At 40.1% G+C, this 288,358-nt stretch overlaps 1 protein-coding gene across 1 annotated transcript; it reads right to left on the bottom strand.

Annotated features, from left to right (window-relative positions):
• Nucleotides 1–268,501: 268,501 nt before the first annotated feature.
• LOC145065594 (pectinesterase-like) lies at nt 268,502–272,519 on the bottom strand. Its single transcript, XM_079012627.1, has 2 exons — nt 271,439–272,519; nt 268,502–269,470 (listed from the first exon to the last, which is right to left on the bottom strand). The coding sequence occupies exons 1-2, from the start codon at nt 272,517–272,519 to the stop codon at nt 268,755–268,757; spliced, it is 1,797 nt and encodes a 598-aa protein (XP_078868753.1). The 3' UTR covers nt 268,502–268,754.
• Between the last annotated feature and the right edge of the window lie 15,839 nt (nt 272,520–288,358).

Below are 288,358 nucleotides of genomic sequence, written 5' to 3'. Positions count from 1 at the left end.
TCATACAAATCCAAACTCTTTGACTTTCTCATCGAAGCAAAGATTCCATCTGCGAGACGCTTGCTTAAGTCCATAAATGGACTTCTCAAGCTTACACACTCTATTCGGATGCTTCGGATCCACAAACCCCTCTGGCTGAGCCATGTAAACATCCTCAGCCAATTTTCCGTTAAGGAAGGCGGTCTTGACATCCATTTGGCAAATCTCATAATCATGAAATGCGGCAATAGCTAGCATCACCCTAATAGATTTTATCTTCGCAACTGGTGAAAAGGTCTCATCATAGTCAACTCCGGGAGTTTGAGTAAAGCCCTTCGCAACCAATCGCGCTTTATATGTGTGTACGTTTCCATCTACGTCGGTCTTCTTCTTGAAGATCCATTTGCACCCAACGGTCTTACATCCGGGCACATAATCAACCAAATTCCAAACTTGGTTATCATACATGCATTGGATCTCGCTATCCATTGCCTCTTCCCATTTCGCAGACTCCGGGCCTACCATGGCTTCCTTATAGCTATTAGGTTCATCAAGATTTATTAGTGTACCATCACTAATATACGTGTCCCCTTCGTTAGTAATATGAAAACCATAAAACTGGGGTAGAACTCTAACTCGATCGGAACGTCTAAGAGGTAAGGATTCGTCAATCGGTTCAACCAGAGTTTCCTCCTCAGGTTGAGTGCCAGCGGTAGAGGTTCCTTCATCTATCGACTCTTGAATCTCTTCAAGTTCGATTTGCCTCCCACTGTCTCCTTGGCCTATGAGTTCTCGCTCTTGGAAAACTCCTCTCCTCGCAACAAAGACAACATTGTCCTTCGGTATATAGAAGAGATATCCAAAGGATGTCTGCGGGTAGCCGATGAAAATACATCGCTCACTTCGGGGTTCGAGTTTGTCGTGAGTATCTCGTCTTATGAAAGCCTCGCAACCCCAAACCTTGATATGTGCCAACGAGGGAGCTTTCCCTGTCCACATCTCGTGAGGTGTTTTGGCAACCTTCTTAGTAGGGACTCGGTTAAGGATATGGGCGGCAGTCTCTAAGGCATACCCCCAAAAAGAGATAGGTAGTGAAGCATGACTCATCATAGAGCGAACCATATCCAATAAGGTTCGATTACGCCTTTCTGCCACACCATTCAACTGCGGTGTCCTAGGAGGCATCGATTGCGAAACTATTCCACACTCCTTGAGATAATCGTGGAATTCAAGACTTAGGTACTCTCCTCCTCGATCGGATTGAAGCATCTTGATTTTCCTGCCCAGTTGATTCTCCACTTCATTCTTGAACTCTTTGAACTTTTCAAAAGTTTCTGACTTTTGCTTGATTAAATAGATATACCCATATCTACTATAATCATCGGTAAAAGTTACGTAGAAGCGGTTCCCATCCTTCGTGGTTGATCTAAACGGTCCACATACATCGGTATGTATTAAGTCCAATAGACCCTCACCCCTTTCACACGTACTCGTGAAGGGTGATTTAGTCATCTTTCCAAGTAAACAAGACTCGCATGTGTCATCTTCCCTAAGGTCGAATGACTCCAACACTCCATCCTTTTGGAGTTGGGCTATGCATTTCTTGTTGACATGTCCAAGACGACAATGCCACAAGGATGCTTTATCCATACTAGTGGAAGAATCTATGTTCAAAACATCATTTCCTAAGTTATCAACAATCATAACAGTTTCATAAATTCCATTACATGGTATAGCTTCGAAGTAAAAGACACCATTTAGATAAGCCAAAATAGAACCATTCTCACGATTAAAATAAAATCTAAAACCTTGTCTATATAAACCATGAAATGAAATGATGTTTCTAGCCATTTCTGGCGAATAGCAACAATTGTTCAAATCTAAACATAAATTATTCCTAAGCACTAAAGAATACACTCCAATCTTGGTTACAGGCGACGATCTTCTGTTCCCCATGATCAGATTGATTCTTCCTTGCTCCACATCCCTACTTCATCTTAGTCCCTGCATATTACAACAAATGTGGTAACCACAACCGGTATCAAGAACCCAAGAAATAGAATGATTAGAATCGTTAGATTTAATTGTATATATACCTGCGAAAGATGGCTTGATATTTCCTTCCTTGATGGCTTGCAGGTACTATGGGCAGCTTCTCTTCCAATGTCCTATCTTGTGGCAGTGGTGGCACTCTGCCTCCTTCAGGTTAGGGCAGGGCTTAGCGGGATCAACTTTGGTCCCACTAGAAGAGGCACCATCTCGGGCTTTAACCTTGTGTTAGTTCTTAGACGAAGCCTTCCTCTTCTTTCCCTTTCCTTGACCAATAGCCAAGACAGGAGCAGCGGGTGGATTGGGAGTTGGTGCAACAAACTTGTCTTTGAAGTTGCTCTCAGCGACCCTCAAGAGACCTTGGAGTTTGCTTAGGGTGACCTCCTCTTTGTTCATGTGGTAGGTCATCCTAAATTGATTGTACATCGGAGGCAAAGAGTGAAGCACCATGTCGATCGCCAAGTCTTCCCCAAAGTCAACATTTAACTTGCGAAGGCGGTCGACATACCTTTGCATCTTTTGCAGGTGCACGGTAAGAGACTCTCCATGACCCATCTTAGCGGAAATCATGTTAGTGAAAATCTCATAACGCTCTTGTCTCGCGTTTTGGTGATATCTCTCCAATAGGTCTTGATGCATCTCGTACGGGTACATGTCCTCGTAGGACTTTTGGAATTCGGAGTTCATGGTGGCTATCATGATGCAATGTACCTTCGTTGCATCTCGCTCATGAGTTTCGAAAGCGGTAATTTCAGCCGGAGTAGCAATTTCGGGGTTGATTTTCTCGAGCTTCTCATCGAGGACATACTCCTTATCCTCATAGCGAGCAATGGTGCGAATGTATCTTATCCATTCGCTAAAGTTCGTTCCATCGAAGGTGACCTTTTGGCAAAGGCTCATCAACGTGAAAGAACTAGCAGCAGCGTTGTTTGCGTTCGACATCTACAAATAGAAAGGACAAAAATAGATTAGAATATGAATCCCTAATTATCACCCAATAAGAAAAATTAGGGCTAGGATCCAACAATAACATTTACATATTAGAAAAGGGATGCCGTAATCTAACATGCAAATAAATTGAAGGTAAGTGAATGACGATTCACTAATTCTCCATTTCAAAAAACTTAACTATTAGTCCTAAATGTATTGAGACTTCCTAGGATCGGATGAGATTCATTGAAACTATTCAACGGCACGTTTAAATCTCGATATGCCCCTCTAGTTTGTGACTGGGATACCGAGGATCACAAAGCGGGTGTGAATTACCATGCAAATTCACATGGAGCCTTCATTGTAACAATCACTTATTCGATGTGCCGGTAAACCACACACGCTCCATCGAACTATGATAAACAATGAATCACCCTTTGCAACCTTTGCTTAGAACCAATTAGTGTGCCGGTAAACCACACACGCTCCACTAACTTCTTAGCAAGGGTACAAAGTGTAATTTCATGGGATTGCATCAGTTCACTTTTCCTAAAGTAACTAAGATTGAGAAATTTTAAAAAATGTGTAGTTACTTTATATTACTTATTATACTTTTAATGAGAGGATGAGGTTGCCCTATCCTACCCGTTCGGCTAACGACTCTCCACCGATCAAGCAAGCGGTGGGTGTGAGTGTACACCCATTAGGCGCCATTTTATAGGCCGCAACCTTATACCCACCTTATAGATCAACTTCGTGAATGAGGCCTACTAACGGTAAGACTAGCATTTTAGTTATACATACATACATACATATATATATATATATATATATATATATATATATATATATATATATATATTAATCTTGTAATATTATATTAGTATAGGGTTGTATTTTAAACATTTTAAAAAATCTAGGGTTTGAAATTTAAATTGTCTAAATTAAAACTTTTAATTACAAAATATAAATTTCAAAACTTGAGGACAAGTTTTAAACATGGAGGATCAAATAACAAATAATTTTAATTAACAATTAATTTCCTAATTATCTATATTTGATTTATTCAAGATTTCTTTCAAGATAATTACCAAAATAATCAAAATAATTAATTAATTATCATATAAGGAAATTAAATATTTTATTAGTTGATAAATATCTTCAATTAGATCAAGATAATAGTCATATATGTCAAAAAATCGGATTAGGGTTGATCTAATATCATTAAGGTAAGTTTCCATAAGATAATCATGAAGAAATCCCGAATCTGGCAATTCCTGACGCTTGGACTCGCCGAGTCAGGCCAACTCGCCGAGTCCACTAAGGAACTCGCTGAGTCCATGACTCAGAAACACAAAAATCGAATTTTGCAGTTTAGTTTCAAACAATTAAGCAACAATTTAATGAAAACCAAGCTAGGCTCTGATACCACTGATGGGTTTTAGCCATAAGAACTTTCCTATGTGTGCATGCTAAACCCTAATGCTTGGATCTAGGCTTTCTAATTAAACATGCTTTGAATCCAAGACTTCTAATGACTATTTAGGAATAAGAACAATGTTAAAATAGATCTAGAATCATACCTTTGGATTCCTTGTTGATCTTGTTGTCTTGGAGCTTCTAGAGTCACAATTGTCACTCCTCTAATGGCTTACAAACACCGACTAGCAAGGAGGATGATTTAGGAGAGAGGAGAGGGGAGGAATTCGGCCAGGGTTCTCTTACTTTTGGTGAAGTTTCGATTTCCTTATGCCATAGGGTCTATTTATACTAGTAGACTCCTTAAGGGTTACACCCTAAACCCTAATTGGATAATCTTCTCTTAAGGCTATCCAAATCCATTGCTTAGATAAGCAATGGACGATTTAAGCTATCCTTTAGCTTCTAGAATCCGTCCAATACATATCTATATGGATTTACAGTCTAAAGTTTAACTATCAAACAATTGAGAGTTTATACCCTCTTATTTAATTAATCTCTTTAAGTCACCAAATTAATTCCAATTATTTCTACGACTTATATTAATCAAATAACAATATATTATTCCTTATATTATTCTCATAATATACAAATAATATTTACTCTCTCTTAATAAATCATCCTATCAAGTTGCTATGGTGAAGGCAACCCAAAAGGACCATGCACAACCGGGTCAAATACATGCCTAATATAGTTGCAGCCTTAGACACTATTCCAATAGTTTCTTCAGGTGTTCATGCCCTGCTGATCAGAGGGTGAGGTGTGCTCTGAACCTGTTGAGGCTTAGGGCGAAGGATTGGTGGAGATTGACCGCGGGGTCATATTCAGATGCGCAGAGGGCTGCGGTTTCATGGGACCAGTTCAGAGAAATGTTCAGCACTCGTTATGTTCCGCAAGTTGAGAGGGAGAGATTGGCTTAGGAGTTCCTTGAGCTGAAGCAGGATTCGGAGTCGGTGACTCAGATCACCAGGATGTTCACTGAGAGGGCGATGTTCTGCCCAAAGTTCGCTTCGGAGCAGGCTCAGATGTCTCGATATCTGAGCATCCTCAAGAGGGACATCAGCCAGTTTGTGTCTATGCAGAGGTGCGAGACCTTGTCTGAGTTGCAGGAGGCCGCTCGACGGCGTGAGTTAGAGATTGAGTTGCAGTTGCGTGAGCTGAGGCAGGCTCCGGTGCAGTCGTAGCCGGTGCCGAAACGGTCCAAGACCGTTGATGTTAGAGTGGGGGATCTGAGCAGCCACACTTGTGGGAAGTGTGGGAGGGGTCACACCGGAGTTTGTAGGTCCGGTCGTGCATGCCGCAAGTGCGGAAAGGAGGGGCACTATGCGAGGGATTGTCGGCAGTCAGCGCCGGTTCGGGATTTGAGGATTTGTTATCATTGTCATCAGGTTGGACATTTGAGGGTCAACTGTCCACAGCTTGCTGCAGGACTGGTGCAGGCTCCAGCACCGGCCACTTTGAGGATTACAGGTGGAGGTCAGGATGGAGCGGAGCCCCCAAGGGATCAGGGTCGTGCTTATCAACTTGTGGCAGAGGAGGTCAGAGCAGTGCCGGATGCAGCTGTGGGTATGTTTCTTTCTTGATATCTTGTTATCTTGTGATTATTGTGGTGTATTGTTTATGTGCTGGTATCTTTATGTGGTTTTCGATGCGGTATTCGTCGTTTTGAGGGTTGTGGTTTGGTTATGGGTTATTGTATTGGCAATTCCATTGGTTACCATCCATGAGGGTTATTAGTGGGGACCTGGCATTGGTTTGAAGGCCGGGTAGCATCTGTTTTCCGAGGAGTGGTTAGATGCAGATCGAGTTTCTTTTGAGCGGGTTAATCTGTGTTGGTGTGGGATCTTGTTAAGGTTGTTTATGCTTGTGGGAATCAGTCCGCGTGTAAGTGTTGGTTTTGTGCAGAGTTGATCTGGGTGGTCGGTGTTGGCGACCGTGGATTGTTAAGCAGTGCTACAAATGGGGGAGAATTGGAAAATTCTCCGGGAGAGCGATGAGTATTTGAGGGTGCTTAGCTGTTGGGATTCAGCAGTGTTCCGTCAGTCTAGAGTGTAGGCTGATAGGAACAAGTGTCGGGCATGCAGGGCGGGATACAGACCTAGGGCATTCGATTGTGGAGGGCCTGGGAGCAGGCCGGGATCGAGCATGTGCGATTGAGACAGATTTAGGAACCCTTAAAGGGCTAGAACAGTATGCATGGGAGGATTTCCGGGAGAGATAGCTCGGAATGATGAATGTTAGTTGAGCGGTTCGGATAGACTGAAGGCCGGTGGGCGTACCAGTCAAGCCGAAGGCTCGAGTCGGAGAACGGTCCAGCCAAACTGAAGGCACTGAGAGCGGTCCAGATTGGCTGAAGGTTCTGAGAGTGGTCCAGATTGGCTGAAGGCCTGGTGAGGCGGTCCAGTCATGCTGAAGACTCTGCTGGTATTGTTGGATCGGTTCGAGGATATGGATTGTGTATGTTGCAGTGTGATTGCATTAGAAGGTCTAGCCCCGGGTAGTGATCTTGATTAGTTGAGATAGTGCATGGGCTTGAGAGTCCCTGCGATGAGAGTCAGAGTATGTGTGCTGGATGGATAGCGGATACGCTATAAAAAGGGTGGTGTAGCGTGGGGCGAGCACCGTGGAACTTGTCGGAGTGACAATGTGGCCAAGTGGATTCCTTGGTAAAGGAAAAATAGAGAGGTGTGTAACTCTGAGAGGGAGTGCAAGTTCACGAAAGTGAAAGTGGCAGAGCAGATTTATGATTAGAGTAATCCGAGTATGGTTATTGAGCAGCGTGTTTGCGGCAGTGGAATGGAAGCACATTTGGTTTGGGATGTCTGCTGTGGTCGCGGAAGGAATTCCGCAGGTGTAGAGTCAAGAGGCTCGGAAGGTATGCAGGGAGGGAGTCTTGGGCTCTTAGTATGATTCTGATCAGGGAATTGGGTATGTATTAGTGGTTCATCCTGGGGGATGTTTGAGGATATCATCAGTGTATCGGGTTTTCCTAACCTGAGGGTGCTAGAGCTAGTTCAGCATGTGTATGTGATTGTAAGAAGAGAACTCGTGGGAGTTGCTCTGAGATTGAAGAATGGGTCTTTCCGTCATCATGGAATGGATATAATGGGATTCGGATCGGGGATCCGATGGTTCATGGTTTTCTAGCTCATATGGGGCCGAGTGATTGTTGGGATTTGGAGCAGTGATGCATCATTGGTAATTCTCGGTTGTTGAGTGTGATTATCAGAGGGTAAAGTCGGTGGTCGGCTTGAGTCAGTGGTTAGGACACCGTAAGAAAGGAGAAAGTGAGCTTCTGGTTTCTATGGTTGTGCTTGAGGAACCTGGTCGGGTTAATGCCAGGTGGTGCGTGGCGGGGGTATTTCTGGAATTGAGTTGCCGCAGGCTTCGAGGACGAAGCCTAATGTAAGTGGGGGAGAATTGTAACATCCCAAAATATCAAGAGTAGAGTTGAAGGGATAAAAGAGTAAATTGGGAAAGAGCGACTCGGCGAGTCCATGGGTGGACTCGGCGAGTAGAGTCGCGACTTGGTCGCATGTCAAGTGGCCGACTCGGCGAGTCAGTAAGATGGACTCGGCGCGTAGGCGCTGAGTGGAGAAAACCCTAATTCTCAGGGTTGAGCCCTATATAAAGAACATAACATCCATTCCCCCAGCCTCTTTACTCATCCTCAAGTCCAGAAACCCTAAGAGGGTTGGAGCAAGGGGCTTTGCTTGGATTCGAGTTCCATTGCAGTTGGGGCGTTCTTTTGAGTTAATATCTCGTCCTTGGGCTGTTACTCTTATGGATTCATCATTTTGGGGTTGTGGGGAGCTTATCTTGGTATGTTTTGGAGTTTGGAAGTTAGATCTGAGGTTGCTACCTCAGATCTGGAGTGGTGATGGTCCAAATGTGCATAAAGTCCCTGTGTTGAGTGTTGGGTGAAGCTATCATGTCCCAAACCCTAGCCCTAATGTGCAAAATGCATAGATCTCTTTGGATTCACGTAAAGTTTGCCACTTTACGTGATGGATGGGTTGTAGGAGGCTAGATCTATGTTTTGGATCGATTGCATGGCCTGGAGTGCTTCTGTATGGATACAGACCGATGGTACTCGGCGAGTCACATGGTTGGACTCGACGAGTTGCTTGAAGATAGGCTGGAACTCGACAAGTTGGAAGAACAACTCGGCGAGTTGGATGAAGATGGCCTGGAACTCGGCGAGTTGTATGAAAAACTCGGCGAGTAGGTTCAAGATAGCCTTAGACTCAGCAAGTCTATTCTTGGACTCAGCGAGTCTTGTCGAAGAGTCCCAATATTTTCTGGTTGAGTCGAGAATCGATGAGTCAAGGGATGACTCGGTGAGTTGTGTGCGAGTGGACTCAGAGTTGTTGGACTCGGCGAGTCTCCGGGTGACTCGGCGAGTTAGGTCACGGATTGAGGGAAGTTATGAGCATGGGGCTCGGCGAGTCATCGGGTTGACTCGGCGAGTAGAGTCAGTTAGGGGTTGACTTTTACCGAGGGTTTACTAGTTGTCTTCCAGGGGTATTTTGGTAATTGTGGGTATTAATGAGTTCAGTGCTTTGTTGTTGTTCAGTGGAGGAGTTCGTGTCGGAGTTTGGAGTAGCGGGATCTTATCCTTTCAGCCGGAAGTTTCGAGGTGAGTTATTCTCACTATATCAACAGGGTCTAAGGCACCAAGACCGGCCCTTATCGGATTGAGATCCAGGTAGTTGTTGTTATGTTATTGCTTTGGTATGATTCCATCCTGAGAGCTAGGATGGTATATGTTAGAGACCTGATTGAGATCGGTATCCTGAGAGATAGGGAGATGCTATGCTAGTGACCTGTTAGGTCGGTATCCTGGTTAGGATGATGATATGTTATGTGATCTGTTTGATCTGCTTGTTGACTGTGAATTGCTATATGATTGTATGTATATGTGCACATGGTTGTTTGGAATGGAGTTGGGTTGAGGCGGGTCCTGCTTTGTGCTGTAGTCCAAGATACCCAAGGCGGACCGGTTGTCCCGTCGGCCCAGCGAGCGGTGCGGATATGCTGTAGGCCCCAAGACGGTGGAACAGACGTGCCGAGGCTCGGAGAGTGGACCAGGCCGACTGAAGGCCCGGTGCGGGCGGACCAGTCATACTGTAGACTCAGAGAGTGGACCAAGTGGATTGAAGGCCCAGTGCGGGCGGACCAATCACACTGCAGGCTCGTTGTATGTGGATAGATTCGGAGAGTGGACCAGGTGGATTGAAGGCCCGGTGAGGGCGGACCAATCACACTGTAGACTCGAGGTTTATGGCTAGACTCAGAGGGTGGACCAGGTGGACTGTAGGCCGGTGCGGCGGACCAGTCACACAGTAGACCCAAAGTGCATGGCTGTTCTGTGATCAGATATGTTGTGGCATGTTATGCGTGTATGGTATATGTGGTTGGTATTTTGGGGATATCTCACTAAGCTTTCGAGCTTACGGTTGTGGTTTTATGTTTTTCAGGTTCTTCAGGAGACCGTGGCAAGGCGAAGGCGTGATCATACCGCTCCTCGTGTTTATATTGAGATGAGATTCTGGGAATACTTAAAATGAAATGTATTGAAAACCTTTTTGTAATGATCCTGGTTATTGTATTTGTTTATGCGGTTGTGATGATCGTTGAGACAAATACGGGTAGGTGTGGAAGGTATTCTGGGCCCATACTATTGAAAGCACATGATCCATATGTGTCCCAAGGAATTCATTGTTGGATTAAGTGTCTAAGCCCATAACTATAATTGGTATGTAGTTGATCTGATAGTAGCATGATCCTTTTGGGTTGCCTTCACCTTAGCAATTTGTTAGGATGAATTATGGAGAAAGAGGTTGATAACGATGGGTTTTAACCATAAGAACATCCTATGTGCTCATGCAACCCTAATACTTGGATCTAGGTTTCTCTATTGTACATGCAATTCATCCAAGACTTTAAACCCTAGATCTAGCATACAATTAATCATTTTAACATGTGAAAGGGTTTTTAGATCTTACCTTGATTTTTATGTAGCAATAACAATCTCGAATCCTCCTTGTAATGACTTTAGAAAGCTTAGAGTCACAATTGTCATTCCTCTAATGGTTCACAAACACCAAGAGCAAGAGGATGAAGAATAAGGAGAGAGGAGGCTGCCCAAAACGTGTAAAAACCCTAGTGGTACTATCTGCCACGTTTTTGGGGCTTAAGGGTACTATATATACATGTAGGCTATTAGGGTTTTCAACTAGGAACCCCTAATCTGACTGCTTAAGCCCTAAGCAGCCCATGGACCCTTTTAGAATCACCCTTGGACGATTTCTAATGGGTTTCCCCATAGAATTCGTCCAACCTATTATTCCAAGGTAATCCATAGCCCAAATGCAATTATCTTATAATTACAGTTCCAGTCCCTTAAGTTTAATTAATCTCTTTTAGCCACAAAATTAATTATCAATTAATTCTTGACTAATATTAATTAAACAATATGATTTATCCTTTAATATATTATTCTCATAATATATTAATAAATCATAATTAATCTTCTCTCTCCATAATTCATCCTATCAAGTTGCTTTGGTGAAGGCAACCCAAAAGGACCATGCACCATCGGGTCAAGTACATACCAAAATATTTATGGACTTAGACACTAATCCGACAGTCTCCCACTTGGATAAGTCTAATAACTATTTTGCATATGACTTCATATCCTGATCTGCAATCGTAGCTTTCAAAAGCCGCTGTCAACTCTGATCTTATCAGATACGCGTCCTTTAGATAAGGGATCATATATTCCTCCATTCTAGATATCGTATAGACTGAGACATGGATTTAAATCATTCTCTCTATCTATGTGTTGTTTCTCGATTTCCGATTTATGACGACTGACAACAGACTACATTTGAACACATCAAATTAGTCTCGGCTTGGCCAAGCGCTTAGGTGCCATCACTAAATCATCGAGGGGCCCAAAGATATCACTTTCATCCTACTTTGGATAATGGAACGAATAAACTTTGATTCAATGCTTGCTTGCACTCACTCTTCGAATCACACACAACAATATGTTCTTATAACACCATGTTACTAGTGCATTTACATAATATCAATGCGTAACCGACTCGCAAGATACAACTCACACATCTTGGTTTCAAGAATATAAGATATTATCGTCTCACCAATCACTCGTGATAAAATCCATGAAGTGATCTAAGTGAGTGTGGGTTTAATCCAATGCTCAAACTTATATTCATAAACACTCATGAACGTTGCAGAAAACATTTGCTTATGTCTAATACACTTTAGACAATCCACACACCAATTCATGATAGTCTTCATTCATACCTACTTCCAACATATGAACGACTGTGGTCCGTTCGAATAATTTGATTGTTCTGAACCAATTTAATTATTCAGGAAGTCAAAACATGTAAAGGGAAACACAAGAATAATACTAATCCAATATGGCCCCAAACTCTGGGTATAAATAAAACATTTTATCTAATCACCATATTGATTACTCATTATTTGTTGTTTCGGGTAATCAACTTCTTACTTGAATTGTAACAACAATTGTCCCATGCTCTTAGCATGCACACAATGTTTATCTACGGTCCTTACTTTGTGAAATAGATCAAATGAACACATTTCCAATCATACTCATTTCACAACTCCCAATCCTTATCATAAGTATAAGAATATCAAATTCTTTCCACTTATAGAATATGCTAGATTCTAACATTTTATGCAATGATCCTTTCATAAATTCATAGCTCAAAATCATCAAGACATGGCTAATCTTTATTAGAAACAATTCTATAGATATGATGTCTCTCACTCAAAGTACATTCCTTTAAACATCCTTCTTGCATAATAGTTTCTAATCTAGATATAGATTCTCAATATCACCCTCCCAATATGGAAACATTTCCACATTTGCCATATGTTAACTCATTCTTAATAGAATCTTATCTATTCATAATAATGTCGATATGTTCCATCCAATAAAATACTTTCAACTACTCACAAGCGACCAATCCTTAGCGAACTTTGGATCGTCCTTTGATAGTTGTTTAACTATTTTAGTCAAAACCGATTCTTGTCCTTTTTCCTTCAAAATGCGCTAGACATTTGTAAAATTTTTAGAATGGTCAAATCTTATAGCATTTGCAACCGATCCTATACCCGAAGCGTATGGGACACGATGCATAATGTCTTACATAAAGATCTGATACTTTATCAATCTTCAGCCATAATATTTTATGTGCCACGTTCTCACAATTCGAACTATGCCATAATCATAATCGAAATTTGAGAACACACTATGTATCCTTGACTAAATTTATTAACATTCCACAACCTAAGCCTTTAGATTTGAAATGAAGCATAATATTCTCTCCCTTAATTATAGCAAAACAACTATTCAACCCTTATGACTTTGCAAAGTATAACTCTTGTTTTCTATAATTAATATTGCTAACTTGCAATACTTGCCTTAATAATCATACAAGCACAACATTTATGCTCCCATTATCATGATGATTATTATCATATAAGCATAACACCTATGCTCCCACTAGCTTTGACATGTAATCCTTTATCTAAGCTTCTTAAACTTATACACCTTTTCCTTAGATAGCTCATATGTGTGTCCAAACAATTCAGACTAATTTCCAAATCTCACAATTCGAATTATGGAAAGGGATACCGTAACCATAATCGAATTCGAGAATACAATTTTCACAATTACTATCTTCTTAAAATCTCTCTTAGCGAAAGCATTTCCTCACAGTCATTCTTATGAAGGAGGGAATCTTATGACACTTAGATTTTAATGGTGTATGTGTTTCTATCCATGCGAATTTGTCCAAAACTAAAGTTTGCGACAAATCTAAACTCTTATGGACCGAAGTTTCTTAATCTTGATTTCTTGCCTTATGGTAACACGAGTGCCCACCATGACTTCCAAGTAGTTAAGCAACTCATCCTTTCTTATCAATGTACTTTTCATTGATCAAGGTCCTTGCCTTTTATGCATTCAAATGAGAACTCATAGAACTCACATGCATAATTAACTTAATTGGAACGACACAGAAACAAGATAGTGTCAACACGATAGGTTGTAAACCTCAAGTCGTGTGCTAGTGATGATCGATAAGGTTTATTCTTTATTTGTTCTTGAAACCTTTCAAGACCTTTGAGACTCCCACTGACTCCTTGACATATAGGATTCTCTTGTCAATAAACATTTCTTAATAAACAAATATTCAAGAGTTAGTGTAGCTTTTATCAAGACAAAACACTTCACAAAATTGGTCCTAGTTGGTCTTTGTCTTATCCAAGACATCACAACTTTCCAATTTCAAATGTGCAAGAATAAGAAAACCTTTTCCACATTTGATGAATGTTATAAACCTTCTTAAGACTTGTCACTCAATTCACAATCTTAACTCTAAGACTTGATATTGGAACAAAGTATGATTGACTTCTTGATTTAACCATTTCTTCAATCCTTGATTCCTCTTCTTAGACATACAATTGTACTAAGACTCACTTAGAGGATCAATTGAGATATGGTTCTTAATCATTAATACCTATCATAAAACATAATAAAAGGTGCTCTCCCTTCTTCTTAGAATAGAGAAACTTTTATCTTTCTGCCTACTTGATTCTTCTTTATTCGTTCTGCTGTTTATTGAAACTCTTTCAATCAACTGAGAATTACACTTAATCTTCATAAGTATAATAATATTTACTTAACCTTAGTAAATCATGATGAATATCTTTGTTACTCTTGTGGTTGACTTGATCAACACACAACCTTGTGTACTCGATCTCCTAGTCCTTCACTTGATACTTTGTCAACGAATTAGTGTAATTTCCAAATATGAAATTTCTCATTCATTATGCAACCAAGTTGTATGATTCCAAGTTTCTGTTTAAATGAAACTTGGGCGATGAGAAACTTTCCCTATTTGATAAATTCTTGACCTTTCAACAAATAACATAATTAAGAATCAAATCCATTATTGCTAATAATAGAAACATTCAAACAACAATTTTTCATACACGCCATTGCAAGGATAAATAAATAATATAAATCAAATTTATTTTATTGCAGAAAAATTTGTCCTTATAATGCAATTCAATTGAAAAAATATGTTAATACATATTTCTTAACAATCTTATTCTAACTCCAAGTAGTAGCTTAAGAATCTAATCTTCAAGTAATGCGATCGAAATCCATTTCTTCACGATTAGATTTTGCTCACTTCTTTCCTTAAGTTTCCTTTCCTTTCTTCGATCCTTCAAAACATCAAAATGCAATCTTATCACATCATGTATTAAGAATCTAGAATAGGAACTTAAAGGAGTTAGTTAATGGATTTTACCTAAAGTAGAGCCATACGTTTTGACTCTCCCATCTCTTAGATCTCTTAGGTAAATAGGGCAGCTTCGTCTCCAATGCCCCTTCTCTTGGCAATAGAACCAAATGGACTCTCTTGGAATGGCACAAGGAACTATCTCAAAATCTACCTTTTCTGGATCTCCAATGTCACCATTTTCAATATCCATTGACGTTTGGGAGTTTGATTTACCAGACAAATTTGCTCAACCTGCTCACCAAATCATTATTGATTCAGCAGCTATAAGCAAACAGGTCAAATCAATGAGGGTCATGTTATGATCCATCATATAGTACTTTCTAACGAACTCACTATATGATTAAGGAAGCGACTGAAGAACCCAATCAACAGCCAACTTACCTGAAGTCTCGACACCCAGCATCCTTAACCTATCAATGTGTGACTTCATCTCGAAGATGTGTACACACACTGACTTTCCTTCTTCATGTTTACTTGCCAAAAGGGCTTGAGTGAGTTTGAACATTTCAATCTTTTGAACTTGTGGGTTAGGGAGAACAATAGGAGGAGGTGGAGGAAGTGAAGCATGATCTCGTGTTCCTCGATCGAATCGTGGAATATCATCTTCATGTGAAAAGCTTGTTCCACGGGATTTGGGAAGACCATAGTTGTCATACTTTGACATTTATAAAAAAGGGAGAAAAATTAAATTCAGGTTAGTTGATTGATTGAGTCCTTAACAAATCACCCAAATGAGATATTAAGGCTAGGACTCGACACAATACTCTACATCCTAGAAAAGGGATGTCGTAATCTAGTTGCAGAATATTTGAAGGTAAGTGAATGACGATTCACTAATTTCCACCATGAAAAACGAAAAAGAAATTAAGTTTTAAATCTTTTGAAAATTCCTAGATCTTTTGAGATTCATTGAACTTTTCAATGGCATGTTTAAATCTCAATATGCCCCTCTAGTTTGTGACTGGGATACCGAGGATCACAAAGCGGGTGTGAATAACCATGCAAACTTACATGGTGCCCCCACATGTTACAGTCATCTATTCGATGTCCCGGTTAACCACACACGCTCCACCGAACTATGACAAACATTGAGTCACCCTTTGCTACCTTTTCTTAGAACCATTTAGTGTGCCGGTTAACCACACACGCTCCACTAACGTCTTCGCAAGGACACAAAGTGTAATTTCACGAAATTGCATCAATTGATGTTTGCCTAAAGTAACTAAGATTGGGAATTGTAAAAGCATTTAGTTACATTTGTACTTCATTATACTTATAATGGAAGGTTTCTGTCCTATCCTACCTGTTCGGCTAACGACCCTATACTAGTCAAGAGTGTGGTGGCTAAGAGTGGATACCCATTCAATCACCATTTTATAGGCAATTTCCTTAAACACCCCTTATAGAACTACTTCGTGAATGAGGCCTACTAACGGTAAGACTGTCTGTTTACTCATACATATATAATACGAGACTTTTAATGTTATATATAGTATAGGGTGTATTTTACACTTTTAAAATACTAGGTGTTCTAATTTAATAAATTATACTTTTAATTTAATTAAATGTAAACCAAAAATTTTATGGGTTTATTAAATCTCTTTTAATTATACACCTTAATTAATTAATAAAACCATAAGGGTGTGATTTGAACCTTTTCAAAACAATACTAGGGTTTAGAATTTAACATTTCTAAATTAAACTTTTAATCAACTTTTAAATTCAAAAACTTGAGGGCAAGTTTTGAAACATTTCAAAACATTAGGGTTTAACATATTTAAATTTCAAAACCAAAACTTTTAAGTTCTAATTTAAACTATAAAACCTAAAACGATTAATTTGAAACTTTTTCAAACTTTGTCAAGAAAATTCTAGATCACATAATTCAAATAAGGCAATTAACTATTAATTTGTGGTTATCTAATTAGATCTAGTTCAAATTCTTGTAAGATAATGATCAAATAATTCATATAATTTAACATTTATCAAATAAGGTAACAATTATCTAATTAGATGACCAAAATCTTTTATTTTGACAAAGATAATCATAAGAGATCAACAAAATTCGAATTTTATTAATTTTAAACAATTATGGAAATTATCCTAAGTCAAAATAGGTAAAAATACCGAAAATCCGCCTGTCTGACAGCTAAACTCGCCGAGTCCCCTTATGGACTCGACGAGTTTGTCAGGCAGATAGCCAAAAACTCGATCTTGCAACATGAATGAATGTACTAGGCATCAATACAATAGAAACCAATTAAGGCTCTGATACCACTGATGGGTTTTAGCCATAAGAACATCCTATGTGCTCATGCAACCCTAATGCTTGGGTCTAGGTTTCTCTATTGTACATGCAATTCATCCAAGACTTTAAACCCTAGATCTAACATACAATTAATCATATTAACATCTGAAAGGGTTTTTAGATCTTACCTTGATTGTTATGTAGCAATAACAATCTCGAATCCTCCTTGTAATGACTTTAGAAAGCTTAGAGTCACAATTGTCACTCCTCTAATGGTTCACAAACACCAAGAGCAAGAGGATGAAGAATAAGGAGAGAAGAGGCTGCCCAAACCATGTAGAAACCCTAGTGGAACTATCTGCCACGTTTTTTGGGCTTAAGGGTACTATATATACAGCTGGGCTATTAGGGTTTTCAACTAGGAAACCCTAATCTGACTGCTTAAGCCCTAAGCAGCCCATGGACCCTTTTAGAATCACCCTTGGATGATTTCTAATGGGTTTCCCCATAGAATTCGTCCAACCTATTATTCCAAGGTAATCCATAGCCCAAATGCAATTATCTTATAATTACAGTTCCAGTCCCTTAAGTTTAATTAATCTCTTTTAGCCACAAAATTAATTATCAATTAATTCTTGACTAATATTAATTAAACAATATGATTATTAATAAATCATAATTAATCTTCTCTCTCCATAATTCATCCTATCAAGTTGCTTTGGTGAAGGCAACCCAAAAGGACCATGCACCATCGGGTCAAGTACATACCAAAATAGTTATGGACTTAGACACTAATCCAACAGATAAATGATTTATTAATATATTATACGAATAATATATTAATTGAGAAATCATATTATTTAATTAGATTTGATTAGAAATTAATTTGGAATTAACTTAGTGATCAAAAGAGACTGATTAAAAGAACGGGGACTGATTATGTAAATCAATGATAGTTGTAGTTTGGGCTAATGGACCCTATTGATAAGGGGTGGAAGAAAATCTATGGGAAGCCCATAGGGTTTTTGTCCAAGGCGTATCATATGGGGGTCTGTGGACTGCTTAGGGCCTAAGCAAGGGAATTAGGGTTTCCAGTTGAAAATACTAGTAGCAGCTCAACTATAAAAGGAACCCTAGGCTTAGGGTTTTCGGCCCTATGCATTCTTAGAGAACCCTAGCCGAATCCAAGAAGCCTCCATCATCTCTCCCTTGTTCATCCTTTGCTAAGTGGTGTTTGTGACTCCATTAGAGGTGTAACACTTGAGACACTAAGGTCTTGAAGGTTAAGGTCAAGCTACTAACAAGAAATGTATTCTTCTAAACCCTAATATGATTAGATTTTATTTTCTTATATGTCAGATTAGGGTTTTGCTTTGGAAAATTAATTTGCATGTATAACTTAAGAAAAACCTAGATCCAAAAGAAATAGGGTTGCATGTGCACCATAGGAATGTTGTAGTGCTCAAAACCCATCAGTGGTATTAGAGCTTAGGGTGTTTTTCTGTTGTATATAATGCAATTGTAATATGTTCAAAGCTAAATAAAATTCGTTTTTGGTCTTAGCATGATGAACTCGACGAATTCTAAGATGAAATCGACGATTTGGACCAACTCGACGAGTCCAAGCCCTGACTCGACGAGTTGGTTCGTCTGTTGGCATATTTTTCAGATTTCTGCCCTAAATTAGATAAGGATCGTTACATTAAATTGTTTTAACTATTTAAATTTGAATTTTCTGATATGGTAATGAAAAACCAGTGGCGAACGCATACTGTTTTAGTAGGGGTGTCCCTTATACTTCAAGCCGGTGCACCTAATAGAAAAAAAATACACTACGTACCGGAAATTAAGCAGTGGCCCGGGACCCCCAATGCTCCACTAAGGTCCGCCATTGGAATATCCTCATCTAATTGAAAGATAATGCTCAAATTTTAAGATAATGTTCGAAATTATGTGATTAGTTTAATTATTTAAAATTTGATATGGAAGTTGAAACGACCCAAAAATATGACCCAAAATTTTCGTTTTTCAACATAACCAAAAACCATAATCTGAGTGTCATATCATAAAACCATACATGATGTATCTCAAAATAATAATAAAACACTGTGCGGAAAACTGTATCATATCCATGTAATATAGAAATCAAGAACTAAATCAACTCCCAGGATAAAAGCTGAAGCTGTGGTGTGTGCGATGCCATCAACCCGAGCTCTTCCCTCTGCTAGCGGAAGTACCTGAAACCAAAACTGAAACTGTAAGCACGAAGCTTAGTGAACTCCCCCCAAATTACCACATACCATACAATAATATATCAAGCACATACTGGGGCCTTGCCCCCTCCATCGGACCGAAGTCCGAAGCTGACTGACTGGGACCTTGTCCCCTACATCGGACCGAAGTCCGAAGCTCACATCAGACCGAAGTCCGAAGCTGACTGGGACCTTATCCCCTACATCGAACCGGAGTCTGAAGCTGACATCGGACCGAAGTTCGAAGCTGACTGGGACCTTGTCCCCTACATTGAACCGAAGTCCGAAGTTGACATCGGACCGAAGTCCGAAGCTGACTGGGACCTTGTCCCCTACATCGAACCGAAGCCCGAAGGTGACATCGGACCGAAGTCCGAAGCTGACTGATCATAACATAAACGTATCACTTAACATGAACACACATCATCCTGTCTGAGCCACGAAGGCATCAAACATGCTAACTACTGCATCGGATAAAAATCCGGATACTACTGCTAGCTAAACGAGCCGGCATTGTGGCCTTAGACTCGTTCCTACTGAAAGGGAACTCACCTCGTGAACTGGTTGCTGAGTGAATAGCTCTGAGAGCTAATTGCTGCTGCTCCGATATCTCCTCGGCTCTAAGAGCTCTTGCTTTCCCTTGAATCTCTGCTCTACAATCCTTCTCCTTGTTCCTTTCTTCTTCTCCTTCTTCAAGCCTTCACAATAGCACACAAAATCACTTAGAATCACTCAAGAACGAAATAGGGTTTTCTCACAGCTTTTGAGGGTGAAGGAGGCGAGATTGGGGGCTATAAGGTGGCTTAAATAGTGGGCAACCCAGGGATTTAGGGTTTCTCCCAGACGGACAGACTCGCCGAGTCCAGAATATGGACTCGCCGAGTCGCCAGCTAACACGTGCTCGAAAACCCGACCCTACTCGGCGAGTCAGGCTATGAACTCGCCGAGTCCCTCTTATAAAACTTCAAAATAAATACCAAGGAATTATCATACCGGAGACGGGTCGTTACAATTCTCCCCCACTTATCTCAGACTTCGTCCTCGAAGTCTGCTACGGCTAAATCTGCAAATATCTCTGGGTAGTGCTCCCTTATCTCCTCCTCAGCCTCCCACGTCCATTCCGATCCCTTCCGGTGCTGCCACTGCACCTTCACTAACTGAATTACCTTGTTCCTCAAGGTCTTGGTCTTCCGGTCCAGAATCGCGACCGGCCTCTCAATATAATTCAGGCTACTATCAACCTGAATATCCTCTAGGGGAACGACTGCTGATTCATCCAGCAAACACTTCCTCAACTGAGACACATGGAAAGTGTTGTGGATCTGACTAAGCTCCTTAGGAAGATCTAACCGATAAGCAACCCGACCCACCCGGGCCAAAACCCTGAAAGGACCAATAAATCTGGGGCCCAACTTGCCCCTCTTCCGGAACCTGATGACACCCTTCCAAGGTGAGACCTTCAGAAGGACCATATCTCCCACCTGGAACTCCAAGTCCGAATGCCTCCTATCGGCGTAGCTCTTCTGCCCACTCTGAGCAGTCTGCAGTCTACTATGGACCTGCTGGATCAACTCAGTCGTCTTGAGCACCACCTTCGTGCTCCCGATGACCCGATGACCGACCTCGCCCCAACAAATCGGGGTCCTACACTTCCTCCCATACAGCATCTCAAAGGGAGGTCGATCAATGCTAGCATGATAACTGTTGTTATACGAGAATTCCGCTAACGGAAGATACGTATCCCAACTGCCACCGAAATCTAGGACACATGCCCTAAGCATGTCCTCGAGAGTCTGAATCGTCCTCTCGCTCTGCCCGTCTGTCTGAGGGTGGAAAGCGGTGCTAAAATGGAGACGAGTACCCATCTCGTCGTGGAACCGCTTCCAGAATCTGGATGTGAAACGGACATCTCGGTCTGACACGACCGATACCGGCACTCCATGACGTGCCACAATCTCTCGCACATAGATATTGGCTAACTTTTCCGCTGATATACTCTCCTGGATCGGAATAAAATGGGCACTCTTCGTCAACCGATCCACTACTACCCATATCGAATCCACTCCTCGTGCGGTCCTGGGGAGCTTGGTGACAAAATCCATGGTGATGTCCTCCCATTTCCACACGGGAATGTCTAACGGCTGCATCCTGCCGTGAGGTCTCTGGTGCTCCGCCTTGACCTTCCGGCAGGTCAGGCATCTCTCGACGTACCAGGCGACGTCCCACTTCATGCAGGGCCACCAATAATCAGGTCGAAGATCTCGATACATCTTCGTCGCCCCTGGGTGGATAGAAAACCGAGACTTATGAGCCTCATCCATCAACACTTGCCGTACTCCACCCCAGTACGGTACCCACACTCTCCCGTGAAGCGTCAGCAAACCACGACTATCATAATCAAACGAGGCTACTCGGCCCACGATCCTCTCACACTTCTGTCTCTTCTCCTTGAGACCCTCCACCTGAGCCTCCTTGATCCGCTCCAACAACGGAGTGATCACTGTCATCCTCAAACATAGATCTCTGATAGGGGCCGCCGACACTTTGCGGCTTAGGGCGTCGGCCACCACGTTGGCCTTCCCTGGGTGGTAAAGGATCTCACAATCATAATCCTTTAGCACATCCAACCACCTCCTCTGCCTCATGTTCATACTCGGCTGATCCATAAGGTACCTCAAACTCTTGTGATCCGTGTAAATAGTACAACGGACCCCATAAAGGTAATGCCTCCAAATCTTGAGGGCAAACACAACTGCCCCCAGCTCCAAATCATGGGTAGGATAATTAGCCTCGTGAGGCTTCAACTGTCTCGAGGCATAAGCTATCACATGGCCTCGCTACATCAATACTGCTCCCATACCTGTGATCGAGGCATCACAGTAGACTACGAAGTCCTCTACTCCCTCTGGCAAGGTAAGGATCGGAGCCTCGCACAATCTCTGTCTGAGGGTCTCAAACGCTGCCTGCTGCTCAGGCCCCCAACGAAATACTACCGACTTCTTGGTCAGTCGGGTGAGCGGCACTGCTATCTTGGAGAAATCCTGAATAAATCTCTGATAATATCCTGCCAACCCTAGGAAGCTCCGGATCTCAGAGGGAGACTTCGGAACCTCCCACTGCATCACGACCTGTATCTTGGCCGGATCTACCAAAATACCCTTCTGGTTGACGAGGTGACCAAGGAACTGCACCTCGCGCAACCAAAACTCACATTTGGAGAACTTTGCGAAAAGTCTCTCCCTCCTCAAAGCCTCCAGCACCTCCCGCAGGTGCTCCTCATGCTGCTCCTGCATCTTGGAATATACCAAGATATCATCTATGAATACTATCACTGACCGATCCAGCATCGGCCTGCACACGTTGTTCATGAGATCCATGAACGCGGCTGGAGCATTGGTGAGCCCGAATGGCATCACCACAAACTCATAATGACCATACCTGGTCCTGAAAGCAGTCTTCTGTACATCCTCATCTCTAACCCGCATCTGATGATAACCGGAGCGTAGATCGATCTTGGAGAACCAAGACGCTCCCTGAAGCTGATCAAACAAATCATCTATCCTCGGAAGTGGGTAACGGTTCTTCACCGTTACCTTATTCAACTCCCGATAATCTATACACATACGATGCGACCCATCCTTTTTCCTCACAAATAGGATTGGCGCTCCCCAAGGCGAACTGCTCGGCCGAATGAAACCCTTGTCTAACAGCTCCTGCAGCTGTGTAGACAACTCCTGCATCTCAGGGGGAGCTAGTCGATACGGTGCCTTGGCTATCGGAGCCGCACCAGGAATTAGGTCAATCCTGAACTCAACCTGTCTCTCAGGAGGTATCCCCGGCAAATCCTCGGGAAACACATCCGGGTAGTCTCGCACTATAGGAACATCATCAACTGTCGTCTTTCCCTTCTCCCGGGCATCCAAGACGTAAGCTACAAAACCGGCGCAGCCCTGCTGAACATAGCGCCTCACCCTTGCGGCGGAACAAAAGGTCGGTCCGCGCTGTGGCCTCTCGCCCTGAATCACTAACTCTCCCCCACTGGGAGTGTGAAGCCTCACTAGCTGAAGCTCACAATCAATCACCGCCCCATTGGGGCTTATCCAATCCATGCCCACAATAACCTTATTCCCTCGCAGGGGAATAGGTACCAGATCCACTGAAAATTGCTCATCAAATAATTGAAGAGAACACCCTCTATGCACTCTGCCGACCCTCACGGTCCTATCATCTGCTATCTCAACCTCTAATGGACAATCCAGCTCCCCAGGAGCCCTACTAAATCTCTTGCTAAGCGCAAGCGATACGAATGATCGGGTAGCCCCCGAATCGAACAATACCAAAGCAGAAATGCCGTTCACAGAGAACGACCCCGTCACCACATCAGGAGTCGACCACGCCTCCTCTGCTATCATCTGAAATGCTCTACTCTTCGCTACTGGCGCATCAGCTCGGCCCTGCCGGCCATCTGTAATCCTCAAAGTAGCAGGGGCAGATGCAGCCACCTTCCCTGCTGCAGCTAAACTCGGACACTGGGACTTTTTATGTCCCCTCTGATTGCACTGAAAGCAAATCAGATCTGATGCTGCAACGGCAGTAGCAGGAGCCGTACAATCCCTACTCAAATGTTCAATCCGACCGCACTTGTAGCAGTCGGAACTCCCTGCCTTGCACGCTCCTTCGTGCATCTTCCCACACCTACCACATCGACCGTGGCTCGGCTGTCCCCTGGACCTGTGATCTGAAACCCTGGGCTTTTTGCCCGAACCGCCTGAACCCGCAACCGCCTCCGGTTTCCTCTTCTTCTCCATCTCGAGATCAATCTCCCTCTCCCGAGCCCTAGCAATCATATCTTCCAGCGTTTTACAGCTGGACCGGCTCACAAACTGGCGAATATCGCTCCGCAACATCTCATGATATCGGGCCTTCTTCATTTCCTCATCAGCTACGTACTGAGGAACGAGAAGAGCCCTCTCCCTGAACTTGGCGGTGATCTCCGCCACTGTCTCTGTAGTCTGGGTGAGGTCCTGAAACTCCCTAGCTAGCTGTTGCACCTCAATGACCGGTGCAAACTCCGCCCTGAACCTGGTAGAGAAATCAGCCCAGGTCATGGCGTCCAATGCTGCATCATCCCCAATGGCATGCCCGACCTCCTCCCACCAATCCCATGCCCTGTCCTTCAGAAGACAGGACGCCAATCTGACCTTGTCCCCCTCGGGACATCTGCTAGTACGGAAAGCGTTGGCCACATCCGCCAACCATCTGGTGCTCGCTATGGGTCTCGCGCCCCATGATAGTCCGGAGCTCCACATGCCCTGAACTCCCTGAAAGTAAGGGTGCGCGACCCCATCATGGCCGCCACCTCGGCACGGAAGGTGCCCAATCTCTCATCCATCAGCTCTAGAATCCCCTCCTTGATCGAACCAAAGAGCACAGGAGTCTGCTCTATAATGACGCGCGTAATCTCCGAAGAAAGAAACTCTCGGGTCTGCTCATCGTTGCGCTCATCCCCCGAGCCTGAACCTGATCCCTCCCCGACACCTCCACTGTCGGCTGCTGGTCTCGAACGCAAAACCACCGTTCTGAAACATATCACAACTACATCAGAAAACCGAAATATCTCAAGGGATCATTGATACTACAACTAGCTTCCTGGTCTTGTCTCAGCCTTTCTTGATTCGAGTACGGATCCTTTGCTTTCAGTAGTACGGGCCCATACTACCTTCCACATCTAGCCGTACTTTCTTCAAGAACTGCCTTGACTCCACCAAGTCACTTCTACTACTACTGATATCTGCTACTCTCATCCTAGGCTTGCCCTAGGGAAACCTCAGACTCAACTCAACTAGTCCTCAGCTGCTGAAGGTCTCCTTATAATGCTAATTAGCCACCACCTGAACACCATCACATGTGACGAAGATCAGATAATCCTTCAAGTAAAAGACCCGTCCCTATAACGGTTGGACTCAAACAAGAGCTGCGCAATAGGGCCAGTTCCAGCACTCTGGGATTATTCAACCCTGATCACATGTGGTGTGACGTGTTCACCTAATGGCTAACTTCCATCACTCAGAACTCCCACAAAGCACGAAGCAAGCAGCATTCGGATAAAGGAAACATACTCAGGCAAAACTATTCTCATAACGAGAAACTGTACTAGCATACAATGCTAAGCTCATACTATCAGGCATAACCTAAACAGGCTATCCTACTGCTGTTTACTCAATACTAGCATGCAATACTCATAAAGCTGTAACACATAAAGCAGGCACATAAGGCATCCTCCTAGATCCTTAGTCCTATACCAGCATGCTGTTCTACTGAAACTGAAACTGAACAATTAACTTGTATGGGTAATTTGGGAGTACTTACTTGAGCTCGGCTGATCGCATGCACCACACCCTTATCTTGTTTAAAAATTTCTTTCCTTCTAAGTGCTTTCAAAACTCTTTTAGAAAACATTTTCCTTTTTAGAAAAATCTTTTTATTTCCCCTTAGTTTGAGTTCAGATACACCCGGAAGTGCATCCGAATCCCTCAAACCAGGGCTCTGATACCAACTTGAAACGACCCAAAAATATGACCCAAAAATTTCGTTTTTCAACATAACCAAAAACCATAATCTGAGTGTCATATCATAAAACCATACATGATGTATCTCAAAATAATAATAAAACACTGTGCGGAAAACTGTATCATATCCATGTCATATAGAAATCAAGAACTAAATCAACTCCCAGGATAAAAGCTGAAGCTGTGGTGTGTGCGATGCCATCAACCCGAGCTCTTCCCTCTGCTAGCGGAAGTACCTGAAACCAAAACTGAAACTGTAAGCACGAAGCTTAGTGAGCTCCCCCCAAATTACCACATACCATACAATAATATATCAAGCACATACTGGGGCCTTGCCCCCTCCATCGGACCGAAGTCCGAAGCTGACTGACTGGGACCTTGTCCCCTACATCGGACCGAAGTCTGAAGCTCACATCAGACCGAAGTCCGAAGCTGACTGGGACCTTGTCCCCTACATCGAACCGGAGTCCGAAGCTGACATCGGACCGAAGTCCGAAGCTGACTGGGACCTTGTCCCCTACATCGAACCGAAGTCCGAAGCTGACATCAGACCGAAGTCCGAAGCTGACTGGGACCTTGTCCCCTACATCGAACCGAAGCCCGAAGCTGGCATCAGACCGAAGTCCGAAGCTGACTGATCATAACATAAACGTATCACTTAACATGAACACACATAATCCTGTCTGAGCCACGAAGGCATCAAACATGCTAACTACTGCATCGGATAAAAATCCGGATACTACTGCTAGCTAAACGGGCCGGCATTGTGGCCTTAGACTCGTTCCTACTGAAAGGGAACTCACCTCGTGAACTGGCTGCTGAGTGAATAGCTCTGAGGGCTAACTGCTGCTGCTCCGGTATCTCCCTGGCTCTAAGAGCTCTTGCTTTCCCTTGAATCTATGCTCTACAATCCTTCTCCTTGTTCCTTTCTTCTTCTCCTTCTCCAAGCCTTCACAATAGCACACAAAATCACTTAGAATCACTCAAGAACGAAATAGGGTTTTCTCATAGCTTTTGAGGGTGAAGGAGGCGAGATTGGGGGCTATAAGGTGGCTTAAATAGTGGGCAACCCGGGGATTTAGGGTTTCTCCCAGACGGACAGACTCGCCGAGTCCAGAATATGGACTCGCCGAGTCGCCAGCTAACACGTGCTCGAAAACCCGACCCTACTCGGCGAGTCAGGCTATGAACTCGCCGAGTCCCTCTTATAAAACTTCAAAATAAATACCAAGGAGTTATCATACCGGAGACGGGTCGTTACAGAAGTTTTGAAAAGTTAAAAAATTTGCCCTCAAGTTATGGAATTAAAAATTTGATTAAAAATTTTAATTTTCAGATATTAAACTCTAAAAGCCTAGTGTTTTAAAAGCTTAAAATACAACCCTTAAACTATTATAATATTAAAAGATTAATATGTATATATATATATATATATATATATATATATATATATATATATATATATATATATATATATATATATGTATAAGATAAGTCAGTCTTACCATTAGTAGGCGTTATTCATGAAGCCGATCTATAAGGGGGGGGGGGTATAAGGAAACCGCCTATAAAATGGCGGTTGAATGAGTGTCCACTTTCACCCACCGCTTCCTTGATTGGTGGAGGGTCGTTAGCCGAACGGGTAAGATATGACATTAATTCCTCATTAATAAGTATAATGAATATTATAAAGTAACTAAATGTTTTTACAAAATTATCAATCTTAGTTACTTTAGGAAAATGTGAAAATGATGCTAGTCCACGAAATTGCACTTTGGACTTGTCAAGTCGTTAGTGGAGCGTGTATGATTAACTGACACACTAACTTGGACTAAGAATGGTGGAAAAGGGTAGCTTGAGAATTACCATAGTTCAATGGAGAGTGTGTGATTAACCGGCACATTGATTAGGTGGTAAACGACATTGAGAGTGCCAAGCTAATTTGCATCGTTATGCACACCTTGTTTGTGATCCTCGGTATCCCATTTACAAACTTGAAGGGTATAATCGAGATTAAACATGCCATTGAAAAGTTCAATGAAACTCAAAACAATCTAGGAATTTCATTCCATTTAAAACCTAATTCTTCATTTCGTTTTTCGTGGTGGAATTGGTAAATCGTCATTTTCCTACCTTCAAATAATTTGCAATTGGATTATGACATCCCTCTTCCAAATTGTAAATTATTGTGTTGGGTCCTAGCATTAATATTTCATTTGGGTGTTATATTAATGATTCTTTATCTAATCAAAACGTTTTTTCTTTTCTTTTTCAGATGTCTGGCTCAAACAACGCTTTTGGCTCAAACTCCAACTCCTCAAGCTGCTTTTCTCTTTTGAATATTTGTGGGAGGGTCACCTTCGATGGATCAAATTTCAATGATTGGATTCACAACATTCGAATGGCCCTGCAGTATGAGTAGAAAGAATACATCCTCGATGAAGAACTCAAAGAGATAGATGAAACCAAGGATTCTGATGAACAAAGAGTTTAGTATAGGGCTCACGAAAAGGATGCGACAAAGGTGTCGTGTAACATCCTATTTCAGATCATTCGTGATTAGGATTCGTGGGCTGCAACCCGAACATGAGGAAGCCTCGGGGCTGTGACGAGTTGCTAGAAGCGTAGGGATTCTTGTCACCTTTCTGTGGATACGAGGTTCATTGGAAACAGAGTTATATCGAGGAATCTATGGAAGTTTGAATTTTGTAAAGATAGGTCCCTTATTTGAGAAAGTTGGCAGCTGAGTACGTTGGGTATATGTGTGAGTACGCTTAGTGTACTCATGTGCGTGACTTTTAAGCGTAGCCACCTAGTATGCTGTGCGTACCAGAGGGTACACTGGGCATACTAGGTTCATTGTGAAAACCCTAAATGAGGGGATGTCCCTATATAAAGAATAAGATAAACTCATTCCTAGCCACCATCCTCAGACAATCAACCTTATCAAACCCTAATCCTCGTTCTTGAGCTTTTGTTTGTCCATTTGAGAGCATTTAAGTGATTTTGTGTGTTCTTGGAGTGAAGAAGGAGCTTTGAAGAAGAAGGCGTGGGAGTCTAGACTATAGATCTGAGCATATCTGTGTTGAGAGCTTCATTTGGAGGTATAAAGCTTAAAGCTTTCTCACTCTTTTGTTTTGTGCATCATGTTAGGCCATTTTAGGGTTTTGGTCCCAAAGTTGCATGCTTTATGAGAAAATGAGCTCCAGAGATTATGAGCAGCGCCTTTGAGTGTCTTTTGGAGTATAGTGTCATAAAAATCGAGACTTGGATGTTTGAATCAACCCATGAATGAGATATGAGCATTTTGAGATAAGAGAATGAGAGTTTTGGGTGTTTGTGAATTTATCAGCCATGCAAAGGCTTAAAGTCACAGACTTTATGGAGTAACAGCCTTTAGGGAGTCTAGATTTGTGATATGAGCTAAGTCTTAACGGGTTAAGACCAATAAAGTGAAAAAAGCCATACTAGACGTACGTCGAGCGTAATCCTAGTACGCTCGCGTATTGGGTTGGTGTCCCCTATCATATTTCATGCATGCTTGTGTACGCTGAGCGTACCCAGGGAGGTACGCCCGGTGTAACCTCGTTGTGGGCTTTTTAGGCTAAATCTTATTTTGGGCCTTAAGGGTTGGGCCTGGATTTTTGCGTTGGACTTGAGAGTTGGGCCTCTAGAGAGCGCATTCATTATTGGGCCTTGGTGGGCCCAATGACTTTTAGGTTATTAATGGGCTAGTCAGTGGAATACCTTTAGACCTAAAAATTGAGGATTTGGACTTAGATCTTAATTGGGTAATTTTGGATTTTGGTCCAGTGTTAGAGGTCGGTGCAGTATCAGCATCTATAGGAGTTGTTTATCATCTGAAGTGAGTATTCTAACTATACTATACCTAGAGTGGTAACCTTTGTGTGACCGGAGGGTCTTATGTGCTTATATTGAGTATTGTGATATCCTGCATTATGTCTTTGTGATTTATGTTGTGTATTATTCTGAGCTTATTGAGTTAGGACCGGAGGGTCCCACTAAGACACATTTACCGGAGGGTCATATCTGAGTATAGCCATGAAAGGATAATGAGATAGGTGTGGTATTCTGGGGAAATCACTAAGCTTCTTGCTTACCGTGTTATGTGATATGTGTTTCAGGTTCTTCTCAGGATTGCGGGAAGGCGCCAGTTTGATTGCACACACCAAAGAAAGATTTATATTTTGAGAATCCTGGATTATTAATCAAACAATTATGGAGTTGCGTTTTGTAAATTAAATAAATGACATTTTTGTGAAATGTGTTATGAGAATTATGTGATTTTAAAATTAAAAATTTGTTTGAAAATTTACGATGTTACAAGTTGGTATCAGAGCCTTGGTTTGAGGGATTCGGATGCACCTTCGGGTATATCTGGACTCAAACTGAGGATTTGAGAAAAAAATTCAAAAGAAAAGATTTTTCTAAATCGAGCAAGAGTTTCTAAGATAAAAACGAGAAGGAGCAGTGTGTACAATCAGCCAGAGCCCAAACAGTGATTTCCCAAAATACCCTTACTTATTTGTGTTATGAGTTATTATTGAGATATTAGTGATGCATGCTAGAAGATAGGGTAGGTATTTAATATTTTAGGGCTAGAGCTGCCTGATTTGTGATGCCTTAGCCTAGGAATTTTGCTATCTGTGATGTGCTTTGAGTATGTGCGGAGTAAGAGTCTCCAACATGAATCTTGTAGAGAGAACTTTGAGTAGAGGAGTAATCTAGGAGAGATACCTAGATGAGCATTGGACAAGCCTACTGAGGGAGTAGTTAGACACCCGCGAGAGGTAGGGTTGCTTGGGTGCGGTGATACCTTTTGAGTGTGAGTAGAGCAAGTGGATTTGTAACCTAGAGTGGTTTTACGTGTTGGTGGAGATTATTCGATGCCCAAATGTTTCATGCTTCATGCTTTGTGGAACTTTTGATGATGGGAGTCAGCTACTAAGTGAATATGACGATATTCAGGAGGTAGATAGTTGACATCATAAGGAGTTTATCATCAGCTGATGGCAAATAAGTGTGAGAACCTAGGAAGAGCCTAGGGAGTGACCTTAGTCAGATGAGTACATTGATAGAGGAGAGTATTCGCTGGCGAGTCCGAGCGTCAGACAGAGGATAATTCGGGATTTTGTTGTTGTTTTGTCTTGGATTGATACCTAAATCGTTTTATTATGTAAAAATCGGAATTTTAACCTAATTTAATGATTATCCTTGACATAACAATAGATAATTTCAAATCTTTTGAATATTGATTATTTATATGATAAATATTGGACTATTTAAGATTATTTGGTAATTATCAAATGACTAAAATTTAATTAGATCAAATATAGATAATTATGAAATTAATTGTTTAATTGAAATTATTTGTTATTTGATCCCTTATTGTTTTGAAAAGTTCAATTTTATCCCGAAGTTTTGAAATTTGAATTTTGTGATTAATAGTTTAATTTAGAAGAATTTAAATTTCAACTCCTAGAGTTTTACAAGTTTAAAATTCAACCCTATACTATTATATTATTAAAAGCTTAATAAATATATAAGTAAAATTAAAATGCTAGTCTTACCGTTAGTAGGCCTCATTCACGAAGCCGGTCTATAACGTGGGTATAAGGATGCTGCCTATAAAATGGCGTTTAGTGGGTGTACACTCTCACCCACCGCTTGCTTGACTGGTGGAGGGTCGTTAGCCGAACGGGTAGGATAGGGCAACTCTCTCTCCTCATTAATAAGTATAATGAATCTATAAAGTAATAAACTATTTTATAAAATTCCCAATCTTAGTAACTTTAGGAAAACTGAATTGATGGAATCCCATGAAATTGCACTTTGCACCCTTGATAAGAAGTTTGTGGAGCGTGTGTGGTTTACTGGCACACTAATTAGTTTTAAGCAAAGGTTGCGAAGGGTGATTCATTGTTTATCATAGTTCGATGGAGCGTGTATGGTTTACCGGCACATCGAATGGGTGATTGTAACAATGGAGGCACTGTGTAGATTTGCACGGTTATTCACACCCACTTTGTGATCCTCGGTATCCCAGTCACAAACTAGAGGGGCATATCGAGATTTAAACATGCCATTGAAGAGTTTAATGAATCTCTAAAATCTAGGAATTCTCAATAAAACATAAGTTTATGTTTTCGTGGTGAAGAATTAGTGAATTGTCATTCACTTACCTCCAAATTATTTGCATGATTGGATTACAGCATCCCTTTTCTAATATGTAAATAATGTTGTTGGGTCCTAGCCCTAATTTTTCATTTTGGGTGTTTAATTAGGGATCCAATGCTAATCAAACTTTGTCCTTTCTATTTGTAGATGTCAAACGCAAACAACGCTGCTGCTAACTCATTCACCTTAATGAGTCTTTGCCAAAAGGTGACCTTCGATGGTACGAACTTTAGCGAATGGATAAGATACATTCGCACCATTGCACGCTACGAGGACAAAGTGTATGTCCTCGACGAAAAGCTCGAGAAGGTCAACCCGGAAATCGCTACTGCCGAAGAGATGTCTATCTTTGAGACACACGAACGTGATGCAACGAAAGTCCATTTCATCATGATAGCAACTATGAACCAAGAATTCCAAAAGTCCTATGAGGACATGTATCCGTATGAAATGCATCAAGACTGATGGAGAGGTACCACCAAAGCGCGAGGCAAGAGCGCTATGAGATCATCACCAACATGATCACTGCTAAGATGGGAAATGGAGAATCGTTGACTGTGCACTTGCAAAAGATGCAACGATATGTTGATCGTCTTCACAAGTTAAATGTTAACTTTGGGGAGGATTTGGACCTCGACATTGTTCTTCATTCCTTGCCTTCATGCTACAACCAATTTAGGATGACCTACCACATGAACAAGGAAGAGGTCACCCTAGGCAAAATCCAAGGACTCCTAAGGACTGCTGAGAGCAACCTAAAGGACAAGTCTGTTGCACCAACTCCCACACCAACCGTTGCTCCTATTTTGGCTATAGGGCAGGGAAGGGGCAAGAAGAGGAAGGCTCCGTCAAAGAGCCACCGCAAAGGAAATTCCCAAGATGGTCCCTCTTCTAGTGGGACCAAGGTTGATCCCGCTAAGCCCAACCCTAACCCGAAGGAGGCAGAGTGCCATCATTGCCAAAAAATAGGGCATTGGAAGAGAAGCTGCCCGGAATATCTGCAAGCCATCAAGGATGGAAAGATCAAGCCATCTTTTGTAGGTATATACACAATTAAATCTAGTAATTCATCTCATACTATTTCTTGGGTTCTTGATACAGGATGTGGTTACCACATTTGTTCTGATTTGCAGGGACTAAGAAGAGATAGAGATGTGGAGCAAGGAAGAATAAATCTAATCATGGGAAACAGAAGATCGTCGCCTGTCACCAAGATTGGAGTGTATTCTTTAGTGCTTAGTAATGGATTAGGTCTAGATTTAAATAATTATTGCTACTCGCCAGATATGACAAGAAACATCATTTCATTTCATGGTTTGTTTAGACAAGGATTTAGATATTTGTTTAATAATATGAATGGTTCTATTTATGCTTATCTAAATGGTGTTTTATACTTTGAAGCAATGCCTTGTAATGGAATTTATGAAACTGTTATGGTTGTAGATAACCTAGGAAATGATGTGTTGTGTATGGATTCTTCCAAAAGTATGGATAAATCATCTTTGTGGCATTGTCGTCTTGGACATGTCAACAAGAAACGCATAGCCCAACTCCAAAAGGATGGAGTGTTGGAGTCATTTGGCCTTAGGGAAGATGACACGTACGAATCTTGTTTACTTGGAAAGATGACCAAGTCACCCTTCATTGGAACTTGTGAGAGGGGTGAGGGTTTATCGGATCTCATACATACCGATGTATGTGGGCCATTTAGATCCCACACAAAGGATGGAAACCGCTTCTACGTTACTTTCATCGATGATTATAGTAGATATGGGTATATTTACTTAATCAAGCACAAGTCTGAAGCGTTTGAAAAAGTTCAAAGAGTTCAAGAATGAAGTGGAGAATTAATTGGGCAGGAAAATCAAGATGCTTCGATCCGATCGAGGAGGAGAGTACCTAAGTATTGAATTCCATGACTATCTCAAGGACTGCGGAATAGTTTCGCAATTGACGCCACCTAATACACCACAGTTAAATGGTGTGGCAGAAAGGCGCAATCGAACCTTGTTGGACATGGTTCGTTCTATGATGAGTCGTGCTTCACTACCTATCTCATTTTGGGGGTATGCCTTAGAGACTGCCGCCCATATCCTTAACCGATTCCCTACAAAGAAGGTTGCCAAAACAACTCACGATATGTGGACAGGGAAAGCTCCATCGTTAGCACATATCAAGGTTTGGGGTTGTGAAGTTTTCGTAAGACAAGAAACTCATGACAAGCTCGAACCTCGTAGTGAGCGATGTATTTTCATCGGCTACCCGCAGAAATCCTTTGGATATCTCTTCTATAGACCGAGTGACAATGTCGACTTCATTGCGAGGAGAGGGGTTTTCTGAGAAAGAGAACTCATAGGCCAAGGAGACAGTAGGAGGCAGATCGATCTTGAAGAGATTCAAGAGTCGAGTGATGAAGGAACCTCTACCGCTGGCACTCAACCCGAGGAGGAAACTCCGGTTGAACCAATTGACGAGTCCTTACCTCTTAGACGTTCCGAAAGAGTTATAGTTCCACCCCAGTTATATGGTTTTCATATTAATACCGAAGGGGACACGTATATTAATGATAGTACACTAATAAATCTAGATGAACCTAATTGCTATAAGGAAGCCATGGCAGGCCCGGAGTCTGCAAAATTTAAAGAGGCGATGGACAGCGAGATTCAGTCCATGTATGACAACCAAGTTTGGAATTTGGTTGACAATGTGCCCAGACGTAAGACGGTTGGGTACAAATGGATCTTCAAGAAGAAGACCAACATGGATGGGAATGTGCACACGTACAAGGCGCGATTGGTGGCAAAGGGCTTTACTCAAAATCCCAGAGTTGACTATGATGAGACCTTCTCACCGGTTGCGAAAATAAAATCTATTAGGTTTATGCTAGCCATTGTTGGGTACAAATAAAATCGCTTTCCTTAATGGGAAGTTGGCTGAGGATGTTTACATGGCTCAGCCAGAGGGTTTTGTCGATCTGAAGCATCCAAATAGAGTGTGCAAGCTTGAGAAGTCCATTTATGGACTTAAGCAAGCATCTCGCAGATGGAATCTTTGCTTTGATGAGAAAGTCAAAGAGTTTGGATTTATACGAAGCGAAGATGAATCATGTGTATATGTCAAAGCTAGTGGGAGCATAGTTAGCTTTCTCGTTTTGTATGTCGATGACATAATGCTCATAGGAAACGACATCCCGAATCTGCAGGAGGTCAAGTCCTGGCTCGGGAAGTGCTTCGCTATGAAGGACCTCGGAGAGGCTTCCTATATTTTGGGAATAAGGATAGTGAGAGAAAGAAGTAAGAGTCTAATAGGACTTAGTCAGAACACTTACTTAGATAAAGTATTAAAACGTTTTAGTATGGAGAACTCGAAGAAAGGAGAACTACCAATACAAAGTAATACCAAGTTGAGTAAGACTCAAAGTATGAGTACCGAAGCTGAGATAGTTGAGATGAGCCGAGTACCTTATGCTTCCGCAGTTGGCTCAATCATGTATGCTATGACTTGTACTCGTCCTGATGTGGCCTTTGCTTTGAACATGGTCAGTAGATATCAAGGGAATCCTGGTAGAGCATAATGGATTACGGTCAAGAACATCCTTAAGTACCTTCGGAGGACCAAGGAATGGTTTCTAGTCCTCGGAGGGAGTGATGAGTTAAATGTGCGAGGGTATAGTGACGCCAGTTTCCAGACCGACAGGGACAACTACCGTTCGCAGTCGGGATAGGTCTTTACCCTTAATGGAGGAGCGATAACATGGAAAAGTCCCAAACAGGAAACTATAGCTGATTCAATGTGCGAATCAGAGTACATTGCAGCGAGCGAAGCATCAAAGGAGGCAATATGGTTGAAGAACTTCATTGGCGATCTTGGAGTTGTGCCTGCTATAAAGGAGCCCATGGAAATTTTCTATGATAATGAAGGAGCGGTTGCCTTGACCAAGGAACCGAGGGATCATGGTAGATCTTGGCATATCGACAGAAAATATCACTTTATTAGACATCGAGTAGAAGAAGGACACCTCGTGGTTAAGAGGATATCATCAGAAGATAACCCAGCAGATCCACTTACAAAGGGACTGAGCAGGGTTAAGCACTTGCAGCATGCTATGAGTATTGGGCTGAAGGATGATATTAGTTTAGATTAGATAGTTTTTGAAACATGTAATAGATAAATGTAATTGACATTTGATGATTAAATGAAGGAGTATTATTTATAAGTAAAGTTACTGTCTTATGTTAATTGTTTAGCCATTGTTTCACTTTGCATGTTTTGACTTCCAGAATAATTGAATTTATTAAGAATAATCAAATTATTCAAACTGTCCACAATCGTTCATATGTTGGAAGTAGGTATGAATGAAGATTGTCATGAATTGGTGTGTAGATTGTCTAAATGGTATTAGACATAGAAAAGGTTTGCTGCAACGTTCATGAGTGCTTATGAACAAGTTTTGAGCATTGGAATAATCCTGCGCTTGCTGGAATCACTTTGGAGTGATCGCAAGACGATAATATCATATGGTCTTAAAACCTAGATATATGGTTTATTATTTACTAATTGGTTGTACATTGATAATGCGAAACCGCATCAGTAAATTAATGTCATAAAATGCATTGTTGTGTATGGTTGATTAGTCGATAAGTAAATGCATATAAGTCGAAGTTTATCTGTTACTTTTATCCTAAGAGGGTAAAAGCGATATCACGGCCGCTCGATGCTTTGATTTGACTAATGTGCCGGGACCGGTCAGGACTAAATTGATGTGTTCAACTAAGTTCTATGTCAAATAAATCTGAGATCGAGAAAATAGTTGCTGGACAATAAGTATGACAATGTTTCATCAAATTGTCTGCACGATATCAAAACAGAGGACTGTACGATCCCTTATCTAAAGGACAGGTTACTGATAAGATCAGAGTTGACAGCGTCTTTGAGAGCTACGATTGCTAATCAGATTGTGTTTGCGTTTATAGTTACTAGACTTATCCAAGTGGGAGACTGTTGGATTAGTGTCTAAGGCTGTAACTATATTTGGTAAGTACTTGACCCGGTTGTGCATGGTCCTTTTGGGTTGCCTTCACCATAGCAACTTGACATGGTGATTTATAGAGAGAAGAGATATTATTATTAATGTATTACAAGAATAATATGTTAAAATAATAATAATATTATTTAATTAATATAAGTCATAAATTAATTAGAAATTAATTTGGTGACTTAAAGAGATTAATTGAATAAAGGGGCATAAACTATCAAATGTGTGATAGTTGTATTTTGGGCTAAGGATCTTTATGGATTAAGGGGTGGATGATTTTAGGGATATGGATCTCCTAGAAATCGTCCAAGGCTTATCTAGAATGATCTTTGGATTGCTTTGAGGCTAAGTTATCCAATTAGGGTTTGAGATGAAACCCTAGGAGCTCACAGTATAAATAGACCCTTAGGGTTCAAGAAATCGGCCACTCCATGTTTGAGGAAACCCTAGAGCCAATTTCTCACCTCTCTCATTCTCTCAAATCATCTTCTAGCTAGTTGATGTTTGAAAGCCATTAGAGGAGTGACATTTGTGACTCTAAGCTCCAAGAAGAAGAAGGTTTTCAAGCAAGTAACTCAAGGTATTTTTCTTGATCTGTTTTCATATGTTTTGATTGTTAGTTTACATTAGATCTAGCCATGAAAGTCTTGGATATATTGCATGTTCAATTAGAGAAACCTAGATACAAGCAATAGGGTTGTATGTGCACATAGGAAAGTTCTTATGTCCAAAACCTATCAAGAGTGTGGGGCCAGAGGTCCATGTCGAATGAGTTTCAATGGAGCATACCTTGAGAGGGAAATCGAGTTAGTTTCTGAGAGATTATATTGGTGAGATGCCAATTGGTGTCGCAAGACTCAGGGATGATTAGAGATGATGCTTATTGGAGGATCACAGTCTGAGTTGAGCAATGGACTGATAGATGAGACTTCACCTTCTGTGATAAGAGTTACGCTATCCCCGTTTCATGGGAGAAGCAAAATTGATAACGAGCTTCCGGTTTCAGAGTTTGGAGGTAAACTGTGACATCCCCATTTTCACGGCCAGAAAAGACAAATTTTGTTTATGCTTTGTTTGAAAATCAGAGTAACATTTTAAATAAAAGTGTTGCGGAATTTGTCCCAAAACAAAATATGATAAAGATTTATCAAAAGTATTTCCAAGGAAATGTATTTCATTAAAAGACTTGGGATGCCATGTTTGATACAGATTAAAAGCATAAACAGTACAATATAAGCCTTACTACATTATTTCGTATCTACAGGCCTATATCCGTAATCCCTCATCCCAAAACATCACATCTATGCTCATGCACCACTACCTGTAATACAAGAAACTGAGTGGGTCAGGCTGGGGAGCCTGGTGAGCATATAGGGTTTTCAAACCACAACAAATAAGTTTATTAATTTCATCAATCAACAATAACCCGATTACCCGTTCCCGTTATCTTCACTTTACATCCCTAAACACCTATCATAAGGGACCTATCCTAAGGATCATCATCGGGATGGACACTACTGCTAAGGGGATTCCTTAGCAATAAATGTCCTAAAGGAAACCATGTGGAGGATGGAGTACACCGGTGAACACATCGTTCAGAACACCTACAGGTTACGAGCCTGCTAGTGTTCCACTGAATTGTCTAGAAGAGTCTGTGGTCGTCATCCATACTCCGCTAGATGACAGAATCAACAACATCAACATCGAGGCCTCTCATCATTTTATCACACATCACCTATTACATCTACCCATGTTTTACCCCAACATTTTCGTAGATATAAAATACATATACAGTTTAAATCATTGAAAACATGTATAAAAACGTTCATCCAGCATAGATAGCAAGTATTCAGATTATATGCACACATAGCATGTAATTTATATAAAATATTTCATATCTATGTGTAAGCTGAAAGTAACTATGCACTCACCTGAAAAAGGTGGTGATTCTGCCTTCGAGCAGCGCTTCGTTATCTCAAAACAATTATCCCTCAATAAAACCTAGTATCAATACCACTAGGGTTTAGTCTAACGTTAACCGTGACTAATTAATAGTCTAGCCATTATTATTATTATATAAGCGTTAAACAACACTCTATATAACTCATAATACTAGCCCAAATAATTATTTTAAGGTCCCAATAATGTTACTATATTAAAACATAAGCTATACTAAAGATAGGTTAGGTACAGCTCACTTACAGCGGGTTTCCTTGGAAACCGAGCTCAGCCGGAGCAGCGTTCCCGAGCCGAAAGGCTCTTTTCTCGGGACTCCGGGAGCCTCGGGGCTTCCTTCGGGTGCTAGGGGGTTTACCTAGGCTTTTAGGAGGGTTTAGGGCACTTAGAGAGAGAATGATTTTTGGAGTGAAAAAATGAAGCTGCCTCGGCCCCCCTTTTATAGCCTGCGAGGCCTCGGTACGTTGGGCGTACCTCGGACCTACGCGGGGCGTAGTCATCGGATAAGGTTGCCAGCGAGCCTCTAGCTGTCTTACACTCAGAGCAGATCAGAGTGAGGGTACGCGGGGCGTACAGACTTCGGACGCTGGGCGTAATGCGAGGCGACGTGTCCTTCATCCAAAGCGAGCCGTGATCAGTAAGCGACGGTCAGGATTGAGCCACGTCATCGATCGAGCAACAGATTTCGCAAATTTCATTCTCGACTTCTAAAAATCATAACTTTCTCATACGAGCTCCGTTTTCGACGTTCTTTATATCCACACGAAGGTGGGAATGTACTCTACATCTTTCGTTTAGAATTCGTCGGCTAATTTTGACTCAATTTTAAATTTTATATTATTAACAGGTCGGGACAGGATTGGTCCGTTAAATCCTGATAACATCTTCATCCGACGTCCGTTTTCGCCCATGTTTTTCTCGTTACGCTACTTTTAACGCGATCTTCGATTCTCGTTCAGGTTGTGTTGGCTAAAAACCGCTCGATCTAATATTCGAATTTCGGGCTGTACATTCCTAACTTGAAACTTCAAAAAATCATAACTTCTTCATACGAAGTCAGATTTGGGCGTTCTTTTTATCGATGTTCTTAGTTTAACATATTCTACGACTTTCGTTTAGAGCGCTAAGGCTAAATCTCGCTCTATCGTAAATTCACTATTTACGCTTCCCGGTATCGTGCCGGTTCCGTCGCGAAACTTCGACGAGTCATAAATTCTTCGTTATAACTCGGATTTCGACGTTCCTTATATCCCCGAAATCCTTGTTTCAACCAATAAAACTTTATGTAAAGAAATCGAACTTATCTCAAACTTTAATTTTGACGCTTATTTTTATTCTTTATTAATTATAAATTTATAATTAAATACTAAGCACATAAATACACATAATTCACATAATACTCAAATATTTCATCTTTATTACTTCAAAAAAGTTACAATAGTTGAGCTAGACTGTTAAAATGCTTAGCCCCGAAACCCGGACGTTACAATTCTCTCCCCCTTAGGATGATTCCGTCCCGGAATCATGCATCAGCAAATAGATGTGGATAGCGACTCATCATGTCATCCTCTGTTTCCCAAGTGAGATTCGGACCATTCGAATGTTTCCATCGGACTAGCACTAAGTCGACCATCTTGCGTCGTAACTTCTTAGTCTTACGGTCAACAATTGCCTCAGGCTCTTCGATCAGCCTTTTGTTCTCATCCATCCTTAACTTTGAGATTGGAATTATGTCGGGAACATTTCCCGTGAATTTCCTCAAATAACACACATGGAAGGTGTTATGAATACCATTGAGTTCTTCGGGCAATTCCAGCTTGTAGGCTTGGTTCCCAATCTTCTGAAGAACTTTGAACGGTCCAATAAACCTTGGACTTAGCTTTCCTCGTTTCCCGAATCGTATAAGTCCCTTCCATGGTGAGACTTTTAGCAAAACCAAATCCCCAACTTCGAAGGTCATCGGTCGTCTTTTCTTGTCAGCATAGCTCTTCTGACGATCCTGAGCTGCTAACATCCTTTCCCTAATGACTTTCAACTTCTCAGCAGTCTCATGGACTATCTCGGGGCCCATAAACTACTTCTCTCCGGCTTCAAGCAAACAAGATAGCGTACGACACTTCTACCCATACAAGGCTTGATAAGGTGCCATCTTGATGCTCGAGTGAAAATTGTTGTTGTAGGAAAATTCTACCAGAGGTAAGTGCTCGTCCCAATTCCCTTGGAACTCGACGGTACATGCTCTCAGCATATCTTCCAGTGTCTGAATCATTCTTCGCTCTGACCATCAGTCTGCGGATGGTAAGCCGTACTCAAACATAATTTCGTACCCAATTCCTCTTTTAAACTCCTCCAAAACCTCGACGTGAAACGACTATCACAATCTGATACAATCGTAATAGGAACACCGTGAAGTCTTACAATTTCCTTCACGTAAGAATTTGCGAGCTTATCCATAGACCACTTCTCGTTGACTGCTATGAAGTGTGCACTCTTGGTGAAACGATCCACGACTACCCAAATCATGTCGTGTCTGTTCTTCGTCCTAGGCAGTTTAGTCACAAAATCCATGGTGATGTCTTCCCATTTACCCATGGGTACATGTAAAGGTTCTAAAATCCCATACGGTTTTTGATGTTGTGCCTTAACTCTCGCACATGTCACACACTCGGCCACGTACTTCGCAACATCGAGCTTCATCGTCGGCCACCAGTAGTAGGGTTTTAGGTCCCTATACATTTTAGTGCTACCGGTATGAATCGAGTACATGGTCTTGTGTGTTTCTTCCATCAAAATGTCTCTTATTCCTCCCATCTTAGGTACCCAAATCCGATCTTGGAATACCTTCGGTCCTCGACTGTTTGTACCGAACATTAACATTTTGCCCAAACGTTCTTCCTTTCAGTCATTCTTCTCTAAAGCTTCTTCCTGAGCTTTCCTGATACTTTCCACAATCGTCGAGACGACTTCAATTCTCAACACTCTTGGCATTTTCCTTTCAAGATTGACTTTCCGACTGAGAGCATCAGCAACAACATTTGCTTTACCTGGGTGGTAAAGTATCTCACAGTCGTAGTCCTTGAGTAGTTCTAGCCAGCGTTGTTGCCTCATGTTCAACTCCTTCTGATTAAAGAGATACTGGAGACTCTTATGATCAGTGAACCACTTGCACTTCGTGCCGTAAAGATAATGCCTCCATATCTTTAGAGCGAAAACTACCGCTGCCAACTCCAAATCGTGAGTGGGGTAGTTCTTTTCATGCTCTTTCAATTGTCGAGATGCATATGCTATCACCTTTTCTCTTTGGGTCAGAACACAAACCAACTCGACTCCAAATGCATCACTGTAAACCGCGAAATCTTCAACTCCATCGGGCAGAAAGTATCGGTGCTTCACATAACTTCTTCTTTAGCTTATCGAATGCCTCATCGTGTTTCTCACTCCACGTATACGTAGATCCAAAGCTGTTAATGGAGCGGCTATCGAAGAAAAGCCTTGGATAAATCGTCGGTAATATCCAACTAATCTTAGAATGCTCCGAATCTCTGTGGGACTTTTCGGACGTTCCCACTTCATCATAGCCTCGATCTTTGCGGGGTCAACCATTATCCCTTCTTGGTTAACCATGTGACCCAAAAACTGGACTTCTCGTATCTAAAAGTCGCATTTGGAGAACTTAGCGTAAAGCTTCTCCTTCTTCAGTACTTCCAACACTTCTCGTAGATGCTTGCCATGCTCCTCTTAGCTTTTCGAGTAGATGAGAATGTCGTCGATGAACACTATCACAGATTTATCGAGGAATGGTTTACAAACCCTGTTCATCAAATCTATGAATGCTGCAGGAGCATTGGTTAGTCCAAATGACATAACCAAGAACTTGTAGTGTCCATATCGAGTTCTGAATGCAGTCTTCTCAATATCCTACTCTCTCACCTTCAGCTGATGATATCTTGACCTAAGTTCGATCTTTGAGAAGTAGCTCGAACCTTGCAACTGATCGAATAGGTCATCGATCCTCAGCAATTGATACTTGTTCTTCACAGTTGCCTGATTCAGCTCTCGGTAGTCTATACACATTCTCATGCTTCCTTCCTTCTTCTTTACGAATAACCCCGGAGCTCCCCAAGGTGATGAACTAGGTCGAATGAAACTGTTGTCCAATGGCTCCTGAAGTTGCGTCATAAGCTCCTTCATCTCCATTGGTGCTAATCAGTATGGTGCTTTCGCTATTGGTGTGGTTCCTGGTAACAAGTCTATACGAAACTCCACTTGTCTATCAGGTGGTAATCCGGGAACATCTTTGGGAAAGACTTCCGGATAATCACACACAACCGGTATATTCTGCACCTCTTTCTTCTCTTTCTTAGCATCGATTACGAATGCCAAGTATGATGCACATCCTTTGGACAAACATTTCCTGGCTTTCATCAGGGAGATGATTCCAGAATTCACTCTGCGTTTGTCCCCGTACACCATAAATGGTTCTTTTCCGGGTGGGTTTACCCTTACTATCTTCTTTCGGCATTGGATCTCAACATCGTTGGCGCTAAGCCAATCCATACCCAAAACGATGTCGAAACCGTTTAGCTCTATGGGTAATAGCTCCTCGTGGAATTCGTTTCCATTTAGATCGATGACGATGTTCCTAATACGATTACGAACAAGTACGAATTTGCCACTAGAAACTTCTACAATCAGGGCATTATCAAGTTTTTCTACAGGCAATGCTAATTTCCCTCCAAATTTATGCGACACAAAGGAGTAGTTGGCTCCGGAATCAAATAGTATATTTGCAGGCAAACCATTTACAAGAAAGGTACCTGAAGCGACGTCTGCTGCCTCTTTTGCAGCCTCGAGCGTCATCTGGAAGGCTCTTGCCTTCGGCTTCGGTGGTATGTTGGGTCTTCCTGCCTCCTTTTTCTTCGGGTAATCCTTTGAAATGTGCCCCTCCTCATTGCACTCATAACAGACCTTCTTGGTGAATGTGCATTCGTTGGCATAGTGCCCAGGCTTTCCGCATTTGAAACAAGTGACTCCTCCATCACATTGCCCCTGTACTTCTTCTTGCATTTTTCGCACCATTTTGCTTCGGTTCCTCCTCCTTTCGAACCAGATTTCGAGACTTTACCCTTCTTACCTGACCTCGAGGATCCGTCAAATTTCCTTTTCTCTCCCACCTCCGCTCTCTCCAGATCCTTCTCTCGTATCTGGGTCTCCACATTCTTAGCAGCCCAAATGGCGGCTTTCAGAGTGGTAGTTTGCTTGACCATTGGACCGAAGTCCGCTAGTAATCCAAGTGCAAACTTGTTAACCTTGGAGAGTTCAGTTGGGACGAGGTGAGGAACAAGCTTCATTTTCTCAGTAAAGGTTGCAGCGTATTCAGTAACGCTCATTCTTCCCTTCTTCAGATTCTGGAATTTGTTGTTGATCTCCAGAAGATCCTGCTCAAAGCAGTATTGCATCTTCAACTGTACCAGAAAAAAAATCCTCCCATGACATCTTGCTTGCTTCACCTTTGGGCATTGAATCAGCTAGTAGCTTCCACCAGCTTAGTACCCCAAATTTCAATAGAGTAACCGCGAGAGCGGTCTTCTGCCTGTTGCTACACTCGCAACTCTCAAACATCGTCTCCATTTCAGAGATCCAGTTCATGACTTCGACCGGTGTCGGGCTTCCAGATAGACTCGGTGGCTTGGATGCCATGAAATCCTTGTATTTGCATCCACGTCCGTCATTTCCTCCATCCTGGTGGTTTTTCCTAACTATCGGTGGGTTGGCTTGACCAACAGTCCCACTATAGTTTCCTTCCTCAGTCTACCCTTCGTTCAACTCGGGCTGTTCGATTTGAATAGTCGCTTCCTCTCGATTTTACTAGAGCAAACGTCTGGTTTCCTCCATTTGACGATCCAACATCGCCTGGATCATAGCTTGTACTCCGGCCATCGTTATTTGCTCAACAACGGCTTCCACAACCGGTATTTGCTCAATCACTAGGGGTTGGTTTCTGTTCCCATTTGCATTCACGTTTCCGGTACGGGTCCTTGCCATCTTGATCTATACACCGAATAAGGTGAATTAGGTCTTTATTTAGGATAGACGTTTAAATCGTCCTTATCACTCCGAAACGTTTACATGCTAGTTCTAATATCGTCGTCGTACGTTTATAATCCTAAACACATAAGGTTTCCAGATCCGGTCAGCAACAGACCACAGATCTGAACAAATAATAGCAAGTCAGGCACAAGGCATTTAGCACATAAAAGCATTTTAGGCATAATTCCTAAAATAAGCTAGTGCTCACACCTCACAATCATCGCTTAGCATTCTAAGTTTAAGTCTAGAAATCCTACAAATTCCTAGTTCGATTGAACTAATGCTCTGATACCAACTGTGACATCCCCATTTTCAAGGCCAGAAAAGACCGATTTTGTTTATGCTTTGTTTGAAAATCAGAGTAACATTTTAAATAAAAGTGTTGCGGAATTTGTCCCAAAACAAAATATGATAAAGATTTATCAAAAGCATTTCCAAGGAAATGTATTTCATTAAAAGACTTGGGATGTCATGTTTGATACAGATCAAAAGCAGAAACAGTATAATATAAGCCTTACTACATTATTTCGTATCTACAGGCCTATATCCGTAATCCCTCATCTCAAAACATCACATCTATGCTCATGCGCCACTACCTATAATACAAGAAACTGAGTGGGTCAGGCTGGGGAGCCTGGTGAGCACATAGGGTTTTCAACCCACAATAAATAAGTTTATTAATTTCATCAATCAACAATAACCCGATTACCCGTTCCCCGTTATCCTCACTTTACGTCCCTAAACACCTATCATAAGGGACCTAGCCTAAGGATCATCATCGGGATTGACACTACTGCTAAGGGGATTCCTTATAAATAAATGTCCTAAAGGCAACCATGTGGGGGATGGAGTACACCGGTGAACACATCATTCACAACACCTACATGTTACGAGCCTGCTAGTGTTCCACTGAATTGTCTAGAAGAGTCTGTGGTCGTCATCCATACTCCGCTAGATGACAGAATCAACAACATCAACATCGAGGCCTCTAATCATTTTATCACACATCACCTATTACATCTACCCATGTTTTACCCCAACATTTTCGTAGATATAAAATACATATACAGTTTAAATCATTGAAAACATGTACAAAAACGTTCATCCAGCATAGATAGCAAGTATTCAGATTATATGCACACATAACATGTAATTTATATAAAATACTTCATATCTATGTGTAAGCTGAAAGTAACTATGCACTCACCTGAAAAAGGTGGTGATTCTGCCTTCGAGCAGCACTTCGTTATCTCAAAACAATTATCCCTCGATAAAACCTAGTATCAATATCACTAGGGTTTAGTCTAACGTTAACCGTGACTAATTAATAGTCTAGCTATTATTATTATTATATAAGCGTTAAACAACACTCTATATAACTCATAATACTAGCCCAAATAATTATTTTAAGGTCCCAATAATGTTACTATATTAAAACAAAAGCTATACTAAAGATAGGTTAGGTACAGCTCACTTACAGCGGGTTTCCATGGAAACCGAGCTCAGCTGGAGCAGCGTTCCTGAGCCGAAAGGCTCTTTTCTCGGGACTCCGGGAGCCTCGGGGCTTCCTTCGGGTGCTAGGGGGTTTACCTAGGCTTTTAGGAGGGTTTAGGGCACTTAGAGAGAGAATGATTTTTGGAGTGAAAAATGAAGTTGCCTCGGCCCCTCTTTTATAGCATGCGAGGCCTCGGTACGCTGGGCGTACCTCGGACCTACGCGGGGCGTAGTCATCAGATAAGGTTGCCAGCGAGCCTCCGACTGTCTTACACTCGGAGCAGATCAGAGCGAGGGTACACGGGGCGTACAGACTTCGGACGCTAGGTGTAATGCAAGGCGACGTGTCCTTCATCCGAAGCGAGCCATGATCAGCAAGCGACGGTCAGGATTGAGCCACGTTATCGATCGAGCAACAGATTTCGCAAATTGCATTCTCGACTTCTAAAAATCATAACTTTCGCATACGAGCTCCGTTTTCGACATTCTTTATATCCACGAGAAGGTGGGAATGTACTCTACAACTTTCGTTTAGAATCCGTCAGCTAATTTTGACTCGATTTTAAATTTTATATTATTAACAGGCCGGGACAGGATTGGTCCGTTAAATCCTCATAACTTCTTCATCCGACGTCCGTTTTCTCCCAACTTTTTCTTGTTACGCTACTTTTAACGAGATCTTCGATTCTCGTTCAGGTCGTGTCGACTAAAAACCGCTCGATCTAATATTCGAATTTCGGGTTGTACACTACTAACTCGAAACTTCAAAAAATCATAACTTCTTCATACGAAGTCAGATTTGGGCGTTCTTTTTATCGATATTCTTAGTTTAACATATTCTACGACTTTCGTTTAGAGCGCTAAGGCTAAATCTCTCTCTATCGTAAATTCACTATTTACGCTTCCCGGTATCGTGTCGGTTCCGTCGCGAAACTTCGACGGGTCATAACTTCTTCGTTATAACTCGGATTTCGGCGTTCCTTATATCCCCGAAATCCTTGTTTCAACCACTAAAACTTTATATAAATATATAGAACTTATCTCATACTTTAATTTTGACGCTTATTTTTATTCTTTATTAATTATACATTTATAATTAAATAATAAGCACATAAATACACATAATTCACATAATACTCAAATATTTCATCTTTATTACTTCAAAAAAGTTACAATAGTTGACCTAGACTATTACAATGCTTAGCCCCGAAACCCGGGCGTTACATAAACCCTGTAGCATAGGGTTGCGACCTTTTCACTAGAGTATTTGGGCAGTATTTTTGCTGCGATGTATTTCTTATACCATGAGAGAGTCATTAGTGGGACTAAGATGGAAGAGAAGAACGAGGTGTCTTATTGATGGAGACATACTTTTAGCAGCAGTTCTAGGTGATTAAGAGGAGTATATCGGGGCGGTGGCCCTCGTTGTCTACATTGTGTATCGACTATTTTCTTTTATGATGATTCCTACGATGGGAGGCAGGTCAAGGAATCAGAGATGAGGTGCATGATAGTGCATTAATTCCGGACTGAGAGTCAGGACTAATTTGGAATAGTTGGGGTATCCGGCGGTGTGTCGGTCTGAGGTTTCGAGATGACTAGAGGCAGTCATGTTGGGAGGATTCTGAGATTTTTGTCTGAGTTACAGGATATTTGGATTTGCTTGGTTTCCATTGAGAAGATCATTGAAGTGATCACGTGGTAGGTTCCAAGAGTCAAGTGTGATATACCTGGTGAAAAAGTCTATGGTGTAGATTGTTGGTATGACAATTGGTGATGGTTCGAACCCTGAGTAGGGCAGAAATTGGTATTATATTGAGAGGATCAGCGATCCGTTCAAGTGTGGTTAGAGATTGGTTATGGAGATCTACCGTGCAGACACATGAGGCCTGGGTTATTGGTGGATAAGGTAAGGTGCAAGGCGAGATGATGTATGTGTGTGTGCTTAAGAAAGGATGAGTGAATCGACGACAGGTGGCTGTTGGTCAGAGAATTTACTGTGGCCAGGGATTTTTCAGGTTTGCAAATGTTGAGTTCGAGGTGGTTGGGTTGCTGAGTTCAGGGTGCAATAGTTGAGATTTGCGAGTATAGGTATAGATTGTGATCTATACTCCAGGAGGGGCAGCAATTGATTTGTCATCCAATTTTAGAGTCGGTATGAGTAATTTCGTATGGGTGGTGATCAATAGAGGATGGAGCTTTGAATTTTCGTCAACGTGTTTTCAGTCGTTGACGATTCCTCTATGTTTCAATTTTTGAGATGGGAGTATTTCGAGGCTTCGAGTTGCGTGAGTGGAAGATCAGTGGTTGAGGAAAGACATCGTGAGATGCTGTGATGGTGTACCGAGGTACCCGAGTATGATGTCGTAATTTTTGGTCATGTTGAGACTCGGGTTATGAGATGGTGAGTGGAGTACCGAGTGACTTTTGTTCCAGTGGAAACCCATCAGCTAATTATTGCTAGAGTTGGACTGTATAAGGGTGTATATGTGCTGAGAAAAGTGCCTCGGCTACAAGAACTTACATTAGGAGTGGTGGTGCATAAGCTGGGTGGGTGTAAGCACCTATCTATGTTGAGCTGCGGTGCATGAGTTGGTGAACTCAGTGTACAGATTACTTGATGATGAGATTATGGGGTGATAAGAGAGCAAGTGGATCCGAGTGGGAGTAATTGCTTGGGATTATTAGGAAAAACCATGGAGTGAGCCCATGGTGAGTTAGTGAGCGAGAGAGTGTCGTGATACTACGAAAAGTCGTAGTATTCACTGGATAGATAGAGAGTGGTGTGATACTACAGGGAGCCTTAGTACTCACTAGTCGGCGAGAGAGTGTTGTGGTACTGTAGGGGTATTCACTAGTTAGCGAAAGAGTTTTGTGATATTGTGGGGAGCTGTAGCATTCACTAGTCAGTGAGAGGATGTTGTAAGTCTGCGGGGAGCCATAGAATTCATGAATCAATAAAGGAGCGTCTTAAGACTACAAGGGGAACCATAGCACTCAGTAGTCAATAAGAGTGAATAATGTTCTGCGGGGAGCTGTAGTATTCACTAGTTAAAGTATAATGCCGAGGAGTTCTTAGGCTTGGGTAGCCTTACCACTTGAGTGTTCGGGAACCTGGTTTCCGGACCCGGGGCAAGACTGAGGTCTCCGTGACGGTTGGGAATTGTTATATCCCGGGTTGAGGAGGGATTATCGTAATCGGAAGGAATTGGAGAGATGGTGTGTGCATAAATTCGCGAATCGCGGGTATGGGTTGAGTATCAGATTGGAAATGAGTGGTTCCAATTCTGCTGTTGAATCAGACTCCCAAGTTGAGTTTGGGACAATTCGTGTATTGAGTAGGCGAGATGAGGTTCTGGATTCGTAGATGGGTTTCATTTTGACGGGGATTGATCTCCATATGATGTCTTAGACCGGGGTGGGTCAGTTCGTTGGTATGGGAAGAACCGTAAGACGCATGGAACTAGTGAGTAGTAGACGACAGAGGTTGGAGGTAAGACGACTTCAGTTGAGATTGTAGTATTCTCTTGGGATAAAGCAAACTTCGTGAATTGTGTATCACAATGGGCCGAGATAGTTATTGTGAGAAGGAAGCCAGTGAGGCGTTTTTTGGTATGCAATGGGTAACCTTTGGAGGTTCAACTATTAGGTCGGGAGTTGACATGGTGCTAAATGTTGAAGGGGATATTTTAAAGGAAGTTGGGGCTTATGTCTATATATGTCAGAAGATACTTCCAAGCGAGCATGATCATTTTCTTGTGTCTGAGGACATATTTTTTAGGTTCATTCTTTCAGATGAGTTCTGATAGTTGTTCGGGCGGTGGATCCCTGGTGGGATGTGACCTTTCTGTTCCCTTTGAGTTACGACTGGGATCGATTAGAGAATCAGAATTCGTAGAGTGTTCTTAGAGTTTGTTATTCGATTGGCGATTAACATGATGATATTTTGTGAGGGTGGTCTGGTAGGATATAGACCAATAGAGTATTCAAGCTCTGGAGAGACAGATCGAGTACCACAACGGCAGAAGGGTTTATCCTTCTTCGGGGTCGGGAGTTCCTATTGGATTCAGGTGTCTTTGGAAGAGATTGTTGTATGATATGAGGTTCTTTTGGTGGTTCTTCTCGAGTTATTGGGTTCGATCTATGTGTTGATAAGGAGCGATTTCGAGGGCGAAATCTAATTCCAGTGGGGGAGAATTGTAACATCCTGTTTCGGATCGTCCGTGATTAGGGTTCGTGGGCTGCAACCCAGGCATGAGGAAGCCTCAGGGCTGCGACATGTTGGTAGAAGCAAAGGGCTTCTTCTCCCCTTTCTGTGGATATGAAGTTCATTGGAAATAGAGTTATATCGAGGAATCTATGGAAGTTTGAAGATTTGTCAAGATAGGTACCTTATTTGAGAAAGGTGGCAGCTGAGTACGATGGGCATACATGTGAGTATGCCTTGCGCACTCATGTGTGTAACTTTTAAGCGGAGCCACCTATTACGTTGGGCATACCAGAGGGTACTCTGGGCGTACTATGCATAGAGTGAAAACCTAAATGAGGGGGTGTCCCTATATAAAGAATAAGATGGCCTCATTCCTAGCTACCATCCTCAGACAATCAACCCTCTCAAACCCTAATCCTCATTCTTGAGCTTGTGTGTGTCCATTTGAGAGCATTTAAGTGATTTTGTGTGTTATTGGAGTGAAGAAGGAGCTTTGAAGAAGAAGGTGATGGGTTTTGAGCAAAACATCAATCCTATGGTGTACATGCAAACCCTAAAGCTTTGGATCTAGTTTGTCTAACGAATATGCAATAATCATCCAAAGCTCATAAACCCTAGATCTAGCATACAATAATCGAATTAAAATATGAATTAGGGTTTAGATCTTACCTTGATTGTTATGTAGCAATAACAATCACAAATCTCCTTGATCTTGACTCTTGAAAGCTTAGTGCCTCAAATATTACACCTCTAATTAAATCAGAAACACCATGTGCAAAAAAATGACTTAGCAGAGGGAGGGAGGAGGCACCAAAATGTCCCATATACTCGAAGGAATGCTTAACCACGTTTTTGGGAGCCTTAGGGGTCCTTTTATACTTGTGTGGGCTTCTAGGGTTTTAGGTGAAACCCTAATTCTCTGCTTAGCCCTTAAGCAACCCATGGAACCTTTCTAGAAGGCCCTTGGACGAAAAACATATGGGCTTCCCATGGATTTCGTCCAATGCCCTTTCCATTAGGAATCCATAACCCACAATGCAATTCTCTTATAATTACAATATTAGCCCCCCCCCCCCGACCCCCCAAAGTTTAATTAATCTCCTTTAGCCACACAATTAATTCTTATTAATTCTTGACCAATATTAATTAAATAATATGATTTCTCTTTTAATATATTATTCATATGATATATTAATAAATCATAATTAATCCTCTTTGTCCTTAATGCATCCTATCAGTTGCTATGGTGAAGGCAACCCAAAAGGACCATGCTCACACTCGGGTCAAGTACATACCAAAATAGTTATGGGCTTAGACAGCTAATCCAATAGTCACCCACTTGGATGAGTCTAATAACTATATCGCGTATGACTTTGGAACTTGATCAACAATCATAGCTTTCAAAAGCCGTTGTCGAACTCTAATCATATCAGAAACGTGTCCTTTAGACAAGGGATCATATATTCCTCCATTCTAGATATCGTATGAACTGAGACATGGATTTTAATCATACTATCTGTTCATCTGTTGTTTCCTGATTTTCGATTTATGACAACTGATATTAAACTACAAATGAACACATCAACTCAGTCCCGACTTGACCAAGAGCTTAGGGTGTCATTACTAAATCGTCAAGGGGCCCACATATATCGCTTTTAAACCACTTTAGGTAAAAGGGACAAATAAAATTTGACTCAATGCTTGCTTGTGCCTACTCATCAAATCATACACAGCAATATGCTTTATAACACCAAGTTACTGGTGCATTTACATATTATCAATGTGCAACCGACTTGTTGTAACATCCCAAGTCAAAATCAAGAGTTCAGGGGGTAAAGTGTAAGTTTGGAAAAGAGGAACTCGACGAGTAGGAGCTGGAACTCATCGAGTTTAAGCGTGTGTCGGGCACATGTTAAGTGACCGGACTCGCTGAGTCGGTGGCTGGACTCGATGAGTCCATGTTGGAATGAGAAACCCTAATCCCAGGGTTTGCACCCTATTTAAAGAGCCTTATGTTTTCCCTTCAGCCTCTTTGCTGCCCATTTGAGATTCAGAAAACCCTAATTCGTGAGGAACCCCTTTGTGAGTGAATTAGAGCTTGGAGGAGGATCTTTGGTATTGAAGCTTGAAGGTTTGGAGGCTTGTATCAGGAAGCTTGGAGAGATCAGAAACCTACAGTTGGTTGGGCTCATTTCAAGGGTAAGGAACCATTTCCTTAAGCTACTTCTTCATGGATTCATGTATGGTGATTGATATGAGAACTAATTCGAGTTAGAAGCTTGGATCTGAGGATGCTACTTCAGATCTAAACTTGTGATGGTCCTATATGTCATAAAGTTCCTGTTTAAGAGTTATTGGTGAAGCCCTTTTGTCTTTAGCCTTAGCCCTAGAGTGTTTTGAGCTTATATCTCCTTGGTTTCACGTAAAGATTGCAACTTTACGTGAGGGATAGGCTGTAGAAGAGTGGATCTATAGATTTGAGTCCTTGCATGGCTTGAAAAGCCTCTCTATGGAATGAGAACTGGAGAGACTCAGCGAGTCACATGGGTGAACTCGACGAGTAGTATGAATTTGTGCATGAACTCGACGAGTTGGAAGAAATACTCGGCGAGTCTGTTGAATATTGCCTTAGACTCGGCGAGTCTGTTCTTGGACTTGGCGAGTCTGGTCGTGGAGTCCTAACCTTTTCTGGTTGAACGGTGAATCGGTGAGTTGAGGGATGACTCGGTGAGTTGAGCATGAAGGGATTCAGAGTTGTTGGACTCGGCGAGTCTTGGGGTGACTCGGCGAGTTGAGATGCGTCATGAGAGTTTTCAGAGCATAGGGACTCGACGAGTCAGTGGGTTGACTCGGTGAGTAGAGTCAGTCAGGAAGGTTGACTTTGATTGAGGACTTTGACTTTGACCAAGAGTTGACCAGTTTACTTCCAAGGGTATTTTGGTAATTATTGGTATTTATGGAGTTCAGTCATTTGGTATTGATCAGCGGTGGAGTTCATGTCGGAGGTTGGAGCAGCGTGATCTTATCTCTCCAGTCAGCAGTTGTGAGGTGAGTTATCCTCACTATATCGACAGGGTCTAAGGCACCAAGGCCGACCCTTTATCGGATGGGTATCTGGGTAGTTGTTGGTTATGTTATTGCTTTTCTATGTCTGCATCCTGGTAGTTAGGATGGTATATGTTAGAGACCTGGTTAAGGTCGGAATCCTGGTATATAAGATGATACTATGTTAGTGACCAGTTAGGTTAGTATCCTGGTTAGAGTGTGCTATGTATGTGATCTGATAGATCAGTTGATTAGTGATGAATTTCTATATGATTATATGTTTATGTGCATGGTTGGGTTGAGGCGGGTCCTGCTTTGTGCTGTAGGCCAACATACCTAGAGCGGACCGGATATTCCAAAGGACCAGCAAGTGGTCCTGATAGGCTGTAGGCCCCACGAGGGCGGACCAGACGTGCCGAGGCTCAAAGAGTGGACCAGGCCGACTGAAGGCCCGGTGCGGGTGGACCAGTCATACTGCAGACTCAGAGAGTGGACCAGGTGGGTTGAAGGCCCGGTGCGGGCGGACCAACCACACTACAAACTCGATGTATTTGGCTAGACTTGGAGGGTGGACCAGGTGGACTGAAGGCATGGTGCGGCGGACCAGTCACACAGTAGACCCGAAGTGCATGGCTATTCTGTTTATGATATGATATGTTATGTGTATGGAATATGTGGTTGGTATTTTGGGGGTAACTCACTAAGCTTTCGGGCTTACAATTTTCAGTGTATTGTTTCAGGTATTTGAGGAGATCGTGGAAAGGCGAAGGTGTGATCGTACCGCTCCTCATGTTTTATGTATTTATGATGTGGTTCTGGGAAATACTCTGATAATAAATGAATTGAAAACCTTTTTGTAATGAATTAATGAATATGGGTTGTTTTTGAAAACTTTAAATTGGTTGGAAAATTTTGGATGTTACACTTATAGAATACAACTCACACGTCTTGCTTTCAAGAATATAAGATATTATCGTCTCACCAATCACTTGTGATAATATCCATGAAGCGATCTAAGTGAGCGTTGGTTTAATCCAATACTCTAATCTTATAGGAGCACTCATGAACCCTGCAACAAACTTTTGCTATGTCTAAAACACTTTAGACAATCAATAGTCAGATTCATGATAATCTTCTTTCATACCTACTTCCAAAGCATGATCGACTGTGGATGGTTTGAATAATGTTATTATTCGGGAAATCAAAACATGCAAAGTGAAACACAAGAATAATACTAATCCCATATGGCCCCAAACTTTTGAGTACAAATAAGACGCCTTTATTTAATCACCATATTAATTACTCATTATTCATTTTCTCGGGTAATCAACTTATTAGTTTAATTATAACAACAGTTGTCCCATGCACCAAGCATGCACACTCTGTTTGTCTATGGTCCATACTTTGTGAAATAGATCAATTGAAATAATTTCCAATGATGCTCATTTCACAATCCCTAATCCTTATCATTAGTGTAAGAACACAAAATTCTCGCCACTACTAGAACATGTTAGATTGTAACATTTTATGCAATGAACCGTTTCTAATCTTATTGCACAAAAGTCACCAAGACTTTGCCAATGAAATTACAAAGTTCTCTATTGGCGATTGTTACAAGACAATTCCATAGATGTTAGGTCTCACATTCAAAGTACATTCCTTTGAACATCCCTCTTGCATAAAAGTTTCTAATCTAGACATAGATTCTCGATATCCAACTCCCAATATGGAAACATTTCCATATTTTCCATACGACAACTCATTATTAATAGAATCATGTCTAATAATAATGCCATTATGGTCCATTCGTTACTATACTTCCAACTGCCCACAAGTGACCAATCTTTGGCGAACCTTAGATTGTACTTGACAGTGGTTTAATTATTTTAGTCAAATCCGGTTCTACTCCCTTTTCCCTCTTAATGCCCTAGGCATTTGGAAAATTTTAGAACGGTCGAATATTATAGCATATGCAATCGATCATATACCCGAAGTGTACGGGACACGATTCATAATGAAAAACATGATACTTTACCAGTTCCTTGCTATGATATTGCCATATATAGAATCCTTTTAAGTTGAATCTTTTCAGCATAACGTCCATATATGTCTTTTGACTAAATTTGATTAAAATTTCTCGATCCAAGCTTTTAGATTTCGAAACAAAGTATAATATTCTCTCTCCCTTAATTATAACAAAACAACTATTCAAGCTTTGCAAATTGAAACTTTGTTTTCTATAATTTATATTTCTAACTTGCAATACTTAAAATAATAATCATGCTCCCACTAACATGATAATTATCTCCATACCAGCATAACATTTATGCTCCCACTAGCTTTGACACGTATTCAGAAAACATTTGGACTTCTAGAAACCAATACTTATTGACTTCCAAAGTTCATATTTCTAATACGATATGCTTCGACAAGCCTTTATCTAAGCTTCTCAACCTCATACACCTTTCCTTAGATAGTTTAGATGTGTGTCTAAACAATTTCAAGACTTATAGCAATAAGTCTTTAATGTTTAAACTAATTGCCAAATCTCACAATTCGAACTATGAAGAGGGATGTCGTAATCATAATCGAAATTTGAGAGCACAAATATCACAATTGCTATCTCCTTAAAATCTCTCCTAGTGAAAGCGTTTCCTCACAATCATTTTCATGATGGAGAGAAACCTTATGAAACTTAGATTTATGGCGTATGTGCTCCTATCCATGAGTGTGTTAGAACTTCTTAAGATGTATCACTCAAGACAGAATCTTGGAGTATGACTCTAAGACTTGATTTTGGAACGAAGTATGACTCATCCTTTTTTTTTATTTAACCATTTCAACAATTTTCGATTCCTCTTCTTAGCCATACTACTGCACTAAGGCGTCCTTAGAGGATTAATTGTGATATGGTTTCATAATCAACAAGACGATCATAAAATATGATACTAAAGTACTCTCCCATCTTTTCAGATTAGAGAAACTTTTATCTTTCTGCCTATTTGATTCTTCTTATTCGTTCTGCCATTCAATGAAACTTTTCAATGATTCAGAATTACACTTAATCTTGTAAGCATAACCACATTTACTAGACTTTTAGTAAATCATGACGAATAATCTTGTTGTAATTTGTGGTGGACCTGACCAGTGCAAAGTGAAACACAATAAATTCATTTGATTCTTTGTCAAGGAATTCGTCTTAATTTTCAAATATAAAGGTTCTCATTCATCATACAATACAAGTTGTATGATTCCAAGTTTTTGTCAAATTGAAACTTGGGCGACAAGAATCTTTCTTTAATTGGTAAATTCTCAACATTACCACAAATAACATGACAAGAATCACATCCATTTCAATATTGCTAAAAATAGAAATACATAAACATCAATTTTCACATATGCCATTGCATGGAAATATATAAATAAGATAAAAACAAATTTATTTTATTTATAAAAGGTGCTGAAAATTTTATCCTTACAATGCAATTCAAATGAAAACTATGCTATTACATATTCCTAAGCAATCTATCATAACTCTCTAAGTAGTAGCTCTAGAATCCGATCTTTGAATCCATGCGATCGTAATCCATTTCTTCACGATCAGACTCAACTCGATCTTCCATTAATCATCCTTTCTTTTCTTTGATCCTACAAAACACCAAATGTAATCTTAGCACATCATGTATTTAGAATTTAAAATAGAAAACTTAATAGAGTTAGATAGTGGATTTTACCTGAAGAAGAGTCATACATATTGACTCTCCCATCTCTTAGATCTATCAGGTAGTCACGGCAGCTTCGTACCCAATGCCCCATCTTTTGGCAGTAGAAGCATATGGATTCTTCTGGAATGGTACACGGGACTATCTCACACTCGGCCTTTCTCTTGCGTAGAGAAAACTTTTCTGGACTTCCAATGTTGTCATTGCCCATAGAAGATTGGGACATTGATTTACCAGACAAATTTTCTTGACCAGTGCGCCAAATCTTCTCTGTTTCAGCAACAATAAGCAAATAAGTCAAATCAATGAGGGTCATGTTGTGTTACATCATATAGTAGTCTCTAATGAACTCACTATATGATTCAGGAAGTAACTGAAGAACTGTCACACCCCCGAACCAGACGGCGGAAACATCCGGGGGCTTGAGCGTGACTTCATTGTTGTAGTATCATTACAAAGTATATAATTGAAACATAACATCATCATCATCACACATGTAATATAACAACATTCATAGTTTACATTGAGTATTGTAATTGAATATTACATGACAAATAGTTAAAGTATTATGAGACAAAATATAACTTAAACATCCACTAGTTTGTTCAGCTCAACATGCTTCAACAGTTTCCTGAGAATACAAGTTAATTTAAAAAGTTCAACATAAAAATGTTGGTGAGTTCATAAGCATGTTTGTGAAAATGATTTGTATAACTTTGAAACCACCAGAAAATCCTATATTTTCCGAAAACGGTTTGGTATGCTTGTGTCAGATCTTAGGTTAATGCATGTATATTATTGTTTATTACAATAAAAGGGTAAAGAGAATGTAGAGAGAATGTAAAGAGAATGTCTCCAGACAACCCGCTGTTGTCTGTAAAAGAGAATACTGCCATACCAACCCCTGAGGTTGAGTACCAGTGAGAATGTAAAGAGAATGCCTTCGGACAAGCCGATGTTATCCGTAAAAAAATGTTGCCATACCAACCCCCGAGGTTGAGTACCAGTGAGAGTATTTTCCCGTAAATTTATATCGTTAATTCCTCTAAGTAAGCCGTCATAACCATACTAAATAATGACAATTTTGCCTGTCTTGGCATTGTTGGACGCCAACGGAAAAATAGAATAAGGTTTTTGTCACCCTAGACTACTTTAGTCTAACTGTAGCGAACAGCTTAGGTGTGGGGCGTCATCCCCGTATAGATCTATACACAAATCCTCGCTCTCCCTCCAAGAGACTCTGGTTATTAATACAGGCTACGATCGTACACTTAATAGGTGTCAACCGATAAAACTCACTAGATCCTTAATCGAATTACGCGAAAAAAAAGTATAAACTCATTCCAGGCCCAATGAACCATGTAAGTGAACCTCTAAGGCATCACTAAACATGTTAGTCATTTCAAGGCCCAATTGGAATGAGATTATATAACATGGGCCTGAAATATATATGAAAGGACAACTAAGGCCCATTTCATATGTAAGGTATTTACAGGCCCAAATAGCACACAATAGTATCCAAGGTCCGTCACACATGTTAATGGGTCAATAAGGCCTAATAAACATATAAATAGTATACAAGACCTATCAAACATATAAATGGGCCACTAAGGCCCAATAACCTAGAAAATGATCAAATAAATCCATTTGTTTGTTTATCGTTGGTTTTGGTTCAAGTATTCACTAAATTAGCATAAAAGCCCACTTTTTGTAAAAATGATGTTTTTGGCCTAATAAACCAAAAATTTACAAATAAGGCCCAAATTTTGTAAGAATAACACTTTAGTCTCCATTTTGTTCAAAACTTGTGTTGATGACTAGTTTGTGGTAAAAATAACATTTTAAACCCATTTTTGTCAAAAATATCATTTTTGACTTGATTTTTGTGAAAACACACATTTTTCTGGTTTTGGGCTTTTCTGACCTAGTTGTTGGATCCGTAAATTCTGGAAGTTTGTTAAATTTGTTTACTTTGTACAAAAATTTTCACATAATTTTTAATGTCTTCTAACAAGTGTGAAATTTCTCTCCTTCACAGGCTGGTCCAAAATTACTTCAAATCTGATAGGCAGTTTTGTAAAATTCACCAAAAATTGTAGAAATATCGTATGAAAACGTGAGAGTAGTCATTTTAAAGATATAAACCTGAAGTGTTTTTTCATGTAAAATAGTTTTGAAAAATATGATCATTTATGTGGTCAAAATAGTTCGAGATTAGACCAAAATGTTTATGTGAAGAGCTGATTTTTGAGTTTAGTTTATAGATCTTGGAACACAACACTCATTTTTACTATTTTAAGTGTATAAATCCCACATCTACTAGTTTACATGTATTATATGTGATAACACATACTTTTCTCAAGGTTTTCATGTAGATCCAAGTGATAAACTTAATATGCTTAACATATTTTTAGATTTCTGAAGCAAATAACACATAACCACCAAATAAATCATGAAAAACACACATATTCATGCATACACACATAGAAATACACAAAACAACTTGCATTCTCCCCCAAAACAAAGTAAAAATAAAAAATAAGGGGTATGAACTCACATTGCTTTGATGTTTTTGGTTCTCGGTGATAAATTGAGTAGATCTCGGCCCTAGGAAGCTTCTTGAGGAGGATTTCGAACTTAGATGGTTCTAGGGAGTTAGAACATGGAATGATGCTATGTGAGGAAGAATTTTTAGCATTAAAATGGAAGGTAACAACTAGTAGGAGATGGAAACTCACGAAAATTTTAAGGAGAAAGGGAGAGTTCTTGAGATGATTTTGAGAGTGTTTGAAGGAAAAATTGAAGATGTATGTGTTTGGGATTGATCTTGGCCGATAATAAGAGAAGAGAGAGAGAGAGGGTTTTTGAAGTGATGGTTTCATGGAGAACCACCATGCAAAAATGATGTGTCAAGTGCAAGTTATTTCCTCTTTTTTTTCTTTTTATCTAATTAGTATAATGGGCCAAGAATTTGGGCTTAAGAGAAAGGAATTGAGGGAATTTGGGCCTTCTCTTAACTTGATTGAATTTATGAAGCCCAATAATAGATTTTCGGCCTATTGGGCCCTTAAGAAGGTTCACGGCCCAAAATGGTAAAAGGAAACGGAGTTTATGGCCCAACTTGGCCCAATAGGGATAACATGAATTATTTTAGGTCCACATGGCCCAATATGTTAAGTTTTATGAATGTGGGTCCATTTAGACCCCAATTAGGATTTTTATGCCTACAGTAGTCAAGTTGAAGATTTATTGGTCCATCAGGCCCAATAAAAGAATCCTAGTCCATAATGAACTTGATCCGGGATTTCTAGGGTTTTTAATCCATTTGACAAGAACCTAGTCAACAGCCAACTTCCTTGAGACATCGACACCCAACGTTCCCAATCTATAAATATGCAACTTCATATCCAAGACATGTGTGACATCCCCTAATTTCTCGGCCAGAAAAGACCGATTTAATTTATGCTTTTTAAAATCAAATCAGAGAAATCTTTATAAAAGATGTCGCGGAACTGGTCCCCAAAACAAAATATGATAAAAGTTTGTCAAAACCTTTCTTTAAGAAATATATCATTTTCTTTTATATCAAAACCTCGGGATGTCATGTTCCGATACAGATCAAAAGCATAAACAAGACATTATAAGCCTTACGACAGTTATTTGTAATTACTGGCCTATAATCCAAAATTCACTCATCATCATCATCCGACTATGCTTGGGGTCCTCTAACTGTAACATAAACAGCTGAGTGGGTCAGGCTTAGAAGCCTGGTGAGCATATAGGGTTTTCATCCCACAGCACATAAATTTATTATGTTTAAACATCAATCAATCAACCGAATTACCCCAAACCCCATTATTTTATTTATTTCTTCAGGGTTTACCCTAAGAATCAACTATCACTCCTTCCTAAGGATTCATCCTAAGGAATAGACACAAAGTCACCTCGTGACCGAGGTTTATACAACGAGCACTAATTCCATAGCTGCCAAGGTTTATTCAACATGTGCTAAGTCCATAGCTCTCATTTATCGACAATATTATTTACAGGTATTCTCTCCTGCAATACATGTCAATGGGTTTTTTACAGTACAACAAATGAACATATAGTTCATTACACCTACAGGTTGCGGGCCTGCTAGTGTTCCATAGACTGTTTAGAATAAATCTTCAACTTGACTACTGTAGGCGTAAAAATCCTAATTGGGGTCCATTACTCTACTGAATGATGGGGGCCAACATTTTGGGTAAGTGATTCTCTCAAATTTCACCACTCACCATCAACTCATGATCAATATTATTGATCATCTCCTTTATCCAACTCACATTTCATCATACCCACTATTTCATCTACCCATGTTTTACACAACATTTCTCATAGATAAAAATACATATATAGTTTAAATTATTAAAAAACATGTATAAATCATTCCTTCAACACCCATCTCAAATAAACATAGAATATATATATATATATATATATATATATATATATATATATATATATATATATATATATATATATATATTCACGTAACACGTATTTTATGTAAAATACTTCATATCTATGTGTAAGGTGAAAGTAACTACACACTCACATGATTTAACGATAACCGGAGAGCACTTCGTTGCTTAAAACGATCGTTTATAATAAAACCGGGAGTTTTATTGAGAAACCGGGCTCTGTGAGGGTCGGGCTTCGAAACCAAAAAGGTAAATTTTTTGGGCTTCTCGGGCACTTCGTGGAGTATTCCGAGGCTTACAATCGATACCGGGGCTTTAGGGAATGTTAAGATGAAGAAAATATGGAAAAAGGGGTTAAAAGTGGCAAAACTCCAAAACTAACCGAGAAGGCTCGCATACCCCTTCTATTTATAGGGTCCGAAGTCGGCTTGGGAGGTGGGGTCCGCAGGTTCTCGCACATGGGCTGCGCGTGCGAGGGCCTCACTGGAGGCTTCTGATTGGACCGCGGTCTACTGGTCCACATGCGAGGTTCGAAGGCTAGGTGGTACGAGGCTCGGTCCACCTGCAAGCTTCAGATTGGGCCTCCCTTCGGTCGAATGAGAAGAGGACACGGGGCAGTCTCGCATGCGAGGTGACTCATCAGAATTTCGGACACGTGGCACATGCGAGGCGAGGACACGTGGCAAAAGCGTGACTATGTGAATTTTCTCGATTTTTGTGCAAAAACTTCTAAAATAAATAACTTTCGCATACGAGCTCCGATTTTGACGTTCTTTATATGCACACGTATCTAAAATTATGCTCTACAACTTCCGTTTAGACTTCGTCGACTAATTTTGAACTTAATTTTTTTATTATTATTTTTAACAGACCGGGACAGGAAATCCGTTAAAAATCCGACGTCCGTTTTCATCAGACTTTTTACCGTTGTGCTACTAATGACGAGACCTTCAGTTCTCGTTTAGGTTGTGTCGGCTAAAAATCGCTCGATCTAAAATTCGAGTTTTTAGCTGTCTACTGCTAAGCTGAAACTTCGAACAATCATAACTTCCTCATACGAAGTCAGATTTGGGCGTTCTTTTTATCGAACTTCTCGGTTTAACGAATACTACGAATTTTGTTTAGATTACTAAGGCTAAAAAGTAGTTTATCAAAAACTCACTTTTTACGACATTCAGCGTTGTGCCGGTTTTGTCGCGAAACTTCGACAGGTCATAACTTCTTCATTATAACTCGGATTTTGGTATTCTTTATATCCCCGAAATCCTTGTTTCGACGACTACAATTTTATGTAAAGATATCGGCTTTATCTAATATTTATTTTTGATGCTCATTTTTATTCTTAATTAATTAAATCCTAATAATTAAGCATAAAACACATAATTCACATAAAATTCACATATTTCATTTTCATTTCTTCTAAATGAGTTACAAAGGTTAACCTAGACCATTATGTCGATATTAATGCCTAGCCTAGAAACACGGGCGTTACAACTCTCTCCCCCTTAGGATGACTCCGTCCCCTGAATCACACAATGACAAACAACTACGCGTAGCGACTCACTATGTCACTCTCCGTTTCCCAGGTAGGATTTGGCCCATTTATATGTTTCCAACATACAGGCACTAAATTGACTATCTTACGTTACAATTCTTAGTCTTATGGTTAACGATTGCGTCAGGTTCTCCAATTAACCTCTTGTTCTCGTCCAACCTTAATTTAGAAATGGGAATTATGTCGGGCACACCTCCCGTGAACTTTCTCAAATAACACACATGAAAGGTGTTATGAATACTCTCTAGTTCTTCCGGTAATTCTAGCTTGTAAGCTTGATTCCCGATCCTCTGAAGAACTTTAAATGGTCCAATAAACCTTGGACTCAACTTTCCCTTTTTTACCAAATCTTATAAGTCCCTTCCACAACGAGACTTTAAGTAAAACCAAATCTCCAACTTCGAATGATATCGGTTGTCTTTTCTTGTCAGCATAGCTCTTTTGAGCAGCTAACATCTTTTTCCCTAATCACTTACAACTTTTTAGCAATCTAATGGTCTATTTCAAGTCCCATAAACTGCTTTTCCTCAGCTTCCAACCAACATGATGGCATCCGACACTTTTCCCCATACAAAGCGTGATAAGGTGCCATCTTAACGCTTGAGTGGAAACTATTATTATAGGTGAATTCTACTAGAGGTAAGTGTTCATCCCAATTACCTTGAAATTCTAGGGTACATGCTCTCAGCATATCCTCCAACGTTTGAATCATTCATTAGCTCTGTCCATCGGTTTGCGGATGGTAAGCTGTATTCAAACACAACTTGGTACCCAATTCCTCTTATAGACTCCTCCAAAACCTTGAGGTAAAATGGCTGTCACGATCGGATACAATTGTTAACGAAACACCGTGAAGCCTCACACTTTCCTTCACATAAGCATTCGCAAGTTTATCCATAGACCATTTCTCATTGGCTGCTATGAAATGCGCACTCTTAGTGAAGCGATCAACAACCACCCAAATCATGTCGTGACCGTTCCTTGTTCTGGGCCGTTTAGTCACAGAATCCATAGTGATACCTTCTCATTTGCCCATGGGTATAGGCAAAGGTTCTAAAATCCCATATGGTTTCTGATGTTGTGCCTTAACCCTAGCATAAGTTATACACTCATCCACATACTTTAGCAACTTCGAGCGTCATTGTCGGCTACCAGTAATAGGGTTTTAGATCCCTATACATTTTCTTATTGCCGGGATGAATCGAGTACATGGTCTTGTGAGCTTCTTCCATCAGAAGACCTCTTACTCCTCCCATCCTAGGTACCCAAATCCTATCTTTGAATACCTCCAGTCCTTGACCGTTTGTATCAAACACCAACATTTTATCTCAAACGTTCCTTCTTTCGGTCATTTTTCTCTAAAGCTTACTCTTAAGCTTTCTTTATACTTTTCACAATTGTCAAGACAACTTTAATTCTCAACGCTCTTGGCCCTTTTCTTTTCAATACTTACCTTATGACTGGGAGCATCAACAACAACATTTGCTTTACCAGGGTGGTAAAGTGTCTCACAGTCGTAGTCCTTGAGTAATTCTAGCCAGCGTCGTTGCCTCATGTTCAATTTCGTCTGATTAAAGATATATTGAATACTTTTATAATCAGTGAAAAGTTTGCATTTAGTACCATAAAGATAGTGCCTCCCTATCTTTAGGGCGAATACTACCGCTGCCAACTCCGGATCATGAGTGGGGTAGTTCTTTTCATGCTCTTTCAATTGCCTCAATGCACACACTATCACTTTATCTCTTTGGGTCAGAACACAACCTAACCCAACTCCAGAGGCATCACTTTAAACTGTGAAGTCATCAACTCCATCAGGTGACGAAAGAGTCGGTGCTTCACACAACGTCTTCTTTAACTTCTCAAAGCTTCCTATGCTTCTCATTTCAAGTATATACATCTCCTTTGTGGGTCAAAGCTGTCAATGGAGTTGCGATTGAATAAAAACCTTGGATAAATCAACGATAATATCCAACTAATTCTAGAAAGCTTCAGATCTTCATAGGACCTTCAATCGTAACCTTCGAGTTACAAAATAAATCCTTATTGAGGACTCCTTCTTCCTATTGGAATAAGTACTTTCCTTCATTTATTGTAACAGACCGATGGGTCATGCTCTAATGATCTCTCATTGTATACCGCACCACTTAGACTCAGATCTCCTAGGGACAATTTTAGAACAAATGATACCTTCCTTCATGTTCTAATGTGATACAATCACAGTTCAACATGTATCATTTCTAACTACCAACTTCTTTAACAATGAGTACGATACTTCTATTGATCGCTTTGATCATCTTTCATTTCAATCTTCTGGCTTAAGTCAAATGTTACATCGAACTTGGTTCTCTGAACCACATAATAAACTCATCATAGTCGGACTCAATTTGGTATGACCTCTAAGGTCGGAATAACAATCATCTTCTTAGTCATTATCGAAACGATGGTAACGACAGACTAGAATAAGACAAAATCAAATAATAGCTTCTTGGTAACCTTGTGACTTTCCCTGATCCAAGTGCGAGTCCTGTGCTTCCAGTAGTATAGATCTCTACTACTATTCACACCTACTCATACTCGTCCCAAGTACTGTCTCCCAGTCCCCAAGTCCTAAAATCAGAAAACAATTTAACACATACAAATGTGTCCAATTAATCATAAAATTTTCCTAGAATCTACTAGGACTTCTTTCACTCGTATCTTCAATGATCAACTCTACTTCAACTTGGTTGGTGATGGAAATTCCAGATGATTGGGACAACTTCAAAAATTACACCAACCATTCTATTCATCAGACGACAAAACCAGGGTTTATTTTATTTCCTTGAAACGATTACATAAAGGTTCAAGTTTATCCTATACTATGCCTCTCATAGGCTAAACCATCTTTGGGTATCAAGTCTTTACTTCTACTTCCTAGTGTTATTAATCACTTCGTCAAGGATATCCTAAAATTCCTTTAGCATTGATAGTGCACTTGGCCTTGTTACTTCATTGTTCTTCGGGCAATTCTTAGTAATATGGCCTTCTTCTTTACATCCGTTGCACACTTCCTTGGGAATCGTACACTTATTGGCGTAATTCCCTATTTCTCCACACTTAAAGCACTTCACCTTCCCGTCACAATTCCCAGAGTGTTTATTTTTTCACTTCCCGCACCATTTTCCTTTATCTCTTCTTTTGCCAGACTTTGAGGATATGTTTATCTTGTTGGGCCTTGAAGACCCCTCAAATTTCCTCTTCTTGCCAACTTCAACTTTGTTGGCAGTTCTGTCATTGATCATTTCTTCAATAGACTTAGCAACCCTAATATTTGCTTCAAGAACAGATGCCTGACGTACTGGCACAATAAGTCCATCCTTACTTTTTTGAAGTAAACGTTTTGTTTCTTCCATCTGTTCACCTAACATCATACATACCATTGAGTACTCGCCATTTTGATTGGCTCAGGTTGTGGATTATCACTTCCGAACCCACTTTGAGTACTCGCCATTTTGATATATACACCAATCGTAGGTGAATTTAGATCTTCATTTTCGTTAGATGTTAAGTCTTTGAAACGTTTATATGTTAGTTCCAATATCGTAGTCATATGTTTACAATCCTACACACATAAGGTTTCTAGATCCGGTCGGCAACAGACCATAGATCTGTTGGATTAGTGTCTAAGTCCATAACTATTTTGGTATGTACTTGACCCGATGGTGCATGGTCCTTTTGGGTTGCCTTCACCAAAGCAACTTGATAGGATGAATTATGGAGAGAAAGGATTAAATATGATTTATTAACATATTATGAGAATAATATATTAAAGGAGAAATCATATTGTTTAATTAATATTAGTCAAGAATTAATTGGTAATTAATTTTGTGGCTAAAAGAGATTAATTAAACTTAAGGGACTGGAATTGTAATTATAAGATAATTTCAATTTGGGCCATGGATTGCCTTTTATTATAAGGTGGACGAATTCTATGGGGGAAGCCCATATGAAATCGTCCAAGGCTTTAAGAAAGGGCTCCATGGGTTGCTTAGGGCTTAAGCATCCAAATAAGGGTTTCCATGTTAGATAACCCTAATTGCCTCACTATCTATAGATCCCTTAAGGACCAAAAACGTGGAAAAGCATCTTGCTAGGGTTTTCACATGGTTTTGGTAGCCTCTATCCTCTCTCCTCTTCATCCTCTTGCTTATGGTGTTTGTGAGCCATTAGAGGAGTGACACTTGTGACTCTAAGCCTTCCAAAGTCAATTCAAGGAGGAATTGGGATTGTTATTACTACATAACAATCAAGGTAACATCTTAAACCTATTCTCATGCTAATATCATTACTTGTATGCTAGAATTAGGGTTTATAGTCTTGGATAACTTGCATGTACAATAGAGAAACCTAGATCCAAGCATTAGGGTTTGTATGAGCACATAGGATGTTCTTAGGACCAAAACCCAACAGTGGTATCAGAGCCTAGACTGGTTTCTATTGTATTGATGCTTGACATGTTCAAAAAATTCGATTTTTGATGTTCTGGAGGCTGGACTCGCCGAGTCCATGCAGACTCGACGAGTCCAAGCTTGACTCGACGAGTCAACTCGTCAGATGGAGTATATCTCGGGATTTCTTGCTGTTTTTGCTTTGGGATAGTTACTTTATCATATTAGATCAATATAAATCCGATTTTATGATATATTTGACTATATTCTTGATCTAATTGAAGATATTTATCAATTAATAAGATAATTGTTTCCTTATGTGATAATTGATTAATTATTTTGACTAAATTGATAAATTGTTTTGCAAAAAATCATTAAATAAATCAAATATGAATAATTATGTGTTTAATTGTTAATTTAGATTATTTGTTATTTGATCCTTGTTGTTATGAAAAGTTTCATATTTTCCCCTTAGGTTTTATAGTTTAAATTTGAACCCAAAAGTTTTGTTGTTTTGAAATTTAAATAGTTAAAACCCTAATGTTTTGAAAAAAGGTTTCAAAACTTGCCCTCAAGTTTTGGAATTTAAATTTTGATTAATTGTTTAATTTTGATGTATATTTAAATTCTAAACCCTAATGTTTTGAAATGTTTCAAAACTTGTCCTCAAGTTTTGGAATTTAAAAGTTGATTAAAAGGTTTAATTAGGAATGTCAAATTCTAAAACCCTAGTATTGTTTTGAAAAAGTTCAAATTACACCCTTATGGTTTTATTAATTAATTAAGGTGTATAATTAAAAGCGGTTTAATAAATCCATAAAAATTTAGGTTTACAATTTAATTGAATTAAAAGTATAATTGTTAAATTAGACCACCTAGTATTTTGAAAGTATAAAATACACCCTATAGTATATATAACATTAAAAGTCTAACATTATATATATGTATGAGTAAAAGTCAGTCTTACCGTTAGTAGGCCTCATTCACGAAGCTAGTCTATAAGGGGTGTTTAAGGAAATTGCTTATAAAATGGTGATTGAATGGGTATCCACTCTTACCCACCGCACTCTTGACTAGTGGAGGGTCGTTAGCCGAACGGGTAGGATAGGACGAAACCTTCCATTATAAGTATAATAAAGTATAAAAGTAACTAAATGTTTTCATAAAATTCCCAATCTTAGTTACTTAGGCAAAAGTGAATTGATGCAATTCCATGAAATTACACTTTGTGCCCTTGCAAAGACATTAGTGGAGCGTGTGTGGTTTACCGGCACACTAAATGGTTCTAAGCAAAGGTAGCAAAGGGTGACTCAATGTTTGTCATAGTTCGGTGGAGCGTGTGTCGATTACTGGCACATCGAATAGGTGACAGTAACATGTGAGGGCACCATGTAAGTGTGCATAGTTATTCACACCCGCTTTGTGATCCTCGGCATCCCAGTCACAAACAAGAGGGGCGTATCGAGATTTAAACATGCCATTGAAAGTTCAATGAATCACAAAGGATCTAGGAGTTTTCATAGATTTAAAACTTAAATTCTTTTTCGTTTTTCGTGGTGGAAATTAGTGAATCGTCATTCACTTACCTTCAAATATTCTACAATTAGGGTTACGACATCCCTCTCCCGAGTTGTAGAATATTGTGTTGGGTCCTAGCCTTAGTATCTTATTTGGGCGATTTACTAAGGACTCAATCAATCAACTAACTTGAATTCGTTTTCTCCCGTTTTGTAGATGTCAAAGTTTGACAACTATGGTCTTCTCAAATCCCGTGGAACAAGCATTCCACATGAAGATGATATTCCACGATTCAATCGAGGAACAAGAGATCATACTTCACTTCCTCCTCCTCCTCCGATTATTCTCCCTAACCCACAAGTTCGAAGGCTTGAAAAGTTCAAGATCACTCAAGCCATTTTGGCAAGTAAACATAAAGAAGGAAAGTCAGTGTGTGCACACGTCCTAGGGATGAAGTCACACATTGATAGGTTAAGAATGTTGGGATCTGTTGTCTGTGAGGAGATGGCTGTTGATTGGGTTCTTCAGTCACTTCCTAACTCATATGGTGAGTTCGTAAGAGAGTAATATATGATAAACTACGACGTGACCCTTATAGATCTCACCGATATGCTTATTACTGCTGAATCAGCAATGGTCTGGCGCAATAGAAAAGCAAAGTTGATTGGTGAATCTGCCTTCAAGACCTCTATGGATATGGACAATGGCAACGAAAAACATGCTATGATCAAAAGGTTTGATCATAAGAGAAAGGCAATGTCTAAAGTAGTTCCATGTCATGTTCCAAAAGAGTCAATTTGCTTTTATTGCCAAGAAAAAGGGCATTGGAGACGAAGCTGCCCCATTTACCTAAGAGATCTAAGAGATGGGAGAGTCGAAACGTATGGCTCTAATATAGGTAAAATCCATTAACTAACTCTTTTAATATTCTATTCTAGATTCTTAATACATAATGTGATAAGATTACAATTGATGTTTTGTAGGATCGAAGAAAAGGAAGGAAGCTTAAGGGAAGAAGTGAGCAAAATCTAACCGTGAAGGAATGGATTTCGATCGCATTTCTCGAAGATTAGATTCTTCAGATACTACTTAGAGTTAGAATTAGATTGCTAAGAAAGATGTATTAGCATAGTTTTTCAATGAATTGCATTGTAAGGACAAAATTTTTCCGCAATAAAATAAATTTTGATTTTATATTATTTATTTATCCTTGCAATGGTGTATATGAAAAATTGATGTTTGAATGTTTCTATTATTAGCAATAATGGATTTGGTTCTTATTTATGTTATTTATGGAAAGTCGAGAATTTACCAAATAGGGAGAGTTTCTCATTGCCCAAGCTTCAATAGGACAGAAACTTGGAATCATGCAACTTGGTTGCACGATGAATGAGAAATTTCATATTTGGAAATTAGACTAATTCATTGACAAAGTGTCAAGTGAAGGACTAGGAGATCGAGTACACAAAGTTGCGTGTTGATCAAGTCCACCATAAGAATAACAAAATATTCGTCATGATTTACTAAAGGTTTAGTAAATATGATTACACTTATAAGATAATGTGTAATTCGGAATTGATTAAAAAGGTTTAAATCAATAGCAAAACGAATAAGAAGAATCAAGTAGGCAGAAAGATAAGAGTTTCTCGATTCTAAGAAGAAGGGAGAGTAGCTTTTATGCTTTATGATAGGTCTTCATGATTAAGAACCATATCTCAATTGATCCTCTAAGTGAGTCTTAGTACAATTGTATGTTTAAGAAGAGCAATCGAGGATTGAAGAAGTGGTTAAAACAAGAAGTCAATCATACTTCGTTCCAATAACAAGTCTTAAAGTTAAGATTGTGACATTGAGTGAAAAGTATTAAAAAGGTTTGTAACATTCATCAAATGTGGAAAGTTGTGATGTCTTGGATAAGACAAAGACCAACTAGGACCAATTTATGAAGAGTTTTGATAAAAGCTACACTAACTCTTGAATATTTGTTTGTCAAGAAATGTTTATTGACAAGAGAGTCTTATATGTCAAGGAATCAGTGGGAGTCTTAATGGTCTTGAAAGGTTTCAAGAAAAAATCAAATAAACCTTATCGATCATCACTAGCACACGAGTTGATGTTTACAACCTATCGTGTTGACGTTATTTTGTTTATGTGCTATTCCAATTAAGTTAATTATGCATGTGAGTTCTATGAGTTCTCATGTTGAACGCATAAAAGGCAAGGCACCTTAATCAATGAAAGGTACATTGATTGGAAAGGGTGAGTTGCTTAACTACTTGGAAGACATGGTGGGCAGCTGTGCTACCATAAAGGCAAGAAATCGAGATCAAGAAAGTTCGATCCATATGAGTTTGAATTTGTCGTGAACTTTGGTTTTGACATATTCACATGGATAGGAACACATACACCGTTTAAATCTAAGTGTCATAAGATTTCCTCCTTCATGAAAATGATTGTGAAGAAATGCTTTCACTAAGAAAGATTTTAGGAAGATAGTGATTGTAAAATTGCATTCTCAAATTCGATTATGGTTACGGTATCCCTTTCCATAATTTGAATTGAGAGGTTTGGCAATTTTTTACACACACATATGAACTATCTAAGGCAAAGGTGTATAAGATCAAGAAGCCTTGATAAAAGATTATCAAAGCACTAAGTATTAGAAACATGAACTTAAGAAATTCAATAAGCATTGTTTTTCTGAAAGTTAAGCTATTTCTAAAGACATGTCGAAGCTAGTGGGAGCATAAGTGTTATGTTTTCTAATAATCATCATGATAGTGGGAGCATAAAATTTATGATTGTATGATTATTGAGGCACGTATTGCAAGTTGGCAATATTAATTATAGAAAACAAGAGTTATACCTTGCAAAGTCGTAAGGGTTGTAAAGTTGTTTTGCTATAATTATGGGAGAGAATATTATGCTTCATTTCAAATCTAAAGGATTAGGTTGAGAAAGGTTAATAAATTTAGTCAAGGGTACATAGTGTGTTCTTAAAATTTCGATTATGGTTACGGCATTCCTCTTCACAATTAGAATTTTGAGAACATAGCAAATAAAACATTATGCGTCGCGTCCCATATGCTTCGGGTATAGGATCGATTGCAAATGCTTTAATGTTTGACCATTCTAAAATTTTCCAAATGTCGAGCGCATTTAGAGGGAAAAGGGACTAGAATTGGTTTTGACTAAAATAATTAAACAACTATCAAAGGACAATCCAAAGTTTGACGAGGATTGGTCGCTTGTGAGTAGTTGGAAGCATGGTATTGGATGGACCATATCGACATTATGAATAGAAAAGATTCTATTAAGAATGAGTTGTCATATGGAAATTATGGAAATGTTTTCATATTGGATGGACCATATCGACATCATTATGAATAGATAAGATTCTATTAAGAATAAGTTGTCATATGGAAAATATGGAAGCGTGTCCATATTGGAAATTGAATATTGAAAATCTATGTCTAGATTAGAAACTTTTATGCAAAAGGATGTTCGAAGGAATGTACTTTGAGTGAGATACATCATATCTAAGGAATGGTCTTGTAACAATGTCCGTTAGAGGACTTTGTAATATCACTGGCAATAGTCTTTGTGACTTTGGTGCAGTGACATTACGAAAGGATCATTGCATAGAATGTTAGAATCTAGCATATTTTATAAGTAACAAGAATTTGATATTCTCACACTTATGAAAAAGGATTTGGAGTTATGAAATGAGAATGATTGGAAATGTGCTCAATTTGGTCTATTTCACAAAGCAAGAACCATAGGTAAACATTGTGTGCATGCTAGGAGCATGGGACAAGTGTAATAATTCAAGTAAGAAGTTGATTACCCGAAACGACAAATAATAAGTAATCGATATGGTGATAAATAAAAGGAGTTTTATTTATACTCAAAGGTTTGAGGCCATATGGGATTAGTATTATTCTTGGGTTTCACATTTGCATGTTTTGACTTCCAGAATAATTGAATTTATTAAGAATAATCAAATTATTCGAACGGGCCACAGTCGTTCATATGTTGGAAGTAGATATGAATGAAGATTTTCGTGAATTGGTGTGTGGATTGTCTAAAAGATTATTAGACATAAGCAAATGTTTGCTGCAACGTTCATGAGTGCTTATGAATATGATTTGAGCATTGGATTAAACCCACGCTCACTTGGATCACTCCATGGATTGTATCACGAGTGATTGGAGAGATGATAACATCTTATATTCTTGAAACCGAGATGTGTGAGTTGTATCTTGCAAATCGGTTGCACATTGATAATATGTTAACGCACTAGTAACTTGGTGTTATTAAACATATTGTTGTGTGTGATTCGGTGAGTAAGTGCAAGCAAGCATTGTATCAAAGTTTATCCGTTCCTTTTATCCAAGGTAGGATAAAAGCGATATCTTTGGGCCCCTCGATGATTTAGTGATGACAAACGTAAATGCTCGGCCGGGCTAGGGCTAATTTGATTTGTTCAATTAGTCAGTCGTCATAAATCGGGAATCGAGATATAGTACAAAGAGAATGATTTGAAATCATATCTCATATGATATCTAGAATGGAGGAATATATGATCCCTTATCTAAGGACACGCGTATCTGATATGATTAGAGTTGACAGCGGCTTCGGAAAGCTACGATTGCAGATCAGGATCTAAAGTCATACGCAGAATAGTTATTAGACTTATCCAAGTGGGAGACTGTTGGATTAGTGTCTAAGTCCATAACTATTTTGGTATGTACTTGACCCGATGGTGCATGGTCCTTTTGGGTTGCCTTCACCAAAGCAACTTGATAGGATGAATTATGGAGAGAAAGGATTAAATATGATTTATTAACATATTATGAGAATAATATATTAAAGGAGAAATCATATTGTTTAATTAATATTAGTCAAGAATTAATTCGTAATTAATTTTGTGGCTAAAAGAGATTAATTAAACTTAAGGGACTGGAATTGTAATTATAAGATAATTGCAATTTGGGCCATGGATTGCCTTTTATTATAAGGTGGACGAATTCTATGTGGGAAGCCCATATGAAATCGTCCAAGGCTTTAAGAAAGGGCTCCATGGGCTGCTTAGGGCTTAAGCATCCAAATTAGGGTTTCCATGTTAGATAACCCTAATTGCCTCACTATATATAGATCCCTTAAGGACAAAAAACGTGGAAAAGCATCTTGCTAGGGTTTTCACACGGTTTTGGCAGCCTCTATCCTCTCTCCTCTTCATCCTCTTTCTTATGGTGTTTGTGAGCCATTAGAGGAGTGACACTTGTGACTCTAAGCCTTCCAAAGTCAATTCAAGGAGGAATTGGGATTGTTATTACTACATAGCAATCAAGGTAATATCTTAAACCTATTCTCATGTTAATATGATTACTTGTATGCTAAAATTAGGGTTTATAGTCTTGGATAACTTGCATGTACAATAGAGAAACCTAGATCCAAGAATTAGGGTTTGTATGAGCACATAGGATGTTCTTAGGACCAAAACCCAACAAGATCCAAACAATTAATAGCATCATTATAGCTATAAAACAAAACATTTAGCACATAAAAGCATTTCAGGCATCCTTCCTAAAATAAACTAGTGCTCGTGTCTAGATTATGGTAGACACTCATCTCACAATCATCACTTAGCATTCTAAGTTTAAGTCTAAAAATCGTAGGATATTTCTTAGTTCACTTAAACTAATGCTCTGATAACAACTGTGACATCCCCTAATTTCTCGGCCAGAAAAGACCGATTTAATTTATGCTTTTTAAAATCAAATCAGAGAAATCTTTATAAAAGATGTCGCGGAATTGGTCCCCAAAACAAAATATGATAAAAGTTTGTCAAAAACTTTCTTTAAGAAATATATCATTTCCTTTTATATCAAAACCTCGGGATGTCATGTTCCAATACAGATCAAAAGCATAAACAATATATTATAAGCCTTACGACGGTTATTTGTAACTACTGGCCGATAATCCAAAATTCACTCATCATCATCATCCGACTATGCTTGGGGTCCTCTACCTGTAATATAAACAGCTGAGTGGGTCAGGCTTGGAAGCCTGGTGAGCATATAGGGTTTTCAACCCACAATACATAAATTTATTATGTTTAAACATCAATCAATCAACCGAATTACCCCAAACCCCCATTATTTTATTTATTTCTTAAGGGTTTACCCTAAGAATCAACTATCACTCCTTCCTAAGGATTCATCCTAAGGAATAGACACAAAGTCACCTCGTGACCGGGGTTTATACAACGGGCACTAATTCCATAGCTGCCAAGGTTTATTCAACATGTGCTAAGTCCATAGCTCTCATTTATCGACAACATATACTTCATTACACCTACAGGTTATGGGCCTGTTAGTGTTCCATAAACTGTCTAGAATAATCCATGGTTGTCATCCATACTCTGCTGAATGACGGTGGCCAACATTTTGGGTAAGTGATTCTCTCAAATTTCACCAGTCACCCTCAACTCATGATCAATATCATTCCTTCAGCACCCATCTCAAATAAACAAACAATATATATATATATATATATATATATATATATATATATATATATATATATATATATATTCACGCAACACGTATTTTTATGTAAAATACTTCATATCAATGTGTAAGGTGAAAGTAACTACACACTCACATGATTTAACGATAACTGGACAACACTTCGTTGCTTAAAACGATCGTTTCTAATAAAAACGGGAGTTTTATTGAGAAACCGGGCTCTGTGAGGGTCGGGCTTCGAAACCGAAAAGATAAATTTTTCGGGCTTCTCGGGCACTTCGTGGAGTATTCCGAGGCTTATAATCGATACCGGGGCTTTAGGGAATGTTAAGATGAAGAAAATATGGAAAAAGGGGTTAAAAGTGGCAGAACTCCAAAACTACTCGAGAAGACTCGCATACCCCTTCTATTTATAGGGTCCGAAGCCGGCTTGGGAGGTGGGGTCCGTAGGTGCTTGCACATGGGCTGCGCGTGCGAGGGCCTCGCTGGAGGCTTCTGATTGGACCGTGGTCTACTGGTCCACATGCGAGATTCGGAGGCTAGGTGGTGTGAGGCTCGGTCCAGCTGCGAGGTTCGGATTGGGCCTCCCTTCGGTCGAATCAGAAGAGGACACGGGGCGACACGGGGCAGTCTCACATGCGAGGTGACTCATCAGAATTTCGGACAAGTGGCACATGCGAGGCGAGGAATGGCAAAAGCGTGACTATGCGAATTTTCTCGGTTTTTGTGCAAAAACTTCTAAAATCTATAACTTTCGCATACGAGCTCCATTTTTGACGTTCTTTATATGCACGCGTAGCTAAAATTGCGCTCTACAACTTCCGTTTAGACTTCATCGGCTATGTTTGACTTTAATTTTATTATTATTATTTTTAACAGAACGGGACAGGAAATCCGTTAAAAATTCATAACTTCTTCATCCGACGTCCGTTTTCGTCAGACTTTTTACCGTTGTGCTACTAATGACGAGACCTTCAATTCTGATTTAGGTTATGTCGGCTAAAAATCGCTCAATCTAAAATTCGAGTTTTTAGTTGTCTACTACTAAGCTGAAACTTCGAAAAAACATAACTTCCTCATACGAAGTCAGATTTGGGCATTCTTTTTATCGAACTTCTCGGTTTAACGAATACTATGACTTTCGTTTAGATTACTAAGGCTAAAAAGTGGTTTATCAAAAACTCACTTTTTACGACATTCAGCGTCGTGCCGGTTTTGTCGCGAAACTTCGACAGGTCATAACTTCTTCGTTATAACTCGGATTTTGGTATTCTTTATATCCCCGAAATCCTTGTTTTGACCACTACAACATTATGTAAAGATATCGGATTTATCTGATATTTATTTTTGACGCTCATTTTTATTCTTAATTAATTAAATCCTAATAATTAAGCATAAAAAACATGATTCACATAAAATTCACATAATTCCTTTTCATTTATTCTAAATGATTTACAAAGTTTAACCTATACCATTATGTCAATATTAATGCCTAGCCTAGAAACACGGCCGTTACAACATGAGCACATACAGACTTTCCATCTTCATGTTTCATTGCCAATAGGGCATGAGTGACCTTGAACTTTTCAGGTCTTCGAACATGTGGGACAGGGAGAACAATAGAAGGAGGTGGGGGAATGAAGAATGATCTCGGGTTCCTTGATCGAATCATGGAATATCATCTTCATGAGGAAAACATGTTCCAACGGATTCAGGAAGACCATAGTTGTCAGACTTTGACATTTACAAAACAGGAGAAATTCAAGTTAGTTGATTGGAATCCTTCATATAACACCCAAATGAAATATCAAGGCTAGGATCCAACACAATATCGTACAATATGGAAGAGGGATGCCGTAATCCAAATTGCAGAACATTTAAAGGTAGGTAAATGATGATTTTCCAATTTCCACCATGAAAAATGAAAATTGAAAATTAAGTTTTAAATGAATTGAAACTCCTAGATCTTTTGAGATTCATTGAACTTTTCAATGGCATGTTTAAATCTCGAGTGTTCCCTTCGTTTGTGACTGGGATGCCGAGGATCACAAATAAGTTGTGGATAACCATGTAAATATACATGGTGCCCCCAATGTTACAGTCACCTAATCAACATGACGGTTAACCACACACGCTCCATCGATCTATGACAAACATCGAGTCACCCTTTCCACCTTTTCTTACAGCCCAATTAGTGTGCCGGTTAACCACACACACTCCACTAACGTCTTAGCAAGGGTACAAAGTGAAATTTCATGGAATTGCACCAACTCCACATTTTCCTAAAGTAACTAAGATTTAGGAATTTATAAAACATTTACTTACTTCGTATTTCATTATACTTATAATGGAAGGTTGTGTCCTCTCTTACCCGTTCGGTTAACGACCCTCCACTAATCAAGAGTGTGGTGTGTAAGAGTGGATAACCAATGACAGTTATTTTACAGGCTGCTTCCTTAAACACCCCTTATAAACCAGCTTCGTGAATGAGGCCTACTAATGATAAGACTGACTCTTTACTTATAAATATACAATATTAGACTTTTAATTTTATATATAGTATACGGGTGTATTTTACACTTTTAAAATACTAGGTGGTTTAATTTAATAAATTATACCTTTTAATTTAATTAAATATAAATCATATCATTATGGATTTATTAACTCTCTTTTAGTTATACACTTAATTAATTTAATAAAACCATGAGAGTGTAATTTGAACTTTTCAAAAAACTAGGGTTTTAGAATTTAACATTTAAAAATTAGAACATTTAATCGAAAAATTTAAATTCCAAAACTTAATGGCAAGTTTTGAAACTTTTCAAAACAATGTAGATCAAATTACAAATACTTTCAATTAATCAAATAATTAGTGATTATCTAAATTTGACCTAATTCAATTAGTTGCAAAATAATTCATCAAATAAATCAAGTTTATCAAATAAGGCGATGATTATCTAATTAATTTGACAATTATCTTCTATTTTGGTAAGGATAATCACTCCAAATCAATAAAAACCATAAACAGGTTTAAGGTCGTAAACCTGTTTACGACCAACTATCCCTATATATAGGGTGTGTCAGATTTGTGTCAGGGTTGTTGAAGAATCATAGAGTCTCTTACTGTTTATGGCCCTAAGGTGTTTTAGACATTTATTTTATATAAAATGTGTGCATGCTTGGATTAATCTGTTTTCTACTACATTCTTTGTTTGATCGATTGATATTTGTTTGATTACTGTTTGGATTCTCAGTTATAGGGACCTTACAATTGGTATCAGATCAAATCGGTGTCAAAACAAATTTCAATCGTGTTCATGGTTAAAAGACTTTCAGGTTCTTCATCGTTCAAGGCATGACTCTATGTATTCGTCGCTCAATTTACTGAAAAACTTGTGTTTTTCCTTTTTCTGGAAGTTTTTGGTTTTCACTGTTGCAGAGAGTACGACCGTAAACTCTCTCTACGGCCGTAAACAGCTAATCTGCATAAGCTGTAAACTAATCTGACCGCAAACTCATTTACGGCTATAAACAAGCTTCCGACCGTAAACACCCCCAGTCGTATTCAAGCTTCCAACCGTAAACTCTTTGCCGTAAACAGTTTTCTTGTTTTAATTTTCATTTAATTCTTGGTTCTTCAAGTTAATAATAAAAATTAATTTAAAAAATCATCAGAAAATTAAAATGGACTCTCAAAACTCAACAATTCATCATGAACTGGATTCCATATTGGGAACAACCAATCGTATTTCTCGTCTGTTATCTGTTGAAGGTTTCCCGGAATGGAAATATCGATGGAGAAATATATGAAAATAAAGGACTTCAAGGTTTAGCGAAGCATTCTGAAAGGACCTGTTAGGATCACCTCAACTCTAGAAAATGGAACAGTTGTTGATAAAGATATTGAAGAATACACTGATCAAGATTTTGCGAAGGTTGAAGAGAAAGAAAGAGCTCTTGCTACAATCACTATGGCTCTTTCACCAGATATTGCTCAGGGTTTTCAGGAATATACATCTGCCAAAGCTCTATCAGAGGCATTAATTGAAGTCTATGAAGGAAATGAAGACATGAAAGAAAGTCGCTAGGATATGTTGAGACAGAAGTTCAATATGTTTAATTATAGCTTGGGAGAATCTCTTGAAGCTCAACTGTAGAGGTTAATTACTCTCACAACTGAGATGAATTCTGTAGGAATATTGGTTACCAAATCCGAAATGAACAAGAAGCTTCTGAATTCTCTGCCTAAGAAATGGGATATGAATGTGATGGGTTTTAGCCATAAGAACTTTCCTATGTGCGCATGGAAAACCCTAATGCTTGGATCTAGGCTTTCTAATTAAACATGCTTTGAATCCAAGACTTCTAATGACTATTTAGGAATAAGAACAATGTTAAAACAGATCTAGAATCATACCTTTGGATTCCTTGTTGATCTTGCTGTCTTGGAGCTTCTAGATTCACAACTGTCACTCCTCTAATGGCTTACAAACACCAACTATCAAGGAGGATGATTTGGGAGAGAGGAGAGGGGAGGAAATCAGCCAGGGTTCTCTTACTTTAGATGAAGTTCCGATTTCCCTTTCCCATGGGTTCTATTTATACTTGTAGACTCCTTAAGGGTTACAACCTAAACCCTAATTGGATAATCTTCTCTAAAGGCTATCCAAATCCTTAGCTAACTCCTTGGACGATTTGAGCTATCCTTTAGCTTCTAGAATCCGTCCAATGCATATCTATATGGATTTACAGTCTAAAGTTTAACTATCAAACAATTGACAGTTTATACCCTATTATTTAATTAATCTCTTTAAGTCACCAAATTAATTCCAATTAATTCTATGACTTATATTAATCAAATAACAATATATTATTCTTTATATTATTCTCATAATATAATAATAATATTTACTCTCTCTTAATAAATCATCCTATCAAGTTGCTATGGTGAAGGCAACCCAAAAGGACCATGCACAACCGGGTCAAATACTTGCCTAATATAGTTGCAGCCTTAGACACTATTCCAACAGTCTCCCACTTGGATAAGTCTAGTAACTATATGCACAAGTACAATTTGGTTTGCAATCGTAGCTCTCAAAGACACTGTCAAACTCTGATCTAATCAATCTTGTCCTTTAGATAAGGGATCGTACAGTCCTCTGTTAGATATCATGTTGACAATCCTATGGAATGGTTAGTCAAGCATTTAGGTTTCTCGATCTCTGATTTATTCGACATGGAACTTAATCGAACACATCAATTCAGTTCTGACCGGGCCCGACACATAAGTCAAATCAAATCATCGAGCGGCCGAGATATCGCTTTTACCTTCTTAGATAAAAGTTATAGATAAACTTCGACTTATATGCATTTACTTATTCAATAATCAACTATACACAACAATGCGTTTTATAACATTGAGTTACCAATGCATTTTCGCATTATCAATGTACAATCAATTAGCAAATAACAAACCATATATCTAGGTTTGAAGACTATATGATATTAGGGTCTCGCGATCACCCTTTTATATCATATTCCATAAGGTGATTCCAGCAAGCGCGGGTTTGTTCCAATGCTCAAAACCAGTTCATAAGCACTCATGAATGTCATAGCAACCCTTTGCTATGTCTAATACCATTTAGACAATCTACGCACCGATTCATGACAATCTTCATTCATATCTACTTCCAACATATGAACGATTGCGGACAATTTGAACAATTCGATTATTCCTAATAAACTCAATTATTCTGGAAGTCAAAACATGCAAAGTGAAACAATAGCTAAACAATTAACATAAGATAGTAACATTACTCATAAATAAAACTCCTTTATTTAATCATCAAATGTTAATTACATTTATCTATTACACGTTTCTAATACTATCTAATCTATGCTAATATCATCCTTCAGCCCAATACTCCTAGCATGTTGCAAGTGCTTAACCCTACTCAGTCCCTTCGTAAGCGGATCTGTTGGGTTATCTTCTGATGGTATCCTCTTAACTACGAGTTGTCCTTCTTCTACACGATGTCTAATGAAGTGATATTTTCTGTCGATATGTCGTGATCTACCATGATCCCTCAGTTCCTTGGTCAAGGCAACCGCTCCTTCGTTATCACAAAAAATCTCCATGGGCTCCTTTATGGCAGGTACAACTCCAAGATCACCGATGAAGTTCTTTAGCCATATTGCCTCCTTCGACGCTTCGCTCGCTGCAATGTACTCTGATTCGCATGTTGAATCAGCTACGGTTTCCTGCTTGGAACTTTTCCATGTCACTGCTCCTCCATTTAGGGTAAAGACCCAGCCTGACTGCGAACGGTGGTTGTCCCTGTCGGTTTGAAAACTGGCGTCACTATACCCTCGCACCTTCAAGTCATCTCTCCCTCCGAGGACTAAGAACCATTCCTTTGTCCTCCGAAGGTACTTAAGGATATTCTTCACCGCAATCCAATGTGCTCTGGCAGGATTCCCTAGATATCTGCTAACCATGCTCAAAGCGAAGGCTACATCAGGGCGAGTACAAGTCATAGCGTACATGATTGAGCCAACTGCGGAAGCGTATGGTACTCGGCTCATTTCTGCTATTTCAGCTTCAGTACTCAGACTTTAAGTCTTACTCAACTTGGCATTACTTTGTATCGGTAATTCTCCCATCTTCGAGTTTTCCATACTAAAATGTTTTAGTACCTTCTCTAAGTAAGTGTTCTGACTAAGTCCAATTAGTCTCTTACTTCTTTCTCTTACTATCCTTATTCCCAAAATGTAAGAAGCCTCTCCGAGGTCCTTCATAGCGAAGCACTTCCCGAGCTAGGACTTAACCTCCTGCAGAGTCGGGATGTCGTTTCCTATGAGTAATATGTCATCGACATATAGAACGAGGAAGCTTACTATACTCCCACTGGCTTTGACATATACACATGATTCATCTTCGCTTCGTACAAATCCAAACTCTTTGACTTTCTCATCGAAGCAAAGATTCCATCTGCGAGACGCTTGCTTAAGTCCATAAATGGACTTCTCAAACTTACACACTCTATTCGGATGCTTCGGATCCACAAACCCCTCTGGCTGAGCCATGTAAACATCCTCAACCAATTTTCCGTTAAGGAAGGCGGTCTTGACATCCATTTGCCAAATCTCATAATCATGAAATGCGGCAATAGCTAGCATCACTCTAATAGATTTTATCTTCGCAACTGGTGAGAAGGTCTCATCATAGTCAACTCCGGGAGTTTGAGTAAAGCCCTTCGCAACCAATCGCGCTTTATATGTGTGTATGTTTCCATCCACGTCGGTCTTCTTCTTGAAGATCCATTTGCACCCAACGGTCTTACGTCCGGGCACATAATCAACCAAATTCCAAACTTGGTTATCATACATGGATTAGATCTCGCTATCCATTGCCTCTTTCCATTTTGCAGACTCCGGGCCTGCCATGGCTTCCTTATAGCTATTAGGTTCATCAAGATTTATTAGTGTACCATCACTAATATACGTGTCCCCTTCGGTAGTAATATGAAAACCATAAAACTGGGGTAGAACTCTAACTCTATCGGAACGTCTAAGAGGTAAGGACTCGTCAATCGGTTCAACCAGAGTTTCCTCCTCGGGTTGAGTGCTAGCGGTAGAGGTTCCTTCATCTATCGACTCTTGAATCTCTTCAAGCTCGATTTGCCTCCCACTGTCTCCTTGGCTTATGAGTTCTCGCTCTCGGAAAACTCCTCTCCTCGCAACAAAGGCAACATTGTCCTTCGGTCTATAGAAGAGATATCCAAAGGATGTCTGCGGGTAGCCGATGAAAATACATCTCTCACTTCGGGGTTCGATCTTGTCGTGAGTATCTCGTCTTACGAAAGCCTCGCAACCCCAAACCTTGATATGTGCCAACGAGGGAGCTTTCCCTATCCACATCTCATGAGGTGTTTTGGCAACCCTTTTAGTAGGGACTCGGTTAAGGATGTGGGCGGCAGTCTCTAAGTCATACCCCCAAAAAGAGATAGGTAGTGAAGCACGACTCATCATAGAGCGAACCATATCCAATAAGGTTCGATTACGCCTTTCTGCCACACCATTCAACTGCGATGTCCTAGGAGGCGTCAATTGCGAAACTATTCCACACTCCTTGAGATAATCGTGGAATTGAAGACTTAGGTACTCTCCTCCTCGATCGGATCGAAGCATCTTGATTTTCCTGCCCAATTGATTCTCCACTTCATTCTTGAACTCTTTGAACTTTTCAAAAGTTTCTAACTTTTGCTTGATTAAATAGATATACCCATATCTACTATAATCATCGGTAAAAGTCACGTAGAAGCGGTTCCCATCCTTCGTGGTTGATCTAAATGGTCCACATACATCGGTATGTATTAAGTCCAATAGACCCTCACCCCTTTCACACGTACTCGTGAAGGGTGATTTAGTCATCTTTCCAAGTAAACAAGACTTGCATGTGTCATCTTCCCTAAGGTTGAATGACTCCAACACTCCATCCTTTTGGAGTTGGGCTATGCGTTTCTTGTTGACATGTCCAAGACGACAATGCCACAAGGATGCTTTTGTTGGGTTTTGAGCAATCTAACACTTCCTAAGTGTGCATGCAACCCTAATAAACCTTGGATCTATGTTTATCTAATACATGCAAAATAATAATTTTCCAAGGTTCATAACTTATCTAACATGGCATGGGGAACTTTTAAACATAAAAGAGTTAGATGAGATTACATACCTTTTGATGAGATTGATTCCTTGGAGTTTGAGAGCCAAGCACTAATAGTGTGAATGCCTCAAATGGAAATCACAAATCACCACAAACACTTGGAAACCTTTAGAGAGTGTACACACACTTGTAATTTTCGGCCACACACAAGCACACACACTCGTGACACTAGTTACCATTTCATGCTCGATAAGCATGCTTATATAGTGTGCATGGTTAGGGTGAAACCCTAATAACCCATGTCTTTTCCTTTCCAAGGATCCATGGGTTAAAAGCTCCATGGATCATCCATGGACTTCCATATAAGCCTAGCCCACTAACAAATGAGTGTTAGCCCACACCATATAAAACCAATAGCCCATAATCTAATTAGTCTTCCTTTTAATCTCTAAATTAATTCATAATTAATTTAAGACTAAGACTAATTAAATAACATGACTTCATATTAATATATTATAACTTATAATATATTAATAAACATATGTGTATAACTCTCATAAAATTATCCATAAATAGTTTGGATGAAATGCAACCCAAATGGACCATGCCAGGTCGGGTCAAGTATATACCAAATAAGTTATGGACTTAGACACCTTATCCAACAGACTCCCACTTGGATAAGTCTAATAACTATATTTGCGTATGTTACTTCAGGAACCAACCAGCAATCGTAGCTCTCGAAAACTCTGTTGAACTATGAAGCGCCATTTTAGATAAGTGATCATATAATCCTCTATTCTCATGATATCAGCCGGACAAATACATGGAACAACGTCGTACTTATTGTCCAGCAGTTTGTTTCCTGATTTTCGATTTTTTTGACAAAGAACTTAATCGAACACATCAATTTAGTTCTGACCGGCCGGTACATAGGTCACAACAAAATCATCGAGGGGCCCAGATATCGCTTCTATTTCTAGAAGGAACAGATAAACTTCGACTCATATGCTTGTTCTACTACTTGTTGAATTATACACAAAGGCACGTTTTATAACATCAAGTTACTGATACGTTTACGTGCAATCAATGCACAACCAACTCATAGGTAACAAATCATATCTCTAGGTTTGAAGATTTATATGATATTACCGTCTCACGATCACTCGAGATAAATTCCATGAAGTGATACAAGTGAGTGTGGGTTTAATCCAATACTCATAACTTATGAGCACTCATGAATGTTGTAGAAACCATTGCTATGACTAAACCCATTTAGCCATCTACAAACTTGATTCATGACAGTCTTGATTCATACCTACTTCCAACATATGAACGACTGTGGAGTGTTTAAATAACTTAGTCATTCGGAAAGAATAACCTAGCTATTTTGGAAGTCAAAACATGCAAGGTGAAACACAATAATAATCGAATCCAATATGGTCTCAGAACCCTTTTGAATATAAATAGAACCACCTTTTATTTATCACCATATTGATTACACATTATTCATTGTATAGTGTTTCAAACAATCAACTTAAGACTTGAATGAAAAACAACAGTCGTCCCATGCTCCTAGCATGTACACTTTGTTTTTCTAAACAATAGTTATGCCATACTCCAAGTATGCACACTATGTTTGTCTATAATCTTTACATTGTGATGTAGATCAATTGAACATGATTCCAATGATACTCATTTCACAATCCCAAATCCTTATTGTAAATGTGAGAATCCACAATTCCTATCATTTACCAAAAAATCTGTTAGATTTTAAACTTTTATGCAATGTTCCTCTTGTAATGATTATTCACAAGGTCACCAAAACCTTGTCACCAGTCATTACAGAGTATTCCAAAGAAGGTCAACTTTTATGGAACGGAAGTCTCATATTCAAAGTACATTGCTTTGAACATCCTTCTTGCATTAAGGTTTTCTAATCTTACATAGATTGAATAACTTCCACCTATGGAGACATTTCCATAGTCCCATTTTGACTATCACTTCCAAACAAGAGTTACTTCTTTTCAGAATATGTCAATATGGTCCTTTCCGACAACTTACATCATACTTCCAACTTTCCCTGAGCAACCAATCTTTGGCGAACCTCAAATTTGTCCTCGACAATTGCTTAATCACTTTAGTCATATCCAGTTCTAGACTTTTCCCTTCTCAATGCCTTAAGCATTTGGAAAATTTAGAAAAGATGAATATTATAGCACATGCAATCGATCCTATATTCGAAGCATATGGGACACGATTCATGATGTTTGACATAAAGACATGATACTAGACCAGTCTTTTGCTACAATATTTTTTATTTGCCATGTTTTCAAAATTTAACTATGAAGAGGGATGTCGTAATCATAATCGAATTTTGAAAACGCAATATATATAGAATTTCTTCAAGCTGAACCATTCCAACATAAAATTCATACATATATATTCTTGACTAAAGATGATTAAAATCTCAATCTAAGCTTTAGAATTGAAACGAAGTATAATTTCCTCTCCCTTAATTATAGAAAAACAACTTTTCAACCCCTGCAACTTCACGAATTGAAACTTTGTTTTCTATAATTAACATTGCTAACTTGCAACACTAAACATAATAATCATGCTCCCACTAACATGGTGATTATTAGCAAAACACTTATTCTCCCACTAGCTCTGACATATTTCCAGAAATCTACTGGACTTCTGAAATTTAGATTCATACACCCTTTCTTAGATAGCTCACATGTGTGTCTAAGCAATTTCAAGAACTATGAAAAGGGATGTCGTAATCATAGTCTCAATTTCTTAGACCTTTGCCATTTCTCACAAGTCCATGTTAGTGTGCCGGTTAACCACACACGCTCCACTAACGACTTTTTAAAATGCAAATAACACAATTGATATCTACGTAAAATCTACTTAGTGAAAGCGTTTCCTCACCATCATTTTCATGAATCGGAGAGAAACCTTATGACACTTAGATTTTATAGTGTATGAGTTCCTATCCATGTGAATTTGTCAAAACCATAATCACAAGATAAGGTTAGTGACAAATTCAGCCTTACATGGATTAAACTTGTTCAATCTTAGTTTCTTGTCACCTTGGTAGCACAAGGCCCACCAATGCTTCCAAGTTGAACTCTAATAACTCACATGCAAATTCAACTTATTTGAAGTAGGTACAAAAATAAGAATTATATCAACACGATAGGTTGCAAACCTTAAGTCGTGTGCTAGTGATAAATTACAGGTTTTACTCTTGATTAAATCTTGAAAACTCTTTCTAGATCTTTAAGTCTCCCATTGTCCCCTTGATATATAAGTTTCCCCAGTCAAGAACCATTCCTTGACAAAACAAATATTCAAGGGATAGTGCGGATTCTTATCAAGACTAACACTTCACACAATTGGTCTTAGTTGGTCTTTGTCTCATCCAAGACATCACAACTTACCAATCTCAAATGTACAAGAGTAGAATACATTTTACTCTTACATTTGACTAGTGTTAATAAATCTTCCTTTATGTCACTCCAGGTTACAATCTTGGAGTATGACTCTAAGAATTGTTTTGGAACGAAATATGACTCATCTTGATTTTAACCAATCCAACAATTCATGACCTCACTTCTTAGCCATAACAATGCACTAAGACGTCCTTAGAGTATGAATTTGTGATATGGTTTCATAATCATTAAGATGATCATGAAATACGATACTAAAGTACTCTCCCATCCTTTCAGATTTGAGAAACTTTTATCTTTCTGCCTAATTTGATTCTTCTCATTTGTTTTGTCATACATTGTAACCTTTCCAATGTTATAGAATTATACTTAACCTTATAAGTATAATCATATTTACTAATCTTTAGTAAATCATGACAAATCAATCTTTGTGGTGGACCTTGACCAGCGCACACCCAGTGTACCTAATTCCTTAGTCCTTCAATTGACTCACATATACATGTGATCAAAGAATTAGTCTTAATTTTCAAAGATGAAAATTCTCATTCATCATACAATACAACTTGTATGATTCCAAGTTTCTGTCCAATTGAAACTTGGGTGATGAAAAACTTTCTTCATTTGGTATATTCAGACACTACCACAAATGAAAGAATCAAATCCACTTTCCAATATTGCTATTACTGGAAACATATAAGCAACAATTTTCCACAGATGCCATTGTAAGGATATTTTTAAAATAAATAAACTTAAACCCTTTTTTTCTTTTATTTTAAAACTTTGCGGAAAAACTTATCCTTACAATCCACATGAAAACCTTGTTGTTATCTATTCATAAGCAATATATTATAACTCTTAAGCAACAACTCAAAATTCTGATTGCCGAACCATGCGATCGAAACCCACCTTTGCAATCAGAATCAACATATACTTACTTTAAGCTTCCTATCTTTTCTTTGATTCTTAAAAACATCAGCATGTGACCCATTCACATTATGTAATAAGAATCTCCAAATAGGAACTTAATAGAGTTAGACAGTGGACTTTACCCGAAGTAGAGTCAAACCTCTTGACTTGATCAACCTTATGACCTTCCAGGTGAATAGGGCAACTTCGCAACCAATGCCCCTTCCTTTGGCAACAAAACACATGGACCCTTTGGTAATGGCACATGAGACTATCTCAGAATTTGCCTTTCTCTTTACTATTTGGTCAACCGAGTTGACTATAGCCGATCCCTTTCCATTGGGAAGAGAAATCTTTTTCTATATATCCAATGCTACCATTGTCAATGTCCATTTAAGACTTGGGAAGTTGTTCTTTTAATCAAATTTGCTTTACTGGTGTTCCAAATCATTGTTGATTCCACAACACCAAGCAAATAGATAACATCATTAAGGGTCATGTCATAGTCCGTCTCATAGTAGTCCCAAAGAGACTCACTATGTTACTAAGAAAGTGATTGAACATCCAACTTTCACGGGACTTTGACACCCAACTCTCCCGGCTTGTCAATATGTGACTTTATCTCCAAGATGTGAGCACACATAGACTATGCTTGCCAATAGGGATTGAGTGACTTTAAACTTTTCAAGAACTTGTGGGTGAGGGAGAATAATTGGAGGAGGTGGAGGAAGTGAAGCATGATGTTGAGGGACACCATCTTCAAGAGATTTGGGAAGATCATAGTTGTCTGAACCAGACATCTATAATGGGAGAAAATCAAGTTAGTTGATTCAAAGTCCTTAATATAACACCCAATATGAAATATTAAGGCTAGGACCCAACACAATATTTTATAATTTGGAAGAGGGATGCCGTAATCCAAGCTATAAAATATTTGAAGGTAGGCGAATGACGATTCACCAATTTCCACCATGAAAAACGAAATAATTTATTAGGTTTTAATTGGATTTGAAATTCCTAGATCTTTTGAGATTCATTGAACTTTTCAATGGCATGTTTCAATCTCGAGTGTGCCCTCTCAAATTTTGTGACTGGGATGCCGAGGATCACAAAACAAGGTGTGAATAACCATACCAATTCACTTGGTACCCTTAATATTATCACCTAATCAATGTGACGGTTAACCACACACGCTCCATTGATCTATGAAAAACATTAAGTCACCCTTCGTGATCCTTACTAGTCCAAGTTAGTGTGTCGGTTAACCACACACGCTCCACCAACGACTTGGTAAGGTACAAAGTGTGAATTCCATGGGCTAGCACCAAATTCACATTTTTCCTAAAGTAACTAAGATTGGGAATTAAATAAAAAATATTTAGTTACTTTATAATAATCATTATACTTTTAATGAGAATTTAAAGTCATTGTCCTACCCGTTTGGCTAACGACCCTCCACCGATCAAGCAAGCGGTGGGTGAGAGTGGACACCCATTAAGTCGCCATTTTATAGGCAACAACCTTATACCCACCTTATAGACCGGCTCCGTGAATGAGGCCTACTAACGGTAAAACGACTTGTTCTTATACATATATAATAATTAACCATTAATGTTATAAATAGTATAAGTGTTGAATTTTAACTTTTAAAATTCTAAGTGTTGGAATTAAAGTTTATTAAAGTGTGTGAAACTTTTCCAAATTCCAAAACTTGAGGGCAAGTTTTGAAACTATTCAAAACTAATTAATTCCATGATTTATGTGTTTAAAGTAGTTTTAATCCAAAAGCTCTTCAAGTTCCATAACTTGAGGACAAGTTATGGAAGACTTTAAACTAATAAAAGAATTATTTTTCTTTATTTTATACCTTATGGAATTAATTAAGGTTACACTTTATTTATATATTTATTAATGAAGTGGCTCTTGAACCTCCATAACTTAAGGACAAGACTCTTCATCTTTTGTAACCATCCAAAACTTTTCATTTCATAACTTATGAATTAAAGGTTCATAAAAAATGAAGACTCTTCATTTTCATGTAACTTATGTGTTTAAATGTGTGTTAAAGAAAAGTGACCTTTGGATATCCATAACTTGAGGACAAATTATGGACTCCATTAAAACACATAAATGATCAAGAATTAATTCTAAACAATTCAGCAAATAATTCCTATCATCTTCTAAATTCATAAGAACATGAACATGATCATCAAAATTTCAAGAATTATATGAACACATAAAAAACATGGAATTTTGACATATGCTATTGTAAATGGATTAGAACAACCATTACACCAACTAAAACAAGTTTTAAAACACCAAAACAGTTTAGGGTAATGTTTCTAGTCCATTTCCAGCAGCAAAAGTCGAAATTCTGCATTCTGATCATTCTACTCGCCGAGTGCACGAACCTACTCGCCGAGTAGGATGAATTTTGCCTTGAACTCGGCGAGTCCCCCCATGGACTCGGCGAGTCCATCAGCCAGACAGCAACAATTTCAACTTTTTTCACTATTTTGCATCAAGTATCAAACAAGCAAGCCTAGGCTCTGATACCACTGTTGGGTTTTGAGCAATCTAACACTTCCTAAGTGTGCATGCAACCCTAATAAACCTTGGATCTATGTTTATCTAATACATGAAAAATAATAATTTTCCAAGGTTCATAACTTATCTAACATGGCATGGGGAACTTTTAAACATAAAAGAGTTAGATGAGATTACATACCTTTTGATGAGATTGATTCCTTGGAGTTTGAGAGCCAAGCACTAATAGTGTGAATGCCTCAAATGGAAATCACAAATCACCACAAACACTTGGAAACCTTTAGAGAGTGTACACACACTTGTAATTTTCGGCCACACACAAGCACACACACTCGTGACACTAGTTGCCATTTCATGCTCGATAAGCATGCTTATATAGTATGCATGGTTAGGGTGAAACCCTAATAACCCATGTCTTTTCCTTTCCAAGGATCCATGGGTTAAAAGCTCCATGGATCATCCATGTACTTCCATAGAAGCCTAGCCCATTAACAAATGAATGTTAGCCCACACCATATAAAACCAATAGCCCATAATCTAATTAGTCTTCCTTTTAATCTCTAAATTAATTCATAATTAATTTAAGACTAAGACTAATTAAATAACATGACTTCATATTAATATATTATAACTTATAATATATTAATAAACATATGTGTATAACTCTCATAAAATTATCCATAAATAGTTTGGATGAAATGCAACCCAAATGGACCATGCTGGGTCGGGTCAAGTATATACCAAATAAGTTATGGAATTAGACACCTTATCCAACAGCTTTATCCATACTAGTGGAAGAATCTATGTTCAAAACATCATTTCCTAAGTTATCAACAATCATAACAGTTTCATAAATTCCATTACATGGTATAGCTTCAAAGTAAAAGACACTATTTAGATAAGCCAAAATAGAACCATTCTCATTATTAAAAGAAAATCTAAAACCTTGTCTATATAAACCATGAAATGAAATGATGTTTCTAACCATTTCTGGCGAATAGCAAAAATTGTTCAAATCTAAACATAAATTATTCCTAAGCACTAAAGAATACACTCCAATCTTGGCTACAGGCGACGATCTTATGTTCCCCATGATTAGATTGATTCTTCCTTGCTCCACATCCCTACTTCTTCTTAGTCCCTGCACATTAGAACAAATATGGTAACCACAACCGGTATCAAGAACCCAAGAAATAGCATGATTAGAATCGTTAGATTTGATTGTATATATACCTGCGAAAGATGGCTTGATCTTTCCTTCCTTGATGGCTTGCAGGTACTCTGGGCAGCTACGTTTCCAATGTCCTATCTTGTGGCAGTGGTGGCACTCTGCCTCCTTCGGGTTAGGGCAGGGCTTAGCGGGATCAACTTTGGTCCCACTAGAAGAGGCACCATCTCGGGCTTTAACCTTGCGATAGTTCTTAGACGAAGCCTTCCTCTTCTTTCCCTTTCCTTGACCAATAGCCAAGACAGGAGCAGCGGGTGGATTGGGAGTTGGTGCAACAGACTTGTCTTTGAAGTTGCTCTCAGCGACCCTCAAGAGACCTTGGAGTTTGCTTAGGGTGACCTCCTCTTTGTTCATGTGGTAGGTCATCCTAAATTGATTGTACATCGGAGGCAAAGAGTGAAGCACCATGTCGATCGCCAAGTCTTCCCCAAGGTCAACATTTAACTTGCGAAGGCGGTCGACATACCTTTGCATCTTTTGCAGGTGCACGGTAAGAGATTCTCCATGACCCATCTTAGCGGAAATCATGTTAGTGAAAATCTCATAACGCTCTTGTCTCGCATTCTGGTGGTATCTCTCCAATAAGTCTTGATGCATCTCGTACGGGTACATGTCCTCGTAGGACTTTTGGAATTCGGAGTTCATGGTGGCTATCATGATGCAATGTACCTTCGTTGCATCTCGCTCATGAGTTTCAAAAGCGGTAATTTCCATAAGATAATCATGAAGAAATCCCGAATCTGGCCATTCCTGACGCTTGGACTCGCCGAGTCCATGACTCAGAAACACAAAAATCGAATTTTGCAGTTTAGTTTCAGACAATTAAGCAACAATTTAATGAAAACCAAGCTAGGCTCTGATACCACTGATGGGTTTTAGTCATAAGAACTTTCCTATGTGCGCATGCAAAACCCTAATGCTTGGATCTAGGCTTTCTAATTAAACATGCTTTGAATCCAAGACTTCTAATGACTATTTAGGAATAAGAACAATGTTAAAACAGATCTAGAATCATACCTTTGGATTCCTTGTTGATCTTGTTGTCTTGGAGCTTCTAGAGTCACAATTGTCACTCCTCTAATGGCTTACAAACACCAACTAGCAAGGAGGATGATTTGGGAGAGTGGAGAGGGAAGGAAATCGGCCAGGGTTCTCTTACTTTAGATGAAGTTCCGATTTCCCTTTCCCATAGGGTCTATTTATACTTGTAGACTCCTTAAGGGTTACAACCTAAACCCTAATTGGATAATCTTCTCTTAAGGCTATCCAAATCCATTCCTTAGATAACTCCTTAGACGATTTTATCTATCCTTTAGCTTCTAGAATCCGTCCAATGCATATCTATATGGATTTACAGTCTAAAGTTTAACTATCAAACAATTGACAGTTTATACCCTATTATTTAATTAATCTCTTTAAGTCACCAAATTAATTCCAATTAATTCTATGACTTATGTTAATCAAATAACAATATATTATTCTTTATATTATTCTCATAATATAATAATAATATTTACTCTCTCTTAATAAATCATCCTATCAAGTTGCTATGGTGAAGGCAACCCAAAAGGACCATGCACAACCGGGTCAAATACTTGCCTAATATAATTGCAGCCTTAGACACTATTCCAACATAATGTTGTTGTTATCAAGAAAACAAAGGATCTCAATCGTCTTAGTCTAGCCGAAATCATGGTAATAATTAAAGCTTGTGATTTGGATGACAAGCAAAGAGGAATCAATCATGTCAATTCGTACTCCACTGCTAATCTTGGAATTCAATCCAATAATGCTTTCTCATCATTCACATCTCCTCAAGCCCAACCAGTTGTTGCTGCCCAATCATCATCATATGTTATGCAAGGTGCTCAACGTCCATTATCCTATCCACAAGTTGCTTCTTCATCAAAGACATATGCTTCTTGTTCTGCTCCAATCTCTACTTTAAATCTTCCGCCCAAGGAGAGTGACGAAAATTTGACTCTTGTGACCGGTCTTGTCAATTGCTATAAGGCTTTTCTAGCAGGCGAGCTACTTCCCTCAATTGTCTTTTGCTGATTTAGATCAAATTCATCCAGAAGATATTGAGGAAATGGATATAACTTGGAAAATCTCTATGACAGTATTCCGGGCAAAACAATTCTCTAAAAAGACTGGAAAAAATAACTGGGGTATGAATGCAGAAAAGAAGGTGGGGTTCAACAAAGGCAAACTCCGATGCTTTAACTGCCATGAACTTGGTCATTTTTCCAGAGATTGCCTAAAACCCGACAGAAGAGAGAGCAACGAAAGAACAATGGTTCTAGTAAGTAACAACAGGGGAGCTACAACTAGTAATCAAACTGCAAATCTAGCTATGGTAGCATAGTCATTTGACTGGGATGACCAAATTTAGGCTCTAAACATCTCAGAACCTGAAAATGCGCATCTTGCCTAGATCAATGACAATGAAGAACCAGAAGCTGAGATGGATGGCACTCCATTTTGAATTCATGGTTCAAAGTATCCTAGAGCCTGCAAAGCCAGAGGTCAGTGAAAATGTTTTCTCTCAATCTTGTATTAATACCATCAAATTTTTGCGTGATCAAATCGAAATAATAAAGAGAGAGAACGAGGACTTGAAATATGAGGGGTACCAACTTAGAAAATGCCAGAAACCATTAAAGGAAGAACTAGAGGCCAAGACTAGTGATTTTGATAAATTGCAAGAAGAGTACAGAAACAAATGTGTCAACTTCAAATATCTTAAGAAAGAACTTGAAGTTGTGACTGAAGAGCTTGACACATTGAAGACTCGTTTTGTAAATGTTGGATTTCACTTTAAAAAATTCGATGTGTCAAATGAAAAGGTTGCAACAATAATTGAACACCAAATGAAATGGAAGGACCAGAAGCAAGTAGGAATAGGTTATGAGAGTGTCCCTCCCCCATTCAATCACAATTATCTTGCTTCTCCATTAACTCAAGCTGAGATTGACCGTGAACCATTTATTGTTTATGGTAAATCAGCTACTAAAAAGGAAACAGATTGTAGTGCTAGGATTTAGATACTAACGTTTCTACTTCCGATGCAGATTCATCAGTAAGCCAAGAAAAGAAGGAGAATGGAAGAATTGAATCTGATAATAATTGTGTGTCGAAATTTGGTGTTACTTTTTCAAAAAATGATGAAATTGTTTTAGATGTTAAGACTGATATTTTGCTTGGTGATAATGTGGTGTCAAACATTAAAACTTCTGATGATTGTGGTGTTATTTTTGTGAATTCTATTAAATATGAATCGGTCACTAGCACTTCCATCTCATCCTCGACTGTCACACAACCTGAATTATGCACCTACACTTGTGGAAATAATCGGAAGGTTAATAAGAGCATGAAAACTGTTAAAAGCAGTACCAAATCTTCTGAAAATAAACAAATTTGTTTTAACTGTTGTACTGTTGGACATATCGCTCGAAATTGATCCAACTGAATGTTTGTGCATTTTTCAACACTGAGGAACGAAAATGAGTCTCGAGGAAGGTCTTTTACTAGAAAGTCCTTGAGATCTCGTCTTTGTGAAGATGATTGGAAAATTCATATTAATGGAAAAAGGGAAAATGCTAAACAGAATAAACAGGTTTTATATAAATTTGCTATAGGTGCTTTGCCGAAATCGACCATGGGTAATCCAAGGTCAATTTCATCAAGGGGTGCGTCCAAATCTTCGACTACTTGTTGCCGAAAATCTAAGCACTCAAAGAAGAAGAAAATTGTTCTTAATTCACCTGTAAATATTTCAAAACCTAACTACAAATGGGTGCTCAAATATATAATTGTCTAATCATCGTCTTTCTCTGAAAATGTATCTGATGTAAAGTTACAAAAACAAAATGACAGGAGACATCTCCCAAATATACAACATTCAGAATTTTAATGGGGATATGTTTCCTTTATGGGAGAAGATGGCGGAAAAACCACTCAGAAAGGAACTGCTTCAAATGGAGTGCCGAGTTTCGAGAATGTCAATTATGCGCCAGAATTAAAGCACAGCTTGTTAAGTGTCTCTCAGATTTGTTACAAGGGCTATTCAACACATTTCACAGATAAAAAATGTGTAATTCTGAAGCCAGGCATTGTTATCCTAGATGAGTGGATTGTTGTTAAATCCAAACAGGACGACAATGTATACATCATTGACATGAATAGTAATCTTCCTAAACAAGTCACTTACCTCTTCTCAAAGGTTGTAAAGCACAACGCTATGTTGTGGCATCGAAGACTCGGACATGCCAACGCAAAGAACTTGAATTGACTTGCTAAAAATGAAATAGTGCATGGGCTTCCTGTCAAAGATTTTATCACATTTGAAAAGTGTGTGACATGCGCTCATGGAAAACATCACAAAAAGCCACATCTACCCAAACAGATCAATTCAATTAGCCAGGTGCTCAAATTATTACATATAGACTTATTTGGTCCGGTCAACATTCTCAGCATCAACAGAAATTCATATTGTCTGGTTGTGGTCGACGACTTCTCACAATTCACGTGGGTTTTCTTTCTATCCAACAAAGCTGAGTTTTCTGACTTGATTAAGAAGTTTATAGTGATGATAGAGAACCAAACCAACCAACAGGTGAAGATGCTCAGAACTGAAAATGGGACAGAATTCAACAATGTTGTCCTTGATCATTTTTGTGTCGAAAAAGGGATTATGTGTCAATTTAGTGCTGCTCACACACCGCAACAAAATGGTGTTTCTGAGCGACGAAATCGAACGTTAAAAGACGTTGTAAGGACAATGTTATATGACTCCAAACTTCCGATTTTCTTTTGGGCTGAGGCGATTAATACGACCTGTTATGTCCAAAATCGTGTAGTAATCAACAAAGCTTAGATGAAGACCTCGTAAGAAATTCTTTATTGTCACACACCATCTGTTAGTCATTTTCGGATATTTGGCTGTCCTTCATCTGGATTCCAACCCAAAATTCAATGTCAAAGACGATGACTATTATTTTGTAGGGTATGCTGCTTGCACGGCGTATAGGGCCTACAATAAGAAGAAAAAGCAAATTGTGGAATCCTTCGACGTGCACTGGTTGGAAGAGAACGAGACGGATGCTAGAGTAGGTCCAGACTGGCTATTTGACTATACATCTCTGTTCAAATCGATCAATGTGTTTTTAGATGATCTATCTGGTTCCTGTTCTGGCTCAAAGACTGTGATTGAAGATGAGGATGAAGAAGTTATTTACAGACCACCAGTGGTGTCTTCTAAGACTCCTTCAGTGGATTCTTTTATTCCAAGAAATTTGTCCGGTTATCAGAATAAAGAAAACAATCCAAATGCTAATGCTACTCCACTTACTCCTGATGAAAGAGAGGTTGTGTCCAGAGATGCTTCCGTTGATACTCAAACGTTTATGAAAATTCTCTTTCCCGATCCGATTGCTAACGAGTTTATGGCGAGTTCCTCTCATGATCCTAGACCCTATAAGGTGGAACAATCAGCAGATGATGGATTTGTCAATATTCACAATCTTCCCGTATCACTCAATGACATCATCTGAGAGCTACCTTCCAGCATTCAACGAGATCACCCAATTGAAAACATCATTAGCTGACCGGGTGATGGTGTTCAAACGCGAAGCCGGAGTGGAGATGTAAATACATTTCTTTATTCTTGCTTTATATCTCAAATAAAGCCAAAGAATATTCAAATGGCTTTAAATGAACCCACCTGGGTGGATGCTATGCATGAAGAATTAAATCAATTTGAAAAGCTTGGGGTTTGGAAGCTGGTTGAATTACCTGAGGGCAAGACGTCACTCGACACGTGCTGGGTATAACGAAACAAGCAAGATGATTCAGGAGTTATTGTATGGAATAAGGCCCGATTGGTTGTTCGTGGATTTCTTCAGATTGAGGGCCTTGATTACACCGAAGTTTTTGTTCCGGTAGCTCGCTTAGAGGCTATTCGTATCTTCCTTGCGTATGCTTCTTACATGAACTTCACGGTTTACCAAATGGACGTCAAGGCTGCTTTCTTGTACGGTGATGTGAAGGAAGATATTTGTGTTGATCAACCTCCTGGTTTGTCAATTCAAAATTTCCGAATCACATCTACAAGCTGGATAAAGCTTTATATGGGTTACACCAAGCTCCGAGGGCATGGTATGCTACTCTTACAAAGCATTTGCTCGAGCATGGCTATTCATGGGGGACAATTGATAAAATCTTATTCATTAAGCATGTTGGTTCCGATCAAACTCTTGTTCAAATCTATGTCGATGATATCATTTTCGCGTCGACGAGTTCGAAACTATGCAAAGAGTTCGAAAACGTTATGAAGAAGAGGTTCGAGATGAGTTCCTTGGGGAAGATGAACATGTTTTTGGGGCTTCAGGTCAAACAAGAATCAACCGGGATCCTGCTACATCAAGCCAAGTATGTTGAAGATATGCTAGAGAAGTTCGGGTTTCGAGATGCAAAACCTGCACTGACGCCAATGGCTGAGAGACCACTGCTGACTCCAGATACTGACGGTGAATCCGTAGATCAGACTGACTACATATCAATGATCGGATCATTGATGTACTTAACCGCAAGCAGGCCAGACATCATGTTTGCAGTTTTTCAATGCACACGATATCATGCTAATACAAAACTTTCCCATCTTATTGTTGTCAAAAGAATCTTTCAGTACCTCAAAGGCAGCCCAAAATTGGATCTTTGGTATCCAAAAAATTATGAATTTGATTTATATGCTTTTGCTGATAGTAATTGTGGAGGCTGTGATGTTGACAGGAAATCAACGTCTGGAGGATGTCAATTTCTCGGTGATTGACTGGTGTCATGGAAGTGCAAGAAACAGCATACCGTCTCCACCTCAGCATCAAAGGCGGAATACATAGCCGCTTCAGCTTGTTGTTCTCAAGTTATCTGGATACAACATCAGCTCCTGGATTACGTTTGAAATTTCGAGAAACCCCCATCTTTTGTGATAATGAGGCTGCAATTCAAATTGCTATAAATCCTGTCCAACACTAAAAAACCAAGCACATCGATATCAAAGTGCATTTTATCAGATATTGTTACGAGCACTCGCTCATTAGGTTGGAACAAGTTCCCACTGCTGATAATGTGGCGGATTTTTTCACAAAAACTATTAACAAAGCTCGATTTGATGTGTTTGTTGGATTTTTGAAAATGATATGCTTTGAAGACTAATTTTTGTTTTTAGGTTATTTTAAATTTGCGCATTTAGTTTTCATTCTCCTCCATGCACAATCTTAGGAGGAGAAATAAACAAAAACCAAAACAAAAAATTTTAAAAAAAAAAATCAAAAATCCAAAAATATTTTTTTATGTTTTATTTTTTTTCAGAAAATCTTAAAAAAAAAAACAAAAATATTGTGTGTCTTCCTTGCTTGTTGATGTTGTGTTGGGAAGTGATATAAACTTGGTGATAACAGGTAATTTGCATTTGTGTGAGGTATCAAAATTAAATTGTCTAGGCTTTGTGTTCGATGCGCTGGTAGGCACGAAAGTTTTAATTTGGACTTGTCTAGGCATAGATGAGCTTAAGGAATTAAATGACTCTATAAATCTTAACTTAGACAAATCCATTTAGCCTGACAATATGACGCTCGAATAGGTTGAGCAGGGAGATATACATGGGAATCTACGGATTAAATTAAACAATCAGTATCTAGAACCGTGTCTTTACTCTTCCTCGATGTATGGACTCCGTCCTTAATTCCAATATTGACGGGACAAAAAACCAAAACAAAAAATTTTTTAAAAAAAAATCAAAAATCCAAAAATATTTTTTTATGTTTTATTTTTTTCAGAAAATCTTAAAAAAAACAAAAATATTGTGTGTCTTCCTTGCTTGTTGATGTTGTGTTGGGAAGTGATATAAACTTGGTGATAACAGGTAATTTGCATTTGTGTAAGGTATCAAAATTAAATTGTCTAGGCTTTGTGTTCGATGCGCTGGTAGGCACGAAAGTTTTAATTTGGACTTGTCTAGGCATAGATGAGCTTAAGGAATTAAATGACTCTATAAATCTTAACTTAGACAGATCCATTTAGCCTGACAATATGACGCTCGAATAGGTTGAGCAGGGAGATATACATGGGAATCTACGGATTAAATTAAACAATCAATATCTAGAACCGTGTCTTTACTCTTCCTCGATGTATGGACTCCGTCCTTAATTCCAATATTGACGGGACAAAAAACCAAAACAAAAAATTTTTAAAAAAAAATCAAAAATCCAAAAATATTTTTTTATGTTTTATTTTTTTCAGAAAATCTTAAAAAAAAAACAAAAATATTGTGTGTCTTCCTTGCTTGTTGATGTTGTGTTGGGAAGTGATATAAACTTGGTGATAACAGGTAATTTGCATTTGTGTAAGGTATCAAAATTAAATTGTCTAGGCTTTGTGTTCGATGCGCTGGTAGGCACGAAAGTTTTAATTTGGACTTGTCTAGGCATAGATGAGCTTAAGGAATTAAATGACTCTATAAATCTTAACTTAGACATATCCATTTAGCCTGACAATATGACGCTCGAATAGGTTGAGCAGGGAGATATACATGGGAATCTACGGATTAAATTAAACAATCAGTATCTAGAACCGTGTCTTTACTCTTCCTCGATGTATGGACTCCGTCCTTAATTCCAATATTGACAGGACGGCCGAGGAAATTCCAATAAAATAGGTCTGCAGAAGATTATTTTCTTGCTTTCTTCCAGTTAGTCATATGTTGTCTCCTCTGGGTGATCGGAAGATCCGACCTGGACTGCAACATATGCAACTCTGTCTCTCTGCATATCCCTTTATGCCATTCTTTCTGCCTGTTAGCCATATGTTGTCTCTTCTGTGTGACTGATAATCCGACCTGGTACACAGTATATGCACCATTTTACTTCTCAATCCCTCTGACTCTGGTTAGACATATGTTTCATCCTCTGTGCGATTGGAAGATCAGACCTGTATGTACAGCATATGCACTCTAAATTTGTCTTCTCCCATAATAATTTTCTGCTGACCTAAAGTAAGGAGTGCCTCGGAAGTTCTTGATTGTTGGGGTATATCAGGAAGCGGGAAACATGTTTTAATACATATAAAATCAATCAATAAATAGGTTGTCTGTAGATCTCGCTGCATATTTTAAGTGGACAACAATATCCTTGGTTGTGTCAGATGAATGGTCATTAGGAATTTGGTTAGAATTGCAAAGTCATAATGTCCTGTCACTTGCAGTATATCCTAATCTTGTCACAAATTTTCGTATTTAAGTGGACCACAATACCGACAATCGACCAGATCTATTCATGAGATAGAAGGTACTGATAAACGAATTCAGGTTGTCTAAGAACTTTGATCCCAAACTCAACTTCGTTAAAAGAAAATTAGTGTTGATTATTTTATTTTTTATTTTTATTTTTCTAAAAATTAAAAAAATTAAATTAAAATTAAGATTAAAATTTTTAATTAATTTTATTTTAGTTTAAAATTTTTAGATTTTATTTTGTTTTATTTTATTTTTAAAATCATCATAGTGTATTATTTTTTTTTAAATTTTGTGGTATTGGACTTGGAATTGAAGTGGGCAGCCCATGAGCCTTGGACCAGGTATAAATACTCGTTTAAACGGCTGTAAACACTTTCTGCTAACTTTTCTTCTTTACGGCCATAAACATCCATTTGCTCTCTAAATCACTGTTCATCGACTGTTAAAGAGTGTGATTAATCTCGAAATTAATAGTTCGAACGTGTTGGTATGTGCATTCTGACCTTCACAAAGGTGTTCTAACAAGAAACCGGCTTTGAATCGAAGCTGGAATCGAAAAAAATGGTTTTCGCGACATTTACGGCCGTAAGCGTCATTATGGCAGTAAACGTATTTATGGTTGTAAACCCGTTTACGGCCGTAAACCCCCTTTCCAGCCAAAAACTCATTTTTGGTTTCAAATTAAAGTCAAAATCACTCTTCTTTGCATAAAACATATGTATTATTGTTCTTTTCTCTCTTGACTCAGTTCATGCAAGTCAAAATGGTAGAACTCAAATTTGCAGAAAGTCACAATCTGGCAATCTTACTAGTTGAACCTCCTGTTGCTCATGGTGAATTCAAGTCCATGATTCATGGCTTGAAGGAATGTTGCTTGGCCTCAGGTCTAACTTTGAATCCTGCTATTTATTAATGTCTAATAAGAGAATTCTAGAAGTCTGCAACAGTAAAGAAAGGAGATGATGGTTTTGTGTTCATTGAAGTTCTCATTAAAGGTTGCAAGATTATTTTCATAGAGCAAATAATCAAAGTTGTTCTGAAGATCGACGACCATTCAAGCTTTCCTACAGAAATTGAATGAGATCAGGATCAAGAGCTCCTAAGCAAAATGGGTTATGAGGGCGATTTTCCTCCTACCTTATAGAAGCTACTACCACCTCATTGGAGGTTTTTAGCTCATGTTTTTGTGAGCTGCATTTCAGGTAGAAGATCGGGTGCAAATGAGATCTCGTTAAGAAACACATGAGCTATTGTTGCTCTTGCTGCTAGACTCGAATTTCCCTTCTCAAGGTTTATCTGGATGAGCTTGTTGTGGACATTCAAGGAAAGACAAAAGAAATTTTTTTTGATGTATCTGAGGTTTCTTCAAATAATTATCAATGAGCAGTTTCTGGAGATTCCTAATGAAGGTGAAACCTTGGACATGAAGTCTCTTGGTCCAAATACCATTGGGTTGATCAAGCAAAACCGTAAGGGTATAGTTACTTTTGAAGGAAAATACCCTCTGGTGAAATTTGGCATGTTCGCAAAGTCTAGTGAAGCTTCTGCATCTCATGAGTTGTCAGATCATATAACAATTGAAGATGATGTGATAACAGTGTCAGACCATGAAGATAGTAGAGATCCTCCGGTTGCAACTGTGGCCGAGGAACATGAGTTGACATCTGTGCATGTTCAGAGTGACTACAGTAAAAGTGAAGATGCTGATAATGACGATGAAGATATTGAAGATGATGATTCTCTTTTTTGGGCGAAATTTGTCTCTGCATGATGATTTAGAGCTTGATCTGAGCTTTGTTGACAACTTCTGCCCGTCACACGAAGACGTGGAATCACTCTTTAAAAAAATTTGGTGATGATGTTCAAGAAGCAACACCTCCATTGGATAATTAGACTACCAACACTTCCAAGCCTATGGATTCAACTTCAGGGCTTCCTCCTCCGAACGTTGAAATTCCTGCATTTGTGGCGTCTGCTAGTGATCCGATTGAGACACATATCTCTGCAACTTCATTGAAGAGAAGAAGACTAGATCCAAGGACAAGGGTACTGATTCAAGATTAGATTCAACATGTTCGACCCGTACTTACTACTTCAACCACGACTCCAACCATTACATCTGAACCTTATCATGAACAACCAAGAACGACTTTTAAAGCCAGGAGCTCTTCAGCTCCTGGGAATGTCTCCCTTACAAGGCCTGAGCATGATATTAGAGGGTCTTGAGCATTCTAACACTCCTAAGGTGTACATGCAACCCAAGAAACCTTGGATCTATGTTTAACTAAGATACATGCAAAATGATTTTTCCAAGGTCCATAAACTAATCTAGCATACAAGGGGAACTTTTAAACATAAAAGTTAGTAAGAAAAACACACCATGTAGTACTTTGGATTCCTTGAGAACCTTGTGAGCCTAGCACCCCAAGTGTGATGCCTCAAATGTCTCACACAACACCAAATGCACTTGGAATAAACCTGAGAGAAATGTCACACTACTTGAAATCAGCTAGCCCTCTTCTTTCTTACTTAAGTGCAATTTTGGTGAACATAAGGATCCTTATATAGTGTGTTACAATTAGGGTTACACAAACACCATAAGTTTTATTTCTCTCATTTTAGTCTACCCAAATGCATGATGCCATGCAACCCAAATGGAACATGCTAAACCGGTTTAAGTACATACCAGAAATAATTATGGAATTCGAAACCTTATCCAACAGTCTCCCACTTGGATATGTCTAATAACTATAACTACAAGTATAACTTAAGGAACCGATCAACAATCGTAGCTCTTTCAAGGTCTCGCATAACTGAGTTGATGATGATACGCTATTTAAGATAAGTGATCATATAATCCTCTGTTCTAGATATCAGCTGGACAGATATATGGGACAATGTCTTGCTTATTATCCATCAGTTTGTTTCTCGATTTCCAATTTGTTTGACAAAGAAGTTAATCGAACACATCAATTTAGTTCTGACCGGGCCCCGTACATACGTCAAAACAAAATCATCGAGGGGCCCAGATATATATCTTCTAATCCAAGAAGGAAAAGATAAACTTCGACTCATATGCTTGATCTACTAGTTGTTGAATCATACACAAAGGCATGTTTTATAAAATCGAGTTACCAATCGTTTCCGTACAATCAATGTATAACCAATTCATATGCAACAAGTCATATCTCTAGGTTTGAAGACTTATATGATGTTACCGTCTCACGATCACTCGAGATAAATTCCATGAAGTGATACCAGTGAACATGGGTTGAATCCAATACACAGAAATTATGAGTACTAATGAAATGTTGTATCACCAGTTTTCTATGTCCAACAACTTGGACATCTACAAGCCAACCTCATGACAGTCTTGATTCATATCTACTTCCAACATATGACCGACTGTGGAGAATTTGAATAATATGTAATACATAACATAAATATTTTGGAAGTCAAAACATGCAAAAGAAATAATAGTAAACGATTGACAAATGATAGCAACACTTTACTCACAAATAAACACAACGTTTATTCATTATCAAATGTCAATTACACTTTACAAATTTTAGAGCTATCTAACTACTAAAACTAATATCATCCTTCAGCCCTATGCGCCTCGCATGCTGGAGATACTTAACCCTACCCAATCCCTTCGTGAGGGGATCTGCTGGGTTCCCATCCGATGATACCCTCTTTGCCATGAGGAGTCCTTCTTCTTTTTGATGTCTGATGAAATGGTATTTTCTGTCGTTGTGTCTGGATCTCCCTCGATCCCTTGGTTATTTTGCTAACGCAATTGCACTTTCGCTATCACAGAAAATTTCCATAGGCTGCTTTATAGCTGGTACAACTCCAAGGTCTCCAATGAAGTTCTTTAGTCATATAGCCTCCTTTATTGCCTCGCTTGCTGCTATATACTCTGATTCGCAAGTTGAATTAGCCACTGTCTCCTGCTTGGTACTTTTCTAAGTAATTGCTCCTCCGTTTAAGGTAAAGATCAAGCCTGACTGAGAGTAGAAATTATCCCTATCAGTTTGGAAGCTAGCATCATTATACCCTACAACTCTCAAGTCATCACTCCCACCGAGGGTATGGATCCAGTCTTTAGTCCTCCGCAGGTACTTGAGGATATTCTTTACCACAGTCCAGTAATCCTTTCCAGGATTCCCCTGATATCTACTAACCATGCTTAAAGAAAATGCTACATCAGGACGATTACAAGTCATATAATACATGATCGAGCCTACATCGGAAGCATAAGGTACTTGACTCATTTCTGCTATCTCAGCCTCAGTACTCGGGCTTTGAGTCTTACTCAATTTGGCGTTACTCTAGATAGGTAACTCTCATTTCTTGGAATCCTTCATGCTGAACCTATTCAACACGTTATCGAAGTAGGTACTTTGACTAAGTCCAATTAGTCTTTTACTCCGGTCTCTCAGAATCCTTATCCCTAGAGTATAGGCAGCTTCTACTAGGTCTTTCATAGCGAAGCACTTCCCAAGCCAGGACTTCTGTAACAACCAGAATCAGAAAGACCAAGAAAAGAAAGGAAAGGATCTAAGTCAAGAGTCAACTCGTCGAGTCTAGGGAGGAACTCGACGAGTCAGAGCGGGATCCGGGGCATAGAGTAAGTGACCGACTCGGCGAGTCGGCTAGTAGACTCAGCGAGTCTGGTCTGGATGAGAAAAACCGTAATCCCAGGGGTTGTTCCCTATCTAAAGAACATTACATCCCTTCCCCAGCCTCTTTGCTACCCTTTTGGGATCCAGAAACCCTAAATCGTGAGTGAGAGTCCTTGGAAGCAATTTGGAGCTTAGATAAGTGGTTTTCGTGAAGAGATCTTGAAGATCAAGAAGCTTGGATCAAGGGTGTTTACAAATATTTGAATTATTCTCTAGTATAAGGTCGTCTTGGAGGTAATAAGTTGTTACCTTCACCCTTTTTGCATCTAGATCTATTCTTGAATGAGTTTTGGGGCTATTTTTGGCAAAATTGAGGTCTATTTTGGGTTTGGGGCTTAGATCTGAGGTTGCTACTTCAGATCTAGGGTTATGATTGTCCAGAATGTCTTAAAGCAGCCATCAATGAGTCATTAGTGAAGCCCATTTGTCTTAAACCCTAGCCCTAGAGCGTTTTGGGCCTATATCTCCTTGTTTTCACGCAAAGTTTGAAACATTGTGTGAGGGTTAGACTGTAGAAGAGTGGATCTATGGATTGGAGCCCCTACATGGCTCAAAAAGCCACTATATAGATTGAGAACTGGAGAGACTCGGCGAGTCACATGGGTGTACTCGACGAGTTGTATAAACATGTGCATGGTTAAGACACAGATCAGTGAGTTGAGTGGTGAATCAGTGAGTTGGACAGGATGGGACTCAGAGATCATTGAACTCGACGAGCCCTGGGGTGACTCGGCGAGTTGGGTCGCATTTTGAGAGTTTCTGAGTTTATGGACTCGGCAAGTCTATGGGTTGACTCGGCGAGTCGACTCAATTGGAAGGTTGAATTTGACCAGAGTTGACTCAGTATGACTTCTTGAGTTCAGTTTGGAACTAAGTGTTATGTTGATATTAGTAGCTCGGGGAGCTAGTGGAGCAGCGGTTCAGAGAGTTGTCTGACCGCAGCCAGATGATTATCAACAAAGTTCAGCAGTACGAGGTGAGTGTCCTCACTGTTTGTATGGGTCTACGGCCACAATGTCGGCCCATTTAGTCTATGTATGACCGGAAGACTCAGGGGTTAGCCCTAGGCATTATGCATGAAAGACCGGGAGGCGGCTCCTGGCATACCGCATGTTATTATGTATGATAGGAAGACTCGGGGGTTAACCCTAGGCAATATGTATGAAAGACTAGGATGTGGCTCCTGGTGCACTGTATGTTATTGTGTATAAAAGACGAGGAGGTGGATCCTGGAACACTATATGCGGAGTAGCCTAGTAGAGTAGTATGTATAGTTGTCTTTGTGATACTTGCATGAAAGACCAGGGGGTGGCGCTTGATACTTGTTTGTAAGACCCAGGGAGTGGCCCCAGGCTTGACCAGGAAGACCACGTGTGGCCCGTGGCATAACCGGAAGACAATGTTTGGCACATAGCACCTTAGCAAGACTATGTTTGGCACATAGCACCTTACTTGATTATGGATATGTTGGTTATGTACGGATCTTGGCTATGTATAGCATGTATGGATCAGTTGGTTTGTATGGTATGTGGTATCTGGGGAACTCACTAAGCTTCGTGCTTACGGTTTTCAATTTTTTGTTTCAGATACTTTGTTTTTGGTATCAGTGCCTTTGTTTGATGGATTCGGACATACTCTTAGTTGTGTCTGAACTCAACCTAAGGGCTTGGTATGAAAATTTTAAAACAGAAAATCATTTTTATAAAAAAAATGAGTTTGAAAAGAATCTGAAAGGAGAAAAGTGTTGGAATAGTGTCTAAGGCTGCAACTATATTAGGCAAATATTTGACCCGGTTGTGCATGGTCCTTTTGGGTTGCCTTCACCATAGCAACTTGATAGGATGATTTATTAAGAGAGAGTAAATATTATTAGTATATTATGAGAATAATATAAAGAATAATGTATTGTTATTTGATTAATATAAGTCATAGACTTAATTGGAATTAATTTGGTGACTTAAAGAGATTAATTAAATAAGAGGGTATAAACTGTCAATTGTTTGATAGTTAAACTTTAGACTGTAAATCCATATAGATATGCATTGGACAGATTCTAGAAGCTAAAGGATAGCTCAAATCGTCCAAGGAGTTATCTAAGGAATGGTTTTGGATAGCCTTAAGAGAAGATTATCCAATTAGGGTTTAGGTTGTAACCCTTAAGGAGTCTACAAGTATAAATAGACCCTATGGCATAAGGAAATCGAAACTTCATCTAAAGTAAGAGAACCCTGGCCGATTTCCTCCCCTCTCCTCTCTCCCAAATCATCCTCCTTGCTAGTTGATGTTTGTAAGCCATTAGAGGAGTGACAATTGTGACTCTAGAAGCTCCAAGACAACAAGATCAACAAGGAATCCAAAGGTATGATTCTAGATCTGTTTTAACATTGTTCTTATTCCTAAATAGTCATTAGAAGTCTTGGATTCAAAGCATGTTTAATTAGAAAGCCTAGATCCAAGCATTAGGGTTTTGCATGCGCACATAGGAAAGTTCTTATGGCTAAAACTCATCAGTGGTATCAGAGCCTAGCTTGGTTTTCATTAAATTGTTGCTTAATTGTCTGAAACTAAACTGCAAAATTCGATTTTTGTGTTTCTGAGTCATAGACTCGGCGAGTTCCAAAATGGACTCGACGAGTTGGCCTGACTCGGCAAGTCCCTTTGTACACTCGGCGAGTCCAAGCGTCAGGAATGGCCAGATTCGGGATTTCTTCATGATTACCTTATGGAAACTTACCTTAATCATATTAGATCAACCCTAATCCGATTTTTTGATATATATGACTATTATCTTGATCTAATTGAAGATATTTATCAACTAATAAAATATTTAATTTCCTTATATGATAATTAATTAATTATTTTGATTATTTTGGTAATTATCTTGAAAGAAATCTTGAATAAATCAAATATAGATAACTAGGAAATTAATTGTTAATTAAAATTATTTGTTATTTGATCCTCCATGTTTAAAACTTGTCCTCAAGTTTTGAAATTTATATTTTGTAATTATAAGTTTTAATTTAGACAATTTAAATTTCAAACCATAGATTTTTTAAAATGTTTAAAATACAACCCTATACTAATATAATATTACAAGATTAATATATATATATATATATATATATATATATATATATATATATATATGTATAACTAAAATGCTAGTCTTACCGTTAGTAGGCCTCATTCACGAAGCCGATCTATAAGGTGGGTATAAGGTTGCGGCCTATAAAATGGCGCTTAATGGGTGTACACTCACACCCACCGCTTGCTTGATCGGTGGAGGGTCGTTAGCCGAACGGGTAGGATACGGCAACCTCATCCTCTCATTAAAAGTATAATAGGAAATAAAAAGTAACTACACATATTTTAAATTTCCCAATCTTAGTTACTTTAGGAAAAGTGAATTGATGCAATCCCATGAAATTACACTTTGCACCCTTTCTAAGAAGTTAGTGGAGCGTGTGTGGTTTACCGGCACACTAATTGGTTCTAAGCAAAGGTGGAAAAGGGTGATTCATTGTTTATCATAGTTCGATGGAGCGTGTGTGGTTTACCGGCACATCGAATAGGTGATCGTTACAATGAAGGCACCATGTGAATTTGCATGGTAATTCACACCCGCTTTGTGATCCTTGGTATCCCAGTCACAAACAAGAGGGGCATATTGAGATTTAAACATGCCATTGAATAGTTTCAATGAATCTCATCCGAACCTAGGAATTCTCAATACATTTAAGTCTTAAAGTTAGGTTTTTATGGTGGAGAATTAGTGAACCGTCATTCAGTTACCTTCAATTTATTTGCATGTTGGATTACGGCATCCCTTTTATAATATGTAAATGTTGTTGTTGGATCCTCGCCCTAATTTTTCTTATTGGGTGATAATTAGGGATTCACATTCTAATCTATCTTTGTCCTTTCTATTTGTAGATGTCGAACGCAAACAACGCTGCTGCTAGTTCTTTCACGTTGATGAGCCTTTGCCAAAAGGTCACCTTCGATGGAGAGAACTTTAGCGAATGGATAAGATACATTCACACCATTGCTCGATATGAGGATAAGGAGTATGTCCTCGATGAGAAGCTCGAGAAAATCAACACCAAAATTGCTACTCCGGCTAAAATTACCACTTTCGAAACTAATGAGCGAGATGTAACGAAGATACATTGCATCATGATAGCCACCATGAACTCCGAATTCCAAAAGTCCTACGAGGACATGTACCCGTACGAGATGCATCAACACCAATTGGAGAGATATCACCAAAACGCGAGACAAGAGCGTTATGAGATTTTCACTAACATGATTTCCGCTAAGATGGGTCATGGAGAGTCTCTTACCGTGCACCTGCAAAAGATGCAAAGGTATGTCGACCGCCTTCGCGAGTTAAATGTTGACTTTGGGGAAGACTTGGCGATCGACATGGTGCTTCACTCTTTGCCTCCGATGTACAATCAATTTAGGATGACCTACCACATGAACAAAGAGGAGATCACCCTAAGCAAACTCCAAGGTCTCTTGAGGGTCGCTGAGAGCAACTTCAAAGACAAGTCTGTTGCACCAACTCCCAATCCACCCGCTGCTCCTGTCTTGGCTATTGGTCAAGGAAAGGGAAAGAAGAGGAAGGCTTCATCTAAGAACTATCGCAAGGTTAAAGCCCGAGATGGTGCCTCTTCTAGTGGGACCAAAGTTGATCCCGCTAAGCCCTGCCCTAACCCGAAGGAGGCAGAGTGCCACCACTGCCACAAGATAGGACATTGGAAGAGAAGCTGCCCAGAGTACCTGCAAGCCATCAAGGAAGGAAAGATCAAGCCATCAACCACGAAGGATGGGAACCGCTTCTACGTAACTTTTACCGATGATTATAGTAGATATGGGTATATCTATTTAATCAAGCAAAAGTCAGAAACTTTTGAAAAGTTCAAAGAGTTCAAGAATGAAGTGGAGAATCAATTGGGTAGGAAAATCAAGATGCTTCGATCCGATCGAGGAGGAGAGTACCTAAGTATTGAATTCCACGATTATCTCAAGGAGTGTGGAATAGTTTCGCAATTGACGCCTCCTAGGACACCGCAGTTGAATGGTGTGGCAGAAAGGCGTAATCGAACCTTATTGGATATGGTTTGCTCTATGATGAGTCGTGCTTCACTACCTATCTCTTTTTGGGGGGTATGCCTTAGAGACTGCCGCCCATATCCTTAACCGAGTCCCTACTAAGAAGGTTGCCAAAACACCTAACGAGATGTGGACAGGGAAAGCACCCTCGTTGGCACATATCAAGGTTTGGGGTTGTGAGGCTTTCGTAAGATGAGATACTCACGACAAACTCGAACCCCGAAGTGAGCGATGTATTTTCATCGGCTACCCGCAGACATCCTTTGGATATCTCTTCTATAGACCGAAGGACAATGTTGTCTTTGTTGCGAGGAGAGGAGTTTTCCGAGACCGAGAACTCATAGGCCGAGGAGACAGTGGGAGGCAAATCGAACTTGAAGATATTCAAGAGTCGATAGATATCTCTTCTACCGCTGGCACTCAACCCGAGGAGGAAACTCCGGTTGAACCGATTGACGAATCCTTACCTCTTAGACGTTCCGATAGAGTTAGAGTTCTACCCCAGTTTTATGGTTTTCATATTACTACCAAAGGGGTCATGTATATTAGTGATGGTACACTAATAAATCTTGATGAACCTAATAGCTATAAGGAAGCCATGGCAGGCCCGGAATCTGCGAAATGGAAAGAGGCAATGGATAGCGATATCCAATCCATGTATGATAACCAAGTTTGGAATTTGGTTGATTATGTGCCCGGACGTAAGACCGTTGGATGCAAATGGATCTTCAAGAAGAAGACCGACGTAGATGGAAACGTACACACATATAAAGCGCGATTGGTTGCGAAGGGCTTTACTCAAACTCCCAGAGTTGACTATGATGAGACCTTCTCACCAGTTGCGAAGATAAAATCTATTAGAGTTATGCTAGCTATTGCCGCATTTCATGATTATGAGATTTGGCAAATGGATGTCAAGACCGCCTTCCTTAACGGAAAATTGGCTGAGGATGTTTACATGGCTCAGCCAGAGGGGTTTGTGGATCCGGAGCATCCGAATAGAGTGTGTAAGCTTGAGAAGTCCATTTATGGACTTAAGCAAGCGTCTCGCAGATGGAATCTTTGCTTCGATGAGAAAGTCAAAGAGTTTGGATTTGTACGAAGCGAAGATGAGTCTTGTGTATATGTCAAAGCCAGTGGGAGTATAGTAAGCTTCGTCGTTCTATATGTCGATGACATATTACTCATAGGAAACGACATCCCGACTCTGTAGGAGGTTAAGTCCTGGCTCGGGAAGTGCTTCGCTATGAAGGACCTCGGAGAGGCTTCTTACATTTTAGGAATAAGGATAGTAAGAGAAAGAAGTAAGAGACTAATTGGACTTAGTCAGAATACTTACTTAGAGAAGGTACTAAAACGTTTTAATATGGAAAACTCGAAGAAGGGAGAGTTACCGATACAAACTAATGCCAAGTTGAGTAAGACTCAAAGTCCGAGTACCGAAGCTGAAATAGCAGAAATGAGCCGAGTACCATACGCTTCCGCAGTTGGCTCAATCATGTACGCTATGACTTGTACTCGCCCTGATGTAGCCTTCGCTTTGAGCATGGTTAGCAGATATCATGGGAATCCTGGCAGAGCACATTGGATTGCGGTGAAGAATATCCTTAAGTACCTTCGGAGGAAAAAGGAATGGTTCTTAGTCCTCGGAGGGAGAGATGACTTGAAGGTGCGAGGGTATAGTGACGCCAGCTTTCAAACCGACAGGGACAACTACCGTTCGCAGTCAGGCTGGGTCTTTACCCTGAATAAGGAGCAGTGACATGGAAAAGTTCCAAGCAGGAAACCGTAGCTGATTCAACGTGCGAATCAGAGTACATTGCAGCGAGCGAAGCGTCGAAGGAGGCAATATGGCTGAAGAACTTCATCGGTGATCTTGGAGTTGTACCTGCCATAAAGGAGCCCATGGAGATTTTCTATGATAACGAAGGAGTGGTTGCCTTGACCAAGGAACCGAGGGATCATGGTAGATCACGACATATCGACAGAAAATATCACTTCATTAGACATCGTGTAGAAGGACAACTTGTAGTGAAGAGGATATCATCAGAAGATAACCCAGCAGATCCGCTTACGAAGGGACTGAGTAGGGTTAACCACTTGCAGCATGCTAGAAGTATTGGGCTGAAGGATGATATTAGTATAGATTAGATAGTATGAGAAACGTGTAATAGATAAATGTAATTAACATTTGATGATTAAATAAAGGGGTTTTATTTATGAGTAATGTTACTATCTTATGTTAATTGTTTAGCTATTGTTTCACTTTGCATGTTTTGACTTCCAGAATAATTGAGTTTATTAGGAATAATCGAATTGTTCAAATTGTCCACAATCGTTCATATGTTGGAAGTAGATATCAATGAACATTGTCATGAATCGGTGCGTAGATTGTTTGAATGGTATTAGACATAGCAAAGGGTTGATGCGACATTCATGAGTGCTTATGAACTAGTTTTGAGCATTGGAACAAACCCGCGCTTGCTGGAATCACCTTATGGAATATGATATAAAAGGGTGATCGCGAGACGATAATATCATATAGTCTTAAAACCTAGATATATGGTTTATTATTTGCTAATTGATTGTACATTGATAATGCGAAAACGCATTGGTAACTCAATGTTATAAAACGCATTGTTGTGTATAGTGGATTATTGAATAAGTAAATGCATATAAGTCGAAGTTTATCTGTAACTTTTATCTAAGAAGGTAAAAGCGATATCTCGGCCGCTCGATGATTTGATTTGACTTATGTGTTGGGCCCAGTCAGAAATGAATTGATGTGTTCGATTAAGTTCTATGTCGAATAAATCAGAGATCGAGAAACCTAAATGCTTGACTAACCATTCCATAGGATTGTCAGCATGATATCTAACAGAGGACTGTACGATCCCTTATCTAAAGGACAAGATTGATTAGATCAGAGTTTGACAGCGTCTTTGAGAGCTACGATTGCAAACTGAATTGTACTTGTGCATATAGTTACTAGACTTATCCAAGTGGGAGACTGTTGGAATAGTGTCTAAGGCTGCAACTATATTAGGCAAGTATTTGACCCGGTTGTGCATGGTCCTTTTGGGTTGCCTTCACCATAGCAACTTGATAGGATGATTTATTAAGAGAGAGTAAATATTATTAGTATATTATGAGAATAATATAAAGAATAATATATTGTTATTTGATTAATATAAGTCATAGAATTAATTGGAATTAATTTGGTGACTTAAAGAGATTAATTAAATAAGAGGGTATAAACTGTCAATTGTTTGATAGTTAAACTTTAGACGGTAAATCCATATAGATATGCATTGGATGGATTCTAGAAGCTAAAGGATAGCTCAAATCGTCCAAGGAGTTATCTAAGGAATGGTTTTGGATAGCCTTAAGAGAAGATTATCCAATTAGGGTTTAGGTTGTAACCCTTAAGGAGTCTACAAGTATAAATAGACCCTATGGTATAAGGAAATCGAAACTTCATCTAAAGTAAGAAAACCCTGGCCGATTTCCTCCCCTCTCCTCTCTCCCAAATCATCCTCCTTGCTAGTTGGTGTTTGTAAGCCATTAGAGGAGTGACAATTGTGACTCTAGAAGCTCCAAGACAATAAGATCAACAAGGAATCCAAAGGTATGATTCTAGATCTGTTTTAACATTGTTCTTATTCCTAAATAGTCATTAGAAGTATTGGATTCAAAGCAGTTTAATTAGAAAGCCTAGATCCAAGCATTAGGGTTTTGCATGCGCACATAGGAAAGTTCTTATGGCTAAAACCCATCAAAAAGAACTTTGAGAAGAACAAAGTGTGTGATGCGTGCAATCAGCCAAGCTCAAGTAAGTTTCCCCAAGATACCCATACAAGTTTATATTATGTTTATCAGTTTCAGTAGAACAACATGCTAGAATAGGGCTAAGGATCTAGGAATGATGCCTTAGGTGCCTACTTTATGTGCTTCATCTTATGAGGATAGCATGCTAGTATTGAGTAGACCATAATAGGGTAGCCTGTTTAGGTTATGCCTAATTATATGAGCTTAGCATCGCATGCTAGTATAGATTCTTGTTGTGCTGATAGAATTGCTTGATTATGTTCTGGTTAGATTTCCTTTTTGTCTGAATGCTACTTGCTTTGTGCTTTGTGGGACTCTGAGTGATGAGAGTTAGCCATTAGGTGAATACGCCAAGTCACATGTGATCAGGGTTGAATAATCTCAGAGTGTTGGATTTGGCCCTATTTTGCAGCTCTCGTGTGAGTCTAACCGTTGTAGGGATGAGTCCTTTACCCGAAGGATTATCTGAGCCTCGTCACATGTGATTGTATCCAGGTAGTGGCTAATTGGAATTATAAAGATGCCTTCAGTAGCTGAGGACTGGGTGCGGGTTGGAGGTTACCCTAGGGCAAGCCTAGGATGAGAGTAATGTTGGGAGCAATGTTAGTAGTAGTGAGAGGGACTTGGTGAAGTTAAAGAACCCTTGAGGAAAGTACGGATAGATGTGGAAGGTAGTATGGGGCCGTACTACTGGAAGTAGAGGATCCGTAATAGATTCAAGGAGGGACGAGATGGAACCAAGAATCTTGTAAAGTGTGTGAGACCTCTAGAAAGTATATGTGACCCTGACAATTGTTTGTTTATTTTCAGAATGGTGGTCACGCGACATGGAGAGGAAGGTTCAGGATCCGGGTCAGGATCGGGCTCGGGTGCAGGATCCGAGCATGTGGATGATGGATTATGCGAGTTCAACCCGTTCGAGATCACGAGAGGTACCCTTGATGCGATGTCAGTTATCTTCGGGTCAATCAAGGAAGGGATCATTGAGTTGATGGAGGATCGCCTTAGGGCGTTCAGGAGTGACTTGGCGATCAGCCAGTCAGGATCACGCACACTGTCCTTTTAGGACTTCATAGGGAGTGGTGCGCTAGATTTCTATGGGGTGAAAGACCCCATTGCTGCTAGGAGATGGATCGCAGACATCGAGTCTACGCAGATAACGAGCTTCTGCCCGAAGGGGTCGAAGGTCCGCTTTGCGGCGGGATGTTTGAGGGACAGAGCCAGAGAGTGGTGGGAGTCAGTTGGTGATTCCTTGGGAGCCTCAGCCATTGAGGCTATGACCTAGCCCAAATTTGTGACCAGGTTTAGGGTGGAGTTTGCACCAGTGGTGGAGCTTCAGCAGCTGGCCAGAGAGTTCCTAGACATGAGACAGATGACAGAGTCGGTAGCTGAGATTACCGCCGACTTTCGGGAGAGGGCCTTATTGGTGCCTCAGTATGCAGGAAATGATGAGATGCAGAGGACCTGCTATCATGACATGCTAAGAGCTGATATTCGGAAGCATGTGAGCTTCTCAGTATGCCCGACCCTGGACTCTATGATTTCCAGGGCGCGGGAAAGGGAGATTGATTTGGAGCACATTGCGAAGAGGAGGTCGGATCAGATGTATACTTTAGAGGGTGCCAGGAAGAGACCCAAGACTTCAGATCTGCGATTAGTAGGTCAGCAGGTCTGAAGTTAGTGCAGCACGTGCAGGAAACCACACGAGGGAGTTCGTCGTTCCAGGGGTTCAGGCTGCTACAAGTGTGGCAGTGATGGTCACGCCAGCAGGTACTGCCCACAGGAGGCAAGCCTATTATGTTTTCATTGCACTCAGGTGGGTCACAAGAAGGCCGACTGCCCGACATTGAGGGGAGGGGCAGGGAGTGCGTCTGCCCCAACAACTTCGAGGATTACGGATGGGTGAGAGGGTAGGGCCTTGCAGTGAAAGGTGAGGGAGATCTGGATTATAACAGGGAATGTTGCAGGTATGTATCTATGGCTATTTTTGATTCTATGTGTATTAGGGTTTTTCTTACCTCGGACTCTGGTGATAGTATGTATGAGTTGTCTCTCTGCTTGTATTCGGATTGTACTTTCAGAATTTTCATATGCCAATTGCATATCGGAAACTATTAGTAGCTAGTGTAGGGTCATCCCTCACTTCGGGTGCGAAGTGTTATCTCGATTATGACCAAAAGCGGTTCAGGAGTGTTGCGTGGAGGTTGGTGGAAAGGGTCCATGGAGTATCCCTCCGCCATCATTAGGGTTTGGTCGTTCTAGACTTGGTGCTTGGGATAGCTTTTGGAAGCATCAGGGGAAGTGGTTTATCACTGATGAGGTTGCTCTGAGCATTAGTTATTTGGACCTTAAGGGCATTAGTTGGAGCTCATGGGATTATCAGTATCGGGGATGCAGGAGGTGTTCATCTAGTATTCGGTAATCGTACGGTATTTGGAGTGGGCTAGTGATGGATCGCTAGTGACGCCAAGGAGATGGTAGTTATACTGCCTATTGTGCAAGGAAGGAAGGAATGGAAATCCTCAGATTTTCGCGTGCGGTAAAGACTAGCCGAAGCTAAGTGGGGGAGAAACAATCAGGTTATGGGATCAGAAGCGGTTTTGAAACTACGTTAAATTTTTCTCTCCTGTCAGGAAGAAAGACGGCCCAGGTGGCTGTATAAATTGAGGAAAGTGTGAACTGGAAGTTCGGAAAACTTGCCAATTATGAGATCGCATTCTCGGGCTGCCCGATAGCAGATTGCAGAAGAATCGGTTGGGAGTTTCAGAATGGACATGAGTACAGCTTGGGGGGTACTAGATTATGTTTGTATGCTCGACTATGGGTTAGTCGTAGCATCCACTAGCATCCAGTCGATGTGGAAAGGTGTTGTCAAACTACCGGATGGCCGTAGCATTCACCAGTGGTCAGATAGTAAGAGGAATGTGGTAAGACTGCGGGGTGGTCCATAGCAATGGTTAGCAGATAGCGTCGAAGTGTGGTGCGACTGCGGTGTGGCCCGTAGCATTAGTTTAGTAAGACTGCGGTATGGCCCATAGCATTAGTATAGTAAGACTGCGGTGTGGCCTATAACAATCGTATGTGAGTATAGTTAGGTTGCGGTGCGGCCTGTAGCGCTGGTTTGGCAAGACTGTCGGGTGGCCCGTAGCTTTAGTTGGCTGGCAGTGCAGAAGTGTTGTAAGACAATGTAGGTGGCCCGTAGCATTCACTAGTTGGCAAAGCGAGTATAGTAAGACTATGGGGTGGCCCGTAGCATTCGTCGGTCCCTATTCGCTAGTGCGAATGTATCAGGTGTGTGATTCATTGGTAGGGTTTTTCGGATAGTTATGTTCAGGACGGGGCAGCTGCCCGGATATGAGTGGTCCACATTATGATTGGGTCCGAAAGTCGGTAGGTCATTGGAGACCAGGAGTGGTGTAAGACTGTGGGTAAGTCGTGGCATTCATTAGTAGCTTAGTTCGCGGAGTGCGGGCGGGGGTGTATCTCCGAGGTATCAGGGGGGAACCGGTATTTCGGGTAATGGTAGATCAGTTGGGGCCAGTGCAGCCTCGGTTCATCCGGTAGGCGGATGGGAGTCAACAAGACTTCAGGATGGAATGATGGTAAGGGATTCGGTGCGAAAAGCCATGAACTGATCGGATGATGCTAAGCTGCTCACCGCGGGATCAAATGATCTCAGAGTAAAGGATTTGGCTTGGTGATGGCGTTCTCGTCTGAGCCTTAAACGTAGCAGAGAGGGATCTGCTACCCAAAGGATTGTCTGAATTCCCACGATTGGGTGGAGCCTTCAGTATTGGAGCATTGTATGGGGGTTATTCCGTGAGTAATGGTATGATGGTCGGCACTAGGAGTGGCCGGGATTGCGGTTTCAGCAGAGGATCTGTCCTCCAAGGAAATTGGGAAGGTAGTTGCTTGTGAAAAGTACCTTAGAAAGGCTAGTGACAGTGTAAGGTAAAAGGGTAAACCCCTTGCGAATCAAGGGTAAGTGTAACAGGAGTATCGGTATGATTACCGGTTGGATAAAAGTGCTCGAAGGTAGTAAGGAACGGGTTATTTTGAAGATGATATCTTCAAGGTTTGGATCGGATGGGCGGAGTGTGTACCTAGTGGTAAAGTGGCGACCAGATGGTAAGGTAGTTGGCCGTGGCAGACTTCGAGGACGAAGTCTAGTTTAAGTGGGGGAGTGTTGTAACACCCAGAATCAGAAAGACCAAGAATAGAAAGGAAAGGCACTAAGTCAAGAGTCGACTCGTCGAGTCCAGGGAGGAACTCGACGAGTCGGAGCGGGATCCGGGGCATAGAGTAAGTGACCGATTCGGCGAGTCGACTAATGGACTCGGCGAGTCTGATATGGACAAGAAAAACCCTAATCCCGGCGGTTGTGCCCTATTTAAAGAACATTACATCCCTTCCCCAGCCTCTTTGCTACCCTTTTGAGATCCAGAAAACCTAAACCGTGAGTGAGATTCTTTGGAAGCAATTTGGAGCTTAGATAAGTGGTTTTTGTGAAGCGATCTTGAAGATCAAGAAGCTTGGATCAAGGGGGTTTACAGATCCAAGAGTTGGAGTTTATCTTTCGTGTCGACATCTGCGAGGTGAGTTATCCTCACTATATCGATAGGGTCTACGGCAAAAAGGCCGACCCTTTAGTTGTTATTGTTATGGTATGCTACATGTGGTTATGATCTGTTAGATCAGAATCGGGGTAGACAGTATGTTATGCTCTTATGATCCGTAGGGATTGGTATGTTAGTGACCTGTTAGGTCGGTACTCTAGTTACAGGAGTATTCTTGATTGATGATCAGACTGCCAGATAGGTTTGATGTTTGTATATGCCTATATATGATAGTATGCGCACATGGTTATTTGCTTGTGGTTGGGTTGAGGCGGTCCTTGTCACAACTAGAAATTTTTGTGCCCTGTAACTACAACACTTAAGGAAAATTATGAATCAAAGACATGAGAGCATGTATGATGCATACTCTATAACAACAGAATTTCAATCAAACACCTCATACAAGCATTTCAATGTAGTCATTAAGCAATTGGAAACCCTAGAAGTTCTTGTTTAAGTCCATTATGGACTAGGACTTCCTTATTGGGCCCAATGGACCAATAATCTTCCAATTTGACTACCTTGGGCTTAGAACTCTTAAATGGGCTCCAATTGGACCCATTTCCATTTAATTCAATATTTTGGGCCATATTGGGCCTAGAATGAAATAGATTAATTATATGAACCATTTTGGACCATAATTAACCTAATCTAGCCTAATAAAGCATAAAAATCACATTTATATTTTTATAGGGCCAAAAATCATTCAACCTAACTATAACATGGGTTTAAGGGAAAAAAGCCCAAAAACCTCCTCTCGCCCTCCCCATTCTCGGCCCAAGCCCAAGAGAAAGAGGAGTTGACTTTGTGAGTGACAACTCACCATTATTCATGGGACATCCATGCATGAGAACTCAAACATCCATGCACTCACATACTTCCAATCTTAGCCACTCTTTTCTCCTTATCTCTCTGGCTCTCGGCCGATTTCAAGCACACACACACACATTTCACTCATTTTTCTCTCAAGAAAACTCCCTCATATCTCCTCCATATTTTCGAGATCTAAGGAGCTTTCAAGAAGATATCTCCACAAATTCTTCATCTAAGGTAAGATCAAGTTTGGATCTATGATCTAGGTTCTTTGTTTTATCAAAATGTCCTTCTAATCCTTGTAAAAATCATGATCACTCTCTTAGAAACCCTCTAAGTTCGAGATCTCCAAGGAAGGTTGCTAAGGCCGAATTTTCTTCTCATTTTCTTCCAAAAACCGAAACCACACCCAAAGGTGAGCTTCATAACCCCTCTTTTTCGGTTTTTATAAGTTTTGTGGGGGAGAATACAAGAAAATGTGTAGATCTATGAGTATATGTATGCCTTGTATGATTTTTATGCTTATATGTATGCTCTTATGTGATTGTGATGTTTATACTAGCCAAAAAGAACTTAAAAATCGAGATCTACAATATGATGAATGAAATAAGTATAACTTATACCATTTCACACTAATCAGGTCTAGAAAAATAACCAAGTTGGTTAATATGAACATTTTTTGGACTTAAAACCCATTTTTGGGCTCAAAATGCTAAAAATACAAAACTAAAGGGCCCAAAACGACAATATATGAATTCTGAAGGTTGAGATGAGTCTAAAACAGTTTCTAATGTGTATTTTCTGAATATCAACACTTTTGAGGGGTTAAAAATATGAATTTTAAACATAATGGGCCAAAATGGGCTTTTCGGCCCAATAAAGCCCCAAATTGCGAAATTTTTGATTTGGAGGGGCTGAAACAGCACATTTCTATAAAACAGGGGATTTCTAGTGTACCAAGTCCATTTCAAGGGTCAAAAATGCTTTTCAAATTAAAAAGGGACCAAAGATGCAAAAATTTTCCTTTTTGGGCCAAAATTTGTAAAAGTTGCGAAAATGGAGGTTTCAACCAAGAAAATTTCATTTTTGAAGGACATAAGCTGTTTATCAAGTAAATTTGTGCTAAAAATGTCTTTCCAACAAGTTTTGATACTAAAGTGTCAAGAAAAATAGTTTAAGGACTAAAATGGAAATTCTTTTATACACAAAGGGTTAAAAGTGTAAATTTTATCCAAGAAAGGGCTTAAAAAGATAAACTCTAGTTCTTAAAACAACAAATCCCTTAAGATAAAAATACTAGTACTACGTCTACCGGCGAAACGTAATAATAAATACACCTTCAACACCAAAATCGTTATTGAACGAATTGATTCGGTCTCGAATCAATAACGAATCAAAAATCAATAAGCGATGGTACTTCAATACACACGCGAAAAATTCACGAGAAGTCAATACACCATCTTTGGGCTCAAAAGTTTCAAATCGTGCTTGTTGGGCCTAGCTAGCCCAATGACATGATCTTTAGGCCCGAAGGGAACGAGCTTACATGTTATTGGGCCTTATATGACCTAGTTTCGTGTAAAAGGACTTTCAATAGCTTTATTGTGTTGTTGGGCCCCAAGGGTCCTTTGGTACTGCTAGCAAAGTCAAGAAGTCAAATGCGAGTCGGGCCAAGGGCCTTTCGCATTCACGATAGCCTTGAACGACTAATGGAAATAGCGGGGGCTTCGTACCCTCTTTTCTCCTCGGTTTTGGGGCTATGAGAAGTCAGGGTGGTTGGATTAAGTGAGTAGTACGGACGACGCCTAAGGGATCATTTGTATAGTTGTAAACTAGTCATTTTCATTAATGCGTGATTATAACGACTCACAACCCGTAATTAATCCAATGTCACCTGGAATTATCGAAAACAACGTCGTATCGGAATAATACTAACTCAGCTACGTAATTTAATGTATTGGGAAAACATCGAGTTTTCCTAGGAAATTCAACGCTCTTAACTATGTGATATATACAAAGTTTAACATTTATTCACATTTCATAATAATCAACAAGCATACTTACGGATCTTCACACTTTTTCTTATATACAACATTTCTTTTTAGAAAATATCGGATTTTCTGTGGTTTTCAAAATTATACAAATAATTTCTTTTCAAACCTTACTTATGAACTCACCAACTTTTCATATGTTGACGTTTTTCCAAAATACTTGTATTCTCAGGTAAATCGAAGGAAAAATGTACCCAATGATGTCATGTTGTTTGTTTAATTAGTATCGAACAATTTACGTTTTGGAAATGTAATGTTTTGAAACAATGTACTAAAGGTAAACAATACCGGTTGTAATTGTAACACTGTGAATTTCAAAATAATTTTTCGCATAATATAAAAACATTTTCATTTAATTTTCATACAACATCAAGTTTAAAACTCCAATCAATATCATACAAAATCCCAAGATCACATATCATAAAAATCCCATGCGTGTGTACAGATCAAGCCGGCGGCTTCCCACGGTCATCACTAGTACCTGAAACAAACAACACTAACAGTGTAAGCACAAAGCTTAGTGAGTTCCCCAAAATACCACACATGACACATATTAGCCACTCAAGGCTATAACTATGTGGGTCCGTAGACCCTACTCTGTGAACCCACTAGTTCTAACTCTGGGAACCCTCCGGTTCCAACTCTATAAACATGCACAGCATAAATCACATAGAAATAATGCAGTACAACACATAACAGACATATAGCATACAAATACTCTATCACATAACTCTGATTACCTACTCAAGGTAAAGTATAGTGAGAAGACTCACCTCATATATCTCGATAACTCGCGAATCCTGGAAATCACTCGTGCTCGATCCTCCGAGCTATAATCCTCCTATAACATCATATATCTCTAATTAACACTTTTACCACTAAGGTTGACTACCCCTATCAAGTCAACACTGGTCAACTCTGGTCAACAGTCAATGGTCAACTTTGACCGGACTCGGTGAGTGCACTAGGGCGACTCGGCGAGTCTATACGTGTTCACTGACTCCCTAGGATCCTCTCCTGACACGTCGAGTACACCCCGAACTCGACGAGTCCCACCTGGCATGAATCGCGGGGCCACCACAACTCAAGTCGCCGAGTCTCAAGAACAACTCGGCGAGTTCTAGCTCGACTCAGTCCACCTGTCAACCCTCTCTAACTCTCCCTGACTCACTGAGTCAACCCTTAACTCGGCAAGACCACTCGCTGAGTGGTTAAGGACAATCTTCATGCTACTCGCCGAGTCTGTTCTTCGGACTCGGCGAGTCCAACCCATGCATCAACTCAATCTTGCTTCTGAGATCAGATCCGCTCCAACAACTCATAGATCTGGCCCTCCCAAGCACATTCATCACGTAAAGTCACAGTCTTGGCTACCATGCAACGCCTACAAGGCTTCTTTTGAAGAAATGACCTCTAAAATGGCAACCTAAGTCTCCAACTCAAAAGGAAAGACATAAAGCATGGCATTTGGGACTCTCTGGACCTACTAAGGTCCAGATCTAGGTACCATATCCCCATGGGACCTCTCACACTCCAAATACAAGGCAAACAAGGCATGAAGAAACCCTAGATTTGACCATATCAAGAAAAACACGAGAATAAGCTCTGAATGTTACCTCAAATAGCTTCTTCTGCCGAAATGGGAGTAGATCCAAGCTCCCCAACTCTTCTAGTTTGTCCTTCCTCTTCCTTTCTTGCAATTACACACAAAAATGGTGAACAATGGCCTCTTATCTCACTCACAAGAACTCTCAGCTGTTCTGGTGCTCTCAAGGTCGAAGGTAGCCGCAACGGAGGGGTTTAAGGTCCTTTAAATAGGGCTCAAGGCCGGGAAATTAGGGTTTCATTAAAAAACGTGGACTCGCCGAGTCCAGACGCGAACCCGCGTCCAAATCCGCGATCATACTCGGCGAGTCTAGGCTCCAACTCGTCGAGTCTCCTCACAAATTATCAAAAATAAATAAATGAATAATACCTGGGAATCCGGGCTGTTACAATAATATTTCAATGCATGGTGATGAATGATGTTATGTTTCATGTATATTCATTGTGATGGTATTCAATTGAGTCACAATAGCCCTCGGACGTTTCCGCCGTCTGGTTCGGAGGTGTGACAGTCATGCTTTGTGTTGAAGGTCAATATACCCTATGAGCGGTCCGGGGAGACTGTAGGCCCACGTGGCGGACCAGTCATGCCGAATGCTTGAGATAGATTCAGACAAACTGTAGGCCCGGTAGGGTGGTCCAGTCAGGCCGATGTCCCAGTATGCATGTTGATTGATTGTTTATTACTGATATGGTATTGACAGTGTGGTATTGGTATTTTGGGGGTAGCTCACTAAGCCCTCGGGCTTACATTTTTCAGTTTGCTATTTGATGTACTTCAGGAGATCATGGAAAGGCGAAGGCATGACCGTACTGCTCCTCATCCTTATGTTATGATTTTTTGGACACTCTTATGGAAAATGATTTGAAAACATTTTGTAAACAATGCTATTTGGTTTTTATTTATGATTGAAAAAGTTTAAATTTGGTGTAAAATTTATGGATGTTACATTTGGATAAAAATGCAATAAATAACAATGTACTTTTGTTTACTATATTTTCTTATAGCACAATACATTTAAACTACATTTCTATAATTGTGTCTATGTGAAGATGGCTGCACTACACGTGAATATGTTGTGATTTTGTTTTTATAGACTAAATAGCATGCAATTTCGATGAAACAAAGTTGTAGATGGGTGTACTATTCAATCTGCCAACCAGAGCCATACATCATGTTGTTTAGGAGGTCTCTCAACTATCAACATAACCTAGATAACCAAACTAAGGCTCAAAACATATTTTATATGTGAGTGATGATATTCATAATCCATCACAACCATATATAAATTTTTTAATCCATGGAAGTCCTTCCTGTTAAAAAATTAGAGTTATTAGTGATGGATTTTGAGCATTCTAACACTTCCTAAGTGTACATGCAACCCTAATAAACCTTGGATCTATGTTTGTCTAAATACATGCAAAATTTGGTTTCCAAGGTTCGTAATCCTATCTAGCATACATGGGGAACTTTAATCCTAAAAGGATAGCTAGAAATACATACCATGTAGTTGATTTCGATTCCTTGAAACCTTGAGAGCCTAGCACCCCAAGTGTGATGCCCCAAATGCTTCACACAACACCAAATGCCTTTGGAATGACTTTTGAGAGAATACCCACACTCTAAAAATCAGCCTAGCCCTCAATTGTACTTGTGTAGCTGGTTTTGGTGGAGAATGATTTCCTTATATAGTGTTGACACATCTAGGGTTACACCATGTAAACCCTAATGTGTCATGACTCTTCATTTCCATGACCCATGGGTTTGTAACTCCCATGGAGCATCCAATGGGTTTAACCCAACTTGATAATCTATGGAGCCTTTTAGCCCACTATACAAGTTATGGATGATTTACATAATCAACCCATATATTTAATTGGTTATCTTTTGATCACTTAATTAATTCCAAATTAATTGTTGATCTATACTAATTAAATAATACTATTAATATATTTGAACTTATAATATATTAAAAAACCACAAGTGTTATTTCTCTCATTTAGTCTATCCAATGCATGGTGCCATGCAACCCAAATGGACCATGCCGGGTTGGGTCAAGTACATACCAGAAATAGTTATAGACTTAGACACCTTATCAAACAGTCTCCCACTTGGATAAGTCTAATAACTATAAATGCAAGTATGACTTCAGGAATCGATCAGCAATCGTAGCTCTTTCAAGGTCTCTCGGAACTGAGAAGATAATGATACGCCATTTAAGATAAGTGGTCATATAATCCTTTCTTCTAGATATCTGTCGGACAAATACATGGAACAATGTCTTAGTTATTGTCCAGCAGTTTGTTTCCCGATTTCCAATTTGTTTGACAAAGAACTTAATTGAACACATCAACTTAGTTCTGACCGGGCCTGGTACATAGGTCATATCAGCTTCTAATCCAAGAAGGAACAGATAAACTTTGACTCATATGTTTGTTCTACTACTCATTGAATTATACACTGGAGCACGTTTTATAACATCGAGTTTCCAATGCGTTTTCGTACAATCAATGCATAACCAACTCATAAGTAATAAATCATATCTCTAGGTTTGAAGACTTATATGATATTACCGTCTCACGATCACTCGAGATAGATTCCATGAAGTGATTCCAGTGAGCGTGGGTTGAGTCCAATGCTCAGAACTTATGAGCACTCATAATTGTTGTAGCCATGTCCAACAACTTAGACCTCTGCAACCAATCATGAGAGTCTTGATTCATACCTACTTCCGACATATGACCGACTGTGGAGGTTCGAATAATATGATATACCAAACATAATTATTCTGGAAAGTCAAAACATGCAAAAGAAATATAGTAAACGATCGACAAGAGATAGCAACACTTTACTCATAAATAAAACACCTTTTATTCATCATCTAATGTCAATTACACTTTACAAATTTCGAGGTTATCTAACTACTAAATCTAATATCATCCTTCAGCCCTATTGTTGGGTCAAAAAAATGGTTTATACTTTGCTTTTCTGGGCAATTGTATTTTTCTATAATATTTTTGGTGTTTACGGTCATGTTTACGGTTAAGTTTACGGCCGTAAACCCATTTACGGCCCATGTTATACTGCCCATATTCTCCATGTATATATATAGGTGTTAGGGTGAGGAGTAGAGATTGATGTACCCTAGAGAGTTTACGGCCAGAGAGAAACAGGAGCTTTTATGTGTGTGTGAATTTTTTGTATCTGGATCTTCATTCATATCAATACATACAAAGATTCATATTATTCTTCTTCTCCTTCTCTTCTATTTGATCTGACATCATTCGTTTGATTGGGATTCCGCACCATCAAATGGATCTGATTCATACACAGGCATTTTAGGGATTTACAATTGGTATCAAAGCCAAGTTGTATCAGTCAATTTTGTCAGATTTGGGGCATTATTTGATCTTATTTTCGAAATATTTTTGCTTTTTTGGATAGATCTCGCAAAAATAAAGGGGGTTTGTACTTCGTGTTTTTCATAAAAAAAGGTTTTTGATCGAGTTTTGGAGCTTTAAAGTCGAAAAATCGCTGTTTTTCACGTAATCGTTGAAGGGTTTTCGGCTGGAGCTTACTCCCGGAAACAGTTCACGGCCAGCGGCGGGGTTCACGTTTACGGCTAGGGTGCACCGGAGCTTACAGCCGATCGAAGTTCTCGGCCAGAAAGAGATCACGGCTTGGTGGATTGCGGTTCGGCGTATGCGGCTTGAAGGCTCGGCTCATCAGTAGTAAACTTAGCGCTTCAATAAAAAGGTAGCGAAGGTGCAAGTGCAGGGTTTCGAGCCCATGACCACCTAATCAAGAGCACTGCGCCTTACCATCTCAACTAGCCACACCCTTGTGCTTTCACTTCGAAAATTTAAACTTAAACACTACCTGTTGCTTCCTATTTTTGAAATTTGACACTTTTAACCCCCAAAATCAATTTCTTTCTTTTTAAATATCTTTTTCAACCAAAAATTTTAATTTTTAATTTTTGAATTTTATTTTTGACTTTTTATTTAAATTTTTTACTTTGACTTTTAAAATTTGATCTTTGACTTTAAGCTTTGACTTTCTCATTTGAGTTTTAAATTTTCAAATTTAGCTTTTCGGTTTGACTTTTAAGTTTGACTTTTGAGTTTAACTTTTTAAATTTGACTTTTAAGGTTGACTTTTGAGTTTGATTTTTAAAAAAAAATTGACTTTTAAGTTTTATTTTAGCTTCTAGTTGTGCTTTTTAATTGATTTTGAGGTCAACAAGGAATTTGAAGACATGAAAGAGAATCGTCAGGATATGTTAAGACAAAATTTCAACATTTTCGATTATATCCCTGGAGAAACCCTCGAAGCTCAGCTGCAACGATTTACCACACTCACTACTGAGATGAATATAGCTGGGATCTTCTTGTCCAAATCTGAGATAAACAAAAAGCTATTGAATTCACTTCCAAAATCGTGGGATATGAACGTAGCTACCATCAAGAAGACAAAAGATCTCAATCATCTTATTCTTGCTGATGTAATTGTAGAACTTGATGCTTTGAAGTGTAGAAAAACAATGAGTTCTGAAAACATTCCGGTCACTGAAGTTACATGTACTCCAGCTTGCGAAGCTACGATTAAATTTCTTCGGGAACAAATCGATTTACCTAAAAGAGAAGTTGAGGACCTGAGATATGAAGGATATCAACTCAAGAAACGACAGAAACCCCTGAAGGTTGAGTTAGAAGCAAAAACCAAGGAGTTTAGGAAACTTCAGGAAGAGTATAGCAACAAGTGTGAAAATTATGATTATGTTAAGACACAACTTGCTGCTGTAACTGAAGAACTTGACGCTTTAAAAATTAAGTGTGGAAAAACTTATGTCAGTTTCAAAAATTATACTGCGTCAAGTCAGACAGTCGAGTCCTTATATGAAACCCAATTAAAATTCAAAGAAAATCAAAACAAGGGTCTAGGGTATGATAGTGTACCTCCTCCTTATAATCATAACTACACATCCATACCTATGACACAGGACGAAACTGACAGGGAGCCACATCTTCGATATGGAAAACGAGCTGGATTTGTGTCAGGAGGAGTTATTAATGTTGAAAATACTGATGCTTCTGTTACATGTGCAGGTAAAGTAGCAGAGGATGAGAACAAGGAGAGTTCTTCTGAACAAACAAACGACCCCTTGAACTCTAAATTTGTTGCTTCTAATCAACCTATCGTTGGTAAATACAGGCCACTATTTCAAGCTAAACAGAGTGCGTATCGCAAGTGTGCATCTGGGATCAATAAGAGACAAGGCAAGGATACGCCACCAGGGGCAGGAAGAAACAACTTCACAGTGAAGAAAAGGACATGTTTTCACTGTGGAACACCTGGACACATTGCTAGAAATTGTCCTAATCGCGCATACGTTCCCTACTATGCACAAGGATGGCATAACGCGCCAAGAGGGAGATACTCCAAAAGAAATCCCTCAAGGTCACGTTCAGACAATAGCGACTGGAACGCGCAAAAGGCGAAGAATCAAACCTACAAGGCCAAGAATTCGAATCCCAAGGGAAATAAGGGAATGCCGGCCAAGAAGCCAAATCCAAGAGATGCTCCTGTGAAGCCAAGACCGGTTAGGTCAAAGTCATCTCGGCAGTCGGCTTCAAGTTCCAAAGCAAGTACCGAGGCACCCATCGGACCGAAAAAGAAATGGGTTAAATCCAACTACAAATGGGTACCAAAGGATCACTCTCCCAAATCAACTAATGACTCTAATATTTCTATATCTTCTATTTGTGATAAGCAGGACATGTCATGGAAGAGAGTACTGTGCAAGGATGACAATGGTCGACCCACTTTCAAAATGGACTGGGTTCCAAAGACCAACTGATCCCGCTCTGTGTCGGAGCAGCTATGGAGGCATATCATCAGACTTCGGTTTGTTGGTAGTGGCTGTTCCTGGCACTTGATAGGAGACATCTCTCATCTGTACAACACTCAAAACATTGTTTGGTAGAATGTGTCCTTTGCGGGAAGGGATGAAAAGAAGTGATCACTCACGGGGTATGTGCTTAATGACATGAAGAATTTTCGGATCTGTTCTTAGTTTATGTGTGCTGTTCTTAGACCTTCTGGATGCAAATTCAATCGGTGACTTACGGATTGCGTTTTCTTCTCTATACTCCTGAGTTTTTCTTAAGCTGATTCTCTTTAAAGACTAATTTTTGTTTTAGGATAGATTAAATTTGCGCAATTACTTTTGTTTCTCTCATATGCACAAATTTAGGGGGAGAAATATAAAAACAAAACAAAAATTATAAAATTTTCAAAAATCCAAAAACATTAGAAAATCAGAAAATCAAAAATAGGTCTGTAATGGAATGTGCTTGCAAGAGATGTTTTGGGAAATGAAATTAGCAAGTGATAACGGGCAATCTGAATCGGCGTAACGTACCTAAATTGAATTGTCTACGCTCTGTTTTCGATGCGCTAGTAGGCACGAAAGATTTTAAATGGACTTGACTAGGGAAAGTTGAACCTAATGAATTTAAGGACATGACAAACTTTGACCTAGTTAGATCCGTTTAACCTGATGTCACGACGCTCGGATAGGTTGAGCAGGGAGATATACATGGGAATCTATCGGTCACATTAAATAACCCGTATCTAGAACTATGGATTCACTTTTCCTCGATGTGCGGATTCTATCCTTAATTCCGGTTGGATGGGGCAACTGGTAAATTCCGATAAATTAGGTCTGTAGAATATCATTTTCTTTCTTTTCGTATGTTAGTCATATGTTGTCTCCTTTGCGTGACTTCCAATCCGACCTGGTACACAACATATGCAACTCTATTTCTCTGCAGGCTATATATATGTGAAATACTTCTTATCTGTTAGCCATATGTTGTCTCCTTTGTGTGACTTCTAATCCGACCTGGTACACAGCATATGCAACTTTCTTCTTCTCAACCCCTCTGAAGTAATAAGTTCTAGAATTCTGAATCTATCCTCTCTCTGAATGGTTGTCTGCTCACCCGGTGTAAGGAGTACTCTGGAAGTTCTTGATGGCTGGGGCATATCAGGAAGCGGGAAACACGTTCTAGTACACTTAAAATTGAACAAATACAGATTGTCTGTAGATCTAGTTGCTCGATTTATGTGGACAACAATATCCCTAGTTGTAGTTAGTTAAATGGTCATAAGAAAAATTTATTTAAGAATTAGGGGCAATCATGATAGTAATGTTACAATTAGATATATGCATGTATCATGTCATTGGTAAAATGTCCAAAACTGTCATAAATTTTTTCGTGTTTAAGTGGACCACAATACTAGTGATCAATCAGACAAAGATGTGAAGATAAGGGTACCGACAAGTGGAATAAGACTGTCCAACAACTTTGATCCCAAATCACTCTTAAAGTTAGCTATTATTTTTGTTTTTGTTAAGTTTATTAATAGTGTTCTTCTAATTTAAATATTACGGGACAATTAAAAAAAATAGTGTTATTTCTGTTTTATTTCTTTTTCAAAAAATATGAAAAATATGAAAAATAAAAAAAAAACATTTTTGTTTTTGTTTTGTGTGCTAAGTTTTCTTTTAGTTTTGTTTTGTCTTGAAAAGTGATTTCAGGTATAGATAAGACTCATGGAGTTTGTGTTGAAGATTTCTGAGCCAAGGCTTCGTCCGTGACCATAGAAGAATTCTCATTCGAAGGAGCAAGAAATGAAGATTATTCTTTCAATATTCAATCCTTCAACCCCAGAAGCAAGGTGAAGCAGAAATTGAAGATTATGTGACGGATTGCATTGAAGCCTCCTCAATCAGTCTACTGCTATCGTTGTACCTGCTAAAGTGATCCAGAAGATTTGTTCTCTCTGAAGATTCTCAAGATAAAAGTGTTATCTTTCAAGAATCAATACAAGAAGCCTCCTCATCCAATGTGCGTTCAATGTCAAATCTTGAAGAATAGCTAAAGTGCTCAAGATGAAGTCATTCATTGAAGATTCATCAAGTTCATCTTGAAGTTGTGAAGAATTTGAAGATAAATGCTGAAGCAAATCTCCCAATGAAGATCAACAAGAAGAGCCAGCTACTTTTTAGGGGGAGCTTGTTGGGTCAATTAAGAAAAGAAAGCTATAAACCAAGGGAGAGATTGTTGGGTCAAAAAAATGGTTTATACTTTGCTTTTCTGGGCAACTGTATTTTTCTATAATATTTTTGGAGTTTACGGTCATGTTTACGGTTGATTTTACGGCCGTAAACACCTTACGGCCGTAAACCCATTTACGGCCCATGTTATACGGCCCATATTCTCCATGTATATATATATATATATATATATATATATATATATATATATATATATAGGTATTAGGGTGAGGAGTAGAGATTGATGTACCCTAGAGAGTTTAAGGCCAGAGAGAAACAGGAGCTTTTATGTGTGTGTGAATCTTTTGTATCCGGATCTTCATTCATATCAATACATACAAAGATTCATATTATTCTTCTTCTCCTTCTCTTCTATTTTATCTGTCATCATCCGTTTGATTGGGATTCCGCACCATCAAACGGATCTGATTGATACACAGGCATTTTAGGGATTTACACCTATGCTCCGAGCATGCTGGAGATGCTTAACCCAAGTCAGTCCCTTTGTGAGGGGATCTGCTGGATTCTCATCCGATGATACCCTCTTAGCCACGAGGAGTCCTTCTTCTATTCGATGTCTGATGAAATGGTTTTTCTGTCGATGTGTATGGATCTCCCGTAATCCCTTGGTTCCTTGGCTAAGGCAACAACACTTTCACTATCACAGAAAATTTCCATTGGCCCCTTAATAGCTGGTACAACTCCAAGGTCTCCAATGAAGATCTTCAGCCATATCGCCTCCTTTGCTGCCTCGCTCGCTGCTATATACTCTGATTTGCAAGTTGAATCAGCCACTGTTTCTTGCTTGGAACTCTTCCAAGAAATTGCTCCTCCGTTTAAGGTAAAGACCCAACCTGACTGAGATTGGAAATTATCCTTATTAGTCTGAAAGCTAGCATCACTATATCCTACAACTCTCAAGTCTTCACTCCCACCGAGGGTAAGGACCCAATTGTAACACTCTAAAAATTCAATCCAATTTAAATTTTTCAAAAATACAACCCATATTCATTAATTCATTGAAAAAGGTTTTCAATACAATTATTATCTGAGTCTTCCCAGAACCATATCATAAAACATAAACATGAGGAGCGGTACGATCACGCCTTCGCCTTGCCATGGTCTCCTGAAGTACCTGAAAAACATTAAACCACAACTGTAAGCCCGAAAGCTTAGTGAGGTACCCCCAAAATACCAACCACATATACCATACACGTAACATATCATACAGAACAGAAACAGAATAGCATGCATTGGGTCCACAGCTTTACAAGCTGAACTACCCCCTAAGCCCTCAGTACGAGTCTGGAATGCCTATCGGGCCCTCAGTTCGTATTTGGAATGCCATCGAGCCCTCATTACGAGTCTAGAATGCCTACCGGGCCCTCAGCTCGTATATGGAATGCTCCCGATTCCTCAGTATGAGTCTGGAATGCCTACCAGGCCCTCAGCTCATATCTGGAATACTCTCGAGTCCTCAATATGAGTCTGGAATGCCTTCCAGGCCCTCGGCTCATATCTGGAATACTCCCGAGTCCTCTGTATGAGTCTAGAATGTCTTTCGGGCCCTCAGCTCATATCTGGAATACTCCCGAGTCCTCAGTATGAGTCTGGAATGCCTTCCGGGCCCTCAGCTCATATCTAGAATACTTCCGAGTCCTCAGTATGAGTCTGGAATTCTATCCAGGCCCTCAGCTCATATCTAGAATATTCTAGGGTTTGTTGGCTACCGCACGGAGTAGTACAACCTCAACCCATCCCACATAACATGTCGACATGTAACATATAAATGCATATACAGGTAATCAATCAATATCACAAGCAGTCCTACAGACCTACCCGACTAACATATCAACAAGTATACATTACTAATTCAACTCAACATATCAATAACTATTAGGATATCAAATCCGATGGGCCGGCCTTGGTGCCTTAGACCCCTTAGTATAGTGAGGATAACTCACCTCGCAACTACTGGTTGAAAAGATAGGATCACGCTGCTCCAACCTCCGACACGAACCCCACCATTGATAATACCAAAAGACTGAACTCAATAAATACCAATAATTACCAAATTACCCCTGGAAGTCAACTAGTCAACTCTTGGTCAAAGTCAAAGTCCTCAGTCAAAGTCAAACTTCCTAACTGGCTCTGCTCGCCGAGTCAGCCCACTGACTCGTCGAGTCCCTAAGCTCTAAAAACTCCCATATCGCGACCCAACTCGCCGAGTTGCCCCAAGACTCGCCGAGTCCCACAAACTCTGAGTCACTTCCTGCTCAACTCACCGAGTCGTCCCTCGACTCGCCGAGTCCAAGGAAATCTTCAACAGACTCGCCGAGTTGTTCTTCCAACTCGTCGAGTCCCTGCCTATCTTCATCCAACTCGCCGAGTACACCCATGTGACTCGCCGAGCACCTCAAGTTGTTAACCCATGCAGTGGCTTTTTAAGCGATTCTGGAGCTCCAATCCATAGATCTACCCTTCCACAAGCTATTCCTCACGTAAAGTTGCAAACTTTATGTGATATCAAGGAGATATAAACTCAAAACACACTAGGGCTTGGGTTTTAGACAAAAGGGGCCTCACCAATCATCCAAGGACTAAAACTTTATGAACTTAGCTCTCAAAAGAGGTTCAGATCTGAAGTTTCAGCTTCAGATCTAGCTTCTATAACAATTCCCTTAACCAAGGAAAACCCTAGCCTCCACATATGAATGATTCTAGAAGAAAAGGGTCAAGGTAACAGCTTAATACCTCACAAACGTGCCCCAAACTGGAGTGGATTCTGGATCCACACGAAATCCTTGATGGTTGCCTATTGTTTCTTCAAGTCTCCTCCACCAAATTCACTTCTCAAAGCTCCAAACACTCTCCAAGCTCTAACTCACGGCTATTAGGGTTTTTGGGACTCGCCGAGTTAGTCACTTAACACACAACCAGATTCGCGACCCGAATCACTGATTCTACCTATTGACTCGCCGAGTCGGTCATGATCTCCATATACACTTGCCTCTCGCAAGACTAGATAATACACTGAACCATCGAGTTCTGACCGGGTACTCACTGCTACCAACTGTTATCCCTTGCCTCGTTTAACACAACCTTATCGAGTTCACTGTTGGGACTTATCCCTCTTCCTTTCCGAATTCGACTCTACTCTTTTCATGCTGACAGGATGATACATCCTTCAGCTCCCGAGCATTCTCATGAGCTCCCTTCCGCAATCGCATAAATGTGCTGACCCTGCTCTAGCACCCTCGGGTTGGGAACCCAACACACTGACGGTACCTCTAGACATCCCCCAGGATGAACTTCCACTACATACATAACCTCCTGATCACAATTATACTGAGAATCCAAGACTCCACCCTTGCATCCCTTTTGAACTCCTCTGGTTCTTCATCACCGGAAATCCTTCCGCAAACCTCAACAGAAACTCAACCCGGATGTGTTTCCATACCACTGGTACAAACCCAGTACCTACTACCAATAGCTGAAGTACTGACAATAATCCACTTATTCCACTTCCTCCTCTTTTGAAGTACCCACGCTCCTTCCGGAGCTACATGCCCTTCCTTTCTAGGAGATCCACTCATTCACCCTTGCCACACCGGAACGTGCCACTAAGCTACACTTCACTTTACATTATCCATGTAGAGCAACCGCTACCCTCGAATTTCCATATATTCTAAATCTGCTCGCAAGGACTCTCGGTTCCATGCACTACTTCCCACTAACATGATCAGTACTTGGGGCCAGACCATATCAATTATCACCTGTGGCGACGCATTTCCTCAATCTCCGCATACCCGATCCACTAACATTTATAGAGTCTTCAGTATGACTGGACCGCCTTACCTGGCCTTCAGCCTATCTGGACCACTCTCGGAACCTTCAGCATGTCTGGACTGCCCTCCTGGGCCTTCAGCCTATCTGGACCGTTCTCCGAGCCTTCGTCCTGACTGGTACACCCGCAGGCCTTCAGTCTCACCGGACCGCTCATACTATCATATATCATCCCGAACTATCCTTCCTGGGAATCTCTCCCGAACATACTGTTCTAGCCCTCAAGGGGTTCCGAACTCTAACTCCATTCCGATCCCGGAATCCTTTCCATGGCCTAAACCCAGGCCTAACATCAAACACCATCTACCCTGAACCCATGGTCTGCTTCCTACCCCCACTAGTCTGCCACTTACTCATACCAGCCCACACTCTTGGCTGACTGAAACACCGTTGACTTCCAAACAGCTAATCAAATTCAAATACTTGTGGATCTTCCTGAGAATTTTCCAATTCTCCCCCACTTAGAACACTGACCTCCAAATACCAGTGACTCATCCGGCCTAGAACAATCATCTCTATCCCATACCTTCCTTATCCATAAGCTGCTTTCCTCTGAACGAGTAACCTTCACAAAACTGCTCTCCTGACATTGCATATCTCGAATCCCATGGGAGTCTGACTCCCAGCTGAACACTTCTCACATCGCGAATGCTATACCCAACAACAAGACCACACAACCAATCCAGCCCATCCATCCCTTGGATACTAACCAGCTACAACTCCTAGCTATAAAACCCTCTACCAAAAGATAACCCAGACGAAAAGGCAAACAATACAACACTATAAATCATGCAAACAAGACTAGCATATGCAATACTCAACAATAACCACAAGATAACAAAATAACAGAAGGAAAACATACCCGCAACCGCATCTAGCTCTGCCCTGATCTCCTCTGCAGTAAGTTGAAAAGTGTGCCCCTGAACCCTCGGAGGCTCCGCTCCACCTTGGCCCCCGCCAGTAATCCTCAACATGGCTGGTGCTGGAGCTTGTACTGACCTCCCAAACAGCTGTGGATAGTTGGCCCTCATGTGACCAACCTGATGACACTGATAGCAAATCCTCATATCCTGAACTGGGACTGACTGACGACAATCCCTCGCGTAGTGCCCCTCTCTCCCGCACTTGCGGCACACACCACCAGACCTACAAACTCCAGTGTGACCCTTCCCACACTTTCCACAAGTTCGGATGCTTTGATCTCCCAACCTAGTATCAACAGTCTTGGCCCGTTTCGGCGCTGGTTGCGACTGTGCCGGGGCCTGCCTCTGCTCCCTTATCTGTAACTCAATCTCCAACTCACGCCGTCGAGCGGCCTCCTGCAACTCCAGCAAGGTCTCGCACCTCTGTGTAGACAAAAATTTCCTGATATCCCTCTTGAGCATACTCAGATATCGGGACATCTGAGCCTGCTCCGAAGCAAACTCCGGGCAAAACATCGCCCTCTCAGTAAACATCCTGGTGATCTCCGTCACCGACTCTGTATCCTGCTTCAGCTCCAGGAACTCCTGAGCCAACCTCTCTTTCTCTCAACCTGTGGAACATAACGAGTACTGAACATGTCTCGGAACTGATCCTAAGTAACCGCAGCGCGCTGCGCATCCGAAAAAGATCTCGTAGTCAATCTCCACCAATCCTTTGCCCCAAGCCTCAACAGGTTCTGAGCACACCTCACCCTCTGATCAGCAAGGCATGAGCATGTGAAGAAACATCCCTCCACATCATAAAACCATCTCATAGCAACGATCGGATCCTGAACTCCATCAAAAGTAGGGGGCTTTGTGTTATCAAAGTCCCGATACTGGAAACCCCGACTGGCTCTTCCCCCTGCCGCTGTTACAGCCGCTGCGGCTGCCGCAGCTACTGTCTCTGCTAGAGCCGCATAGCGCTCATCAAAATACTCGACCATGGTGGTCTTGATCGACCCAAATAGTTCCGACAACTCAGCCCGGAACATAGCAGCAACCTCATCATAATCAACTCCCGGAGTTTGTGAGAAACCCTTTGCAACCAGTAGTGCATTATAAGTGTGTACATTACCATCCATGTCGGTCTTCTTCTTGAAGATCCATTTGCACCCTACAGTACGACCTGTTACATTCTCAACCAAGTTCCAAACTTGTTTGTCATACATGGACTGTATCTCGTTGTCCATTGCCTCTTTCCATTTGGCTGACTCAAGGCCTGTCATGGCTTCCGCGTAACTGTTAGGTTCATCTAGACCTATCAGTGTCTCATCACTGATAAGTGTATCACCTTCCACAGTAATATGGAATCCATAGTAATGCTCAGGTGCATTCCTAACCCTTGTGGATCGCCTCAGAGGTACAGACTTGTCAATTGGCTCAACAGGAGTTTCCTCCTCAAGTTGAGTGCTAGGTTTTGAAGTTCCTTCACCACTTAACTCTTGAATTTCTTCAAGGTCAACTTGCCTCCCACTGTTTCCTTGGCTTATGAACTCTCTCTCTCGAAAGACAGCCCTCCTAGCTCCAAAGATCACATTTTCACTAGGTTTGGAGAAGAGGTAACCAAAGGATTATTGTGGGTAGCCGATGAAAATACACCTCTCGCTTCGAGGTTTAAGCTTATCACGAGTCTCGCGTCTCACGAAAGCCTCACAACCCCAAATCTTGATGTGGTCTAGTTTGGGTACTTTACCAGTCCACATCTCATGAAGAGTTTTGGCAACTTTCATTGTAGGGACCAAATTAAGGATATGGGCGGTAGTCTCTAAGGCATACCCCCAAAATGAAGTTGGTAGCGAAGCTCAACTCATCATGGAACGAACCATATACAACAAGGTTCGATTACACCTCTCAGCCACACCATTCAACTGCGGTGTCCTGGGAGGTGTCAATTGTGAGACAATCCCACATTCCCCAAGATAGTTGAGGAACTCTGAACTAAGATACTCACCACCTCGATCAGATCGAAACATCTTAATGTTCCTGCCCAATTGATTCTCGACTTCCTGTTTAAACTCTTTAAACCTTTCAAAAGTCTCTGACTTATGCTTGATTAAGTAGACATATCCATATCTACTGTAATCATCAGTAAAAGTCAAATAATAACAATTAGCATCCCTTGTGGCATGTTTGAAGGGTCCACACACATCCGTGTGTACGAGATCCAACAAACCTTCACCCCTCTCACAAGAACCTGTGAAGGGTGACTTTGTCATTTTTCCAAGTAAGCATGATTCGCAACTATCATCTGACCTTAGGTCAAATGACTCCAAGACTCCATCATTTTGGAGTTGGCCTATGCGTTTCTTGCTTATATGTCCAAGACAACAATGCCATAATGATGCTTTATCCAAGTTATTATCATTAACAGAATCAATACACAATACATTATTTCCTAAGTTATCAACCATAGATATAGTTTCATACACACCATCACAAGGTAAAACCTTGTTTATACAACGCATGAAAGGAAATAATATTTCTTGCCATTTCTGGCGAATAACAACATTTATTCAAATCTAAACTAAACCCACTACTTAGAGATAAAGTATAAACTCCAATCTTGGTGACAGGTAAAGCTTTCCTATTCCCCATGATTAAGTTTATTCTTCCATGCTCCACATTCTCACTTCTTCTTAGTCCCTGCAAATCAGAATAGATATGAATACCGCAACCGGTATCAAGGACCCAAGAGGTAGAATGGGGTGAGTTATTAGATAAGATAGTGTAAATACCTGCATGGTTGGGTTTAACTTTCCCATCCTTCACATCTTGCTGGTAATTTGGGCAGTTCCACTTCCGATGAGACTTTTCATGACAATAGAAGCATTCATCCTCTTTGGGTCAGAAGAAGGAGTGATGAAACCTTTCTTGGTTCCACTTGAAGAAGAGCCATCAAGGGTCCTAGCCTTGGTACCCTTCGAAGAGCTCTTTCTCTTCTTCCTTCTACCTTTCCTGATTGCCAAGACAAGGGCAGAGTTAGGAGTAGGAGTGTTAACAACCGACTTACCTTTAAGACCTATTTATGTGGTCTTGAGGAGTCTCTAAAGTTTGTTGAGTGTGACCTCTTCCTTATTCATGTGATATGTCATGCGGACTTGATCATAACATGAAGGTAAGGAGTGCAAAACGATATCTATTGCAAGCTGCTCTGGGAAGTTCACATTAAGCTTCAGCAACCGATCCACATACCTTCGCATTTTCTGCATGTGGCTCGTGACGGACTCTCCGTCCTTCATCATGGTTGTTATCATGGAGCAGATGATTTCATACCTCTCTTGTCGTGCACTTTGATGGTATCTTTCCATCAAATCTTGGTGCATTTCAAAAGGGTAGAAGTCCTCATAGGACTTTTGGAGTTCTGCTGTCATCGTGGCCAACATGATACATGCCACTTTGGTAGCATCCTTTTCATGTGCCTGGAAGTCAGCAATCTCCTAAGGAGTAGCAGTGGTGTAACACCGAAAATGTCAAAACAATTTTTCATTTAAAAATAATCGTTTAATTCTTAAAAACACTTTGCTTAAAATCTCATTCATAATCGAATTACAAAACATAACTCCATTTTCACTTGCATAATAAACCAGGATCCTCAAAACATGACTCTTTCTCTGGTGTGTACAATCGAGCCGGTGTCGTCCCGTGATCCTAAGAGAAACCTGAAACACATAACACAAAACACTGTAAGCACGAAGCTTAGTGAGTTCCCCAAAATACCACACATAACACATATTAGCCACTCGAGGCTATAACTCTGTGGGTCCGTGGACCCTACTCTGTGAACCTTCCGGTTCTAACTCTATGAACCTTCCGGTTCTAACTCTGGGAACCTTCCGGTTCTAACTCTGTAAACATGCACAACATAAATCACATAGAAATAATGCAGTACATCATGTAACATACACAACATACAAATACTCTGTCACATAACTCTGGTTACCTACTCAAGGTAAAGTATAGTGAGAAGACTCACCTGGAAATCAGAAAGCAATTATCTGCACATGCGAACCTCGGACTTGCCACCGCCTAACACATAAGGAAAATATCTCTAATTAGTAATCGAAGTCCCAACTCTAATTAACCGGCGATTACTCTTTACCTCTCTAGTCAGGTAATGGGTAAATGACCATTTTACCCCTCCCTGACCTCTATTACCTCTATTGACCAAAACTCCCAAAGTCAACATAACACAACTCAAGTCAACGATCAACACTGACCAAACTCGGCGAGTACCCAAGAGTGACTTGGCGAGTCCATGCAGATTCTCTAAATCTATTTTAAACCTCTTAGACACGAGGAGTTCCCTCTACACTCGTCGAGTTACTCGGCAACGAAACGCGGGGCAACCCCGACTCGACTCGTCGAGTTTGCCTATGGACTCGGCGAGTTGCTCCCATGACAACCCTCATCTGAACTTCTGAGGTCAGATCCGCTTCACCAAACCATAGATCTAACTCCCTCAAAGCCAATAACCATGAAAGGTCGAACCTTGGGCACTCATGCAAGGTTCTACAAGCTCATTTGGGTGAAACCCTCCATTATATAACAACCCTAGCTCAAAACTCCAAATAGAATGCATAAAGCAGGATGGAAGGGACTCTCTGGACCTCTTTGGGTCCAGATCTATGGCTTCACACTCAATGGGACACTATACTCCACAAATCAAGCCATAAAAGAAGCTAGAAAACCCTAAAATCACCAATCTTACCCAAAACAGAAAAAGGAGAACGATTTGATACCTCAATAGTGAAGATGCAAGCTCAGAAGCTCTGAATCGACACCCCCCTTGACCTCCCTTTGCTGGAAATGACTACTCCATTGCACAACCACCTCAAGAATGCTCCAAAATAGCTCTTCTTTACTCTCTCAGCTCTCTTGTTCGATAGGAGTCTCTCAAAGGTGTAGGTGGCCGCCACTGAAGGCCATAAGGGCCTTTAAATAGGTCCCAAACCCGGACACTTAGGGTTTTCCTTGACAGCGCCGACTTGGTGAGTCCAAATACCCGACTCGTCGAGTCCCTTCATTAAACTGGTCCCCAAAACGCGATCCTACTCGACGAGTTGAGGCGTCAACTCGCCGAGTCTCCTCATTCCCCAATATAAAATACTCAAATTCCCATACCTGGATATCCGGATGTTACAATTCTCCCCCACTAGAATCAGACTTCGCCCTCGAAGTCTCACTCTGGAAACAACTTCGGATGTTGCTCATGCATCTCGCGTTCCGGCTCCCAAGTAAGCTCTGACCCCTTCCGGTGTTGCCACTGGACCTGCACCAGAGGCACCTCTTTGTTCCTCAGAACCTTGATCTTTCGATCCCGAATAGCCACCGGTCTCTCAACGTAGTTTAGGCCCACATCCACTGAATATCCTCAAATGGCACTACTGCCGACTCCTCGGCTATACACTTTCGCAGCTACGACACATGGAAAGTGTCATGGATCTGACCTAGCTCTGCAAGTAGTTCCAACCGGTAGGCTACCCTGCCTACCATCGCGATCACCCGAAAAAGACCGATATATCGGGGCCCCAGCTTGCCCCTCTTCCTGAATCGGATCACTCCTTTCCAAGGAGAGACCTTCAGGAGTACAAAGTCACCGACCAAAAATTCGAGCTCGGACCGGCACCTGTCCGCATAACTCTTCTGGCGACTCTGAGAGGTCAACAACCTCTGCCTGACCTGCTGTATCTGCTCTGATGTATGAAGCACGATCTCTGTACTTCCCATCACACATTGCTCTACCTCTCCCCCGCAAATGGGGTCCGATACTCCCTTCCCTACAACAGCTCAAAAGGGTGGCATACTGATGCACTAATGATGGCTGTTGTTGTAGGAAAACTCTGCAAAGGGCAAATACGGGCCACAATTCCCTCCGGAATCTAATACACATGCCCGAAACATATCCTCGAGCATCTAAATCGTTCGCTCGCTCTGAAGTGTCCGCAGACATCACCATGGTAAACTCTAGCTCATTTCTCATATTCATCTTCGATACCGAGCACCAGGTCAGCTTTTGGCCCCACAGCTGAACCCCCAAAGGTCACACATAGCATAATCCAAAACATCTCACTAACTTCCTCCCTGTGACCACTATCACGGCCCAGTGACACGCAAGTCACGAAATTCCCTTTTTCCTCATAAAAAATACAATCCAATCGAAGATCGACTCAGCTCTAACCTCTGGCGTCTACTACGCATATTCTCCCGCGCGCCTCGCTGACCCTCCCGACAGAGACGGAGACCCCAGTCTCGCCCCGGTGTAACCACTAGGCTCCAAAAACTCAACACTAGGGCTACTCAAGCCTAAAACTCTTCTGCATCATGCTCTTATCGGAGAACATTCCATCATCACACTCTCTTGCCGTCTAGTGGGTACTATGGCTTCCCACAACATTACGACAGCCTCTGACTAGTGAGTACTACGGCTCCCCGTAGTATCACAACGCCAACTAACTAGTGAGTACTATGGCTCCCCGTAGTACCACGACTCCCTCCCTCTGACTTGTGAGTACTAGGGCTCCCCGTAGCATCACAACACCCTCTGACTGGCAAATACTACGGCTCCCCGTAGTATCACGACTCTCTCTCTCTCTCTGTGACTTGTGAGTACTACGACTCCCCGTAGCATCACAACACCCTCTGACTGGTGAATACTACGGCTCCCCGTAGCTTCACCCTATACTCTCATTCTCATTACAACGCCACACTATGTTCACTAACTCATGAACCGAAGACTATCATAGATAGTTACACACACTTGCCCCGATATGCATTACAGACTCTGGCGGCAACCGCCATATCACAGAACCTACCTCTGTGGAGATCCACTTCCTTAAATAATCCCTCTTGATGACAATACACGAAGGGCTCCCACTGGAACCGTGGATACATGATACATCACTAGTCATCTTAAACTCAAGACTCTAAATAACTCTGAAATCGGGACGCTATACGCGGAAACCACGGAACACCCTAATAGAGCATCACAATGTCCTGCCTCTACCACTGATTCCCTTACTCCCAGCACCATACACATACAAAAATACATTTCCTCTGAATCCCATAATAATTTCCTATTTCACTCAATGCGCAACTTCAGTGCATCCAAACACTCAATTGGAATACAAGGAAGGCGCTAACCCTTCAGAACACACTGATGATCCTCCGAAACCCTTTCCATTACTGCTCAAAATCCAAGCAAGAATACACATCCCAGCCCGGGAGTTGGCTACTCGACAATCTTCTACCCATATTTCAACCCAGAAGTTCTCAACTGCCCATACCATCATTACGAGTCTTCCACTTGAAACGACTCTGACCACCACCAGATTCCTGTCCATTGACCACCCGCCGTGGGGACACCCATCCTTCTCTCAAACATATACCACATGCATTATCTCGCCCTGCACCTTTCCTTGATCACCAATGAATCTGATCTCATGAATTCAAGCCACAGGTTTCTGTATCCAACCCCTAACCGCTCTTGCACCAATCTCTGGTTCTCTCAATAAACCACCCGGTTCTCCCCCACTTAGGGTTCGAACCATCACTATCTGACACATCAACAACTTCACGAACTATTTTCACCAGCAATAACGCACATGCCCCTGGAAAGTGCTACGCAACGCCCGATAATCCCCTTTAAGGAAATCAATCGATCTCATAACTCTGAACCTCAGATGAAATCCCCAAGAACTTCTCGTCACGACTGCCTCTATTCGTTCCAAGTCTCGTACCAATCCAATATCAAACAACTCAACTGTCCAATAACATCACTGACTCATAGACTGGACCACGAAATCATCATACTCCCCCACCTCGACTCATCAACCGACGTTCCAACACATGCATCATCCCAAGAACAGGGACCCACTCCAATATTCAATACTCAACATAGATAGAAAAACCATTGTACTGATTAACTCGACTGGACTCCCCACTGATACCTGTACAATACGCCCTACTATACTCAAATAGGTGTAACGTGGTCCTCGACTATCTCAGTCCCAACTAACTATCTGCTCATGGTAAATCACTGCCTCGCGGGATACATGTTACCTGATGCTCTTATGGAAAAATCATCATCAATAACAACTTGCAGGGTTTAACCCCAAACCCAAAACTTAAACATCATGCCTCTCATGTTCCGCACACGAACATAAATAGCACCACCCAGGTCATAGAAGGTGACATCTCCTCTATCGACTGATTGCTCAACTCAGACCGAAATTCTCCCCTCCCTATGACTCCTTACCAAAATACTCTGAAAGGCTCTCGACCTCCCTCTCAAGGGACGCCTCTTCGAACTCAATCATGGCCCACAGGCCTAAAACCCATAGCGTCCAATCTCTACCTCATCAATCGTGACCGGATAACTGGAGAACCACAAGCATCATTCACTACGAACCTAGTACTCATCCCATGACATCTCTTCTCAATATGCTCCGGTGTATGGTACCCGAACCATAGCATCACTCCTCCATCTACTCCGATGTATGGTACTCGAACCATAACATCATTCCTTCATCCGCTCCGATTTATGGTACTCGAACCATAACATCACTCCTCAATCTGCTCCGATGTATGGTACTCGAACCATAACATCACTCCTCGATCCGCTCCGATGTATGGTACTCGAACCATAACATCACTCCTCAATCTGCTCCGATGTATGTTACTCGAACCATAACATCACTCCTCAATCCGCTCTGATGTATGGTACTCGAACCATAACATCACTCCTTAATCTGCTCCGATGTATGGTACTTGAACCATAAAATCACTCCTCAATACGCTTTGATGTATGGTACTCGAACCATAACATCACTCCTCAATCTGCTCCGATGTATGGTACTCGAACCATAACATCACTCCTCAATATGCTTCAATGTATGGTACTCGAACCATAACATCACTCCTCAATACGATCCGATGTATGGTACTCGAACCATAACATCACTCCTCAATACGCTTCGATGTATGGTACTCGAACCATAACATCACTCCTCAATATGCTTCGATGTATGGTACTCGAACCATAACATCACTCCTCCATCTGCTCCGATGTATGGTACTCGAACCATAACATCACTCCTCCATCCGCTCATTAGAACCTTCAGAATACTCCCTGTATCAAGTATGGGTCCTCTGCTGTCAGTAGTACGAGCCCATACTACCTGCCACATCTACCCATACTTTCCACACGGACTATCCCGGAGCTCTTAAGTAGCTGCTCGACCTTCTCATTCACCAATTCCGTCGCGCGCTCGCTCCCCAGCGAAATTCTCTACTCTGCCAGCGCACTCATCTGGCTAAGGTTACTCCCTAGGCTCTTCCTAGATTCCCACACTTCTCTGCCATCAGCTGCTGAAGAGCTCCTAATGATGCCTGCCATCTACCTCCTGAATATCATCATATTCGCTTGGTAGCTGACTCCCATCATCGAGAGTTCCACAAAGCACGAAGCAAGCAGCATTCGAGCATCGAAGAATATATATGACTCACTCTGGGTGATAACTCCGCTTGCTCTGCTCATCCTCGAAAGTACCACCGAACTCTGCAACTCTTCCCCTCGCGGGTTCTAACTATTCTTTCTCTAAGTACCACAGTACTCATCTAGGTATCTCCCCTAGATTACTCCTCTACTCAAATCCCCTAAAGGATTCCAACTAAATATTCTCACTCATCACATACTCAAAAGCACATCGCATATAACAGCAATTCCTAGGCTAAGGCATCACAAATTAGGCCACTCTAGTCCTAAGATATGGAATACCTAGCCTGTCTCTAGCATGCAATAATATCTCATAAAGTGCATCATAAATATCTTATAACACAAAAGTAAGGGTATTTTGGGAAATCACTGTTCGGGCTCTTGCTGATTGTACACACTGCTCTTTCTCGCTTTCTCTTTGAACTCTTATTCGCTTTAGAAAATTATTTCTTTGAAAACTTTTCTTACTTCCTCAGTTTGAGTCCAGATTTACCCGAAGGCGCATCCGAATCCCTCAAACCAAGGCTCTGATACCAACTTATAACACCGAAAATTTCAAAACAATTTTTCATTTAAAAATAATCGTTTAATTCTTAAAAACACTTTGCTTAAAATCTCATTCATAATCGAATTACAAAACATAACTCCATTTTCACTTGCATAATAAACCAGGATCCTCAAAACATGACTCTTTCTCTGGTGTGTACAATCGAGCCGGTGCCGTCCCGTGATCCTGAGAGAAACCTGAAACACATAACACAAAACACTGTAAGCACGAAGCTTAGTGAGTTCCCCAAAATACCACACATAACACATATTAGCCACTCGAGGCTATAACTCTGTGGGTCCGTGAACCCTACTCTGTGAACCTTCCGGTTCTAACTCTGGGAACCTTCCGGTTCTAACTCTGTAAACATGCACAGCATAAATCAGATAGAAATAATGCAGTACAACACGTAACATACACAACATACAAATACTCTGTCACATAACTCTGGTTACCTACTCAAGGTAAAGTATTGTGAGAAGACTCACCTGGAAATTAGAAAGTAATTATCTGCACATGCGAACCTCGGACTTGCCACCGCCTAACACATAAGGCAAATATCTCTAATTAGTAATCGAAGTCCCAACTCTAATTAACCAGCGATTACTCTTTCCCTCTCTAGTGAGGTAATGGGTAAAAGACCATTTTACCCCTCCCTGACCTCTATTACCTCTGTTGACCAAAACTCCCAAAGTCAACATAAGACAACTCAAGTCAATGGTCAACACTGACCAGACTCGGCGAGTACCCAAGAGTGACTCGGCGAGTCCATGCAAGTTCTCTAAATCCGTTTTAAACCTCTTAGACACGACGAGTTCCCTCTCCACTCGTCGAGTTACTCGGCAACGAAACGTGGGGCAACCCCGACTCGACTCGTCGAGTTTGCCTATGGACTCGGCGAGTTGCTCCCATGACAACCCTCATCTGACCTTCTGAGGTCAGATCCGCTTCACCAAACCATAGATCTAACTCCCTCAAAGCCAATAACCACGAAAAGGTCGAACCTTGGGCACTCATGCAAGGTTCTACAAGCTCATTTGGGTGAAACCCTCCATTATATAACAACCCTAGCTCAAAACTCCAAATAGAATGCATAAAGCAGGATGGAAGGGACTCTCTGGACCTCTTTGGGTCCAGATCTATGGCTTCACACTCAATGGGACACTATACTCCACAAATCAAGCCATAAAAGAAGCTAGAAAACCCTAAAATCACCAATCTTACCCAAAACAGAAAAGGGAGAACGATTTGATACCTCAATAGTGAAGATGCAAGCTCAGAAGCTCTGAATCGACACCCCCCTTGACCTCCCTTTGCTGGAAATGACTACTCCATTGCACAACCACCTCAAGAATGCTCCAAAATGGCTCTTCTTCATTCTCTCATCTCTCTGGTTCGATATGAGTCTCTCAAAGGTGTAGGTGGACGCCACTGAAGGCCATAAGAGCCTTTAAATAGGTCCCAAACCCGGACACTTAGGGTTTTCCTTGACAGCACCGACTCGGCGAGTCCAAATACCCGACTCGTTGAGTCCCTTCATTAAACTGGTCCCCAAAACGCGATCCTACTCGACGAGTTGAGGCGTCAACTCGCCGAGTCTCCTCATTCCCCAATATAAAATACTCAAATTCCCATACCTGGATATCCGGATGTTACAAGTGGTCTCATCAATCTCCTTAAGCTCCTTATCGAGGACATTTTGTTTGTCCTCGTAGCGGGTAATCATTCTAATGTTTCTGATCTATTCATTGAAGTTGGATCCATCAAAAGTGACTCTCCCACACAAGTTATAAGGGTAAAGGAGCCATTAGGATTTGAGCCGGAAGCAGGGTTGTTTGAAGACATCCAAAAGAAGAGAACAAGACTAGTTTAGATATTAAGAGAGTCCTTAATAAAACACCCAAATGTAATATTAAGGCTAGGATCCAATCACAATATATTATAACTTAGAAGAGGTATGCTGTAATCCATGCTATAACATATTTGAAAGGTAGGTGAATGACGATTCACCAATTTCCACCATGAAAACGAAATATAAATATTAGGTTTTTAATTGGTTCTTAGAAATTCCTAGATTCTTTTGAGATTCAATGAACTTTTCAAAGGCATGTTTCAATCTCAAGTGTGCCCTCCAAGTTTTGTGGGATACCGAGGATCACAAAACGAGGTGAGAAGTAACCCTGCAAATCACTTGGTACCCTTAAAGTTTATCACTCAATCGATTTGCCGGTAAACCACACACGCTTCACTGATACTATGATAAACCTTAAGTCACCCTTTACCTACCTTAAAGTTTATCAGACAACAAGCAGTTTCGATTTTTTAACACAATTTTGCACAAATAACAAACAAACAAGCCTAGGCTCTGATGCCACTGATGGCTTTTGAGCATTCTAACACTTACTAAGTGTACATGCAACCCTAATAAACCTTGGATCTATGTTTGTCTAAATACATGCAAAATTTGGTTTCCAAGGTTCATAATCCTTTCTAGCATACATGTGGAACTTTAATCCTAAAAGGATAGCTAGAAATACATACCTTGTAGTTGATTTTGATTCCTTGAAACCTTGAGAGCCTAGCACCCCAAGTGTGATGCGTCAAATGCTTCACACAACACCAAATGCTTTTGGAATGACTTTTGAGAGAATACCCACACTCTAAAAATTGGCCTAGCCCTCAATTGTACTTGTGTAGCCGATTTTGGTGGAGAATGAGTTCCTTATATAGTGTTAACACATCTAGGGTTACACCATGTAAACCCTAATGTGTCATGACTCTTCATTTCCATGATCCATGGGTTTGTAACTCCCATGGAGCATCCAATGGGTTTAACCCAACTTGATAATCCATGGAGCCTTTTAGCCCACTATACTAGATATGGATGATTTACATAATCAACCCATATATTTAATTAGTTATCTTTTGATCACTTAATTAATTCCAAATTAATTCTTGATCAATACTAATTAAATAATACTATTAATATATTAGAATTTATAATATATTAATAAACCACAAGTGTTATTTCTCTCATTTAGTCTATCCAAATGCATGGTGTCATGCAACCCAAATGGACCATGCCGGGTCGGGTCAAGTACATACCAGAAATAGTTATGGACTTAAACACCTTATCCAACAATTAGTCACAAATAATGTAACATTTTATTTCATTAAAAAAGGGGGAATCAAACTCCGGGGGGGGGGGGGGGGGGGGGAAGACAAAGGAACACTTATATATATATATATATATATATATATATATATATATATATATATATATGTATATATATATATATATATATATATATATATATATATATATGGTTAGGATCAAATGTGAATCATAAATATTGTGTGAATGTGTGACCAAATTCTGACCAATAGATTAAGAAGAATGAATGGATGTGATTTTGGGGTACATGTTATTAACATAGACTATCTTGTACTATATAATTACTACTATTAATTATAATGACAATTTTGACATTTGATAAAGAGAAAGATGTGATAAGTATCTACAATTTAAGCAATGACGTAAAATTAGTTAATAGAAGTTAAATAAAATCTCATATTTCATTAATTACATTTAATTTAAATTAGATTTTTTTGAGAATACGTCTTCATTCAACATATATTTTAATTCTTTCATTCTTAAAAAATATAATGTTATTTAATAGTTTTTTTATTCTCTCGGTATTACAGAATATAATTTTCTGAGAAGCAACATTCTTAAAATATATAACATAATAACATTCTTAAAGAATACACCTCATATATAAAATAATAACATATCATTCTTTGAGAAAAACGTATTACAATAAAAAAAATATATTAAATATACAAATAAGAACCATTTTTATAATATAAAACAAGAATATATACAACATTTTAAAGAATATCCGCAATATTATGTACTACATTCTTTAAGAACCTTTATTTTTAGAATATACAAAAACCAATATAATATATCACTTTCTTTAAGAATCTATGATTATTCTTGAAGAATTTGTCATTTCTTTTCGATGGTTTTTGCATGCATCTTCATTGTTTTTTTTAATGCTTTCCAAAAACGGCTATTTTTTTACCTGCAACATTCTCGAAAAATCAATCAGTTTTTAGTCATTCATTCTTAAAAATATATGTTGGTTTCAGTCTTTCCCAACATTTTCTATTAAAGAATCACATGGAAATGCAAATGTTTTCTTCTAAAGAATCACATATCAATGCACACATTTATTTATTGTTTAAGAATCATATTAATATTATGTATTCTTGAAGAATTAGAGATACTTTGAGGAAAAAAACTCCAAGAATGTTAAAAAATTTAACCTTTTTTTTCATTTCACTTGACAAGAAGATGTGATTAAACAAGGTTTCCTTAAAGCATAGGAATTCCCTTTTTTTTTCTTGATAATCTTTAATTCTACCATAAATCTCATCACACTAAGCAGAAACCATTAGAATTGATGTAATATGACGGTATTATTCAAAAGAATAAGGAAATTAACTCAACCAAAAGGATATGTATGCATCCATATTCAATGTAAAATGAATATAATAATGAATATAATATCCGAATTACCTCAAAGCTTGACAATTGATATTTTTTGCAATAAAAGGGAAACAATCTTGAATAGCCAATAACAATCCATCTCTTGATGAATCGTAACTTTCTTCTAAATTCAAACCCACACAATTACACAAACATGAGTATAAGAAAATTTAAAACAATAGAAATTAAATCATTACCCAATAAAAAACTTGCGAGAATATTTCAAGACTAACCGAACGGTAACGGACAACTCGTGGTGCCCTGGGTGTATGCGACGATTATGAACATCGTGTTGGTGGCCGGTTGAAGTTCGATGATGGTTGTAGTGTTGATGGCCGGTGGTGTGCGTATATCTCGGTGGTGGCAGAGAGACGATGGGGTGAAAGTTCAAGAAGGTGGAAGTTTTTTTGTGATGATATCTAGCCATCATTATAGGGGATTAAACATGGTAGTTATTTGGTTTTTAAATTATATTCCATAATTATAGACTTTTAATTTTAGTAATAACTAATTAAATTATATATATATATATATATATATATATATATATATATATATATATATATATATATTCTCATGTTAAAAACGATTCAAACGGTTCAAAACTGCAGTTTGAAAAAACAGTTCCTCTATTTGTTTGTAACTATCCTCAGCAACAGTAACATCTTGAATCGTCTAAAACTTTGTAAGAAAAACCTAAAGAAATTATTCATAAGTACTAAATGAGTACAAAAACAAAAATGACTTATTTTGAAACAAAAAAAATATTAAGGACTAAATGTGTACAAAATGAGAAATATATTACCCTATTAAGTCATTTTTCCGGCTAACCTGAAGTAACTGGTCATAAGGATTGAATGTGAACAGTTTAACAAGTTAAAGGGGTAAATATAGACAAAAAAAAATTTAGTGACTAAATGTATAGAAATAAAAAAAAATATATTACCCTTTTAAGTCATTATCTCTTAAATTAATGTAATGTTGAGATTACATTAATTTTTAGTTATATGTTTATCATTAGAGATGGTTTAAATTAGAGACTAACTTATTAGTTAGTTTGCCAAATATGAGGTAAATATTTGAAATGTTAACCTTCTTCGAGCATATCCGATGCATAAGTTTTTGTAAAAATTTATTGTATTTTCCTGCTAGATTTTCGAATAACGATAAAAAAAATTTAAAAAGTTTTTATCCAGTGCATAAATTTATATAAAACATTTTTATTTCCTGAAAATAACTTATAGGATAAAAAAACTTACTAAAAAAGCTTTTGCCTAAAAAATCATAATTTTTTAAATTACGAGAAAAATCTTTTTAAAAAACTTGCATCGGAGATTTCCAATGCTTTAATACAATTTTAAGCTATGGTATTGTTTGTTGGATCAATGCCTCAATGGGTGTACCTAAAAGGCTAAAATTCGTAACTTGGTTGGATGAATAAATGGGTATCCGTATTGACGTATATGTTCAAAACAAGATTTGGGCTGGGCCATTTTCAATCTCATTTCATTTTTCTTGAATTCCCCATTGGAGTGAGGTCTTTCATCCACACTTTTTAAACATTAGACGAGTTGATGGCTTTGAATTAAATGTTATAAAAATTTAGGATTTGTTTACGTGGATTGGAAAACTCTAAAAATGGTTCCTATGGTTTCATTTCGTTATAAAGTTGGTTTTTATGTTTTTGAATGTTGTTTTATTTTATTGTTATATCCAAAATTATTAGTTTATTTTTATAAAAAAATATGTTTTTTATTATTTACTCTTAATTTATATTTATCTCATACTAAGAAAACCCCAACCCCATTCCAACCTCCCCTATGGTCTTCCTAAGACATCTATTAACCCTCTAGATCCTCTTTCTCTTCCATTTCCAACATCTTCATTGATTAATTTTACTATCAAGAGAATATTGGTGTTATATTGAATCTAAATTCACATCGACGTAAGTATATTTGCTTCCACGCGTTTGTTCTGAAAAGGTGATATTTTTATGAAATGGGAGTATCTCTAAATGGTAAAAAAAGTTCGATTCAGATTATCACTATTGACAAAAAAACAGTGAACGGTATTCTTCTGTGTTGGCTTTCAGTCCGACAGTGGTGCTTTGTCATCACAAGGATCAAGGTTAAGAGGAATGGGAGTGGGCAAATGGGGGTGCGATATATTTGTTTGGCCCTATCAACAAACGTTATTATTAATTAAAAAATAATTAAAATATTGTAAAATGATAGTAAAGTCATTTTACATGGATACAGACCACCAATGCAAGACAATATAACCATAAGGACTAGTTTGTACCTTTTTCCAATGTTGCTCTAAAATTGCCATTTTTAAAAAACTATTAGGACCCCATTCGTGAGTTTTTTTTTTTTTTTTTTTTTTTTTTTTTTTTTTTTTTTTTTAACGACGGGATTTATAAATAAAGACTATAGACGTTAACAAAAATTACAAATGACAAACATATATATGAATAAAACATCTAATATTCAAGTTTTATGAACTATTTAGATATATGTTAATCCACCTGTAAGACAAAAAAGTTGAATATCATTCATGGTCTTCAAATGTTGTTTTTTTAGTTAACAAAAACAAGGGAGTTGAAGGTTTTCAAATTAACAAAATGGTTGAATAAATCAAACTAGTCCTCAACCTCTCAATCATTTCTCGGAAAAAGTAGAGTGAAAACACACCTTCAAATCATAAGAATTAGGGAAGAAGATTACATCGTGAGCTAAGCAATCTCAATATGAACTTCGAACAAAACCAACCAAAAAGCAAATGATTAATGGCTTCATTTTCCGTCAAGTAGAAAGGGCAAAATGTCAAGGGGAATAAAACCTCTCTCACCATCAAGTTGCTAGCAACAAGAAGTCGGTTGAGGAACAGACTCCATGCAAAACAGTTTGCTTTAATCGAGACCAATTCACTAACTTAAAGCCATCAATCGATTTTATTTTCACTTACTGGGAGATGCTGAAAAGCGATGTGATGAATTTTGTGGGTGAATTTTTTCAAACATGGAAGATACCTTCGGGGTGTAATTTGTTGCTTATTACGTTAATTCCTAAGGTGGCTAGCCCTTTAGTTGTTACATACTTTCAGCCAATCAGTCTTATAGGTGCCAAATATAGGATTATCACTAAAGTTGAGGCTCTTCGTCTTGCTCCGTTAATAAATTTGATAACTAGCTATGGATAGTCAACATTTTTGTGACGGGTAGACGGATTTGGATAGTCAGCTTATGGTTAATTAAATTGTCGATTGGTGTATAAAGAGGAAGAAGAAACTCATGGTGTTTAAATTAGATTTTGAGAAGGAATGTGATACATTTAATTCAGATTACTTGTGTCAGATGATGAATTTTTTGGGTTTCTGGTCCAAATGGATCTGTTGGATTTGTGGTTACCTTTTCTTCTCCAAAGCATCTATCTTGATTAATGGCAGTCATTCTTTGGTATTTAAGTTGGATCAGGGTCTTGATCAGTGTAACAACGTAAATTTTCAAAATAATTTTTCATTTTCAAAACATTCATTTACTCACAAAATAACATCAAACATATTGTATCAAATGTATTTATCACAAAAACATCTCCCCAGAATCCAAAACATAAACCCCCCAAGTGTGTACGAATCATGCCGGCGCCTTCCCGCGCTCATCACTGGTACCTGAAACACATCACACAACAATTGTAAGCATAAATGCTTAGTGAGTTCCCCAAAATACCACATATAACACATACGCCACTCGAGGCTATAATACGACCCTCCGGTCGATGTGTCTCAGCGGGACCCCCCAGTCCTGTAGATCGTTGGACCCTCTGGTCCGATCATAGCTCGTTGGGCCCTTTGGCCCGGTCTGTATCGTTGGACCCTTCGGTCCGGTCTATAACATCATACAACATACACATAACACATAGCACGTAATCTCATACATAGCACATAAGACCCTCTGGTCCACACAAATATACCACTCTACGTAACGTATAGTGAGAAGACTCACCTTGCGGTCTCGATAAGTATCTGACTCGGAAGAAATGTGATCTAGCCTCCACCTAATCACACAAAGTAAATACTCTCATAAATACAACTGTACTCAACCCTAAGAGTCAACAAGGTCAACGGTCAAACTTTGACCCGACTCGTCGAGTGCACTAGGGCAACTCGACAAGTCCACACGTGTCCACTGACTCTCTTAATCCCTCTCTTGGCATGTCGAGTTCTACCCCTGACTCGACGAGTTCCACCTAGCATGAATCGAGGGGCCACCCCGACTCAACTCGCCGAGTCTCAAGAACAACTCGGCGAGTTCCACTTGAACTCAGTCCCCCCTGACTCTCCCTGACTCATTGAGTTATACCCCAACTCAGCAACTCCACTCACTGAGTGATTAACGGGCAATCTTCATACTACTCGCCGAGTCTGTTCTTCGGACTCGGCAAGTTCATGCCATGCACAAACTCTATACAGCTCCTAAGGTCAGATCTGTTCCATACAATCATAGATCTGGCCTCCCCAAGCATGATAATCACGTAAAGTTCGGACCTTGACACACATATAACATAGAAATGGTCCAAAATGGTGATTTAGCCCCAAAAATGACATTCTAAGCTCATGACTTCCAAAATGGCTCATAAAGCTCCAAGGGTTAAGGTCTCTGGACCTCTTTGAGTCCAGATCCAAAGCACAAACTCGAAAAGGGGACTAACTACTCTACATACTCTTCTTCTAAAGGGTTTAAAAACCCTAACTCTATGAATCAACACCCAACACTGGAGAAGGTCCGAAGGAATACCTTAATATGAAGCCTTTGATCTCTAAAGACACTAGATTTGCACTTCCTTCAGCCTTCTTTTGCCTTGACACCTTCTCCTTCAAATTTCACCAACAAATGATCAATAATGGACTCTCTTCTCCTCACAAGCGATCTAGGACTCTCTCTGGGGTGTGGTAGTCGCAATGGACGGCCATAATGGCCTCTAAATAGGTCCCAAACCCTGGAAATTAGGGTTTCATTAAACAGCGTGGACTCGCCGAGTCCACCCTTGGACTCGCCGAGTCCAGACGCGAACCTGCGTGCACATCCGCGATCCTACTCGGCGAGTTTAGACCCCAACTCGCTGAGTCTCCTCACAACACCCAAAAATAAAAAGAATAAAATAATACCTGGGAATCCGGATGTTACAATTCTCCCCCACTAGAATCAGACTTCGCCCTCGAAGTCTCACTCTACAAATTACTCCGGATGCTGCTCACACATCTCACGCTCCGACTCCCAAGTCAACTCTGACCCTTTCCGATGCTGCCACTGGACCTGCACCAATGGCACCTCTTTATTCCTCAGAACCTTGATCTTCCGATCCCTGATCGCCACTGGTCTCTCAACATAATTCAGGCTCGCATCCACCTGAATATCTTCTAATGGCACTACTGCCGACTCGTCGGCTATAAACTTTCACAGCTGCGACACGTGGAAAGTGTCATGAATCTGACCCAACTCTGCTGGCAACTCCAAACGATAGGCTACCCTGCCTACCCTCGCGATCACCCTAAAAGGACCAATATATCGGGGCCCCAACTTGCCCCTCTTCCTGAATCAGATCACTCCTTTCCAAGGAGAGACCTTCAGGAGCACGAAGTCGTCGACTTGAAACTCAAGCTCGGACCGGCGTCTGTCCGCATAACTCTTCTGACGACTCTGAGCGGTCAACAACCTCTGTCTGACCTGCTGGATCTACTCTGTCGTCTGAAGCACAATCTCGGTACTACCCATCACACGCTGCCCTACCTCTCCTCAGCAAATAGGGGTCCGACACCTCCTCCCATACAACAGCTCAAAGGGCGGCATGCCAATGCTCGAATGATGGCTGTTGTTATAAGAAAACTCCGCCAAGGGAAAATACGTGTCCCAACTCCCTCCGAAATCCAATACACATGCCCGAAGCATATCCTCGAGCGTCTGAATCGTTCGCTCACTCTGCCCGTCCGTATGTGGGTGGTATGCAGTACTGAAATGCAGCCTCGTACCCAAATCCTGGTGAAACTTCTTCCAGAATCTGGAAGTGAAACGTACATTTCGATTTGAGACAATCGAGATCGGCACTCCATGCCGCGATACCACCTCTCTCACGTACATCTCCGCCAACTTCTTTGTGGAAGAACTCTCACTGATGGCCAGGAAGTGAGCACTCTTCGTCAACCTGTCCACAATCACCCAAATTCCATCGACGCCCCTCGCAATCCTCGGCAATTTGGTGATGAAGTCCATGGTAATATGTTCCCATTTCCACTCGGTAATCTCTAATGGCTGTAGCTTACCATGTGGACGCTGAAGCTCGACCTTAACCCTGTGACAGGTCAAGCATCTCTCTACAAACCATGTGACATCCCTCTTCATACAGGGCCACCAATAATCCTTTTTCAGGTCCAAATACATCTTAGTGGCCCCGGGATGGATCGAGAATCTCGATCGATGGACCTCCTCCATCAAAATGGTACGCGTGCCACCCACGGACGGTACCCAAATCCGACCCTGAAATGTCATAAGCCCCCGACTATCGGTAACAAACTCTGATACCAGCCCGACAACTCGCTCTCTTTTCTGGCTCTCGGGCTGCACAGCCTTAGCCTAGGCCTCACGAATAGCATCCAATACCAGGCTCGTCACCGTCAATCTCGAACAAACATCTCGCATTGGGGTGCTCTCCGCCCTACGGCTCAGTGCATCGGCTACAACATTAGCCTTGCCCGGGTGGTATAGGATCTCACAATCATAATCCTTGACCACGTCCAACCACCTCCTCTGGCGCATATTCAGGTTGGGCTGATCCATCAGATACTTCAAGCTCTTGTGGTCCGTGTATATCATACACCGAACCCCGTATAGATAATGTCGCCAGATCTTGAGAGAGAACACTACCACTCCCAGCTTCAAATCATGAGTGGGATATCTCGACTCATGAGGCTTAAGATGCCTCGATGCATATGCTATCATATGCCCCCTCTACATAAGCACCGCTCCCAATCCGGATACCGATGCATCACAATATACCACAAAATCCTCCATCCCTTCCGGAAGGGCTAACACTGGGGCTTCGCATAACTTCCTACGAAGTGTCTCGAACGAGGTCTGCTGCTCCGGACCCCAAGAAAACGCAACACCCTTCCGGGTCAACTTGGTGAGTGGCACGACAATCTTGGAGAAATCCTTAATAAATCTCCGATAATAGCCGACCAAACCCTGGAAATTAGGGTTTCATTAAACAGCGTGGACTCGCCGAGTCCACCCTTGGACTCACCGAGTCCAGACACGAACCCGCGTGCACATCCGCGATCCTACTCGGCGAGTTTAGAATCTAACTCGCCGAGTCTCCTCACAACACTCAAAAATAAAAAGAATAAAATAATACCTGGGAATCTGGATGTTACAATCAGGGTGATCATCGGCCCCCGTTACTCTTTATTACAATCATGGAAGGCCTGCATGTGGCAGTGGAGGTTGTTGTAGAGGCGGGGTTGTTTCATGGTCTTAATATCAGGTCTTTTAGTGTTTTTCATTTCTTTTACACATATGATGCTTTTTTTTGTTGGCGATTAGTCTCGACGAAACATTAATTATTTGGTCAACCTCTTAGATTGTTTTTATTATGCATCGGGCCTTAGCTAAGCCTTCAAAAATAAAATCTTAATGGAGTGTGGGTTGATGTCTAGAAGGTGAATGTTTTAGCAATTGTTACGGGGTATAGAGTGGAGAAGTTCCCTTTCTTCTATCTTTGGCTTTTGGTAGGTTTTGAATAACAGTAAAAATTAAGGGTGGAATTAGATTCTAGAAAGGTTAAAAAAGAAACTTTCCGATTAAAAGGATATCTTGTTGTCCATTGTAGAGCACTCAATATTAATTACTTCAATTTTGGGTTCTTTGGGGAATTTGCAATACTCATATTTTTCGTGACATGTATTATTCAAGAGATGTAGATTGTTAAGTGATAAGTAGGTGAGATAAAGCTAGAAGATGATTTTAATTTTGTGTTGGTGTTTAGTAAAATAAAGTTAAAGAATACTATAGTTTAGGTGAAGACAATTCCGTGGATATAATGATTGTCAAAAACGGAGTTTGTATGAGAAAGTTATGGTCGTTTGAAGTTAAGATGAAAGTACGTTGCTATTGTAAGAAAGTCAACAAAATTCAAATTTAAATGGTCAACTCTTTGGTTACAATGGGGTGGTGGTATATTCACCACGACACCATAATGAGGCGAGTCACCAAGATATGTGGCACTCAAGGGAGACACGTGGCATAAGGGGACATACATGTGGCAATTATCAGGGAAAGGTTGTGGTCATGACACGACCATTTAACAATTGGCACGATATCATGCAAGTATAAATATGTATGTTTTGTTTTCGTTTGGAAGATTTTTGCACGCACGGTCGGGGGTGTTGCTCGGGAAATGTTCTCAGAGGATTATAACAGGAAAGATGTACCGGTGTACTGGAACTACGAGGTAGAGCTACGAGATTCTTTGATGTAACACCCGCTTTCCATGATGGATTTATATAGGGTTTCAAGGAGTCAAAAGGTCAGCTTTTTGGAGAAAATTGAGTGTCACAACGTGACCATTAAGTGGTCACGACGTGACATGGTTTAATATGTAATTTGTGTTCGAGATTGATCTCATGACTTAAGACATAGACGCTCACAATATGAGACCTGCTACATCCTAAGCTCATGATCTTTTAGGGTTTCCTTTGTATTTAAGCCCATCTATATCATTTTTAGGGTTCATTATCATCCTACAACACCCTTTTACCTCAGAAAAAGCCTAACCCTCATTCCTTGGTTGATTCTTGACCTTTTTGCAACATTTTTTAGCTTGAAGAAAAAGAGAAGAATGAGAAGAAGGTGATATATTGGTGAAGCTTGCAAGGAATCATCATGATCATCATATCATATTGTTTCAGGAACTTTGTAAGTGTTAAAGGCTCAATCTTTATTGCTTAAAGTGGCCAGATCTAAGTTATTGTCCCATTTTCTTTTCATGTTTTAGCGAGTTTGAATGGAAGGAATACATAAAGTTGCCAAGTTTATGTACTCTAAGGATCCTTGGGGTATGATTATGTTTGGGATCTAGAAGTTGGTTGATTATTGGACCCCATGCATGAGGATTTTGGTTTAATCTCCTCATTTGGGCCTATAATAGACAGAGGACATGCAAGAGGCATGCATGTCCATCAAGTAATAATTTTTATGAACCTTTGGAGTCCCTTTTGGATGAACACGATGACTTCTTATTTTCATATTCTCGGTTCATCAACAAAAATCCCGATGTTGATTCCTAAATTCTATGATCAACGGGCTGATCAAATGGAAGACTATCAGAACAGAATCGACAAAGATCTATGAAAATGTATTACTGATGAAATTCATCCTGCAAGTCTGTTACAACATGCTGGAACTGTTGCTTCTAGTTCAGATGTTGCTCAACAAATAGAGAAACAAAAGAAAAATGAGAAAAGATGCTTGCGTGAACTCTGTGGTGTTCTTCCACCGGTGGTTTACAATTATGTGCATGGTTGCAAGACATCTAAAGAAATTTGGGATACTTTGAAAGACAAATATCAAGGGAGTGAGAAGTCAAGGAAAAACTCCGTTAAGAAATGTCTACTTGAGCTAGGAGAGTTCAGACAAAAAGAAGGTGAAAACATTGAACTATACTTTGATCGTCTTAATGAATTAATATTCAAATGAAATCGATATGGACTTATTCATTCTACAATGGAATTCAACTTGACCTTCAAGATGGGACTTCACAAAGAATGGAAAAATATCAGTCTTATGATTAAGACTCATCAAAGTTTCAACATGATGAAAGCTCATGAAAGTGAGATCATTGAAATTGTTGAAGAATAAAAAATGAGCTTGGGTGGTCCTCTATCCTTGGTGTCGAAAGTAACAAGCAGAGAGACTGAGGGTGAATCAGTTGAGTATGATGGTTCAAAATATGAAGGTTTGATTATTAATTCGGATGACAAAGCGATGGATTTTTACTCAAACAACAAAGTGAAGAAATTCTATAAGAAGCCATTCAATTCAAAGTTTAATGGAGGTGATAACAAGAGTGTTATATCTGGGAAGAGTGTGAGAGAGGATAAGAAGTGTGAAAAGAAAGAAGTTAAGCTTGAGGTTTCGAAGTCAGAGAAGAAACTGAAATGAGATTTTGGTTTCGATTGCCATTACTGTAATGGAGCAAATCACATGGCAAGTGATTGTATGTTGAGAAAGAAATAAGAGAAGAAAGAAAAGGTGAAGGATGAAGCATACTATGCTGCTAAGCTGGAGGAGGTTAAAGCAAAAACAAAGGGAATGTCGTTGGTTACGAGAGGAACTAGTGAAGAGGAAGGGACGTATTTGATCTGGTCATCAAGATCAGACGATGAGGAGATGTGAAACCTGACTCATGGAACAATATACGCAAAGTTCAAAAGAGCGGAAGAGGATGAGGAGAATGTTATTGGAAGATGTTTTGTTTCAACCACAGCTCACAAGTCTCATATGACTTCGAAGGTACATTCTCTTTTCAAATCCTTTAATATTTAATTCGATTTTATCTGAGTTTGATGTAGCAATTATATATGTTAATGCTTTACTTATTTCTGCTAGTAGTGATGCTGAAAAGTCAAAATCATTACTGCTAGAAACTCAGAGAAGTTTGGAATCAAACAAATCTAGGATAGACAATTTAGAATTAAAATTTACAAATGTAATGTGTGACACAGACAACCTTCGAACCGATAACTGTATTTTGCACAAACAAAGAAATATATATTGTAATACTGCTCAACGCTTTTTTGGAAAATTGACTGATTTGCATCATTCATCATACATTAGCAAAGAACAGCATAGGAAGCTTTTTCCCTTTTTAGATTTCGAAAGGGAGAAAATTGATTCGACTTCCTATGACTGTGAGAAAAAGATATATGAATTTGACAAGGTCCCAAATGATTCATATGCCAATGGTATTGTTAAAATTGATGAATGTTTAGATGCAAATGATATTGTTGATATTATGAATAAGACCTTGACCAAAAATAAACAAATGCAAATTTTGAAAAGAGTTGAGAATTCAACATTTGAATCACAAACCAATTTCTTTAATATCAAAGATGATTCTAATAATATCAGTAAAATTAAGGAGGAGGCAGTTGTTGATTATTCAAAGCTATCCGTCATTAATGTTACTTCTATAAACAAGGGTAAAGAAAAATGTGATGAATATTTTGTTAAGAATAACACTGACCAACCCTCGACTTCGAAAGTTCATGACTATGAGCGTGTAATTGTTGAAGACAGTCAGACAGAAAGTGATGACGAAGTTGAACCTGGTGAAAAAACTATTCCAAGTGTTGTGGTTGATCAAGTTTATGAGAAATCAGAAAAGTTCGAAAAAAGTAATGAAGGAAAAAGGTCCTAATTATCTTGAATCGAATTCAGTGGTTTATCCAAAATTTAAATGCACCGATAACTTAGTATTTCCCAATCAAGTGTTTGTTACAAAAGGATATGGAGAATAAGTAAATCCTGAGATTATCAAAAATTTTGTTGACGACAACAAAGAAGCAATAAAAGAAGGATTCTTCTCAAACCAAAGCACTGTGGAAAACAATGTTAACAAGAATTCAATCACATTTCAAAGACCAAAACCAAAAAGAGTTTGGGAAGTTAAGAAAGTCAAAGTTAATGATACCAAACCTTCAAATGAATCAATTTCTCAAACTCAAGCCACAAAAGCACAAATGTTTTATGAACAAATTTAGAAGATTAAGGCATTTCAATGTCCAAAGCAAGGAAAAAGGTTTATTGGAAAAATGTTGAGTCTCACAAGAAACAAAAAGTTTTATTAACAAAGTCCTCTGAAAAGAAAACGAATGAACAAGTTAAGTCCTCTTCTCAAAATAAGTCTTTTTTTTTTCAGACAAATCCCACGCAAAAACAAAATTTTTCAAAAAACCAATCAAGAGTTCAAAAACCAAATAAATCTTTGATTGTTCAAAAACCAAAAGTTTCAAAAGTTGTTCAAAGTCCATCTCAAAGGAATTATGTTCCTAATCATCAAAATGCAAGGTTTTCTCAATATAATTCTTAAAGGAATAATTTGCAACATCAGAGGAATATTGAACAAGTTAACAATCAAAGGAGGTTTTCAAATTCAGAACAAGATTTTAATCGGAATATTGTTGGTTATAATCAACATTTTCAACACCATTTTCAACCTCAAGCCCAATCAGTCTTTCCAAAATGACATTTCGATAAGTTGGAAGTAAAAAGGTCAAGAAATGAATCCTTCAAATCCACACAACCTCAATTTCCCAATCTTGGTTCGAAGCAAAAAGTCAATGGTTCATTCGCTAAAGGAAAAACTGACATAAAGAACATTAATCATTGTCTTGAAGGAAAATGAAAAATGTTTCAGTCAGGAAAGTTCTCACAAGCATTGAAGTCAAACGACCCACTGAAGTACATCATCAATGGAATCGAATCCATCAGTTCGAAAGTGGAGAGCAGTTCCGAAAGCAAGCGTTAAGGTCAAATGAACCACTAAAGTAAATGGGAAAGCCAGTGTTGATTCTAAACCTATAGTTTATTTCATTTTGATTCCTAAGTCTATTGAAGTTGACTTACTCGATAGTTTTAAATCCAAAGTTCGTAATTGGGTTTTAGGATATTCGTTTGATCATGCATTATGTTCTAATGACCAAGGACCTAAACAGCCTTGGGGAGTTAAATTCTTTCACTGATTGCAGGTTTTGTGTGACGAGCAATACAACGGACATTGGTACATCGATAGTGGTCTCTCTCATGACATGACAGGTCGAAAGGAAAATTTACGATATTATCGAAGTCTTGAAAATGATGGCGTAGTGAAGTTTGGGAAAAACATTAAATGTCATGTCAAAGGATATGGTAAAGTTACGAATGGAAAGTTCACTGAGAATCAAGTGATTGTTGAAGGTCTGCAACATAACTTGATAAGTGTCTCACAAATTGTTGTGGTGAAGAAGGAAGTGATATTTTGAACAAAGAAACAAAAGAAGTGTTGCTCAAGTCAAAACAAAAAGGAGATATGATCACTCTTGATGTTAAACCAATTGTTGGTGTTCCCTCCGTATGCTTACTCTCAAAGCCATCATCTGATATAAGCTGGCTATGGCATCGCAGACTTTCTCACTTGAACTTCAAAAACTTGAAGAAATTGGTGGTAAATAATCTTGTATGTGGCTTACATGTTTTACATTTTTGATAACGATTCGTTATGTGCAACTTGAGAAAAGGGAAGCAACATCATCAAGGTCATCCAATAATCATCTATTCGAAGATCATTGAACCTCTTGAATTACTTCACATTGATCTTTGTGACCCTTTGACTGTTGAGACTCTCAACAAGAAAGGGTACATATTGGTCATAGTTGATGACTTTTCAAGGTTCACTTGGGTATACTTTCTTCGACAGAAGCCTAAAAATGCTCAAGTAATGATCGATTTCATTAAACATATCAAACTCAGTCTATGCAAGAAAGTGAGGAAGATATTGATAATGGAACAGAATTCAAGAATCAAATTATTGATAAATTTCTAATAGATCTTGGCATATCTCATAATTTTTAGCTCCTTATACACCTCAACAAAATGGTGTTGTCGAAAGAAGGAACCAATCTTTATGCGAAACAGCAAGAATGATGCTCACATATGCGAATCTACCTTAATATCTATGGGAAGAGGCGGTTTCAATAGCATGTTTTACTCAAAAGATATCTTTTATTCATCATATTTTTAATATCACCCCTTATGAAATCATTAAAAATCGAAAACCTAATGTTAAAATTTTCCATGTTTTTTGCTGCAGGTGCTTTATTATGAATTTCAAGGATAACCTTTCGAAATTTCATTCAAAAGATGATGAAGGGATATTCTTAGGATATTCACACAATTCTGTTGCATATAGGCTGTTAAACAAGCGAACAAGAAAGATTGAAGAAACATTCAATCTCACTTTTGATGATCATTTTGTGAAACGTGTTGAAAAGATTCCGAACAAAAGCCTATTATTAACGAAACTTCTAATGAGTCATCTATTTCAAATTCTTTCGATTTTTGTTATGACTTAATTTTTGTTGTTCCTAACAGGGCAATTGATGTTGAAATACATGCTGATGAAACTCAAATTCCAAAGATTTCAAAACACGCTGATGATTCTACATTAACTCAGGATTTTGGTAGTTCTCAATCATCAACGAACTCTCCAATTAGTGTCGAAAATCATCCAGAATTGCAAGATGATCAAGTGGAGGGGGACACTTAGATTCGATTAGTAATGTTGAGGGGGAGCATGAAGAATCAATTGCTGATGTTGAGGGGGAGCACCATACTTCAAATACAACTATTAAGGGGGAGCATAATCAAACCAATCCTATTATCGAGGGGGAGCGAAATCGAATTATGACAAATGATTCAAGCATACAAACTGAAGTTTTTCATGATATGACTGATAATTTGACTAGTGTAGGTGATGATTCAGAACCAAATGATATGTTCAAAGATGCACCTTTGGATTTTGATATATCATATCCACCATTGGACAAAGGGACAAGAGATCATTCAAAAGAACAAGTTCATTGTGATCCTCATGTTGGTGTTCTAACTAGGGCTCAGATTTGTGCTAAAAATGGGGTACTTAATGTTCATCAAGAATTTTGTATGTTCAATGTTTTCATTTCAAAAATTGAACCAAAATCAGTAAAGGTGGGTATGGAACATCCTGATCGGGTTGTTTCTATGCAATCCGAACTTGCTGAATTTGAGCGAAACAAGGTTTGGAGACTTGTTCTGTGACAACCCGATATTTCGAGACAATATGATGGATCACAAGTCAAATGTACGTCAAAATTTAACTTTCCTAAAATCTTATTTGGGTTAAATAAAGTAGTAGGAATCGTATCAAGGTTTTCTTACATATAAAGAACCCTAGAATCCGAGTTATAACAAAGAAGTTATGATCAACCGAAGATTCTCGGCAAAACCGGCAAAACTGATAGACGTAAAACGCAAGGTCTCAATACAATAATTTTTAGCCATAGGTATCAAAATGAAAGTTTTAGATATCATTAAACCGTAAGCGTACATGAAAAGAACGTCCAAATCTGACTTTGTATGAGGAAGTTATGATTTTTCTAAGTTACAGATATAGTAGTAGACAGCTAAAAACTCGAAATAGAGATCGAGAGACTTTTAGCCGACACAAACTAAATGAGAATCGAAGGTCTCAACAATGGAAGCGCAACGGTAAAAAGTCTAATGGAAACGGACGTCGGAAGAAGAAGTTATGGAACTTTAACGGACTTTTCCTGTCCCGACCTATTATAATATAATATTAAAAATGAAGTCAAGATTTGCCAATGGAGTCTAAACAAAAGTTGTAGATCGTAGTCTCACCTTTGCGTGGATATAAAGAACGTCGAAATCGGAGTTCATATGAGGAAGATATGAATTTTTGAAGTTTACTAAATAATTAAAATATTAATTTAATTCGAAATCCGGTATTATCCGAAGGAGGAGTCATCGGACCAATCCAAGTTACGCCCAACGTACCCTCGTACGCCCAACGTACTCGGATGCTAGGCTCCGGATCGTCCATGTCGCTCCGATGCTCCGACCGAGGATGCGCTCATGCATGACGCATGAGTACGCCCCGCGTACTCTCATACGCCCAACGTACCGAGGTCCTCCAACCACTATAAATAGAATGCGAGGGTGCCGACCATTTTTGCTCATTTCCTCCCTTTCTCGCATCGAAGCTCTGCGTCTAAACCCCCGAAGCCATCTCGAAGCCTCGGTTTTCATATCGAGGTTTGGAAGGAAGTTTTACGCTCCCGAGATTCCCGAGAATCTCGAGAAATCCGCTTTCTCGAGTAGAAGTTCTGCTCGGTTTTCGTCTCGCTTTCTTCAATCAATCAAATGAGTTCATACCCCTATAATCCACACTTTTAAATGTCTTATAAATACTTTTATATGCTTTTAAGGGGGGGGGGGGGGAATACAAGTAAAACACACGATTATTATCGTGTGTTATATAAAGTTTCATTATACACTTTTTATCAACAGAATCATATGTGATTTATAACTATTATAGGGAAACTTTCGTATGCAAAATATATCACGATAACATCATATCTTTTGAAATGAAAAATGTTGTTATATATGTATAAAACAAACACTCTGCTTATACTGTATGTATATGTGTCCATATTAGGCACTACAAAAATTATACTTTTCATAACAAGTGAGCATTTCACTAGGGATTACTATACAAACGAGACACACTTTTAGAAAACTATAATAGATATAGTTTTACGAGAACATCACAAACTTTTACATACTAGAAATACTATTGCAAGGAGATACATTCATATACAAGAACAAAGGAACATTTTCATATGTACTTCAAATAGTTTTCACAAACGTTTTTACATGTTAAAACACTTTTAGAAACTGTCTTACAAACTGTAGGTTTCCTTTTTGAATCTGTTATAGCTGTGCTTCAAACAAAGGTTTTCTCACACTTAAACTGTCTTGTCAAACGGTTTTCAAATCGATTTATAATATGACATCAAGTCATAAATTCTTATTTATTAAATTTTTCAAAGGTTTTACAAAACTTCTTCTATGCTTTTATATTATAAATTGCATGCCTCTATATGTATAGTTATATAAGAAATGTTTAAAAGACTTAGGAAGGCTATTCACCCTGTTTCCTTTTCCTCGATTTGGATGTGGTCTGGTGGGATATCGGGTACCCATCCGAAGGTAGTTTAAATATTAGTTATATATCATGTGTACATATATAGTCTTAAATGTTCCATCAGTTAATTCAGTTCCGACGCTCTTGGGTAGCAAGTGTGTATAAACCTACTTGGACACTCATCAATTACATTCTAGTAAACTATTATAGGAATAGTTTAGGGGATACAAAACATTATCCCTATTACAAGAAATTACACCAGAGTCAGTTCATTCATGAGTCTAGACTACATGCTAAATGAAGGGATACTCTTACAGAGATTCCTCTTACATGGACACACTTATATGGATACTCTTATAGAGATTCCGCTTACATGAATATGTTTACATAGATACACTTACATGAATACATTTACATAGATACACTTACATGAATACGTTTACATAGATACATTTACATGAATACGTTTACACAGATACGCTTAGATGAGTACGTTTACGTAGATAATATATGATGAGTTACTATTACATATTATATGTGTAGATACTATTATATAGTTCTCCTTCTTATCTTTACCTTGTGATACAATCACATCATCGATGAGATAAATTGGACTTTATATCCTAATACCAAAGGATACTTTGTGGGACTAACCATTCCTATAACCCCTGTTAGCTACAGAGGTAAATGAACATCTACGGATGTTTTCGGTTGATACCATTACAGGTATACTTAAGGGACTAACTATTCCTAAACCCGTATGTTAGCAACAGAGGTAAATGCACATCTACAAATGTCTAGGGTTGAACCATTTACGGCGAGTTTCCAAGCCGTGTGTATCTTAGTACCAAAGGATACAACATAAGTTATTATATTACTATTTTTTTTAGTTTTATAATAATAGTTAAATAGGGAAAAACCGTCACATTTTCAAGTGATGCGTACGTTCAAAATAGTCAGGTCTTGGTTAAAGACTACTTTCAAAACATTCGGGTCTTGGTAGAAGACTACTTTTTATACTAGTAGGAAATATGGGATTTTCTAGGGTTTTCATACTTATACTAAATGTTTCATCAAACATTCACCAGTCTTTCATAACAACTTTTCAAAGCAATAACATTAAAATACTTATGAATTCACCAGCTTTATTGTTGGTACTCGTTTTCAAAATAACTTGTATACTCAGGTTACAAATAGACAGGTACCGATGCAAGGTTTAGAGAAGACAAAGCAGTCAAGACTTGTCTTTTAATTTGAGTATTCGTTATGTTGTTTTATACTATAAAAGAACACATTTGTAAGCTGAATTATTCTATTAATACAATGGATGATGTTGTTGCTTGTTTACTACTTTACATTGTTGTGATACATACATGACGTCCTCCGCCCCAGAACGTTTCCGCCGTTCTCGGTTTTGGGGTGTGACAGATTGGTATCAGAGCATTGTTTATAGTGAATTGAGTATATCAACCCATAAAAGATATACTAACTATAAATACAATGGGATTAAAAATACTCTGACTTAGAGTTTATACTTCTAAATAATAATATATCTAAGTAAGTATACATGCCTGCATTCATACTAAAATCAGTTTCACAACGACAAGAACAAAAGTATTACGATTGTTGAATATCACAAGTAAGCTTGGGGATGTATAGTCAGTGGGAGTGACATAGCCTGATCAACTATGCTGGTCCGAGGAGTGATTACCATATGCCCAAGAATGGTTGTGATGTAGCAACAATTCTAAAAACTTACTAACATTACCACAATGAGAACATTATAACAGAACCTAAGTCTAAAATACCATAGGGGTGTTTTGGGTTACCATTATTACTTACTTTAGAACTAAAAAGGATCTTCATTACTAAGTTGATAGTTGCTAAGTGTGACAACCCGAAATTTCCATTCTGTACAAACTATATCACTTCAATAGAAGTTATAGCAGTCACAGTTAATTTTCAGACTTTTTAGTGTAAGTTTGAGTAATTCAGGGTTTACACTTCAGGAAATATCAGGAGAGTGGGTGCACCAGGGTTTTGTGCAACACTGTTATTCCAACACTCTATTATATTAGAGATCATTTTGGGAATAAAAATATTTTCTGCCAAAAATATCTCAGGACTATAAATAGAATTCTGAACCAAATTCATTCGTTATTCGCATTTCCAACTAGAGAAAAGCCATTTTCTCTCTCACGGATCTTCGGGTTTTTGTACCAAAATGTAAGTAACTCTTTATAGTAGTGTTAGAAAGCTTTATATGTAGTTATTGTTGGAATAGTGTCTATGGCAGCAACTATATTAGGCAAGTATTTGACCCGATTGTGCATGGTCCTTTTGGGTTGCCTTCACCATAGCAACTTGATAGGATGATTTATTAAGAGAGAATAGATATTATTAATATATTATGGGAATAATATAAAGGATAATAATATTGTTATTTGATTAATATAAGTCATAAATTAATTAGTATTAATTTGGTGACTTAAAGAGATTAATTAAATAAGAGGGTATAAACTGTCAATTGTTTGATAGTTAAACTTTAGACTGTAAATCCATATTGGATAGGGGTTGGACGAATTCTAGAAGCTAAGGATAGCTTAAAATCGTCCAAGGCTATCTAAGGAATGGATTTGGATTGCTTTAAGAGAAGATTATCCAATTAGGGTTTAAGCTGTAACCCTTAAGGAGTCTACAAGTATAAATAGACCCTATGGCAAAGGGAAATCGGCACTTGATCTAAAGTAGAGAATCCCTGGCCGAATTCCTCCCCTCTCCTCTCTCTCAAATCATCCTCCTTGCTATTTGGTGTTTGTAAGCCATTAGAGGAGTGACAATTGTGACTCTAGAGCTCCAAGACAACAAGATCAAACAAGAGATTCAAAGGTATGAGTCTAGATCTGATTTAGTATTGTTCTTAAACCTAATTAGTCATTAGAAGTCTTGGATTCAAAGCATGTTTAATTAGAAAGCCTAGATCCAAGCATCAGGGTTTTGCATGCGCACATAGGAAAGTTCTTATGGCTAAAACCCATCAATGGTATCAGAGCTAGCTTGGTTTTCATTAAATTGTTGTTTATTTGTTTGAAACTTAACTGCAAAATTTGAATTTTGTGCTTCTGAGTCGTAAACTCGACGAGTCCCATGGTGGACTCGACGAGTTGGCCTAACTCGACGAGTCCAATTGGGAACTCGACGAGTTCAAGCGTCAGGAATGGCCAGATTCGGGATTTCTTCATGATTATCTTATGGAAACTTACCTTAATCATATTAGATCAAACCTAATCCGATTTTTTGATATATATGACTATTATCTTGATCTAATTAAAGATAATTATCAACTAACAAAATATTTAATATCCTTATATGATAATTAATTAATTATTTTGATTAATTTGGTAATTATCTTGCGAGAAATCTTGAATAAATCAAATATAGATAATTAGGAAATTAATTGTTAATTAAAATTATTTGTTATTTGATCCTCCATGTTTTAAATGTCTAAAACTTATCCTCAAGTTTTGAAATTTATATTTTGTGATTAAAAGTTTTAATTTAGACAATTTAAATTTCAAACCCTATATTTTAAAATGTTTAAAATACAACCCTATACTAATATAATATCACAAGATTAATATATATATATATATATATATATATATATATATATATGTATGTATAACTAAAATGATAGTCTTACTGTTAGTAGGCCTCATTCACGAAGCCGATCTATAAGGTGGGTATAAGGTTGCGGCCTATAAAATGGCGCTTAATGGGTGTACACTCACACCCACCGCTTGCTTGATCGGTGGAGGGTCGTTAGCCGAACGGGTAGGATAGGGCAACCTCATCCTCTCATTAAAAGTATAATAGGAAATACAAAGTAACTACACATATTTTAAATTTCCCAATCTTAGTTACTTTAGGAAAAGTGAATTGATGCAATCCCATGAAATTACACTTTGCACCCTTGCTAAGAAGTTAGTGGAGCGTGTGTGGTTTACCAGCACACTAATTGGTTCTAAGCAAAGGTGGAAAAGGGTGATTCATTGTTTATCATAGTTCGATGGAGCGTGTGTGGTTTACCGGCACATCGAATAGGTGATCGTTACAATGAAGGCACCATGTGAATTTGCATGGTAATTCACACCCGCTTTATAATCCTTGGTATCCCAGTCACAAACAAGAGGGGCATATCGAGATTTAAACATGCCATTGAATAGTTTCAATGAATCTCATCCGAACCTAGGAATTCTCAATACATTTAAGTCTTAAAGTTAGGTTTTTATGGTGGAGAATTAGTGAACCGTCATTCAGTTACCTTCAATTTATTTGCATGTTGGATTACGGCATCCCTTTTCTAATATGTAAATGTTGTTGTTGGATCCTAGCCCTAATTTTTCTTATTGGGTGATAATTAGGGATTCACATTCTAATCTATCTTTGTCCTTTCTATTTGTAGATGTCGAACGCAAACAACGTTGCTGCTAGTTCTTTCACGTTGATGAGCCTTTGCCAAAAGGTCACCTTCGATGGAACGAACTTTAGCGAATGGATAAGATACATTCGCACCATTTCTCGCTATGAAGATAAGGAGTATGTCCTCGATGAGAAGCTTGAGAAGATTAACCCTGAAATCGCTACTCCGGCTGAAATTACCGCTTTTGAAACTCATGAGCGCGATGCAACGAAGGTACATTGCATCATGATAGCCACCATGAATTCCGAATTCCAAAAGTCCTATGAGGACATGTACCCATACGAGATGCATCAAGACTTATTGGAGAGATACCACCAAAACGCGAGACAAGAGCGTTATGAGATTTTCACTAACATGATTTCCGCTAAGATGGGTCATGGAGAGTCTCTTACCGTGCACCTGCAAAAGATGCAAAGGTATGTCGACCGCCTTCGCAAATTAAATGTTGACTTTGGGGAAGACTTGGCGGTCGACATGGTGCTTCACTCTTTGCCTCCGATGTACAATCAATTTAGGATGACCTACCACATGAACAAAGAAGAGGTCACCCTAAGTAAACTCCAAGGTCTCTTGAGGGTCGCTGAGAGCAACTTCAAGGACAAGTCTGTTGCACCAACTCCCAATCCACCCGCTGCTCCTGTCTTGGCTATTGGTCAAGGAAAGGGAAAGAAGAGGAAGGCTTCGTCTAAGAACTATCGCAAGGTTAAAGCCCGAGATGGTGCCTCTTCTAGTAGGACCAAATTTGATCCCGCTAAGCCCTGCCCTAACCCGAAGGAGGCAGAGTGCCACCACTGCCACAAGATAGGACATTGGAAGAGAAGCTGCCCAGAGTACCTGCAAGCCATCAAGGAAGGAAAGATCAAGCCATCTTTCGCAGGTATATACACAATTAAATCTAACGATTCTAATCATGCTATTTCTTGGGTTCTTGATATCGGTTGTGGTTATCACATTTGTTCTAATGTGCAGGGACTAAGAAGAAGTAGGGTTGTGGAGCAAGGAAGGATCAATCTAATCATGGGGAACAGAAGATCGTCGCCTATGACCAAGATTGGAGTGTATTCTTTAGTGCTTAGGCATAGTTTATGTTTAGATTTGAACAATTGTTGCTATTCGCCAGAAATGGCTAGAAACATCATTTCATTTCATGGTTTGTTTAGACAAGGTTTTAGATTTTCTTTTAATAATGAGAATGGTTCTATTTTGGCTTATCTAAATGGTGTCTTTTACTTTGAAGCTATACCATGTAATGGAATTTATGAAACTGTTATGATTGTTGATAACTTAGGAAATGATGTTTTAAACATAGATTCTTCCAATAGTATGGATAAAGCATCCTTGTGGCATTGTCGTCTTGGACATGTCAACAAGAAACGCATAGCCCAACTCCAAAAGGATGGAGTGTTGGAGTCATTCGACCTTAGGGAAGATGACACGTGCGAGTCTTGTTTGCTCAGAAAGATGACTAAATCACCCTTCACGAGTACATGTGAAAGGGGTGAGGGTCTATTGGACCTAATACATACCGATGTATGTGGACCGTTTAGATCAACCACGAAGGATGGGAACCGCTTCTACGTGACTTTTACCGATGATTATAGTAGATATGGATATATCTATTTAATAAAGCAAAAGTCAGAAACCTTTGAAAAGTTCAAAGAGTTCAAGAATGAAGTGGAGAATCAATTGGGCAGGAAAATCAAGATGCTTCGATCCGATCGAGGAGGAGAGTACCTAAGTCTTGAATTCCACGATTATCTCAAGGAGTGTGGAATATTTTCACAATTGACGCCCCCTAGGACACCGTAGTTGAATGGTGTGGCAAAAAGGCGTAATCGAACCTTATTGGATATGGTTCGCTCTATGATGAGTCGTGCTTCACTACCAATCTCTTTTTGGGGGTATGCCTTAGAGACTGCCGCCCATATCCTTAACCGAGTCCCTACTAAGAAGGTTGCCAAAACACCTCACGAGATGTGGACAGGGAAAGCTCCCTCGTTAGCACATATCAAGGTTCGGGGTTGCGAGGCTTTCGTAAGACAAGATACTCACGACAAGCTCGAACCTCGAAGTGAGCGATGTATTTTCATCGGCTAACCGCAGAAATCCTTTGGATATCTCTTCTATAGACCGAAGGACAATGTTGTCTTTGTTGCGAGGAGAGGAGTTTTCCGAGAGCGAGAACTCATAATCCAAGGAGACAGTGGGAGGCAAATCGAGCCTTAAGAGATTCAAGAGTCGATAGATGAAGGCACCTCTACCGCTGGCACTCAACCCGAGGAGGAAACTCCGGTTGAACCGATTGACGAGTCCTTACCTCTTAGACGTTCCGATAGAGTTAGAGTTCTACCCCAGTTTTATGGTTTTCATATTACTACCGAAGGGGAAACGTATATTAGTGATGGTACACTAATAAACCTTGATGAACCTAATAACTATAAGGAAGCCATGGCAGGCCCGGAGTCTGCAAAATGGAAAGAGGCAATGGATAGCGAGATCCAATCCATGTATGATAACCAAGTTTGGAATTTGGTTGATAATGTGCCCGGACGTAAGACCGTTGGGTGCAAATGGATCTTCAAGAAGAAGACCGACGTGGATGGAAACGTACACACGTATAAGGTGCGATTGGTTGCGAAGGGCTTTACTCAAACTCCCGGAGTTGACTATGATGAGACCTTCTCTCCAGTTGCGAAGATAAAGTCTATTAGAGTGATGCTAGCAATTTCCGCATTTCATGATTATGAGATTTGGCAAATGGATGTCAAGACCGCTTTCCTTAACGAAAAGTTGGCTGAGGATGTTTACGTGGCTCAGTCAGAGCGGTTTGTGGATCCGAAGCATCCGAATAGAGTGTGTAAGCTTGAGAAGTCTATTTATGGACTTAAGCAAGCGTCTCGCAGATGGAATCTTTTCTTCGATGAGAAAGTCAAAGAGTTTGGATTTGTACGAAGCGAAGATGAATCGTGTGTATATGTCAAAGCCAGTGGGAGTATAGTAAGCTTCCTCGTTCAATATGTCGATGGCATATTACTCATAGGAAACGACATTCCGACTCTGAAGGAAGTTAAGTCCTGGCTCAGGAAGTGCTTCACTATGAAGGACCTCGGAGAGGCTTCTTACATTTTGGGAATAAGGATAGTAAGAGAAAGAAGTAAGAGACTAATTGGACTTAGTCAGAACACTTACTTAGAGAAGGTACTAAAACGTTTTAGTATGGAAAACTCAAAGAAGGGAGAATTACCGATACAAAGTAATGCCAAGTTGAGTAAAACTCAAAGTCCAAGTACCGAAGCTGAAATATCAGAAATGAGCCGAGTACCATACGCTTCCGCAGTTGGCTCAATCATGTACGCTATGACTTGTACTCGCCCTGATGTAGCCTTCGCTTTGAGCATGGTTAGCAGATATCAAGGGAATCCTGGCAGAGCCCATTAGATTGCGGTGAAGAATATCCTTAAGTACCTTCGAAGGATGAAGGAATGGTTCTTAGTCCTCAGAGGGAGTGATGACTTGAAGGTGCGAGGGTATAGTGACGCCAGCTTTCAGACCGACAGGGACAACTACCGTTCGCAGTCAGGTTGGGTCTTTACCCTAAATGGAGGAGCAGTGACTTGGAAAAGTTCCAAGCAAGAAACTGTAGCTGATTTAACGTGCGAATCAGAGTACATTGCAGCGAGTGAAGCGTCGAAGGAGGCAATATGGCTGAAGAACTTCATCGGTGATCTTGGAGTTGTACCTGCCATAAAGGAGCCCATGGAGATTTTCTGTGATAATGAAGGAGCAGTTGCCTCTACCAAGGAACCAAGAGATCATGGTAGATCTAGACATATCGATAGAAAATATCACTTTATTAGACATCATGTAGAAGAAGGACAACTCTTAGTGAAGAGGATATCATCAGAAGATAACCCAGCAGATCCGCTTACGAAGGGACTGAGTAGGGTTAAGCACTTGCAGCATGCTAGGAGTATTGGGATGAAGGATGATATTAGCATAGATTAGATAGTATAATAGATAAATGTAATTAACATTTGATGATTAAATAAAGGAGTTTTATTTATGAGTAATGTTACTGTCTTATGTTGATTGTTTAACTATTGTTTCATTTTTCATGTTTTGACTTCCAGAGTAATTGAGTTTATTAAGAATAATCGAATTATTCAAATTGTCCACAATCGTTCATATGTTGGAAGTAGATATGAATGAAGATTTTCGTGAATTGGTGCGTAGATTGTCTAAATGGTATTAGACATGGCAAAAGATTGTTGCGACGTTCATGAGTGCTTATGAACTGGTTTTGAGCATTGGAACAAACCCGCGCTTGCTGGAATCACCTTATGGAATATGATATAAAAGGGTGATCGCAAGACGATAATATCATATAGTCTTAAAACCTAGACATATGGTTTGTTATTTGTTAATTGGTTGTACATTGATAATGCAAAAACACATCAGTAACTCAGTGTTATAAAACGCATTGTTGTGTATAATTGGTTAATGAATAAGTAAATGCATATAAGTCGAAGTTTATCTGTAACTTTTATCCTAAGAAGGTAAAAGCGATATCTCGGCCGCTCGATGATTTGATTTGATTTATAGGCCGGGCCCGGTCAGAACTGAATTCATGTGTTCGATTAAGTTCTATGTTGAATAAATCAGAGATCGAGAAACCTAAATGCTTGACTAATCATTCCATAGAATTGTCAGCATGATATCTAACAGAGGACTGTACGATCCCTTATCTAAAGATCAAGATTGATTAGATCAGAGTTTGACAGCGTCTTTGAGAGCAATGATTGCAAATCGAATTGTACTTGTGCATATAGTTACTAGACTTATCCAAGTGGGACACTGTTGGAATAGTGTCTAAGGCAGCAACTATATTAGGCAAGTATTTGACCCGATTGTGCATGGTCCTTTTGGGTTGCCTTCACCATAGCAACTTGATAGGATGATTTATTAAGAGAGAATAGATATTATTAATATATTATGGGAATAATATAAAGGATAATAATATTGTTATTTGATTAATATAAGTCATAAATTAATTAGTATTAATTTGGTGACTTAAAGAGATTAATTAAATAAGAGGGTATAAACTGTCAATTGTTTGATAGTTAAACTTTAGACTGTAAATCCATATTGGATAGGGGTTGGACGAATTTTAGAAGCTAAGGATAGCTTAAAATCGTCCAAGGATATCTAAGGAATGGATTTGGATTGCTTTAAGAGAAGATTATCCAATTAGGGTTTAAGCTGTAACCCTTAAGGAGTCTACAAGTATATATAGACCCTATGGCAAAGGGAAATCGACACTTGATCTAAAGTAGAGAATCCCTGGCCGAATTCCTCCCCTCTCCTCTCTCTCAAATCATCCTCCTTGCTATTTGGTGTTTGTAACCCATTAGAGGAGTGACAATTGTGACTTTAGAGCTCCAAGACAACAAGATCAAACAAGAGATTCAAAGGTATGATTCTAGATCTGATTTAGTATTGTTCTTAAACCTAATTAGTCATTAGAGGTCTTGGATTCAAAGCATGTTTAATTAGAAAGCCTAGATCCAAGCATTAGGGTTTTGCATGTGCACATATGAAAGTTCTTATGGCTAAAACCCATCAGTTATAACATGATTTAGAAGGCTAAATCACTAGATTTAGGAGTTTACTCCCCAATGTGTTCTTGGGCGGTAAACTCCCGAAACAAAGCCGAGACCGACCCTTGTGTTATGCTACTGCCTTAGACTCATTTATATGTGTGTTAGGGACATGAAATCAAGCAAGAACCACCCAAGTTTGGGAGTTCACGGCCCAAGAGTTTCTTAGGCCGTAAACTCCAAATTCAACTCCAAATGGTGCTTTTAAGACACCTAAAGCCCTAGACATTTACAAGAAATTTTTTCCCACTTAATTGAAGGACAAAAACACATCAAAATCACCTCTTGAAGTGAGTTTATGGCCCTGGAAATGCTCCTAGGCCGTAAACACCAAACAAGGGCACCAAAGTGTGCCTAGGGTCCTCATTAGCTTTAAACAAATGTCTAGAACCTATCCTTCATATGCAAGAGGCTTGAAAACAACAAAAACACCATTCCAAGGGAGTTTACGGCTGTAAACTCCAAAGGAAATGGCCTTGGGGCCGTAAACTCCTCTAGGGAGTGTTTCTAGGCTTTAAACCCTTCCAAGAATTTAACCACCAAGTTGGAATAATTCTAGGAATCATTTGGAACTTCAAAACACACAAAACACCCATTATTTGGAGTTTACGGCCGTAAAATCAAGAGTTTACAACCGTAAACTCCATGTGTGTTGGTATATGAGGAGTAAACTCATATATGGGGTCCTTTGGAACCCTAAACACATGTGCCTTGTCCCACAATAGCTTATATGCAATCCTTAGGGCTTAAAACACTTATATAATGTGTTTATTATGTCTAGGATGTCTTAACATTATCAATTAGTAATTTGAGACTAATTGAGTGCATATATGTGTGATTATATGTTCATTAGGATTGTAGTGTGTGTACAAGTCCTCACTTGACACCTAGCAATCCTACACCGTCCAGTTCATCCGAACCACCAACTACAAGTAAGTTCATACCCCTAATCAATGTTTTAAATGATTTTAAATGCTTAAATGGGGGGAATACAAGTAGAAACAAACATGTTATTAAATCATTGATATGTATTTTATAACTGTGTTTGTCATTTAACAGATTTCACATACTACAAAATGTGATGCATGAAATGGTTTTAAATCTTAAAAATAATTTGTTATCAAATGTTTTACTTTTGAAATGTCTAATTAAAATGACATCAAGTCATTGTTAATTATTGTTCAAAACCCATAAGATGTCTTACAAAACCATTTTACATTCTTGAACTAAACTATGCATATACACTTATATTCTTATATATGTATTGATGTTATAGTTTACATCTTTCATTTAGTTTTCTCACAACCTTGAGTAGTAAGAGTGTATAAACCTACTTGAACAACTAATTACCATTCAGTAAATTATCATAGGGATAATTTGAAGATACCAAACATTATTCCTATTACAAGGAATCACACAAGAGTCAGTTCATTCATGAGTCTTTACTAGTACATTACCTGATACATGAGTACGTTTACATATGCTTACATGATACATGAATACCTTACATGAGTACCTTTACGTAGATACATTTACCTGTGTATTACTTACATGAATTCGTGTATCTCGAATTGCGAGGATGATTTATTAGTACCTTCTGTGTAACTTATCCTCTCTATCCCCCAGTAGCTCGGGATATTTAGACGGGACCCTATCCCCAAGTACCTCAGGATATTTAGACGGGACCCTATCCCCCAGTACCTCGGGATATTTAGACGGGACTTACCATTCCGAACCCCACTGATTAGCACCAGTGGTCGATGACCATCTACGGAGGTCTAAGGTTACTACTTATACTAGGTAGATCGATAACCGGGGCTAACCCCTCCACCCACCTGCTGCTGCTACAGAGGACAAGTGGACAATCTTCGATTGTTCATAAGGTTATACTTTTCGCTTATTGCAATGTTGTATTACTCCTAGTACCCAGCGATGAAACTTACATTATTACTTTTTCTGGACAATCTTCGGATGTTCATTAGGTTACATATTTCGCTTAATGCGATGTCGTGTTAGTCCTAGTACCCAGTGACAACAGTTACAGTAGTACATTTTCCTGTTTACTTTCTTTTGTGATACTTTCACATAAACGATGAGTTAGACTAAGTACTGTAGTACTAAAGAATCAAAGGAAAAACTATCATTTTACTTACAAAACATTCGGGTCTTGGTAGAAGACTACATTGTCATAACAAAACATTTGGGTCTTGGTAGAAGACTACATTGTCATAACAAAGCATTCGAGTCTTGGTAGAAGACTACATTGTCATAACAAAACATTCGGGTCTTGGTAGAAGACTACATTGTCATAACAAAACATTCGGGTCTTGGTAGAAGACTACATCTCAAACTGATAGAAAATAAGGGATTTTCTAGGGTTTTCATACTTACATCAACATTTTGATTTAAAGGTTTACATGGCCTTCATAACAGATTTTCATAAGCAAGACAATGACACTTAATTACTTATGAATTCACCAGCTTTAAAGCTGATACTCTCTTTCAAAATAACTTGTATTCTCAGGTCAACAGTAGACAGGTACGATGGCCAGGTTTTGAGAAGACGGAGCAGACAAGTCTCGTCTTTTATTTTGATTGTATATTTTTGGTGTCTTACTACAATGAAAGAACACACATGTATTAAAACTTTACTTATAATGCAATGGATGATGTTGTTGCTTGTTTATTATACTACACTGTTGTGATACTGTACATGATGTCCTCCACCCCTGAACGTTTCCGCCGTTCGTGGTTTTGGGGTGTGACAGATTGGTATCAGAGCATTGTTTATAGTGAATAAAGTATATCAACCCATAAAAGATATACTAACTATAAATACATCAGGATTAAAACACTCTGTCTAAGAGTTATACTTTTAAATAATAAAATATTTAACAAAGTATATGTGCCTGCATTTATACTAAAATCAGTGTCATAATGACAAGAACAAAAGTATTACGATTGTTGAATATCACAAGTAAGCCTGGGGATATATGGTCAGTCTTGGGAATGGCATAGCCTGATCAACTATGCTGGTCCGAGGAGTGATTAGCCTATGCCTAAGAATGGTTGTGATATGGCAACAAGTCTAAAAACTTACCAACACAGCCATAAAGAAATACCATAGGGGTATTTGGTCTTACTATAATTATCTTAGTCAATTCGTCTATTTTAGCAATTTCTTATATCCCTTTTCTCGCGTAGATTAAAATGGCTGGATTTCACCATGGCGATCCGTACTTCCCAAACCAAGGCAATGCTGGATGGCTAGAGGCAGAACCAAAAGATGATCACCTGTAACAGCCCAGATTTCCAGGTATCTTTTATTCATATATTTTTGGTGTTTTGTGAGGGGACTCGGCGAGTTGGAGCTCAAACTCGCCGAGTAGGATCGCGGTTCTGGACGCGGGTTCGCGCCTGGACTCGGCGAGTCTGCGCTGTTTAATGAAACCCTAATTTCCCGGTCCTAAGCCCTATTTAAAGGACCTTATGGCCCTTCATTGCGGCTACCTTGACCTGGAGAGCACCAAAACAGCTGAGAGTTCTTGTGAGTGAGATAAAAGGCCATTATTCACCAATTTTGTGTGTGTTTGCAAGAAAGGAAGGGGAAAGTCAAGCTAGGAGAGTTGGGGAGCTTGGATCTACTTCCATTTCGTCAGAGGAAGCTTCTTGAGCTATCATTCAGAGCTTATTCTCGTGTTTTCGTTGATATGGTCAAATCTAGGGTTTCTTCATGCCTTGTTTGCCTTGTATTTGGAGTGTGAGAGGTCCCATGGGGATATGGTACCTAGATCTGGACCTTAGTAGGTCCAGAGAGTCCCAAATTCCATGCTTTATGTCTTTCCTTTTGAGTTGGAGACTTAGGTTGCCATTTTAGAGGTCATTTCTTCAAAAGAAGCCTTGTAGGCGTTGCATGGTAGCCAAGATTATGACTTTACGTGATGAATGTGCTTCGGAGGGCCAGATCTATGAGTTGATGGAGCAGATCTGACCTCAGAAGCGAGATTGAGTTGATGCATGACATGGACTCGCCGAGTCCGAAGAACAGACTCGGCGAGTAGCATGAAGATTGTCCTTAACCACTCAGTGAGTGGTCTTACCGAGTTAAGGGTCGACTCAGTGAGTCAGGGAGAGTTAGAGAGGGTTGACAGGTGGACTTAATCGAGCTAGAACTCGCCGGGTTGTTCTTGAGACTCGGCGAGTTGAGTCGTGGTGGCCCCGCGATTCATTCCAGGTGGGACTCGTCGAGTTGGGGGTGTACTCGACGTGTCAGGAGAATATCCTAGGGAGTCAGTGAATACGTATAGACTCGCCGAGTCGCCCTAGTGCACTCGCCGAGTCCGGTCAAAGTTGACCGTTGACTGTTGACCAGAGTTGACCAGTGTGGACTTGATAGGGGTAGTCAACCTTAGTGGTAAAATTGTTAATTAGAGATATATGATGTTATAGGCGGATTATAGCTCGGAGGATCGAGCGCGAGTGATTTCCGGGATTTGCGAGTTATCGAGATACGCGAGGTGAGTCTTCTCACTATACTTTACCTTGAGTAGGTAATCAGAGTTATGTGACAGAGTATTTGTATGCTATATGTATGTTATGTGTTGTACTGCATTATTTCTATGTGATTTATGTTGTGCATGTTTATAGAGTTGGAACCGGAAGGTTCCCAGAGTTAGAACCAGTGGGTTCACAGAGTAGGGTCTACGGACCCACAGAGTTATAGCCTCAAGTGGCTAATATGTGTTATGTGTGGTATTTTAGGGAACTCACTAAGCTTTGTGCTTACAGTATTAGTGTTGTTTGTTTCAGGTACTAGTGATGACCGTGGGAAGGCGCCGGCTTGATCTGTACACACGCATGGGATTTTTATGATATGTGATCTTGGGATTTTGTATGATATGGATTGGAGTTTTAAACTTGATGTTTTATGAAAATTAAATGAAAATGTTTTTATATTATGCGAAAAATTATTTTTAAATTCACGGTGTTACAATTTGGTATCAGAGCCTTGGTTTGAGGGATTCGAGTACACCTTCGGGCGTATTTGAACTCAAACTGAGGATTTGAGAAGTATTTTCAAAAAGAGTAATAGATTTTGGAAAAATGCAGAGTAGAGTGTGTATACGATCGGTCCGCGCCCAAACGGTGATTTCCCAAAATACCCTCATGTTATGTGATATTGATATTGATATGATGTATTCGCATGCTAGAGTAGGCTAGGTATTCCTATTAGGACTAGAGTGGCATGATTTGTGATGCCTTAGCCTAGGAAGAGGTGAGCTGCTATGAGATGCTTGAGAGTGAGTAGGTAGCAGCGAGGGGCTTGTGAGAGATCTATTAGAGAGTGGCCTATGCATGATAGAGTACTTGGAATTTGGGATCCGAAGAGGAGGACTTGGGGTGTATTCTGATACGGTGCGGACAGTAGTATTGGGCCCGTACTACTGAAAGCACCGGAGCGGTGTACAACCCAAGTAAGAATCTTTGGAATACCAAGGATCAAGGAGGGATGAGTTGTCGAGTGTGAGTATGCTCGAATGGATTCTAATTTATCGTATGTTGTATTTCAGAGGTAGATCATGGTGAGGACACGTTTGATGCATGAGAGCAGTGATACCAGTGATGAGGAGATTCGCCGGATCATCCACGAGGAGGTGGCTGCGGCCATCAGGGCAGAGATACCAGAGATGTTCAGGTCTATTAAGACCACGCTAATTGAGACCTTTGACGAGCGTTATGCCGCTCTTTCTGAGGCTGCTGTTGCAGCGGCCACCACAGCTATTGCTGCCGCGAGGCCGCAAGGTGGTGACGCGTTGCTGTTCTGGGAGTTTAGCAACACAAAACCACCAGAGTTTGATGGGACCCAGGACCCGGTGGCAGCTATGAGGTGGATTTCTGACATAGAGGGGTGTTTCTTCACTTGCTCATCTCCTGAGCATTTGAAGGTTTGGTTCGCGCTGAACCAGCTTCGCTTGGGAGCGAAGGACTGGTGGAAGTTTGTGACGGCGCACTTTACGTCTGCTGAGCTTGCGGTAGTGAACTGGGAGAGGTTCACTGCCATGTTCCGAGATGAGTACGTTCCCCAGGTGGAGAGGGAGCGTTTGGCCCAGGAGTTTTTGACCCTCAAGCAGGGTACTGAGTTGGTTACAGCGATTACCAGGATGTTCCATGAGAGGGCGATGTTCTGCCCTGAGCACGTGTCCACCGAACAGGCACGTATGAGCCGATATCTGAGTATCTTGAGGCGAGACATTCGGGAGTTCACAGCGAACTCCTCGTACCGGACATTTGCTGAGCTTCAGGCAAATGCCCGGAAGAGGGAGATTGAGCTAGAGACTCAGGCCAGGGAGGAGGCGGAGTCTCAGGGGAGGGATCGACGACCGACACAGTCTCAGCCGGCAGCCAAGCGGGCCAAGCCCGCTGATCCCAAACCAAGGAGCCAGAAGGGCCGCACTTGTGGGAAGTGTGGCAAGGGTCATGATGGGTTCTGTAGAGCGGGATCTTGCTACAAGTGTGGCAAGGAGGGGCACATGGCCAAGGACTGCCCCAAGGGGTTTGCGGTGTGTTTTCACTGCAATCAGACCGGACACCGGAAGGCAGAGTGTCCGCAGTTGCGAGGATCATCTCAGGGAGCACCTCAGGGATCTGCCCCTGCCACCATCAGAGCTACAGAGAGTCGGCCAGTGAAGGCCGAGGCGCCAAGGGCACGAGGGAGAGCTTTTCAGCTGACCACGGAGGAGGTCCGCGCAGCGCCCGATATCGTGGCTGGTATGTATTCTTTCTTATATTTATTGTGATGTTGAGATATTATGCTTATATTATGTTGTGCGTAGGTACTTTTCTTGTGAATTATGTACCTGACTTGGTGTTATTTGACTCGGGTGCGATTCGGTCTTTTGTATCTTTGGCCTTTAGTCAGCATATCAGTGTTAGTCGTGAGGCGATGAGTCGGCCTCTGAGAGTGTCCATAGCTGATGAGAGGGTGATATATGCCATGGAGGTTCTCCGAGGGTGCATAGTCGAGATTTTTGGTGTTGAGTTCCCGATTGATCTAGTTCCTATTGCGATGGGTGATGTCTGTGTCATTGTGGGCATGGACTGGTTGAGCAGATTCGGTGCGGTTATCGACTGCGAGCGAAAGCTGGTGACCATACGAGACCCTAGTGGGGTAGTTCTTTCGGTGTACGGTGAGGGTACACGTTCAGGATCAGCGTTTTGTTCGGCCGCTAGGGTGAGGCAGTGTCTACAGCAGGGCTGTAAGGGTTTTGTGGCGTATGTGATGGATACGCGGGTGGATTCCGAGACGCCGAGTTCAGTTGAGGAGGTTTCGGTGGTGCGTGAGTTCCCGGATGTATTTCCCGAGGAGTTGCCGGGTCTGCCTCCTGTGAGGCAAGTGGAGTTCAGTATTGATTTGGTTCCGGGGGCCGCACCTATCGCTAAGGTGCCTTATCGTCTTGCACCTCCAGAGATGCAAGAGTTATCCTCGCAGCTTCAGGAGCTGCTGGGAAAGGGGTTTATTCGGCCGAGCAGCTCGCCGTGGGGAGCGCCTATCCTGTTCGTCAAGAAGAAGGATGGTTCACACCGGATGTGCATTGATTACCGGGAGTTGAACAAGCTGACGGTCAAGAACCGTTACCCGTTGCCGAGGGTCGACGATTTGTTCGATCAGTTGCAGGGAGCATCTTGGCTCTCCAAGATCGACTTGAGGTCTGTATATCATCAGGTGAGGGTGCAAGATGAGGACGTCCAGAAGACAGCGTTCAGGACGCGTTATGGGCATTATGAGTTTGTGGTGATGCCTTTCGGGCTCACCAATGCCCCAGCAGTGTTTATGGATCTCATGAACCGAGTGTGTAGGCTGATGCTGGATCGGTCGGTGATTGTATTTATCGATGATATTCTGGTATATTCGAGATCTAGAGAGCAGCATGAGGAGCATTTGAGAGAGGTTCTCGGAGTTCTGAGATCGGAGAGGCTTTATGCCAAATTCTCCAAGTGTGATTTCTGGTTGCGGGAGGTCCAGGTCTTAGGACATCTCGTTAACCAGGAAGGGATATTGGTCGATCCGGCCAAGGTTGAGGCGGTGATGAGTTGGGAGGTGCCGAGGTCACCCTCCGAGATCAGGAGTTTCCTAGGGTTGGCAGGGTATTATCGGAGGTTTATCAAGGATTTCTCTAAGATCGCAGTGCCACTCACCAGATTGACCCGGAAGGGTGTTGCTTTTTCATGGGGCCCCGAGCAGCAGGCCTCCTTTGAGACACTTCGCCAAAGGTTGTGCGAAGCCCCGGTGTTAGCCCTCCCGGAAGGGATGGAGGACTTTGTGGTATACTATGATGCATTGATTTTGGGGTTGGGAGCGGTGCTGATGCAGAGAGGGCATGTGATAGCATATGCATCGAGGCAGCTGAAGCCTCATGAAACTAGATATCCCACCCATGATCTAGAGTTGGGGGCAGTGGTGTTTGCCCTAAAGATTTGGCGTCACTACTTGTATGGGGTTCGGTGTACGATATACACGGACCATAAGAGCTTGAAGTATTTGATGGATCAGCCCAACCTGAATATGCGTCAGAGAAGGTGGTTGGATGTGGTCAAGGATTATGATTGTGAGATCCTGTACCACCCAGGCAAGGCAAATGTGGTAGCCGATGCATTGAGCCGCAGGGCGGAGAACACCCCGCTGTGGGATGTATGTTTGAGATTAACCATGATAGCTCCAGTGTTGGATGCCATTCGTGGGGCACAGGCCGAGGATGTGCAACCTGAGATGAAGAAGAGGGAACGGGTTGTTGGTTTGGTTTCAGAGTACGTTACCGATGGTCGGGGGCTTATGACATTTCAGGGGCGAATCTGGATGCCGTTTGTGGGAGGGACGCGTACCATTTTGATGGAGGAGGCGCATCGGTCGAAATTTTCGATCCATCTGGGGGCCACTAAGATGTATTTGGATCTGAGAAAGGAGTATTGGTGGCCCTGTATGAAGAGGGATGTCGCATGGTTTGTTGAGAGGTGCTTGACCTGCCATAGGGTTAAGGCCGAGCACCAGAGGCCGCATGGTAAGTTGCAGCCATTGGAGGTTCCCGAATGGAAGTGGGAACAGATCACCATGGATTTCATCACCAAATTGCCGAGGACTGCCAGAGGAGTTGATGCGATTTGGGTGATTGTGGACAGGTTGACGAAGAGCGCTCACTTCCTTGCTATCAGCGAGAGTTCTTCAACAAAGAAATTGGTGGAGGTGTATGTGAGGGAAGTGGTATCTCGGCATGGGGGTGCCGATCTCGATTGTTTCAGACCGAGATGTGCGCTTCACTTCCAGATTCTGGAAGAAGTTTCATGAGGAGTTGGGTACTAGACTGCATTTTAGTACCGCATATCATCCCCAGACAGACGGTCAGAGTGAGCGCACGATTCAGACGCTCGAGGACATGCTCCGGGCATGTGTGTTGGATTTCGGGGGTAGCTGGGATGCATATTTTCCCTTGGCAGAGTTTTCCTACAACAACAGCCATCATTCGAGCATTGGTATGCCACCATTTGAGCTGTTGTATGGGAGAAAGTGTCGGACCCCCATTTGTTGGGGAGAGGTTGGACAGCGGGTAATGGGCAGTATAGAGACCGTGCTTCAGACGTCGGAGCAGATCCAGCAGGTCAGACAGAGGTTGTTGACCGCTCAGAGCCGACAGAAGAGTTACGCAGACAGGCGCCGGTCCGAGCTTGAGTTCCAGGTCGGCGACCTTGTGCTCCTGAAGGTCTCTCCTTGGAAAGGAGTGATTCGATTCAGGAAGAGGGGCAAGTTGGGGCCCCGATATATTGGTCCTTTCCTAGTGATCGCGAGGGTAGGCCGGGTAGCCTATCGTTTGGATTTGCCAGCAGAGTTGGGGCAGATTCACGACACTTTCTATGTGTCGCAGCTGAGGAAGTGTATAGCCGATGAGTCGGCAGTGGTTCCATTAGAGGATATTCAGGTGGATGCGAGCCTGAATTATGCTGAGAGACCAGTGGACATCAGAGATCAGAAAATCAAGGTTCTGAGGAACAAGGAGGTACCCTTGGTTTTGGTTCAGTGGCAGCATCGGAAGGGGTCAGAGATGACCTGGGAACTGGAGCGTGAGATGCGTGAGCAGCATCCGGAGCTATTTGCGGAGCGAGACTTCGAGGGCGAAGTCTAGTTCTAGTGGGGGAGAATTGTAATAGCCCGGATTTCCAGGTATCTTTTATTCATATATTTTTGGTGTTTTGTGAGGGGACTCGGCGAGTTGGAGCTCAAACTCGCCGAGTAGGATCGCGGTTCTGGACGCGGGTTCGCACCTGGACTCATCGAGTCCAAGGAATGGACTCGGCGAGTCCGCGCTGTTTAATGAAACCCTAATTTCCCGGTCCTAAGCCCTATTTAAAGGACCTTATGGCCCTTCATTGCGGCTACCTTGACCTTGAGAGCACCAAAACAGCTGAGAGTTCTTGTGAGTGAGATAAGAGGCCATTATTCACCAATTTTGTGTGTGTTTGCAAGAAAGGAAGGGGAAAGTCAAGCTAGGAGAGTTGGGGAGCTTGGATCTACTTCCATTTCGTCAAAGGAAGCTTCTTGAGGTTTCATTCAGAGCTTATTCTCGTGTTTTTGTTGATATGGTCAAATCTAGGGTTTCTTCATGCCTTGTTTGCCTTGTATTTGGAGTGTGAGAGGTCCCATGGGGATATGGTACCTAGATCTGGACCTTAGTAGGTCCAGAGAGTCCCAAATGCCATGCTTTATGTCTTTCCTTTTGAGTTGGAGACTTAGGTTGCCATTTTAGAGGTCATTTCTTCAAAAGAAGCCTTGTAGGCATTGCATGGTAGCCAAGACTATGACTTTACGTGATGAATGTGCTTGGGAGGGCCAGATCTATGAGTTGATGGAGCGGATCTGACCTCAGAAGCGAGATTGAGTTGATGCATGGCATGGACTCGCCGAGTTCGAAGAACAGACTCGGCGAGTAGCATGAAGATTGTCCTTAACCACTCAGCGAGTGGTCTTGCCGGGTTAAGGGTTGACTCAGTGAGTCAGGGAGAGTTAGAGAGGGTTGACAGGTGGACTGAATCGAGCTGGAACTCGCCGGGTTGTTCTTGAGACTCGGCGAGTTGAGTCGTGGTGGCCCCGCAATTCATGCCAGGTGGGACTCGTCGAGTTGGGGGTGTACTCGACGTGTCAGGAGAAGATCCTAGGGAGTCAGTGAATACGTATAGACTCGCCGAGTCGCCCTAGTGCACTCGCCGAGTCCGGTCAAAGTTGACCGTTGACTGTTGACCAGAGTTGACCAGTGTGGACTTGATAGGGGTAGTCAACCTTAGTGGTAAAAGTGTTAATTAGAGATATATGATGTTATAGGAGGATTATAGCTCGGAGGATCGAGCGCGAGTGATTTCCGGGATTTACGAGTTATCGAGATACGCGAGGTGAGTCTTCTCACTATACTTTACCTTGAGTAGGTAATCAGAGTTATGTGACAGAGTATTTGTATGCTATATGTATGTTATGTGTTGTACTGCATTATTTCTATGTGATTTATGCTGTGCATGTTTATAGAGTTGGAACCGGAATGTTCCCAGAGTTAGAACCAGTGGGTTCACAGAGTAGGGTCTACGGACCCACAGAGTTATAGCCTTGAGTGGCTAATATGTGTTATGTGTGGTATTTTTGGGAACTCACTAAGCTTTGTGCTTACGGTGTTAGTGTTGTTTGTTTCAGGTACTAGTGATGACCGTGGGAAGGCGCCAGTTTGATCTGTACACACGCATGGGATTTTTATGATATGTGATCTTGGGATTTTGTATGATATGGATTGGAGTTTTAAACTTGATGTTTTATGAAAATTAAATGAAAATGTTTTTATATTATGCGAAAAATTATTTTTAAATTCACGGTGTTACATCACCCAATCCCTTTGGATGATCACCATGCTGAGGGTTTTTCCGATAGTTCTGACTCGGAGCCTGAAGTCAACAACCTACCCCCAGCTGCTCAAAACCCAAACCTGAACCCCCGTCCCGCGTTTCAAGGACCCACGCCTCTGTGGGCCACTAACTTGGCTAGATGGAGCCAGGAACAAGGTCAGCCCATTCCCTACAATGGAGACCAAAGTTTCTACAACCTCACTGAAGGAGTTTCTGCTGACAGGGTCCTACCCATCATGGTTCGTAGAATTTCCAGAAACACGATACTGGGTCAGGCAACTAGTGACCGGGTCGTGGAGATTGAAGCCAACTATGGCGTTAACACTGTCCACATTCGCCAACTAGAGTCTGCTCATGAAAGGACTCTGGTCCGCAATGAAAATCTGCAGAGGGAACTTGCTGAAACTCAAGATGAAGTTAGGAAACTTCGAGCTCAGCAAGTGGGAGCTGACAGGAGAATAAGGGACATGGAACGTCTACTTTCGGGATCGAGAACTCATGCTAGCAGTTCTCGTCGCCGATAGAATCTCGTCAACTCATCTTTTGGATATAACCTAGTTTATGTAAAACTTTGGTCTAATTTCCTGTATTTATAAATCTTAGACCTATTAGGTCTGGATCTAGTCTTAATTCTGTCAAAATTTTCCATCTTGGTTGATGTAAGGCCTACTTCTAGGCCATTTTTCTCGAACTTGTTACATCTGTAATTCCAGTATTATTGACAGATATCTAATCATAGGGAAATTATTATCCAAATACTGTTATCTTCATTTAGTCATACTATTCCTTCTATTGTTGGGCTATGGGGAGTTAGTCCATGAGACACATTCATTAATCATTTATTCTTATCCATGCCGTCATCTTTTAAACGTATAGTTAAAGATGCCGCCACGCAGGAATCCAAGGCGTAACCCAAACAACGAAGCACCGATACCACCACCTCCACCACCACCTGAACCTGTTCAACCACCTAATCCTTTCGATGCCAACATGTTCCAGGCAGCTTTCACAGCAGCAGTTGCAGCTATTGTGTCAGCAATCAATGCTCCTATCCCTAGTGGATCGGGATCAGGTGCACCTCCCTCCAACCACGGCGAAAGCCATGGACACTCTCGGGAATGCACCTACAAGGACTTCACAAATGCCAAACCCCGCAGCTTCAATGGTACTGGTGGGGTTATGGTGTTAATGCAGTGGATTGAGAAGATGGAATCTGTCTTCGAGATCTGCGGATGCCAAGAAGGCAACAAGGTCAAGTTTGTAGCTTGTACCTTCTCTGACAGAGAATTAACATGGTGGAACAGCCATGTTAACTATCTGACTTTGGTGGTGGCGTATTCCATTAGCTGGGAAAAATTGAAGGACATGCTGATGAAAGAATACTGTCCTCAAGGCGAAGAACAAAAACTCGAGCAGGAGTTCTGGGGTCTTCAAATGGTTGGATCTGACATCACGACCTACACAAATAGGTTCTGTGATTTGGTGAACTTATGCCCTGACATGGTTGCTCTCCAAAGCAAAAAGATATAGAGATATATCTAGGGACTGTCGCCCCAGATCCAGTCAAGTGTGATCGCTTCCAGGCCTATTACCTTCGATAGCGCCAAGGAACTGGCACAATCTCTCATCGATCACCGGAAACCTCAGAACCTAACAATCCCTACACCCGTACCTCAAAAGTCCAACCCCGACAACAACAAGAAAGGGTGGTCTAAGAGGAAAAGAGGGGCTTCGCAAGGATCCTCCAAAAGACAACAACTTGTGGTTATCAATGCTGCCACAGTGACTCCTGTTGTCCCTGCGAACCCCTTACCAGCAAAAAATTATGTTGGAACTCTTTCGAAGTGCAACAAATGCAGCTTCCACCACCACAGACCTTGCAAGGAGATGTTCTGCTCTAACTGCAACAGGAAGGGGCACACCGCCCGTTACTGCAAGGCTCCAACAGCTCAAGCCGCCCAGGTTCCTAATGCCGGTATGGGCCAAACTTGCTACGGTTGTGGCGAGGTGGGTCACTACAAGAGGAACTGCCCTAAAGCGGGGATGGCTGGCGGAGTAGGAAGAGTTATGGACCTAGGCCACGAGGAAGCGGTAGCTGATCCTACGATAGTTATTGGTACGTTTCTCCTCGATAACTCATATGCTTGCATACTTTTCGACAGTGGAGCAGAGAGAAGTTTCGTAAGTCACAAATTTGCACACCTGCTTAAACAAAAACCATGTGCATTAGATAGTTCATTCACGGTAGAAATGGCTAACGGGAAAACAGAGAGTACAAACTGCATATACGTAGGTTGTACCTTAACATTAGATAGCCATACTTTTAAGATAGATCTCATGCCCGTCCCAATTAAATGTTTCGAAGTTATCATCGGAATGGATTGGTTGAGTCTTCTTCGTGCCGACATTATGTGCTTCGAAAAAGCAGTTCGTCTTAACCTTCCTAACAACGAAACCTTAATTATCTACGGCGACAAACCTAGTACAAGCCTTCACATTATTTCGTGCATTCAAGCTCAGAAGTGCTTGCGAAAGGAGTACCATGCATTCCTCGCACACATCGTTGATACAAGTCAAGAAACGAAAAACATTCAGAACATCCCTGAAGTATGCAACTTCCCCGACATATTCCCAGAAGAACTTCCCGGTTTACCACCGCAACGCCAAGTTGAGTTCAGAATCAACTTAGTGCCAGGAGCTACCCCAGTAGCCAAATCTCCTTATCGTCTGGCACCGGACGAAATGCAAGAACTTTCCAGTCAACTTAATGAACTTCTCAAGAAGGGATTCATTCGACCAAGCTTCTCACCATGGGGAGCATCGGTCTTGTTCGTCAAGAAGAAGGATGGATCGTTTCGTATGTGCATCGACTATAGAGAACTCAACAAACTTACCATTAAAAATCGTTATCCTTTACCCCGCATTGACGATTTATTTGATCAACTTCAAGGAGCCAACTACTTCTTGAAGATAGATCTACGATCCAGATATCACCAACTACGAGTGTTAGAGGAGGATGTTCCCAAGACAGCCTGACGAACTCGTTATGGGCACTACGAGTTTGTAGTGATGCCGTTCGGATTAACTAACGCGCCCGCAGTATTCATGGATCTGATGAATAGGGTGTGTCCTCCTTACTTGGATCAGTTCGTCATCGAATTCTTTAATGACATACTCATCTACTCTCAAAGTAAGGAGGAACATAGCCAACATCTCCGTAAAATCTTAGAAACATTTCGATCGGAGAAGCTCTACGCGAAGTTCTCCAAGTGCGAATTTTGGATTCGGCGAGTCGAATTTTTGGGCCATGTTGTTAGCGAAGAAGGTATACATGTGGACCCTTCCAAAATTAAGGCCATCGAGAACTGGTCAGCACCAAAGACACCTACTGAAATTCGTCAATTTCTAGGTCTAGCTGGCTACTACCGCTGGTTCATCTAGAACTTCTCCCACATAGCAAAACCTCTTACAACACTTACCCAGAAGGGCGTGGCCTTTGACTGGGAAGAGAAACAAGAAAGAGCGTTCCAAACGCTCAAGCGAGCCTTGTGCACCGCACCAATACTGTCCCTCCCCGAAGGGATAGAAGACTTCATGGTCTATTGCGACGCATCAAACCAAGGGCTCGGATGTGTTCTGATGCAGCGAGGTAAAGTCATAGCCTATGCCTCGAGACAGCTGAAGACACATGAGGTTAACTACACAACCCACGATCTGGAACTAGGAGCGGTTGTGTTTGCTCTAAAGATTTGGCAACATTACCTGTACGGTACAAAAAGCACAATCTTTACAGACCATAAGAGTCTGCAACACATTTTCGACCAGAAGGAGCTCAACATGAGACAACGACGGTGGGTCGAGCTACTCAGTGATTACGATTGCAATATTTGTTATCATCCGGGTAAAGCCAATGTAGTAGCCGACGCCCTACGTCGGAAAGAATATTTTGGTCGTAGAGTCAAATCTTTGACTCTAACCATCCATTCACACTTGTCCATGCAAATAAAGGAGGCTCAGCTCGACGCTTTGAAACCTGAAAACGTGGCTGGTGAATCCCTTAAAGGGATGGATAAGAACTTGGAAGTCAAGGGTGGCGGAGCCTCGTACCTCATGGATCGGATCTGGACACCGAAACACGGTGGTTTCAGAGACTTGGTCATGACGGAAGCTCACAACACTCGTTATTCCGTCCACCCGGGTTCAGATAAGATATATATGGATCTTAAAAAGTTATACTGGTGGCCTAACATGAAAGCAGATATTGCTACCTTCGTGAGTAAATGCCTTACTTGCGCAAAGGTCAAGGTCGAATACCAGAAACCCTCCGGTCTTTTACAACAACCAGAGATACCAGAATGGATGTGGGAGCGGATCACTATGGACCTCGTAACCAAGTTGCCCAAGACGACGAGTGGACTTGATTCCATATGGGTCATCGTCGATAGACTGACCAAGTCTGCACACTTCCTACCGATCAAAGAAACAGACAAGATGGAGAAACTTACTAGAACTTACATTAGGGAGATTGTAAGGATGCATGGTGTTCCTTTATCTATCATCTCGGACCGAGATAGTAGATTCACTTCGAGGTTCTGGCAGTCATTACAAAGTTCCCTAGGAACTAGGCTGGACATGAGTACAGCCTACCATCCACAGACCGACGGACAAAGTGAGAGAACTATCCAAACCTTGGAAGACATGTTGCGTGCTTGCGTGATTGACTTTGGGAAAGCTTGGGATACCCATTTACCCCTTGTTGAATTTTCCTACAACAACAGTTATCATACGAGCATAAAGGTAGCTCCATTCGAGGCCCTCTATGGCCAAAAGTGCAGATCCCCTATGTGCTGGGCTGAAGTGGGTGATACCCAGTTAGCTAAGGGACGAGTTCCCGAAAGCACTCTCACGGGTCTGGAGATCATTCGGGAAACGACAGTGAAGATCCTTCAAATTCGTGAAAGATTGAAAGCCTCTAGAGACCGACAGAAAAGCTACGCTGACCAGCGTAGGAAACCATTGGAGTTCCAGGTGGGTGACCGAGTCCTACTGAAGGTCTCACCCTGGAAGGGCTTGAAACGCTTTGGGAAGCGTGGGAAGCTCAAGCCAAGATACATAGGGCCTTTCGAGATTCTCGCGAGAATCGGCCCTATAGCTTACAAGCTCAATCTACCGCAAGAACTCAGTAACGTACATCCTACCTTCCACGTGTCAAACTTGAAAAAGTGTCTATCCGATGAGACTCTTGTTATTCCACTCGACGAGATCGAGATCAACGAGAGCCTCAACTTCGTGGAGAAACCAGTAAAGATCATGGACCGAGAGGTCAAGCAAACAAAGCAGAGCCGTATCCTGATAGTGAAGGTGCGCTGGAACGCAAAGCGTGGACCGGAATTCACTTGGGAACGTGAGGATCAGATGAAACTGAAATACCCTCACCTTTTCTCTTAGTTATTTGTAACTTCTTAATTGCTTAAATTCTAATTTCGGGACGACATTCCTTCTAACGGGGGGATGATGTGACAACCCGAAATTTCCATTCTGTACAAACTATATCACTTCAATAGAAGTTATAGCAGTCATAGTTAATTTTCAGACTTTTTAGTGTAAGTTTGAGTAATTCAGGGTTTACACTTCAGGAAATATCAGGAGAGTGGGTGCACTAGGGTTTTGTGCGACACTGTTATTCCAACACTCTATTATATTAGAGATCATTTCGGGAATAAAAATATTTTCTGCCAAAAATATCTCAGGAATATAAATAGAATTCTGAACCAAATTCATTCATTATTCGCATTTCCAACTAGAGAAAAGCCATTTTCTCTCTCACGGATCTTCGGGTTTTTGTACCAAAACGTGAGTAACTCTTTCTAGTAGTGTTAGAAAGCTTTATATGTAGTTATAACATGATTTAGAAGACTAATTCACTAGATTTAGGAGTTTACTCCCCAAGGTGTTCTTGGGCGGTAAACTCCCGAAACAAAGCCGAGACCGACCCTTGTGTTATGCTACTGCCTTAGACTCATTTATATGTGTGTTAGGGACATGAAATCAAGCAAGAACCACCCAAGTTTGGGAGTTCACGGCCCAAGAGTTTCTTAGGCCGTAAACTCCAAATTCAACTCCAAATGGTGCTTTTAAGACACCTAAAGCCCTAGACATTTACAAGAAATTGTTTCCCACTTAATTGAAGGACAAAAACACATCAAAATCACCTCTTGAAGTGAGTTTATGGCCCTGGAAATGCTCCTAGGCCGTAAACACCAAACAAGGGCACCAAAGTGTGCCTAGGGTCCTCATTAGCTTTAAACAAATGTCTAGAACCTATCCTTCATATGCAAGAGGCTTGAAAACAACAAAAACACCATTCCAAGGGAGTTTACGGCTGTAAACTCCAAAGGAAATGGCCTTGGGGCTGTAAACTCCTCTAGGGAGTGTTTCTAGGCCTTAAACCCTTCCAAGAATTTAACCACCAAGTTGGAATAATTCTAGGAATCATTTGGAACTTCAAAACACACAAAACACCCATGATTGGGAGTTTACGGTCGTAAACTCAAGAGTTTAGAACCGTAAACTCCATGTGTGTTGGTATATGAGGAGTAAACTCATATATGGGGTCCTTTGGAACCCTAAACACAAGTGTCGTGTCCCACAATAGCTTAGATGCAATCCTTAGGGCTTAAAACACTTATATAAAGTGTTTATTATGTGTAGGATGTCTTAACATTATCAATTAGTAATTTGAGACTAATTGAGTGCATATATGTGTGATTATATGTTCATTAGGATCGTAGTGTGTGTACAAGTCCTCACTTGACACCTAGCAATCCTACACCGTCCAGTTCATCTGAACCACCAACTACAAGTGAGTTCATACCCCTAATCAATGTTTTAAATGATTTTAAATGCTTAAATGGGGGGGAATACAAGTAGAAACAAACATGTTATTAAATCATTGATATGTATTTTATAACTGTGTTTGTCATTTAACAGATTTCACATACTACAAAATGTGATGCATGAAATGGTTTTAAATCTTAAAAATAATTTGTTATCAAATGTTTTACTTTTGAAATGTCTAATTAAAATGACATCAAGTCATTGTTAATTATTGTTCAAAACCCATAAGATGTCTTACAAAACCATTTTACATTCTTGAACTATACTATGCATATACACTTATATTCTTATATATGTATTGAAGTTATAGTTTACATCTTTCATTTAGTTTTCTCACAACCTTGAGTAGTAAGAGTGTATAAAACTACTTGAACAACTAATTACCATTCAGTAAATTATCATAGGGATAATTTGAAGATATCAAACATTATTCCTATTACAAGGAATCACACAAGAGTCAGTTCATTCATGAGTCTTTACTAGTACATTACCTGATACACGAGTACGTTTACATATGCTTACATGATACATGAATACCTTACATGAGTACCTTTACGTAGATACATTTACCTGTGTATTACTTACATGAATACTTGTATCTTGAATTGCGAGGATGATTTATTAATACCTTCTGTGTAACTTATCCTCCCTATCCCCCAGTACCTCGGGATATTTAGACGGGACCCTATCCCCCAGCACCTCGGGATATTTAGACGGGACCCTATCCCCCAGTACCTCGGGATATTTAGACGGGACCCTATCCCCCAGTACCTTGGGATATTTAGACGGGACTTACCATTCCGAACCCCACTGCTTAGCACCAATGGTCGATGACCATCTACGGAGGTCTAAGGTTACTACTTATACTAGGTAGATTGATAACAGGGGCTAACCCCTCCACCCACCTGCTGCTGCTAAAGAGGACAAGTGGACAATCTTCGATTGTTCATAAGGTTATACTTTTCGCTTATTGCGATGTTGTGTTACTCCTAGTACCCAGCGATGACACTTACATTATTACTTTTTCTGGACAATCTTCGGATGTTCATTAGGTTACATATTTCGCTTAATGCGACGTCGTGTTAGTCCTAGTACCCAGTGACAACACTTACAGTAGTACATTTTCCTGTTTACTTTATTTTGTGATACTTTCACATAAACGATGAGTTAGACTAAGTATTGTCGTACTAAACAATCAAAGGAAAAACTATCATTTTACTTACAAAACATTCGGGTCTTGGTAGAAGACTACATCTCAAACTGATAGAAAATAAGGGATTTTCTAGGGTTTTCATACTTACATCAACATTTTAATTTAAAGGTTTACATGGCCTTCATAACAGATTTTCATAAGCAAGACAATGACACTTAATTACTTATGAATTCACCAGCTTTAAAGCTGATACTCTCTTTCAAAATAACTTGTATTCTCAGGTCAACAATAGACAGGTACGATGGTTAGGTTTTGAGAAGACGGAGCAGAAAAGTCTCGTCTTTTATTTTGATTGTATATTTTTGGTGTCTTCCTACAATGAAAGAACACACATGTATTAAAACTTTACTTATAATGCAATGGATGATGTTGTTGCTTGTTTATTATCTTACACTGTTGTGATACTGTACATGACGTCCTCCACCCCTGAACGTTTCCGCCGTTCGTGGTTTAGGGGTGTGACACTAAGTGGATACACTAAGGCTATATGTAACTAGGATGTTATAGACTTAGAATCGGTGAAATTTTGCTTTACCCTTATTCCTTGTGAATTTGGAGTTAAGGTCACTTATTCGAAAGCCTATCCTGTGTTGGTTACGTATGACTGGTATGCACTTTACAAATAGTGATGTAACTAATGAAGATTATCTAATAATTATCTAGATAGTTCGTCTAATAATTATTTCCTTACCCCAATTCTCGCATAGATAACATGGCTGGACTCCATCCCCGTGGCAACCCGTACCTTCCGAATGAAGGCAATGTTGGATGGTTTGAAGAAGAACTAGAGAGTGATCATCCAATCCATTTGAGTGATCACCATGCTGAAAACCTTTCGGATGTTGATAACTCTGAACCCGAGGTTGAGAACCTACCCCCAGTAGCTCCATATGTAAATCCTAACCCTAGTCCCGCTTTTCATGGCCCGATGCCTCCTTGGGTAGGATGCTTGGAAACATGGAGCGAAGAGCAAGATCAGCCCATGCCATTTAATGGTGACCGAAACTTTTATGACATGAGCAATGGGGGCTCAGTAGATAGAATCTTGCCAATCTTGGTCCGTAGGGTGGCCCGAAATGAGATTCAAGGCAGGACAGCTCTACATCAGATCACAGGAGTTGTCGCCGATGCGAGAATGCATACCCTCCACGCCATTCGTCTAGAAGATGCTCATGAGAGATCTGAAAGAGACCATGAAGCCCTGCTTCAAGCACTGACTGAATCATGAGCCGAAATCATAGAACTCCGCGTACGCCAGAGGGTGTACGAAAGACACCTACTTGATGTGGAATGTCAACTGGCTGAACTGAGAGTTCACCAGAGGGATGACCGTCGCCAGTAGTAGATGCTTTACTTTATTTTCCTTGTAAAAAGGAATCATTTCCTGTCTATGCCCGATGTGGCTTTTTCTATGAAACTATCTTGTACTGTAAGTACATTTGGTTAGGTCTTTATGAGGTCAAGAACTATCTTCTCCGGATATGATTTAAGACCTTTTACAAGGTCATTTTCCCGACCTTTTACGTCATGAATATCAATGATATTGACAGTCGACTAACTTCTATGTCATTCTTTATTCAAGTGCTCTTATCATACTTTCATTAGAGTCTATCTGAAACATGCTTTAGTCAAGTCATTGGACTATAGTAATTTAGCTCTAGAAACATTTCCAAGTCTCTTTTAAGGGTTGGATAATGTTATTCACCAACCAACGATACCTCGGCTTGAACGACAAGTGTCTTGAGACCATTCTACGAACTTACTTCCACTCATTACTAGGACTGCATCATAGTGATGTAGGCCAACCCTTCATAAACACACTTCCAATCAGTACTAGGACTGCATCATAAGGATGTAGGTCAAACTTCCGCAAACATACTTCCAATCCGTACTAGGACTGCATCATAGGGATGTAGGTCAAATGTTCGAGAACATAGTCTTACTCTTTACTTGAACAATCAAAGTACATATAGAGTCAACCAGAATCGCTCACAAAATCTTTATCTTTCGTGTTACAAAATCATGTCGTCATCCGGAAACAATCAGCCGAGCAACGACACCCCTATCCTCCATATCAACACCGCTACATTACAAGCTGTAGTAGCAGCTGCTGTGACAACTTTCCTTACACACATTAACTCAGACAACACAAGCAAAACCAACAAAGGAGTCGAGAGTTCCGATGGTAGTACCAAACCGGGAAACCAACAAATGGCAACAGTCATAGACTTGCGAAGCCGTAAGCCCGAAAGGAAGAGACGATATTGTCAAGCCCTAAAGGAGCGCAAGAGATCCCAAAGACTTACCATGCCACAACAACAAGTGGCAACTCCTGCAGAACGCTTTAGGAAGCAATTTCCAAGGTGGTGTAATGAGGAAGGCACTCGTGTCCACATAACACTGGCTAAACACCTCACTCCCGCCACCAAGGCTAGTACTAGCCAGTCATGCCACCAATGCGGGAGATAGGGCACCTCAAGAAGGATTTCCCTATAACAAAGAACTCTGGCGCAGACGGTAGGATTCTCACGATCAAAGTTGCAGGAGAACCTACTCCGAACCCACGTTAATGTAATTTAGGCGTTTCGTTGTAACAGACTTATAAACCATCCAAAACTAGTGCAACCGGAGTCTTATCTTTTACGGGATCCCGTCGGTCTAGGGATGCTCGTGCTGCGTATACTTGCCTTTTGTAGTATACCTTATTCGCAGCAATAGTCTTATAGTAGTCTAAAGTACTGTAACTCTGTTGATGGTTGCACGGTTGTGTTTTGTCTGTAAACGTCTTATGTTCAAATCTAATGTGTTTAAGTTTCCTTATGATTCCGACATTATCATACGACTTGATTCAATTTGATTCTCACAAAAACAGCTTCATACGTACATCTCTTTCTTCGAAATCGCCTTCCAGCGAAGCCATCATATCAGAACACCAAGTACTCGTGAATGGAGTACCTCATAGTTCCTTTCCTTTCCGAAGAAATCCCTGAAGTGCCACTCGTACAGTACGTCAAGTTCAAATCCAAAGATCCATACGGTTGATCTATCGCTGATGAATGTACACATAGGGGTGATATATAATCAAGGTTCTTCAGGTTTAGAATTGACGATTCCATTTTAACTTCTTCTTCCTTGATGGGATGTGAGCTTAAAGAAGAATCAGTTATTCGTCTATCTTTTCAATCTTAATTATATACGACTCGTATACACGAGATTGTGATCGTTGTACCATGTATGAATTCTAATATGAACTTCAGGACGGAGACTGCCCAAGACTACGAGTGATCGTGCTGCCATGCGAATAAACTTAGAATCCAAACACATGCCCTTCCTGTCGATTGGGACAAGAGAGACATATAGAACAAAAGTACCTATCCATTTTCCTTAATTCATGAGTAATCATACTTTCTTTTAGATCTTCACGACATCTAATCAACCACAAGGTTCTGACGTCATAATCAGTATAAATTGGTTGTGTTATTATGCAAGAGGAAAGGTCACTGCCTATACCTCAAGACAGCTTAAGACACAAGAAGTTAACTATACAACACATGTTCTTGAGTCAGGAGCAGCGGTAATTTCTTTGGAGATCTGGAGACACTACTTGTAGGGTACAAGATGTACTATTCTCACAGTCCACAAGAACATTCAACATACGTTCGACCAAGAAGAGTTATCATGCCAGTGAAGTCAAACGAAGGGAGCAAAGTCGTATCTCGATAGTGAAAGGTTCGTTGGAATGCCAAGTGAGCAATTGAGTTCACTTAAGAACACTAGAAGCAAATAAAACTTCTAACCGTAGCATGATTATCAATTTTGTTTAAACTCTAATTTCGGGACGAAATTCCCTCTAACGGGGGGATGATGTGACAACCCAATATTTCGAGACAATATGATGGATCACAAGTCAAATTTACATCAAAATTTAACTTTCGTAAAATCTTATTTGTGTTAAATAAAGTAGTAGGAATCGTATCAAGGTTTTCGTACATATAAAGAACCCTAGAATCCGAGTTATAACGAAGAAGTTATGACCAACCGAAGATTCTCGGCAAAACCGGAAACACTGATAGACGTAAAACATGAGGTTTCAATACAATAATTTTTAGCCATAGGTATCTAAATGAAAGTTTCAGATATCATTAAACCGTAAGCGTACATGAAAAGAACGTCCAAATCTGACTTCGTATAAGGAAGTTATGATTTTTCTAAGTTACGGATATAGCAGTAGACAGTTAAAAACTCGAAATAGAGATTGAGAGACTTTTAGCCGACACAAACTAAATGAGAATCGAAGGTCTCAACAATGGAAGCGCAACGGTAAAAAGTCTGACGAAAACGGACGTCGGATGAAGAAGTTATGGAACTTTAACGGACTTTTCCTGTCCCGACCTATTATAATATAATATTAAAAATAAATTCAAGATTTGCCGACGGAGTCTAAACGAAAGTTGTAGATCGTAGTCTCACCTTCGTGTGGAAAAAAGAACGTCGAAATCGGAGTTAGTATGAGAAAGATATGAATTTTTGAAGTTTACTAAATAATTAAAATATAAATTTAATTCAAAATCCGGTATTATCCAAAGGAGGAGTCATCGGACCAATCCAAGTTACGCCCAGCGTACTCGGATGCTAGGCTCCGGATCGTCCACGTCGCTCCGATGCTTCGACCGAGGATGCGCTCATGCATGACGCAAGAGCACGCCCCCATACTCTCGTACGCCCAGCGTACCGTGGTCCTCCAGCCACTATAAATAGAATGCGAGGGTGCCGGCCATTTTTGCTCATTTCCTCCCTTTCTCGCATCAAAGCTCTGCGTCTAAACCCCCGAAGCCATCTTGAAGCGTCGGTTTTCATATCGAGGTTTGGAAGGAAGTTTTACGCTCCCGAGATTCCCGAGAATCCCGAGAAATCCGCTTTCTCGAGTAGAAGTTCTGCTCGGTCTTCGTCTCGCTTTCTTCAATCAATCAAGTGAGATCATACCCCTATAATCCACACTTTTAAATGTCTTATAAATACTTTTATATGATTTTAATGGGGGGGGGGGGGGGAATACAAGTAAAACACACGATTATTATCGTGTGTTATATAAAGTTTCATTATACACTTTTTATCAACAGAATCATATGTGATTTATAACTATTATAGGGAAACTTTCGTATGCAAAATATATCACGATAACATCATATCCTTTGAAATGAAAAATGTTGTTATATATGTATAAAACAAACACTCTGCTTATACTGTATGTATATGTGTCCATCTTAGGCACTACAAAATTATACTTTTCATAACAAGTGAGCATTTCACTAGGGATTACTATACAAACGAGACACACTCTTAGAAAACTATAATAGGTATAGTTTTACGAGAACATCACGAACTTTTACATACTAGAAATACTATTTCAAGGAGATATATTCATATACAAGAACAAACGAACATTTTCATATGTACTTCAAATAGTTTTCACAAACGTTTTTACATGTTAAAACACTTTTAGAAACTGTCTTACAAACTGTAGGTTTCCTTTTTGAATCTGTTATAGTTGTGCTTCAAACAAAGGTTTTCTCACACTTAAACTGTCTTGTTAAACAGTTTTTGAATCGATTTATAAACTGACATCAAGTCATAAATTCTTATTTATTAAACTTTTCAAAGGTTTTACAAAACTTCTTTTATGCTTTTATATTATAAATTGCATGCGTCTATATGTATAGTTATATAAGAAATGTTTAAAAGACTTAGGAAGGCTATTCACCCTGTTTCCTTTTCCTCGATTTGGATGTGGTCTGGTGGGATATCGGGTACCCGTTCGAAGGAAGTTTAAATATTAGTTATATATCATGTGTACATATATAGTCTTAAATGTTCCATCAGTTAATTCAGTTCCGATGCTCTTGGGTAGCAAGGGTGTATTAACCTACTTGGACACTCATCAATTACATTCTAGTAAACTATTATAGGAATAGTTTAGGGGATACAAAACATTATCCCTATTACAAGAAATTACACCAGAGTCAGTTCATTCATGAGTCTAGACTACATGCTAAATGAAGGGATACTCTTACAGAGATTCCTCTTACATGGACACACTTATATGGATACTCTTATAGAGATTCCGCTTACATGAATACGTTTACATAGATACACTTACATGAATATGTTTACATAGATACACTTACATGAATTCGTTTACATAGATACGTTTACATGAATACGTTTACATAGATACGCTTAGATGAGTACGTTTACGTAGATAATATATGATGAGTTACTATTACATATTATATGTGTAGATACTATTATATAGTTCTCCTTCTTATCTTTACCTTGTGATACAATCACATCATCGACGAGATAAATTGGACTTTATATCCTAATACCAAAGGATACTTTGTGGGACTAACCATTCCTATAACCACTGTTAGATACAGAGGTAAATGAACATCTACGAATGTTTTCGGTTGATACCATTACAGGTATACTTAAGGGACTAACTATTCCTAAACCCGGCTGTTAGCAACATAGGTAAACGCACATCTACGGATATCTACGGTTGAACCATTTACGGCTATTTTACACGCCGTGTGTATCTTAGTACCAAAGGATACAACATAAGTTATTATATTACTATTTTTTTAGTTTTATAATAATAGTTAAACAGGGAAAAACCGTCACATTTTCAAGTGATGCGTACGTACAAAACAGTCAGGTCTTGGTTAAAGACTACTTTCAAAACATTCGGGTCTTGGTAGAAGACTACTTTTTATACTAGTAGGAAATATGGGATTTTCTAGGGTTTTCATACTTATACTAAATGTTTCATCAAACATTCACCAGTCTTTCATAACAACTTTTCAAAGCAATAACATTAAAATACTTATGAATTCACCAGCTTTATTGCTGATACTCGTTTTCAAAATAACTTGTATTCTCAGGTTACAAATAGACAGGTATCGATGCAAGGTTTAGAGAAGACGAAGCAGTCAAGACTCGTCTTTTAATTTGAGTATTCGTTATGTTGTTTTATACTATAAAAGAACACATTTGTAAGCTGAATTATTCTATTAATACAATGGATGATGCTGTTGCTTGTTTACTACTTTACATTGTTGTGATACATACATGCCGTCCTCCGCTCGAGAACATTTCCGCCGTTCTCGGTTTTGGGTTCCAAGACCCGATGATGTATTAGTAATTTGCTTAAAATGGATTTTTAAAAATAAGACTGATAAGGAGGGTAATGTTGTTAGAAACAAATCTAGGCTTGTTGTTAAAGGGTATTCACAACAAGAAGGTATAGATTATGAAGAATCCTTCGCCCCTATTGCAAGACTCGAGGCTGTTCGAATCTTTTTAGCCTATGCAGCACACAATGACTTTGATGTCTGTCAAATGGATGTCAAGTGTATATTTCTGAATGGAGGACTGGAAGAGACGATATATGTTGAGCAACCATTAGGTTTTGTCAATGATAAATTCCCTTATCATTGTTATATTCTTAATTAAGCAGTATACGACTTAAAACAAGCACCACGTGCATGGTATGAAACTCTTACTTATTTTTTTTAAATTATCAAATTTTAAACCAGGATCAATTGATCCTACACTATTTCGAAAGAAGGTTGCGGATCATTTGATTCTTGTTCAAATTGATGTTGATGATATTATCTTTGGTTCGACTGACCCTGCATTGTCTAAGGAATCTGAAAATATAATGAAAAGTCAGTTCGAAATGAGTATGATGGGGAAAATCAAAAATTTCTATAATTAAACATTCATAAAGCAAAGAAGGAATCTTTATCAATCAAGAGAAGTATACTTCCAATCTGCTTTAAAAGTTTGGAATGATGAATAGTTTAAAATTACGAGTACCTATGGTAGTAGGCACACATCTTGGTCCATCATTAGAAAAGTCTGCTGTTAATCTCACATTGTATAGGCACACACTTTGATGTTTCTAATGGTGTTAGGTATCAGTCAAATCTCATGGAACCCCATCTCACTGCTGTAAAGAATACTTTTCACTATCTCAAAGCAACAATTTCGTTGGGTTTGTGGTACCCTTCGAGGTCTAGTTTCTTTGTTCAAGCATTTTTGGATGCACACTTAGGTTGATGCCAACTTGATCAAAATAGCACTTCTGGCGGATATCAACCACTCGATGGGAAGCTTGTAAGCTGGCAATCAAAGAAACAAACTTGTGTTTTGATTTCTAGGGTAGAAGCATAACATGTTGTTGTTGCAGCTTGAATTTCTCAAATTATTTGGATTCAAAGTCAGCTTTGTGACTTCACAATCAACATGAATAAGATACCTTTAAACTTCATTTCACAGAGTTTTATTCGAATTTGTCACAATCCGGTGCAACACTCGAAGACCAACATATTGCACTTTTTTTTATCAATTTATCAAATATCATGTCCTGGATAGGAACATAGAGGTTCATTTTGTAAAAATAATGGATCAACTTACTGATATTTTTACTAAACCTTTGGATGAAAATCCGTTTCAATAATTTTGTTAGGGCTAGGCATGCTTGATGCGAGTGTTGTTCCCACTTCATCATCCTAAAGCAGCACAATGAGCAGTCGACATTTTGCTGAATGAATAAGAAGTTATTGTTCATGGTTTAGCTTTCGACATGCTTCGATTTTGACAATCCGCTGACCGATTTAGAATGCACTTCATTTCTCGAGAACACATGTTGTATCCATGGTTCAGTCTCTCAATGTCAATACATGTTGTTTTGTTAGTCTGGTACACTTTTCTTATTTTTCATTGTCTTTTAATTTTCAAAAACAAAAATACCAAAAACATTTTCTTATTTTGGTTATTTTGTTTAAAAAAAATACCAAAAAGATCTTATTATTTTTGTTATTTCATTTTCAAAAACAAAACTTCCAAAAATATTTTTTGTTTTTCTTTAGAAGTTTAACAAATTTTTGTGTAGCATGTTATTGAATTCTTCTGGAGGTACTTGCTTTGCAATATTAGGGAGAGGTATTAATTTGATACTTTGTACTAGTTAATAGTCCCTAGATGCATGTTGCAGCATGTTGTCCCACGCCTCCAAGACTCAATGTGTTTCGAATCCTTAATGGAATTCTCATAACGAGGACTCCTTTCTAATTAGACTATATTCTTATCAGTCAATGAGCTAACTTACTCTTCTCATATCGAGTTAAGATTTTTCTAATTGGTCCATAAAAAGCAGAGGTACTATTCCTTTATTAACCAAATCTTTTTCATCCCAACATTCTTTCACGATCACACACAATGACGTATATCCAAGAGATCTCTGGTTCGAACCAAACAAAATTTAGATATATCACAAGTCTGTGTTCATGATCCTGATTCATGAGACCGTGATGATGGTGAAACCCAAAAAATTCTAATTGATTCAGGAATTGACAGTGAACTTCATGTTCACGACTTTAACGAAACACTTGTTTCTGTACCTTATTCGATATTCAAAATCATATTCCTTCATTATGAGTGGTCTTGATAAAATGCTCTTCACCCAAGACATTTTTACCCAACAAGGTCCAACATGTTATTTTTCATGGAATATGGTTTCTGTCTGAATATCAATTTGTATCTTTGTCACTTGGAATTTTATCTAAGCTTTAACTTGTCCATGACTACACTGGTCATACAAGAAAGCTTTCTTATTGTATTCACACTTATTTTAAGTTGTGATCATGAACAAAATTTGAGCGAACCTTCGAAGCCTTATGAAAATATGCCCTTTGGTACTCCTCTATGAGTATTCAATTATACTTCAGGGGAAACCACACAAGCTGTTTGGCAACTCTTTTGATTTAGAACAAAGCGATCTTTTCCCGGGATCTTATATGCCTTTACGCCAATTTACAATTAACATCACAAAACCAAAGTTTTTTTCGTTGTTGTCTTATTCTTTGGCAAACTCTTACACACACCAAAATCCTTGAGGTTCTGAGTAATACCAACTCGGGCTGACGATTTCGAAAAGTCCGACAAATAACTTCTCTTCTCAAACCAAAAGCGAAAGATCCCAGCCTCCATACCAAAGGGACATTGATGATTCTTATTCCTTAGGGCAAGAAAAACGACTAAATGATGTGACAGTTTGGTTGCTGCATGATTTTTAAGAAAAAAGTGCACATCACTTTTCAGGCGTGGCATATGGTGTGGTAACTGGCCCTATTTTGAAGGAAACACGTGGCATGATCTTAACGAATAACCGCTTCAAATTCAAACTTGGGGTTTATGTATAAAAGGGTTTTGGGGACGTCTCATTCACTTTATACATGATCAGAATTAAGTTTTCTCTAATTTTATTTCCTTTTATTCTCAAAGCTTCAAGCCCTAACAATGGCGGCTACAAATATGAATGTTGATCCTTCTCAAACCACAGATGATACCACGTCTCAACCTCTGTTGAAGATTCAGAGTACCAACTATGATGTTCAACATGATGTTAGCAAGTATCATGAAGAATTGAAGATGTTGATTGTGGCGTTGAATCACTCAGTCTTATCTACAGTGATGTCACCTTATTTTTTTGTTCCAATGAGATGGGACATCAACCTCCACGTACCAAGATAAGTGATTTTAAGAAATCATCCTTACCACGCATCTGGAACTTTCTCTTTGGTATTTTTCTTCGATGCTTGACAGGTCGAAGTGTAGGATTGGATAAAGCCAACTCGAAGTGTATGCGATGGTGGTTGGTCTGTACTATGAGCTTCAAGTGGATTATGCAACTCAGTTATGGCAAGATTTTGGGAATAGTATTGCTCACACCAATGTTGTGAATGGTGTTTCTTTTGCTTGTTACTGGAGTTTGATTTTGTGGTATGTGTCCGAAAAAGAGAGTATTCTGCATGATGATGTTCTTAAGGCTGAGTTTGTTTTTTTATCAACAACCAAAGACAGTGGAGGATAATTCTAAAGTTTTTCCAAATGTTGAAAGGATACTAGATGGAATGCTTCGAAAAGTTGATCCATCCAATCCAGTTCTAGTGGTTTATCTTCAAAGCATCAATCCTTCTGTTGAAATAGGTGTTCTTCTGCCCAAAGGAATAGTTGGTACTTCAAAGCGCCGTAAGGGTTCGAAGAAGGTTACCAAGGCAAGTCCATCGAAGCCTGATCTGTTTCCTACTCCGAAGAAGGTTACAAAGCCTCTTCCAGTTCAAGATCCTAAAGAGCCTGCTAAGGAAGTCGTGCCTTCAAAATCTAGAGTTCTAAAGAAGTTGAAGAAAATGGCTCATAGGCCTCGTCATTCTCCTAACAAATAGCCTATTATCGAATCTATTCCTAAGAAGTCTATTTCTTCTCCTAAATAAACATTTGCTTCCAAGATAAAGAAAATTCGGAAACCCCAGATCAATCGCAAGGGGTGATTATTATAGAAATGCCTACTCCTCTTTCTCCAGGATCTAAGAAGCATCGAGCTCATGAAATGGTGAAGAAAATTAAAAAGAAGAGAAAGCAAGTGGATGATGATTTGGATGAAGTCGTTGTTAATACTAATCTTGAAGGTACTGATTCTCCAATTTTACAAAGTGATTTTGGCTTCGATTCACCTCAGAGGGACTCACCAGTCAAGTTTACTTTCGAAGCGATTGGTAGTATTAGTGGTAATGTGGAAACATCTCATGTGGACACAACCACTAATCTGGGTGAACATTATATATTATCCACCCATGAGCAGATTTCGGTCATACCACCTAAAGTTTTGATTTCCAAGTCCAATATAAAGGAGGTTTGAACTTCAAGCATCACTGTGGACATATCTAATATGGACACAAATGTCAACATGGGTGATGGGGTGTCGACTTCCAAAGCCCATGGTGTTTCGAATGTCTTTACTGCCACTGCTCCCATTTCTATTATCATCTCTTCTACTTTCGAAACCACACATATAGATACTTCCACTTCGCTACTACCATTTGATTCACCCATTCCTACATCCTTACATGCTTCAACTATCTCACCTACATATTCGAACATCATGAATCAAACCATTACTTTGTTATTTCCTTCTCAATCAACTGAGGGACCCAAATCCATTATAGATGATACCATAGAGGATGATGATTTTTGTGTTTCATTTGTTGATATTTAATTTGATCCAAGAAGAAAATATTCTAGATAATATGTTAATGGCCGAGAAACAGTTCAAGATTCTGAATCGCAAACTCAATTCCTTGTTCTACTTCAACTAGATGCTGGAAATCGGAATGGCATTTCTAGGATTGAAGTAGATGTTATGTTGAAATCCCAAGAACTTCGGTTGCAAGCCATGATGGATCGAATTGATAAAAACAATGAATTGCATGTGAAACATAAGTCTGAGTCGTTTAATCATGAATTAAAGGTTTTACGATCAGTTGCCAAAGAACGACACATTCTTTTTGTCGAAGCTGTAAAGAAAGTAAGAGAGGATGTTAATTTCAAGCTTGAGGAGATTCGTTCTGCTATGGAAATAGAGGTTGCAGAACTTGCTCACAATTATTCATCTCTTCACAATAAGGTGGATATTATTGTTGCTGTTGTGACTAAGGTTGTTGAATCTTACACTTCTTAACTTCCCAAAGTTGATACAAAGTCTGAGTCTGATACTTAAAGTTTTTTAAAGTTGGAAGAACTATAGGCAGTTTGACAGAGTTAGTTTTGAAACTTAGGTCTTCCTCACAGTCTTTGATTGCTCCAAACTCTTTATCTTAAATTCTTTTGTCTTTGGAGACCACACTCAAGGCTGAATTGCCCCCACTTATGAAGCTTGTTCATCTAATGCCAACTGATGCCCTACATGTTAACACAAGGGTGCAAGGGGGAGAAAGGAGTGCTATCATGAAATCGAGTGTTGGTATGTGGTCATGAAAGTTTGTTGGTAGTGGTTTATCTAAAGGTGAAGATAATGGAAAAGTTATTGGGAAGGTTATGTCAACGCAGATTCCTCTACAATTCCTATATCTACAACAACCATGACTTCGAAGCCTTTAACTAAAGGTGTTGTAATTGGTTCATCTACTGGACGATCAAGTTAGAATCCACCTCCGTGAATAGAAGAAATGAAAGGAAAAGGAAAAGGGTATTTTAACTATCCCGCTACAGAAGAAAAGAAGCTTTCCTTATATTAGGAAATAGAGAAGCAAAGAAAAATTCAAAGTATACTTCGACAAAGACAGAGTGATACTCTTGGTCTTGATAAGGGTGATCCAACAAAACATTACAACTATGAAACAATTGAATCTTCTGTTTACAGTGAAGTTATTCAAGAATTCACTAAAGTGTCTAAAAAGAGTTTGATGTCGAAAACACTGATTTTAATCAGTTGGATTTTCCTATCAACGAAATCATGTTCATTTTTTTCTCAATATCAAATTGTTGATAAGTTTGAGGATAAGGAAGAATATAAGATATTGAAGCTCAGATTCCATGTTGTTCTTGGAAAAAGAGAAGAAGAAATTTGTTCTTTGGTAAAGATAGTTAAAGTTCTGAATATCTCGAAGGATGTTCTATTCAAAGGGGTATTGCATAATTTCAGATTTCGTGCTATCCGAGCCAACAATGTTGCATTCGATTTTTCGGTAGCAGATTTTCCATTATTGAATACCAATGATCTCATCGATGTTGCTAAGATTTTGAAGTGCACAAATGTTTCGAAGCTTTAGTTGACCAACAAAGAAGACTTTCTACTTAGGTTCGCACACATAAAACTGTTCATCGACAATTACTTTGAGTGTCTTGCAATGACAGATGTGGAACTTGAACTTGAAATGTGTAAACAACTTACTGTGCCTAAATAAATGTTGAAGGGTGAAGGGGGTCATAAAAATTTTATTGATGGTGAGATCTGTGTGAAACCATTGGGAATATTATTCATTGGGAAGAACAAGAAATGGAAGAATACCAAATTTTTGTTTCAAGTATGTGATGTCGAAAAACATACCAACTCTCACTATATGAATATTCTAGTTCGTATGCATAATTGCAAAAGGAACAGTGATGGTGATAAAGTTGAGATCATGAAGACAAACGTGTGGTATATGGAGATAAGAAGAGTTATACATCAAGTGGCCAAGATGCTAACGACTTAGGATTCGACACTGCTCAGAAAGGGGGATAATGTTGAGGTCTAAATTAATTGTGACGTGTCGAAGCAGCATTTGTCTTTGTTAGTATCGAAGTTAGTCTTGTATATTTTTCCTAAGGGTACATCTTAGTATCAAACCATTATTGTATAAGCCCTTATGTAATTTTTATATGCTATTGTAATCCCTATAAATAGGTGATAGGTACTAGAGTTAGAGTAACTTTTGGGCTCTTACAATTCTTACTATACAACTTTCTCTATATCTTCCATAAGCAATATTGAGCGGAAGAGATTTTATTTATAATTTTGTGTTCTTGTTTGATTCATACTATAATTTCATTTCATACATTCGAGATTACAACTACAAGCATCAACCTACAAACCTAGTTTATAAGATCCATGAATGTTGATGGTGCATTGGTGAGCCCTAATGGCATCGCCACGAACTCGTAATAACCATGTTGATTCCTGATGGTCGTCTTTTGAATCTCATCATCTCTGATTCTCATATGGTGGCACCCTGATCACAAATCAATCTTGGAAAACCAAGATGCACCCTGAAGCTGGTCAAATAAGTTGTCCTTCCTCGGGAGTGGCTAACGGTTCTTGGCCGTTAACTTATTCAGCTCCCGATAGTTAGTGCACATCCTGTGTGACCCGTACTTGTTTTTCATGAATAGGATCGATGCTCCCCATGGTAAACTACTTGTCCTAATGAATCCCTTGTCTAGCAGCTCTTGAAGCTGTGTAGACAACTCTTGCATCCATGGTGGTGCCAAGTGATACGACGTCGTGGCTATTGGAGCCGCACCAGGATCCGCATCAATCTGGAACTTAACTTACCTCTTAGCAGGCACTCCTGGAATCTCCTTAGGAAACACATCGAAGAAATATCAAACAATGGGCACCTTGGTCAATGTCGTCATGCCCTCAACCCAAGTATCTGCCACATAGGCCAAAAACTCAGAACAACACCGCTAATTATATATTGTGGCTCTCATAGCTGAATAGAGAGCTGGCCTATGTGAGACTTATGAAAACTAGAAAGTTTGGGTTAAGCAAAGTTTAAAATGTATCTATGTACATGTGTACCCAGAACATATATATGTTGCAATAAAATTATTGAAAGCCAAGAAGGAATCATTTGTATGATTAAATATGTTATATATGTTGAAAGCCATGACATAATGAACCTTTAAAAGTCAAAAAAAGAGAACAAAAATCATAAAGTAAAGCATGCTTTATGGATTTCGGCCTAAGACCCCACGATTATATGATTTTGGTCAAGGCTTGGACCGAAATCACATGTGATTTCGTTTAAAGCAAGGCCGAAATCACATGTGATTTTGGTTAGAGCATGGGTCGAAATCTCAAGCAAGTGGGGAGTGTTCCAGTGAGTTTTCCATGGTGATTTCGAGGGAATAAATAGATAAGAAGTTGGCTTTATGATTTGATCTGTCATCAATTTCCGATGCAAAACATTACCCAATAAATATCAAGGTATTAACCAACAGTTAACCAAGCTAATATCACATCAATTTCTATGTAACATCCTAAATTTCAAAACAATTTTTCATTTAAAAATAATCGTTAAATTCTTAAAAACACTTTTCTTAAAATCTCATTCATAATCGAATTACAAAACATAACTCCATTTTCACTTGCATAATAAACCAGGATCCTCAAAACATGACTCCTTTTATGGTGTGTACAATCGAGCCGGTGCCGTCCCGTGACCCTGAGAGAAACCTAAAACACATAACACAAAACACTGTAAGCACGAAGCTTAGTGAGTTCCCCAAAATACCACACATAACACATATTATCCACTCGAGGCTATAACTCTGTGGATCCGCGGACCCTACTCTGTGAACCTTCCGGTTCTAACTCTGTGAACCCTCCAGTTCGAACTCTAGGAACCTTCCGGTTTTAACTCCGGGAACCGTCCGGTTCTAATTCTGTAAACATGCGCAGCATAAATCACATAGAAATAATGCAGTACAACACATAACATACATAGCATACAAATACTCTGTCACATAACTATGGTTACCTACTCAAGGTAAAGTATAGTGAGAAGACTCACCTGGCAAGCAGGAAGCAGAGATCCTCACGCTTGCATCTCGAACTCGCCACCATCTATCACATAAGGCAAATACTCTCATGAACATAACTCTCGAGACTAGACTCAATCCTCTCTTGGCACCCTCTTAAGGGTAAAAGACCATTTTACCCCCTTCTTGGCCCAAAGGCCACATTGCTGACCAAACCCTAAAAGTCAACAAAAGTCAACGGTCAAACTTTGACCCAACTCGCCGAGTGCACTCCGGTGACTCGGCGAGTACACACATGTCCACTAACTCTTCTTCCTGCTTGGTACGTCGAGTCCCTCCCTATGATCGACGAGTCATACCAGACAGGAATCGCGGGGCCACCCCGACTCAGCTCCCCGAGTCTCAAGAACAACTCGGCGAGTACCGCCTTGAAATCCAGTCCTCTAACCCCCTCCTGACTCGCTGAGTCATCCCCCAACTTGGCAAGTCTGTTCACTGAGCAATTTACGTGAAACCCTAACCCTACTCGCCGAGTCTCAAGAACAACTCGGCGAGTTCATGCCATGCACAAACTCTACTGACCTCCTGAGGTCAGATCTGTTTCCCCAAACCATAGATCTGGCCTCCCCAAGCATGAATGTCACGTAAAGTTCGAAACTTGATGCTTGTATAACCACAACAAGGCATCAAAAGGAGATTTAGTCTCAAAAATGGCAACCTAAGGCCAATAACCCCAAACTGGTCCATAAAGCTCCAAGGGTCAAGGTCTATGGACCTCTTTGGGTCCAGATCCAACGCACAAACTCAAAGAGGGACCATTTGCTCCACATAATCACTCTCCAAAGGGGTTAGAAAACCCTAAATCTAATGATCAACACCAAAACTGAAGGAGGTTCGAACCATTACCTCAAAATGATGTCTCTAAACTCTGGAACTGCTTGAATCGCACCTCCTCCTTGCTCTTGTCACCTTCTTCTTGCTAAACCAAGGGTTCAAGGAGCAAAAAGTGACTTTTTCTCCCTCACAACGATTTGGATCACTTAGGGTTCTCTCAAGGGACTGGTAGCCGCGATGGGAGGCTATAAGTGCCCTTAAATAGGCTCCAAACCCGGGGGATTAGGGATTCATTAAACAGTGTGGACTCGCCGAGTCCACTAATGGACTCGCCGAGTCCGGACGGGAGCCCGGATGAACATCCGCAACCCTACTTGGCGAGTCTTGGCTCCAACTCGCTGAGTTCCTCCATAAACTCCAAAATAATTAAATAAAATAATATACCTGGGAAATCAAGATGTTACAATTCTCCCCCACTAGAATCAGACTTCGCCCTCGAAGTCTCACTTTGGAAACAACTCCGGATTTTGCTTACGCATCTCGCTCTCCGGCTCCCAAGTAAGCTCTAACCCCTTCCGGTGTTGCCACTGGACCTGCACCAGAGGCACCTCTTTGTTCCTCAGAACCTCGATCTTTCGATCCCGAATAGCCACCGGTCTCTCAGCGTAGTTCAAGCCCACATCCACCTGAATATCCTCTAATGGCACTGTTGCCGACTCATCGGCAATACACTTTTGCAGCTGCGACACATGGAAAGTGTCATGGATCTAACCTAGCTCTGCAGGTAGCTCCAACCGGTAGGCTACCCTGCCTACCCTCGCGATCACCCGAAAAGGACTGATATATCGGGGCCCCAACTTGCCCCTCTTCCTGAATCGTATCACTCCTTTCCAAGGAGAGATCTTCAGGAGCACGAAGTCACCGACCAAAAATTCGAGCTCGGACCGGCGCCTGTCCGCATAACTCTTCTGGCGACTTTGAGCGGTCAACAACCTCTGCCTGACCTGTTGTATCTGCTCTCACATCTGATGCACGATCTTTGTACTCCCCATCACACGTTGCCCTACCTCTCCCCAGCAATTGGGGTCCGATCCTCTTTCCCTACAACAGCTCAAAGGGTGGCATACTGATGCACTAATGTTGGTTTTTGTTGTAGGAAAACTTTGCTAAGGGCAAATATGGGCCACAATTTCCCCCCGAAATCTAATACACATGCCCGAAGCATATCTTCGAGCGTCTGAATCGTTCGCTCGCTCTGAAGTGTCCACAGACATCACCATGGTAAACTCTAGCTCATTTCTCATATTCATCTTCGATACCGAGCACTAGGTCAGCTTTTGGCCCCACAACTGAACCCCCAAAGGTCACACATAACATGATCCAAAATATCTCACTAACTTCCTCCCCGTGACCACTATCACGGCCCAGTGACACGCAAGTCACGAAATTCCCTTTTCCTCATAAAAATACAATCCAATCAAAGATCGACTCAGCTCTAACCACTGGCGTCTGCTGTGCATTTTCTCTCGCGCGCCTCGCTGAGCCTCCCGACAAAGACGAAGACCCTAGTCTCGCCGCGGTTTAACCACTAGGCTGCATAAACTCAACACTAGGGCTATTCAAGCGTAAAACTCTTCTGCATCATGCACTTATCGGAGAACACTCCATCATCACACTCTCTTGCCGTCTAGTGGGTACTATGGCTTCCCGCAACATTACGGCAGCCTCTGACTAGTGAGTACTACGACTCCCCGTAGTATCACAACGCCAACTAACTAGTGAGTACTACGGCTCCCCGTAGTACCACGACTCCCTCCCTCTGACTTTTGAGTACTACGGCTCCCCGTAGCATCACAACACCCTGTAACTGGTGAATACTACGGCTCCCCGTTGTATCACGACTCTCTCTCTCTCTCTCTTTCTCTCTCTCTCTCTCTCTCTGACTTGTGAGTACTACGGCTCCCCGTAGCATCACAACACCCTTTGACTGGTGAATACTACAGCTCCCCGTAGCTTCACCCTATACTCTCATTCTCATTACAACGCCACACTATGTTCACTAACTCATCCACCGAAGACAATCATAGATAGTTACACACACACACTTGCCCCGATATGCATTACAGACTCTGGCGGCAACTGCCATAACACAAAACCTACCTCGGCGGAGATCCAGTTTTTTAAATAATTCCTCTTGATGACAATACATGAAGGGCTCCCACTGGAGCCGTAGATACATGATACATCACTAGTCGTCTTAAATCCAAGACTCTAAATATCTCCGAAATCGGGACGCTATACACGGAAACCACGGAACACCATAACAGAGCATCACAATGTCCTGCCTCTACCACTGATTCCCTTACCCCCAGCACCATACACATACAACAATACATTTCCTCTGAATCCCATAATAATTTCCTATTTCACTCAATGCGCAACTTCAGTGCATCCAAACACTCAATTGGAATACAAGGAAGGCGCTAACTCTTCAGAACACACTAATAATCCTCCGAGACCCTTTCCACTACTGCTCAAAATCCAAGCAAGAATACACATCCCAGCCCGGGAGTTGGCTACTCGACAATCTTCTACCCATATTTCAACCCAGAAGTTCTCAACTGCCCATACCATCATTATGATTCTTCCACTTGAAATGACTCTGACCACCACTAGATTCCTGACCATTGACCACCCGCCGTGGAGACACCCATCCTTATCTTAGACATATACCCCATGCATTATCTCACCCTGCACCTTTCCTTGATCGCCAATGACCTTGATCTCATGAATTCAAGCCGCAGGTTTCTGTATCCAACCCCTAACCGCTCTTGCAAAAATCTCTGGTTCTCTCACTAAACCACCCGGTTCTCCCCCACTTAGGGTTCGAACCATCACTATCTGACACACCAACAATCTCACAAACTATTTTCACCAGCATTAATGCACCTGCCCCTGGAAAGTGCTACGCAACGCCCGATAATCCCTTTTAAGGAAATCAATCGATCTCATATACTCTGAACCTCAGATGAAATCCTCAAGAACTTCTCTTCACGACTGCCTCTAGTCGTTCCAAGTCTCGTACCAATCCAATACCAAACAACTCAATTGTCCAATAACATCACTGACTCATAGACTGGACCACGCAATCATCATATTCCCCTACCTCGACTCATCAACCGACGTTCCAACACATGGATCATCCCAAGAGCAGGGACCCACTCCCATATTCAATACCCAACATAGATAGAAAAAACCATTGCACTGGTAAACTCTACTGGACTCCCCACTGATACCTCTATAATATGCCCTACTTTACTCAAATAGGTGTAACTTGGTCCTCGACTATCTCAGTCCCAACTGACTATCTTCTCATGGTAAATCACTGCCTCGCGGCACACATGCTACCTGATACTCTGATGGAAAATCATCATTAATGACAACCTGCAGGGTTTACCCCCAAACCCAAAACTTAAGCATCATGCCTCTCATGTTTTGCACACGAACATAAATAGCACCACCCAGGTCATAGAAGGTGACATCTCCTCTATCGACTGATTGCTCAACTCAGACCGAAATTATCCCCTCCCTCTGACTCCTTACCAAAATACTCTGAAAGGCTCTCAACCTCCCTCTCAAGGGACGCCTCTTCGAACTCAATCATGGCCCATGGGCCTAAAACCCATAGCATCCAATCTCTACCTCATCAATCATGACCGGATAACCGGAGAACCACCAACATCATTCACTACGAACCATGGTACTCATCCCATGACATCTCTTCACAATATGCTCCGGTGTATGGTACCTGAACCATAGCATCATTCCTCCATCTGCTCCGATGTATGGTACTCGAACCATAATATCACTCCTCCATCCACTCCGATGTATGGTACTCGAACCATAACATCACTCCTCAATCCGCTCCGATGTATGGTACACGAACCATAACTTCACTCCTCAATCCGCTCCGATGTATGGTACTCGAACCATAACATCACTCCTCAATCCGCTCCGATGTATGGTACTCGAACCATAACATCACTCCTCAATCCGCTCCGATGTATGGTACACGAACCATAACTTCACTCCTCAATCCGCTCCGATGTATGGTACTCGAACCATAACATCACTCCTCAATCCGCTCCGATTTATGATACTCGAACCATCACATCACTCCTCAATCCACTCATTAGAACCTTCAGAATACTCCCTGTATCAAGTATGGGTCCTCTGCTTTCAGTAGTACGGGCCCATACTACCTACCACACCTACCCATACTTTCCACACGAACTATCCCGGAGCTCCTGAGTAATTGTTCGACCTTCTCGTTCACCAATTCCATCGCGCGTGCTCGCTCCCCAGCGAAATTCTCTACTCTGCCAGCGCACTCATCTGGCTAAGGTTACTCCCTAGGCTCTTCCTATATTCCCACACTTCTCTGCCATCAGCTGCTGAAGAGCGCCTAATGATGTCAGCCATCTACCTCCTGAATATCGTCATATTCACTTGGTAGCTGACTCCCATCATCGAGAGTTCCACAAAGCACAAATCAAGCAGCATTCGAGCATCGAAGAATACATAGGACTCATTCTGGGTGATAACTCCGCTTGCTCTGCTCATTCTCGAAAGTACCACCGAACTCTGCAACTCTTCCCTTCGCGGGTTCTAACTATTCTTTCGCTAAGTACCACGGTACTCATCTAGGCATCTCCCCTAGATTACTCCTCTACTCAAATACCCTAGAGGATTCCAACTAATATTCTCACTCATCACATACTCAAAAGCACATCGCATATAACAACAATTCCTAGGCTAAGGCATCACAAATCAGGCCACTCTAGTCCTAAGATATGAAATACCTAGCCTGTCTCTAGCATGCAAGAATATCTCATAAAGTGCATCATAAATATCTCATAACACAAAAGTAAGGGTATTTTGGGTAATCACCGTTCGGGCTCTGGCTGATTGTACACACTGCTCTTTCTCGCTTTCTCTTTGAACTCTTATTTGCTTCAGAAAATTATTTCTTTGAAAACTTTTCTTACTTCCTCAGTTTGAGTCCAGATTTACCCTAAGGTGCATCCGAATCCCTCAAACCAAGGCTCTGATACCAACTTGTAACATCGTAAATTTCAAAACAAATTTTCATTTAAAAATAATCGTTAAATTCTTAAAAACACTTTTCTTAAAATCTCATTCATAATCGAATTACAAAACATAACACCATTTTCACTTGCATAATAAACCAGGATCCTCAAAACATGACTCCTTCTCTGGTGTGTACAATCGAGCCGGTGCCGTCCCGTGATCCTGAGAGAAACTTGAAACACATAACACAAAACAGTGTAAGCACGAAGCTTAGTGAGTTCCCCAAAATACCACACATAACACATATTAGCCACTCGAGGCTATAACTCTGTGGGTCCGTGGACCCTACTCTATGAACCTTCCAGTTCTAACTCTGTGAACCCTCCGGTTCTAACTCCGGGAACCTTCCGGTTCTAATTCTGTAAACATGCGCAGCATAAATCACATAGAATTAATGCAGTACAACACATAACATACATAGCATACAAATACTCTGTCACATAACTCTGTTTACCTACTAAAGGTAAAGTATAGTGAGAAGACTCACCTGGCGAGCAGGAAGCAGATATCCTCACGCTTGCATCTCGAACTCGCCACCATCTATCACATAAGGCAAATGCTCTCATGAACATAACTCTTCAGATTAGAGTCAATCCTCTCTTGGCACCCTATTAAGGGTAAAAGACCATTTTACCCCCTTCTTGGCCCAAAGGCCACATTGCTGACCAAACCCTAAAAGTCAACAAAAGTCAACGGTCAAACTTTGACCCAAGTCGCCGAGTGCACTCCGGTGATTCGGCGAGTAAACACATGTCCACTAACTCTTCGTCCCTCTTGGTACGTCAAGTCCCTCCCTATGCTCGACGAGTCATACCAGACAGGAATCGCGGGGCCACCCCGACTCAACTCGCCGAGTCTCAGGAACAACTCGACGAGTCATCCCCCAACTCGGCAAGTCTATTCACTGAGCAATTTACGTGAAACCCTAACCCTACTCGCCGAGTCTCAAGAACAACTCGGCAAGTTCATGCCATGCACAAACTCTACTGACCTCCTGAGGTCAGATCTGTTTCCCCAAACCATATATCTAGCCTCCCCAAGCATGAATGTCACGTAAAGTTCGAAACTTGATGCTTGTATAACCACAACAAGGCATCAAAAGGAGATTTAGTCCCAAAAATGGCATCCTAAGGCCAATAACCCCAAACTGGTCCATAAAGCTCCAAGGGTCAAGGTCTCTGGACCACTTTGGGTCCAGATCCAAGGCACAAACTCGAAGAGGGACCATTTTCTCCACATGATCACTCTCCAAAGGGGTTAGAAAACCCTAAATCTAATGATCAACACCAAAACTAAAGGAGGTTCGAACCATTACCTCAAAATGATGTCTCTGAACTCTGGAACTGCTTGAATCGCACCTCCTCCTTGCTCTTGTCACCTTCTTCTTGATACACCAAGGGTTCAAGGATCAAAAAGTGACTTCTTCTCCCTCACAACGATTTGGCTCACCTAGGGTTCTCTCAAGGGACTGGTAGCCATAATGGGAGGCTATAAGTGCCCTTAAATAGGCTCCAAACCCAGGGGATTAGGGTTTCATTAAACAGCATGGACTCGTCGAGTCCGAACGTGAACCCGGATGAACATCCGCGACCCTACTCGGCGAGTCTTGGCTCCAACTCGCCGAGTTCCTCCTCAAACTCCAAAATAATTAAATAAAATAATATACCTGGGAAATCAGGATGTTACATTCTACTCCTTATATTTGGACGAAATCATATCCACAAACCAAACCACTTCCAATTTACTTTCTAATACTTCATATTCCCTCTAGGAAAAATCAAGCCCAAGCTTACAAGTTCAAAAAAATCCCGAAATTTATTCTTAGAGTTTTGGTAAGTATTTCTTCAAAATCTAGTGTATTTATACACTCTCATGTTAGTTTCATCATATTTACACATATTATTATGTGTTAAAACTCTTAAGGTAATATCATCTTCAAAGTGTTGATTAACCACATTCAAGTGTTTAGGCTTAGAAATCTTCACCACATCTCTTCAAACAACCCACAAATCCACTTAAGGTGAGTTCATACCCCCACATTTTCAAGTTTTTCATGTTTTTGGGGTAGAATACAAGTCAAAATTTGTTTATGATACAAACAATTGCATATTTCATCATTATGTTAAAGTATAGGCCATTAATTGCATAAGATATGTTATCACTAACTTTTATACACATATTTTTGTTATAATAGTTTTCAAGTGCAAAACTAACAAACACAAAACATGATCTATGTTATAAAACCCATGATCAAAACTATGATTGTAAAACTACAAGGTTTTTGGAAGTTTTTTTTTTTATCAAATATAGCTTTTCTAACAACAAGGAGCACATTCTAGTTATTTCACCATTTTGTGGGTTACAACCTAAAAATATATATGTTTTGACCATACATTTTGACACTAAACAAGATAACAGCTTTGTATTTATATAAATGATTATATAAATAGCCTCAACAAACAAACAAGATAAACTATAATTTATATAGCTTGGGAGTCACAAAACTACTCTATCATTTTAAAAGAAACATATAATTATTTAAAGGTATAATTATTGCATTTACAAGAAAACGAATTTTCTGTACAATAGACGTAAACCGGTTGATACTGGTTGTGAGACATTTGGGTTCATCGTACCTACCAGAGTACACAACTAACACCTGAATTATAACCAGAGTCTCTTGGAGGGAGAGCATGACACTTGTGTATAGATCTATATGGGATTGACAACCCCACACCTCATCTGTTCGCTACAATTAGATTGACCAGTCTAGGGTGACAAATGTTGTTAACAGTTTCGACGTCCGAAGCATGTCGTTCAAGAAATTAGCCGCATTAGTATGGTTATAATAACTCACATTGGGTATTAACAAAACATTTGGTTTATAGGCTAGCATACACTCAAATAGTTTTCACAAAAACATAAATCTTACTAAAACTATTTTCCAATACTGCTTTACTTACATTTTAGTCTTGGGTTAAGACTTACAACAAGGTTAACATACATTCAAGTAGTTCTATATAAAGATAAAATTTACTAATACTACTTTCCAGTACAACATTACTTACATTTTAGCCTTGGGTTAAGACTTACAATGAGGATAACATACATTCAATTAGTTTTATATAAAGATAAAACTTCATATCACTGCTTTTTAGTACAGAATTACATACATTTTAGTCTTTGGATTAAGTACAACTCTTTTATAAAGAAAATATCAGATTTTGTGGAAGTATACACTACATTTTTACTCATAACAGTAAGAAATTTTCCTTGTACAAAACGCTTATGAACTCAGCAACTAAATTGTTGACACTTTTCAAAAACACTTGTATTCTCAGGAAATCAGTAAACAGGTAACCACAAAAATTTTTGGTGGATGGAACGTCGTCACATCACGTTATTTATTTTTGTCATATGCATTTGACATCATGTAAACAATGTTTTGAGCACGATGTAAACTTATTAAATATTCAATACAATGGTTGTAATGCTTTGATTCACTTGTATTCAATTGGTATGATACTGTACAATGATGTCATCTGCCCCATTACGTTTTCGCTGTCAGGTTTGGGGTGTAACAGATTGGCATCAGAGCATTTTTTATAGTGAACTAAGTATATCAAACCGCATAAGATATACAACTATAAATCCAATGGGACTAAACTCTACATTTAAGCCTAGATAGTTATGTAATCATATCTGGGATAAATATAACACCATCAACTATATTTGTACAAGATATGACCAACATGTCTTTACGAATGGTCATGGTGGGCAACAAATCTAAAACATACCAACCCTAAATACCAAGAGACCCTAGAATCAAACATAAAGATTTAGAATACTATAGGAGTATTTTATGATATTATAGAACCGTACACCTAGGTCCTCTATGTGTCTCCTATATCCCTATCCCCAGATACATGATATGGCCGTATTTCACCATTAAGACCCATACTAGCCTACCATCTTAGCCAATGTATGGATCAAGAAAGATCCAGAAGAGGATCCTGAAGAGTACCAAAGGATGGATGATGTGGATTTATGATGAGGGTCAGACAAGGAGAAAGGCACTAGGAGAGATTGCTAATGAACCTTAACTTATCATGAACAGGAATGAGACCCTTTCACCCCCTCCTTCCAGGATGTGCCCCCACAATGGACGAACCAGCTGCAAGTACAGGCTAGAGAAGATAGGAAACAATCCACATCCAGCATGCACCTTTTACCCTGTGCTCCAGACCCCAGCACTCCCACAAATCAAGCACTACCTCTGAATGTACTACGAATAGCTTGCTCAGATACTCGGGCTCAGGCTCTCGATCCTAAAGTGATGGAGATCAGAGGCGAAGCCCAGAACAGGATGACACAAATTCGACACACCCACAAGGAACAAGAACACCATACGTACGCGATACCACACTTACAAGCAAATCAGGGGAACAATACAGGTTGCCTACACTCCTTAGAATAAAGAGATGGACGCCATGAGACAACGAATCCCTACAGTTGAAGCTAGGGTAGTCTTAGCGGAAACAAAGAGAGGATGATGCCACTGGTGAGAGGCATGAGATGAAGGGGAACCTTGTGCGTCACCGTGGCATATGATAAGCTAGTATAGCCTAGTGAGTTAGTGACCACGCTACTTCCACTAAGTGTTTGCCTCATTGCCTCATTCATCACAACCAGTTGGAGTAAATCAAGCAAGGTACGCCCTCTGAAACAAGTATGCCCTGAATAAACTTAATGTTTTAACATCTAGGTTCTATTTTGGTAACTTAACATTCATGTAACACCTACCACTACTTACTACAATAAGTACATTACAATGATGTTGGTCGAAACATTCGAGAATCGTACAACAAAACATGTAGTTTATATGTATATAAACATAAATATAAATGGGATACAATCAACAATGACCATAGTTACTTAAGAATTCGTTTGTATACAACAGAATCATGTCTCCACGGGGAAGTAGCCAGCATATCGGCGCAACGCCAGTTCTACGCATGGACCCGATACATTCCAATACGTCGTAACAGCCGCCGTGACATCCGTTATGACACAACTTAGCACTAACAACCCAAACGAAAATAGGGACGGTGCCAATGGATCTAATCACAGTGACAACCAAGGAAGCCAATGAGTGTGTTACTGCAACGACTCCCTAAATTCCAAGCCTAAGGCCTCCTACGACAATGGAGGAGTACTGCCCAAGAAACGAAAGCTCTGGAACAAGAGAAGGGGCTGATTGATTTAAGAGCCTACCAAGAAACAACAAACTATGATAGTCCATACCACCACTATTCATACTGCCCCCATGCCGACAACACTGTATGCGGGGAGCTTGCCAGAATGCAACAAATGCTGCTTCCAACACTTTGGATTTTTCCGGGAATTACACTGTAATAATTGCAATAGAAAGGGACATACCAATCATTTCTGTCAGGCGCCAGTACAACAAACCACCCAAGTCGCAATTGCTAGGGTGGGTCAGGTTTGCTACAAATGTGGGGAGGCAGGGCATTTCAAAAGGGAGTACCCAAAGACTAAAAGAAAAAAGGTTAGCAGCACCGAAGGAGTTACCACCACGATACATGAGGAAGCTATAGGGAACCCCACTGTGGTACCGGTATGTTTCTCCTCAAATAAATCACATCAATGCATACATTACAATAGGGATGTGGAGAGGAGGCTCGTGAGTCACAAAGTATAAATACGTACCTAAACATTCACAAAAATATTTCCGGTAGAGATATCTAGGGGAAGAAACGAAACCACCAACAACACATAATTAGGATGCACTCTAACTCTAATAAAACATTCCTTCTAAATCGACCTAATACTAGTGACAATAGGAAATTTTGACGTAATCATTTGCATGATTTAGTCAAGCCCTCTTCATATCAATACCATAAGTTATGAAAAGGTCATTCGATTTAACTTACCAAGTAACAAAACACTTGTTATCTATGATGACAAATCCGACACAAACTTCTAAATCGTACCTCACATCAAGGATAGAAATACCTAGGCAGGGAGTACCATGCTCTTCCTTAGGCCACAATAGGAATACAAATTAGGAAGTGAAGGAAATCCAGAAATATTCCAGAAATCTATACTTCCTGATGTATTCCCAGAATACCTTCCAGAAATCTCACCCGTGTGCCAAGATGAGTTCAGAATTGACTTGATTTACTGAATTCATTCTCATAACCAAATCTCCATATCGATCAATACCAATGGAAATGCGGGAACTGTTCAGTCAACTGAACAAGCTACTAATTAATGGAATCATCAAACCAAGTTTCTCACCATGGGGAGCGCCAGTCTTGTTCGTAGAGAAGAATGGCAGATCATTCTGCACGTGTGTTGACTGTCAAGAGTAGAAGGAACTAACCATCATGAACGTATACCCTCTATCCTGATTCGACAAACCGTTCAACCAACATCAAGGAATGAGCTATTTCACAGAAGTTTGGTCCAAGGTCGGGATACCATCTGTCACACACCGAACCGATGAGATGGTGGAAACGTCCGGGGGAAGGCGACGTCATGTATAGTATCATAATAATTGAATAATAGAGATCAAAGCATTACAACCATCATATTGATAATTTAGTGTTTACATCTGATCTCGAATCATTGTTCGTTTGACTCCAAAACATATGACAAAATATAAGACATGACACCGTAATGCTCCATCTTCTCAAAACCTGAGTGGGTACCTGTTTACTGATTCCCTGAGAATACAAGTGGTTTTGAAAAAGTGTCAACAATTAAGTTGGTGAATTCATAAGCATTTTGTATGAGGAATATGTGTCTTTGTTCCTTGAAAATGATAGTATGTTCTTCCAAAAAATCCAATATTTTATTTTATATGTAATGTAGTCTTAAATGTTCCAAGACCGAGTTGTACAAGTATTTTCCATACTTAAAATAGTAATATGTAGTCTTATACATATATAAAACCATTTGAATGTATGATTCTAGAAATGTAAATTGTATTGTACTAGAAAATAATGTTTATGTAGTTGTATCTGTGTAAATCCTTTTAATGTATGTATCTGGAGCTACCATTTGTACTATAAAATAGCGTAGTGTAGAGTTATCTGAATATAATCCTTTGAATACATGTTACCAAAAATGTAAATGGTATTGTAATGGATAATAGTGTAGCATAGTTTTATCTAAATAAAACCATTTGAAGGTATATATGTAAACCAAACATATTGTTAGTACCCAATTGTGAGTTATTATAACCATACTTAATGACTGATGGCCTGTTACGACGTTCTTCAGGTGTCAGAATGGTACGATATTTGTCACCCCAGACCTGCTGGTCTAACTATAGCTAACAGTTTAGGTGCGGTATTGTCAGCCCTGTATAGATCTATACACAAGTGTCAAGCTCTCCCTCCAGGAGACTCTGGTTATAATACATGGCTTTTGTTGGTACTTAGGTAAGTACTTTAAAGATAGTGTCTCACAAAGCTATATTAATAGTTTACATATTGTGTAGTGAAATCCCTTTTTGTTTTAATATTTGCATGTATTACCTCTTCATAGTGTTGACATAGTGAAAAAAAAATTATTCTTTTAAATAATTATTTTCTCTCCCTCCAACCGGGTAAAATAGTTTGTATGTTCCATAAACTATACCTATTATAGTTTATATAAATGTTTCGTTGAAATAGTGAACCCTTTGAACGCTATTATCAAATTTTCCATGATAATAATATGAAATGAAGTAATTATATATGTTCGTTTATATAATTATACCCTTTTTGCACCACATTTTACAAAAGCGTTAAAGTTTTATTGTAATCAAATGTGTATCCATATGTATATTTATATTTTGGAAAAATATAAATGTAACGGTTCGGATTTTAACACAAGTTTTCTTGGGTTTTACTTGTATCTCATCCTAAAAACACAGAAAAATGATAAAAATTGTAGAGGTGTGAACTCACATCGGGTGTGTTCTTGGCTGGGATAACGAAGTGGTAGGGATGTTCTTTAATTTAGAATACGCGAAAATAGCCATATCCTAATAGTATTTAATGATATAATACATGTGAAAATTAGTTAAACTATCAATTAGAGTGTTAAATAACACTAGTCTATAAAAGTAGTACTTACAAAATTTCTAGGAATTAATCTTGAGGAAATGGTTTTCTGGCGATTTTGGATGATCTTCTTGAGGATTTTGAAGGTTTGAAGATGATTCTGGGGAAACTGTTTGAAGATACGAAGATATTCACATGAATTTTTAGAGAAAAGTAAAGGATTTATGTGACATCCCCCAAATTTATTGGCTAGAAAAGACCGATTTAGTTTATGCTTTTAAAATAAAATCAGAGTAAACTTTTAAAAGATGTTGCAAAAATTGTCCCCAAATCAAAACATGATAAAAATTTATCAAAGCATTTCTTAAAGAAATATATATTTTCATTATATATCAAAACCTCTGGATGACATGTTCTGATACAGACCAAAAGCATAAACATTACATTATAAGCCTTACAACAGTGATTTACAACTACTGGCCTATAATCCAAAATCCCTTGTCATCATCCAAATTATGCTCTGGGTTTACTACATGTAATATATAGAAAGCTGAGTGGGTCAGCCCTGGGAGCCTGGTGAGCATATAGGGTTTTCAGCCCACAAATAATAATAAATTTATTAATTTCATCAACCAACAATAAATTTATTAATTTCATCAACCAACAATAACCCTGATTACCCGTTCCCGTTATCCTCACTTTACCTCCCTAAACACCTATCATAAGGGACCTAGCCTAAGGATCATCATCGAGATGGACACTACTACTAAGGGGAGTCCTCAGCCATACATGTCCTTAAGGCAACCATGAGGAGGATGGAGTACACCAGCGAACATATAGTTCACCAACACCTACAGGTTACGAGCCCGTTAGCGTTCCATTAGACACTCAAGAAAGGTTTGTGGTTGTCATCTATACTCTGCTAGAGGACTACAACAACAACAACAACAACATCGAGGCCTCTCATCATATTAACACACAAAAACTATTTCATCTACCCATGTTATACCCGACATATTTATAGATAAAAATACATATACAGTTTAAATCATTTTAAAACTAATAAACAAACAATAAATATACACAAAACATATATTTTGTAGACAAATACTTCATATCTATGTATAAGATGAAAGTAACTACAAACTCACTTTTTTAATGAAAATTGGGTAGCACTTCGTTTCTTAAAACAATATTCTTCGATGAAACCCGGATGATTTCTCAAAAACCGGACTTCACACAGGCAAAGTTTCGACACGAAAACTATTTTTCTCGGGATCTTCGGGCTCTCCGGGGCTTGCTTATGATGCTAGGATAGTATTTTAGGGTTAGGGGTATTTATTGCCACAAAAAAGAAAGTAGAAGGTGAGAGGATGGATATTTGTAAACCAAAAATCGGATGGCCTGGAGTGCTATTTATAGTGGTTGTACATTTGAGTTATGTTGGGCGTAGCTTTAGAGTACGCTGGGTGTACTCCTTCTTCAGCCAGTACTCTAGGCATACATTGTGTACGCTGGGCGTACAAAGAGATCAGCCCGGACACGTCAAGGCTACAACACGTGTCCATCATGCGAAAGAGTAGGGCTACGTGGCTAATCTCGGACCGTAAACACTTACATGAGTACACTGGGCGTACACCTTCGGTACACTGGGCGTACTCCTCCGGACCAACCTCGAAGTTTGTGCCCATGACTTCAAAAATTTGTAACTTTCACATATGAACTCTGTTTTTGATGTTCTTTATATCCACGCGTAGGTGAAATTATGCTCTACAACTTTTGTTTAGACTCCGTCGGCTAATTTTGAATTTATTTTTAAAGTTATAGTTTTAACATGTCGGGATAGGAAAAGTCTGTTAAAAATTCACAACCTCTTCATCCGACGTCCGTTTTTGTTTGTCTTTTTACCGTTGAACTACTATCAACAAGATATTCAATTCTCGTTTAGGTCGTTTTGGCTAAAAATTACTCGATCCGAAATTCGAGTTTCGGGCAACATATTGTTATGCCAAATCTTAAAAAATTCATAACTTCCTCATACGAAGTCAGATTTGGACATTCTTTTTATGCACGCTCTCGGTTTAACGAATGCTACGACTTTCAATTAGATCCCTAAGGCTAAAAAACACTTTAACGTAAATTCACTTTTTACGTCACACAGTGTTGTGCAGGTTCTGTCGCGAAACTTCGACAAGTCATAACTTCTTCGTTATAACTCGAATTTCGGTATTCTTTATATCTCCAGAATCCTTGTTTCAACCACTACAACTTTCTTTATAGATGTCGGGTTCATCTAACGTTTACTTTCAATGCTTATTTTTATCATTAATTCATTAAATCATAATAATTAAGCAATAAACACATAATAATCAAATAATACATCTTTATAATTTCAAAAATAAGTTACAAAGGTTGACCTAGACTATTACATCATCATTTAATGCCTATCCTAAAAAGACGGGCATTACATTTCTCTCCCCCTTAGGATGTTTCCGTCCTCGGAATCACACATCAACAAACAAATGCGTGTAGTTACTCGTGATGTCACTCTCTGTTTCCTAGGTGAGATTTGGACCGTTCACATGTTTCCATCACACAAGCACTAATTCAACCATCTTGTGTCACCACTTCTTAGTATTACGGTCAACGGTTGCCTCTGGTTCTCCGATTAACCTCTTGCTTTCGTCCAACCTTAATTCAAAAATTGGAATTTTGTCAGGAACTTCTCCTCTGAACTTCCTGAAATAACATACATGGAAGGTGTTATGAATACCATTTAGTTCTTCTGGTAGTTCTACCTTGTAATCTTGGTTCCCAATCCTCTGAATAAGTTTAAATGGTCCAATAAACATTGAACTTAATTTTCCCCTTTTACGAAATCTTATAAGTCCCTTCCACGACGACACTTTAAGTAAAACCGAATCTCTAACTTCGAATGTTATTGGTTGTCTTTTCTTTTCATAATATCTCTTTTGACGATGTTGATCTGCTAACATCCTTTCCTTAATCACTTTCAGCTTTTCAGTAGTATGATGGACTATCTCAGTTCCTATAAACTACTTTTCTCTAGCTTCAAGAGACCACGACAACGTTCGACACTTTTCTCCATACGAGGCTTGATAATGTGCCCTCTTGATGCTTGAGTAGAAACTATTATTGTAGGAAAATTCTACCAAAGGTAAATGTTCATCCCAATTACCTTGGAATTCCAGGGTACATGCTCTCAGCATATCCTCCAATGTTTGAATTGTTTGTTCGCTCTGACCATCGGTTGGCGGATGGTAAGCTGTACTTAAACACAATTTTGTACCCAATTCCTCTTGTAGAATTCTCCAAAACCTTGATGTGAAACGGATATCACGATCTGATACAATCGTTAAAGGAACACCGTGAAGTCTCACTATCACCTTCACGTAAGTATTAGCAAGCTTTTCCATATACCATTTCTCATTGGTTTCTATGAAATGTGCGCTTTTTGTAAATCGATCAATGACCACCCAAATCATGTCGTGACCGCTTTTCGTTCTAGGCAGTTTAGTTACAAAATCCATGGTGATGTATTCCTATTTACCCATGGGTACAGGTACAGGTTCTAAACTCCCATACGGTTTCTGATGTTGTGCCTTAACCCTCGCACATGTCACACACTCGACCACATACTTTGCAACATCGAGCTTCATCATCAGCCACCAGTAGTAGGGTTTCAGATCACTATACATTTTCTTGCTGCCGGGAAGAATCGAGTACATGGTCTTGTGAACTTCTTCCATCAGAAGATCTCTTAATCCTCCCATCTCAGGTACCAAAATCCTGTCTTGGAATACCTTCAAGCCTTGGTTGTTTGTACTGACCATTAATGTTTTACCCAAACGTTCTTCCTTTCGGTCATTTTTCACTAAAGCTTCCTCCTGAGCTTTCTTTATACTTTCCATAATTGTCGAGACAACATCAATTCTCAACGCTCTTGGCCTTTTCTTTTCAAGGTTTACCTTCTGACTGAGAGCATCAACGACAACATTTGCTTTACCAGGGTGGTAAAGTATCTCACAGTGGTAGTCCTCGAGTAACTCTAGCCAGCATCGTTGCGTCTTGTTTAATTCTTTCTGATTAAAGAGATACTGAAGACTCTTATGATTGGTGAAAACTTTGCACTTTGTGCCATAAAGATAATGCCTTCATATGTTTAGGGCAAATACTACCGATGCCAACTCCAAATCATGAGCGGAGTAGTTCTTTTCATGTTCTTTCAATTGTCGAGATTAATATGCTATCACCTTTTCTCTTTGAGTTAGAACCCATCCCAACCCGACTCCCGACGCATCGCTATACACTGTGAAGTCCTTAACTCTATTGGGTAGAGAAAGAATCGGTGGTTTACATAATTTCTTCTTTAGCTTCTCGAATGATTCCTTATGCTTTTCACTATAAGTATAAGTAGCTCCCTTGTGGGTCAAAGTTGTCAATGGAGCAGCTATCGAAGAAAAGCATTGGATAAATCTTCGATAATATCCAGCTAATCATAAAAAGCTTCGGATCTCCGTGGGACTCTTTGGTTGTTCCCACTTTGTTATAGCTTCAATCTTAGCTGGGTCAACCATAATCCTTTCTTGGTTAACCACATAACCAAAAAATTGGACCTCTTGAATCCAAAAATCACATTTGGAGAACTTTGCATACAATTCTCCTTCTTTAATACTTCTTACACTTCTCGCAAGTTTTTGTCGTCCTCCTCCTAGATTTTCGAGTAAACCAGAATGTCGTCTATGAACACTATCACAAATTTATCTAGGAATGGTTTACAAACCCTATTCATTAAATCCATGAAGGCTGCTGGAGCATTGGTTAGTCCAAATGACATAACCAAAAACTCATAGTGTCCATATCTTGTTCTGAATGTAGTATTTTTAATATCCTGCTCTCTTACCTTTAGCCGATGATATCCTGGCCTAAGATTAGTCTTTGAGAAATAACTCGAACCTGGCAACTGATCAAACAGGTCATCAATCCTTGGCAACGGGTACTTGTTCTTTATTTTTGCCTTATTCAGCTCTATGTAATCTATGCACATTCTCATGCTCCCATCTTTCTTCTTCACGAATAACACCAGAGCTCCCTAGGGTGATGAACTAGTTCTAATGAAACCATTGTCCAATAATTCCTGAAGTTGTGTCATTAGCTCCTTCACCTCTGTCGGTGCTAATTGATATGGGGCTTTTGCTATTGGTGTTGTTCCTGGTAACAAGTCTATTCTAAACTCCACTAGTCTATCAGGGAGAAATCCAGGAAGATTTTCAGGAAAGACTTTCGGATAGTCACACACCACTGGTATGTTGTGCATTTCCTTCTTCTCCTCTTGACATCGATCACTAATGCCAACTATGATGTACATCCTTTAGAAAAACATTTTCTGGCTTTCATCAGGGAAATGATTCCGGAATTTACTCTGCATTTGTCTCTGTACAACATAAATGACTCTTTTCCAGGCAGGTTTACCCTTACTATTTTTTTCTTGCATAATATTTCGGCATCATTAGTGCTAAGCCAATCTATCCCCAGAACAATGTCGAAACCGTTTAACTCGATGGGTAATAGCTTCTCTTTAAATTCGTTTCTGTTCAGGTCGATGACAATGTTCTTAATACAATCGCTAACAGGTATGAATTTTGCATTACCAACTTCTATAATTAGGGTATCATCTAGCTTTTCTATAGGCAATGCTAGTCTTTCACCAAATTTATGTGATATAAAGGAGTAATTCACCCCAGAATCAAACAATAAATTGGCAGACAATCCATTTACAAGAAAGGTACCTGAAGCGAAGTGACATCCACGGCATCCTTTGTGGCTTCCAATGTCATTTAGAAAGATCTGGCTTTTGGTTTTGGTGGGAGATTGGGCTTCGCTGCCTCTTTCTTCTTTGGGTAATCCTTCAAATGTGCCCTTCTTCGTTGCACCGAAAACATACTTTCTTAATGAAGGTGCATTCATTGGCATAATGCCCAGGGTTTCCACATTTATAACATGTGACCTCTCCGTCACATTTCCCAAAGTGCTTCTTCTTGCACTTCTCACACCACTTCTGTGACACCCCAAAAAATTTTGTCTTATAAGTCCAGCCAACCAATCGAGAGTCATACTCGTTTTTGCTATCTTTTAGCATTGTTAAGGATCGTTTAATGAGTTCTAAGCCTAGTACACTTAAGGATTGGGGTTTAGGGATGAGTTAAATTAAGTTCATCATGATGGATTCGAGCCAAACACACCATCAAGTGGTGTGTACGGCTGTAAACATGAGTGTACGTCCGTACACTACAATAGGCCGTGAACTCATGCCCTATATATAGGATATTCCTTCACTTTTCTTCATTTTCCCACCTTCACCTCAAGAAGCTTCCATTCTCTCTCAAGTATCATAAATTCAAGAACACCATTTCCACTCTTTTCAACCCCTTTCTTTTATATCTCCTTAGAATACAACTTAGGATCTTCAAACACTAGCCATAATAGAAAGATCTTCAAGTGGTCTTCAAGGGGACGTGAACCACCCATCCATTTGGGTCGTAAACTCCTCAAAGACCCTCAAAGTGTGAGTACATGTTCTATAATTTAGTTAAGCATGTGTAATGCTTGATTTCCTAGACTTGAATCAACATCTAACTACATAAACTTCAAGATTTTATGGTCGTAAACTCTTTGTTATGGCCGTCAACCCTTGTTTTGGTCATATCTTGAGCCTCAAACACTTATAGATGTTTGTTATCCATTAGAACACTTGAACCCTCAAATCAAGACCCAAGATGCCTCCATTTGGAGTGTTTACGACCGTACACACTTGGTATGGCTATACACACCTCAAGCCTCTCCAAAATGAGGGTTTTGCTCACCTTCTTATTGTACATTTATCACAGTAGTTTCCCCATGGATCAAACACCCCACTTTGCATGGTTTTCCATGAGTTTATGGCCGTACACACATGGTGTGGCCATCAACTGAAGTGTGGCCGTAAACATACTTCCTTTGGTCGTACACTTCCCTTTGATCAGTCACATGTTATTGCAAAACTTCATTTCAAGTGTTTCCTAGTCCTTAAGGTTGTTTCCTTGAATGTTAGTTGTGTTAATGTAGCACTTGGTTCCTGGTATGTAAGATTTATCTGAGTATTTTGTATTATTGGCCTTGGACTCGGCGAGTTGGAGGCCCGACTGGCCGAGTAGAGACGAGACTTGGGACGCGGTTAAGTTGGCGACTCGGCGAGCCCATATTATGGACTCGGCGAATCTGTGCTGTCTGATGAAACCCTAATTTCCAAGGGTTTGCACCCTATTTAAACGACCATTTGCGCCCCAACTCCGCCCCCTTCACCCTCAGAAGCTCTCCATACAGTATAACCCTTGTTCTTATGAGTTTGAGGCTTTTTAGTGTGTTTCCTTGAAGATTTTGAGAAGGAAGAGGAGTAGATCAAGAGGAAGGGAAGGAAGCCAAGCATCTCCGTGTTCTCTCGGTAATTTCTTGGAGGTATAACTCGTTTTCCCTCTGTTTCTATGCTTATTGCTCCATTAAAGTCCTTTTTGAACCATGTCCCAAGCTTGGTTGTGCATTGTTGGTTGATTCAAGTTGTTAGCCTTTAGATCTAGACCCTATTCAGTCCCTGGAGCTTGGATCTACTGCCTTTATGGAGTCATATTGCACACAAGCCCTAGATCTACCCCTTTTGGTGCACTTTGAGCCTTAGAACCTTTATTGGTGATGATCTACACGTAAAGTTGGAAACTTTACGTGTAAACCAGGCCCTAGGAGCCCAGATCTATGAATGGCATGGACTGGATTCGAGCAAAATCGCGTATTTGGCTTTTGCATGAAGCAGACTCGGCGAGTCGCGAGTCTCCGAGTTGTCCCCTTTTCGTTGTGTCGAGTTGAGTAGTGAGTCCTGGGTGGACTCGGTGAGTTGGTAGCCGAACTCACTCATGAAGGAACTCGGCGAGTCAACGCCTTGACTCGGCGAGTTCAAGACAATCTTCTTAGATCAAGAATAGACTCGGCGAGTTGTTCATACAACTCGGCGAGTCACAGCATAAATTGTTCATCGGATGAAGATGAACTCGACGAGTTGTTCATACAACTCGGCAAGTAGGATGAAGGACTTGGATATCAGTTTAGAAGGAGAACTCGTCGAGTCAACGCCCAACTCGACGAGTAGAGACGGGTTGCAGGTTAATTGATTGGATAAGGACTTGGCGAGTCGGGGAGCTAACTCGGCGAGTCGGGTCAACTGAAAGTTGACTCTGGCTTTGACTTTTAACATGATCAAGGGTAAAATGGTGAATTTACCCAAGGGTCAGTTAGCAGTGTTTGATTGAGTTTTTTGTGGGAATTATAGCCGGAGGATTTCCGTAGCAGCAGCAACAGCAGTCAGTCAATTCCCACGCAGACCAGCAGCTATTTTGAGGTGAGTTTCCTTCCAGTAGGAATGGGTCTAAGGCACCAAGGCCGACCCGTGTAGACGAGAGGTTAGCACTAGAGTGTGGGCTGAGCCCGTATCTCTTGGTTTAGTTAAGTATGATATATGTGTCGGTATGATAGAGTTGTCTATACTTGTTGTCTGTGTGATACTTGTATATTATGAGTTAGCGGTTGAGTGTCGGCAAGGCCCGTATCTCTCTGAGAGTGAGTGTGGGCTAGGCCCGTATCTCCCAGATAGTAGAGTGTGGGCGAGGCCCGTATCTCCCGGTTATCGAAGTGTGGGTAGAGCCCGTATCTTCACGAGTGAGGGCGAGGCCCATATCTCCCGACTAGCAAAGTGTGGGAAGGGCCCGTATCTTCACGAGTGTGGGCGAGGCCCCTAACTCCTAGCTGAATGTTGTATGTTATATGTTTGCATGGTATGAGGTATTATGGGGGAACTCACTAAGCTTTGTGCTTACAGTTTACAGTTTTGGTTTCAGGTACCTCTTCATCGAAGGGGAAGGAGCAGGCGTGGTAGCGGCACATCATACACACACACACACTAGTTTTCGCATTTACGAGATTTCTCTGGGAATTATACTCTGATATTTTGATTGGTTGTACAATTTGGCTTTTAGACATGGTTTACGTTGTGATGTGGTTTGATCAAACAATGTTTTAATTATTAATGTTTTTCTAAAGTAATGTTTTAAAAACGAAATTTTTGGATGTGAAAATTGGGTCGTTATAAGTTGGTATCAGAGCCCTGGTTTTAGGGATTCGGACACACCTTCGAGGGGGTGTCTGTACTCAAATCGAGGGGTCAAAAGATTTTGAAAAAGAAAACGTTTTCTAAAAGTTCAAGTAAAGTATTTTAAAAAGAAACGAAGTGTGTGATGTGCGCAACCGGCCGAGCTCAAGTAAGTATTCCCCAAAGTACCCATACAAGCTTATGTTGTGTTTATCAGTTTCAGTAGAACAGCATGCTAGAATAGGACTAAGGATCTCGTAGTGATGCCTTATGTGCCTGCTTTATGTGCTTCAGTGTATGAAAATTGCATGCTAGAATCGAGTAGACAACAATAGGATAGCCTGTTAGGTTATGCCTGATAGTATGAGTTTAGCTCTGTATGCTAGATCAGTTTCTCTCTATGAGAGCAGATTTGCCTGAGATTGTTCCCTTAGTTCGAATGCTACTTGCTTTGTGCTTTGAGGCACTCTGAGTGGTGGGAGTTAGCCATTAGGTGAATACATCACGTCACATGTGATCAGGGTTGAATAATCTTAGAGTGCTGGATTTGGCCCTATTATGCAGCTCTCGTTTGAGTCTAACCGTTGTAGGGATGAGCCTGTTACTCGAAGGATTATCCAAGCCTCACCACATGTGATGGTATTCAGGTAGTGGTTAATTGGCACTACTAAGAGGCCTTCAGCAGCTGAGGACCTGGTAGGGTGGAGCCTGAGATTTCCCTAGGGTAAGCCTAGGATGAGTATAGCAGTGATCAGCCGTAGTGGAAGGGATCTGGTGGAGTCGAGGCAGTCCTTGAAGAAGGTACGGATAGATGTGGAAGGTAGTATGGGCCCGTACTACTGAAAGCAAAGGATCCGTACCCAAACCAAGGAAGGCCAAGATAAGAGAAGGGAACTTGTAAGTAGTTGTGGTCCCTCAAGAAGTATCAGTATCACTAATGATTGTTATTATGTATTGCAGAATGGTGGTACTACGATCGAGGCCGATAGATGGTGGTTCAGGAGAGGGGTCAGGTTCGGGATTAGGTTCCGAGCCAGTAGATGAGGGACTACGCGAGTTCATCGCGTCAGAGATCACCAGGGGTATCCTTGAGTCGACCCTCATTATCTTCGGGTCGATCAAGGAAGGGATCATCGAGTTGATGGAGGATCGCCTCAGGGCGTTCAGGAGTAACATGGCATCTGGCCAGTCGGGATCTCGCACCCTGTCCTTTAAGGACTTCAGGGGCAGTGGTGCGCCGGATTTCCACGGGGTAAAAGACCCCATTGCGGCCAGGCGATGGATTGCGGACATCGAGTCTGCACAGTTGACTAGCTTCTGCCCCGAGGGGTCGAAGGTGAGGTATGCCGTAGGGTGTTTACGAGACCGATCTCGAGACTGGTGGGAGTCAGTGGGTGACTCATTGGGAGCCTCAGCGATCAAGGCTATGACTTGGTAGGATTTTGTGACCAGATTCAGGGCAGAGTTTGCACCAGCTGTCGAGCTTCAGCAGCTGGCCAGGGAGTTTTTGGACATGAGGCAGACGACGGAGACTGTGGCGGAGATCACCGCCAAGTTCCGGGAGAGGGCTTTGTTGGTGCCTCAGTATGCGGGTGACGAGGATATGAGGAGGACCCGTTATCAAGATATGCTACGGGCTGACATCCGGGAGCATGTTTGCTTTTTAGCTTGCCCTACCCTGGAGTCCATGATTGTCAGGGCGAGGGAAAGGGAGATCGATTTAGAGCACATTCGGAAGAGGAAAGCAGAGGCGGGGCAGGTGGTTGGGGCTTCAGGAAAGAAGCCCAGGGGATCAGACGGGAGGCCGAAAGGCCAAAGGGGACCTGGCCGCTGCGGGAAATGCGGCAGGACGCATGAGGGAGCATGTAGGATGGGATCAGCAGGCTGCTACAAGTGCGGCAAGGCAGGGCACTTTAGCAGGGATTGTACTACTCCTGTTTCGGCTATTCAGACTTCGGAGTTGTTGTGTTTTCACTGCAACCAGAGGGGCCACAAGAAGGCCAATTGCCCCCAGTTGACAGCATCTGCGCCAGTAAAGGCGCCAGCTCCAGCGACCTTGCGGATCACTGATGGCCGGCAAGGCAAGGCAGAGGCTCCGGTGGTGAGGAGCCGGGCATTTCAGCTGACTACCGAGGAGGCACGCGCCACACCCGACGCGGTGACGGGTATGATTCTTTCCCTCTACTTTATTTTATGATGTTATGATATTGATATGTGCTCTGTGTGTATATGTATGCATTAGGATCGTTCCATGTGAACGACATCCCAGTTCAGGTGTTGTTCGACTCGGGTGCCTCCCGATCATTTGTTTCCCTTGCGCTTAGCAAGAAGTTTCCTAAGTCTTCAGGCATATTGGATTGCCCTTCAGAGGTAGAGATTGCTGATGATCGATCGGTGCGAGCATCGATGGTGTTTCGGGATTGCGTATTGCGTTTGTTTGAGGAGCACTACTTGGTAGACTTGGTTCCCATTCTGTTGCGCGGGAACAAGGTGATTATAGGCATGGATTGGTTGAGCCCTAATGGGGCGGTGATAGACTGCGCACAGCAGCTAGTGCGAGTCAGGACCCCAGGTGGGGGAGAGTTAGTGATTCATGGCGAGAGGCCACATTGCGGACCCACTGTATGTTCAGCAGCAAGGGCTAGACGCTATCTTCAGCAGGGATGCACAGGATATGTCGCATATGTGATGGATACCCGGGAGGCGGGTAAGGCGACAGTGAGCGAGGTTCCGGTGGTTCGAGATTTCGCAGATGTTTTCCCTGAGGAGCTTCCTAGGATACCTCCGAAACGACAGGTGGAATTCAGGATTGACCTCGTTCCTGGTGCGGCTCCGATAGCCAAGGCACCGTATCGGTTGGCTCCTCCCGAGATGCAGGAGTTGTCTACGCAGCTGCAGGAGCTGCTAGACAAGGGATTTATTCGTCCGAGCAGTTCACTCTGGGGAGCCCCGATCCTGTTTGTGAAGAAAAAGGATGGGTCGCACCGGATGTGCATAGACTACCGGGAGCTGAATAAGGTAACGGTGAAGAACCGTTACCCACTCCCGAGGATTGATGATCTCTTTGACCAGCTTCAGGGAGCGTCTTGGTTTTCCAAGATCGATTTGCGTTCGGGATACCATCAGATGAGGGTCAGAGAGGAGGATGCGCAGAAGACCACATTTCGGATGCGCTATGGCCATTATGAGTTTGTGGTGATGCCGTTTGGGCTCACCAATGCTCCTGCCGCGTTCATGGACCTCATGAACCGCATATGCAGACCGATGCTGGATCGGTCTGTGATAGTTTTCATTGACGACATCTTGGTTTATTCCAAGATACATGAGGAGCATGAGGAGCATCTGTGAGAGGTATTGGAGACCCTGAGGAGGGAGAGCTTGTATGCCAAGTTCTCCAAGTGTGAGTTTTGGTTGCGCGAGGTGCAATTTCTCGGACACCTTGTCAACCAGAACGGGATTCTAGTCGACCCGGCCAAGGTCGAGGCCGTGATGAGATGGGAGGTTCCTAAGTCTCCATCCGAGATTCGGAGCTTTCTGGGATTAGCAGGCTAGTATCGGAGATTCATTCATGATTTCTCCAAGATAGTCGTACCCCTGACGCGGCTAACAAAGAAATTCGTAGTCTTTCGGTGGGGACCCGAGCAGCAGGCTGCGTTTGAGACGCTGAGACAGAGATTGTGCGAGGCGCCAATCTTAGCCCTGCCAGAGAGCGTAGAGGATTTTGTGGTTTATTATGACACGTCCATTTCAGGGTTGGGCGCGGTACTGATGCAGAAGGGGCATGTCATTGCCTACGCTTCGAGGCAGCTCAAGCCCCATGAGGCAAACTACCCGACGCATGATTCGGAGTTGGGGGCGGTGGTTTTTGCCCTCAAGATTTGGCGGCATTACCTCTACGGGGTTCGATGTACCATCTACACGGACCACAAGAGTTTGATATACCTCATGGATCAGCCGAATCTGAATATGAGGCAGCGTCGGTGGTTGGACGTGGTGAAAGATTATGATTGCGAGATCCTTTACCACCCTGGGAAGGCCAATGTGGTGGCCGATACGCTTAGCCGCAAGGCGGCGCCGATCAGGGATATTTGCATGAGGATGACCGTAGTGACTCCCCTGTTGGAGCAAATTTGGGAGGCTCAACAGGAGGCTATCAAGGAGGAGCATCGGAAGAGCGATCGTGTGGTGGGTCAGGTTTCGTACGTCGATTATGATAGCCGAGGACTATTGACACTACACCGTAGGGTGTGGGTGCCGTATCACGGAGGCGTGCACCAGATCTTGATGGAAGAGGCGCATAAATCCCGATTCTCTATTCATCCAGGGGCGACAAAGATGTATAGGGATCTTCGTCTAGATTATCGGTGGCCCTGCATGAAGCGGGATGTGGCCTGGTACGTCGAGCGGTGCTTGACCTGCAGGAAGGTCAAGGCCGAACATCAGAGGCCGCATGGTAAGATGCAGCTGTTGGATATTCCACTGTGGAAATGGGAAGATATCACGATGGATTTTATCACGTAGCTTCCCAGGACTCCACGTGGAGTAGATTCGATTTGGATCATCGTGGATCGATTGACCAAGAGTGCCCATTTTATTCCGATCCAGGAGAGCATCTCGGCTGAAAAGCTGGCCGATATCTACATCAGGGAGATAGTAGCGCAGCACGCGGTGCCAGTGTCAGTGATATCAGATCGAGATGTGCAGTTCACTTCCAGGTTTTGGAAGAGATTTCATGACGAGTTGGGCACTCGGTTACATTTTAGCACCGCCTTCCACCCGCAGACAGATGGTCAGAGCGAGCGGACCATCCAGACTCTGGAGGATATGTTGCGGGCGTGCGTGCTAGACTTTGGTGGTAGCTGGGATACTTATCTTCCCTTGGCTGAGTTCTTGTACAACAACAGCTACCACGCGAGTATCGACCGCCCTCCATTCGAGATGTTGTACGGAAGAAGGTGCAGGACCCCGATATACTGGGGAGAGGTTGGTCAGAGGGTCATAGGGAGCACCGAAGTGGTGCCCAAGACTACCGAGAGGATCCAGCAGGTTCGGAGCAGGCTTCAGACTGCTTAGAGTCGGCAGAAAAGTTACGCCGACAAGCGCCGATCCGACCTGGAGTTCCAGGTTGGGGATATGGTTCTCCTGAAGGTGTCGCCTTGGAAGGGCGTCATTCGATTCAGGAAGCGGGGCAAGTTGGGCCCGAGGTATATTGGGCCGTTCAAGGTTGTAGCCCGGGTGGGCAAGGTGGCGTATAGGCTGGATCTGCCAGTTGAGCTCAGCCACATCCATAGCACTTTCCATGTTTCTCAGATGCGGAAGTGCCTAGTGGACGATTCAGCGGTAGTGCCATTAAAGGATATACAGGTTGATGACAGCCTAAATTACATTGAGCGCCCAGTCGCAATCCTCGACAGGAAGTCGAAGGATTTAAGGAACAAGCGAGTGGAACTCATGAAGGTGCAATGGCAGCACCGGAAGGGATCGGAGTGGACTTGGGAGCCGGTGGAAGAGATGATGGAGCATTACCCCGAGCTGTTTCAGGATCGAGCAGCAGACTTCGAGGACGAAGTCTAAAATAAGTGGGGGAGATTTGTAGCACCTGGTTCCTGGTATGTAAGATTTATCTGAGTATTTTGTATTATTGGCCTTGGACTCGGCGAGTTGGAGGCCCGAATCGCCGAGTAGAGACGAGACTTGGGACGCGGTTAAGTTGGCGACTCAGCGAGTCCATATTATGGACTCGGCGAGTCCGTGCTGTCTGATGAAACCCTAATTTCCAAGGGTTTGCACCCTATTTAAACGACCATTTGCGCCCCAACTCCGCCCCCTTCACCCTCAGAAGCTCTCCATACAGTATAACCCTTGTTCTTGTGAGTTTGAGGCTTTTTAGTGTGTTTCCTTGAAGATTTTGAGAAGGAAGAGGAGTAGATCAAGAGGAAGGGAAGGAAGCCAAGCATCTCCGAGTTCTCTTAGTAATTTCTCGGAGGTATAACTCATTTTCCCTCTGTTTCTATGCTTATTGCTCCATTAAAGTCCTTTTTGAACCATGTCCCAAGCTTGGTTGTGCATTGTTGGTTGATTCAAGTTGTTATCCTTTAGATCTAGACCCTATTCAGTCCCTGGAGCTTGGATCTACTGCCTTTATGGAGTCATATTGCACACAAGCCCTAGATCTACCCCTTTTGGTGCACTTTGAGCCTTAGAATGTTTATTGGTGCTGATCTACACGTAAAGTTGGAAAATTTACGTGTAAACCAGGCCCTAGAAGCCCAGATCTATGAATGGCATGGACTGGATTCGAGAAAAATCGCGTATTTGGCTTTTGCATGAAGCAGACTCGGCGAGTCGCTCATCTAACTCGGCGAGTCTGGTCGCGAGTCTCTGAGTTGTCCCCTTTTCGTTGTGTCGAGTTGAGTAGTGAGTCCTAGGTGGACTCGATGAGTTGGTAGCCAAACTCACCCATGAAGGAACTCGGCGAGTCAACGCCTTGACTTGGCGAGTTCAAGACAATCTTCTTAGATCAAGAACAGACTCGGCGAGTTGTTCATACAACTCGGCGAGTCACAGCATAAATTGTTCATCGGATGAAGATGAACTCGGCGAGTTGTTCATACAACTCGGCGAGTAGGATGAAGGACTTGGATATCAGTTTAGAAGGAGAACTCGTCGAGTCAACGCCCAACTCGACGAGTAGAGACGGGTTGCAGGTCAATTCATTGGATAAGGACTCGGCGAGTCGGGGAGCCAACTCGGCGAGTCGGGTCAACTGAAAGTTCACTCTGGCTTTGACTTTTAACTTGATCAAGGGTAAAATGGTCAATTTACCCGAGGGTCAGTTACCAGTGTTTGATTGAGTGTTTTGTGGGAATTATAGCCGAAGGATTTCCGGAGAAGCAGCAGCAGCAGCAGTCAGTCAATTCCCACGCAGACCAGCAGCTATTTCGAGGTAAGTTTCCTTCCAGTAGGAACAGGTCTAAGGCACCAAGGCCGACCCGTGTAGACGAGAGGTTAGCACTAGAGTGTGGGCCGAGCCCGTATCTCTTGGTTTAGTTAAGTATGGTATATGTGTCGGTATGATAGAGTTGTCTATACTTGTTGTCTGTGTGATACTTGTATATTATGAGTTAGCGGTTGAGTGTGGGTAAGGCCCGTATCTCTCCGCGAGTGGAGTGTGAACTAGGCCCGTATCTCCCAGATAGTAGAGTGTGGATGAGGCCCGTATCTCCCGGCTAGCGAAGTGTGGGCAGGGCCTGTATCTTCACGAGTGTGGGCGAGGCCCGTAACTTCTAGCTGAATGTTGTATGTTATATGCTTGCATGGTATGAGGTATTATGGGGGAACTCACTAAGCTTTGTGCTTACAGATTACTGTTTTGGTTTCAGGTACCTCTTCATCGAAGGGGAAGGAGTTGGCGCGGTAGCGGCACATCATAGACATACACACACTAATTTCCGCATTTACGAGATTTCTCTGGGAATTATACTCTGATATTTTGATTGGTTGTACGATTTGGGTTTTAGACATTGTTTACATTGTGATGTGGTTTGATCAAACAATGCTTTAATTATTAATGCTTTTCTAAAGTAATGTTTTAAAAACGAAATTTTTGGATGTGAAAATTGGGTCGTTACAGTTAAATACTAATTACATGCCAATATATTCCATTACATGTCATTTAGGACTCATTTGTGTCTCAGGAGCTCATTCGTGGAACTTCTCATCCATACACGAATCTGCAACTGAATCACCCACGTAAGGTGAGTTCATACCCCTATAATCAATCTTTTAAATGTTTTTAAATGCTTTTAAGGGGGAATACAAGTTAAACACAATGATAATTGTGTAAATGTTTTTTGTGATAACCATCATATTCAAAAGAATTCCTATACTTTATAAGTGATCAAAACGATTTCAAAAACTCTTTTAAGTTATGTTACTTTATTGTTTGTAAAACACCATTTTTAGAGTACAATCATAACTAATTAGATAAATGAGTCTTTTATTCAAATCAGTAACAGTTCAAACAAGCATACTAGTAAACTATAATAGGTACAATTTAGGGGTTCAATACATACATTAATGAGAATCAGAGAGAACATACTATAAAGAGAAACAAGGAGGAACGTACTATACACTAGAACAGAAGAAACATACTATAACAAGAAAAAGATAACAATAATGTGAAACCACTACTTCACGACTTAGCATTATACTTGTTAGTTCGCGTTCTGTAATCAGAGTCTCCTGGAGGGAGAGCATTATTTTGTTAGATCTATACTGGATTGACCATCCTACACCTTGCTGCTAGCTACAGTAGGACCTACAGGTCTATGCGTGACAAATGTCATACCATTTCGATGTCTTTGGAACGTCGTGTCTTATACTAGTCGATCAAGCATGGTTACAACCATCTCACAATTTAACATTAATTAAAAATCAAGTTATAAGGTAGAAAGGGCTTTAGTAGTCACGTTATAAAACATTACTGAATACTTTCATTTTCCCATTACATTCTTATTGTGATCTCCTCACATAAAAGGTAATGCCATTTATTAAAAATAGTCTTAAACATGGGAAAACTTACACCATTAAACAAGGCAAACAGAACAGTCGAGTCTTAGTACATTCAGTTAGAAGGGGGCCTATAATTCTAACTTTATGATTCCTTGGTAGATACATCATGGATACATATTAATCGGGTCTGTTAGACAGTTGAACGGGTGCTTTCCGCTCCATTTCAAGTTCCTTGTTTGGTTGTGGGCTTAGAGCAGATTCACCCAGTTTACTAACTAATCAACCTTAGCTATATATATATATATATATATATATATATATATATATATATATATATATATATATATATATATATATATATTTAGTATACACCAAGTAATCATAAGGATTACTAGGTATGGGTCAGGTCATAGTATACAAATTCAACACATTGTTTCTAGTACAATAACATACTTTTCAGATAGAACATTGAGTAATCTAAACTAGAAACTTATCAAATAAAGGGTTTAATCCATTTAATTAACCCAATATAACTTAAAGGACCTCTAGTGGTTAATTCTATAATATCTTAGTTTATACAGCAAGAGTTCTATATAATTAACCTCCAACGGGCAGTTGGATGTGTGTTTTGTGCCTTACTTCATCTTCCTCGTTTGGTTGTGGGCTTAGGGAAGATTCGCATAATTAATTATATGTTCGATTTTGGATTATATATAGCTGGTGTAAACTAAGTGATTATAGAAGGAACTATTTTTGTAAGATCCCAAAAATCAAGGCCAGAAATTTAATTTTTAATTAAGTGGTTTATAAAATAACTTATCGAGGCATTGCTAAAAATCATGTCAATACATAAAACCGTAGTGTCATGTCTCAAAATCATAACATCAAAAGTAATGTAAAATCAGAGTACAATCCCAAAAACCCAAAGCGGAAACCATGTGTGTGTGAGATGCGCTGCTACACCGCCGACTCTTTCCCCTTTGACGAAGATGTACCTAAAACAAAACCAAAAACTGTAAGCATAAAGCTTAGTGAGTTTCCCCCATCATACCGAATACCATACAATATCGTCGGTATCTTTCAACTGGTATCTGCCTTCGGTATCTTTCAACCGGTAACTATCATCGGTATCTTTCAACCGGTAACTGCCATCGGTATCTTTCAACCGGTAACTGGGGACTATTTCAGCCCTACCACTAGCATACAATAGCAGGATATAAACAAACAGTCAGAAATATCGGGGTATTGACCTACCCCTTGGTCCCAACGAGCTATACCAGGGAAAGTCTATTCCCTGTCACTACCTCTAACATATATATCATATCACGCAAGCATGTCTCATGACCAAATCACATAACCAAACCAAGATAATTATCACAAAGACAATTATCTACTAAATAAGCCTGTTGGTGGGTCGACATTGTGGCCTTAGACCCACTCATATTAGAAGGTAACTCACATCAATGTCGTGTAGTGTCTGAACCGCCCTCTGCCGGAAGATCGACTCTCCTCGACTCCTCAATCCCTACACGACAATCCTCAAGTCGTCAAACAGAACATATGACCCTAACCAGGGTCAATACCATAACCAGTCAAAGTTAACATTGGTCAACGTCAACACCTAGTTGACATGACACACCGAGTTGGTCTACCAAGTCGTCGAGTCTGTGCTCTACTACCAGATCCAACCCCGACTCCACCCATCGAGTCTAGCAAGAACTCATTAAGTTCTCCTTCATTCAAACCATCGGGACCATCTTCATCTGATTCGCCGAGGTCTTCCTTCAACTCGACAAGTTCACATTCCTCATAAAAACCGTGTCCAGTCTATGACTCGCCGAGTTGTATGAACAAATCGTCGATTCCATCTTCAACGGTTGGGAGATTGCCTTGGACTCATTGAGTTTGTTCATACACTCGTCGAGTCCCATGATTCCCAGGTCCCATTACATGTCTAAACATCTACGGAACTTTCTTCCCAAACAACTAGTCCATCCACAGAAAGGATTTGGTGGTCAAAACACACCGACTCGCCGAGTTCCAAGAACAACTCGTCGAGTCCCTTCTTGAATCTTACCATACAGCCGATTTAAATGGTTCTTAACACATCAAAACCATAGATCTGTCCTCCTAATGTCTATTTTATATGTAAAGTTCCAAACTTGGTGCACATGTATGGGGTTTTTGGCTAAAAAATCCATAAAAGGTGCTCTACAATGTGCATGCGGCTCTCATGGCCATAAAGTTGGCACCTTTATGTCATGAGCCCTCTCCAATGACTCAGATCTGCAAGTAAAACCCCATGAATCACTTCACAAATCCGAAAATGGCTTGCGAAACCCTAAATGCACCCAAAATCTAAGCCCTAAAGGTGAACAACCAAATGGAAGACCAAAACAGGGGGCATTTACCTTGATTGAGTTGAAGATGGAATAAGATCTCTGGATCTAGAAGCCCCAACTCGAATTCCCAAGCTTTTTCCTTCCTTTCAAGCTTCACAAACCACCCAAAAGCACCAAATTGGCCTTAGATCACACAAAAATAGTTAGGGTTTCGATATACAGCTTCTTGGGAGAGATAAGGAAGAGGGAGGCTAAGTTAAGTCGTTTAAATAGGGTGCAAACCCTCAGATCCAGCCTATATGCCACCTTTCCCACCCGGGTTATGACCCTGAAGGTTCCAATATACCTGGGGCCCAACTTGCCCCGCTTCCTTAATCTAATGAATCCCATCCATGGCGACACCTTCCGGAGTACCATATCCCCGACCTGGAACTCCAGGTCTGACCGTCGCTTGTCGACATAGCTTTTCTTCCGACTCTGAGCAGTCTAAAGCCTACTCCGAACCTGTTGTATCTTCTCCGTAGTCTTGAGTACCACTTCAGTACTCCCCATGTGTAACAACCATAATTTTACGTCAAATTTAAACTTTTTCAATCATAAATAAAAACCACATAGCATTGTTTACAAAATGTTTTCAAATAATTTTCCATCAGAGTGCCCCAAAAATCATAGCATAATGATGAGGTGCGATACGGTCACACCTTTGCCTTTCCACGATCTCCTAAAGTACCTGAAACAGCAAACTGAAAACTGTAAGCCTGAGGGCTTAGTGAGCTACCCCTAAAGTACCAATTGATGGGTTTTGTACAAACAATCCTATGTGTGCATGCAACCCTAGACTTGGATCTATGTTTTCTCTATTAGATACACAACTTTATGAACACAAGAAGAACCCTAGCATGCATGTATATATTTCGAAATTTATATAAACTAGAAGGGATTACATACCTCTTGTTTTTATGTTGCAATAACAACACAATTCTTCAATCTCATGTCTTGGAAAGCAAGTACCACAAGTGTAGTACCTCTAATGGCTCACAAACACCACAAGCAAATGGAGAGGCAAGAGAGAGAGGGAGAGAGGGGAGAGGCTAGAAATCAGCTCTAAGGCTTCTTAGAAAAGAAGTGGTCGATTTCCCTTAGCCAAGTGGTCATTATATCGGGTAGAGATTAGAGTTTTAGTCCTTATCCTAATCTAGTTACTTTCCCACCAAGCAATCCATAAGATAAGTCTAGAAACCTATCCTTGGATGAATTCTAGGGCCTTATCCCCTTGAATTCGTCTACCTCTCCCTTAGGGCATCCATTGCCCTAATTTGCAACTATCACATAATTAAAATTCAGCCCCTGTAGTTTAATTAATTACATTTGATCACAAAATTAATTCTTAATTAATTATTTACCAATATTAATTAAACAAATATGATTTCTCTTTTAATATATTATTCCTATAATATATTAATAAATCATAATAACTTCTTTCTCTATTATTTCTCCAATCAAGTTGCTTTGGTGAAGGCAACCCAAAAGGACCATGTACAACCGGGTCAAGTACTTACCAAATATGATGTCCTTTAGATAAGGGATCGTACAATCCTCTGTTTTAGATATCGTGTGGACAATCTCATGGAACATAGTCATACTTATTGTCCAGCAGCTAGTTTCTCGATCTCAGATTCATTTGACGTAGAACTTAATTGAACACATCAATTCAGTACTGACCAGGCCCGGCACATAAGTCAAATCAAAATCATCGAGGGGCCCTGATATCACTTTTACCCTCTTAGGATAAAAGAAACAGATAAACTTCAACTTATATGCATTTACTACTCACTAATCAATTATACACAACAATGCGTTTTATGACATCAATTTACTGATGCGGTTTTGGATTATCAATGTACAATCAATTAGCAACCAATAAACCATATATCTTGGTTTTAAGACCATATGATATTACCGTCTTGCGATCACTCGTGATAGATTCCATGAAGTGATTCGAGCAAGCGCGGGTTTATTCCAATACTCAAAACTTATTTATAAGCACTCATGAATATTGTAACAAACCTTTGTTATGTCTAATACCTTTCAGACAATCTACACACCAATTCATGACGGTCTTCGTTCATACCTACTTCCAACATATGAACAACTGTGGACCATTTGAATAATTCGATTATTCTTAATTAACTCAATTATTCAGGAAGTGAAAACATGCAAAGCAAAATAATAGTCAACCAATTAACATAAGACAATAACTATACTAATAACACTCCTTTATTTAATCATCAAATGTCAATTACAATTATGTATTACTCATTTCTAAACTATCTAATCCAAACTAACATCGTCCTTCAACCTAATGCTCCTAGCGTGCTGCAAATGCTTTACCCTACTCAGTCCCTTCGTAAGCGGATCTGCTGGGTTATCCTCCGACAATATCCTCTTAACTACGAGGAGTCCTTCTTCTACCCAATGTCTAATAAAGTGATATTTTCTGTCGATATGTCGAGATCTACCATGATCCCTCGATTCCTTGGTCAAGGCAACCGCTCCTTCATTATCACAGAAAATTTCCATAGGCTCTGTTATGGCAGGTACAACTCCAAGGTCTCCAATGAAGTTCTTCAACCATATTGCCTCCTTTTATGCTTCGCTTGCTGCAATGTACTCTGATTCGCATGTTGAATCAACTATGGTTTCTTGCTTGGAACTTTTCCAAGTGACTGCTCCTCCAATAAGGGTAAAGACCCATCCCGATTGCGAACGGTAGTTGTCCCTGTCGGTTTGGAAATTGGCATCACTATACCCTCGCACCTTTAAGTCATCACTCCCTCCGAGAACTAGAAACCATTCCTTGGTCCTCCGAAGGTACTTAAGGATATTCTTGACTTCGGTACAATGTGCTCTGTCGGGGTTCCTTTGATATCTACTGACCATGCTCAAAGTGAAGGCCACATCAGGGCGTGTACAAGTCATAGCATACATGATTGAGCCTACTACGGAAGCGTAAGTTACTCGGCTCATTTCATCTATCTCGGCTTCGGTACTCGGACTTTGTGTCTTACTCAACTTGGCATTACTTTGGATCGGTAATTCTCCCTTCTTCGAGTTCTCCATATTAAAACGTTTTAGTACCTTGTCCAAGTAAGTATTCTGACTAAGTCCTATTAGTCTCTTACTTTGGTCTCTCACTATCCTTATTCCCAAAATATAGGAAGCCTCTCTGAGGTCCTCCATACAGAAACACTTCCCGAGCCAGGACTTAACTTCCTGTAGTGTCGGGATGTCGTTTCCTATGAGTAATATGACATCGACATATAACACGAGAAAGCTAACTATACTCCCGCTGGCTTTGACATATACACATGATTCATCTTCGCTTCATACAAATCCAAACTCTTTGACTTTCTCATCAAAGCAAAGATTCCATCTGCGAGATGCTTGATTAAGTCCATAAATGGACTTCTCAAGCTTGCACACTCTATTAGGATGCTTTGCATTGACAAAATCCTCTGGCTGAGCCATGTAAACATCCTCAACCAACTTCCCATTAAGGAAAGCGGTTTTGACATCCATTTGCCATATTTCATAATCATGAAATGCATCAATGGCTAGCATTACCCTAATAGACTTAATTTTAGAAACTGGTGAGAATGTCTCATCATAGTCAACTCCGGGAGTTTGAGTAAAGCCCTTCGCAACCAATCGCGCCTTATACGTGTGCACATTCCCATCCATGTCTATCTTTTTCTTGAAGATCCACTTGCACCCAATTGTCTTACGTCCGGGCACATTGTCAACCAAATTCCAAACTTGGTTGTGTCATACATGGACTGAATCTCGCTGTCCATCGCCTCTTTCCATTTCACAGACTCTGGGCCTGCCATGGCTTCCTTATAGCTGTTAGGTTCATCTAGATTTACTAGTGTACTATCACTAATATACATGTCCCCTTCGGTAGTAATATGAAAACCATACAACTAGGGTTGAACTCTAACTCTTTCGGAACGTCTAAGAGGTAAGGATTCGTCAATCGGTTCAATCGGAGTTTCCTCCTCGGGTTAAGCGCCAGCGTTAGAGGTTCCTTCATCGATCGACTCTTGAATCTCTTCAAGATCGATATGCATCCCACTGTCTCCTTGGTTTATGAGTTCTCACTCTCGGAAAACTCCTCTCCTCGCAATGAAGACAACATTGTTACTCGGTCTATAGAAGAGATACCCAAAGGATTTCTGCGGGTAGCCGATGAAAATACATCGCTCACTATGAGGTTCGAGCTTGTCGTGAGTCTCTCGTCTTATGAAAGCCTCGCAACCCCAAACCTTGATATGTGCCAACGAGGGAGCTTTCCCTGTCCACATCTCGTGAGGTGTTTTGGTAACCTTCTTTGTAGGGACTAGGTTAAGGATATAGGCGGCAGTCTCTAAGGCATACCCCCAGAATGAGATAGGTAGTCAAGCACGACTCATCATGGAACGAACCATGTCCAACAAGGTTTGATTACGCCTCTCAGCCATACCATTCAACTGCGGTGTTCTAGGCGGCATCAATTGCAAAACTATTCCGCATGCCTTGAGATAGTCGTGGAATTCAAGACTTAGGTACTCTCCTCCTCGATCGGATCGAAGCATCTTGATTTTCCTGCCTAATTGATTCTCCACTTATTGTTTAAACTCTTTGAACTTTTCAAAGGTTTCTGACTTGTGCTTGATTAAGTAAATATACCCATATCTACTATAATCATCGGTGAAAGTCACATAGAAGCGGTTCGCGTCCCTTGTGGTGGATCTAAAAGGCCCACACACATCGGTATGCATGAGATCCAATAAACCCTAACCCCTTTCACAAGTGCCAGTGAGGGGTGACTTGGTCATCTTTCCAAGTAAACAAGACTCGCACACGTCATCGTCCCTAAGGTCGAATGACTCCAACACTCCATCCTTTTGGAGTTGGGCTATGCGTTTCTTGTTGACATGTCCAAGACGACAATGCCACAAGCATGTTTTATCCAAACCATTGGAAGAATCCACACACAACACATCATTTCCTAAGTTATCTACAACCATAATAGTTTCATAAATTCCATTACAAAGCAATCCTTCAAAATATAAGACACCATTTAGATAAGCATAAATTGAACCTTTCTCATTATCAAACGAATATCTAAATCCTTGTCTAAACAAACCATGAAATTAAATGATGTTTCTTGCCATATCTGGCGAATAGAAACAATTATCTAAATCTAAACCTAATCCATTACTAAGCGCTAAAGAATACATTCTAATCTTGGTGACAGGCGACGATTTTCTGTTTCCCATGACTAGATTTATTCTTCCACGCTCCACATCTCTATTTCTTCTTAGTCCCTGCAAATCAGAACATATGTGAAACCTACATCCTGGATCTCCCAGCCAAGCTTAGCCAGATTCATTGCACTTTTCACGTCTCCCAACTGTGGAAATGCTTGGTAGACGACGCTGCAGTAGTACTATAACATCCCAAAATTGAGGCCAAAATTTTCATTTTTAAATTAAGTAAATCATAAAATATGTTACCAAAACATTGTCAATATTACATCAGGTTTAAACCACAATGTCGTGTCTCAAAATCATAACATCATAAGTGATGGAAATCAAAGTACAATCCCAGAAGCTCATTGCGAAAATCATGTGTGAATGTGTGATGCGCTGCTACACTGCCGGCTCCTTCCCCTTAGACAAAGAGGTACTTGAAACCAAAACTGAAACTGTAAGCACAAAGCTTAGTGAGTTCCTCCATCATACCACATACCATATGATTTCATCGGTATCTTTCAACTGGTAACTGTCATCGTTGTCTTTCAATCGGTATCTGTCATCGGTATCTTTCAACTGGTAACTATCATTGATATCTTTCAACCAGTAACTACCATCGGTATCTTTAAACCGGTAACTGGGGACTATTCCCCCTAACACTATCATACAATAACAAGATATAATCATGCATTCAGGAATAATTGGGTACTAACCTACCCCTCGATCCTAAAGACCGATGTCAGGGAAGGACTAATCCATTCCACTACCATTAACACACATAACATATCACACGGGCGTATCTCATGACCAAAGCACATAACCATACCAATATAATTATCACAAAGACAATTATCTACCAAATACCATTGTTGATGGGCCGACATTGTGGCCTTAGACCCACCCCTACTAGAAGGTAACTCACCTCGAACGAGTAGCTGCTGATAATCTGCGCGAGAAATCTCTGTCTGATGTTGCTCCGGAAATTCTCCGGCTATAATCCCTACAAAACACTTAATCAGAGCCTGATATCTATTCTTAGGGTAAAATGACAATTTTACCCCTAACCAAGTACAAGTCAAAGTCCAAGTCAAAGTCAGCGTCCAGTTTGCCTAACTCGCCGAGTTGGGTCACCAACTCGTCGAGTCCCTATCCCTTTAACTGTCCTCATCCACATCTCTAGTCGTCAAGTTTAGCAATGACTTGATGATTTCTCCTTCTATATAAACTAGTAGGTGAGCCCGGAGTGAACCCCGAGACAAATTTTTTCTTATAGTACAATGTAATTTGAAAAACCTAATAATAACATTTTACTTTTCATATTTTTCTTATTATGAGATTATAACTATAATTTTTTTGGGCAAAATATAACAGTTAAAATTATTGTGTTTGGATGAAAGTATTAAAATTTGACTTTGCATATGATAAATCATTCTATAAACACATGAAAATGTGCCACTTGGAGAAACGGAAAAAAATAGCAATATTGCAAATTTACTAAATACCTTTCTTCCTAAAACTTGAATGATATAAGTTTTTTGTTCACAGATGGCTACAAAGTTTCATATCCCACGATCTCAGATTCCTTACCATCTCCTCCGGTTTCACTTCCGTCTTTTGATCAGAACACACTGAACAACAAAAATAGAAAAACCAAGTTTTAATGATTTTATAAGATTTAGATCCTTATGAAATACTAAATAATGCTTTACCTGAATATAGTAATTTGTGGCTTCAACAATGACTTGGCACGTGATTCATTGATAAGCTGAAAGTAGCAAATTTGTTATGAGCACAAGGACATTCATATGGAAAATATGGAACCAAAAACAACAAAACAATCATAAAACACCGAAGTAGGTGATTGCTTGGCCCAGATGGCTTCCCTGTACAACCATCTTCACCGAAGATAACAAACAGGAGGTGAAATTGGGGAAGTTCCGACATCGCTCGGCGGTAGTTTTCTGCAAAAGCAGTAGGAAATTGGAAGCCGGTGAAGGGTTTTCAATTGACGCAGTGGAGGTGGGTGGGAAAATGATGAGTATCGGTGGAAACCTAATCCACACACACTTCATCATCTCCGATGACGTTCTTTGCAATTGGGTGTCAGGCAATATTCCACATCTGTTCCAATGAAGAACAAAAGGTCCATCTATGAAACCTATTTAAAAAGAAATAGGGATTTGAAACTCTAGCAACTAATTTCCCAATGAAGATGCGAAAATCCAAACAGTTACGTATACATAGCCACAAATCGGAAGTACATGAAATCGAATTACTGGAGATATGGATAGAATTTGGGAAGTGGGAATCAGGTTCCAATCCATTATCCTTCCGTCGCGGCCGGCGAAGCCCCCAATCAGTCGTATCGATGAGAATACGTATTCTCATTACGCCGGTTGCGGGAAGCACCGGTGAAGGAAGAGGAGCGAGTGGTGATTTTTTGGGGGCTATTAAGAATGTTTTGCTTTTCGATTTGTCGGCGAAGCACATTGATAAGAAGAACGAAGATGTTGGAATACCGCGTGCATTTCATTGGAGAGCAGGGACCAAATTTTTAACACCTACAAAATAGTGTGGCCAAACTTGAAGTTCAAGAAGTATACTGTTACTAAATGATATGGGAATTAATATATGTATATAATCATCGAAGGATCATTCACCTGACTCGCCGAGTTGTATGAACAACTCGCCAAGTTTATCCTCATCCTATGAACAAGTCATGTCCTAGACTTGTCGAGCTATAAGAACAACTCGCCGAGTTCATCTTCAAATGCTGGGAGATTGCCTTGGACTCGCCGAATCTGTTAATACACTCGTCGAGTCTCATGGTTCTCAGGTCCTTTTTCGCGTCTAAACATCTACGGGACTTCCCTCCCTAACATCTGGTCCATTTGCTGAATGGATTCGGTGGTCATTACGCCTCGACTCGTCGAGCCCAAGAACAACTCGGCGACTCCATCATTGACAAATACTATATAGTTGATTTAAATGGGTCTTAACACCTCAAAACCATAGATCTGGCCTCCTAATGTCCATTTTATACGTAAAGTTCCAAACTTGGTGCACATGCATGGGGTTTTGCCTCAAAAATCCATAAAAAGTGCTCTACAATGTGCATGGGGCTCTCATGGCCATAAAGTTGGCACCTTTATGCCATGATACCCCTTCAATGACTCAGATCTGAAAGTAGAACTCCATGAATCCCATCACAAATCCGGAAATGGCTTAGAAAGCCCTAAATGCACCCAAAATCTAAACCCTAAAGATGAACAACCACCAGAAAGACCAAAACAGGGGCATTTACCTTGATTGAGCTGAAAATGGAATAAGATCTCTGGACCTACAAGTCCCAAATCGAATTCCAAAGCTTCCTCCTTCCTTCCAAGCTTCACAACCACCCAAAAGCACCAAAAATGGCCTTAGATCACTCAAAGCGGCTAGGGTTTTGATAAGAAGTGTTTTGGGAGCATAAGGGACAATGGAGGCTGCAGTAAGACGTTTAAATAGGGTGCAAACCCTCAGATTTAGGGTTTCCCTCAAACAGCACCTACTCGCCGAGTCAGTCTCCCGACTCGTCGAGTAGGTCACTTAAAATGCATGCGCATCGCGACCCTACTCGACGAGTTGGGCCACCAACTCGTCGAGTCCCAGAGGAAATACAGAAATGCTAAAATTAAATGCGTACTGGGAATCAGGTGTTACAAGTACCTCTCGAGGATATTCAGGTGGATGATAGCCTGAACTACATCGAGCGACCAATAGCCCTTATAGATAGGAAGACGAAAACGCTGAGGAACAAGGAAGTAGAGCTAGTGAAGGTGCAGTGGCAGCACCGCAAGGGCTCAGAATGGACATCGGAGACGGAGGATGAAATGAGAGAGCACTATCCCGAGTTATTTTCAGCAGCGGAAACAGACTTCGAGCACGAAGTCTAATTCAAGTGGAGGAGATTTGTAGCATCTGGGATTTTCCAGGTATTATTATTATTCTTCATAATTGAAGTGTGGTGTGGTTTGGTTTGGGCTTTGACCTTTGGGCCTTCCTAGTGGGCTGAGGAAGCTGCATACGTGGGACGTACATTGTCGTGTACGCCCAGCGTACTCGTGGAAAGGAAGCGCGGAGGCCAAGCACGTATGCCTAGCGTACCAGGAGTACGCTCAACGTACGTATGCAGATCCTTAAACACTAAAAATTATAGTTTGCTCCCTATATAAAGAACATAACCCATGTTGGTTCAACCTCCACTCTTACCTAGCCACCACGAAATCCCTAGCCCCCTTTGTGTGCCTTTGTGAGAGTGTTTGTGTGTTATTTTAGTGAGAAAAGAAGAAAGGAGCTTGAAGAAGAAGCAGGGATCTACCAAGAGCTTGTAGATCCAGAGGATTGACACCATTTCTGACTCTTTTTAGGTATCAAGCTCCATACTTTACCATTGTATGCTTAGATTTGTTTATTTGGGGTTTTTTTGTCCTTTCTGGACCCCATTGTTGGGAGTGTTTGAGTATTGTTGGTTCCAGAGCATAAGAGTTGTCCTTTAGAACTCTTAGAAGCACCTAGGGTCATAACAACTGGATCTTGGCGGTTAAGCCAAAACCATGCAAGGGCTAGATGGTATTAAAGTTGGAATAATGGACGAAAATCATGTTTTACCCCAACCTTGCATGAAAGCACATAAAGTTCGTGACTTCATGGTTTAGGAGGTCTAAAAGGACCTGGATCTGCAGTTTGGACGTAAAGACTTAACGGATTAAGTCATGAATAAAGTCCCAAAGAAGTTGGCCAGTACGTTGGGCATACTCCTTGGTACGCCGCGTGTACTGGGTCAAACTCCCCGTCTTGGTCAAGGCCAGCATACGTTGGGCGTACATGCCGGGTACGTCACACGTATGTATGCAGATTGGAAAATTGGGCTTTTGGGCCCTAAGAGGATAGGTCTGGACTTTTGGGCCCCATGGCCTACTGAGAAGTATCATTTTGGACTTAGAAATAAGAAACTTGAGTATTGGACGTTTTTAGGCCAAGATTGGGCCCTTGAGGATTAATATATCAGACTTGGGAATTTTAGGCCCATTTGGGGAAATAAGGTCTAAATCAGAAATTAGACATACTTAATGGGCCATAAGAGAGCTGGTCTTGATAAGCTAGAATCAGGACTTAAGTATGTCCCAATTGGACCAAAGGGTAAAATGGTCATTTTACCCTGAGTAGTGTTATAGACTATGATTGAGTGTTATGTGTCTCTGATAGCCGGGAGTCATCGGAGCAGCTGTTAGAGATTTCCTCTACGAGATTCGACACGCAGTTTACGAGGTGAGTTGCCCTCCAGTAGAAGTAGGTCTAAGGCACCAAGGCCGACCCACTAGTAGTTGGTTACAGTTGAGATGATTTTCTTTGTGATAATTGTCTGGTTTTCTATTACTTGATAGTGGTATTAGGAGGGGAATAGTCCCTCGATCGGTTGTTAGGATCAAAGGGTAGGTCGGACACCCTAAATATGTTTGACATCATGTTATGATAGATTGTTATGTGATAGTAGTAGGGGTGAAATAGTCCCCGAAACTGGGTGAGATAGACCGAAGGGTAGGCAGGCACCCCAGAATGGCCTGACATGGGTAATCAGCACCCCAGAATAGCTTGACATGGGTAGGTCGGGCACCCTAGAATTGCTCGACAGCATGTATGATTTTATAGTATGTGGTATGATGGGGGAACTTACTAAGCTTTGTGCTTATAGTTTCAGTTTTGGTTTCAGGTACCTCTTCATCCAAAGGGAAGGAGCCGACGGCGTAGCAGTGCATCACACACACCCATGATTTCCGCATTAAGGGTTATGGGATTGTACTCTGAATTTTATTATTGTTCGATGTTTGTTTTTTAGACATGTTTATGATGGTTTATGGATGTATATGATATCGACAATGTTTTTAGTAAACGAGTTTTTATAAATTACTCATTTAAAAACGAATTTTTTTGGACTTGAAAATTGGGGTGTTACAAAGTTTTTGATTTATCAAAAGTAATAAGAAGCATTGGAGACATTCTAGCTAGTAAAAGCATGTATGCTTAATGGTTAAAGACCCATGAGTGTTGTGCATGTCATATATATATATATATATATATATATATATATATATATATATATATATATATATATATATATGAGAAAGGCGTTCATTTATATATGCTTCTCTTCTCTCTCCCCCCTCCCCTCCCCCCCCCCCCCCCCAAAAAAAAAAAGTAACAAGCATGATGCATGGGTTCTCTCTCGCTTTTGATCATCTTATGAAGATATTACTTGCTTTTATACTCTCTTGAAGCTCATACTTTGGTTACGAACATCAAGCTAAAGAGTTAAGAGTTTTAGGCTAGCATCTAAATCAAGGTGGTTTCTTGTTGGTGTCTCTAAAGTTAATGATTCTTCATTAACTTTCAAGCCTCCCAAAAAGATGCAAAGAGCTACAAAGGTTGTTATTGTTGTTGTTGTTCTTCTTCTTCTTCTTCTTCTTCTTCTTCTTCTTTAGTTGTATTTGTTTTCTTTCAACACTTTACAAAAAGATCCTTGGTGGTTTTAACTTGTTTATGTTATTAAAAAATGATCAAGTCTTCCGTTGCTAAAAAATCATGTTTTTGAAACTAGTTTTTGAATAAAAACTCAACAGGTATCAGCGATGACATCATGCACCCGTATAGCTCAACATATCTTTGTTTATCGTTATCAAGTCTTCGACTCTAAAAGAGAGTGTTAGTGTATCCCACATCAGTATGGCACAATTCTATAAGTGGATATGTATGTTGGAGTCTTCCCTCTCTCTATAAGAGATCATTTGGAGAAACAATCTTGAACTTAACATATATTTATATTGAATAAGTTATCTAAAAAAATGTGTCAAATGCTCAAATCTGGGCTAATTTTTGAGATAGACATCCATGTCCCCAGAATACCACATGTAGCCATGGGAGTATTGTCAATGCAAGAAATTTTATAAATAACTTTAATACAATAACACCATAGATTATTTTAATGATTTTTAACAACCAGTCTCAAGCCCGCCTTTACTTTTAGATTGTGTCATCTAATCCAAACAAACCAATTAATTTACCTTTTATTATTAAGCCCTCCCCAAACAAATAAATCACTTTGCTTTACAAGAGTGAGCGGATCACCACTTTGATAACTTAGTTTTGAATTTATCCACAATCGGCCTCCAATTTTCTGTGAGCTCCATATTGGCAACAACTGGAAGCCAATGATAAATGGATGCAAGCTTATTGACCTCACAACATAGGATACTATATGTCATCCACTCCCACACTAAAGACGACTTTACCTTTGTAAGATTTAACTTTTATAGCGAAAGAAATAAAGAAATATCGTTTGCATACAAAATAATGGGACAATGACGGGCCATTACTAATTTTTATCATACATTAAATTAGTTACAAAATTCATGTTTGATGAAAGAAGAGGATGATTTTAGAGATGTTTTGGAGAGGATTTTTGTGTGTGTGTGTGTGTGTTGCTAGCCTACTCTCGGCCGAAGATAAGAAGAAGAGAGGGAGAGAGGTTAGTCTTGAAGTATGTTGGGTTATGCAAGCCTACATATAAGTATGAGAAATGTTTACATTGTTACATGGTGAATAATATGGAGGTGGCACCTCCAAAGTCAACTCCCCCCCCCCCCCCCCCCATTTCATTTTTTTTTGTAAATAGTGTTGGGCCGAGAGTTTGGGCCGAGAAGATAGGAATGGAATAGTTTGAGCCCATTAAACTTTAGTTAGGATTTTTGGAGCCTAATCATAAAATTTTCGGCCCATTGGGCCTTTAGGGTAGTTCACGACCCAATAGTATAAAGGAATGGGTTCTAAGGTCCATTAAGGTTAACTGGAGTTGTTATGGACCAATAAGGCCTATTAGGGTTAGAATGAATCATTCTAGGCCCAAATGGTTCAAAATGTTATATATTTGTGAACTGGGTCCATTTAGAATCCAAATAGGGTTTCCAAGCCCAAAATAGTTGAATTGGATGCTTATTGGTCCATTAGGCCCAATAAGGAAATCCTAGTCCAATATGGATTCAAACTGGGATTCTTAGGGTTTTCAGATCCTTTGTTGAACATGAAAGGTGAATTTTAAATGAGCACCGAGTGATATTTACTTAGAGTATATGTTTTACAATAGTTAAATGTTACACAGGAATAGAATTTCCTAGCTAAAATGCTAGTTGTGACACTATATCACGAAAGAACACCAATCATATACTCCAATATATTTAACTATGCCGAGAGTAAAGTCAAATTTGGAGAAGATGGTACTCGCAGAATTCACACAAATTAATTTTAGTTGAACTCATTGATTAAGCCTTTCTTCTAAAGCTAAGTATGAATGGTCACACTTCAGCTATAAGACTTTATTATTCTAGAAATGGAATTTTGATTTGGATTTAGTATTTGGATATTGGAACATTGTAACAACAACTATTATATAATGTTTTGACATACTGGGATATGATCATAACATCAATACTCGTTGTGTTCTATATTAACATGTTTAATCCATGAATAATTTTATTATTCTAGAGATTTATAGTGGGTTATAATTGTGGGAAAAATTATGAAGTAAGGCTAATATGATTTGGATTGGTTGACTTTCACTGGATAAATGTAGGTAATGGGTTGTAACCAAGTTTCATAGATACTTATTAGAGAACTGGTATTGAAATGACTCGCATCAAGATCATCTCATGGATTGCTATCAGTAATGATACTTGATTAAACGATATTATCTTTATATCCTTAACACTCTCGATACATTGTAGGATGTAAGTGTAGGGAGTACTGTGCTTAGATATGGTCAAATGTTGGTCGTTAACCGGTTAGTTATAAAAGCCATTTATAGGCATGGTATGAACTATAAAAGAGGATTATGTAGTCAAGATGGAATTTGTTCCCCTTATGTGTTGAGAATTAGACATCTAAGGCGTCTTACCAAAAGTTGAACACCAAATGAGATTTATTGTGATCCGTATCTCATGTTTAACATGATGTCTATGAAAAAGGGATAATTGATAAACCTACCGTATACACCAATTGTAGCTTGGAGCCTTTTAAGAATTGGGCATTGATAGAATGGCACAAAGTCGGGTGTTGATAGGAGCAGTGAAATGTTGCTAGACGTTCACCAATGTCAATATCAATCTAATATGAATCTCACACAATTCGGAGATTGAAAGATCTAGTATGCTCAAGAATCATATTAAAGTGATATTGTTAATTAACATATGATAGTAAAGGGTCACACTAAAAACAACTTGATATAATTGATTATTTATTAAAAATTGATTTTAATAAATATTAAATAAACTCTTATAATTAATTGGAAATTATTTATTTATAGAGAGTAATAGTTTTCATTAGCAAGTAACACATTATTTCATATTGTATGAATTAATAAGCCATGTACAACTTTTTAGACTAGCTGAAACATTTTGTATTTTTCCCAAAGACAAAGTTTATATTTTATAAACTTAGAGTTTATAAAATTTAAACAATTATTCTTCCTTTTTGAGGTATGGCCGAAAATTGACAAGAAGACAAAGAATGAGTTTTTGATTTATCAAAAGTAATAAGAAGCATTAGAGACATTCTAGCTAGTAAAAAGCATGGGTGCTTAATGGTTAAAGACTCATGAGCATTGTGCATGTTATATATATATATATATATATATATATATATATATATATATATATATATATATATATATATAGGCTTTCACTTATGTATGCTTCTTTTCTCTCCACCCCCCACCCCAAAAAAAATAAAAATAAATAAAAATAAAAATAAAAATAACTTATGTGCATGATGCATGGGGTTCTCTCCCACTTTTGATCATCTTATGAAGATATTACTTGCTTTTATACTCTCTTGAAGCTCATACTTTGGTTATGAACATCAAGCTGAAGAGTTAAGAGTTTTAGACTAGCATCTAAATCAAGTTGGCTTCTTGGTGGTGTTTCTAAAGTTCATCATTTGTAACGCCCCGTTCCTAAGAGTACCTAATTGTGAGTCCCCGGGATTTAAGAGAAATGACATTTTGGTCATCTCGTGGGAAAAGTGGTAAAGGAGGGACAAGTATGAAAATTTGGGACACGTCGAGTACGCCCAGCATAAGCTGGGATTACGCCCAGCGTAAGGCGTATATGGACGCGGGTGCAAGGCTGAGTACGCCCAGCGTACTCTCAGAGTTCTAAAACCCTAAATTTAGGTTCAGCCACTATATAAGGAACATGTTGGTGCATACCCTAGCCTCCTTAAGCTCACCCTTAACCTCAAAAACCCTAGAAACCCATATTCCCTCCATTGTTGGGTGTGTTTGGCCTTGGAAAGCTCATTTTGGCAAAAGAAAAGCTAGAAGAAGAAAGGAGAAGTTGTCAAAGAAGGAAAGGAACGCTTGGAGCTTGTAGATCTGAAGAGATATCATCCTTTGGAGCTTATTTGAGGTATAAAGCTTCTTGCTTGCCATTTATTTTGCATAGATCTAAGTGTTGTAAAGCTTTAGCATCTTTCTTGTCCCAAAGTTCTCATCTTGATTCATGCTTTGTGTTGGCCGAGATTATCTGTCCTATCAGACCTTTAGAGAGGTCTTGAGTGAGAAAAAGGAGGTCCCAAGGGCTGTAGTTGTTCCATGTGTGAGATATATAGGTCTTAATGGATTAAGACCATAGATTAAGAGCTTTTGGACGTCCCAAGTGATAAAGTTTGAGACTTTATGAATCTTAGGCGTATTTAGCCTAGGGATCTGAAGTTTGGGCTTAAGAGCTTAAGCCATTAAGAGGTTATAAGGACTTTATGAGTAGCGAAGTTACGCCCCGCATAACATGGTTGTACGCCCTGCGTAGCGGGTCAAGGCCCCGATCCTCAGCTGCATTTTAGAGTGTACGCCCCGCGTACCAAGGAGGGTACGCTCAGCGTACTCCCTCTGTTGGGCTTTTCATTTTGGGCCTTAGGGATTGGGCTGTTATTTGGGTTGCTAGATATTATGGTTAGAGTGTTTTGGGCCCAATTATTGTTATAGACCTTGGATCTAGGCCCATTTGGTGGAATGGGCCCAATTTGGTAAATTGGGCCAATATTGGACTTTGTATAAGATTGGGCTTTGGCCTTGGCCCGATAAGTGGATGTATGCTTGGCTTAATGTTTATTTTGTTATGATGCCTAGTGCGGGATTTGCGGTGAGTTGGTGATTCGAGAATCTGTTTCTTCAGTTCAGAGTTTCGGCAGTGCGAGGTGAGTTATCCTCACTATATCAACAGGGTCTAAGGCACTAAGGCCGGCCCTTTATCGGATTGAGATCCGAGTATTTGTTGTTATGTTATTGCTTTGATATGTTTGCATCCTGGTAGTTAGGATGGTATATGTTAGAGACCTGGTTAAGGTCGGTTCCCTGATATGTAGGGTGATGCTATGCTAGTGACCGGTTAGGTCGGTATCCTGGTTAGGATGATGATATGTTATGTGATCTGTTTTGATCGGCTTGTTGACTATGAATTCTTATATGATTGTATGTTTATGTGCACATGGTTGTTTGGACTGGAGTTGGGTTGAGGCGGGTCCTGCTTTGTGCTGTAGGCCAAGATACCCAGGGCGGACAGGTTGTCCCGAAGGCCCAGCGAGCGGTCCGGATAGGCTGTAGGCCCCAAGAGGGCGGACCAGACGTGCTGAGGCTCGGAGAGTGGACCAGGCCGACTAAAGGCCCGGTGCGGGCGGACCAGTCATACTGTAGACTCAGAGAGTGGACCAGGTGGGTTGTAGGCCCGATGCGGGCGGACCAATCACACTGTAGACTCGATGTATATGGCTAGACTCGGAGGGTGGACCAGATGGCTGTTGGTCGGTGCGGCGGATCTGTCTCACAGTAGACCCGAAGTGCATGGCTGTTCTGTGTTCTGTTATGTTATGTATGCTATGTATGATATGGGCCGGAAGGTACTATGTTATGGGCGGGAAGGCATTATGATTTGGACCGGAAGGTCGTAGCCTGGAAGGGCGTATGTGTGGTTGGTATTTTGGGGATATCTCACTAAGCTTTCAGGCTTACAGTTGTGGTTTAATGTTTTTCAGGTTCTTCAGGAGACCGTGGCAAGGCGAAGGCGTGATCGTACCGCTCCTAATGTTTATGTTGTGATGTGATTCTGGGAATACTCTAAATGAATTGTACTGAAAACCTTTTTGTAATAATTTAATGAAATCGCGTTGTTTTTGAAAAGTTTAAATTGGTTGAAAATTTTCGGTCGTTACATCATTCTTCATTAACTTTCAAGCCTTCAAGAAGATCCAAAGAACTACAAATGTTGTTATTTGTTCTTCTTCTTCTTTACATGTATTTGTTTTCTTTCCACACTTTGCAAGAAGATCCTTGCTGGGTTTAACTTGCTTATGTTATTAAAAAATGATCAAGTCTTCCGTTGCTAAAAAATCTTGTTTATGAAATTAGTTTTTGAATAAAAACCCAACAGGTATCAGAGTCGACATCATGCACCCACATAGCTCAACATATCTTTGTCTATTCTTATCAAGCCTCAGACTCTAAGAGAGAGTGTTAGTATATCCCACATCGGTACGACATAATTCTATAAGTGGTTGTGTATTTTGGAGTCTTCCCTCTCTCCTTAAGGGCTCATTTGGAGAGACAATCTTAAACTTAACGTATATTTATATTGAATAAGTTATCTAAAGAAAAGTGTCAACTGATCAAATCCGAGCCAGTTTTAAGATAGACATCCATGTACTCAAAATACCACATTTAGCCATGGGATTTTGTCAATGCAAGAAATTTTATGAAAAACTTTAATACAATAACACCATAGATTATTGTCTTTCGTCTTTAATGTCCACCGCCATTTCGCTAAAAAGCCAAGTTTAATGATTTTTAACAACCAATCTCAAGCCCGCCTTTACTTTTAGATTGTGTCATCTTATTCCAAACAACCCAACTAATTTACCTTCTATTATTAAGCCCTCCCCAAAGATATCGCCTATGAAAACCCTCCAACAAATAAATCACTTTAGAATGCGCTTTATATAAAGAGAAAGAGAGGGGGGAGGGGGTGTCCCAAAACAAACTTTACAAGAGTGAGCAAACCACCAAAAGAAATAATGTCCACCTTCCAATTTGATAACTTAGTTTTGAATTTATCCACAATCGGCCTCCAGTTTTCCGTGATAGTGGCAACAATTGGATGCCAAAGATAAATGGATGCAAGCTTAGTGGCCTCACAACATATGATACTATATGTCATCCACTCCGGCACCAAAGACTTTACCTTTATGAGATTTGACTTTTATTGAGAAAGAAATAAAGAAATATCGTGATGCATACAAAAAAAAATGAGACAATCACGGGCTATTACTAATTTTTATCATACATTAAAGTAGTTTACAAAATTCATGTTGAATTGTCTTTAACCATCCAGAACAAATTTTAGAACTTCTAACCAATGATCATGATTTCAAAAAAGTTGGCACTACGATACAAGCAGCAAAGAGTTTCTTCACAATTCTGAAATAATAAATTATTGCAACAATTTCAAGGAAATACAATTCTTATCATCTATCCGATACTCCAAAATGGAGCACAATCGCTAAAAAGTTTTACCTAAACAAAGCTTCGATTGCAAGTTCCACATCTCGGAATCCATGGCTGCCGAGCAGCCACCAAACAAGGTCTCCCGGAGACGCGATCAATATAAGAGAAGAATCAAATCAAAACGGTTAAATTCTGTTGAAGATCAAGATAATAGGGAACACCGGTATCATTCAGCCATTCGCCTCCCTGAATAAAGTTTCCGACAGTAAATTGGCTCGCCTCCGTCGTATTCAAGATCGGTTTGTATCCCGGCCAAGTAACCCTAGCGCTTGTATTCGAACCAGGTCCTCTGTTCATGTACTCGCCATAGTAAAGCGTACTCAATGCAAAATTACCATCCCACTCCAACCAACCCGCCGGATCTATCAAATCTCCGATATACGATCGCAAAATCACGGTCCTCGAGTACTCCTTCCACGGTCTCCCAAGGTAGGATTTGAACATCGACTGGTTAGGGATGAGCTCTGATCCGGCAGCGATTTTGCATTCCAATATCGAGATACCGGTGTTTTGATTCGGATCGTCTCTACCTTGCGCAGTGAAGATGTTCTTCTGTTTTGGATCGGGTTGCCGGGCGTAGAAGTTAGATTTCTGGAAAACGACGGCGGCGTTGCCGAAGACGAAATCGACGGTGCCGTAGACGTCGCATTCCCGGTAGAACTGCCGGAGAGAGTGAACGTAGAGGGTGTCTTGGTAGGCTACGAAGCTGCACTGGTAGAATACGGAGAAGTCGGACCCACTTCTCAATGCCACTGCTTGGTGTTTGCTGGGGCCCGCATAGTTTTCAAATGTTATCCCCTTCGCTATAAAATTTGCACCTACTGCAACTGTAATTGAATGCAAGTTTATTAGAAAAAATAATATTTATATTTGTAACAAAAAGGTTTTTTATCAGATATTTTGATGCACCTTTTCATTTTTTTTTTTAATTTTAATAAGCAAGTATTCATTTATGAAGGTGTTTGATTAATGATTAAGTATATGATTGTGAAATAAGAGTCAAATAAGCTTCAAATAATTGCCTCATTTTATGATAATAAATTTGAGATTTTTTAATATGTATCCTAAAGTCATACTTAAGAACCATTAATTATGAGAAATATTATCATAATTGAATATAAATATATTAATTATGAAGAATATTTTCTATAATTAATAAATTTCACATTCATGATAATATTTTTTATAATTAATAGTTAGTTAATGTTTTTTATGTATACTCAAATGTTAGAAAATCTCAATAAATTTTATTATATATACAAAATGATTTTTAGTTTAACGGTATTAGAAGTTGACGTATATAAGGTTCAAATCACACTATAGACAAAATAGTGTAGTTTTAAGTTCTATTTGACAAAAAAAAATCGTTTATTGTAATTTAATGTTTCCTAAATCGTAAAATAATTTATCGGAATTTATACTTTATAAGCTAGTTAATTTATAAACAAGTATATAAATTAAAAACTAGTTGTTAAGACAAATATCTAGAAATAAAGTATTTGGTGCGTTTATAAATAAATAAAATATCACCTGTTATAAATGGTAAGAGATGCCATTGATAATAACTTTTATATTAAAAAATAGATTTTTATATTTAAAAAATACAAACCTATAAAAAATATCTTTATTGATTATTAGAAGAAGATATGTTTTTTAGGGTATGAAGTTATAGTTTACGTAGGTGCATTTACATGAAAGTGGGACCCTTTTATTATAAAATGAAGACACCGACAAAGCATTGGCATTTCCGTGACCTACGGCCCAACCATCTGCCATTTCTGTGGATCGAAGCTTAAATTAAGCTTCAATAATATATTAAAAAAGTCCTTAGTTGTCAGTCCAACATTGGATTGACTTGCTTTTCTTTTTCTCACGTTAATTTTATGTAGATACGCTTACTAAATCTTTCATATGTTTTTTATTAAATCTTAATTAATTATATAAATTTTAATTTGGGGTTCCAATTCAACTTGTATTATTTGTTTATTCGTTAACATTTATTAGAGTATAAATACCTTTTTTTTTTTTTTCAATTTTACTGATATTTTAGGTAGTAGATCTGTAGATGTCAAATCGTTAACTAGGTCATGTTTTAAGTTGTGCCAAAGACACGTAATATTTAAAATTGTATATTTAAGTAATCATCATAAAATATGAGTTCTAAAAGTTTGAGTCAATATTTAGTTCTTACATGTATTATTAGTCAACACTACGATATATATTTTATAAAAAATCACATATTAAATCTTAACTAAATGGAGTTTTATGGATCAATTCTTTATACTAATCTCATTGTTAACATACGGTTTTTGTTCAACATAACTATGATTCAAAATTTAATCGTAATGATTATGTGTTAAATGTTTATTGTTACCAAAATGTTGGGATGTTCTTGTGAACTTAACTAAATATGGAAATAATAACAACGTGTGGTATCCATCCATATTGGAGTTCGATTCATGCAAAAAAACAAATAAGCAATGACGCAAACTTACATCAAATAAACTAAATTTAGATTTTAAATCTATTTAAATAGTTAATAAGATAAAAGAATTAATGACTTTTTATATGTTTTTACTAATTTATGTTATAAAATGCATTTCCTATCATGTAAACACATAAATTAATAAATTTCTTATAACAGATCAAGAAAATTACTAACTGGTAATGCAACTTGGTATTTATTTTGATAAAATTATATGCTTAATTTCAAAACAAACTGGTTTTGTTAGATTCTTGTTATAGGATAGGATGCAATTTATCGTGGTTAGCTACTAAAGAGTAGGAGTACTTACTTACGGTGGCTGATCGGAAAGTAGTCCAGCCATCGACAACGTTCCGGTTGCCTTTGATAAGCGTTTTTCCGATCCCATCGCCGACAAACATCACCTTTGATTTCTTGTTAATCACCTCCACATACTCGTAATACGCCCCTGCTTTAATATATATCACGAACCTCGTCGCACTTGAGTTCGGCGCCGCATTCAAAGCTTCCCCGATGGTTGTGAAGTTTCCACTTCCGTCCTGCGCCACCACCAAATTGTACGTCGTCTCATTCACCGTTGTTTGTAACAACCGTCTGTCGCTCCTTTTCACCCACTGTGGAAACCCACCGGACATCTTTCCATACTCCGACTTCCCTTTCGACGTGCCGTTTATTTTCTTCAACAACGCAAGCGAGTTACTCACCTGACGAGAAATCCCTTTCAACGCCTTACGGAAATGTCGGCTTATTTTAACCTCCGATTTGCTGCCGGAGAACCCGTCGAGACATGTCTCCTGATTCGTCATGGCGGCGCTGAGCAGCGTTCGGAGATCATTGTATTTATCGGAAGATGATTTCGACAGGTCGGAGACGGCGGATTTGAGCTGGGAGACAGTTTCCAGAAACAGCGTGTGGCAGTCCTCGAGAGCGCGGATCTCGAGAACAGTGAGATGAGGAAGCTTCCGGCGAATGTTGGTGACATTGAAGTCGGTGGAGCGTACGTCGGAGATAGTCTCGTTGACGGTGGCGGAGATAATCTCCGGTAACGACTTAGAGGTGAGATCTGGTACGATTCTTGTGAGCGTGGAGATGCAGAGGTCGTGGTAAAGTGCACCGGTGCATTGTAATTCTGCGTTTTGAGTTTGGAGTCGTTTGTGAATGTGCAAATGTGAAGTGGGTCTTTTCGTAAATAATGAAAGTGAAGGGTGGTGATTTGTAAGTGTAAGGAAAGAAAAAATGGATAGTGCAAGTAAGAGGAGGGCTGACATTGGCATAACGAGCATCGTCAAACGACGGCGTTTAAGTGTTTGGGAAGTGAGGTTGGTATGCATGGTTGTGGAAGTGGAAGGTAGTGTAAATGCGAAGTGGGACAAGACACGGATAGGAGACATCAGACATTGTGGGATATATAAGTCTAAGATAAGAGAGGTGGGGGTGGGGGGGATGGGGTGGGGTGGGGTGGGGATGCGTGGGTCTTCTCTTTTTTGGAGGAAGGTCTTAAATTGCACTATCTTATTATACTCAAATTGCATTAGGTTTTTAACGTATATTATACATACAGTTACAAATTTATAAAAAATCCCTTAAACTTGTTAATCAAACACAAATACTTTGAAGTATATTATACCTACATTTGTATTTTTTTTATAAGAATGTTTTTTATTTAGCCTATACTAATTGAATTTGTCAAACGAATTTAGTTGGGCTCCTTTGTAAAATTACCATTATAATTGGGATGAATATGTATAGTTGGCCGATAAGTTTGTAGAATTACCAAAGTATCTACCCTAATAAATGAAAATGATTTTGCCACATGTTATTCTCTCATAAAATTAGTCACATGTCATTTTGTGATAATTTGAGATATATTTATTTTCCACTTGTCATTACTTTAATTTTCATTTTCAATATATTATTAATTTAGTTTCCATAAATTAAACCTACCATAATAACTATTAACTTCAAATTTCAAAATTTAAATTTCAAATTCAATTTCAAATAAATTTACAGTTTAAACCTTTATGTTTAACATTTTGTTATAATTAACCTGTTTAGTACACACTAAACACATAATTTTAATTTATTTATTTTTTGTATGTTTTTTTTCTCATAATTTTCATTTATTTCATTTATTTCAATTTCAAATTTAAATAAAATTTCTATTTAATCGTTCGTATTTAATATTTGTTTTAATCAACCCGTATAATATACGGGTCTCACAACTAGTGCGCTAATATAACTTCTAACCCGTTTATTTTACCAATTTTTATAGATTAAATAAAAAAATATATATAATTAAACCTTCTTAAAAGTGTCAATGTCATGCAATATCAACAAAACATTGATCTGTTATAAAATTCACTCACTATTAATTGATTAATTGATGGTTGTTAATTAGGATATTTTGGTAACTTTTGAAATTTAGCTTTTACCAAAAAAACTTGAATTAGAGAAAATGTACATTATTATTTTATTTTTAAGAAAAAAAAAACTCATAATTCTAAAGATAGTTCAAGTAAGTTTTGAGAGGTTTTAAGAAAGCTTTTTACTTTTATGTTTTTGATAATTATACAATTTTTAAAAGCTTACAAAAAGTTGCCCAATAATTCTATACAAATAAATGTTACAACTTACATTTAATAAATAGTTTTGTTAAACATTCCTTAAATCTAGTTACTAAATCATATATATTTAAATAAATAAATAAACACTTGAATTTAAGTTATCATGTAAACACAAGGAGATTACGATTTTAAGTTATCGTATTGATATATTTAAAGGACGTAATATGCAAAATCTAACGTGGCTTTAATAAGTTGCATGTGATCGTTTTGATAATCTTAGTGAATATAATATTTATTTAGAAAATGGTATGTTACGATATTAGTTATCTAAAGTTTTGTTTCACACATAAAAGTATATCATTTATTTAGAATAATTGAAGACGCGTTGAGATGGGGGAGGTTAGACCTGGTCCGCTTCATTTATTTTTTTTATTGGTTAAAACAATGTCTAGTTGCTATTTTTCATAATTATGATTTTTTTTTTAATATTTATAGACACCAAAATTTAATTGGGTCAGTCTGCACATTTTAACAATCATTTTTTATTCAGCAAAACGGTAACTTAAATAATAATATTTATATCAGAAAAAAATTATTTCAAAACACCAAGAACGGGGAAATGGTACGTGTAAGGTCATGATGGTTTATTTTTTGGAATTTTTTGTGATAGTTTTTGCGACTCAATACCAAGAAAATGAGCAAACTTTCAATTGGAATCGAAGTGAATTGGAATCAATTGGGAATCGGATATGTAATTCAATTCAATTCTCGATTCCTTCATAGTTCATATGCATAAATTTGGTTATGGTTTGATTCGGTTCCGTTCCAAACCCTATCATTTAATTATGAACGAAATACCAGTTAGAGTTAGAGTTAAAGTGAACCAAAACCGACTGAAAACCGAATATATAACTCAGTTCGGTCATCGCTTCCTTTACATCTATAAATTCGGTTCTCAGTTTCTCAATTCCAGTTCGGTTCTAAAACCAAGCTCACTCTACCAAAAAAACCCTTATAGTTATTTTTTTAAACATAAACCGTTAATAATTAAAATAAAAAATAAAAATAATAATGATCTTTATTGAATTTTATTAATTTAATATTTCTGAACATGTCAAACGATACATTTGTGTATGTATTTAGCTCCGTCCAATATTTTATAACCTATAGTTATTCTTGGCCCATGGCATGGATCGTATTGTATGTATTGTGTACATATTTCCATTTGTGAAAATTAATGAAATATATCATTTAACATGGTATCAAAGCGAATTACTTATTTTCGATATACTTCCACACAAAACCCCCCCTTTTATTTCCCTCACATGTGTATCCTTCTTCTCTCTCCCCTTCTAGTCATTGATGCATTCTCTTGTAACCCTACCATAGTCGATAGTGATCCCATACTTCCACTACACAAATCCTTTGCCATCACAAACATTAAATTGCATGTCCCCCTCCTCCCTAAACCTCGAATGACTTAATTACGATGATTGGAGGGAACTGTTACTTCTAACTACATTAGATACAATGTAGCAGATCATATTGATGAGACTTATGATGATCCTGATGGGTTTTCTAGGTTATAAGATTACATATGAGCGGAAAAACACTTAACCCTTAAGTTCACATGCAACCTAGTTTGGATCTATGTTTTCTTTATTGATAGCAATAAACAATGAATATCAAGAAACCTTAGAGGGAGGCTATGAAAATTGAAAATCACATAAAGATTAGAATTACACACCTCTTGATTATTATCGCAAATAATCAACTTGATTCATATTGTAGTTACTTGGAAAGCATGCACCAAAAACTTGGATGTCTCTAATGGCTTGTACCCAAAACTTGAGGAGAGGGGGGCTTAGAGAAAATTTTCAGCTCTTATGAGTTAGAAGGATTGGACAAAAATATGAGACCCTAGGGGTCTTATTTATTGATGATGAAGAAGCCTTAGATAACCCTAATTTGAATATAATAATAATAATATATTGAATCAGGTAGTTATCCAACTCCTTAATTATCTAGTATGATTAATCTAGAAACCATAAAAGCCCTAGCCAAAACCGATCATGTTTAGAAGGTTCTAGAAATCCTATTTTGCTCAACTATTGAACAATTAAAGCTTAGTCCCAACCACACTATGTCGACATGTAAAATAGATTAAACACATAACAGCAAATAGATAATCATGCATATTGTCACAACCCGAAATTTCTAGCTTGTAAAGTCCAACACATCAACTGAAGGTCAAACTTATAGGTTTCTAGACATAGTATACGTAAGGGTTGTGTGTTAGGAAGTGAACCACGTAAGAACCGAGAACCAAGAACTGCATTCGAGCCATAAACCTCAACAACTGAGGTTCACGACCGCAAACTAGGTTCACGGCCGTGAACCCTCCCTTGGTCGTGAACTAGACTCTATATATAAGAAATGTTCGATTTTATTCTCATTCTTCATCTCTTGGCCGTAAACCACCCTTTCTCTCTCAAGTATCATATACCAAGAACACCATTTTCACTCTTTTCATCCCTTTTCCTTTTGCATCTCCTTAGTATACCACTTAGGACCTTTAAACACTCGACTAACATCAAGATCTTCAAGTGTTCTTCCCTCCTTAGGGTCGTGAACCTTCATGGGTCGTGAATCCTTCATGGGCCGTGAACCCTTATGGGTCATGAACCCATTAGCCTAGCCGTGATCAACTTTTAGCCTCCCATTTTTCGATTCTAACACTTCTTTGTAAGTGTTCCCTACTTCATAGGTTGTTTCCTTTGCACATTTGATGTTAAATGCACTAATTGTATACATTTATATCCCACAATATGCTATTTAGGACTCCTTTGTGCTTCGGGACTTTGTTTGTAAGTATAACATCCTTATTCCAGTATTCCATCGAATCACTCACATAAGGTGAGTTCATACCACCATATTTCTCCAAACTTTTTAATGTTGGGGGGGGGGGGGGGATACAAGTAAAACACAAAGAATGTTGTGTTTTAAAATATAAATTGCTTATTATGTCTTTCTTACCATTAAACTGTATTTAAAACATGAAACTTATTAGAACATGGAAATAAGCTTATAAACTATAATAAGTATAGTTTATGGAACAAAAGGATCTTTTTATAAACTTATCTGTTATTTATAAAAAGGGTTTTCGCATTATTACTTGTAAAGTTGTTAATCTAGTTTGTGAGACACGTCTTCGGGTACCTACATATGTACTAGTGGAAGTCTACCCTTATGAACCAGAGTCTCCTTAAGGGAGAGCGTGAGTTTGTGTATAGATCTATATGGGACCAAAAATCCCTCACCTCTACTGTTAGCTACAGTTGCACCGGCAGGTCCGTGGGTGACAAAGTCACAAATGATATTGGCGTCCGATTCACGTCGTATCAATTAGTATGGTCATCAAACTCACAAGTAGAAAACAACGACCTATTTACGTAGTAATATACTTTTCTTAAACAATTCTCAAGGGATATTAACTATACGATTACTTAGTAAATACAATAGGGTTAGATAAAATTGAAGTCCGGTAGACAGTGGAATGTGTGATTTCCGCCTTACTTCCTATTCCTTGTTTGGTTGTGGGCTTAGGTCAGATTCACCCATTTAACTGTCTGTTCGATCTCGGTAATATACAACTCGTATGTATTAAGTTATCATAGGAGGGTAGTATCGTCGCATCAGGTTTTCATAACAACCAAGTCTTCAACCAATCTAACTTATCAACAAAACTAGATATCATTAAAGCAAGTATATTAATTGTACTTGTGCTTTTCGATCTTGGAACGAGTAAGATTACAAATAGGTTGTATAGAAAATATAGGATTTTCTATGGTAAACTTCGTTATTTCAAAGGAAATCAGTATTTCAATAGAACTTTCTGAAAATAATAACAAGTAATACTGAAAACAACATTTTACATTAGAGTAAATGGAATTAAGAACCTTTTTACAAAGAGGTTCAACACTTGATAACAAACTAGTATAACATAATGGACCTTTAGTGGTTAATTCTATACTTCCATGGTTTATATATCAAAGTTATATATAAATGATATCCGATAGGCAGTGAAATGTGTGACTTCCGCCTCATTTCCTGTTCCTTGTTTGGTTGTGGGCATAGGGCAGATTCACACATTTAACTGTCCGTTCGATATTAGGTTATATATAGCTTGTATAAACTAAGTGATTGTAGAAGGAACTATTGTTGTTACCATTTTACTAAAAGAAGATATAAGATTTTCTTAAAGGAATATTTTCAACATATTTTAAAGAACTATTATAGTTAACTCCGTAAGCACCTGGTGAATACGTCAGGGTTATATACAATGAGGATCTAACAAACAATGAGATGTGTGACTTCCGCCTCATTTCCTGTTCCATGTTTGATGTGGGCTTAGGGCAGATTCACACAATCAATTGTCTATTTGATTTGGATTGTATATAACTTGTATTCATTAAGTACTCATAGAAGGAATTGTAAGAGTCAGTTTTACTTATCATTCTTCACATTAGAAAATATAGGATTTTCTAGAGGAACATGCGAACTTTTCCAAAGAACTAAGAGTATATTTTTTATAACGAAAATACTTATGAACTCACCAACTTAAATGTTGATAAACTTTCAAAATCACTTGTATTTTCAGTAAACTAGTAGACAAGTACACACAAGGATTCAAAAGATGGAGCATAGTAGCTTCATATCTTTGTTTTGTTATTTACTTTTGGAGTCAACCTTTTGTGAATCGAATACAATGTAAACACTTTAATATTAATGCAATGGTTGTTGTTGCTTGTTTTACTATTCTACATTTGTTGTGATACTGAGCATGACGTCCTCCGCTCCTGAACGTTTCCGCCATTCCGGTTTGGGGGTGTGACAGATTGGTATCAGAACATTGTTTATAGTGAACTCAGTATATCAACCTATAAAAGATATACAACTATAAATACAATGGGGCCGAAGTGCTCTGACTAAAAGTATATTTTTAAAATATAACAATATTTTTATAAAAGTATACATTCCTGCATATATATATATATATATATATATATATATATATACACACACACACACACATACTAGAACAAGTATCACAAGAAGAACAAAATAGAAGTATTTAAAGGTTGGACACTACGGTGAAACCTGGAGAGTTATGTAATCATATATGGGATCAATATAGCCTAATCAACTATATTTATTTGAGATATGACTAACATGTGTTTGGGAGTGATGTCGTGTTGCAACAGACTTAAAACTTACCTAACTCTATGATATGTGCATATTTAGCTATATATTTCGATTAGAATGTTATTACTTTTTGGCTAATTTATTGCAATTTATGGACCAACGGTACTTAATTATGTTTAAATTATATGTTCAGTCTAAAAGATGTGTTCGGAAGCAAAAGGAAGCGGGAATGCAATCGGGAATGTAACAACGTAAATTTCCAAAACAATTTTTCATTTTTAAAACATAGTTTTATTCACAAGATAATATCAAAACATAATGTATCTAATGTTATCATAACAAAACATATCCCAGAATCTCAAGACATACAACTCCACAAGTGTGTACCGATCATGTCGGCGCCTTCCCGCGATCCTCGCTAGTACCTGAAACACGTAACACAACATCTGTAAGCATAAATGCTTAGTGAGTTCCCCAAATACCACATACCACACATACGTCACTCAAGGCCATAACTTTGTGGGACCTTCCAGTCCAAGTGTCTCAGGGGACTTCCACCCCGAAATCCTGGTAGACCTTCCGGTCCTACCCATATCGACCTTCCGGTCCGTAACCTCCTGACCTTCCGGTCCATATCATCTTGACCTTCCGGTCCTTATCTGTAGCACCTGATTCCTGGTATGTATTTTATCTAAGTGCTTTACATTCTTGGCCTGGGACTCGGCGAGTTTAAGGCCCAACTCGTCGAGTCGAAGCGGGATTGGTCGCGGGACTTAAGTATCAGACTCGTCGAGTCGGCGTATGGACTCGACGAGTAGGATCTGGCTGGACAAAACCCTAATCTGAGGCTTTGCACCCTATTTAATCGTTTCATTCAGCCCCCACTCGTCCCTAGTGCTTCCAGAAACCTTCCATAGCAAACCCTCAGTGTTTTGGTGCAAGATCTAAGGCTTTTGAGTGATTTTTGTGGGTTTTGACCACAAGGAAGAAGGCAGAGCATAGAAGGATCCAGAGGAGACTAAAGGATTCGAGTTTGGTATAACATTTGCAGTCTTTGAAAGGTATAAAGTCTGTACCTTGCTTGCTTGTTTGTTAGATCCCTTTTTTGGGAAGATTTAGGGCTTTTAAGCCATAATGTGGTAACCAACCATGAATGCAAGCATTGTTGGGGGTCAAGACTTCAGATCTTGGACCTGGGAGGGGTCACAAGGCAGATTGGGGTTGCATTTTGCACCCATGGAAGGTCCCTTGCAATATAAGAGCCATTTTGGGGTCTTTTGAGCTCATAGTCCCATGCATGCACATAAAGTTCGTAACTTTACATGTTAGATTGATCTTAGGAGTCTAGATCTATCATTTGGATAAGAGTTGTACATCAGAAATCGAGAAATGAGACTTGGACGTTATCGACTCGGCGAGTCCGTTCTTGGGACTTGGCGAGTCCAAGGCATAAAGTCCCAAAATCTATTGAGGGTCAAAGGAACCTATACAGGTGCTTGAGAGGTGGTAGAAGGACCTAAGGAGAGACCCAACATTCTAGACTTAGCCTTAGACCTGGAATTCATGGGACTCGGCGAGTCCAAGGCAATCTCCTTATGGTTGAAGATGAAGTCGACGAGTTGTTCACACAACTCGGCGAGTCAAGGTCATAACTTGTTCATCTGATGAAGGTGACCTCGCCGAGTATTTCATACAACTCGGCGAGTCGGATGAAGGTTCATTCAATGTTCATAAAGGAGGAGAACTCGTCGAGTCGTTGCTAAACTCGACGAGTAGAGTCGTAGATAACGACAGTTAAAAGGATAGGAAGTCGACGAGTTGATGGCCCAACTCGGCGAGTCAGGTCAACTAGAAGTTGACTTTGACTTTGATTTGCTCGGGGGTAAAATAGCCATTTTACCCCAAGAGTAGATACCAGTTTCTGACTGAGTATTTGTGGAAATTATAGCTGGAGCATTTCCAGAGCAGCAACAGCAGACAAAGTTTTCCCGCACCGTTCACCAGTAGCTTCTAGTTCAAGGTGAGTTACCTTCTAGTAGAAGTGGGTCTAAGGCACCAATGCTAGCCCACCAGTAGGAGTTGTATATTAGATGACTGTCTTTGTGATATTCATCTAGGTTTGCTGCTACCTGATATGTTCTGAGCTAATATGATATGATATTAGATGCTAGTAGCAGTAGGGGAGATAGTCCCCAAGGTTATCGGTCGATAGGGCCAAAAAGGGGGTGGTCATACCCAGTCATACTAGATAGAATATGGTTATGTGTTACATGCTATGTGGTAGTCATAGAGGGGAGAAATAGTCCCCAACATCCGGCCGAGAGGACCGAAGGGGGGGCCAGCACCCATGTATGCTAGGGAGTATCCGGTCAAGAGGACCGCTAGGGAGGCCAGCACCCAAATATGATGGGAAGTATCCGGTCGAGAGGACCGAAGGGGAGGCCAACACCGAGGTATGCTAGGCAACGTTCGGTCGAGAGGACCGAAGGGGTAGGTCGGGCACCCTGATATGCCTGACAGTATGTGTATGTTATATGATTGTATGGTATGCGGTACGATGGGGGAACTCACTAAGCTTCATGCTTACAGTTTACAGTTTTGGATTCGGGTACCTCTTCAGCGAAGGGGAAGGAGCTGGTGCGGTAGCGGCACATCATACATACACTCATTGTTTTCACCACTATGGATATTCTGGGATTGTACTCTGACATGTTACTATTTTTATGACTTGGGTTTTCAGATATGATACATTGTTTTATGAGATGATTTGATTTCACAGTATTTTCTTAAGAATATTTTTATGAGTCAGTTAATTAAATGAAAATTTGTTTTTGGACTAAAAATAAATTGGGTTGTTACATTATCATTCATAACATACATGTCTTATAACAACATACAACACATACATGTCATAGCATATAAGACCTTCCGGTCACACATCGGTACCATTCCAGGTACAGTATAGTAAGAAGACTTACCTCGTATGATATCGGATAATCTCCCGTGCTCGGATACCCGATCTAGCCTCCTCTTATCAATAGAATAACATTCCTAATCAATACTCTCTCATAATCTTGTTGAATCATAAAATTGACCCTCTTGAACTCAGCTACCGCAACCATCTCTCTACTGCAACGGTTCAGCACCCGCAACCAATCCATCATCCGGAGTCAGTTCTTCATCAGTAACCGCAATCAGTCTTTTGCTACCGCAGTCTACTTAACTAGATTACTTTATTTGTCTTTTATGTAATACACTCTATTATCCAGTATGCCTTGCACGATTGCTTATAGAGTTGTAGTCTAGTATAGTTCAGAGTCTCTATAAATAGAGACTTATTCTCTTGTATTGAATACCTCTCGATCACTGATAACTTGCGTATTATTCTGAATACATTTCTCCAAGTTATCTTGTTCATTTCTCTATCTTTCTATTCTTCTTACTCTCAATTGGTACTAAAACATATCTGATTATAACCTCTCTCCGGAGCAAGTCTCTCCAATAACCACCTCTCAACCCTTCACTACAATTCCTATTCCCACTCTTATTTTCACAGATACCACTTCTACCACTACTACAAAACCCACATTTACTGTTCCCAATCCACCTGTAATCGAACCTCCTTTTACAACCGAACCTACATTCACAACCGAACCTCTACCTTCTTCAAAACCCTTGTCTCCTACACAATCTACTGAAACAACCCCTATTTTGGGCGGTGAGGACTTGGAATTCGATTCCACATATTTCAGTCCTTATCGAGTGCAGAGTGAGGATGATGACGATGAGCCAATTACCAAACGTCATCTAAAAGCAGTAAATGACAAGCTTGATCAACTGCTTTCCTCTTCTTCCTATGGTGCCCATTTAGAAGCTGCTTTAAAAGCATTATTCTCGTTGGTTGTTGCCGAACACAATGCTACCCTATTTGATGCAGCCAAGGCTATTGAAGCCTCCTTTTCCTAATGTCAACAGGCCTCTATCATTGTTGATGCCTCGACTAAGGAGTGCAAGGAAGCGACTGCAAAAGTCGATAAACTAGTTTCCGAAGCTCACTTGTTTCTAGATTCCTTGCAGGATGCTGCTGCCAAGAATGCTGCAACTATCAACACCTCAGTAGAGACTCTTCAAAAGACTCTTCAATCTGAGTGTTCGAACCTGGAAGCGGCACGCCATGCCATTGAAGACGCAAATGCATCGCTCCATGCTAAAGTCAACGAACGCTTAACTCAACTGGAAGCGGACTTAGCTATGGAAAATCGGATTATGGACGAGCTTGACAGACGTACAGCCCAACTTAAACTGCAAATACACAAGGTGCATACTGCTAATGTGGAGATTAATGACCTCAAGTCAGAAAGGGATGTTATCCGGAGTTCTGCTGCCGATGTTCACTCCATCCTTCTTCATCTTATTGAAGGTCATGATCCCCTTATCACTATCAATGTCAGAAGGCATTTGGCAGACAAGCTCAGACTGGCACTGGATGTTCTCAGCCGTATCGAGGATGTTATGGTGACTAGGGTCCAACCGAAACAAGGGGGAGAGAAAGAGTCAAAGCAGCAACCTCCTCCTTCCAGCTCAAAACCAGCTGCTGAACCGAAGGTTAATGAAGCTTCGGTCAGTAACAAAGATAAGAAGAAGAAAAAGATTGGTGAAGATGACACAGACAATGAAGATGACGTCTATGTCGACATTACCAAGAAACCTGTCCCAAAGGACAATACTTCTGAAAAACAAAAGGAAGAAATCACCAAGAAGCAGCGCGCTGAGCTAGAATAGAAGCGAAAGGAGGCGGAGCTCCTTGAGAAGAAAAAGTCTATGTTTCCTGTATGGACTAAAGACTCGCTTTAGCGGTGTGGAATCGACGAGCCAACCGTTCTATGGCTCGAGCCAATAATGTCCTTTGGCCTTGACAACTCCAAGGATGCATAGATCGATATGCCAATCACTCGAAAGGCATTCATCTTCCACTGCTTCAACTCGACTGTTTCCATTCCATCTCCGGACTCGAAGGTAGATAGGGATCTGTTGGAGTTTTACTTGGAGTTTGCTCAACCTCAATACCAAACTTGGAGCTCAAAGAAGATAACCGCAGTCAAGGTGATGAAACCCTATTCAGCAGGAAAATTTATCAATGTCAAATTCAGGGTGACTCGAGGAACCGAAGGCTCAGTCCATCATTTTACCCTTGCTGATCTACCAAACCTCAATCCCCATGACTGGATACTCCTCAACAATATTCTTCTGTCAAATCCCCAGGAGTGTCAGCCAATAATCGATCATGTCAAGCGTATGCTTGTTTGCTACATACATGAGGTAGCGAAGATAGACCAGGAGATTGCCTCTGCCATACACAAGCGACCAACGATCAAGACCATGGGCAAAGCTAGCAATGTCAACACCATGATCAAGGGGAAAATTGATTCAAAGTATCACACAGTCATGTTCGTCAGAGGAGAAGGCCAAAAATGTCTGTTCGCTCTTGTCGACAAACACCTCTTCTCGACGACTTGTCTCGAGCATATCTTGGAGATCATTCAAAGGTGTGACCAGAACAGTGCTGCTGATAAGAAGCTATTCATTGACATGCTGAGGTGGTACATACAGTTTAGATAGACTCTTCTTGCCATTATTCCTCGATTATTCAAAGTTATAAAGACGGTGAGGCCTGCTCAGAAGAAATAATCTCTCGCCTCATTTGACGCAAATGGGGAGATTGTTAGGTCTATTGAGTTGCGTCATGGGCTCGGTCCATAGCCTAGTTTGAATGCCGGTATTGGGTCTGTCCACCCGTGTAACACCAAAAATTTCAAACAATTTTTCATTTAAAAATAGTCGTTTAATTCTTAGAAACACTTGTTTAAAATCTCATTCATAATCGAATTACAAAACATGACTCCATTTTCACTTGTATAGAAAACCAGGATCCTCAAAACGTGACTCTTTCTCTAGTGTGTACAATCAAGTCGGTGCCGTCCCGTAAACCTGAAAGAAACCTGAAACACATACATAAAACAAAACACTGTAAGCACGAAGCTTAGTGAGTTCCCCAAAATACCACACACAACACATATTATCCACTCAAGGCTATAACTCTGTGGGTCCGTGGACCCTGCTCTGTGAACCCTCTGGCTCTAACTCTGTGAACCTTTCGGTTCTAACTCTAGGAACCCTCCGGTTCCAACTCTGAAAACATGCACATCATAAATCACATAGAAATAATGCAATACAACACATAACATACATAGCATACAAATACTCTGTCACATAACTCTGGTTACCTACTCAAGGTAAAGTATAGTGAGAAGACTCACCTGGCAAGCAGAAAGCAGATATCCCCACACTTGAATCTCGAACTCGCCGCCGCCTAACACGTAAGGCATATACTCTCATGAATATAAATCTCGAGACTAGAATCAACCCTCTCATGGCACCCTCTTAAGGGTAAAAGACTATTTTACCCCTCTCTTGGCCCAAAGGCCACATCGCTGACCAAGCCCTAAAAGTCAACGGTCAACTCATGGTTAAAGTCAAAGTCCTCAGTCAAAGTCAACCTTCCTGGTTGACCCTGCTCGCCGAGTCAACCCGTCGACTCGTCGAGTCCCCATGCTCAGAACTTCCCCAGTCCGCGACTCAACTCGCCGAGTCACCCCGAGACTCGCCAAGTCCTACAACTCTGAGTCCACTCGCACACAACTCACCGAGTTATCCCTTGACTCGCCGATTCTCGAATCAACCAAAAAATATTGGGACTCTTCGACAAGACTTGCCGAGTTCCAACAACAGACTCGTCGAGTCTAAGGCTATCTTCAACCTACTTGCCGAGTTGTTCATACAACTCGCCGAGTTCCAGGCCATCTTCATCCAACTCGCCGAGTTGTTCTTCCAACTCGTCGAGTTCCAGCTTATCTTCAAGCAACTCATCAAGTCCACCCATGTGACTCGCCGAGTACCATCGGTCTGAACCCATACAGAAGCATTCCAGGCCATGCAATTGATCCAAAACATAGATCTAGCCTCCTACAACTCATCCATCACGTAAAGTGGCAAACTTTATGTGAATCTAAAGAGATCTATGAATTTTCACTCTAGGGCTAAGGTTTGGGACAAAATAGCTCCATCAACCACTCACAAACAGGGACTTTCATGCATTCCAACCCTTCTCCATTCTAGATCTGAGGTAGCAACCTCAGATCTAACCTCTAAACTCCAATACATCCAAAGATATGATCTCTAATACCCCCAAAATGATGCATCTAGGAAATAGCAGCTCAAAAACGAGATATTACCTAAGAAGAACGCCCCAACTGCAATGAAACTCAACTCCAAGCAAAGCCCCTTGCTCCAAGCCTCTTCTTCTCTAAGATCTCTTCAACAACCACCTCTCCAAGCTCCAATTTGCTCAACAATGGGGTTCCTCCATGAAATTAGGGTTTCTGGGACTCAAGGGGTGATAAAGAGGCTGGGAAGGAAACATAATGTTCTTTATATAGGGCTCAACCCCGAGAATTAGGGTTTTCTCCACTCAACGCCTACTCGCCGAGTCCATCTCATTGACTCGCCGAGTCGGCTACTTAACACGCGACTAAATCATGACTCTACTCGCCCGAGTCCATCCATGGACTCGCCGAGTCACTCTTTCCCAATTTACTCTTTTAGCCCTTCAACTCTACTCTTGATATTTCGGGATGTTACAATTCTCCCCCACTTAAATTAGGCTTCGCCCTCAAAGCCTACGGCAACTCAACTCCAAAATACTCCCACGACGCGCCACCTGGCCCCAACTGGACCAGGTTCCTCAAGCATAACCATCGAACTCGAACTCACTTCCTCTTTCCTTGCGGTGTCCTGACCACCATCTCAAACCGGGCACCGACTGTACCCTCTGATAATCACACTCAACAATCGAGAATTACCCATGAAGCACCACTGCCCCAAATCTCAACAATCACTCGAACCATAAGGGCTAGAAAGCCATGAACCATCGGATCCCCGATCCGAATCCCACTCTATGCATTCCGTGCTGACAGAAAGACCCACTCTTCAATCTCAGAGCAACTCCCACGAGTTCTCCTCTTGCAATCACATACGCATGCTGAACTTGCTCCAGCACCCTCAGGTTGGGAAAACCCGATACACTGATGATATCTTCCAACATTCCCCATGATGAACCACTAGAACATATCCAATACCCTGATCAGAATCAAGCTGGGAGTCCCAGACTCCCTCCATCCATCCATCCTGAGACTCTTGGCTCTACACCCGCGGAATCCCTTCCGCGTCCTCAGTAGACATCCCATCATGCTGTCATTCCATACCACTGTCACAGACACAGTGTTTAACCCCATACTCCAAATCATTCATTCTCACTACTACTTTTACTTCCGTGGACCAACACTTCCCCCCTGGGGGTTACATACCTTTCTCTTCCCTTACCCAGGGAAATCTACTTGTCAACCTTGCCACTACTCCATGTATCGTACATGCTCTGGATCTGCTCGCAAGGGCTCTCGGGTCCATGCGCTACCTCTCCCCAGCAATTGAGGGTCCGACACCTCCTCCCACACAACAGCTCAAAGGGTGGCATACCAATGCACTAATGATGGCTGTTGATATAGGATAATCAACCAAGGATAAATATGTGCCGCAACTCCCTCCAAAATCTAATACACATGCCCGAAGCATGTCTTCGAGCGTTTGAATCGTTCGCTCGCTCTGAAGTGTCCTCAGACATCATCATGATAAGCTCTAGCTCATTTCTCATATCCCTCTTCGAGACTGAGCACCAGGTCAAGTTTTGACTCCACAGCTGAGCCTCCAAAGGTCACCCATATCATGATCCAAATATCCCACTAACTTCCTCCCCGTGACCCGGCCCAAGGACATGCAAGTCACAAAATTCTCTTTTCCTCATGCGAGAAAATACAATCCAACCGAGGATCGTCTCAATTCTGATCTCTGGTTTCTGCTGTGCATATCCCTTGCGCATCTCGCTGCATCTCCCGACAGAGACGGAGACCCCATTCTCGCCCCCGGTTCAACACCCAGGCTCCAAAAACTCAATACTAGGGCTACTCAAGCCCAAAACTCTTCCACATCATACACTGATCGGAGAAAATTCCATCATCACATTCTCTTGCCATCTAGTGAGTACTACGGCTCCCCGCAGTATCACAACACCCTCTGACTAGTGAGTACTACGGCTCCCCGCAGCATCACAACACCCTCTGACTAGTGAGTACTACGGCTCCCCGCAGTATCACAACACCCTCTGAATAGTGAGTACTACGACTCCCCGCAGTATCACCACACCCTCTGACTAGTGAGTACTACGGCTCCCCGCAGCATCACAACACCCTCTGACTAGTGAGTACTACGGCTCCCTGCAGTATCACAACACCCTCTGACCCCACTAGCTCATGCTCCGCAGACTATCATAGGCAGCTACCCATACTCGA

The sequence above is a fragment of the Lactuca serriola genome, chromosome 8 (genome assembly GCF_051521515.1).
Source record: "Lactuca serriola cultivar US96UC23 chromosome 8, Lser_US96UC23_V15, whole genome shotgun sequence".
NCBI lineage: Eukaryota > Viridiplantae > Streptophyta > Magnoliopsida > Asterales > Asteraceae > Lactuca > Lactuca serriola.
This window is presented reverse-complemented; position numbering and strand designations above follow the sequence as displayed.

Bases quoted from the DNA above. Each gene is read 5' to 3' on its own strand.
- LOC145065594 (XM_079012627.1), bottom strand. From the start codon at position 272,519: ATGTCTCCTATCCGTGTCTTGTCCCACTTCGCATTTACACTACCTTCC. The intron at 269,471-271,438 runs GTAAGTACTCCT...ATTCAATTACAG, and splicing joins TTTCCGATCAGCCACCGTAA to TTGCAGTAGGTGCAAATTTT.